The 287,665-nt window shown below is 38.6% G+C and overlaps 3 protein-coding genes across 4 annotated transcripts; 1 reads left to right on the forward strand and 2 right to left on the reverse strand.

Annotated features, from left to right (window-relative positions):
- Positions 1–555: 555 nt before the first annotated feature.
- Positions 556–167,875, forward strand: LOC149204107 (glutaredoxin-like). Of its 2 annotated transcripts, XM_089393201.1 has the most exons (5): positions 562–1,045; positions 1,129–1,202; positions 74,324–74,398; positions 166,650–166,676; positions 167,500–167,875. In XM_089393201.1, exons 1-5 carry the CDS (start codon positions 786–788, stop codon positions 167,568–167,570), a joined length of 507 nt encoding a protein of 168 aa, XP_089249327.1. In that variant the 5' UTR covers positions 562–785; the 3' UTR covers positions 167,571–167,875. The 2 variants fall into 2 exon arrangements, with proteins under 2 accessions (XP_089249328.1, XP_089249327.1); XM_089393202.1 differs by lacking the exon at positions 74,324–74,398 and having other exon boundaries at positions 556–1,045.
- Positions 45,316–46,995, reverse strand: LOC149204108 (uncharacterized). Its single transcript, XM_089393200.1, has 2 exons — positions 45,815–46,995; positions 45,316–45,692 (listed from the first exon to the last, which is right to left on the reverse strand). Exons 1-2 carry the CDS (start codon positions 46,910–46,912, stop codon positions 45,489–45,491), a joined length of 1,302 nt encoding a protein of 433 aa, XP_089249326.1. The 5' UTR covers positions 46,913–46,995; the 3' UTR covers positions 45,316–45,488.
- Positions 167,876–278,750: 110,875 nt separating the features above from the next.
- Positions 278,751–279,869, reverse strand: LOC149204109 (uncharacterized). Its single transcript, XM_089397044.1, has 3 exons — positions 279,735–279,869; positions 279,387–279,632; positions 278,751–279,125 (listed from the first exon to the last, which is right to left on the reverse strand). Exons 1-3 carry the CDS (start codon positions 279,867–279,869, stop codon positions 278,751–278,753), a joined length of 756 nt encoding a protein of 251 aa, XP_089253170.1.
- Between the last annotated feature and the right edge of the window lie 7,796 nt (positions 279,870–287,665).

A 287,665-nucleotide genomic window follows, 5' to 3' on the forward strand; every position in this document is an offset into this window, starting at 1 on the left:
ATTTATGGACAGTTGTGGGCCCAGTGAATGTATGGGGAAATTTTGGACATAAATTAATACCTATTTATACTTAATGTTATTTATTTTTGTTTAAATATTGATTTCAAAAGTCTCAATTTATGGTAGTTTGGTAGATCCTTGCACAACATTAAGAATCTCTCCCCTACTCCTTGGATGGACACTTTATAAAACCAGTTCACCTAATTAACAATGAAAACCGGTTCACCTAATTAGCAATGAAAACCAAATATATTTTATGAGAATATTATGACACCTCTGACTCCTTTCTTTATAAAATCGGTTCACATAATTCTACTCGGAGAATATTACCACACTGCTGACTCAGTGAGCATGCCACAGGACACAAGCCCACAGAACGCGAGCAGTGTACTGAGTGTTGACCACAACCGCACAAGAGGGGCTTGCTCCTCCAATGAGCAGATCACAAAACACAAGCGCCGTACTCGGAATTCAACAACCCAACGACAACCCAACAAGAACGGTTACTCCTCCAATGAGAAGACGACAGAACACAAGCACTATACTAGAATTGAACCAGCCAAAGATAATCGCCCAAGAGGGGATTAGCTCTGGGTCGTCTATGACGCATATGACCCGATTAAATTCTCAGCCAATAGAAAAAATTATCACACAGGAGAAGCAATAACATAATGCTTAAGCACTGACAGTACATACCAGATTCAGTAGCGCAAAAGAAAAGAAGAGAAAATAACTAACGCATTTCTACAATCTGCATTGCAAGAGAGAAGAAACGAAAATAAGAAATGGCTTCGCTGAAGCCCTGTGCTTGCAAAGGGCTGAGCTATTGGAGAGCAAATGAAAGTCCCGTGGCTCCTCCCCTTACCCCTGAATTTGTGGCCCTCTCTGCTAAAAAATTTTATCATCCACTAACGGCGACACAGAGCAGAAGCCATGAGTATGGCATTAGAAGCATGTGTGCCTCAGCAGGCTCTAAGCTAGAATTCTCCATTAAAGAAAAGATAAGTGAGAACCCACTAATAATCTACTCTAAAACTCGGTGTCCGTAAGTATAACTACACTCTCCTACTGCTATTACTAGTCTTTTTCCATTGTTGAAGGTGTGTAATGTTGGTACTGCATTTGCAGGTATTGCCGTGCGGTGAAGGATCTTTTCAACCGTCTGGGTGTTAAGCCCATGGTTGTTGAATTGGATGAGCTCGGTAAGTATATATAAACCTTATTTATTGAGTTCGGGTGTTTTCGGTTCTTCAAAGAAACATGCCGAGTCCGGTTTTTTAAGTTGTTCAGGGAAACATGCCCAAGGTCAGGGGTTGCATAGCATAACGTGTACATCCTTTGGCTAAGGTGCCAGGCCTGGTTCATTCCTTTTTGAGATATGCAATTTGGGTGGGGCAGATCGCAACAAGAATGGAGCCCTGATGGATGGCTTATTGTGCTGTACACCAAACCTTGAACAAAATAACAAACAACCATTAATAAAACCCAACTTGTCTGTCTATACAACATAGTTATTAGAAAAGTTTGGGATCTTGAAAAATGCTTGAAATGTTTAGAAATGTGAAACTCTTAAAAGTACATGTTGCAAAAGTTTGGGATTTTGAAAAATGTTTGAAGTATTCGAAACATATAAAATTATACGTATACTTGTACATGTTACTCAGAAATGTAAGTAAAATTTTGTCCTCATACTTTATTATATCCCAGCCAATTTTTTGCATTTTATAATTAGGGCTCTTGCTCTTTTTTATATTTCTGCTGTATCAACCTTTTAGGGCAAAGTTTTCAGGCCTCTACTCAAGAATGAGGAAAATAGTGAACCAATACTGGGGATCGATAGCAATCTGTTAGTTTGTGTAGCTCGGACAAGTGTCAGATGGTGTCTATGAGACTAAGGAACACAATGGATTAATTTTCTTCAATACTCAGAAAGAGTTTCTAAGGAAAATTACCTTAATTAGAATTATTTACCTAGTGTATTAATTTTCCTAAGTCAAACTTAGGGAAATGGCTTCATTAATCGAGATTAATTGAGGTAAATCGATTTTCCTCTAGTGACTTTTAGAAAAATCATGTGATGGGGTCAAGATGATCTTAGCCATTGATTGAGAATAGATCGTGGCCATTGGGTTGCTCATGAGAGATTATAAGATGAAAACAATAGGCATTTGGAGAACACATCTGAGACACAAATTTGTAGTGATAGCAAGGGCGCAGTGATAGCATGGAGGACACCAAACAACGAGGAATCAACAATGATTGAATAAAATATTTCCGAAGATAATTTATTCATCAGTTTCTTCCAGTTTTTGAGATCCAGAGGGAGAAAATTCCCCAGTTTGATTTCTCTGTAGGAGGTCGAGATTATTTTGGTGCGCAAGGGTTTCTGGAGGCCGAGTTTACATTCACATGTGTGGGAGAAAGAGCCAGTTTCTGAGGTCGATTTCTTCCAAGGAGGGCCGAGAGGTCAAGTCGAGTTTGTTGTTGGAGGAGGTCGAGTTTGCTATAGGCCGTTAGGGCCGAATTTCCTTCAACTAGGGCCGCATGTGTGAGGCGTATGCTCTTGCAGAGGGAGGCTGAGTTCCTTCTAGATATTTTCATGGTTGGTACCTAGAGAAAATAAATTATTGGAGATTTGCAAGATTATGACAAGTAGTTGTAAAATTCCAATCACAGATTTCGCTGAAGAATAATAAAAATCGTCATCTGCTGCACTAGTTTTCCCTTCAGGGTTTTTCCAGGGAAATTTTTCCTAAATATCAATGTTCATTATTTGTGGGTGTGTGCAATATTTCTCAGTTCCTGTGGTTTATTTAATTTTCTGTGAAGTTGTAGTAGTATTTTATTCAATATTTGTCGCATATAAATTGAAAAAGGCAAATAATATTTTCACATAGGAGAATAATAAGTAGTATTTGCAACAATATTTAAAAATTTCACACAATCAACCTGAATATGGGAGATGAATACAAGGGATATGTGACAAGTTTCAAGTATGGATTATCATGGACATGCCACATTGATCAATTCCTCCTATTTGTGCCCCTATTAGACAATGGAAAGAAAGGGCTTGTTACCGCTCAATGTGGCAGGGGTCCTAGGAGGGGTTCCTAAGGGATAAGTACTAGACCAAATGGCAACAACGGGACAAGGACTCACTATCACCTCAGTCGATGTCCCCTACTCTTTACAGATTTTCACGGATGGGAGGAGTCCCAGTATGAAGGAAATCACAGGAATTATAAGGTCTAAAAAGAACCTATTTTGTCTTAGGAAGCTCGACAATTTTATTTTCAATAAGTACCCATTCTTAACATTTAGGTATAACCGTATAACCTCTATATCCACACTATTTGAGACATATAATTTTTATTCAAATAACATTAAGACCAGTTGTTAAAATACTCATACATAGCAAAGTGCAACATATATAGAGTGTATCTCGGTACCAATTGTATTTTGTTACATATTTTATATTAAATATACCATGGTTAAAACATGGTTGACTTTGATTTGGTATTTTAATTTCAAGTGCTATAGTATCATCCCATGCAATAGAATGAAGTATGTATATATATATATTCCAACTGTAATCTCCCATATCTTAATCATAAAATAATATCGAATTTATGCTCATTTAATTATGGCCATATGTTTTGCTTTTAGGTGTACGGGAGTTTCGTACCACGATTGCCTCAATTCTATCCATATGGAAAATCTGATGTGAGCCACAATAGGCAACCCATGTGACTTCACATGGCTACCTTACCTAACACATTTTCAATGGTCATGATTTAGTCCCTATGGAATGCAAGCTGGAGTCTTTTCGAGGGATGAAACCATACCCCTGGATTCATTTCTCGCTTGCAACTTTTGTTTGTTGCTGCCAGAGTGCGGCTTAGCTCCATGACACCTCCAAGTGGGTGTTCAAAATTCATGCCAAATGCTAGACATTTAGTTTTTTTTTTTTAGTCAACAAGTGATAAAACTTGGTATTTCTCTTGCTATTTATAACTTATCTCTCTAAAATTCTCTCCTTCTTATCTTGTAATATTTTTTTTCAAAGTTCCAAATGTAATCGCAGGGTATTTAACTTACCTCTTAGTTGCATTGGTTTGAGTAATATAAATTTGTATGGATCGAAGCCAGTTCGAGCAACATGAAGGCCATTAGGGTAATATTTACTTTGAATTTCGTTATCTCTTTCAGTTCTCTAAGTTTTTAAGAGAGGGCGAATTTATTTATTTAGCAAAGATTTTTAATCTTTAGAAACTCTGCATATTTCACTACTAAGATATATGAAATTCTATTTTTGTTTTAGAATCAGTTAGTATTTAATTGATGTCGAATACTCTCGGTCATTTTACAGAAAATGTAAAGCCCATAACAACGATAAAGCCCTAATTTAAAATTCTTACAGAATTGAACCTTTAAATTTATGAGACAAGCAAACATTCTTTGAAATTTGACAAATCATCAATAAATACTTGTAAATTTTGTTTGGAGTGTTCCTAAAGTCGAACTTCTGTCTGATGATGTTTCTAGTGGCAGTTGTTCCCGCTTTTGTTATCAAAATGACCAAAACCTCCTAGCCAAACTGGGCACAACCTCAGTACCCAGTTTCAAAGTACTTCACAAATGAGATACTCTGCCCTCGTGCCCAAAAACTCAAGAATAATTTAGGCTTCTCTCAATTTGTAGCTTTCTCAGTAATTTCTTCCTTCCTGCACTACCTGCACTTCGTTTCCTATGTAAAAAAATTTCCCTTGTCTCAATAGTACTCCCTTCCTTTTATTTCCTTGTTTCACTGCTTTTCTTCCTCCTTGTTACGTGGAGCCTTGCATGCTATATATTTGATCAAATCTTTTTATCCATATTTGATTTTCTGATTCAGTGTTTTATAATTTTAACTGAGTCGGTTCATCCTTTTAGAGGATAGATTTGTTTGATGATGTTTCTGATCGTCGTTGTTCTTGCTTTCGTTATCAAAATGACCAAAACCTCCCAGTCAAACTGGGCACGACCTCGGTACCCAGTTTCAAAGTACTTCACAAATGAGATGCTTTGCCCCCGTGCCCAAAAACTCAAGAATAATTGAGGCTTCTCTCAATCTGTAGCTTTCTCAGTAATTTCCTCCTTCCTGCACTACCTGTACTTCATTTCCTCCCTCAAAAAAATTCCCTTGTCTCAGTAGTACTCCCTTCCTTTTATTTCCCCGGTTCACCGCTTTTCTTCCTCGTTACGTGAAGCCTTGCATGCTATAGATTTGATCAAATCTTTTTATCCGTATTTGATTTTGTGATTTAGCCTTTTATAATTTTAATTGAGTCGGTTCATCTTTTTAGAGGATAGATTTTATATATGTAGTATTTGATTTTTTTATTAATATTAACTTTATTCAAATATTAATTTAATTTATAATTTTAATTAAATTGTTTTATTATTTTATTTATTTAAACAATTGTAGTTTGTAACGTAATTTATATTTTCTTTTGATTAAGGATTTATCATTTGTATATGTAATGGTGGTATACCTACTAAATACCCAACTTAATATATTTTCATTATATTTTGATAAGTTAGAATTTACTTCGATGATTGATTTATTAACTTAAGTTTAGATATTTTTCCATATTAGTTGGTATGTATACTATTGCAATACATGCGGGTCATGCATATGTAGCTATCATATGGATGTCCCGTATGTATGCTAATATTCACATTCTGTTTGTAATTGTAGGTGGGCCATTACATACACCCCTCCTTAAAAAAAAACTTCGTCCCGAAGTTAGGATTTATATAGTATATTGATAATTATTTAGTGATTAGTATAATCATGTAAGAATTGTATTTCAGAATTGAATTTGTTTGACATGGGGCATTTTAAAATTTGTGTTCTTGAATATTTTAAAATTTTACAAGTATAATATTCATGTCTTGCCTCTGTTAGGTTCCCAAGCTATTCTAGAATCATCTCATCTTTCTTAATCTCTTCCGCTTTCATCCTATCTGTCCTCTACTAGAGTATGCCATGGCGTCAGCTATATTGATCTAACCATTCATAAACTCTAAGGATGACAACTGATGAGCCTCATCATTGAGTAATTATATGGGCTTTAATTGTTCTTAATTCACCTCCTAGCTTAGTCAAACCAACTATTCTCACAACTTATTGCATACTTTTGGTTATATTTTATTTATGAGATGAGTTAGAGTTGGATATTTTGCTTTGTGGTCTAATGTGCATATAATGCAAGAATAAAGGATAAAAGCAAGGAAAATGCAGGCATAAAGGATAAAAGCAAGGAACTATGGCAAAGACCTTGGTCAAAACTCGAATGGGACAAGGGAGAGTAATTATGGGAGGTAAATCCTCCTCATTTACTATCCCTCCATTCGAATATTCCTCCATCAGCTCGGAGTGCAAACAACCATCACCTTGAAGACTAAAGGACAGTCGAGCAAGTGAAAGGGACAGAAACCAGTTTTTCTTGAGTTAGAGGCCAAGCCTCCCTGATTTCAAGGAAGTCGTTAGAGACTTCAGATGTATAAATAGAGAGGCTTAGACCTCAATAGGATTCAGACTTCTACTGTAAAACTCTGTTTTATTTTTGAGCTGCAAAGACTTGTGACAATTTGCTCTGTAATCCAAGGTTTTTATAATAAGAATGAGTTCTGTTTTAAGCCAGCTCTGAGTCAACTCCAAGGGCTGAAGCTCTTGGGTTAGGGCCCGACCCGAGCAGCCAAAGCTCCTCTTTACTATACATGTATGTTAGCATAGAGTTCTATTCTGTTTATTTGGTTAAGTAGTTTCATGGTTTTCTGTTCATTTGCTTAAGTAGCCTTATGGTTTTCATTGTTTATTTGCTTAAGTAGTTGCACTTTCAGTACAACAATATAGCATAGATTATTCATGGTTTTCCTGTTCACTTGCTTCAGTAGTTGTAGTTTACTTCCATTTATGCCTTCTTCAGTTCATAGGTTAGTTAGGAGAAAAAGATCACTATCGGGTTGTGCGCAGGTGTCTAGGCCTCATCTCCTCCCTCTGGGACCATGATTGAGGAAGGAAACCTTCAGTAGCCCAAAAAACACAGGTTTCTGGTTCTCGCATGAGCTATGGAGTTCGCTGTTTGATGTAGTTATTTGGTCACCCACACTGGTTTTCTCTGTCTTTTTCGTTTAAAACCGCCTTCAACATGTTCCTCATACATCGCTTCCTCGCCGTTAGATCACCAACAAACCTTCACAATCACCGTCCGATTTACTATTTTCTCCAACTGCTGCTTTGCGTGGAGTCCACCACTTACTTTATGCACTTTAAGTCTCCATCGTCGATCTGCCTCACCTGATCCGACGACTGTCGCGTCATCCTATCACTTTAGGCGCTTTAAACCCCCACCGTCGATCTACCTCGCCTGATCCGACGACTATCGCTTCACCCGATCGCCAACTAGCTTGGCCGATCTCCACCGTTGATCAGCCTCGCCTGATCCCACGGCTGTCGCGCAATCTCGCGCGGATTGTTGCACGACCCTTATCCGCTCGAGAGCACGCGAGAAAAGTGGTTTTCTCGTGCTACGTGTTGCTCAGTTAGGCTAATCGCGTAAAATTTCAGAATACAGCTTACGGCTTTGAGGGCACGCGATAAACTACTTACCGCCTTAGAAACCTGCTCCATCATTTCCGCACGTTTCTTTTTCTTGCGATACGATCTCCGCCGTCCATCTCTTGACTTCATCCGCGCGATAAGATCTCAGCTGTTCATCGCTTCGTTACCTCGTTCGTCCATCTCTGCACTTAATCCCTCACGATACTCCGCCGTTCATCTGCTTTGTTAACCTCGTTTGTCCATCCATTCACTTAATCTCTGCGATTAGATCTCGGCCATTCAACTTGTTCATTAACCTCGTTCATCCATTTATTCGCTTAAGCCTTCGCGGTAAAATCTCCATCGTTCATCTTGTTAGTTAACCATGTTCGCCCATCTATCTACGTAACCTCCTGCAATCCGATCTCTGCTGTTCATTTGCCTTTCACCCCACTGATCCAACAGTTCTTATGCACTTTTGTATCCCTACATCCTCCTTTCACCAATTTCGATATCCGACTGCTTTTTCCGCTTGAAAACTGATTTAGCTTAGTTTCTTTTGCTTACACCTTAGTCTGGTTTTGATGCTCTTTACCTCTGCAACTTAGGTAGCAGCATTAGATTAGTGTTAATTTAGCAATTCTGCTTAGCATAGCTGTTTGGATGGTTAGTTAGGTTATGGTATGGTTTAGCATTTCATGCTGTTTTCTTCAATACTGCAGTAGAAGTAGCTCTCCCTTAGGATAGATTTTCTCTTCTTCCATCAAAGAGTTAAGCTTCTTCTGACCCTATAGAAGTCTGGCTTGGAACCCCTGGGGTCTCTTGCCAGATGAGCAGTGACAACAGGCAGTACCTTCACTTTTACTTGTGCATATAGCATTGTCACCTCCAAGTTTGTATGAACCCTGGGTTGATAAGTAAAGCTGGTAGCCCTGGGAGTTGCAGTATTCTTGTTGCAATACCTAGGCTCATCACTTTTTGGCGCCGTTGCCGGGGAGGTGTCTAAGTAGAAGTAATTACTGCTTTTTTCTACTTCTAGTCTTCAACTTTCTTTTCTTCTACTTCTTATCCTCAGTTTTCTTCCATTAGTTTATTTCCGCAAAAGTAATCTAGATTCTTTTTTTCTTTCAGTTGTCATTATCTGCTTTCCTTTCCATTTTGTAAGCACTTTCTAGCTTTAACAAAATCTTACAAAAACCAACCCAAAAACATTTCCTTTCATGCCTCGTAGGAATAGGGACAATTCAGGTAAATTCTTGACAAATACCCCTACTGCATCCAACAGTCAACCTTCTCTCTTCTTCGGTGACTGTGAAGTGGAAGAACCTTTAGGTGAGCAACCTTACATATTTGAAGAACCTACAAGGGAAGAAGAAGAGGAACAACCCATTTCTACTGAACCAATGGCTGGAAACCAAAATGACATGGGAGATAGAGAGAGAATTGAGAGTGCCTTCCCCATCAGGGAGACCAATGGGGACACTAAGATGAAGAATATAAGCCTCTCTGCTCTACCTTATTTCCATGGCCTGACCACAGAGGACCCTGCCACTTTCCTATTTTAATTTGTTGTTATATGCCGAACCTATGACTTTATAGATGATGAGCAAAAGTTAAAACTATTTCCATCTACCCTCATGGATGCATCATTACGCTGGTTCATGGGTTTACCTGGAGATAGCATCACAACTTGGGCTCAGATGCAACAGACTTTCAACAACAAACATAGGGACTACTGTAGGTCAAACGATACTAAAGAAGAGATTTTCAGGATGACCATAGGTCAGGATGAATCCTTAGAAGACTATGAAGAAGGATTCCAGCTCAGTTACAAAAGGGTTAGGTGCACACTTGACCCTGAGTCACTAAAGTTGGTCCTACTTAGAGGAGTAAAGGAAGATCTTTTGGATACCTTACACATGATAGCAGGAGGAGATGTCTACCAATTACCCTATGAGGATATCAAGACTATCTTTAGAAACCACTCTAGGTCAGCCAAGAAAAAGGGTAGGGGTAGTCAACCTATGGCCAATACATCATCCTCCAACTCATCAATGAAGGGTGAAATTGGAAATATGCTGGAAGATTTCAAAAGTGATATGCTGCAAACCCTTGCCTTGCAATTGGACACCATGAACATCAAAAGGAAGCAAGAGGAAGTAGAGAGAGCCTTGGCCATCTTTTGTCCTAGATGCACCAGGAGGCATCCTAGGAATGAATGTCCATTGAACTGTATTAAGATTTGCTTAGTCTATGAAGAAAACCACTCCACAGACAAATGCCCTTCTTTACTTGGACTCAAAACTATATATCAAGGAGCTGAAGGGGTCACTGAGTAGCTTTGCTACGTCAACCAAAGGAGACCTCCTGGGCCTAGACCATACCAGCAGGGTATGCAAGGGTCATCCCATGCATATTACAACCCCAACCAAACCACAACTATACCTTCTTGGGGACCCCCTGCTCATCCTTCCTGGTCTACACCCCCTCCTTGGTCCTATGCATCTTAGTATCATTCCCAGCCAACCAGCCAGTCATTTCAACCTTATGTTCAGCCACAACCTCAGTGGAATACCCCACACCAGGGGTGGAGGCCCCAATTCAACAATGTTCCAGCCCTATTGCCTCCACCACCTACCCAACCACAACTCCTGCACTCTGCTCCACCTAAGCAACCCCAGATGCCTGCCCAGCCAAATCCAAACCCAAACAATAGGCAGGCTCAACAAGTATATAGTGGAGAGACATCATACCCAACTTATGCTGTAGAAATCTAGGAGATCAACCTAAGATCCGGGAGAATTCTCCTTGATAACCAACCTCCCTCTCCACATGGGGAGGTTGAGGAAGAAAGAGAGGAAAGCAACCTTAAAGTAAATCCACCCTTTCCTGAGATATTAGCCCAACCACTCCAGCCCACCCCAGAAGAAATTGAACTTCTGGGAGAATTGAAAAATCTATGTAAAGATCCCCCTTCTCCAGGCAATCAAAGATATTCCTATTTACAATAAGTTGATTAAGGAGAAGTGCTTCAAGCATCCAAGAATAAGAAAAAGGGATGCCCCTACCATTAGTGTCATTGGGCAATTGTCTGACTTAATGTTGGGATAGGTAATCTGTCCAAAATATTTGGACCCTGGAAGCCCTATAGTAGATGTGCACATTAATGGCACCATTATCCCACACATTCTGATTGATCTTGGGGCTGCCATTAATGTGATGACCAAGGACACCATGCTCAAGCTCAACCTCCAAGGGTCATTGAGGAAGACCACAACAGTTCTGCAACTTGCAGACCGTTTCACAGTCACCCCTGAGGGAATTGTGGAGGATGTGATGGTCTCCATTGACTCCTGGGAATACCCAACAAATTTCCTAGTTCTTCAGCCTAAGGCTAAGCTCATTGGTTACCCTCTCATCCTTGGAAGGCCATGGTTGGCCACAACTGATGCTTACATTAGCTGCAGAGCTGGGAATATGACCATCAAGAATGGGCATATGTCTAAACAGTTAGTCCTATACCCTCCTACTCAACCTTCCCTAGAGCATGATTTACCTTTATGGTTGGAGGTGGAGGAAGAAGATGAGGTTTATTCTGCCCAACTTTATGTTTTGGAAGCAACCATAGGAGGAGGACAACAAGATGAGGATGACTTAATTGAACACCTACTCCAAAATCCAACTCCTAGTTCATTACTATTAGAAGAAGAAGTAAGGGAAACCTAGAACAATTATCCAACTGACTTATGCTTAGCCAATTCCAACCCACTCCGTGTTAAAACCATAGAATTTGGCTCAGAGAAAATTGAGAATTAATCCATCTCTGTCTTCTCTTGAAGAGGGAGAGTTATGCAACATGTTGAGAAAAAACCTAGAAGCCTTTGCTTGGAGTTATAAGAAAATGAAGGGAGTACACCCCTGAGTGTGTACTCACCACATATACATCAAAGAAGGTTGCAAGCCAGTTAGGCAACCACAAAGGAGGATGAATCCAGCTCTTAAAGACATAGTCAAAGAAGAATTGCAAAAATTGCTAGATGCAGGATTCATTTACCCTATCTCAGACAGTGAGTGGGTCTCTCCTTTAGTGTTAGTTCCAAAGAAAAACGGTAAATGGAAGATTTGTGTAGATTATAGGGAGTTGAACAAAGCGCAAAGAAAGATCATTTTCCCCTACCTTTCATTGACCAAGTGCTAGATGGCCTGGTAGGGAAGAAGTTCTTTTCTTTCCTAGATGGATTCAGTGGGTACAACCAAATTCAAATCTGCCTAGAAGACCAGGATAAGACCACATTCACCTGTCCTTGGGGTACTTTGGTCTATAGGGTCCTTCCTTTTGGCCTATGCAATGCTCTTGCCACTTTCCAGAGAGTAGTCTTGAGTATTTTTGCTGAATTGTTACATGATGCTGTGGAAATCTATATGGATGATTTTACACCTTATGGCTGTGATTTCCAAGAAGCCCTGACTAACCTAGGCAAAATATTACACAAATGCATTGAAATGAACCTGTCTCTCAGTCCAGAAAAATGTGAATTCTTAATGATTGAAGGGACCATGCTAGGTCATTCAATATCTTAGCAAGGACTGCAGGTGGACCCAAATAAAATAACAATCATCCAAAGGGTCCCACCTCCACAAAAGCAGAGAGATGTTAGGAGTTTCTTATGGTTAGCCGGATACTACGGAAGGTCCATAAAGGACTTCAACAAGTTGGCCTCTCCTTTGTTTGGGTTGTTGGCCAAAGATTTTGAGTTTATATGGTCAAAGCGCTGTCAAGAGGCCGTAGACATTCTAAAGGATAAGTTAACCACTACACCAATCCTTAGAGGCCCAAACTGGGCCCTCCCTTTTCATATTCATGCTGATGCCTCACACAAAGCCATAGGAGCAGCCTTAGGTTAGGAAGAGGAGAAATTGCCCTATGCCATCTATTTTATTAGTAAGAACCTATCAAAGGCTGAGCTAAACTATACTGTGACCGAAAAGGAACTCTTGGATGTTGTGAATTCATTAAACAAATTTAGGCATTACATTATAGGCTATCAAACATTTGTGCATACTGATCATGCTGCAATTAAATATTTAATGAATAAACCAGATGTGAATGCTAGAATCATAAGATGGTTGCTTTTATTACAGCAGTTTGATCTAACTATTGTTGATAAGCCTGGTAAGGAAAATGTTGTTGCTGACTTTCTATCTAGGATGAATCTGCCTGCAGGTGAAGAAGGAATGGTGGATGACCAGTTACCATATGAGCATTTGTTTGCTATTTCAATTCTCTCCCCATGGTTTGCTGATATAGCAAACTATCTGGTATCATCATAGTTCCCACCAAACTTGCCCTCCAAAGAAAAGAGCAAGATAGTCAGAAAGAGTTCCCCCTTCACCTGGATTGGGGACAATCTGTTCAAACTTGGCCCAGATCAAATCTTAAGAAGGTGTGTAAAGGAAGAGGAAGTCTTTGACATCCTTCTGACCTGTCATGATGGACCTTGTGGAGGTCACCTTGCAGCAAAGAGGACAACATTCAAAGTGTTGCAAGCAGACTATTATTGGCCTACTCTTCATCAAGATGTGAAAAAGTATATTAGTCAGTGTGATCAGTGTCAGAGGATGGGAAAGCCTACTCCAAGAGATGAAATGCCCCTACAACCTCAAGTGACTTTTGAGCCATTTGACAAGTGGGGCATGGACTTCATTGGGCATATTAACCCTCCTTCAAAGCAAAAACAACACATCATTGTGTGCACTGATTATTTGACTAAGTGGGTTGAAACCAAGGCAATTAAGGTAGCAACAGAAGAGAAGGTGGCTGAGTTCCTAAGGGAGAATATATTCTACAAATTTGGGTACCCTAGAGAGCTAGTCACAGACCAAGGCAGCCAGTTTACCTCCAGCATGATTGAAGAATTGCTCAGCCATCACAAAATCAAGCATAGGACCTCCACTCCCTATCATCCACAAGCTAATGGGCAAGTGGAGGTGACCAATAGGGCACTGGAGAACATCTTAACTAAGGTAGTGAGCAACAACAGAAAGGACTGGGCAAAGAGACTAGTTGAGGCCACCTGGGCCTATAATACCACATGGAAGATCACCACTGGATTTACACTCTATGAGCTGGTTTATGGGAAAAAGGCTTTGCTATTCATTGAGTTTGAATATAACATATTGAGGATGGCAACCCAACTAGATTTGGATCTCAGCCATGCACAGAAAGAAAGGTTGTTACATTTAAATGGCTTGGATGAATTCAGAATGCAGGCCCTCCTACATACAAAGATAGTTAAGCTTCAAAGGAAGATATGGCATGACAAACAAATTAAGGAGAAGCAATTTCAAGAGGGAGACTGGGCATTGTTATATGATTCTAGGTATAAAGACTTCAAGGGCAAGCTAAGAACAAGATGGCTTGGACCTTATGTGGTGGAAAGATGCTATGACAATGGTTCAGTGCAAATCAGAACTATTGATGAAGAAGCCATTCCATTGCTAGTTAATGGACACCAATTGAAAATGTACAAGAGGCCTGTATCAAAACAAGAGTTCATTGACAATATCAATAAGATAGTGATGATGGTGGAGCAAGTTTCGGCTCCTCCCTCATCAGGTCACTGAAAAAGGAAAAAAGAATAAGGATTTAGGTGAAAACCTCCATGAGGCGCTTGAGTCCCATCTTTGGGTTGAAAACCTCATGAGGCGGCCCAAGGATTAGAAAAATGAAAAGGATAAGAAGATCCCTTGGTGAAAACCTTCTTCAAGGCACCCAGGGCAGATATCTAGGGTGAAAACCTCTCTGAGGCAGCCTAGGTGTTTTAAAATATAATAATAATAATAATAATAAAAAAGAAAAAAACATAATTGTTATGTGCAGGTGGGTGAGAAAGACAACTAAGGAGCAAAGAGAAGATCCAAAGGGAACCCTGCATCACATATATTTCATCTCCTCCACTCCTTACCATGCATCCCTCCATTAATTCTATTGTTTTTCACTTCATTGCTTCAATTCAGGTGAAGATTGTGTTTTCTACAGAATCACCTCAACCATTACCATCATCCCTGCATCCACATACACTCCTACTCCCTCTGTCCGTTCATTGCAGCATCCTCACAGCACCATCCAACAACATGATCAAGAAATTTTAAGGGAGACACCAAACATTGCCAAGTGGTGATCCAAGAGCTCCACAACAGTAGCAGCATCAGATCCAAGGGCTCCACAGCAGTAGCAACAACATGAGATCCAACTTTCCAAGAGCTCCACAGCAGCAACAACAACATCAGATCTTCAGTCATAGACACCTGCAAAAGCTAGTAAACCATCAACAGACAACAGAGGAGGAAAAAGAATGACCATCAACAACACCTCTGATCTTTGACAACTGCAGCATGGCATCAAGATCATAGGTAAGTATCCCACTCGCTCACTCATATGCATCATTTGATCAAAAGTTGTAAAGGTTAAGAGGTAGTTGTTTTATAAGTGAAAGGGTGGCAAAAAGGAAATTCTTTAATAAGTCAAAGGAGAATACAAGAGTCCATAGATACAGAATTGTTATGGCAACCATTTGGGAATGCTTTAAGAATTAAGACTTGGGGTAGAAACACCAGTTCACCAAAGACTCGGCATACCCTATTTCTTGATACAATCACTCATAAACTCCAGTAGCAAAGTAAAGGAAGGAAATTCCCAACTGTTGGCTCAACATGGTTTGATCAGAATCCTCATTGAGGATGCCCTCCAAAACCTCAGGATCCCTATAAATGGTCAGTGTTCAGAGACTTACCAGCAGAGGATGACATCAAAACCCTCATTTATGATGTTAGTCCTTCTGTCAGAGAGGAGGAGGCAAAACAAGAAGAAGAAGATACAGAGCTAGATGCGGATGAGATGGATGAAGAAGAGACTGATACAGAGGAACATGATGAAAGAGAAAACAAGGAGGAGGATGCTGAAACAAAGGAGGAAACGAAGGAAGAAACTGATGGAGATGTGAAAGAACATAAAAAGGAAGAAGATAAGAAAACAGAGAGGACAACTACAAGAAAAGAAAGACCAACTAGCATATATGGTCAGCCTCTCCTTGGAGGCCATCCAGTGTAGAATGCCAGCTAAATCCTATGCTCTTTACCTCAGAGAATGATGGCTGCAATTTCAGATTAAAACACTAGCACAAAGGGGCACCATGCCATTTCAGGACTGCAGACAGTTTATTGATCTTTGTGATCAAAGTGCACTAGAAGATAGGGCCAAAATGGCTGAGTTTTACTTGCACAACATGGCCCTCACAGACATGAATATTTGGGATCCTAATGCAGAGCTAGGAGATCTACAATTAATGGCTTTGGCATCATCGATGAACCATGAGAAGTCAAGGGCTGCAGAGATGAAAAGAATATTGGCCAGAGAGCAAAATGAACCTCTTTTCATCAGAGTTGAACAATCAAATCCCATGGCCCTAATCAACACCCATAATCTAATTGCAAATGATCCTCAGCTGGCACCTAGATATCTTGCTACCCAAGAGCAAGCAATTTCACATTTTGAGGATATGTTTAGGCTGCTAAGAGATGATAATATACCTGCTTGCTAAAGGAGATATAAAACACTGCCACATAGCTTGAAGACCAGAGAATATCACTCCCCTCAATGGTTGAGAGAGGCACTCAATAGGACACCTATGTATAAGCAATCAATGCAAAGGTTGACGATCAATTGGATAGGCCTAAAACTCAGTCCACCACTACTCCTAGGGATGCTAGAAGGGAGAAAAGAAGAAAAGGAAAAGAGGCAGTGGGAAGAAGTAGAAAGGAAAGCAGGTGTCTATAAACAAGAAGAAGAGACCACAACAGAAGCATGGGATGTCAGAGAGGCTACTAAAGCCATGAAGGACATGGACATTGATTAAGTTGCTCAGAGGATGAGCAACACTTTCAGTAGGGGGTGATGATGAGCCTCATCATTGAGTAATTATATGGGCCTTAATTGTCCTTAATTCACCTCCTAGCTTAGTCAAACCAACTATTCTCACAACTTATTGCATACTTTTGATTATATTTTGTTTATGAGATGAGTTAGAGTTGGGTATTTTGCTTTGTGGTCTAATGTGCATATAATGCAGGAATAAAGGATAAAAGCAAGAAAAATGTAGACATAAAGGATAAAAGCAAGGAAATATGGCAAAGACCTTGGTCAAAACTCGAATGGAACAAGGGAGAGTAATTTTAGGAGGTAAATCCTCCTTATCTACTACCCCTCCATTCGAATATTCCTCCATCAGCTTGGAGTGCAAACAACCATCACTTTGAAGACTAAAAGACAGCCGAGCAAGTGAAAGGGACAATTTTTCTTGAGTTAGAGGCCAAGCCTCCCTAATTTGAAGGAAGTCGTTAGAGACTTCAGATATATAAATAGAGAGGCTTAGGACCTTAGTAGGATTCAGACTTCTATTGTAAAACTCTGTTTTATTTCTGAGCTGCAAAGACTTGTGACAGTTTGCTCTGTAATCCAGGGTTTTTATAATAAGAATGTGTTCTGTTTTAAGCCAGCTCTGAGTTAACTCCAAGGGCTGAAGCTCTTGGGTTAGGGCCTGAATTGAGCAACCAAAGCTCCTCTTTACTGTTCATGTATGCTAGCATAGAGTTCTCTTCTGTTTATTTGGTTAAGTAGTTTCATGATTTTCTGTTCATTTGCTTAAGTAGCCTTATGGTTTTCGCTGTTTATTTGCTTAAGTAGTTGCACTTTCATTACATCAATATAGCGTAGATTATTCATGGTTTTCTTGTTCACTTGCTTCAGTAGCTGCATTTGCTGTAGTTTACTTCCATTTATGCCTTCTTTCAGTTCACAGGTTAGTTAGGAGAAAAAGATCACTATCAAGTTGTGCAAAGGTGTCTCGGCCTCATCTCCTCCCTCTGGGACCATGATTTGAGGAAGGGACCCTTCAGCAGCCAAAAAAACACAGGTTTCTGGTTCTCGCATGAGCTATGGAGTTCGCTATTTGATGCAGTTATTTGTTCACCCACACTGGTTTTCTCTGTCGTTTTCGTTTAAAATCGCCTTCAGCACGTTCCTCATACATCGCTTCCTCGCCTTCCGATCACCAACAAACCTTCACAATCACCCTCTGATTCACTATTTTCTCCAACTGTTGCCTTGTGTGGAGTCCACCACTTACTTTATGCACTTTAAGTCCCCACCGTCGATCTGCCTCGCCTAATCCGACGGAGGTCACGTCACTCGATCACTTTAGGCACTTTAAACCCCCACCATCGATTTGCCTCGCCTGATTTGACGGCTATCGCTTCACCCGATCGCCAACTAGCTTGACTGATCTCCACCGTTGATTATCCCTGCCTAATCCAACGGCTATCGCGCAATCTCGCGCGGATTGTTGCATGACCTTTATCCGCCCAAGAGCATGCGAGAAAAGTGGTTTTATCGTGCTACGTGTCGCTCAGTTAGGCGTAACATTTCAGAATACAGCTTACGACTTTGAGGGCACGCAATAAACTACTTGCCGCCTTAGAAACCCACTCCATCATTTCCGCATGTTTCTTTTTCCCGCGATACGATTTCCGCCGTCCATCTCTTGACTTCATCTGCGCGATAAGATCTTAGCCGTTCATCGCTTCGTTACCTCGTTCGTCCATCTCTTCACTTAATCCCTCGCGATACAATCTCTGCCGTTCATCTGCTTTGTTAACCTCGTTCGTCCATCCATTCACTTAATCTCCTCTATTAGATCTCGGCCATTCATCCTGTCATTAACCCCGTTCATCCATTTATTCGCTTAAGCCTTCGCGGTAAGATCTCCACCGTTTATCCTGTTAGTTAACCATGTTCGCCCGTCTATCTACGTAACCTCTTGCGATCCGATATCTGCCGTTCATTTGCCTTTCACCCGACTGATCCAACGATTCTTATGCACTGTTGCATCCCTACGTCCACCTTTCACCAATTTCGATCTTCGACTGTTTTTTCCGCTTGAAAACTGATTTAGCTTAGTTTCCTTTGCTTACACCTTAGTCTGGTTTTGATGCTCTTTACCTCTGCAACTTAGGTAGTAGCATTAGATGAGTGTTAATTTAGCAATTCTGCTTAGCATAGCTGTTTGGATGGTTAGTTAGGTTATGGCATGGTTTAGCATTTCATGGTGTTTTCTTCAATATTGCAGTAGAAATAGCTCTCCCTTAGGATAGATTTGCTTTTATTCCATCAAAGAGTTAAGCTTCTTTTGACCCTATAGAAGTCTTGCTTGGAACCCCTGGGGTCTCTTGTCAGATGAGCAGTGACAACAGGTAGTACCTTCACTTTTACTTGTGCATATAGCACTGTCACCTCCAAGTTTGTACGAACCCCGGGTTGATAAGTAAAGTTGGTAGCCTTGGGAGTTGTAGTATTCTTGTTGCAATACATAGGTTCATCAACAACATCGACTATATCGACCTGCTTTCCTAGTAGGCATCTGACAGTCATCATCACACGTCTAGGGGAGCGTGACTTGCACAGTCCTCCCATGACTCTAGTTTTTGGAGGATAAACGGTGGGTAATACCTCCACCCCTCCTAGTGGGACCAGGGTCAACATCTTATCATGGAATCTCATTGGGTCTCAATTATTCTCGAGTTTTTGGGCACGGGGGCAAAGTACTTCATTTGTGAAGTACTTTGAAACTGGGTACTGAGGTCTTGCCCAGTTTGGCTGAGAGGTTTTGGTCATTTTGATAACGAAAGCAGGAACAACGGCGGCCAGAAACATCATCAGACAAAAGTTCGACTTCCGGAACACTCCAAACAAAGTTTACAAGTAAGTATTTATTGATGATTTGTCAAATTTCAAAGAATGTCTGCTTGTCTCACAAATTTAAAGGTTTAATTCTGTAAGAATAAATATAAAGGTTCAATTCTGTAAGAATATTAAATTAGAGCTTTATCGCTGTTATGGGCTTTACAGAACATTGAGGCTTTCCTTTCAGAATTTCTTTCTAGGCATCTAGGATTTATATTCTCCAATCATAAATCAACTCTAGCTTTGGGTTTAATTCCTTTTCTACTGTAATGTATAGTTAATTGCCAAAATGTTCTCATAAAAGAGAATTAATCATCATCATATCCCATTATTTAAATTAATTTGGTTTTGGACTCTATAATAGAATGAATTGCTAGAGTTACAACCAGATGCTATAGGTATATCACAACATTTACTTCTCTTGTTTTCTAATGTACCCGTTTACCGTCCAACGTTGAACACTGTACTCACGTGGTATATAGGCTAGAGTAGTCTTTTTCGACTTGGCATTAACCATATATATATAGTTGCGTGTTGGGTTAATTTGTGTATTCACTGTATTGGGTGAAATCTTTGTTACAGTTTTGAATTTCTTGTTTACTTGGAGTTGAATGTTGGCTTCCCTTAGTATTCATTAGAATTTTTCGGCTTTTACTATTTCAATATAGTATTATTCTTTTATGAGTGCAATTGTATTTTTAAGATAGAATCGAAAAACACTGATCATAAACTTCTCCATGATTTTAGTTCCTTATGCGTGGAACTTAAAATTTACCAAAGTAATCTAGAGGATTTACTCATTCCACCCAAACACGAATTTCATATAATAATATTCAAGGGATTGCCTCTCAACGTAATAGTGAATATTTACTTCTTTCCTATAAGGTAATTTATGAATCTATATAATCTTTTTTCTTTACTTATTCCTGGCCTGTAGAGTAAATTAGGAATCTTCCCTCATTTTAGTGTTAATTATTGGCATACCATTCCACTACCAAATAAATTTCCCCATTCCGTTGAGCAGAATACAAAAGTTGATTAATGCCTAAGAATACATTAAATATTCCTTTGCTTCTTTACCCAACAAGGTGATTTATTTAAATAAATTTTTTTCTTTCATTATACCGAAATTCTATTCATAAATATTCAAAGGAATTATGTAAGATTTGAGCAACTTAGCATAAGAGTACATGCATTAATTTTAATTCCTTCCTGTCTATAATATACTTTACAAAATTGTACCTATCCTTATACAAGTATAGGTGCGTAGACAGAGAGTTTTGTACAAATTTCTATGTTACCTTCATTAAATATAATTTCCAATAATAAGTCAAAAGGTAAAACACCTTTTGACACATACATATGTAATTGTTTTGTTTTACTGTCAACTACTATATAATATATCATGCTATAGAATTGATTATTTATAATTTATGTTCTTGAAAACTTTATGGAACTAGAATTTTGACAAAATTCGGTTAACTATTTTTCCCACACACAGTTTCCAGTTTGCAGCCATTACCTCATCTTTATTTAAGAAGAAAGCATTTTAATTTGCATGTGCAAACTATTTCATCCTCGTGTTTGTGCAGTAATCCACAAAATAATATCACTGGGTTAATCATGAGCGAATCCACAAGATAATATCATTGGGTTAATCATGAACAAAGATGGTAGTACTATTTTTCTACATATGCATACATTCTTTAATCTACGTATAACTTATTTCTTCCTTCTATATCTACTTATTTTTCTATTATAAAACTTACTGCTATCATATATCTCTTCGAATACATTATATAGAAATTAATAAATTAATATAGCTATGCATGCAAAACTGATAACGCATACAATTGACTATTTAAATTTCACAATTGATCTACAATTCTCACTGTAACTATTACAACTTAAATTTAAAAAGTAGAAAATAAAGATACATATACCCGTAATTAAATACTTGGGGAATATTCAGGAACCGAGCACATTCCTCCCAACCATGAATTGCCTCTACCAGTTCCCCCCGAGCTAAGATCTTTTTGCCCTCAAGAATCAACAACCACTTTGATTCCTAGGTGGTTTTTTTATAGATTTTCTTTCCAATAGATATTTAGCAATGTCCTGCTTTAAGGTCTGCCAACTTTATGCTTAGGCCTTTTTGTTTTAGTTTTTTTTTTTCGGAAAAAGATTTTTATTTATTTATTTCAAGCACGTTTTTTTCTTCTGCAATGCTTTATTTCACCCCACTTAGTATTTCTCTCCAACTAAGTCATTAACATAATCTTTCTCTCCCATTATGTTAATTTAGTTTATTTTTTTTCTTATTTTCTCCTAGGAATTTTTAGGAGACTTTTAGATAAGGTCCATCACGTGGACTTGACCACCAACAGTTTTTTTCTAAGCTGGCAAGAAGTCTTATAAACTCTAGTGCTCTTCCCTGAATATTTCCAAGCAATTTATTAATTAACTCAAATAATAATAAAATAATTACATCATGACATAGGTCTCATCATGGCTTACATTGCCATTAATTCCAATAATAGTTCAATATCTAAAAGTAGTAAATGTTTAAAAGTAAGAGCCATAGGGGTGTTACACAAATAATAGCAAGATTGCTTTAAAAAGAAGCTAATGGCTCTCCAAGAAAGGCTTAAATGGAGACCTAGACTTAGGGTTTATGATATCCAATTATGACAAGGAAACCTAAGGTCAAGGCTCAAAGATGATTAAGACTACTCAAGAAGTTTTTGAATGATGCTTTTATGCCTTAAAATAGACCTTCGCTATTCTTGAGAAGCCTAGAGTGGGACCACACGAGACCTAGGGTTTATGTGTAATCATGGGAGAAGACTCTCCAAAGTGCTCTCTAGGTCAAGGTGGGATGAAAGAAAGGGTTTGAATGATTTATTCCACTGAATACTATGTGCCAAAACCCTCAAGAAAGCCAACACACCTAAACGTTCAAGATAAGCTTCAAAGTTGGAGCTAGGGCTTGAGATTTCTCAAAATTGAATTGTGGGAATTGCATGAAACCTGGAGGATAACTAGAGGAAACACCAACGCAGAAGCCTATCCAAGCAGATTCGAAAAATGATCCCTCTAATGAATTTTGCAGGAAACCCTAGTTAAGCCGTCTAGGTTTGGAGGCTGAAAACTTTGGAGGGGAAAAAGAGAGGGGAAGAAGGGGCGATCACCAAATTCACTCGGAACAGTGCCTTGTCCTTGGGCTATGGAGTCTATGTGCTTCGAAATTTGGCCAAAATCGTCTTCAAGGAGGCTAGAAAATGATGCCCTAGCAAGCACTCTCTAGCATTTACCCACCCAAGATTTATGGACTTTCATGGAAAGAAAACAAGTTCTACTCCACTAGGAACATTCATCTACTTGTTATCAACGAGTAGCATGATTAAATTTGCATTCTAACATTCTTTTGCAATGATATTCAACAATTAGGGCATGAAAGAACAAGAGCTAGTTGCATAATTTCCACACATTAGACATTATTTCATAAGCAAAAATTCCTTAACAAAATTTACTTACAAGATAACAAGAGATATATCCAAATCCAAGATCAAGAATATGGCTCCAAGAGAGAACGAAAATTTCAGCTCCAAAAATATTGAAATGCATCAAGAGATCTCTAATAGACAACCAAGAAAAAGTGTGAAATTCTCTTCAAGAGATCTAATTTGAGTTCAAGTGATGATGAGATATCAAATAATCCTCTCTTACATTTATATGATCCTCCAAGGGATTTGAAATTTGAATGGCTAAATTAAGCCTAATGATGCCCCTAACAATAAAATAATGTGCAAATAACAATACTTTGGTGATAAGCCCACCAAATAGCTCCATAATAAGAATAATTAGCCTCTCAAGAGGGCCAAAATGATAGATAAGTAGCTAGGAGGGCCCTTGGAAGGCCAAATGAAGTCCCTCATGTACCAAAATGAGAAGAAGGGATCCAACAATAGTGATGAAGGGGGTGGCCCCTTAATCTCCAAGCAAATGACATGTGGTGCCCCAAAGTGGCTATGGGGGCATAAAAGCATCCTCATAGGTCTCCAACTGAATCGAACAAGCATGTATCCCATCTGCAAGGGCTGGAACAACGATGCAAACCCTCCCTTTGTCTCCATGGAGAGACACAACCCCATCCGAGCCTTGGATCAACTGCCAAGTGTGTGGTGTAAGAGTGTAGCCGACTGGGCAAGGTGGTCCAGGTGCAATGATCATCTCTCATATTTATACACTCTAAGGAGTTCAAATTGCTAAATTAGGCCTAATAATGCCCCTACAATAAAAATAATGTGCAAAACAACATCCTTTTGGTGACAAGCCGACCAAATAGCTCCATAATATGAAAAATAAGCCTCTAAAGGGGGCTGAAATGATAGAAAAGTAGCTAGGAGGGTTGTTGGGAGGCCAAATGAAGTCTTGCAGAAAGAATGGGCTTGGTCTGTACTCTTACCCCCTTATCCAACTTGGTGGTTAACCTTGTGTCCTAATCCCGTGGGACTTTGGCTATTAGCTTTAGGAGTGGCACTACATGTGAAACCCCGATTTTGGTTGCGTGGTCCCGCTTCCTGACATCATGTTAAAAGTGGCAACTAGGTCCAAACTCCATGTGGGTCATCTTATTAATGGAAGCTGATATTTTTCTTGGATCCCTCTCATCGAGAGGTGTAGGATTGATCTAAAGATCATCCGATTCCGATAAGTATTCATGGAGATATGAATTTATTTGTATTATGGGACAATTCGTCAAGGTCGACCAGCAACCAAATAAACCCCACTTGTGCTCAACGTTTTAGTATAAATAGAGGTGGCCTTCAAGTCATTTCAACACACTTGGGATCTCTTCCTCTCTGCTTGTTTTTGGGTTTTAGTAGGAGGAGAGATCCTAAGGGATAACGCTACCCTAATCGAGAGTGCAGAAGCTGGAACTGTCGGGAATAGTTGGAATTGCCAGAACTGCCGGAAAAAGCTGGAACTGTCGGAACTGCTAGGAAAAGCCGGAACTATTGGGAATAGTCGGAATTGTCGGGACTGCCGGGAATAGCCGGAATTGCCGGGAAAAGCCGGAACTGCCAGAATAGCCCGGAATAGCCAGAATATCTGGAATTGCCGGAACTGTCGGGAACTGCCGGGAATAGCTGGAATTGCTAGAACTGTTGGAACTGTCGGGAATAGCCGGAATTGCTGGGAACAGCCGGAATTGCCAGAACAGCTGGGACTGCCAGAACAGCCGGGAAAGCTGATGTAGAGGGTAGAAGCTGAAATTGTCGGGAATTGCCGGAACTACCGAGAATAGCTGGAACTGTCGGGAATAGCCAGAATTGCCGGGAACAACCGAAATTGACGAAACTGCCGGAACAGCCAGAGCATCTATCTCCGAAGGAGAGCAGCATGCAAGGGACAACTAACTAACATTGGGACAGTTGTATGGTACTTAGCAGCAAATACACCAAGCATGCAATGTTACAGCTAGCATGCAAGGGACAACTAGCATGCAACAACAACCATGAAAGGGACAACAAGCATGCTAGGGACAACAAGCAAGCTAGGGACAACAAGCAAGCAAGATGCAGCCAACACATAGGTCAGTATGGCAACATGGTGCAACAATGGCACATAATGCAGTATAGCGATGTGTACAATCATGATTAATGCAGCATGATGAGATGCAACATAGTGATGATGGGTGCAGCACGGTGAGGTGCAGCATGATGACGAAATGCAGCACAACGATAGGTGAAGGAGTCACCTTGGAGAATCAGTTGAAGCAGCATGTCTTCAACTGATTTCATGTATCATCTTCTTAGAGATGATCTATGCTCTTATCTAGATAAGTCAAAGTGTTGGCTTCTGTTGTAAACGTATTATCTCTCTCTCTCTGCTGAACTATTGAAGAACATATAAGAAGAATTGATCAAGGGTTCTCCACATTGGGGTTTGTCCCTGGCTAGCGCCACATCTTGTTTCCTCTTGTCTTGGCTTGTCTTCTGCGATTAATGTTTATGTTCTATTTGCAGTTTACTTTAATGCTGATGTGATTGCCAATCTAGAAAAGATATTGAGCTAACTGTGAAAATTGAAATAAATTGCTCTAAGCATAGAACATACCTAAAATTAACTAGTATTGGAGTTGAGGTGAAGACCATGCCCAAGCAAGAGTGAAAGAGCAATCACCAAAGACAATTGGGAAAGGAAAAAAAAAGGATCAATGGATTCCTCATCCGTCTTCAAATTCACCAAGGGTGAAGTCGAAGCAGAGAATATTATTAGAATGGCGCAACAAAAGTTTCTGATGGCCTACCTAAAGATCACTTCAATGGGAAGTCCAGATCTAAGGGTGGAAGGAAAGGCAGATGCCTTGGTTGTAATAAGTTTGGCCATTATGCGAAGGAGTGTCTGAGGTAGGGACACATCACTTGATGATGATAACAATCATTCCAGGGACATCTTCAATGATCAGAGGAATGACAGGTAATGCAGGTCATCAAGGAAACGATCGACTCTTCAGAGAAAGCAAGGAATCCCAGGTATGAAAAATGAAATGTTGTTTATGATAAGATAAAGAAGCGTTATCTTGTATTGGCCCTCTCCTTCAGATTCTTTGGGAATCTGACTTATTGATCGTAGTGCTTCAAGGCACCTCATCGGATAGAAGGGTGCTCTCTTGAATTTGGTAGAGACGGAAACAACCGTGGGATTATACTTGGAGTCGATGCCACCTATCCCGGAAAGGGTGTAGGGAATGTTACCCCTCAATTGAATGAGGGTAACTCGATTCATTTACAAAATCTCTTTTATGTACCTGATCGCAAGAAGAACCTGGTGTCCATTTCAGCAATGGAAGTCAAAGGTTACGAGGTGGCACTCATCGATGGAAAGGTACGTGTTTGAAAATAGAATTTTCAAAGATGTTTTTGAGTTCAGCGTTGTATCAAGTTGTAGGAAGTCCACTGGGGACCATGTCCATTGACACATAGCACCGAAGGTCTGTGAGTTAGATGGTGACAGGGATCCCTGAATTCAAAAAGAGCATGAAAATACATGTTTGATATGTACTGAAGGAAAATCTTACAAGGGAACCATTCCCCTTGTGTAGCAGGTCCACAGGTTTGGAACAACCCGAGGGGTTTGAGACTGATGATCAGGAATCTCACGTATGCAGGTGGGAGAAAGTCCTCTATGGCTTGAAGCAAAACTCCCTGGGCGTAGTATGAGAGGATTGATATCTGTCAGATGAAGCTGAGATTCACTAAGAGTGAAGCCGATCCAAACCACTGTTTGAAGGTTGTGGATGATAGACCTCTCATACCAGCACCTTATGAGGACGACCTATTTTTGACAGGGGCAGACCCTCTCATTTGCAGAAGTAAGAGGGAGTTGGATTCCATATGTGGAATGATCAACTGCAAGCTTGTGACTACCTCGAGGATCTTAACTTTCAGAAGTTATATGGTAGTGATGTCAGACCAGATTTGGGAAATGCTTCTGAGTTTCATAAACTCATTCGCGTTGATATTCTTGGTGAACTTCTGTTCGGACATATGTTTTGTAATTAGCATGGTGAGCTCATATTTGGTTGAGCCCCACTGGATTGGTGCTAAGAATCTTTTGAGATATCTTCAGGGCACAATCTCTCATGGATTGAGATACACTGCCAGAAATATGAAACTGCATGATTATTCGAATGCTGACTGGGCAGGCAGTGTGGAGGATAACTAGAGCACTTCTCAGTGCTGGTTCTCTTTAGATTCTGCTTTGATATCATGGATGAGCAGGAAGCAGAAGTCGGTTGCTATAAGCACCACCGAGACCGAATACATAGCTATGAGTATGATCTTGTGTGAAGCTGCATGGTTGCAAAAGCTCCTAAGTGAGCTTTTTCTATACATGATGAATACCACTGCGATTCTCTGTGACAACCAGAGGGGGGATTCGATTATTGAGGAATCTCGTATTTGATGATTGCTCTGGCAGATAGACATTAGATACTGCCTTATTTGGGATATGGTAAGTCAATGAGCGAGGAGGCTCCATCACATTAAGATTGATGTACAGATCGCAGACATTTTGTCAAAGCCCCAGGGAAAGGTCAAATCTGTGACTTTCCCAAATGACTTGGAGTCGTTGAGAGACCTTCTTATAAGGGTCTTGCATGTTGCATGCATTGAGCTCTGGGAGCTCTGGGGGTTTGGGGTACTTACTGGAGCAACATACGACCACAGGGCGACTCACCCTCCCTTGGTGGTCCGCTATGTACAAGATGACAGGTTGAACCTTCCCCTGTGATACCTCGTGGCGACTGTGGAATAGGATGATTAGTTCTCCTGTGGGCCGGGATGATTAGTTTTCCCGTGGCAACTATGTAACAGGATGATTAGTTCTCTTGTGGGCCGGGATGATTAGTTCTCCCGTGGCAAGTGTGGAACAGGATGATTAGTTCTCCTGTGGGCTGAGATGATTAGTTCTCTCGTGGCAACAATGGAACAGGATGATTAATTCTCTCGTGGCAACAGTGGAACAGGATGATTAGTTCTCCTGTGGGCCAGGATGGTTAGTTCTCTTGTGGCAACTGTGAAACAGGATGATTAGTTCTCCCGTGGGCTGGGATGATTAGTTCTACCATGGCGACTGTGGGGCAGGATGATTCATTTTCCTGTGGACAAGATGATTAGTTCTCCTATCGAGGCATCCTACCCATGCAGTCTGGGACTCATGGGAAGTATCTCTCATCTGATCAATGAGAAGGGAAATGGGGTTAGGGACCATAGTAGTACTATCGATGGACGCATCGATGTATCTACCGTACTCCCTATGCTAGGATGACCTCCATTGATCCGGGATCAATGAAACTGATCTGAGATTAGTATGAGTGGTTTGAGACACTCTCTTGTGATATTGATCTAGGATCAATAAAACTGACTTCGAGCCAGTAAGAGTGATGTGACACACTCTCTTCACATGAAACTGACTTCAGGGCAGTAGAGAATGGTATGAGACATTCTCGATCAATTCTTCTTCTTCATGGTTCAGCAGAGCAGAGTAGAGCTCAGCAGAGCAGAGCAGTGCAAGGCACTAATGGCAGAGATAGTACAATCGGACATATGGATCAGCGGATGGAGTTTTCCCTAGTTGAAACTTGAGAGGGAGTGTTAAAATTGGCAACTAGGGCCAAACTCCATGTGGGTCATCTTATTAATGGAAGCTAATATTTTTCTTGGATCCCTCTCATCGAGAGGTGTAGGATTGATCTAAAGATCATCCGATTCCGATAAGTATTCATGGAGATATGAATTTATTTGTGTTATGGGACAATTCGTCAAGGTCGGCCAGCAACCAAATAAACCCCACTTGTGCTCAACGTTTTAGTATAAATAGAGGTGGCCTTCAAGTCATTTCAACACACTTGGGATCTCTTCCTCTCTACTTGTCTTTGGGTTTTAGTAGGAGGAGAGATCCTAAGGGATAACGTTGCCCTAATCCAGAGGGCAGAAGCCGGAACTGCCGGGAATAGTCGGAATTGTCGGAACTGCCGGGAACTGTCGGAACTGTCGGGAAAAGCCGGAACTGCCGGGAACTGTGGAACTGCGGGAACTACTGGGAATAGCTGGAATAGCCGGAATTGCCGGAACTGTCAGGAATTGCCGGAATAGCCGGAACTGCCAGAACTGTCGGGAATAGTCAGAATTGCTAGGAACAGCTGGAATTGCCAGAATAGCCGGGAAAGCTGACGTAGAGGGCAAAAGCCGAAATTGCCGGAACTATCGGGAAAAGCCGGAACTGCTGGAATTGCCAGGAATAGCCGGAATTGCTGGAACTGCTGGGAACAACCAAAATTGCCGAAACTGCTGGAACAGCCAGAGCATCTGTCTCCGAAGAAGAGCAGCATGCAAGGGACAACTAACTAACATTGGGACGGTTGTACGGTACTTAGCAACAAATACACCAAGCATGCAAAGGACAACAAACATGCTAGGGACAACAAGCAAGCAAGATGCAACGAGCACATAGGTCAGTATGGCAACATGGTGCAGTAATGGCACATAATGCAGTGCAGTGATGGGTACAATCATGATTAATAAAGCATGATGAGATGCAACATAGTGATAATGGGTGCAACATGGTGTAGCACGGTGAGGTGCAGCATGATGACGAAATGCAGCACAACGATAAGTGAAGGAGTCACCTTGGAGAATCAGTTGAAGCAGCATGTCTTCAATTGATCTCATGTATCATCTTCTTAGAGATGATCTATGCTCTTATCTAGATAAGTCAAAGTGTTGACTTTTGTTGTAAACGTACTATCTCTCTCTCTCTCTGCTAAACTATTGAAGAACATATAAGAAGAATTGATCAAGGGTTTCCCCACATTGGGGTTTGTCCCTGGCTAGCTCCACATCTTGTGTCCTCTTGTCTTGGCTTGTCTTCTGCGATTTATGTTTATGTTCTATTTGCAGTTTACTTTAATGCTGATGTGATTGCCAATCTAGAAAAGATATTGAGCTAACTATGAAAATTGAAATAAATTGCTCTAAGCATAGAACATACCTAAAATTAACACATCACATAGATCACTCTTCTCCGCTCATTATAACCCCTTTTCACATATTTCCCATCCAGGTCTTAGGAGGGGTTCCAAAGGGACTACTACTAGATCAAGTGGCAATAGTGTACCATGGACCTATCACTCCCTTAGAGGTGAAATGATCCTCTCACATTTATACATTCCTCTAAGGAGTTTGAATGGCTAAATTAGGCCTAATAATGCCCCTACAATAAAATTACGTGCAAAACAACATCCTTTTGGTGACAAGCCCACCAAATAGCTCCATAATACGAAAAGTAATCCTCTCAAGAGGGTCAAAATGATAGACAAGTAGCTAGGAAGGCCGTTGGGAGGCCAAATGAAACATGTGCCAAAATGAATAAAAGGGCTCCAAAAATAGTGATAAAGGGCGTGGCCCCTTGATCTCTAAGCAAATGACCTGTGGTGGCCCCAAGTGGCTGTGGGGGCACAAAATCATCCTCATGGGTCTCCACTGAATCGAACAAGCATGTATCTCATCTGCAAGGGCTGGAACAATGATGCAAACCCTCACTTTGTCTCCCATGGTGAGACACAACCCCATTTGGGCCTTGGATCAACTGCCAAATGTGTGGTGCAAGAGTGTAGCCGGCTGGGCAAGGTGGTTTAGGTGCATCATCATCATCAAATAAGTGGGACATGAGCGAGCAATAAATGGTGCTGAGGGATCCCATGGCAAGGGTATCTGCTCTCTGCTATAGTGGAGGCCCATGGCTCTTAACGCACACCCTATAAATGCCAATATGACCCTCTGGAGGGTTTGGACCCCGTATAGGGAGACCAAACCCCAAGATGAAGACCCACCTGGAATCTTGCATAAGATCAAATGAATCTCCTCACCTTCTAGTACAACAAATTATTAGTGTAATTGAGCAAATGAGCTTACAAGACATGGAACCAAGTGGGCACTTCATAGTGGCATGCCCTTCCATAATGGGTTGTAGAGTGTACAAGTGTCTCCAAGTTTAAGAAAGAGGTTAATTGAGGACCCTATTAAGTGTTTTCAACCTCTAAGGGAGTGATAGGTCCATTGCACATTCGTCATATGGTAGGTGTCATGTGATATAATGATGGAATGGAGTGGGGCATCGGGGAAGGCTCCAAGCCACATGCCATGGTAGAAGGGTAACTATGATGAGAGAAGTCCACACTTGGGTGTATAGATGTAGGAGGGAGGAATTGTGGTACATGAGTTGCCTCGACCTTTGTTTTTCCACCCTTTTTCATACGCCTTTTGCCTTTCATTGATTTTTTTCTTTTATAATTGCTTGGGGCTTCGGCGGATAAGAGCATGATGTGAATGATATAATAGTGAGCACCCCCTTAAGGTGTGAAAATTTGGAGACCCAAATTTCTACTGCAACAACTGATTAAGTTTCTTCTATTTGTTAAATATCTGAACAAATTATTTACTGTGTTCTACAATAAATATCGAAACCAATACACCGTTGCCTTCACTAATTAAATTATATGCAGAAACAAGAACTGAGCAAAAAAGAAATAGCACACACAAGTAACAGCGTTGTTTTTGGACAAATGCCCCGGAAAAACCCAATGCTGGAAAACCGGTGCAACAACTGAGGGTTTGTATTATTAAGCAGTAGTTTTCTGAATACAATTCTTCGAATGCCCAAACTGACAATCCTATACGAAGATCTAACTGGGCAAAAAGGTAGTGAGATGATCTCACCCTGTCACTGGAAGATCCGACACTGATCTGCGCTGGAGATGAGCCTATGCGTTACCTCTACGTAGCTTCTACATAGTACTGCATCACACCCACACAGTCACTGCGTCATTGCTGCTGGGACTGTTCTGCACCTCCTCTCGATCCTCTGCTAGCTGGAAACTTCAGCCCTTTGGCCTCCTGGTCTCACACCCTGGCTTCGACACTAGATCCCGACTATTCCTTAGCAGAATTTTGAACTCCATTTGAAGATCTGCGTTGCCACAATGTAGCTCTGCGTGGTCCTTCGTCATCCTCTCTGGACGTCTTTCTGCCCTCTTTGCCTTGTACTCTCCGAATCAGGAAAAATTCCTTGAGAAACTATCCCTGCCCGTCACTGCAAGAAACACCTTGATCTTTTCTCCGACAACTGCTGCGCTGCTCTCTTGAGAAAATCGATCTCTGATCCTTAACCCGATGTATTTTCCAAATGGCCATCAAACCTCTTCTTATAATCCTCTTATTGATCAATCAACGACCCAAATTAGATTCTAATCAATGGCTCTGATCATTTTGGCTTGATCCTTGTCTTCTTCTAGAAGTTTCACCCCCAGTTTAATTAATACCCTTTAATTATTTTAATTTCCTAAGTTTAGACTAAGGAATCCATTAAAAATAATTTTATAATTTTAATAAAACTGTCTTCGAGTGGAATTTCCCAAAATGATTTCTGGGTATTCTGGAATACATGTGTCCTAGCCTCCTTGAAAATTTTGAGGCTTAGAGCACATCCGATGTTACCAGAAATCAACACTCCCTCTTAACAAGGAATGTGCTCTAGTAATGCACCCTGCTGAAGCGTCACCCAAACTCTGTAACATCTCCCTCTGCGCTACTGATGTTTGACATCACTGCCCACCAACTATTGCGCAAATGCTGCATCTGTGCTGCTGCTGACTCTGCATGCTGCTGTCAACTGCATTTGCACTGCAACTCTGCTCCAACTGCTGTTGCTGCCTTCTGCAACAACTGCAACAAAAAAACATCCAAAATACTGAACAAGTGTTCAACATGATGCATCTGTTGCTGGAGTTCTGACTGCTGCTAGTCTCTGCACTGACCCTCTGAAGCCTCTGCGTTGCTGCTGACTCTGCACTATGCCAACTGCACTGCTGCCAACTCTGCTTTGCGCTGCTCAGTCTCTGGCACTCCTAGCCACTGCAATTGTCACTCCGACACTCCTTTGCACCGACACTGGTCCATCCTGCTACTTCTAATATGGGCTCCCATATCAAGGTATTGATCAAAGAGGTGGACTCCTCAAGGATCCTGCTCATATGCAGTTCTTTCGAACTATAGTACTAGATCACCCCACCTCTCCCCTGGAGGTATCTGGGAAATCATGGCAAACTCCTCCTCAATCTTTGCGGTTGCAACTTGTGGATCGTGTTTCTCATCCTTGTCCTTCTTGAGAGGACATTGTGTAGCGTAGTGATCGAATTCACCACACTCGAAACATTTGATCTTCGAGACGCCCTTATTCTGCCTCTACTGTCCCTTAGATGCAAGGGCTGCATTCTCCTCCTCCTTGGGCTTCGTCCCACTGCTGTTGCTGTTATCAAGTTTGCACTTGACTAAGTCTCGCCTCATCTCTTCCTGTTGAAGAGCGGCCCACATCCCTTCCAATTCGACAATCTCTCTCTGCCCAGGATACTCTGGACAAACACTTGCCATTCTTCTGAGACTGAATTTAGGGCCAACCTCACCATCTCAGTGGGCTGAGGCGCTGATCCTACAGCTGCCAACGAGTCTCGGACCTCCTGAAGCTTCAATAGGAACGAATCAATGCATTCCCCCTTCTGCATCCTCGTGGATCTCATTTTCTCCTCCAAGTACATCTTTCACTGCTCGGAAGATCCCTGATACAATGTAGCCAAGGCATCCCACATCTCCTTGGTAGTCCCTTTGCCAACAATGTGACATACAACATGATCCCTCACTCCATCGAGGATCAACCACTTGGCCTTCGCCATTTCAACCTTGTACTTCTTGAGTGGATCCACATCTGCAGGTTCAACTACCACACTATCGACATAGGCTTTGAGATTATGCTCATCCAGAAGGTAGGAGATCCTAGCCTTCCAGATCACATCGTTGGATGCTTCGTCCAATCGATCTTGATTTCTCAGTCCATTGGTTGCTATTTCTGCCAGCGAAATGTTGAATTGCCTCCTCTCTCCTCTGCGTTGCTACTATGCTGACCTATGCACTCCCTGCTGGAGTAAGTAGATAAACTCCTTTCTACTGCTGGTCAGTATTTGAGAAATTGAATTCCCTGGCTAGGAATTCTCTAAGGAAGAAATTCCCTCAAAAAGTGTCTCCTTCCTTCTTCTGACATTTTTCTGCCCCAACAATTGCTGTAGAAATTGCGTCTCACCTGAAGACTACTCCGCGTTGAAGCTTTTGCTGCACTGCACCCTCTGCCGCTGACAAATCTTGATCTGGAAATCTTACCTCTCTGTCAACTCACTTAGAGAGAGATTTTCCTCGAGAATCTTGCACTCCTAACTTGGACTGCGTAATCCCTCTGGGGATTCAATTCGCTGTCTACGCAACACTTCGATCTCCCTCCTCCTCTTCAACGCTAGGCTCTGTCGGTCTCCTCTCTTGCTTCACCTGTGCTCTGATACCATGTGAAAATTTGGAGACCCAAATTTCTACTGCAGCAACTGATTAAGTTTCTTCCATTTGTTAAATAACTGAACAAATTATTTACTGTGTTCTACGGTAAATATCGAAACCAATACACTGCAGTCTTCACTAATTAAATTATATGCAGAAACAAGAACTGGGCAAGAAAGAAATAGCACATACAAGTGACACCGTTGTTTTTGGATAAATGTCTCCGGAAAAACCCAATGCGGGAAAACTGGTGCAGTAGTTGAGGGTTTGTATTATTAAGCAGTAGTTTTCTGAATATAATTCTTCAGATGCCCAAACTGGAAATCCTATACAGAGATCTAATTGGGCAAAAAGGTAGTGAGATGATCTCACCCTGTCACTGGAAGATCTAGCACTGATCTGCGCTGGAGATGAGCCTTTGCGTAGTACTGTGTCACACCCACGTAATCATTGTGTCATTGCTGCTGGTATTGCATTGCACCTCCTCTCGATCCTCTACTAGCTTGAAAATTCAGCCCTCTGGCCTCTTGGTCTCACACCTCAGCGCCGATACTAGATCCTGATTGTTCCTTAGCAGAATTTCGGACTCTCTCTGAAGCTCTATGCTGCCACAACGTAGCTCTGCGTGGCCCTATGTCAGCCTCTCTGGACATCTTTCTACCCTCTCTGCCTTGTACTCTCCAAATCAAGAAAACTTCCTCCAAAAACTATCCCTGCCCTCACTGCAAGAAATCACCTCGATCACTTCTCCCACAACTGCTGCGCTGCTCTCTTGAGAAAATCGATCTCTAATCTCTCACTTGATGTATTTTCCAAATGCCCATCAAGCCTCTTCTTATAATCCTCTCGTTGATCAATCAACGACCCAAATTAGATTCTAATCAATGGCTCAGATCATTTTGGCTTGGTCCTCGTATTTTTCTAGAAGTTTCACCCCCATTTTAATTAATACCTTTTAATCTATGCCTAGAAGTGTCCATAATAAGTAAGAAAAAATACCCAACTACATAATGAAGCCATACCTTAAGGGTTGGAAGGCCCACCTTCAAACATACGATCATGATAGATGGGTGAGGGTGCATAATGGTTGGCTCAAGTGGTGGAGATGATGGTACATCGAGCTATCTGGGGGCTGCAAAGGGTTGCCAGCTGTCGACTGAAGACAATCTAGGAAAAAAAGTTCTCTTGTGGGTGTCACACACAGGTGGTGGGTAACAAGGACTAGGTTCCTTTTCCTTTCACAACAGAAACAATCAATTAGGGTTTCTATTTCTAGGGTTTCTCCTTTTATTCCCATTGCACAAATTTTGTCAAAGTTCCAAGGAAGCAGTGGTACCATATTTTTCTTCAAAGATTGAGATCATCGACCATCAACGCTTGAGTCATTGTAAACCCATTCTGCAAGATTTGTAATGTAAATGATGTTATGTATGTGTAACAAACCTAGGTAAGCCTTATTTTGGCAACGAATTTCATCCTAGGAGGTTTTTTGTCTCATTGATTCATTTGTGTTTCTAAACACAGTTGATCGACAAAGTTTTTCCCTCCAGCCTCACCCCAAAGCTAGGGTGGAATTTATCGTTAAAGTCTTAGGTGAGTCCTAGTGTTTTAGTCGAGTCTTATGTAGAAGTGATTTGGGAATAATTTAACCTAATTGGCTAAATAATTTTATTAAAAGTCACTTGGGCTACTAGATCATATTGTGTCGCAAAATCGGATATGTATTTTGAGGGTCTAGAACGAACATGTATTCCCTCTTTGAAGGTTGAATTGTGTAAAGGCTTATTTAAAAAATATTGTAGTGCATGGTCCCACACAATCATACACCATGGCTAAAGTATTTGAGGGTGGAAAAATAATTAATCCCTTCAAGTGTTAATTATTTAATTTTTCTGGCAAAAATAAAATTAAGCCAATAATTTAATTAATTAGGGTCAAAAATTAAATTGCTAGACAAAATAAATTCTCCAAGTGGAAAAATTCGTGGGTCTCAAAGAGATTAATTTTTGGAGGTTCCCCACCAAGGGACTATTGGAAATTTCAAGAAAAATTGGACCCTTGGGCTTTGGTGGTTAAGTCAAAGTCAAATTTTTGAGGAAATTAACTCAAAATAATTATTTTTGAGCTAATAAAAAATGATTTTAATGAGAAAATCGAAAATTTCTCAAAAATAATTATTTCGACGACAGGGATTAAAAGATGATCAAAGAATTATCAACAACCGAGATTATTTTGATGGGGATTAAGCCAACTAGTCGTTATTTTCCACTTAGAGGATTTATCTATAAATTAGAAGTCATTTGTGTCTTAAGCCATCTAATGTTTGGTTAATGTAATTCTGCAGAAAAGCTGATGTAAAGCTATTGTCCCGCTGGGAAAGTTTTGAATAATCATAATAAAGACTTTGGGGTGTAGTTCATAGTGTCTCTATTCTACTGATTTGTGGTATGTGCTAGGTACAAACATTCCTATATTGTGTTCTAAATTTTTAAATTAAATTGTTATTTCATTGTAGATGAAATGAACATTCTATTGATAAGTTTTGGGCTTTTCTTAGGTGATCCAATTCATTGTTGTTCTAAGGGTTTATGCTTGAGAAATTATATAGTGTTTGCAGATTCCCCAACCCTTGGGCTCCAAGTTCACAAACTGTGGGCACACGCTGACCTTGTTTGGATCCTAAATATTTTTATGGTTTTCTAACTTCGCTAAGGTTGTTGTTTGCATTTATTTTTTGAAATACATCTAGCCATTATCAAAACACCCACAAAATTTTATTTCTCAAAATTTCTCCAAGCATTGTATATTTGCACATTTTGTAAATTATTTTCTAACTCTTGTTTTGCAACTGGAGTTTTGAGATTTTTGTATATATTGGAGTTTTGGGTATTTGTAAATTCATTTGTGCAAGTGAGATCAAAGGCAAATAGTTGGATTAGAGCTAGATCTAGGCCCTTGAGAGTAAGATCTAGCGTCTAATTTTTTTTTTGGCAGGGTCAGCTAAAGAAGAATTTAAAGGAAATTCAATAGTTGAAGCAAAAATAATTTTTTGGAGCAAGCGTTTCACGTTTTTATGGCTCTTAGGCCTAGTTTTCTCCTCCAAACCCTCATCGTCATCCTTTGAGGCCTCTGCTTCATCCTTTTCGGCCTTCCTAAGGCTGGCTGTAAGCCCTAGGGCTTTGGACCTCCCCTCTAGGCCTTGCCGCAAGCCCTAGAGGGCCTTCCTCTCCCCTTCTCGCCCCTTATCCCTCCTTTGCTAGCCTCCTCCTCCTCTCAGCTCCCTCTTTCTCCATTCTCTCCCTTCTCCTTCCTCCATTCTCCCTATTGCCCCAAGTCGCAACCCCTAAGGGCTTGCAGCAGGCCTTTACGACCTCTTGGCCCTAGGCTGTAGCCCTTGTAGGGCCTACTACAACCCCTTGTGGGCCCTATTCCTCTTGTGGCAGGAATATTAGGCCTCCATGCCCCTGACCGAGGGCCTATTTGGCCTTTTTTCCCTAGCCGCTAGGCCTTCTAGGCCTCTTTCACCCCAATGCTAGCTCTATTAAGCCTAGTGTTGGTCTTCCTTGGCCCTAGTTTGCCTCTTCTCCATCTCTAGTTGGTCACTTGGATTTTTGGACTGAATATTGATGGGTTTTGCAGGAGAAATTCACTCAAGTTTGGCTTTTTCAGGTGCCAAGTCCATTGGAACATTTTGGCAGCTTGGGCAAGCAATCTTCAAGGTCTTGGGCCTAGAGTTTGATCTCTAAACCATCCATTTTCCTCATTGTTTGTTACAACTCTCTGAATATATTCATAACAGTGATAAAATTCAAGCTTAAGTGCCCTAAAAATCACATCTAAGTGGGGCTTAAATACATTAATAAATTCATAGTATAATCTTGCTAGTCATTGGGTGAATTGAGCATAGATCTAGCCATTTTGTTGACTGAATAATCTCTGCATAATCAATAGATCAGATCACATAATAAAAGGCTAAAGAATCCTGAATTTTAATTTGATAGGCTTGCGTTGGCATTTGAGAATTCTTTGGCACATTTTGGCACACACTCTCACATTGGTGGCTCACTCTTTTCACTTTTCTCTTACTGCTGTCATAAGTACTTTCATATCTGATATAACACTGAATAATACATCATAAGAAGGTTGGTTAGCTTGTATTTTCACTTGGCAAGTCATTGGGTGTTTTATTGCTTATGTTTGGTTCATACATGCTTGTCATTTTTCAGATCTAGAGTGATTTACTTTCTGCTGTCCTAAAAATTTAACAATTGCCCCTTTGAATGTGATTGGGATATAAGTAACCTAAGATCTTTCCTTGCCATGCTCTATAGATCATAATTATTAATGTTTCATAGTTTTATAGCAAGTTGGTTTCTAATTGTTTCAAGTGCACTAACACATTTTTTATTGTGAGTTGGTTATTCATAAGTTCACATCTAATAATAACACTCACTAAAACACTCCAATCTCAAATCATTGTGTTTAATAATTCAAGCTTCCTTGGGCATCTTGATCTGGTTATCTTTCTTGATTAACATTTAGTAATAGTGGCATAAGATCATTGATAATCTTGTTCTAGAATCATCATTGGAATATCTTTGAGTAATCGTGATTGGCTTCTTGTGTTGATAATCATTGGCTAATTGTTAAGTGGATAAGTGCTCTAAGTTCTTTTAATTACTATAATTGGTTAAGGTTGAAACTAAACAAATTGGCACATTCTTGGTTGTAAGATTGTTTCATAATTCATCACTAAGTACTCTTGCTATAAGCTAATCATAACTAAGGTACTTAAATCATTAAGCTATCTTAACATAAGAGATCACTCATACTCTTTGCATAAGCATCCTAAGTATAACTTACCTCCAATCATAAGCTTGGTTGATAGACTTCTAGGGCCACCTTTTCTCAATTTGGCTTGTGAGATTCAACACCTTTCTAGTGGTTAACACGGCGACCTTGCAGTTGTCAGAGCCACAATCTTTGTAGTGTCGGAGGCATCGAGTGGTTGGAACACATGGGGATGTATCGTTAATCACACCTTTGCTTGCTTCCCATTGGCTTCCATCCCACAACCTACTCTAAAGACTGGTTCCAAAACAGTTAAGAGGAAGGTCTTATTTAGAATAAGCATATAATTAAAAATAACCAAGACTCTTGCATCACACCTAGGTCTTAGGATTTGCATAACATATAGGTTAGTGAAGCATCTAAGCAATGGTTGTCCATCCGGTTACTTTGTCTTGGATTAATAATAACCAAGAATTTGACTCCATACGGAACTGTTTCACATTTAATCAAATCTAATCCTTAAGTCTTGCTAAAATTAACCAAGTAGCTAGGCCATTCAATCGTGTCTCCTAGGCTTGTTGGTTGCCAACTTGCCCTTCGCCTTCACATTTTCATAAGTATTACCCCCCATAGCCTATTGTTGGGAGACAGCTAGAACGGAGAGGTTGGGGATCAGGGTGACAACCCCCGACCTGAGTCGTTGTCGTAGTGCCTATACAATCTGAGCGACAATTTTTTTTAGCGTTGTTAATGGGGACCATTTTATTTTGTTCTCGACGCTTCAACGACATTCTTCCTAATATTCATAATCTTATAATCCATTCATCTTAGCCGGCAACACCAGAACATTTTCTGGCACCATCTTTCATCATTCTTCATATTTTCATCACCTTATCCTTTTTCCTTTGACTAATCCTTTCATCTTGTTTATCTTCACCTTTAGCACTTGGACATTTAGGTTGGTTTCCTATTTGGGTGGCGACTCCACATATTCATCCATTTACAAGAGCTTACTCTAGAAGGAATCCTAGTAGCTTGGTTCAGTGTGGAAAATGTCTGCAAAAAATCCCGATTTAATCCTAAAAATGTGATTTTTTAAACTAAACGATTTAATCCCCCGACTTTTTGGCGACTTTTTCAGAAAGGAAAAAATCGCAATTTAATCATTATACTCCTGATTTAATCGGGAGTCAACCCAAAAATTCTGCCTCCCTCCCAGGCTGCGGATAAAGAGGCCGCAAAGGCGAAAATGATATAATTTTCTCCTGTTTAATCTTAAGGCAGAGAGTGGAATCTTTCAAACATAGCCCTAGAAATTTGGTGATAATGTTGTGCTGTGAAATTTGTTTTGTTGTTGAATCTTAATTTTGAGCATTATGGTTGGTTGGTTGGTGTTACTGAGAAAATTAATTGCTTGGTTGCTATATTTTGTTGAATGTTGAAACATATACGGCTATTATTGGTTTGCTCTTGCTGGATGTTATGTCTGCAAAACAATAGGGATCTATATGAAATGTGCAAAAAAATACAGAGAAGAGACATTAGCCAAAGGCTAAGCTGTCAGAACGCTGCTATAAGAAACTGAGAAGACTATGAAAAATAAGTGCATATCTACCTCAACGAGCATGATTGTGAGACATAAGAGAAAAAGGACAAGGAGTATCCAAACTAGCAAGCAAGGAAGTGTAAATAGCTGATGAACATTCCCAAGAATCAACACTGTTATGATCATATTTTTTGTGGATAATGTTGAAAAACATTGGTGATAAAATGCACTTAGAATGCAGACTGCAAGAGTGTAACATCCTTTTAGTGATCGAATTCACATGTAAAGAATGACGTTGTAGTAAAACACTAAAAACACCTCTAAACTATAACTTCGACTCTAGATGTTAAAAAAAATTAAAAAAATGAATACTTTTGTGTTTTTTTATTTTTTTTATTTTGCCGACTTTTTGCTGACTTTTTCAAAAAACTCCGGACTTTAACGAGTTTTTCAACTTTTGGACCCTTGCTGAATTAATCCTGACTTCGACTTTTTCCACATTGGCCTGGTTAACTCTGCTCCTGATCCTGAAAAGGCTTTAAGAGTTCGGTTAAACAAATTACATTCTAGAAAGCATTTAATCTTTCTCGGATAGGAAGCTCTCCTTGATCTCCATTTGTTTTTCATCAATCATCCTAATCAAGACTTCATGGCCGATTATTACAAGCCTTGCAACTTCACCAACATCCAAGGATATCCGCGTGATCTGCCAGATGACTCTATTATGAAGAAGATCCCGATCTTCCAAGGGAATAATGCCATCAAGTTCGAAGCTCATATAAAGAAGTTCAACACCTTTCTACAAAGATTTGCTCATGCAGCCGCATATAACCATGAAGATGTCAGAATGAGGTTGTTCGTCCTATCATTAGAATATGGTGCATTAAAATGGTTTCATGACAAAGCAGAAAATGCTTTTGATTCTTTAAGAGCCCTTTCCAATGCATTCAGGGATAAATTTGGGGATAAAGAGAAGGAAAGTACTTAGTCAAAGAATTCAACACTATTAAGAAAAGAGAAAATGAGACGGTTGAAGAATTTAATCAAAGATTTAATGGTCTTCTAAAAGACGTGACTCAATTTTACAAGCCCCTTGACAAGACGGTGTTAGAACAATACCTTGAGGCGTTTTGTATTGATACTCAATATGAGATAAGACGTGCCCACCATGCCACTTTAGTTGCTGCCCAAAGTACAACCGAAGAATTAGAAAACGATAAGAAAGCTTCAGGTAAGTTAGAGATTCCTGGTTTGGTCAGGTCTAAAGGAAAAGAAGTTAAGGAAGAAGAAAGTGACTAGATTAAGGAATTAACTCGAATAATTAAGGAAATGAAAATTGAGCATGCTAGGACAATAAGTGATATATAGAAAAAACTAATTCAGATGGAAAAAAACCAAATGCAGCATATGCAACCTAGAAATAACAATAAGAACAGGGGAAATAACAATCCATGGCCTAGAAGGAACCCTCCAAATGATCAAAGCGTTCCTATTCCACTTGAGTCTGCTAATGTTGTTAATGAGCCTATCCCTTTTTACAGACCTCGTGAAAGTTTCCATGAAGAAAGTTCATGTGCTTTTGCTAGAAAAACCTTATAAAAGGGTAGAAAACAACAAATAAATAATCTAAGTCAAGACTCTTCCCAGGAAAGTCGCTGTGCAAACATGATTTCTTCATCCTTTTCCATTAATAACTTCAGTGACGAGAAGGACCCAATCACATAAGCATACGGTCAGAAACTATCGCAGGAACAAATTCTAGAAATTGCTAGAAGTAAGGGTTACACTTATCACAGGAAGGGTAAAGAGCAAAATCAGAATAAATAGGTTTCTTTCGAGAAATATAAGTTAGGATTAAAGGTGGATTGGGCTGCGTGAATTAATAATATTAAGATGTTAGTCCCAGTTATAGAGCTTTTGAAGATCCCATCACAAAGAGCTTCATTTTTCAAAGCTTTAGGCATGGCTCAACAGGAAAAGATTAATACACATCCTAAAGATGAAGAAATCAAGTTAAAAGATTTAAACTACTACATGACTAATGAGGATCATCAACCCTTTTTCTTGACCTTGGATGTCAATTACCGCTTACTTCATAATTGCATGCTTGATTTCGGTGCCTCAACAAATGTTATGACTAAAAAGGTTATGGATCAATTAAATCTTAGAATCTCAAGACCTTATCATAATATTTGTTCTATGGATTCAAAGAGGATATAAAATCATCACCATGGATATAACAATTATTGATGTGCCAGATGTGTTGGGAATGCTCTTGTCCATAAGGTTTGCAGCCAACTTAGGGGGATCTATCTAGATCGATTTGTCATATGCCGCTATCCCCGCAACAACGGGTGGTATGGTCAGATTATACAAAGAAGTAGAAAGAAGATACCACGTTGAAGTTCCAAAGAGGCTTGAAAATGATGAGCAGATTGAACTGCAGGAACATCCGCCACAGTGTGAAATGGAGTTCATTCAACCAGTTTATTACTTTTCTTCGTTCCACTACCCATTCCATCATTTGAGCAGAAAGAGAAACAACTTTCAGTTTGACAGAGATATGCAACACAGTGATGAACAGTTACATCGATCGAAAATGGTCAAGTTTCAACAAGGAACATCTGATAAGTCGCTGATTGATCTACTAGTCAGCAAGCAGATGTTCCAGATTGTGCCACATTAATGACATTTGATGCCATAAGGCATCCTTTGTATAGTATCTCTAACCCTACTCCTTTTCATTTATGTCATTAAGTAGTTTTATTTTATGCATTTATATTTCGTATCTTTATATGTTAGTTTGTTAGAGTAGTTTTTTTCCATTCCAGCAGATTTACTATATATGCATGATGATTTTGTTTTTGAATGGATATCTATTTGATGGACTTTTGTTTTCTTGGATACATGATTCTGAGATTCTCACATTACTTCATGGAAGCAACGTGTCCCCATATGGAGCCAGATGTTGCACACATTTTGTCAAAGTTCCAAGGAAGTCGTGATACCATATTTTTCTTCAAAGATCGAGATCATCAACCATCAACTCTTGAGTCATTGTAAACCCATTCTGCAAAATCTGTAATGTAAATGATGCTATGATGTATGTAACAACCTAGGTAAGCCTATTATTTTGGCGACGAATTTCATCCTAGGAGGTTTTTCATCTCACTAATTCATCTGTGTTTCTAAACACGATTGATCGACAAGGTTTGTCCCTTCAGTCTCACCCCAAAGCTAGGGTGGAATTTATCGTCAAAGTCTTAGGTGAGTCTTAGTGTTTTAGTCGAGTCTTATGTAAAAGTGATCTGGAAATAATTTAAGCTAATTGGCTAAATTATTTTATTACAAGTCACTTGGTCTACTAGATCATATTGTGTCACAGAATTGGGTATGTATTTTGAGGGTTTATAATGAACGAGTATTCCCCCTTTGAGGGTTGAATTATGTAAAATCCTATGTAAAAAATGTTTTAGTGCATGGTCCCTTACAATCATACACCATGGCTAAAGTATTTGAGGGTGGAAAAATAATTAATCCTCTCAAGTGTTTAATTAATTAACTTTTTTGGCAAAAATAAAATTAATCGTAATCTAGAAAATTAATTAATTAAGGTCAAAAATTAAATTGCCAAAGAAATTAGATTCTCCAAATGGAAAAATTTGTGGGTCTCAAAGAATTCAATTTTTGGAGGTCCCCCACCAAGGGAATATTGAAAATTTAAAAAAAAAATGGACCCTTGGTGGTTAAGTCAAAGTCAAATTTGAGGAAATTAGCTCAAATTAATTATTTTTGAGCTAATAAAAAATGGGTTTAATGAGAAATTCGAAAATTCCTCAAAAATAATTATTTCGACGGCAAAGATTAAAAGATGATCACGGATTTATCAACGACCGAGATTATTTTGATGGGGATCAAGCCAACTAGCCGTTATTTTCCACTTGGAGGATTTATCTATAAATTAGAGGTCATTTGTGTCTCAAACCATATGATGTTTAGCTAATGTAATTCTGTAGAAAAACTGATGTAAAGCTACTGTCCCGTTGGGAACATTTTAAATAATCAGTAAAGACTTTGTGGTGCAGTTCATGGTGTCTTTGTTCTACTGATTTGTGGTATATGTTGGGTACAAGCATTCTTATATTGTGTTTTAAAATTTTAAATTAAATCGTTATTTCGTTGTAGATGATATGAACATTCTATTGATAAGGTTTCGGCTTATCTTACGTGATCTGATTCATTGTTGTTCTAATGGTTTATGCTTGAGAAATTATACAGTGCAATGTTGCACGAAGCGGGAGCGAAGCGGAAGCGCGGAGCGCGGAAGCGTCATTTTCCAAAAATCTAGGAAGCGAAGCGTCCGCGGAAGCGTCTGCTATATATATATATTTTTTTATATTTTTTTGCATTTATACTCAAAACAAACATCCCAAATACCAAATTAATTGTAGAAGACATGAAAACATGCATATTTTTGCATAAATCAAGATAGATATGGCATCCATGATTCCATTGTAGTTACTAGTATGTACAACAATCATCTATATTCTAGCTATTACAAACATACATCAAATTTTTAAGCATATTATAAAACATAAAACATTTAAGCATATTATAAAACATAAAACATAGAGCATATTATGATTTATCTAGCAAGTGAGCAACTGTCAACATTTGTCATGTCCAAAATTCAAATAATAATGTTTACAAAATATGTCACTTGGTCACCGCCAAGCCAAAAAGGTTCAAAATTCAAATTCACAAGTCTACAAGTCTAATGAGTAATCTATGACAAAAAGAAGTAGATTGTGAATATATCTACTAATCTCTCCTCCTTCCACCACGAATAGAACGTGATGGCGGGCCTCCACGTGGTGGCAATGAAGAAGATGGTCCCTGTGTAAGTCGTGGCACTGGAACTGATGAAGAAGAACCCCCTGCCGTTGGTGTTGAACCATGGAACCTAGAAACCAAGGGACCAGATGGGGGTGGGGGTTGTGGCATATCAACACCCGTGTCATCATCCTAGAATCGCTCAAAAAATTCATGCAAAAAAAAAAACACTAGTTAACAAAAAAATTAAAAACATGAATTAGAGAAATGCTTTATAAGGGAAAATTGGAAAATTCATACCACAATGGACATACCTGGATAAGAGAATCCTCTAATTGCTCTAGTCGCAACACTCCATCCTCCAAATTGGGCTCCTCTGGATTCTTGTCCCAAGTCAACAAGTCTTTATTAGACTTTGCATCTTCACAGTAATGGGACAACAATCGCAAGTTGTAATGAACATAAACCAAGCTCTCTGCCCGGTCTAAATTCAACCTGTTCCTTTTAACACTGTGGATGAAAGAATAAGAGCTCCAACACCTCTCTGCAGAAGAAGTGTTTACCACCTGTGATAGCACCCGCAATGCCAAACTCTGTAGAAGTGGAGTAGGCCCTCCATGCATGTTCCACCACTCAAGAGCAGAAAAATGCTCTCGATCTTGAATTGCATGCATGCTCCCAAATGGACCAGTGTTGCTCGTATAGTTGCTCACCTGTCTCCGTACCAATGCAGCCTCCTCATTATCAGGGATTAATCTACTCAATGCAGCCATATATTTTTCGTGAACCTCTTTATCTTGGTGTGGTTTTTTCCTGACTCCCCCCCCAGGTGCTGGTTTTGAAAGCCATGATGGATGATAGTATTTAGGTGTCAAAACATATGCTAATGCATGCAATGGAACATTTAGCATATCCCATCGGTTTTCCACCTCTTCACGAATATAATTGTACAAGGTGGTATCTCTAGGCTCAACAATGTCTTTAATCTGCCCCAACATGCTATCCATTTGCTCATACACCTCCCCAATTACTGGTCGATCTGAATCTGCAAACTTGATCATGTAATAAATTGGTTTGGTGAATTGCAAAACATATTTAACCTGTGACCAAAAGTAACTGTCAAGAACAGTGTCCTTGACTTCATTAGCACCATCTATGTCAGTGTTAATTTCATCCCATGTTTCAGCACACACCAGATTAGTTAAAGCTTGTCTCACCCTCACTAGCCGCCTAAAGGTGAGGTAATAACTAGCAAATCTTGTCTTTGCAATTTTAAGCAATTGCAACTTGGAGTAAGTGCCATAGAAGTAGTTTACCCTTGTATGCCCTGTGATGAATTTAATGAGCTGCTTCCCTTTCCTGTAAACCTCAGCAATCCACCCACAATCTTTGTGTTTCACAATATCATGCATCAAAAGGTTCAATGTGTGAACCAGGCACCCAGACCAAAAGATGTGTGGATGAGTACGCTCAATAATTTTTCCTGCTAACTTACAATTTGCTACATTATCTGTGATCACTTGAACCACATTATTCGGACCAACATCTTTGATTGATTTCAATAGGAGATCTGCAATGTTTTGTGCAGTTGCACTGATGGAGGAGGAGTCATGAGATGCAATAAATACTGCACCACTAGAAGAAACACCAAGAACATTTATCAAATGTTGGTTTCTAATATTTGTCCACCCATCTGATACAATGGATACCCCAGAATCCACCCACTCATGTGTAAAACGTGTCAAAGCTCTTTGAACCTTAGCTTTTTCTCTTTCTAATAACACTGTTCTAGCTTTCTCATAGTTGGGGGCCTTGTATCCTTTTGGGGCTTCATTGATGGCCTTTACCATTTCATGCCAATAGGGAGAGCGAAGCACATTGAATGGTACACCGCAAGCACAAAGAAAACGGACTATCTTTCCATCCACATCATCCCTCCCAGCAACATTAAGGAAATCCCCTATTGTTTTTCTACCTCCAGAGGTTGCAAAAGTACCATGAGGAGATGGGCAACTACCAAATTTAGAGGTTGCACTTGATTCAGAATGAGTTTTTTGTTTCTTGTTTTTTCGTTGTGCAGCCATCTCTATTTGGATGTATTTTTCTCTTTGTTCACTTGAAATGTTTGGGCAAATGGTTACCCCCACAGAACCCTTTTTTTCATCACTCTCCAGCACCCCACAAAGATGCCTCCTCAGACGGGTATATGAACCCGTATATGGTTTTCCTCCATGACAACCATGAGGGCACAAAAATTTGTAAGATCCACCACCCTTTCCCCCTTCAAGTTTGGTCACATAGTTCCACAAGGGATTTGATGTACCTTTCCCATCTTGTGCTTCAGTGTCCTCTTCAAGTTCATCCCCTTCCTCTTCAAACCCTTCCTCCTCATCATACATTGGGTCACCAAGTTCATCCCCTTCCTCTTCCCCTCTATTCCTCACCCTTGCCATCATTAAAACCAAGAGTGGAATGATACATAGAAGCCAAAAGAACACCATCTTGGAATATGGATATAGGTGGTGGACAACCTGTAAATAAAGGAGCAAGTAGAAACAATGGGAAAGAGTAGGAGAGGGAGGAGAAAAATACAATTTTTTTTTCAAAAAAACAAGGGAGTTTGGGGTTTGAACTTACCTCTTTAGCTCTTGTAGATGAAGTCCTCCAAGCTCTTGCTCCAAGCTCCTCCTCCTTCTCCTAGCTCCTCCTTCTTCACTCCTCCAAGCTCTCCTCTCTTCTCCTCTCTTCTCCTCTCCTTTCCTCTCTTCTCTTCTCCTCTCCTCTCTTCTCTTCTCCAACTCTCATAAACTCAAAGTGAGAAAATGAGAAGAGAATGGGGGCTTAATTCTTTTCTAAACTCACCCTAAAGTGACCCTAACCCACCCCTAACCCACCCCCTCATGCTTAGTTAAGTTAGATTTTAAATGAAATTAAAAAAAAAAATTGATATCCGCGGGTTGCGTGTGGGTTGCGCCCGGGTGGCGTGCGCTTCCGGGCAGGTTGCGTGGCGCCACCTCATGCCAGAACCGCATGCCGAAGCGCGATTCCGGGGGGGCCGCAACCTCATTGGCAGGAATCGTTTCAAAAACAAGGAAGCGCGCAACCTAAATTTCGGAATCGCGATTCCTGTGGAGATTCCGGAACGCTTCCGCACGGGTCGCGGTTCCGGGTTAGGATCCGGCGGGGGGGGTGCGATTCCTGCAACCCTGATACAGTGTTTGCAAGTTCTCCAACCCTTGGCCTCCAAGTTCACAAACAGTGGGCACATCTTGACCTTGTTTGGATCTTAAATATTTTTATGGTTTTCTAACTTCGTTAAGGCTGTAGTTTGCATTCATTTTTCGAAATACATCTAGCCATTATGAAAAATCCCACAAAATTTTATCTCTAAAAATTTCTTTAAGCACTGTATATTTGTACATTTTGTAAATAGAATTTGTAAAGTATTATTTTGTAAATTATTTTCTAACTCTTTTTTTGCAGCTGGGGTTTTGAGATTTTTGAAATTTTGTATATATTGGGGTTTTGGGTATTTGTAAATTCATTTGTGTAGGTGAGATCAAAGGCAAATAGTTGGATTAGAGCTAGATCTAGGCCCTTGAGGGTAAGATCTAGTCTCTAATTTTTTTTTGGCAGGATCAACTATAGAAGAATTTAAAGGAAATTGAAGAGTTGAAGCAATTTTTTTTTTGGAGCAAGGGTTTCAAGTTTTTATGGCTCCTAGGCCTAATTTTCTCCTCCAAACCCTCAAAGTCACCCTTTGAGGCCTCTGCATCATCCTTTTCGGCCTTCCTAAGGCTGGTTGTAAGCCCTAGGTCTCTCGTCCTCCCCTCTAGGCCTTGCCGCAGGGCCTAAAGGGCCTTCTTCTCCCCTTTTGACCCCTTATCCCTCCTCTGCTAGCCTCCTCCTCTCGACTCCCTTCGTCCTCCATTCTCTCCCTTCTCCTCCCCCTATTCTCCCTCTTCCCCCAAGCCGCAACCCTTAAGGGTTTGGGGCAAGCCTCCACGGCCTTTGGGTCCTAGGTCATAGCCCTTGTAGGGCCTACGACAACCCCTTGTGGGCCCTTTTCATCTTGCGGCAGGCCTACTAGGCCTCCATTTCCTTGACCGAGGGCCGATTTGGCCTTTTTTCCCTAGAAGCTAGGCCTTTTAGGCCCCTTTCACCCCAACGCTAGCCCTATTAGGCCTAGCGTTGGTCTTCCTTGGTCCTAGTTTGCCTCTCCTCCATCTCTGGTTGGTTACTTGGATTTTTTGACTGAATATTGGTGGGTTTTGCAAGTGAAATTTGCTCAAGTTTGGTCTTTTCAGGTGCCACGTCCATTGGAAAATTTTTGGCAGCTTGGGCAAGCAATCTTCAAGGCCTTGGGCCTAGGGTTTGAACTCTAAACCCTCCATTTTCCTCATTGTTTGTTACAACTCTCTGAATATATTCATAACAGTGATAAAATTCAAGTCAGTGCCCTAAAAATTACACCTAAGTGGCTTAAATACATTAATAAATTCATAGTATAATTTTGCTAGTCATTGGGTGAATTGGGATTTTTTTATTGAGCATAGATCTAGCCATTTTGTTGACTGAATAATCTCTGCATAATCTGTGGATCAGATCTGAAGATCACATCATAAAAGGCTAAAGAATCTTGAATTTTAATATGATAGGCTTGCTTTGGCATTTGAAAATTCTTTGGCACATTTTGGCACACACTCTTACATTGGTGGCTCACTGTTTTCACTTTTCTCTTACTGCTATCATAAGTACTTTCAGGTCTGATATAACATTGAATAATACATCATAATAAGGTTGGTTAGCTTGTATTTTCACTTCACAAGTCATTGGGTGTTTTATTGCTTATATTTGGTTCATACATGCTTGTCATTTTCCAGATCTAGAGTGATTTATTTGCCGTTGTCCTAAAAGTTTAACAATTGTCCATTTGAATGTGATTGGAATATAAGTAACCTAAGATCTTTCCTTGCGATGCTCTATAGATCATAGTTATTCATGTTTCATGGTTTTATCGCAAGTTGGTTTCTAATTGTTTCAAGTGCACTAACATAGTTGTTACTGTGAGTTGGTTGTTCATAAGTTCACATCTAATAATAACACTCACTAAAGCATTCCAATCTCAAATCACTTTGTGTTGAATAATTTAAGCTTCCTTGGGCATCTTGATTTGGTTATCTTTCTTGATTAGCATTTAGTAACATTAGCATAAGATCATTGATAATATTGTTGTAAAATCATCATTGGAATATCTTGAGTAATCGTGATTGGCATCTTGTGTTGATAATCATTAGCTAATTGTTAAGTGGATAAGTGCTCTAAGTTCCTTTAATTATCATCATTGGTTAAGATTGACACGAAATAAATTGGCACATTCTTGGTTGTAAGATTGTCTCATAATTCATCACTAAGTACTCTTGCTATAAGCTAATCATAACTAAGGTACTTAAATCATTAAGAAATCTTAACATAAGAGATCACTCACACTCCTTGCCTAAGCATCCTAAGTATAACTTACTTCCAAGCATAAGCTTGGTTGATAGACTTCTAGGGCCACCCTTTCACAATTTGGCTTGAGGGATTCAACACATTTCTAGTGGTTAACACGTTGATTTTGCAGTCGTCAAAGCCACAGTCTCTGCAGCACCAGAGGCATTGGGTGGTTGGAACATAGGCGGAGGTATCGTTAATCAAGCCTTTGCTTGCTTTTCGTTGGCTTCCATCCCACAACCTACTCTAAAGACTGGTTCCAAAACAGTTAAGAGGAATGTTTTATTTAGAATAAGCATATAATTAAAAATAACCAAGACTCTTGCATCACACCTAGGTCTTAGGATTTGCATAACATATAGGTTAGTGAAGTATCTAAGCAATGGTTGTCCATCCGGTTACTTGGTCTTGAATTAATAATAAGCAAGAAATTGACTCCATAAGGAACTGATCTCACATTTAATCAAATCTAATCCTTAAGTCTTGCTAAAATTAACCAAGTAGCTAGGCCACTCAATCGTGTTTCTTGAGCTTGTTGGTTGCCAACTTGTCCTTCACCTTCACATTTCCATTATAGGGAGTAACCTTCACAGCCTGTTGTTGGGTGACAGCTAGAACGAAGAGGTAGGAGATCAGGGTGATAGCCCCCGACCTGAGTTGTTGTCGCAGTGCCTATACAATCTGAGCGTCAACAATTCCATAATTGGCTAGGGTTTACAAACCCTAGATAGCAAGACCTGTCATTTACAAACTGTAGAGTTCTATTATCACACAAGAGAGTTAGTTGCAAAACCCTAGATCTTTTAAGGTCTTCAATATCTATCTTGATAAGAATATCAAGTGTTACGCAAACCCTTGAAACTTCATTATCATTAAGACTTGTTATCCAAGCATTGCACACTACTAGCATATTGCAAAACCCTAATGATGTTGCTTGATATACCTTTTATCCATATCGATTGATTACAAGACCTAGTCTTTATATGCAACACAATCTCTTACGTGTTACTGACTCTAATTTAGGCAGACCCTTTCTATGATCATCACCATGGCCTAAAACATTATAAGCAATTGACATAGGTTTACAGGAATTATACGTACCTTGTAGATTGTACATGTCCCCTTTGGCAGAGACCTGGTCTTTGACATTATCAAATTCATTTAAAAAGACAACTTAATTTTTGTGGCATAGAGATGAGCTTCATTGATCTTCAGATATACTACTACCACAACTAACACAATCTCGGTCTTTAGATGATCTATGTAGTTATTCTTTTCGCTTTCACAAGCTGTATGCCATGACAGGGTAATCTTTATACAAATCCAAACTTAAGGTCAGCTTCAGATGAAAATTGTTCCTCCTTATATATATATATATATATATATATATATATATATAGATGAGAGGTCTCATGGCTTCTGTCACTATCACTGTCATTTATTAAAGTTGCTGTCTTACTCAGTCACTGATATGCCAAGATTAATTGCCATGTTGAAATCAACACCATCTCTCTTAGTCACTTCACTGTCACTGTTGTCCTTAAATTATTGTCAAATTAGATCAATGTCACCGTCTCATTGTTCCTTAGGTCACTGTATCACTGTTACCGCTTTTACATAGATGCCTCAGAGCATAGAGTGAGACCATATAACGATGCCTCAGACCATGAAGCGAAACCATATAACAATGCCATCATTTTGATACCACAAAGATTTGCGACTATACCATAGTATTATTCGATGCTACTGAATATAGCGATGCCACTATCTGATATGATCCCATAGAGACATAGAGATAATCAATTCGAACCGTTGTAAATGTTGTGCCTCGGAACTATGAACCACTGAATGGTCCATCAAACAAATGTTAGACATTGTAATGAGATGTATAGCGAAGCCTGTATTCTCATATATCTCATATGGCTTCAGAGATACCAATTAGGCAATTCTTATACACAGAGCACATAAACACCTCTATACATATGCCGCTTATATCAGAGGCGTAGTCCACTCCACAGATTATATATAGCGAGCTTCAATAGTATTGTGCATAAGTCATTGAAACCACAGAGTGAGTCTTTGCAGCAATATAACGAGGCATTGTGTAATGTACTATGTAATGTCAAGTGAGCCATTGTGTAAAGTCGACATGCCACAGGGTAATGATTGCACTATACTGCAATAGTGCACCACAAAAGTAGCGAGCCAGTGCCACAGAGATAAAAGATCCACATCAAAACAATAAGAAACAAAGAAAGCGATGCACTCAAACGCATAGTGAGCCACTGGAATATATAGTAAGCCATAGATAGTAGATACACAAGTCACATGAATGATTACGTGCCAAATGCGAGCCACAAAAATTCATAAAGGAATTAGTGCGAGCCACTGTAACCTCAAAACATGCCACATTATAATACGATTCATTGTATAGCGTGCCACAAAATTGAACCTTAGAAATTTATGCGAGCCTTGGAGAAAAAGTTCGAGCCATACAAAAGACCACAGATGCGATGCCATACGAATCATACAAATGCGGTGCGTTCATAATATAGATTGCGATGCCACTCAGTTAATGAACAAAGAAATGCATGCCTCAGTAATATAGTTAGAAATATATATGAGCAACTGTACATTTGAGCGAGCCAACGAACCTTAGAAAATTTAGTCAATGGAGAACTCGTGTCTCAGAGATAAAATCAAGCTTCTTGTAGTTACGTGTGAGCCACCATAGTATAGTCATGTGGTGCCATTGTTAGAGATAGAGCACAACGAAGATAATCATCGAACCACCACTCAGAGGAATATATTGCGATAGATTATTGTAATGTGAGCCCAGGAACATAAACCATGCCAAAGATCAAATTCGAGTGAAACCATAGAATGCATGATACTTCGATCCAAATGCCACCAAAGTGATCTTCAAGCCTCGTTCTTCAAACCTTAGCGCTGATACCATGTTGAGAAATCGGGAGGCGTGCAAATTAGATTAGATTTCTCTTCTTTGATAATTGTTTGTGAAGTTTGTTGGCTTCTTATTAATCTTTATTATGTTATTTTCATCAAGCAATTACCAAAACATAAATATGAAGATCACAAGAAAATATTGAACACAAGATATAGGCTCCAAGCTAGGGAAAAATCCCTCCAAGGAGAAAACCCAAAAAAATTCTCTTCTTATAGAATCAGATCAAAGTGAGATGTCCAAGACCCATGACCATGAAAAGACTCCAACCCTCTAGATGTCAAGTCAAACCCTCCTTCTGCACAACAAATCCATCAATAGCAAGAAACCAACAACATATACAACATCAAAAAATAATCCTTCAATAAGAGATGTGTCAAGGCAAAACTTCCACAAATCCAATCCCTTCTTCTTCTTGTCAACTTCAGACTTCAACCTTCCTTCCTTGTGCGGAATTTCAGAACAAATCATGCAAATGTGTGTCCAAGTGAGCTCACTCTTCCTTTATTTATACTGTCCAGAGGGATTCTAATAGACATGTATTTTGGGGTAGGGTTGACTTGATAGGTAGGGCCAACTTGGCATCTAGAGGCAATTTTGACCCAAACTACAATTTGAAAAATACTTTTTCATTTTTCTTTACAATAGGTCCAATAAGACTTTGACTCTTTGACTCAACAAATCTTAGAAGCATGAAGGACATGCTTATCTAATAAAATAATAATAATAAAATTCTTTTTCTTCTTTTTTTCTTTTTGCTTTTTACATAAAATACATAATGATACAAGTACAATGACAATTAAGAAGACCGAACCTAGTTACATTTTTCAACAATTGCCTTTTTGAGATTACAACAAAATATGCCCTGTTACCCACCATTTTGTGGGTGATATCCCTAGGAGATTTTTTTTCTCCAAGGTGGTTCTCAGCCGGCAGCCAACAACCCCTTGCAGCCACTAGCTAGCTCATTGTTCCATTTCTCTGCCACTTGAGCCATCTGTGTGGTCCCTCGCCCATCTGCCATGATCGTATGTTTGAAGGTGGGCCTCCCGAACCTAAAGGTATGCCTTGTCATTTGATAATTGAGTATTGTAGTTTGCTTATCATGGACACTTCTAGGCGTGGATTAATGGGGTAATTCGGCGGAAAGAATGGGTTAGGTCTATGCCCTTGTCCCCTATACCCCTTTTGGATATTAACTTTGCATTATAGTCCCGTGGGATATCTTTCACTGACCATTTGGTTTTAGGTATCGTATTTCACGGGAAACCCCGATTTTGGTTGCATGGTCTTGCTCCCTTATCCACTTATATTACCCTATTTCCACTCATTATTACCCCATTCATCATTTCTCTCACTTGGGTCCACATTCCTCCACTGGGTCCACATAGGTTTAACTCGCCCTTTCTCCTCACCCACACCTTGGTTCAGGCCTGAAATGATGCCCCAAAGGTTGATGTAGCTAAAAAGAAAGACAAAAGCATATTTGGCCACATTCAACAGGAAAATGTACCACAAAATGCAAAAGATGGTCGAGACAAACACATTTAGCACGTGGCAAAAAGCCAACACATGAGCTCTACGCCATCTTCATGGCCATCACCCTGGTTCTTATAGGTTCTATGAGCTTCCTTCATCATATAGGAACCCATGATTGTCCCAACCTTTGGTGGGCAATGAACTGCCCTACCCTAAAAGGGGTATTCAATGCTACATCTTATGCATCATGCTCTTACCCCTTGAGCTCCGAGCAGTTAGACAAAGAAAATCATAAAAAGGCTAAAGGAATATAAAGAAGGGTGGAAAAATCAAGGCCGGGGCACCTCATGTACCTCGACTCCTCCCTCCTATACATTATAAACCCAAGTGTGGGCTTCCCTTTTATTAGCTACCCTTGTACCCCAGTGTGTGGCCAGCGCTGCCCCTTCTTATCCTTTGCAGATGATCTACAGGCATCTTCGACTCATTTGGAAACCCATGAGGTTATTGTTGTGCTCCCACACCCGTTGGGAGCACCACATGTTTATTTTTTGGAGAACAAGGGGCCAACCCTTTGTCCATCACTTTTGAGGGTCCTACTCTTCATTAAGGCACCTGTGGACCTCATTAGACCTCTTAAAGGGCCCTACGACATGCATAGATTATTATTTGACCTCTTAAGAGGCATATTCTTTCATTTGTGAGCTTGTCACCAATAGTTAAATTATTAGAACATTATTTTATTTTTGGGGCTTATGTAGGCCAAGGAGGCTAATTTGAACTCCTCATTAGTGTATAAATACAAGTGAGATGAGTTCATTTGCTCATCATCACTTTGGATAGGATCTTTTCTCTCTCTTGAGAATTTCGCACTTTTTCTTAGAGGAGGAATTGGAGCTTTATGGATGAATTTTGATGTGTGGATTTGGTCTATCTTATCTTGGAGCTTCTCTATTGTCAAATTGTGGATGGTTGGATATGTTCTCTTACATGTACGTACATGCTTTTAATGCTATTCTTGTTTTACTGTCATATACATTGGACTGGGATTTTAGCTATTTTTAGGGCTAATTGTTGCATGCATTTATTGCTTAAATTGTGGAATTTTGTCTCTATATAGCATCTCTCAATGTATGGGCCATGTAATGTGAATGAAATCTCCTAGGGGTAATTTTATCAACAAATTTATCTTGATAAGCCATCACCATTTGCACATCGAAGTATAAAACCTACAAGATTGCTTTTCTTTGTGCTAGAAGGCTAGCGAAGTAGTCTTGATGTCTCCTTGACTAAGAACCAAAGGTCCTCACTCATATTCCATAGACTCCATTCTCCTAAGATTAAGGCATTGATCTACCAAGAGGTGGTCACCTAAAATCAACTTCTTTCACCTTTTCCTAGGTATAGTCAAGTTGGGTCACCTAGGGCATCATTTTCCCCGTGAACTAGTCCTCCAAAAAGTTCGATCTCCTAGCCTCTCTTGCGCTGGTGTTTTCTCAAGACCTCCTCCAAATTTGAGGCCATTCCGATAGTGGAGTTGTGAGAAAAGCCAAGCCCTAGCTTCGAGATCAAACTTTGCCCTAACATCCCCAAGGCTAGTACCTTATAGGATCAATTCAACACCTTTAAGTGAATATTCTTTCTTTGATCCTTTCCCCTACCTTGTCTAGGCTAAGAACATCATTGGTTGCTAAAATCTTTCCTCCTAACCTAGATTGGGTCCCGTGTGGTCTTGTTCCTTTGAAAGGGAAATTCTTCAAGAATCATCCGAGATACCATTTTCAATAAGGATTTTAGGGATTGGCAAATGTTTCACAAGTCATACTTCCCAAACCTAACCCTCAAATCCTCCCATCCTTCTCCTAGAAGACATTGTATCTTGCTTAGAAAGCAAGCAAGCTCTATCCTTCAACCTCTTCGGGAAAGGGATCATTTGGGTCTCACCATATCCACTTATTGTTTTATCCTTCATTGATGACTCCATAATATACCGGGTCTCCTCCCATCGGTGAAAGTCTGTAAATAGTAGGGAGCCTTAGCTGAGGTGACAGTGGGCTAAGTCTCCATTTGTTGCCCTTGATCTAGCATTTGCCCTTTAGGTTTCCTGCTAGTTTGAGTGGTAACATTTTGGCACCGTTGTCGGAAGTAGGTCTACCTCCCTAGTGAATCATTGAGGAATTGATTCATTGACGACATCTATAAAGCATTCCTCTGGTGACTCCACTCATTGTCCAATCCCCTAGTTTACTTGAAGGTGACAACATTCCTCCTTTAACTAGGGTTGTTGCAAAAAGGGGAGAGCGAACTCCATCACCTGTTGGAACTGCTCTTTTCCCTGAATTTGAGAAGGTCAGTGATCCATCTCCAAAGATGCCATCTAGTTCAAACACTGACCCTAAACAAGATCAACCCAAGATGACCAAGAGTGAAAGACACTTGGTTAGTGTCTTTGCCCCTTTGAAATTGAGTGATGATCCCAAGCCACTACCTGAAAAATATAACCGATGGTTACCCAAATTCAAAGGGGATGCTACTTGGACTGCCCATGGTTTTATTGAAGAATTTTATTGGCAAATGTCCCCCAGAATGATCTTTGATGAAGATAGGCTCATGATGCTTTTTTCCTTATCACTTGAGGGACAAGCAAGAGATTGGTACCTTAGCCTTCCCCCTACATGCATACAAGACTCCGATGAATTTGAAGACCTATTCATGAAGAGGTGGTCATGCAATGCCCAAGGGACCTTCAACATCGAAAAATTCTACCAAATAACCAAGGGAAGGGAGGATGTGCGAGAGTTCATTCAAAAGTTTGATAGGGTAGTCAAAGATATACCTAATCATTTGAAGCCATTTGAAGCCAACATCCTTGATAAATTCATAAAGGCAGTGGGTGGTCACCTCACCTATGTGTTAAGGGATAAGAAACCTTCCACTTTGGCCGAAGCTAAAGAAATGGGAATGGAAGTTGAAGAAAACATATGAATCTCGAAGGGTGATATCAATGACCACCCTAGAGCTAAAGCTGAGACCAAGAAGAAGAAGTCTAAGGATCAACATGAGGAAACTCTCCTTGCCATTCTCAAAAGGATGGAAAAGTTCACTGAAGAAGCCAATGCACGTGACAGGGTTATCATGAACAAAATCACTGCCTTGGAAAGGGCCCAAAAATCTAGTTATATCCCTAAAGGAAAGCCTTTTCCCAAAAAGCAAAGTGAAGAAGATAGGTCAAGCTCTTCTCAAATCCCAAACACTTTGGCTCCAACTAATGCCATTGAGCTAGACTCTTCATTTGAGGATGAGGAAAGTGAGGGGGGAGAGAGTGAGGATGAACAAACTGATGAGCAAGCCAACCTTGTGGAATTTGACATCTTCAACATTTTGTTGGGGGGATCATACACACATCCTCCCATTAGTGAGGTCACCCTTAAAGAGGAAAAGGAAGAATCCATTCTTAACTCTGATAGCCAAGGAAGATTCAAAGGGGTCCAATATTCACGAAAGGAAAGGACTAAGACCCCTCACCTCCTAAGGAAGATCCATCACCTAAGCAAGCCCCTCTCAAAGAATCCATCCCCAAAATTCCTCCCAAGAAGGATCCCCCAACAAAAGCCAATCCGAAAAAGGATCCTCCAAGGAAAGAATACATCAAGAAGAAGGAAAAGGGGAAAGAAATTAAACTTGACATCGACATAGGGGTTGCTGTAGGAAAGATGACTATACCTGTTCCTCTAAAGGAGATTGCTAAGCTTCCCAAGCAACAACAACAAATTAAGAAGTCCCTGGGGATTCAAGAAGAAGAACTACTTGAAGAATTGCAAAACATTCATATTCCTGACCAAAGCCTTGGGCATGAATCTTTCTTGCTTACTTTGACTATCAATGACCTCTTCTTACACAATTGTATGTTAGACTCAAGGGCTTCCATGAATATCATGCCTTTGACTGTTATGAAGCCATTGGGTTTCAACATCACTCGACCACACAAAAAGGTGTGTGGTTTTAATTCCAAACTTGTAGAAGTGGAAGGTATCATCAAAGACCTTAAGGTTTCTTTAGCTAGGAATCCTGATATATCCCTCCTCATGGATGTTATTGTTATTGATATTCCTGATGTGTGGGGGATGCTATTATCTAGGAAATGGGGAGCTACCATTGGGGGGCATGTTCAAATGGACCTATCATATGCAACCATCCCGCAATCCGATGGCACCCCTTTTATCCTTTATAGGGAACCTACTTACTTACCTCATGTGATCAAGCCTGGACCATACTATGAGACATGCGAGATCGAGAAACCTTCCCCTATTCTCCCTACTCAAGAAGTCTGTATCCTCAAGCGACCAATCTCTCAAACAAGCAAAAAGTGGAAGCCTAAGAAAGAATATAAGGTTGGGGATTTAGTCTTGGTTGATAAAGATCCCATACTTGTCAGGATTCATGGAAAGGTTGGGGATGATTATTACTACATTGCCAAACTTAACAACGAACTTTGGCCTGAGCCAGTCAAATTAAGTCGTATCACCTCCTTCCTTGAGACTTGACATTATATCATATGCATGGTAGAGTAGGATGCATTGCATGCTGATTTCCGCATTAGAAATAACGTCATATGATATTTCTCATGGTAGATAGATGCATATTTGCATATTTTATTTTTTGTTGATTTTATGGCTTGACATATCGCATGTGTGATCATGAGACGCCGTGAAAGCATGTTGCCCCGTGTTTTCCCATCTATTATATGTGCAAGTGACAAGTCTAGACTGTACGATAACAAAGATATTGCTGGAGTTCTCATGACCTCTCGTTCGAGTAGCTTTGCCCACTTCTTCGAGAGATCACGTCCTAGTTGGAGCCAGATGTTACCCACCATTTTGTGGGTGATATCCCTAGGAGATTTTTTTTTTTTCTCCACGATGGTCTTTAACCGACAGCGAACAACCCCTTGCAGCCACTAGCTAGTTCATTGTGCCATTTCTCCGCCACCTGAGTCAGCCATGTGGCCCCTCGCCCATCTGCCATGATTGTATGTTTGAAGGTGGGCCTCCTGAACCTAAAGGTATGCCTTGTCATTTGATAATTGAGTATTGTAGTTCAGTGTTGTGAAAATCGCGATTTAATGAAAAAATCGCGATTTTTTCCTTCTGCCGATCAAATCGTGATTTTTATATGAAAAAATCGCCGGTATTTTTTTTTGCGATTTTTACTGAAAAAATCGCGATTTTATGAAAAAATCGCGATAAAAATGAAAAAATCGCGATAAAAACTTAAAAAATCGCTGGGGGTCGCGACAGCATAGTTTTATAACGTTTTTTTGGGTTTTTTCATGCAACTTTTTTGAAAGAAACAAATAATTTTTGAGTGGGGCAGCTTAATGATCAAGTCTAGGCCCTAGTATGGATATGCTATTCATGGTAGTGTTAAATTCTTAAAGTAAAAGGATGAAATGATTTAGGATGTTTGAGAGTGGTTCCAGCCTCATTGGATTTCATATGGAGAAAGTAGAATTTTAGATTTCATTTAAAATCCAGCAGACTTATCAGTTTTTCAGGATTTCAGGATTGGAAGATTGTAATGTTTCCAGGTGACACCACCTGCGCGGGCTACCCCTGCCACTAGTAGAGGACATGGTCTACCTCCTATAGCTCCTACTTCTAGTTCTTCAGCTTCTAGAGCATATCAAACTCCACTGCCATCTCCACCAGCACAGGCACCAGCATCTACATCTAGAGGGAAAGGGAAAGCTGTGGCATTTTCTCGCAAGAGGGGCAGAGGAAATCAATAGGATTAGACTTTCATTTTATTGTATATGACATTATGACATGATGAGATACATTATCATATTTTTTGTTGATATTTTGAGGCTGAGTTGGGACTCAGGAGTCAGGGCTTACTATTCAGGACATGATTCAATGTTATGTGTGATTTTAGCGCTAGAAATGATATTAAACATCTTATATATTAGCTTTTTTATCATATTTATGTGTCAATGTATTTATTTTATGTTGTAGATGGTTTAGATATTAAAAAAAATGAAAAAAAATGAAAAAAAATGAATATTCTTGTACCAAACGATTTTTTCCCGATTTTTCCGATTTTTTCCGATTTGTTCCCCGCGCCAATTTAATCCCGATCGCGATTTTCACAACATTGTTGTAGTTTTATTATCATGGACACTTCTGGGCATGGATTAATGAGGGGATTCAGCGGAAAGAATAGGTTAGGTCTGTGCCCTTGTCCCCTAGACCCCTTTTGGATATTAACCTTGCATTCTAGTCTCGTGGGATCTCTTTTACTAACCATTTGGTTTTAGGGATGGTATTTCACAGGAAACCTCGATTTTGGTTGCGTGTTCTCGCTCCCTTATCCGCTTATATTACCCTCTTGCCACTCATTATTACCTCATTCATCATTACTCCCACCTGGGTCCAATGTTCCACCAAGGTTCCGGGACGAGGGGGCGAGGGAGCGAGGGGGCGTGGGAGCGGCCTATGCAAAAGCTCCCCACCATTTTTTAGGAAACGTGGGGGAGCGTCAGGGTCTTAAAAACTTATAAATATAAAATATAATTTATTAATTGAGTCCACTATGACAATTTGGTTTGAATTGAAAGAGTCAAAACATAATGATAAAAAAAGAAATGAAAAAAAATCCTTTGCTCCTAAAGTTAAAACTGTTTCTATAATCTATTCACTCAACTAATAGTCTAGACTCTAATACCTTCTGCGTTTAGGAAAGAAAATGATATAATTTAAAATTTTAAACCTATGCTCAATTGTTCTGTAGTCTACACATAAATGATAAATCTCTCAGCTCTGTCAACGTGCCCTGAATTATTTACAAACTTTGCTTCAGATCTCTGAAGATGCCACTATTTTGCTCTAAAAGGGAGACCGAGAATTCATAGCAAGTGAATTCAGATGTATAGAAGACCTCGACCATTACAAACTTCCTCTTGCACAGTTTTGTATTGAAGATCAGATCCTAAAGATGTAAGTGATATGCCCAAAATAATAAAATATCCAGACCTTCAACCTCCTTTAAGGCTTTAAAATTAAAACTAGTAACATAATGACTGGCTGGTAAGTTACATCCCGTTGAAATCTTGGTTTAACTTACAACATAAAGGTATGCAATGCTACTTTCAACTTGAGGAATGTTGTAACAATAATGTGAGTTTCCTTTCTGAGTGATCTTGAGATCTGGAAGTGACCTTGAGGTATGACAGCTTGACTCGACAGTGATCCATATAGCAGCATGACTTGATAGTAAAACATATGGCTGCAATCTTGTTACATAACAGTGATCCTTGATTTGGATGTCACCTTGATCTAGCAGTAACCTTGTTATATTGCAGTTACCATTGTATTATGGCAGTCACTTAGATGTTATGACAGCAACCTTGATCTGCAACAACGTTCTAATGTATGGCACTTGCTGTATGACTATGATAATATATGGCAATATCTTTATGATGGTAACCCTGGTGTTGGCAGCAAACTTGATATATAGTTATGACAGCAACCTTGATGCGACTTTGATGATATTGCAAAGACATGTGTGACAGTATGGCTTTGATATTTTGTTGCAAAACAGTAATTTCGATATGACAGTGATTTCATATGGATGCATAGTTGACAGTGAGTCATGAACCTTAGTGACAATAATATTAACTTTATAGAGCTGTGTTTTTAATACGAATGCATTTCATCTATGAAATTGAACAGCTTCCAACAAAAGGCCGTCATATGAAAAGTTTTAACTTAAATATATGCCCTTGGTACTAGTTTAGATAGGTTCTAAATAACAATATCGCGTAAGGATCTACAGGAGTCTAGAGATTATACAAACAAGCCAGCAAGTATACACAGGTCCCCATCTTTTGTATTGTTAAAACTTTAAGTTACTATAGCGAAGTTCTAGAGCAAGAGAATTTATTTTTCATGGATTCCACAATAGTACTTGCAAAGGGTCGTTACAATATATACACATTGAAAAGTTGCATTCAACTCACACTCTTCAGCACAGTCAAGTTTGGTTGACACTCTGCTCAGACAGACGCTGTGATGATTGCCCAAAATTCATTCACATGCCCAATGATTCGGAAAGGGCTGTTGTACTGTGCAATGATAAAACCTGCAGAATATATTTAAAATCGAGACAAGGCCGTCATATGAAAACCAGTGTGGCCGTAGACAAGGCCGTTTTTAATGCATTAAAGGTGTGCCACGTCCCCCCTCGTCCCCCCACGTCCCCTCTCGTCCCCCCCTCGTCCCCCCACGTCCCCCCTCATCCCCCTTTTCGGAAACGCCCCCTCAGGAAAGGGAAACGTCCCCCTGAGTTTCCTCATTTTTGGGAGCGTGGGGAAATGTCCCCTACTCGTCCCCAAGTCCCCGGAGCGCGGGGGAGCGAGGAAACTAGACCCCTAGGGTGGGGGGCGAGTCCCCGTGGAACACTGCCTGGGTCCACATTCCTTCCCTATGTCCACATAGGGTTAGCTTGCCTCTTCCCCTCGCCCACCTCTTGGGTTAGGCCTGGAATGATGCCCCGGAGTTTGATGTAGGTAAAAAGAAAGACAAAATCATATTTGGCCACATTCAACAGGAAAATGTACCACAAAATGCAAAAAATGGCCGGGACAAACACATTTAGCATGTGGGAAAAAGCCAACACATGAGCTCTAACTCATCTTCATGGCCATCACCCTGGTTCCTGTAGGTTTTATGAGCCTCCTTCATCATACAGGAACCCATGATTGTCCCAACCCCTGGTGGGCAATGAACAACCCTACCTCAAAAGAGGGTATTCACTGCTACATCTTATGCATCATGCTCTTACCCCTTGAGCCCTGAGCAGTTAGACAAAGAAAATCATAAAAAGGAAAAAGGCATATAAAGAAGGGTGGAAAATCAAGGCCGGGGCACTTCATGTACCACGATTGCTCCCTCCTATACATTATAAACCCAAGTGTGGGCTTCCCTTTTATTAGCTACCCTTGTACCCCAGCATGTGGCCCAAGGCTGCCCCTTCTCATAGCCTACTTCATTCACTTATTTGTCACATGCCACCACCTTTTGAAGGATGTACCTTGAACATATTATCCCCTTTAGCAGTAGAAACCACTTAATAGGATATTTGGTTAACCCCATTTGGAGTTTAGGAGACATTGGCACATCTCGAAGTCAATTATGGAAGGGCAGGCCATTATGAAGCCCCCGCCTGTGGTCCATGGTTGGTAAGCTCATTTACTCGATTTCCCTAATGACTTGTTGTACTGGAAGGCTAGGGGACACATTGGATCTTATGTAGGATGACAACTGGTCTCCATCTTGGGTTTGGTCTCCCTATATGTGTTCCTAATCCTCTAGAGGGCTACATTGGCACATGTAGGGTGTGTGTTGAGAGCCATGGGTCTCCACAACAGTAGACAACACTCCATGGATCCACAAGGATGGTCAGAGATGCTCGAGATACTCCCATTGGACGAGGAAGATGCACTTGGTTCATCTTTGTCCAACTGGCCCCACAAATGTACCATGCACTTGGAAGTGGACCCAAGATTTGTAGGATGATGTGGCATCCCCTACACCATCATCAGAGCCCTTGTAGACGATCTACAGATATCTTCGACTCATTTGGAGATCCATGAGGTTATTGTTGTGCCCCCACACCCATTGGGAGCACCACAGGTTTATTGTTTGGAGAATAAGGGGCCAACCCCTTGTCCATCACTTTTGAGGGTCCTACTCTTCATGATGGCACCTGTGGACCTCATCAGGCCTCTTAGAGGGCCCTACGACATGCATAGATTATTATTTGACCTCTTGAGAAGCTTACTCTTTCATTTGTGAGCTAGTTTTGGTGGGCTTGTTATCAAAAGTTAGATTATTAGAACATTATTTTATTTTTGGGGCTTATGTAGGCCAAGGAGGCTAATTCGAACTCCTCTTTAGTGTATAAATAGTAATACAAGTGAAATAAGTTCATTTTCTCATCATCACTTTGGATTGGATCTCTTCTCTCTCTTGAGAATTTCACACTATTCTTTTAGAGGATGAATTGGAGATTTATGGATGAATTTTGATGTGTGGATTTGGTCTATCTTATCTTAGAGCTTCTCTATTGTCAAATTGTGGATGGTTGGATATGTTCTATTATATGTAAGTACATGCTTTTAATGTTATTCTTGTTTTACTTTGTCATATACATTGGATTGAGATTTTCGCTATTTTTAGGGCTAATTGTTGCATGCATTTACTGCTTAAATTTTGTCTCTATATAGCATCTCTCAATGTATGGGCTATGTAATGGGAATGAAATATCCTAGGGCTAATTCTATTAACGAATTTATATTGATAAGCCATCACCTTCTGCACATTGAAGTATAAAAGTTGCAAGATTGCTTCTCTTTGACCTAGAAGGCTAGCAAAGTAGTCTTGAGGCCTCCATGACTAAGAACCAAAGGTCCTCACTCATATTCATCATAGACTCCATTCTCCCAAGACTAAGGCACTGATCTACCAAGAGGTGTGTGAAAAGTCCTAGATCTAACAATATCAAAAATCCTACTGCAACCAACTGAATTTACTTCACCTAGATCGTAAATTACATTACAAACTTATTTCAGATTTCTTCTTGGAACATTGAAGTAAATTATTGAAGCAACCTACACCAAATTAAATATGATTCTGAAACATAGAAACTGAGCAAGGCAATACAAACACATAGGACACTGTTATTTTTGGACAAATGTCCCCGAAAAAACCCAACTTGGGAAAACAGGTGCAGCAGTGAGGGTTTTATTTTATTATGCAACAATGAAATTTGAGTACATCTATGGATGCCCAACTGGCAATCCAAACAACAAGAAAATCTGGCAGAGATATTCCTTAAGCAACTCCGACACTCATGTTGCATGTACTCGTGTTCTTGCACTTGTATGTTCCTGCACTTGCACGTTCCTGCACTCGCGTTCCTGCATTCGCGAGTTTCTGCACTCGCGTATTCCTGCATTCGCGAGTTCCTGCATTGGGAATAACTCAGCCTCTTGTTATTGCCTCTCCGGATCTGGAAATCTTCCTCTGGATAATTGTCCCTGCCCCTCTATTGCAAAAGATCTCTTCGATCAGAATTTCCTCCTGAGAACTTCTCACTTCAGAAATTCGATCTCTTGATCTCTTGGTGTATTTGCCAAATGACCATCAAGCCCCTTCTTATATCTTCCTGTTGGACAACCAACGACCTAGATTAACTCCTAATCAAAGGCTCATATCATTTTTACTTGATCTCCGTCTTTATGTAGAAGATTCACCCACAATTAGATTAATACCCATTAATATTTTAATTTTCCTAAGTTTAGACCTAGGAACTCCATTAAAAATATTAATTATTTTAATATAATTGTCTCTGGGTGGAATTTCCCAAAACAGTTTCTGGGTTCTTTGAAATGCATGTGCCCAAGCCTCCCTGTAAAATTTGAGGCTTCGAGCACATCAGATGCTACCCCAAATCAACACTCCCTCTTAGTGAGGAATGTGCTCTAACAATATATGTTGCTACATATTGCCCTGACTCTAAAGCATTGTCCTCTGCGTTGTTGATGTCTGACATGCTGTCCACCAATGACTGCACTGCTGCTGCTACTAGCATTGCCACTGCTAACACTGCATCCATACTGCAACTCAGTTGCTGAGAGAAGCAACTGAAAACACCCAAAACTGGATAAGTATCCCATGGATACACCTTGGTGCTGAAAGTCTGACTACTGCTAGACCCACGCTATCTTCTTAAGCCACTGCACTGTTGAAGCTCTGCACTCTGCCTCCACGCACTGCTGCCTCTCTACTCTGCGCTGCTCACGTTCTGGCGCTACTAACTACTGCATTTGTCGAATCAACACTCCATGGCACCAATTGAGAACTCCTCCATCCCACTACTACTGATCATGGGCTTCCGTAGCAAGGTGATGATCCAAGAGGTGGGCTCCTCAAGGATCTTGCCTATTTGTAGCTCTGTCGAACTACAATTCTATATCAGCCCACCTCCCTCCTGGAGGTATCTTGGCTAACATGGCGAACTCCTCCTGTTTGATCTTTGCCGCTGCAACCTTAGGATTGTGCTTCTCATCCTTGTCACTTTTCTTCAAGGGACATTGGGATGCATAGTGGCCCATCTTGCCACATCTGAAACACTTCACCTTGGAGACGTCCTTCTTTCGTCTTTGTTGCCCCTGCTGCCCCTTCGATGCAAGGGTTGCATTATCCTCCTCCTCTACTTTGGGCTTCGACCCACTGCTGCTGTTGCTTCCGTCAAGTTTGACCTTGACCAGGTCTCTCCTCAGCTCTTCTTGTTTTAGAGTTGCCCACATCTCATCCCAATTAGGCAATGCTGCTCTGCCTAGGATACTCTGGACAAAGACTTGCCACTCATCCGAGACAGAATTTAGGGCTAGTCTCACTAACTCCGAATCCTGAGGTGTATGCCCCACAGCCGACAACTCATCACGGGTCTCCTTCAGCTTCGTGAGGAATGGATCCACACGTTCTCCCTTCTGCATCTGCACAGATCTCAACTTCTGTTCCAAGTACATCTTCCGTTGCTCAGAAGATCCCTGATACAATGTGGCCAAAGCATCCCACATCTCCTTAGCAGTTGCTCTGCTAGCAACGTGGCACACCACGTGATCCTTGACTCCATCCAGGATCATCCTCTTGGCCTTTGCCATTTCAGCTCTGTACTTCTTCAGCAGATCTACATCCGCAGGGACAACTACCACACTATCAACATACATCTTGAGGGCATGCTCATCTAGAAGGAAGGACATTCTAGCCTTCCAGATGACATAGTTGGAAGCTCCGTCCAACCTGTCCTGATCCCTCAAGCCACTGGTTGCCATATCCTTCGAAAACTGTTGAACAACTCCCTCTTTCTCCTTACTGCGTAGCTTCTAGGCTGGCTTATGCACTCCCTGATGGAGCTGGTAAGTTTGTTGCTCCTCTGCTGCTCAGCAAATGAGAAATATTGATTTCCTTAGCAAGAAATCACTGAGGAAGTATTCCCTCACTATGCAATCTGCTTCCTTCTTTCGACGACTTTTCTAACCAACACTCAGCTTGCAGAAAACTGCGTTACCCTAGCTCTGTGCTGATGCTTTGCGTGGTTCCCTCTGCCTTTGCAAATTCTTGATCCGACAGTCTTACCTCTCTGTCGGCTCACTCAAAGAGAGACACCCACGAAAATATAGCCCTCCTGGCTAGAACTGCACAATCCCTTAGGGGATTCAAATTGCTGCTTGCTGCAGCAAGTTGGCCCTTGCTTCAGTGCTAGATCTTCTCTTCCTGTTTCACATCAACAACTCTGATACCATGTGAAAATTCCTAGATCTAACAATCTCAGGAATCCTACTGCAACCAACTGAATCTACTTCACCTAGATCGTAAATTATATTACAAACTTATTTCAGATTTCTTCTTGAAACATTGAAGTAAATTACTAAAGCAACCTACACCAAATTAAATATGATTCTGAAACATAGAAACTGAGCAAGGAAATACAAACACATAGGACACCGTTATTTTTGGACAAATGTCCCCGGAAAAACCCAACTTGGGAAAACCGGTGCAGCAGTGAGGGTTTTATTTTATTATGCAACAGTGAAATCTGAGTACATCTATGGATGCCCAACTGGCAATCCAAACAACAAGAAAATCTGGCAGAGATATTCCCTAAGCAACCCCGACACTTGTGTTGCCTGCACTCGCATTCCTGCACTTGTGCGTTCCTGCACTTGTGCGTTCCTGTACTTGCACGTTCCTGCACTCGCGCGTTCCTGCACTTGCACGTTCTTGCACTCGCGTATTCCTGCACTCGCGCGTACCTGCGCTCGCGTATTCCTGCACTCGCGCGTACCTGCACTCGCGCGTTCCTGCACTCGCGAGTTCTTGCACCCGCGTTCCTGCACTTGTGCGTTCCTGCACTTGCGAGTTCTTGCACTCGCGAGTTCCTACACTCACGCGTTCCTGCACTAGGAATAACTCAACCTCTTGCTACTCAGTGTTTTACAACTCGGACTCGGACTCCGACTCGGCCGAGGATCGACTCCGACTCCGACTCCGAAACGGCAATGACTCGGCCGGCTCGATTTCAATGACTCGGTCGTTGTAAAAAATACATTAAATATTTATTTTTTTTATAAAAAAACATAATTTTAAATATTTTAAACATAATTTTAAAGATTTTCATTCAAGTTTCCAAAGTTCAAACACACAGCATTATAATATAGATGGAAGACAACATATGATCAAAGTAGGCTCATGAACCAATCCACTATATCAAAATGGTACCCAATGGCAATACATTATTACATAGTCAACTGTAATAAGACAGTCCATCAAATCTATATAGCTATATTGAATAGACAAAGGAGTTGATTATGGGATAACTTATTTGAAATGATGCTTACAAACTGAGGTTAATTAGTACATGATCAAGGATCTAACACTATGAATAGTACTTTTCTTGTTTCTGTTGCTCAATACATATTCAGTAATTATTTTAAACCGCTACTCACATTTTTATACAATTCAATAATTCAAATAAACAATGTGCATATCACCAATGTCCAGGTTTATCGATTCACATGCATATTATTTTCTCACAATTTATGGTCCATGTTATTGTGGCCAACAATGCTGTTTACAACATTGTCTGAGCTTCTCCCTCTGGCAGATTTCAGGTTCTAATAGGCTTTAAAAATCAGAAGTCGTAATTAAAAGATCCAACATTTTTAATCTGAAAGTGGAAAACACTATTACAAGGAGAATTTTAATTCTTACAAGCATGTTTGCATCCCAAAATGTTATTAAGACAATTAACCCTGTTCAGCAATTGTGTGAATATACTACAGACTCAATCACAAGAAGAAAAAAAGGAAGTGGCAGTACCAGATACTCATTCCACACTGATATCTCATCAGAACTGGAAGAGGTGGTTGGATCAGTCAGATGGGATATCTGCATGGTGTCTTGTTTGTGAGGAAATGCTCTTGACTCCTGAGGTACTTGAAAAGCACTTGGAGAATCATCATGGCTTCCAAAGTATGTCTATGAAAAGGAAACATCATTGTCTAGATTCTGCACTTGAAGCAGGAGAAAAGTGTAACTGTTTTGAATGTGAAGTTTGTTCTGTCGTTTTCAAGAATGCATTTTCTCTGATAGTCCACAAAGCCCTTCGGCAGCATCATATTCAACAAGCCCTTTTGTCAAATGATGGCATCTTATGTCGTTGTTTCGATTGTGGAATGCGAGGAAGTAGAGCCTCAGAGAACTCAGAAAACTAAGTTGCCAAAAATTGACTGTGCAAGTAGTGATCTGGAGGAGAATATGGCCAGTGTCAAAAATCATTGTAGTAAGGGGTGCATTTCAGAGGCCAACAAAGAAACTTCTGTCAAGAGTCCCAACAGTGGTGAATGGCAGAGTCATAAATCAAGGAAGCTAAACAATGACTCGGACCCGGCCGGGTTGACCGAGTCACACATGACTCGGTCAACCGGACCGGTTACTTGGCCGAGTCAGTCCTCCAGCTAATGAAACGGTTCGACTCGGCCGTTTCGGTTTCGAAACGGCCGGTTTGTAAAACACTGTTGCTACTACCTCTCCGGATCTGGAAATCTTCCTCCGGATCACTGTCCCTGCCCCTCTACTGCAAAAGATCTTTTCGATCAGAATTTCCTCCTGAGAACTTCTCACTTCAGAAATTCAATCTCTTGATCTTTCAGTGTATTTTCCAAATGACCCTCAAGACCCTTCTTATATCTTCCTATTGGACAACCAACGATCTAGATTAACTCCTAATCAAAGGTGCAGATCATTTTGACTTGATCTCCGTCTTTATCTAGAATATTCACCCACAATTAGATTAATACCCATTAATATTTTAATTTTCCTAAGTTTAGACTTTAATATAATATTAATTACTTTAATATAATTGTCTCTGGGAGGAATTTCCCAAAACAATGTATGGGTTCTTTGTAATGCATGTGCCCAAGCCTCCCTGCAAAATTTGAGGCTTAGAGCACATCCGATGCTACCCCAAATCAACAAGTTGGTCACCTAAAATCAACTTCTTTCACCTTTTCCTAGGTCTAGCCAAATTGGGTCACATAGGGCATCATTTTTCCGGTGAACTAGCCCTCCAAAAAGTTCGATCTCCTAGCCTCTCCTGTGCTGGTGTTTCATCAAGACCTCCTCCAATTTGAGGCCATTCCGACGGTGGAGTTGTGAGAAAATCCAAGACCTAGCTCCGAGATCAAAGCTTGCCCTAACATCCCCAAGGCTAGTACCTTATAGGATCAATTCAACACCTTTAAGTGAATATTCTTTCTTTGATCCTTTCCCCTACCTTGTCTAGGCTAAGAACACCATTGGTTGCTAAAATATTTCCTCCTAACCTAGACTGGGTCCACTTGGTCCCGTTCCTTTGAGAGGGCAATTCTTCAAGAATCATCCGGGATACCAATTTCAATAAGGATTTTAGGGATTGGGAAACTCTTTCACAAGTCATACTCCCCAAACCTAACCCTCAAATCCTCTCATCCTTCTCCTAGAAGACATTGTAACTTGCTTAGAAAGCAAGCAAGCTCTATCCTTCAACCTCTTCGGGAAAGGGATCATTTGGGTCACACCATATCCACATAATGATTTATCCTTCATTGGTGATTCCATAATATACCAGGTCTCCTCCCATTGGTGAAAGTTCGTAAATAGTAGGGAGCCTTAGCTGATGTGACAATGGGCTAAGTCTCCATCTGTCGCCCTTGGTCTAGCATTTGCCCTTTAGGTCCCCTACTAGTTTGAGTGGTAACATGCCCAAAATAAAATTATATTGAAAATAACCACAATTTTTAGAAAATAACCCAAATATCATCAAGTATTCACAAGATACAAAACATAAGGGGACATGCATTGTTTCCAAAGCAATAACCTACACACAATTTACCCTAGAAAGATAGACAAGGCACTTTGTGACCAAAATAGATGTAAAACATGTTAAACTTGAAAACCCATAAAATATGAGACTTGATTGCCCATTGTTGCCTTGAATGAGAGAAAAGTCTTCTATTTATAGTAGTAAACCAATCAATTCTCATCCTAACCTTAGATCATGGCAAATATGCCTATACACATTGTATTGTGTTATTACATAGCATAATGCCATGGCTGACCACATAAAATGACCTTATTGTTCCATTAATGAATACATCAACTTATATGGCCCAACCAATTCCTTATAAATCCATAGGACCTATAGGAAGGGGCATCTTATATGTTTTAACTTTTACATGATGTATGTTGTGCTAATGTAGTCATGCTATTTACAACATTTACAACTTGAAAGTGCATCGGGGCGAGTTGAATCTTTGATAGAAATCTCTTTGTTAAGGTACCATAATGCAATGATTCACTGACTCCAGATGGGATCTCTTTAATGTGAGATGTACAAGATCAAAGCTTTCGTAAGGATTTTTCTTTTTCATACTCACATGCTTAACATTTAGTTATTTATCTAATAAATAATGTAGAGATCATAGTTGCATGGTTACATTTAGAAATTGGGTTTCCCAGTGCATGGGCATGGCAACACATGACAACAAGACAAACATAAAAAGTGAGTATAAAATATTTGAGTGACTCATAGATTGAAGATCATTCATGGATTTGCCATGGATAGTATCTTGATTTTGTTTTGGTGGTACAGTGATTTTGATTTGAATTACCTGGTATTTGAGAACCTGCTTCCTAGTGCCTTCCCAAATTTAATGTATCTTTTTAAGGAGGATGAGTATAGGTGTTTGGTGACAACTCTGTCAGTTAAACTGATTGTCCTCTTTCATCTTGTGAGTTAACATAAGATGTCATTGTCTTAACAACTATGAACTCCCATGACTATAATACTGATTAGCCAGACATTCAATCCCTGCACGTAGAAAATAATGTACAGTTTCTGCCTTTTATTTTTGAGAGGAGAAACATGCCTCAAGCAGCTACACCACAAAGAGTGGACTTCCTTTAATTTAGTTGCTAGGTTTGAGGGATTTCTATTTTGCCAAAAACAGCCTAAGACTTGCACCCAGCCTCATCCCTTTGGAACTCATGCAATGCAGGTGGGGTAGACATCAGTGAGATGGAATCCTGATGGATAGCTTTAAAACTCTATCAACCTCACCAGTGTACTAATTTCTTGTTGGGGTCAATGATTTATCTCTCTTTCTGAATCCTGTTGATACATGTTTCTTTAGTATCTTTTATGCACATACCCATGAGGTGACCAGTTGGTTTGTGTGCAGTTAGTCCCCATCAGGTTTCAGGTTCAAATCTCATGGGAAGGGGTTGAGGGTGGGAGCCAATTATGGGGGTTACACTGTCCCAATGGGCATCTGGGCTCAACGAGTCTCGCACAATCCTGGTGACAGCATCCTGCAGTTGGGAAGATTGTTATTCCATCCAAAATGTAGGCTGGCCCTGGCCTAGGCACGGCTTAGTAAGGAAAAAAAATCATTTTATGCTCATAAATGTTATATCTGATAAAAGCTTCAGGTTTTGAAGTTATTGTAAACTGTTTATTACCGTTTTATATATTGATTAAAGAACTTTTAGAATATTTTTTGAGTATTTTTGGAAGCCTTTCTACCATCTTATGTGTCCAATATGTTATGTTATTCCAGAATCCAAACCATAAGGCTAACTGGAAACAAGAGTTCTAAACCTGGACCACCACACGTATCAATGTTTCTCACTTCCACAAAATGCACTTTTTAAATGGGAGAAAGTGCATCTTCTTCTAAATTTTGAAAAATTAACTTTGTTTAACACTTGTCTATTTCTAGGACCTGCGCAATATCAGTTAAAGAATGCATTGAAGAGACTAACTGGACAATCAACAGTACCTAATATCTTCATCGGTAAGGACTATCTCTTATGCCTTTAGTCATAAGCAGAGTAAGCTTTCTATAAGTGCTGTATTTTTGAACTTTGGTGTCTTCATTTGATAGGTGCTACATGCATTTGAATGAGAAAGTATGTGAAGGCAACATGAGATTCTTTTCTAAGGGGCAAAGGGACACATTAAACAACATTTTCATTGGAGTTCATCATAATCGTTAATACCAATTAAATACATTGGAGATTTTATAAATGTCTGATTGTAACCACTGTATTTACTTTATCAATGTGATTGATTGTTATCTTTTTCTTTTCTGTTGGTAGAATAGTGGTGCTCTGATAATCCACATCCTCTGAGGACTGCACATAGGCATGCTATGTTGATTCCATGTTATTCATAGAAACATGGAACTTCTTGTTAGCATATTTTGGCTACTGTTACTGAAATTTGGAAAATTGTCCGTTGTAATTTGAGTGGTAATCCCATTATCACACATTCAAAATGTTGGAATATGAATAGGAAAAGACAGGCAAAGATGTTCAAAATATAAATGACAGGTTTGAAACTCAGAAATCAAGCTATGTTAAGAAACATTGCACCCCTTGTTGATCAAGACTGATGTCAAGGGTCAGCTTCTAAACCTGTGGAAGATAGAAGAAGAAAGCAGATCATTATAGAGAAAGTTAACAAGCATGCCCTACTACTCAAGCACTATGGGTATCTAATGATTAAGCTCTAGTTGGAACTTGGGACTCCATAGACCTCAACCATTAGAGAAGTATTTAGGATCATGCCAATCCTCTTGTAAGAGACCTCATTCCTATGGCCAATGCTAGTAATGGTCATGACTACTCCACAGCCATCAGTAAGTTTCCTGTGACCCCATAGATCACATCATAATTCCATAGGTGCTTGATGACTAACCATAGTGAATCTGTGATCCTCTTATTTTAGGGCCCTTCCCTTGCCCCTACTTGGAATTTTACAACTACCTGTACAAATCCTTGGGACTCCCTCAATCATACATAATACATCTAAGAGTCCACTAATAAACCATCCATGCATGTATGTACAATATCTCCGTGAGTAATGGTTATGCCATATTAATAAGTAAATGGATTGTTGTAGTAAATGTCCATGCCATTATTATGCAGGGCCTTACATTCACTAGCTAGGGGATGTTGGAATGATCAGGAGATCATGGATCTATGGTGAGTGCTTCAGCAAATCATAATCTGGCATAAACCTTGAACATAAATATTACATAAACAGAAGTGGACTCGTGAACAAGAGAACAAGTGATATGGTGCCTTTGGGCAAGAGTCACTCATTAATGAGTTCAAGATGATAATACAAAAGATTTGTGTGTATTTATACCAGTGCTACTCTTATTGTGTTGTTGAATAATCGTTGAGGGTTTGGAAAATTTAACTTATTGGCAATATCAAGGAAGATATTGGAAAATATCAACAAAAATATTGGGAAACTTTAAAAATACAAAATTATGTATTTTTTCGTTATTTTTAAACATCTAAAGCAACAACCACACCAAACGAATAAATATGAAAATAAAATTGATATATAAGATGTGAAGTGATTCATCACACATTGATTCTGAATTCTGATATCCATCCTAAGTCTTGGTAGTGTGATGCAAAAAGTTAAAAACACGTCAAAAGAATAATAAATGCATCTCATGATTCATCATTGTGAGCAAAGTTATCAAAACGGAACTAGCCTGTTACAACCATTATGCAAAGTTTGATCATGTTAATAGCAAGTACTAAGGCTGAATATAGCAAAATGTTGTTGAGTGAAAAACACGATACATATCTGAAACAAAATACTTAGACATCAAGGGTCTAAATACTCTCTAGAGTCCAAAAACATCACGCTACAACCAATAACTACATATCCGTGATGTTCTTTTTTCTGGTGTTCCTTATGGCATGGTTACAATGGACTTTCAAGGTTGGAGGCAGACAGGTCACAGGTGCAGGTTTACTTCATCAGTGGGCCCAGGGGCTTTTGGAGATGTTTTATGGTGTCTTGAAGAGTTCACTTGCCATATTCCATCATCAGGATTGATTCCGCACAACTTGTTTCTTGTTCCATTGCATTCTGATAATTCTCGTAAAACGGGGTTATTATTATGCCCAACTCAATTAATTACGCTTAAGGTCGCATTCCAAGAGTAATACTTGATGAAACACCTTAGTGTAACAACACATTGGAACCAGAACGAGAAGATCTACAAGATGGGATGGTTAGAAGTGATTTTCAGTGGCCTGAGGAGGCATGGTGGCCAATTTACCATTTTCCCACATTAAAAAGATATTTTAATTGAAATAAAAACAGGGAAATGTGCTCAATGATTAAAATAATAATAAAATAGGAGATTGTAGAGGGGTCCATCAGATCTATAAAAGGAGGAGGAAGCCATCACAAGACATCTGGGATTTGATCTTTCTTCTTGTATAAGACGTTGAGAACCCGGTTCTCTATTTCATTTGTAGCCCCATGATAAAAACCCTCGGGTGATTAAGTGAGATTGGGCAAGTACCCATCTCCCCTTGGTGAATTCATCCATAGTTCATAGGAAAGCTTAGTAGTGCAGTTCATGTTAGTTTGGAGGGGCTGTGCAGTGCAACAAAGTAACTTGGAGGCCAGCTTCTAGTTTCACTATTCTCAGTTTATCTGCATGTAACCCTGTTTCGTAAAATAATAAAGCTGAGATTGTTTCCAGTTTATTGCGTACTTGTTTGCTGCATGCTGATTGCTTATTTTACATGGCAATGTTCTGCTAAATTTATGAGGATTTGGTTGTGAAGATTTTGTTTAAAAAGGCATTTCAGGAAAATACCCGTAATTTCCCCATTCAGGATATTACAGTGGTATTAGAGCTAGTCTTCCTGCCAGCCTGAAGGCTGAGGGTTTTAATTGCAGATTGTTCGAGGGTTTATTTTGGAGGTGTCGAAAGAAAATTATTTTGGGAGAAAGCAAGAAAAAATTCTTCTATTTGCTGGAGAAATTTGTTCTGGGTGTTAACCTAAGTCACAAGACATGTCCACCAAGGTCCCGTGTCCCGTATTTTACGTGTCGGACACGAAAACGACCTTAAAACGTGTCGAAAACGTTTTTCATCGTGTCCTGTAAAATGTAAAACGTATTCGCCAGTTTTCGTCGTGTCCTGCATCTGGAAAATGCGTATTCCGTTGATCGAAAACGTTGCCCTAACGTTTTTCGTTCGGTTGAATGTGTACCCCACTAAAAAGTGTAGTTTAAAGCCCAGTTGCCCACGCAATGGATTTTTCCCGGTTCTTTTCATCGTGTGCTGTCGTGTGGAGCTGTTGTGTGTGTGGAGTTGTCGTGTGGAGCAGCGTGTTTGAAGTTTGAACTGAGTTTGGAGCAGAGTGTGGTGCCCGTGCCGATTGTGCTGTGCAGCGTTCAGGCTTCCGCTTCAGTGTTCAAGAAAACCGGCCCGTAAACCTGTAAACCCCTAAACCCGTGTTCAAACTTCACGTTTACCGTTTTGTAAATTATTTGATTAATCATTATATAATTTATATATGATTGATGCCAGATGGGGTTTCCGTTTACCGTTTCTAAATTCTAAGTTATAATTTTTTTCATTATCGTGCAATGTGAAGAGATTTCTGGCATTTCACTCTATTGGAAACTTGGTCAGTCAGGACCTTCTGTGCAGTTTAATGACTAATTTGTATTCCTGCCTTTGTCAGACTTTATGAGACTTATCGACAGATTTTGATACTGCTAGTATAGGCCTTCAAACAAATACAAATGGGAGTATTTAACTTTTTGTAGAAATGTCCAGCATATTTCTCTGTTAGGCACTCGTTGCATACAGAAAAACATATTTTATGTTGGGCACTCGTTGTATACAGAAAAACATATTGCTTTGTTAGGCTAAAACCATCTGGTTGGAATTACTCAGTTGGTTGTGATTAATGGAAGAGGAGCGAAATTATTTGCAGTTCCAAATAATTAGCAGGTCGTAATTGGGGATCTAAGATGGAAATGCTAGTATGTCTACCAGCTTTGCAGCCATGTCCATGTGCCGTAAATATCCCCTTGTTTGATCCATTCTGTAGGTTAAAGATGTTTTTATTATGTTTGTCATTAAACTGACCTGCTCCTTCATTAATATCTACATTGTTATCAGCCTGCACTTCCTTATGTGCTTTCATCACCAAGGGTTTCCAAATGGTCTCTCAAAATATTGACTGCAGTCTGCTCCTTGTAGGCAATTTTTAGCAAGGATAGGGAGCTGTTGTTTCACTTCTGAAATGCCCTCATCTGCATGTTTGACATCAACAGCTTCATCTCTGGGGCAATTTGAGTTGTTTTGCTCAATTTGTATGCACAAGTCTGCCCCTGGAGCAACAGATCCATCATTCGTTTGTGTGAGGGTAGAGGTATCCTAACAAATATCACCATAGCTACCATCAAAATGTATCCCCAAAGGTCTGTCTCAAAATCAATCTTAAAATATCATGCAGAGTTGCCACTAGTGCTCTTATTTGTCTTCTAGGGGATCAGTGCTGCAGTCTTCTTACATATTTTAATTTGATTAGATAAGCTGCAACCTGCAATTTAATATGGATAAAAAACTATATTTCAGTATATATATATATATATATATATATATATATATATATATATATAAAACGTGTCCCCCGTGTCCTGTTTCCAGATTGCTGCGTTTCGTATTGAATACTCGTATTTACGTGTCCTCCGTGTCTCGTGTTCTCGTGTCATGTGACTTAGGTGTTAACTATTCTAAAAAATCTCTATTGCAAAATGGACAACAAATTTTCTGTGGGTTTGTCGTCTGTTTAATAATCGTTCTACAATCTGTGCAAACCAAATTAATTGAAATGGTCTTGTTACCCATCATTTTGTGGGTGATATCCCTAAGAGAATTTTTTTCTCCAAGATGGTCCTCACAGCCAGCAGCCCCTTGCAACCACCAACTAGCACATTGTGCCATTTCTCTGCCACTTGAGCCAACCATGTGGTCCCTCACCCATCTTTCATGATCGTATGTTTGAAGGTGGGCCTCCCGAACTTAAAGGTATGCCTTGTCATTTGGTAATTGAGTATTGTGGTTTGTTTATCATGGACACTTCTGGGCATGGATTAATGGGGGAATTCGACAGAAAGAGTGGGCTAGGTTTATGCTTCTGTCCCTTAGACCTCTTTTGGATGTTACCCTTGGATCTTAGTCCCGTGGGATCTCCTTTACTGACATTTGGGTTTTAGGGTGGTACTACATGGGAAACCCCGATTTTGGTTGTGTGGTCTCGTTTCCCCATCCGCATATATCACTCCCCTTCCATTTATTATAAGCTCATCCATCATCTTTCCCATCTTGGTCCACATTTCTCCACTGGGTCCGCATAGGGTTAGCCTCCCCTTCCCCTTTCCCACACCTTGGGTCAGGCTTGGAACGATGCCCCGGAGGTTGATGTAGCTGAAAAGAAAAGTAAAAGCATAATTGGCCACCTTCAATAGGAAAATGTACCACAAGATGCAAAAGATAGTCGGGACAAACATATTTAGCACGTGGGCAAAAACAAATGCATGAGCTCTACCCCATTCCCATAGCCATCACCTTGGTTCCTATATGCCTTTAATGAGACTCCTTTATCATTTAGGAACCCATGATTATCCCAACCCCTGGTGGGTAATGAACCGCCCTACCTTAAGGGGGTATCCACTGTTATACCTTACACATCATGCTCTTATCCTTTGAGCCCGGAGCAGTTAATTAAAGAAAAATCATAGAAGACAAAAGGCATAAAAGAAGGGTGGAAAAATCAAGGTCGGGGCACCTCATGCACCACAATTGCCCCCTCCTATATATTATATACCCAAGTGTGGGCTTCCCTGTAGGAATTTACAGGGTAAGTTCCTCAGATAGAACACCAAAGGACACCGCTCACAAATAGATCACAGATCAATACACCAGTATTCTTGACGTGGTTAAAACCCTCAAAGAGGGAAACAGTCCATGGTCTGAGCCAACGTGGCCACTTCAGGCAATTTATTAATAAAAGAAAGAAAATTTACATAAGCTTCTCTCATCAACGGTCACCCTACAAATGACTCTCCATGCTCTTTAAATAGAGATCATGGACTAATTGAGCCTTAAGCCATGGATCAAGTGTCGGTAATACTGAGGGGAGAATGAACCGTCGGATCACTTAATGTCTAGAACATATCGTGACCGTCGGATTATAAGTTACAAAAGTACATAGTAAAGAAACACACTTTACCTAACTCTACACTAGACCAAGTTATACTTAACTATTTCCTATGTGTTGGAATACCCTAACATCCCCCCTTAAGGACAACTTGGGATAGGATTGAAGGATGTACAAATATGACACAATAGGAGAAGGAAGGAGGCATTAGAGCCTATCCCCCCTTAGTGACAACTTCCTGAACTCCAACCATAAATCGAAGTTTAGTAAACTTCGCCTCTGTGAGAGCCTTTGTAAAGATGTCTGCAACTTGATCATTGGTTGAACAATATTGCACTTCAAGAACATGGTCATGAATGAGCTTTCTGATGAAGTGCATGTGTAGTTCAATGTGTTTGCTGCATTGATGTTGGACTGGATCTTTGCATAGTTGAATGGCACTTTGATTATCACACCAAAGTGTAGTCAGATGCTGCTGCTGAAAGCCAAACTCTTACAAGATTTGACGAAGCCACAAGGCTTCCTTACTAGCTTCTACGCGGCCACGATACTTTGCTTCTGCTGAAGAAAGAGAAATGGCACTTTGTTTCTTACAAGCCCATGTAATAGGTCCAAAACCAAGAGTGAACACATAACCTGCAGTAGACTTTCGATCATCAGGGTCACCAGCCCAATCAGAACCAGTGAAACTAGCCAATAGAGGAGATGCTTCTGCACTGTAATGAATCCCAGACTGAATTGTACTTCGAACATAATGAGTATTCTTTTAGCCACTTTCCAATGACTTTCATGTGGGTTTTGCATAAACTGAGCAATAAGGCCAACAACAAAGGAAAGGTCAGGACGGGTATGGGTCAAATACAAAAGTTTTCCGACAAGTTGACGGTATAAGGTAGCATCAGCTTCAGGGGAAGTACAAGTGATTGAAAGTTTAACTCCAAACTGAAAGGGAGAAGGGGCTGGTTTACAGTCTTTCATGTGAAAGTGGCGTAGAAGATCAGAGGCATACTTGGACTGGGAAAGGTAAATACCTTCCTTGGATTGCAAGACTTGAAGACCAAGAAAATAATGCAAGTGTCCTAAGTCTGTCATTTCAAACTACTTTTTAAGGCTGGACTTCACATGGTTTATAAGGTTGGGATCACTATCAGTAAGGATAAGATCATCAACATAAAGAACAAGAATGATAAGAGACTTAACCACTTTCTTAGTGTAGACAATATTGTCAGAATGACACCTAGAAAAGCCAGTATCTAAAAGAAAGCTATCCATTTTGGCATACCAAGCCTGAGGGGCTTGCTTGAGACCATAAAGGGATTTCTTAAGCTGACATACAAGGCTGGAGTCTGTTTGTATAAATCCAGGAGGTTGTTCCATATAGATTTCTTCATGCAAGTCCCCATGCAAGAAGGCGGATTTAACATCCATCTGATGGAATTCCCATTTAAAAGAGGTAGCAAGGGAAAGAACAAGGCGGATAGAGTTCATTTTGGCAACAGGGGAGAAGGTTTCAGTATAGTCAATGCCTTCAACTTGTGAAAAACCCTTAGCAACAAGATGAGCTTTATGTTTATCAACTTTTCCATCTGGTCCAAACTTGGTTCTGTAAACCCATTTGCATCTAACAAGTTTTTGTCCCTTTGGAAGAGGAACAAGATCCCATGTATCATTTGCCAATAATGAACGATATTTTTCATTCATAGTTGCGTTCCCAATCTGGATGGCTTGAAGCTTCTGCAAAGGTGTCAGGATCATAATTCGCTGAAGCTTGAGCTAGTAAAGAAGAGGCTCAATCGAATTGAGAACGTGTTCGTCGCTGATCTGTAGGATCACCTGCAAGAGCACCTGCTGCATCCCGAGTAGCACGAACCCACTTTGGAAGCTAAGGAGCTGAAGGAGGATCCTGAGAATGTGGGGGAGGATTGTCATCCTCGCTGTCATCATTTGAAGAAGAAATCTTTTCAGAAGTAGAAGGGATAGGGAGAGGTGGCACATCCACCGAACTAGGCTCGTAGGCCAATATATTTTCAACAAACTTTACATCTCTTCTAATGATAACATTTTTGGACTTAAGTGGAATAAGTCTATATCCTTTGACATCTTCAGAGTATCCAACAAAAATACATTTTTCACTCTTAGGTTCTAAAGCGTTATGTTTCTCATCTGGAATATGGGCCCATGCTTCACTTCCAAAAACACAAAAGTGATTTACATCTAGTTTAATTGAGCTCCATGCTTCTTCTGGAGTGATATTCTTCAAAACCTTAGCAGGAGTGTGATTTACTATGTAATTTGCACAGTTAATTGCTTATGCCCAAAAATTAAGACTAAGTCCTTTAGGTTGAAGCATTCAATTGGCCATTTCCTTTAAGGTACGATTCTTCCTTTCAGCTACACCATTTTGTTGTGGAGTATATGGAACAATATGTTGCATTTGAATTCCATGATCAGTGCAAAAGTTGATGAATTTGCTGTTAACATATTCTCCGCCATTATCAGATCTTAGCTTAAGAATTTGATGTCCAAATTGTTTTTCAACAAAGGCCTTAAAGGCTAAGAACATGTTAAATACTTCACTCTTGAATTTTAAGAAGTATACCCAAGTGTGTCTCGAGAAATCATCAATGAAAGTTAAGAAATACTTGTAGCCAGAGAATGAAACAAGTGGAAGTGGACCACATAAATCACTATGCACAAGCTGTGAAGGGGATGAGGCATGCCAAGAGGCATGTTCAAAACTATCACGATGATTTTTTCGGAGTATACATCTGGAACAAACACCATCTCTGCAAGATACCATAAGAAGACTTGTCACCATATTTTCTTTACATAGATTTTGAAGGGAGCGATAGTTTAAGTGACCAAATCACTCATGCCAAAGTTTGCTCACTTCATCATTATGAGCAACAAATACCGAGGGAAGAGTTGATGACCCAAAGTTGTTAAACTTATACAACCTTGTAGAATCATCAGCAATGCCAGTAGCTAAAATATGTCTAGGATCTCTTAGGTACTTAATTACAACATTATGAGGTGAAAATTCAATGATTTTACCTTCACCTGAATGAATTATTTGATATATAGATAGAAGGTTGCAGGATAAGGTTGGAACACATAATACGTCATTAAATTGACCATTGTCTAGATGAATAGTTCCAGTCCCCACAACACTAAGAGATCTATCATCACCAACATATATATTTTTGGTGTTACACTCATTTAAAGAAGAAAACATGGCTTTGTTTTTGGCCATGTGATAAGAAGCTCTAGAATCAATGAGCCACTCATGAGAATGAGAAGAAGAAGATAGATTTAGTGCATAACTAGACTGAGATGCTTGACAACCACAGGCAGAAAGTGCTATTCTTGAAGATGAAGTTGAAGTTGAAGAATGCTCCAAATGGATGTTATGCTTCTTCATTGCTGTTTCCAAGGCTTCCATCTTCTTAAAGCATTTGGATTCTAAGTGGCCATCTCGATTACAAAAGTTGCAATGTCTATCAGTCTTCTTCTCTTTGTTTTTATTTTCCTTATCATTTTGTTGAATTGATTTTTCATTTTGAGATTGAAATTGCTTAGGACCCTTGGTTGGTTAGGACCATTCTTTTTAGGACACTGCTTCTTAGGATTCTTTGAATTTGGTTGTCGCTGGGCAGTTAAGGCTTTCTTAGAAGAGTTTCCAAGATTAAAAACACCAAGATGTAAGAGTTTTTCTTGTTCTCTTATTAAAGAATCACAAAAGGCATCAAAAGAGGGGTACTTGTAGTCTTGTCCTTGAGAAATGAAGTCTTCTCTAGTAGAATGGAAGGTGGAAACAAACATAGAGTAGGTTGGTCCCAACTTAGTAAGGATGGAATAGATAAGACTACCATATTTTTTCTTAACCTTAACACCTTCCAAGAGAAGTCTAAGGGTCTTGAACTTGGACAAAAAAGTTTCAATGGAAGAAAAATTATTGGGGTCCAACGTAAGCAACTCATTTTCGAGTTGATGGGCTCTAATTTCATTTTTAATTCCAAAATCTTTACTGAGTTGTTTCATTGCTTCATTAGGTGTATCATGTTTTGCGATATGGAATCTAAGGTCTGGAGAAATAGACATCCCTATTAACCCACTTGCTTGATCTTGCCTATTTTCCCATTTGGTTGCCTTATCTTCATCTTTAGTTTAGTTTCTTGGCCTGAGGCTATTCTATAAAGACCTTTACTTCTAAGTAAATCCACAATGTAGGACCACCATTGGAAGTAGTTGGTGCTGTCAAGAATAACTTGGCATGGACTTTCCATTTTAACAGAAACTGAAGCTGTAGATGCTGAAACTAAGTGTTCCAATGGAAAGATATCGAAAAATTAGGCTGATTAAAAAAAACGGCTCTGAAAACGGCTTCCGGATGAAGAAGTTATGGCTTTTTGAAGAAAAGTTGTTGAAGATGCCAACGAAGTGCGTGAATGTGCGGAAGTGAATGATAATGTTATATTTAAACCCCCCTTTCCAAACTTAATCTAATTAGCTCACTTTAAAAAAAGATTTTATGTGACCCACTTTTATAAATAAGTGAAAGTCACTTTTACAATGGTACTTTATGAGCTACTCACTAAATTGTAACTTAAATAAAAGATAAATAGACTTTAGAATTATAAGTGACTCACTTTTTGTAATGGGTGAGAACACTTTTACATAAAGTAACATTAAAACATAACTTACATGTGATTTTTGAAAAAAAACTCAACAAAAAGAAAGACCTGAACCCAAGACTTCTATTCTCATAAATTAACTTTGGACCAAGTGAGCTAGTTTAAAAGGCTAGTAATTTTTGGAAAAGAGGAAGAGGGGTTTTTTCTTTAGTCACTGAAGCTTTGGGGTGCGTGCTTACTTGAAAAATCTCTTTTTGCCTACAAAACAAAAAGCCACACAACCCAACGCGGACATGCAAAAAAACCAAACCTTATGGCTTGAAGTTAGTTTTCATCGGAAACTAAATATTTTCCTCAGTGTTTCTGATTTTCCGAGATCACATTAAGGCGCGACAGAAAAGAGCATACGCATGAGAAAAATCCTTCCTTTCTGTTTATGATTTGCCCAGATCACATAGAGTCGCGGGGCAAAGAGCATATGTAAAAATGAAAGGTATAGATCCGGTAATAAAAAATAGAGAGCTAAATAAACCGAAATAAACAGAGAGATGAATAACTAAAACTGCAAATAAAGATTGTATACCTCCAGATCTTAAAAATGACGTAGCTAGGGCTACCAGAAACCTTTTTGCGTGAAACGAAAGGGGTTCCTCACTGGAACAAATGCTCCTAACACAATAGAGCAATCCTCTTGGCTCGAAAGCAGTTAGAAACAGTAGATCTAGGAAACAACAGTCGAATGTAGTTGTATCGGCTTCAGATTTGGATCACCAACGGATGCGACCCTCAAATAGCTCTGATACCATGTAGGAATTTACAGGGTAAGTTCCTCAGATAGAACACCAAAGGACACTGCTCACAAACAGATCATAGATCAATACACCAATATTCTTGATGTGGTTAAAACCCTCAAAGAGGGAAACAGTCCACGACCTGAGCCAACGCGGCCACTTCAAGCAATTTATTAATAAAAGAAAGAAAATTTACATAAGCTTCTCTCATGAACGGTCACCCTACAAATGACCCTCCATGCTCTTTAAATAGAGATTGTGGACCAATCGGGTGTTAAGTCACAGATCAAGTGTCGGTAATATCGAGGAGAGAATGAACCGTCGGATCACTTAATGTATAGAACATATCATGATCGTCAGATTGTAAGTTACAAAAGTACATAGTAAAGAAACACACATTATCTAACTCTACACTAGACCAAGTTATATTTAACTATTTCCTGTGTGTCGGTATATCCTAACATTCCCTTTACTAGCTACCCTTGTACCTCGACATGTGGCCCAGGGTTGTCCATCACATTCCCTACTCCATTCATCTCTTTATCACATGCCACCACCATTTGAAGGATGTACCTTGGATATACTGTCCCCTTTAAAGGCAGAAACCACCTAATAGGGTGTGTTGTCGCACAAATTGTCACGACAATGCTCAGACCGGGGGCTGTCACTCTGATCCCCGATCTCTCCATTTAAGCCTGTCTCCTGCGGCTAAGGAGGGTAGACCCTATAGGATAATGGATGACCAATTGCGGGCCAGTTGGGTTGGGAGACACGAAGGGAAACAAGCACTAAATTGATTTTACCGAGTTAATAGACCAGTGCCTTATGAAATGAATGATGAAACGATTATTTATCAAATGCTGCAGAAATATGAGCTCATTAACAATCATTTACCATCAAACAAAGCTTAACTTTTTACCAAATGCGAGATAATCAATAAATGCTTAATGGCTTAATGATACTCCAACAGTTAAAATTTCGAAAGATAAAGTGCTTTAAACAACCACGTAAAATGCTAACTAGAGATCACATTCATGTAGTAAATGAACATTTAAGCATGTTTAACCATATAAAGAGATGATAAATATTATTCCCACATCAAAATTTTTAGCCTCAGCAGAAAAGATAAAACATAATAAATCCCTGAGCTGACACTGAAACTGGCAAAAAATTTCCAAAATATTTTTGTATTTTTCAAATAAAACAAAACTAAAGACTAAATGAAACTTTAAATTAAAAATCTAAATATTAAAATCTAAACTAAAAGAAAAGAAACTCTTTATGCTTTTTATAATTTTTTTTTTTTTTTAGTAAAATAAAACTTAACCAAACTATAAAAAATATAAATTAAATCTAAATCCTAAAACTTAACTCTAATCTAACACCTAATCTATATAAGAAAATGAAAATTAATATATATATATATATATGTATATATATATTTTTAATTTAAATTTGAAATAAAACAAAATTAAAGTCCTAATCTAAGCTTAAACTAAAACTAAAAGGGACCTTTTATTTATTTATTTTTTTAAAATACTAAAATTAAAAAGCTAAAGTCTAACTTAGTAAAATCAAACTCTAATTAAATCTTGATTTAACAAAAATTATAAAATTCTAAACTCAATAATATGAATCTAACTCTAAGCTAGCCAAAAGAAATAAAATGGAAATTATAATACGTCTGTTTGAAATCTAGTTTCATTAAAACGCAGGTGAATAAAAAAAAAAGACGCAGCAAACCAAAATCGAAACCTTTGTTTAGCGCATGTAGGTCGAAGCGTTTGACGGCTGCAGCAGGAGAGCCGACTGAAAGAATGCGTGATTTCCCTGTTTTATTTGCAGATTCTCACGGGTTTTACGCTGTGTGAAGACAAAAAGAGGGCTGCATGCGTGGGCAGAGAGATGGATACGCAGGTGACTGGCGACTACGTGATGGATATGGAGGCCAAATGGATGCGCTGCAGGTAGGGGGCACGTCTTAGTTGCAGGTTTTATATATATGTCCCTTTTTTTTTTGTAGCTGCAGCTTTGGACGAGCATGGAGATATATAGAAAACAACGTTTGAAGGGCGATAAATTTGCTGCAGGGAAGGCTTGCGGACAGGGAGCTGACGGCAAAGGGAAGGTGAATACACAGCGTGGAAGGAGCTGAGGGCGATGTTGAAGGATGACAACAACTTGTTTTGGCAGCTATGGTAGCGTACAGGCAGTTGGCAGCGTACAGGCTGCGTTGGAAATTGATGGGGAGCCTGTTGCAGGCCTAGGTTAGCACAAAAAAAAAAAAAATTTCGAATAAACTTCCTGCAAATAATGAAACCCCAGTAGGCAGATAGCTGACCCTCTTTAGATAGATTGAAAACCTGTACCTGCAACTTGAAATCAATGAAAACAAGCAACCAGCATCTGAAAACGTAAAAAATAAGTGAAACCCTATAAACCCTAAGAACTAGCTAAAATTATTTACAGCTTTGTGACTCTACAAAAGCCAGATTTGTCAATGATCCACAAAAATACTTCAGAATTTCAAATTTACTATAAGATGCTTTAGAAAAAAACTCTCATGCAACTCAAAAATAAACTCTAAATGATAAACCCAGAATCAAAACTGGCTGGGCTCTACAAGAGAGTGCTTTGCAGGAGTTGGCTAGTTCAGCCGAGAACTTCCCCAAACGCCCACTGATCTTCTCAATAAGGGTTTCCCGCACAGCTCACTTCAACCATCAATAAAGAGGGAAAAAACAATACTAGATTCCAGATACAATGGAGATACCTGCCATTATTTCAGAAATATTATTACCATTCAAACCCTAGTAAGTGAACAAGATACCTGTGTTCAACAATACTCTACATCAAGCTATTACTAATGGCTGAAAAATAAAAATATGCAGAAAATAAAATAGCTCACAACACTTCAGGAGAGTAACACCAGCAAGATTTCAACCCCAAAGTCTTTCTTTATTAGCACTAGAAAAAGTTTACAAGAGAGCTTTTTTCAGCACAAGACTCATAGATCGAATGATCTCAAATGACCCCTAGCACCCTATTTAAAGGAAAAATTCCCAACGGCTAGTTCGAGTGATCCATGTCAAAATGATCTCGACCGTCGATGAGGATCAAGATATCTCTTAATCTCATCCGTCAAATTTTTAATGCATTAAAAAATTGAAATTCTGCATTTATTTACTCAAAAATATTATTATTTTATTATTTTTAAGTTTTTATTTTATTTTATTATTTATTTATTTATTATTATTATTATTTTTTTAAAATTTTTTATTTATTTTTAAATGGATCCTCGAACTTAGCCTTTGGAAAAATCACCTAGGACCTAGGACTTAGGACTTATGAGGGGATTAAAACATTTTCTAACCCTCAAGACACTTTACATCATGACTTTTACAATTTTACATCTAAAGGGGGAAAACCCATTTGACATAGACCCTCATAGACCACCCAGTTCTGCGACACAACCATAATCTAGCAGATCAACGCACTAGGATTCCCCTAAGATTCTAATGACAAAATTCGTTTCGGCTTTGGGGTTAGGCTGAAGGAAAACTCTGCCGATCATGGATCGGTGAGACAAAAAACCTTCCGGAACGTAGATTATCACTAGAAAATTAGGTCCACCTAGGCAATTTACATACATGACTCATATCTGCTAAGATTATTTACAATTCACACATGCAGACTGAGTTTACAACATAATATGATCAAGTCGACGATGACTGTCGAATGGCACGGACATGTCAATCAAGCGTTATCCCTTCTGTGAAGAAAAGGGGGTGTACTTGCTATGGGAAGTTGACACGTAGTGGTCAACATGGTGCTTGGTTAAACCCCTTTGGAGCTTGGGTACATTATCACATGCCAAAGCTTACTATGGAAGGGCATGCCATTATCAAGTGCCCACCAATTGTCCATGGTTTGTAAGCTCTTTAACTCGATTTCCTTAAATGATTTTTGTACGGGAAGGCTAGGGGACGCATTGGATCTTATGCAGGATTCCAGATGGTCTCCATTTTGGGTTTGGTCTCCCTATACAGGGTGCTAACCCTCCAAAGGGCTACCTTGGCACATGTAGCGTATGTGTAGAGAGTCATGGGCCTCCACAGCAGTAGACAACACTCCATGGATCCCTAGGGATGTTCAGAGATTGCTCGAGATTCACTAATTGGATGAAGAAGATGCACCTGGTTCACCATGCCCAGCCGACTCCACAGTTGTACCATGCACTTGGCAGATGACCTAGGACTTGTATGCTGATGTGGCATCACGTACACCATTATCTGGGCCCTTACAGACAGTCTACATGCATCTTCGATCTACTTGGAGACCCATGAGGTTACTTGTTTTCCCCCACACCCATTGGGACCACCACATGTTTATTATTTGGAGAACAAGGGGCCAAACCCTTGTCCACTACTTTTGGGAGACCTATTCATCATCATGGCACCTATAGACTTCATCAAGCCTCTTATAAGGCTCAACGACATGTACTATTGATCATCCGACCTTTTGAGAGGCTTATCATTTTGTTTATGAGCTAGTTTGGTGGGTTTGTCACCAAAAGTTAGTTATTTTGCACATTATTTTATTATAGGGGCTAATGTAGGCCTAATTAGCTAAATTGAACTCATTAGAAGTGTATAAATACAAGTGATGTGAATTCATTTTAGCATCATCACTTGGATTGGACTTGTATTCCTTTAGATATTTTTGCTATCCTTCTTGGAGGACGAATTTTTGGATCATGGAATGAATTTTGATGTTTGGATCATTTTCTCTTGTCTTGGAGCTTCTTGATTGGCAAAGTTTTGATGGTTGGATATACTCTTAATACATATAAGTGCAATTTAATGCTATTCTTTCTTTCTATTTTATCACATACATTGTTGCTAGGATTTCGCTATACTAGGGCTAATTTATTGCATCCATTTATGCGAAGTTGTGGAAATTTTGTTTCTAGATAGTGATGCTTCATGTGTGGGCCATGTATTATGGGTGAATGTTCCTAGAGATGCTCCATAATTGAAAATCATCTTGATAAGCCATCTATTTTGCAAAACAAAGTATAAAGCTCTTGAAGCTGCTCTTGCTACTGCCTTAATAATAAGCGAAGTTGTCGTAGAGTCCTCATTGACATAAAACATCCAAAGTCTATAATCATAATTCTACTGGACTCCAAATCCCCCAAAAGGATTAGACACTGGTCCTCCATAGGTGATCACCTCAAAGCTTATTTCTTTCACTTTCCTGTCTTTTCTAGACCTAGCCTACATAGGTCACCTAAAGCATCAATTATCTCACAATATAGCCATCCAAACACTTCGATTTTTGGTCCACAACTGCGCTAGTGCATCCTCAAGAAGCCGTCCAAATTTCATGAGATTCCAACAGTGGGATCATGAGATATCGCAAGCCCTAGCTTGAAGACCGATTCTTGCCCCTGGTTTCCTTAGGATAGAAACCTCACTGGGATCATTGCATTATTTTTCACTGAAAATTCCTTCCTTGATCCCCTTCCCCTCCCTGATTAGGACAAGGATATCATTGGTTGCTAAACCCTACCCCCTTGACCTAACCCAGGTCCACTTATTCCCGTGTGGTCCCACAACTTATTGAAGTCAATTTCACAAAGACCACTTGGAAGCCAAGTTTCCACAAGGATTTTAGGAGCTAAGAATCTTCTTGACAAGTCATATACTCAAACCCTAGTTCTTAGAATTCCCCTAAGCCCTTCCTAGGGAGCCTTTCATCTTGATTTCAAGCCAAGCAAACCATATATTTGTGTTGAAGTTTCTAAGTCTACCAGTTAGAAACCCTCCATGTACTTTACTGATTTATTCCTACCTACTTGTTTTGTTACTTAACAAGTTATTTACCATGTAAATGCTGGAAATAAATACAAGTATATGCTCAACAGATTACAAATCATCAACTGAAGGAAACAAAACAAGCACACAAGTGACACCATTGTTTTTGGACCAATGTGCTTGGAAAAACCCAATGGGGGAAAACCAGTGCAACTGTCTGAGGGTTTTCTTATTAAGCAATTTCAGAGTACAATCTGGGTGCCAAATCCGACTTACCCAACAGAGAATGCCCTTGGCAGTAGTACCTTTCAGTCTGAGACAAATGTCCCAGCTAAAACCCCGGATAAACCCTCCAGCAGCTCCTCAGCTCCAATCTGCCCCAGAAACCCCAACATCTACCTTTCTGGACTGCGTCAGCCTCTCTCTGCCCAACGTTGGCCTTGCGTCACCGTGAATGGGCCTGTGTCAGCCTTCTGGCTCTCTGCGTCAGCAACGTTGGCCTCTCTGAAGCATTGCGCAACTCCTGGCTTCCTCTGCGTGGCCCTGCGTGAGCCCTGGCTGGTTCTGCATCACTCTCTTTGGCTCCTGCGCTGATCTCCCGTCACTATCTCTGCCTCTCTGTACTCACTGCCCCTCAGCTGCAACTTCGATCACTGATTCTATCTCTCTTAGAAAACCTCGCTCTAGAGAATAGAATGACTGATCATCTGGTGTGTTCTCAAGTGACCCTCAAGCCTCCTCTTATACTTTGCTCGTTGACATATCAACGGCCGAGATTAAGTCCCTAATCGATGGCTAAGATTAGATCTGGCTTGATCCATGTCTTTTGGACCATTCTAACACAATTTTATATTAATCCACATTAATATTTTAATTTCCCTAAGTTTAGACTTAGGGACTCCATTAAAAATATTAATTATTTTAATATCTCCTAAACTGTTTAGAATCTGCCCAAACCCTTTATGGGTATTGGAGATCTCATGTGCCCCAACCTCTCCACCTAATTTCGTGGCTAGAGCACATCCGATGCTACCACAAATCAACAATTTGAGCCTCTCTTGTGAATAGGCTTTTAGGATCACCTCTCATCCTATCATTGATCCATTCAATTTTGTGATCCTTATTATAACGGGTCTCCTCCCATCGGTGAAAGGTCGTAAAGAGTAGGGAGCCTTAGCCGAGGTGACAGTGGGCTATTGCTCCATTGTTTCCCTTGACCTAGTGGTAGCCCTTCAAGGATCCCCTTTTAGGACCCCTGCTAGTTTGAGAAGTAACATTTTTGGCACCGTTGCCGAGGACACGAGATGTGTGTTTTGTTCCCCATATGACATATTGACCTATCATTTTTGGCGACTCCATTGGAAGAACGAAGCCCTGGTTCTTCATTGAACTTCAAAGTCAATGCTTGTAGGATGAAGGAACCATTTATTAAGGGAAATTTTAGTTCACCCTGGTGACTCCCATGATATCAATATATAAAGATCAATGGCTTCTAAAAAGCTTCATGAGTGGTTTCTTGCTTTGGATATCACATGGGTTCCAGGATACCCAAATGGCCTGGTGTGGAAGGTTATGCAAAATATGCCACATTTCAAGGGTGATCCATCCACAACAATGGACCACATAGCAAAACCTATGAAGCATGCTTCTGAAGTTAATGTCATTTATCTAGACAACCTCATGGGGTTATTTATTGGTGTTCTATTGAATACAAGCACCGAGGTTGGCTCGACTAGCGTGAGCTTGAAAGCATTTCATCATTTATCAAGTTGCTCAACAAATTCGTAGAGTATAAGGGACCCAAATTCCAATCTAATAAAGTTTCTTGTGAAAGCCTAGAGGAAGCCCTTCGAAGGGAAGGTCTCATTAGTCAAGATGAAGAAGTTGGAGATAACCCTGAGGATCTTAGTGATGAGCAGGAAGACGAGTCCTCATTAGGTCCAAATGATGAACAAGGTAATTGTGAAAACACGTGTTTGGAAGGATGAGGCTATGGAAAGTGAAATCGAGACAAACCTTGCTTTTCTCAAGGATATTACTCTTGATGAATCTTATTTTAAGAACCTTGAGGAAGTTGATCCTATTAGCCCCTTGGAAGATGACATTGGAGATTACTTCCACATTGAAAAGGAGAAGAGGGAAATAATTGGTCCTCAATTTGTTTGTGCTCCCATTTATGATATTGACCAAGGAGGATGAGACTGAGATTGGCTTTCCCTTTCTCCCGAGCATTGTTTGTGATGATGTATCCATCGATACCCTTGGGAAGGAGAGTTATTATTTTCCCTTGCATGAAGAGGGGCAGTTGGAAGTAATCGATTCTCCTTTTAGCAGAGACCCAATCGTCGATACTAAGGAGATCGATAAGGCTCCGACCTATCCTCCTTATGAGTCTATATTCAAATTACCCGAGCCTTCGAATTATGATTTTGGGGAGGAGAAACCTATTGGATATAACACTTTGCCCTCCTCTTTGCCTTCTTCTCTTGGTCATCATTTTGAGAGTGTTTCCCGTGCCTGTTCTCATATGATCTCAAGTGACCTTGATCCCTCTCCCCTTTCTGAGTATAGGGTCAAGGAAGACCCCCTCATTGAGAATTATTTATCTCCTTGGGCACCCCCTTAGGATCATGATCAATCTATAATCTCCCCTTTTCAGTGTGATCATCATGGGAAACCTACTTATGTTTCTCCTTCTCATCAGTTTCTCTTTCCTATGAATCATAGCCTTGTAGAGGCCATAAAATATGACATAAATGATGAGGACCATCATGGAAATAATATGTCCGAAGTTGCCATCCATCAAAAGTTTATAAGCCTAATCGTTGACATCTCTATATTTTGGTTAGAAGAGAGGATCTCATGGACTAGATTACATCCTTTTCTTACCTCTTCTCACATGATCATCCATGTGTGGGCATTCTATTTTCCTGCCTCCCACTAGTCTTATCATCCGTCTGATTCTGTCTACATTCGCTTTGGTATTTGCTACATGAGTAGTCATATAGGTCGACATATTCATATGGATTTGATGATATGTTGGTTGCATTGGCTTTATGATTACACTTAGTATAAGCATTGTACCATATGCATGTTAGGATAGGATGCAGTGCACGCTGATTTTTGCAATAGAACTATTGTCATATGATATTTCTCATGATAGATTAGCTACACTTAGATTAAAATTTGCATGTTTTATTATTTGTTGATTTTATGGCCTAACATTAAGCATGGGTGATCATAAGACACCGTACAAACATGTTGCCCCATGGGTTTAGTCTTTGATATGAACAGATAATGGGTCTACGGTAACCAAGAGATTGTTGGTGTTCTCGTGACCTCTTGTTTGAGTAACTTTGCTCACTCTTTGAGAGATCACATCCCAGTTGGAGCGAGATGTTACCCACCATTTTGTCGGTGATATCCCTAGGAGAATTTTTTTCTCCAAGATGGTCCTCAGCTGGTAGCCAACAACTCCTTACAGTGACCAACTACCCCCTTGTGCCATTTCTCCGCCACCTGAGCTAGCCATGTGGTCCCTCACTCATCTGTCATGATCGTATGTTTGAAGGTGGGCCTCTCGAACCTAAAGGTATGCCTTGTCACTTGGTAATTGAGTATTGTAGTTTGTTTATCATGGATACTTCTGGGCATGGATTAATGGGGGGATTCAGCGGAAAGAGTGGGCTAGGTCTTTGCTTTTGTCCTCTAGACCTCTTTTGGATGTTACCCTTGGATCTTAGTCTTGTGGGATTTCCTTTACTGACCATTGGGTTTTAGGGAGGTATTACATAGGAAACCCTGATTTTGGTTGCGTGGTCCCACTTCCCCATCCACATATATCACGCCCCTTCCATTTATTATGACCCCATCCATCATCTTTCCCACCTGGGTCCACATTTCTCCACTGGGTCCACATAGGGTTAGCCTCCCCTTCCCCTTTCCCACACCTTGTGTAAGGCCTTCGGGAGATTAGTGCGATGGGCACCAGCGAGTCGTGCACGCGAGCGGGCGCGTGGACAAAATGTGGGACGGGGCACGGACAAAATGTGCGACGGAATGCGACGTTATATGCGACGATATGCAAACACTTATGCGACTAAGTGTTGAAGCGTGCTACATATATATGTGATGGAAAGAAGTGTACAAGCCGACTTGTACATAAGGCTTATGGGCACATGGATGGTGGTTTTGGGGGTCGGCCAAGGGGCTGCACACCCCTTGTAAACCCACGCAAGTTTGTGTATAAGTATGGGAGCTTTGAGAGCTCATTCAAACAATCAACTTCACATCTCTTCTACGCATAAGATCAAGAGACAAGTGAATAGTGCGCAGAAATAAGAGGAGCTGCGCATATCTCATGCGCTCCTCTTGAGGGTGCACTTGAAGGTGTTCTTGAGGTGATCTTGAGTCGGTCGAAGAGTGGGCAAGGTGTGCCCGAGGTGCGGTGGATGTGCAGATTTGTGCAGGACTTGGTGAAGAGGATTTAAGTGGCTCGGGTGAGCACTTCTCTTTGTGCAAGGGTGCACATGTATTGTAAAAGGCAGGGTTGCCTCTCTGTTGTAATATTTGGCTAAGTGTAGACTTGGTTTGGCAAGGCACACTTGTACATTGTAAAACTGATATTCTTAATATATTGTCGGGCAGACTCACATTACGGGGAGTTGCCCCTCCCCTTTATACTTGTTGCAATTGTTGTTGTTCTTGGTATAATTGCATGATGATAATGAATGAGTATGGGCTTCATTAAGTATAAAGGATAATTGCATTTTACTTAGTTGTGAAACACAAGCTAAGTATGTTAATGTGAAAGTAGGCGTAGTCCACGAATGTTAGTATTGGTGAAAAGAAAGCGTTCAGTGGTGCCGCACCTTGCTACAAGCGGTTGAAAGACTACCGCAGGTGTAGGGGCGTGACAGGTGGTATCAGAGCTCGAACAGGTTCGGGTGTTGGATGGTGGAGACTAGATCGCAAAGGAAGAAGAAGTTGTTAGAGATGGCAGCCGGGTCTCAAGTTGGGTCTAGCCATGAAGCTGAGACTTTATCACTTATGGAAAGGATACTGCAGAGGATGGAAGCCATGGAGTCTTCCTGGGATACGAGGGAGGACTTGCTCACTAAGGAGCGAGAGGCCAGCTCGAAGCTAAGGGAAGAACTTGATGAGCTCCGAACGCAGCATGAGTACATTGATCTTATGTGTACACAACTCGAGATAAGGGTCAAAGAGGTCGAAGAAGCAAGGGATCAGGGTCTTGCAGAGATCGTGAACTTGAAGGGATCTCTTGACAGGGTAAACAAATCTCTTGATGAAGCCAAGGATGAGATCGCGGTGTTGAAGAAGGCTGTGAGGCATAACTCAGGTGGAGGAGTGCCTCATGTGAAGGTCAAGGAACCGGAATCTTATGATGGCACAAGGAATGCAAAGACTCTTGGCAACTTTCTATGGGATATGGAGCAGTACTTGGAACGGTTGAGTCTACCTGATGGTGAGACACAAGTCAAGGTGGCTGCTTAGTTCTTAACAAAGGATGCTAAGATGTGGTGGCGAAGGAGGGTGGATCAGATTGTCAATGGCAGTGCTGATGACATCACTTCGTGGGATGATATGAAGAAGGCTTTGCAGACCCATTTCAGTCCTCAGGATGAAACGTGGGAAGCAAGGACGAAGATTAAGTACATAAAGCAAACCGGAAGCCTACAAGCATACCAGCGAGAGTTTGCAAGTGCAGCTCTGGAACTTCCCAACATGGCGGAGAGGGACAAGGTGTTCAACTTCATTATTGGGTTGAAGCCTTGGGCACGCAATGAGGTGAAGAGGCAGAAGATTAGGACACTTGAGGAGGCTTTTGCTGCGGTTGATAGGTTGGTGGATCATTATGATGAGACTTCTGATGAGAAGAAGAAGTCCGACAAGCCGAAAGAAAAGAAGAAGGATGATGCTTCAAAATCGGATGATGGTTCGAAGACGAAGAAACCTTTGAAGTGTTGGATATGTGCAGGACCACACATGGTGAAGAATTGTCCCTCTAAACCGAAGGTGGCTGCTATTGCACAGTCTGATGGAAAGAATGAAGATGCTTCTGTGGGGATGATGCAGATACTTGGTGCTTCTGCTACTACGGAAGTGGCCTCTAGAAGGGATCCTGAAAGGAACAAGTTGGAGTATGTTCGAATGAAGGTTGGAGGTGCTGATGTGCTCACTATGGTGGATAGTGGGGCTTCTCACAACTTCATGGGCGAAGATACTGCGAGAAGAATTGGGCTGAAATTTGTACCGGCAAAGGCACAAATGAAGACAGTGAATTCTCCTCCTATTGAGATTCTTGGTATAGCTGAGAGGGTGGACACTACACTTGGTGAATGGACCAGGAAGGTGGACTTCACTATAGTGCGGATTGATGACTATGAAGCTATATTGGGGATGGAGTTCATGAAACAATTTGATGCTATGATCGTTCCACATTTGAAGAAGCTCTACATTTATGATGGAAGGGAAGATGTACCCATTGGTGTGACAAGGCTTGATTGTAAATTGGGAGTGATGCAAATGGAGGATAAGGAGAAGGTGAACAAGCGGTTGTCTAGTGTTGAGACAAAGCTTGTGGAGCAGTCATTGGTCATCAAGACACTTTCAAATAGCATCTTGGATTTGACAAGAAGGCTAGAGTTGGTGGAGGATGATGATGATGATGATGATGATGAGCTATATGTGAGGCCGGATGTCCAGAAGGAAGACCGGGTTGCTTATCTACAAAGGATGGAGATTGAGGATCCTGATAGGTGGATCAAATTGATTAGTGAGGGAGAGCCTTCAGACTCTACTCCCTCTACATCTTCTTAGATAGATGGAGAAGATGGGGCTCATTGTTAGCTGCTCATGGCAGTGAGTCCTTAAACATGTTTGAGTAGGTATGATTGATGGTGCAGGGATGGCTTGGCATCAAGCATCATGACATGTTGCAGATGAGATGGATGGAGTTTCCATGGAGCTGAGCATGGATTATGGAGATGGATTCTTGAGGAGTCAAGGATGTGACAGATGTTTGAGGAACAGCTGAAGATGACATGAGGATGTTCACTCTCATGAAATGAGCATGATGGTTGGATTAGCTACCCAACTAGTTCAGACATGAGGTCTGGAAGTGTGCAGAGATATGTTGGCATCGTGCTGGAGTATCATGGCAGAGGTTCACATGGAGACACATGATGAGGTTGACACGAGATGTTGCAGTGGAGATTGTGGCAGAGGGGTCGATGATCATGGATCGAGATGATATCTGATGGAGAGCATACCGTGAGGTGCATACCTTGGTATGGTGAGCTTGGTGGCAGTTGATCACTAAGTCTAGGCATGATGGAGATGAGGCTCTACATATGTTGCAAGGATGTTTGCTTTGTGTGGAGGAGTCAACATCATGGATGATGATGATCTTGGTGGATGACTACCGGGATGGTATGTTGTCGAGGACGACAACGATTTCAGGTGGAGGAGGATGTAAGGCCTTCGGGAGATTAGTGCGATGGGCACCGGCGAGTCATGCACGCGGGCGGGCGCGCGGACGAGCGCACGGGCGCGCGGACAAAATGTGCGACGGGGCGCGGACAAAATGTGCGACGGAATGCGACGTTATATGCGACGATATGCAAACACTTATGCGACTAAGTGTTGAAGTGTGCTACATATATATGCGATGGAAAGAAGTGTACAAGCCGACTTGTACATAAGGCTTATGGGCGCATGGATGGTGGTTTTGGGGGTCGGCCAAGGGGCTGCACACCCCTTGTAAACCCACGCAAGTTTGTGTATAAGTATGGGAGCTTTGAGAGCTCATTCAAACAATCAACTTCACATCTCTTCTACGCATAAGATCAAGAGACAAGTGAATAGTGCGCAGAAATAAGAGGGGCTGCGCATATCTCATGCGCTCCTCTTGAGGGTGCACTTGAAGGTGTTCTTGAGGTGATCTTGAGTCGGTTGAAGAGTGGGAAAGGTGTGCCCGAGGTGCGGTGGATGTGCAGATTTGTGCAGGACTTAGTGAAGAGGATTTAAGTGGCTCGGGTGAGCACTTCTCTTTGTGCAAGGGTGCACATGTATTGTAAAAGGCAGGGTTGCCTCTCTGTTGTAATATTTGGCTAAGTGTAGACTTGGTTTGGCAAGGCACACTTGTACATTGTAAAACTGATATTCTTAATATATCGTCAGGCAGACTCACATTACGGGGAGTTGCCCCTCCCCTTTATACTTGTTGCAATTGTTGTTGTTCTTGGTATAATTGCATGATGATAATGAATGAGTATGGGCTTCATTAAGTATAAAGGATAATTGCATTTTACTTAGTTGCGAAACACAAGCTAAGTATGTTAATGTGAAAGTAGGCGTAGTCCACGAATGTTAGTATTGGTGAAAAGAAAGCGTTCAGTGGTACCGCACCTTGCTACAAGCGGTTGAAAGACTACCGCAGGTGTAGGGGCGTGACACCTTGGGTCAGGCTTGGAACAATGCCCCGAAGGTTGATGTCGCTGAAAAGAAACGTAAAAGCATAATTGGCCACATTCAACAGGGAAATGTACCACAAGATGCAAAAGATGGTCGAGACAAACATATTAAGCACATGGGCAAAAGCAAATGCATGAGCTCTACCCCATTCCCATGGCCATCACCCTGGTTCTTATAGGCCCTAGATGAGCCTCCTTTATCATTTAGAAACCCATGATTATCCCAACCCCTGGTGGGCAATGAACTGCCCTACCTTAAAGGGGGTATCCACTGTTATACCTTACACATCATACTCTTATCCTTTGAGCCCTGAGCAGTTAATCAAAGAAAAATCATAAAAGGCAAAAGGCATAAATGAATGGTGGAAAAATCAAGGTCGGGGCACCTCATGCACCATGATTGCTTCCTCCTATACATTATATACCCAAGTGTGGGCTTCCCTTTACTAGCTACCCTTGTACCTCAACGTGTGGCCCAGGGTTGCCCCTCTCATTCCCTACTCTATTCATCTCTTTATCACATGCCACCACCATTTGAAGGATGTACCTTGGATATACTGCCCCCTTTAAAGGCAAAAACCACCTAATAGGGTGCTTGGTTAAACTCCTTTGGAGCTTGGGGACATTATCACATGCCAAAGCCCACTATGGAAGGGCATGCCATTATGAAGTGCCCACCTGTTTTCCATGGTTTGTAAGCTCTTTAACTTGATTTCCTTAAATTACTTGTTGTACTAGAAGGCTAGGGGACACATTGGATCTTATGCAAGATTGCAAATGGTTTCCATTTTGGGTTTGGTCTCCCTATGCGGGGTCCTAACCCTCCAGAGGGTTATATTGGCACATGTAGGGTGTGTGTAGAGAGCCATGGGCCTCCACAGTAGTAGACAACACTCCATGGATCCCCAAAGATGTTCAGAGATTGCTCGCGATTCACCTATTGGACGAGGAAGATGCACTTGGTTCACCATGCCCAGCTGGCCCCATAGTTGTACCATGCACTTGGCAGATGACCCAAGACTTGTATGTTGATGTGGCATCACTTACACCATCATCTGAGCCCTTACAAACGGTCTACAGGCATCTTTGATCTACTTGGATATCCATGAGGTTACTTGTTTGCCCCACACCCATTGGGAGCACCACAGTTTATTATTTGGAGAACAGGGGGCCAACCCCTTGTCCACTACTTTTGGGAGACCTATTCATCATCATGGTACCTATAGAATTCATCAAGGCTCTTATAAGGCCCAAAAACTTGTACTATTGATCATCCGACCTCTTAAGAGGCTTATCATTTTGTTTATGAGCTAGTTTGGTGAGTTTGTCACCAAAAGTTAGTTATTTTGCACGTTATTTTATTATAGGGGCTAATGTAGGCTTAATTAGCTAAATCGTACTCATTAGAAGTGTATAAATACAAGTGATGTGAATTCATTTTAGCATCATCACTTGGATTGGACTTGTATCTCTTTAGAAATTTTCACTATCTTTCTTGGAGGACGAATTTTTGAAGCATGGAATGAATTTTAATGTTTGATCCTTTTCTCTTGTCTTGGAGCTTATTGATTAGCAAAGTTTTGATGGTTGGATATACTATTAATACATGTAAGTGCAATTTAATGCTATTCGTTCTTTCCATTTTGTCACATACATTGTTGTTGGGATTTCGCTATACTAGGGCTAATTTACTGCATCCATTTATGCAAAGTTGTGGAAATTTTGTTTATAGATTGTGATGCTTCATGTATGAGCCATGTATTGTGAATGAATGTTCCTAGAGATGCTTCATAATTGATTTTCATCTTGATAAGCCATCTATTTTGCAAAACAAAGTCTAAAGATCTTGAAGCTATTTTTGTTGTTGCCCTAATGATAAGCGACGTTGTCTTCGAGGCCTCCTTGACATACAAATCCAAAGTCCATAGTCATAATTCTACTTGACTCCAATCTCCCCAAAAGGATTAGGCACTGGTCCTCCATAGGTGATCACCTCAAAGCTTATTTCTTTCACCTTCCCCTTTTTTCTAGGCCTAGCCTACATAGGTCACCTAGGGCATCAATTATCTCACAATATAGCCATCCAAACACTTCAATTTTTGGTCCACAACTGCGCTGGTGTGTCCTCAAGAAGCCCTCCAAATTTCATGAGATTCCAATGATGGGATCTTGAGATATCGCAAGCCCTAGCTTGAAGAACGATTCTTGCCCCTGGTTTCCTTAGGCTAGAAACCTCACTGGGATCATTGCATTATCTTTCATTGAAAATTCCTTCCTTGATCCCCTTCTCCCCCCTGATTAGGTCAAGTATATCATTGGTTGCTAAACCCTACCCCCTTGACCTAACCTGGGTCCACTTGGTCCTGTGTGGTCCCACAACTTATTGAAGTCAATTTCACAAAGACCACTTGGAAGCCAAGTTTCCACAAGGATTTTAGGAGCTAAGAATCTTCTTGACAAGTCATATATTCAAACCCTAGTTCTTAGAATTCCCCTAAGCCCTTCCTAGAGAGCCTTTCATCTTGCTTTCAAGGCAAGCAAGCCATATATTTGAGCCTCTCTTGTGAATAGGCTTTTAGGATCACCTCTCATCCTATCATTGATCCATTCAATTTTGTGATCCTTATTATAATGGGTCTCCTCTCATCGGTGAAAGGCCATAAAGAGTAGGGAGCTTTAACCAAGGTGACAGTGGGCTATTGCTCCATTATTTCCCTTGACCTAGTGGTAGCCCTTCAAGGATCCCCTTTTAGGACCCCTGCTAGTTTGAGCGGTAACAGGGCTAATATCACCTTGGAGCCGTATGTTTTCATTTTCTTTTATGAAGGGAACAAATGTATTGTTTGGCTCAATTTATTTCCTCGTCAAATTGCATAAAGTATTTAAAGGGAGAAGCCGACTTTTATTTGATGAAAGCCACATCATTATTAAGAGGATCTGTGAGATATTATCTTTGAAGGCCATAAATATTACGAGGACGAACCTTTGGGCAAAGAATTACTATGTTGCAAGCCGATTTAATTTTCGAGCCTAACCAATCGGCAAGATCGAGGGCATCCTTGTAAAGGTTGAAGCCAAAATCAGTATAATTTCCAAGACCCGTGAACATCATTTTGGGAGCATAATAATTCTGGTCAAGTTATTATCCTTCAACAAAGCAAATGCTTGAGCCAAGGAGGAATTTCTGAAAAGGGTTGAGAAAGGTGGAGCACAAGGATTGAAGAGCCATTTGCTTGTAATTTGTCCCAGAATTAAAGACTTATTGGGACGCAATACCGTGTTTAGCAAACCTGTCACTTCAATACTGTAGCAGTTTGTTTCTCTTGGTTTCTTAAGGGATCGAGTCCATCACTGGCTGTCTGAGATCGAAGTTCCGCTTAGAAGACACATTATTTGTGCCTGTAGCGGGGGTATTTCAAGTCAAGTTCTTTGCTAGAGCTTGCTCCAGTGGCACTGTAATCTCATCATTTGCTAGCTGAGCGCATTGTCTCTCTACAGGAGGCCAATATTACCTGTTGGCTGGGATTTCATTACGTGGAGCGTGGGCACAATGGGAGTCTTGTTTCGGTGGGGACAACTCCATTATTTGTTGTAGCTTATTATTGAGCTGGAGACGAGTTCTAGTTGCCAGTGGGATGATTTGTTTGGTGCCAGTGGTCAGATTTCTGAGGTATTCAAGTAGCTTGAGTTCCTTTCCTTATGCTAGGCAGTCTCTTAGCTGGGCCGAGATTCTTTGAGAACAGTGGGAATGGAATCACTTGTTTGTTGCTGGAAGAGCCTCTTTCACTGGGTCGTATTTTTGCTACTAGAAGGACGAGTTGCGTCTGGTATCACTGTTTCAAATCACGTTGACAGTTGGGGGAAAACTAAGTATACTGTGGGGTGCAGAGGGTGGTTTCTGAATTAAACGTGCCTAGATTAGCTCCTGTGTTGATCACGAGTGCAGGAGAGACATATAAGAAGGTAGAACCCTCACTGTGCGTACTCATGCTGCTGTAACTTCATCTCTGGGTCTCCGTGCTATTATAGAGGCTAACCTCGAGCGATATTGTTGGAGTGCAAAAACTGATATCAAGGGGAAACGAGGGAAATCGATAGACTAAGCGTATTATCAGGTTCTTTCCTTCTATATCTTGTTGCCATTAATTATAAAAGAATTGTGTGCTTCCATAATCTTTTTTCCTTGTGATATCGCGGTCAAAAAAATTATATATAACAACTGTAAGCAATTTTCTGAGTAATGAATATATCACATTGACTCTTTAGAGGCTTCACTTAGACACTATTCCTCCACTGTGTATATCTTGTGAAGGGAGTTCGTTAAAAAACACCTACAACAGTGTTCACACAAACTGTTTGAAGAAAGGTCTCATCGAAAAACTTATCCAAACTCAGAAATTTTGAGACATAATTTTTGTCAAGACACTGATTGTATGGCTAAATTACAGTGTTGATGAAATGTATTGAAGTTGAAGTATGGGTTGTTGCCTAGTCATAGTAGGGGGTTTGTAGATAGAGCTAAGGGTAGAATCAACGTACAATTACTAGTGCAAATGATAGAGAGGAGAGTGTAATTTGATGCCCAAATTATACCCATAGCAGTGACAAAATATGTGTGAGCTAACAATATTTGTTGCAAGGGTTGAGCTGCTAACATGATTTCTCTGGAGACTTATAAACATGCCTTCTGTTGATATAAAATCATTGTAAGCTGAGTATCAGTCTTGTAGTTTTTTGAGACTACGTAGTTGTTGTTGAGTGCCTGTGAGTCATGAGTTGCCAAGAGCATTTGTCATTGGAGATTTACAGGAAGAATGGGTATTGAAATGACCCTAGAAGACCTCAAAAATGCCCTTAATAACTTAGAGAGAAGATGGGAGCAACATCAGTTTAAGACATTATTTAGTTCTTCGCTGGACCAAAGATCAAAAGAAGACAACAGACCTTTATCAAGAGGGGTCTATGCCATTCTTCAAAAAGAACTGCCAAAGGATCTATAGAAAGAGCTGGAGATTGGATGCAAAATCCTTGCACTTGGGACATATTTGAAACACATGAGGGTCATAGGGAAAGTCCTTTTCAAATTAGATGAACTGGATGCACTCCTTTCCGAAGTGAACTCGTTAGAAGGGAAGAAACTAATTTGGGCTCTAAAACCAACTATGCTTGCTCTCATACAACATAAGTTCTTGGAGAAACCTTGTGAAGGGGTTAGACTTCCAATTGCATCTTGTCTTAGTAACATTATGAGACTAACCACACGTATAACTCCTTACGATAATGATGTTACGAGGAGAGCCTTTAAGCTGGTGGTAGAAACCTTGCGAGACTTGGATAACTCCGTGGGTCCTACATTTGAGAAGAATCTTCAAGTTTTGGAAATTATGGCCATGACTAGGACTTATGAAATCATGTTTGATCTAGAGTGTGATGACTTGATCCTGCAAATGTTCCAATGCTTTTTTAGCATTAGGAGACATCATCCTGACTCAGTCAAAACACACATGCAATCCATCTTGTCATCATGTATGGGAGGTCGTGATGCCATTTGCTGGGAGTTGCAGTCTCGATTGTTGTCCATTTGGAGGAGAGAACAATTGGTCTCACCTGCTGCTTATGAGCTAGCCGAAAGGTTGGTTGAGCATAACATAAATCTTCTTAGGAGGTAGTTGACCAGGGAGGAGCAACTGAGAGTTGATGGGACATGCAATAGGAACGAGTTAAGGAGAAAGGGTCTTTGCTTCATCTGCAAGGAACCTTGGGGACTTGACCACTCATGCTTGAGTGACACAGAGGGGATGACAGAGGTAGATCAGGGGGAGATTCATTTTGACCTTCCAAATGAGGATTCTTCTAAAGAGCATCAACGGGCATGTGGGGATGATGGCAGCAACTGTGATATGCATAACTATCTGGTGGATAGGTTTGATGAGCAACAATCCCTGGGGCTGACCATTGATGAGGGGCACACCAATGTGTAGGCTGCCAGGAGGGAGGTAGTATTTGCATACATTGGTCATTAGGAGGCGTTGGGACCCGACAAGACAATTTTGTAGGTGACGAGTGGATCGATGGAGCATGGAGTTTCCGGTCAGATGAGGGAGGCTCTTTTGGAAATAATGGTGCATCCATCTTTGGGTTTATCGATTGACAAGGTGCAGGTAGGTGTAGTGGAAACTAGCAAAGCTGCAATATTTCTAGGCAACAACCCACTCCAGGAGTACATAGACACGACGTGCAGCATGGGTTTCCCACTTATAGGGAGAGAGGCAGGGATTCCTAGACATATTTGGTTGATGTGCAACACAATGGACTCATACCATATACAGGTGCACATGCATCTGATCCTTCCCACGGGATGGATTGGTGGGAGATCATGAGTTAGTATTCTGTTGGTGGCACGATATTCTTGGTTGGGAGCGTAGTGCAGCAAGTTCCCTTATACATGAGGAGTTTGACATGCTCTAGTTGGCGGTGGGAGGCAGGCCAACAACTTTCCAACACTTCAGGCTTGCATCTACATTGTGGGACTAACCTTAGCCTATGCCAAGGGTTGGATTGGAGAGAGGTAATGAGTTGGTACGCGGTTAATGGAGCAACATTCATAGTTGGAGCTATAGCACAACAAGAGCCATGGAGCATTGATGCTTGTTCTTGGTGGCATTGGGATGCAGGAGGATTTGTTGATGACAGGTTCAGTCAGAGATTGGTGTGCATCCGAGCATTGAGGGGTCTGTTCATGGTAAGTTGACACAGAGGCATAGCATCACCCAATGATTTGTATGGGATCTGGGCATTGGGTATCAGTTGCATTGGGTCACCAAACTGGTCCAAAGGTTTGGATTGCTTGAGGGAAAGCAATCTTGGGGCAGGAAGATTTGTGATGTTCTTTTTTCTGGTGTTCCTTATGGCATGGTTAGGATGGGCTTTCAAGGTTGGAGGCAGACAGGTCACAGGTGCAGGTTTACTTCATCAATGGGCCCAGGGGCTTTTGGAGATGTTTTATGGGGTCTGGAAAAGTTCACTTGCCATATTCCATCATCAAGATTGATTCCACACAACTTGCATCTCGTTCCATTGCATTTTGATAATTCGTGTAAAACGAGGTCACTATTGTGCATAACTTAATTAATTATGCTTAAAGTGGCATTCTGATGCAGGAGCATCCAACACCCTTACTCAAAAGGAGGAATCCAAAGCGAAGGAGGAGGACATGGACCAGGGAGCAAAACAGGGAAAAATCTGTTTTAAAACAGAGCTTAATTGATGGAAGTGATAAGTTTCTAGAAGACTTTATCTGCCACATATGTATGCATATAGCGAGCTTTAGGGCTTTTGTTAGAAGATTGATCGGATCCTTTCAGTGATCCGATCCAATGTATCTTAGAGATTGATGAACCTGCGTGTTCTATAAATATATGTAATAAGACAGATAGGGAAATACATAGTGATATAGGTAGAAATCGTGTAATAGAGAGTGATCACAATGTAGTCGAGAGGAGAACCTGTTACTAAGGCTGAAATGCCTTAGAATGTAATTATGCGTGTATAATGGAAAGTGTGTGTTTAAGTGTGCGCCTATGTGTTATGTAATTGTGCCTTTTCAATTCTGTGATGTATATGTGCATTAATGGCTTAATCTAGTGTTATAGAGTGTGTTGATTGACCATCGATCACTGTAGGATCAATGGCGATCCAACGATGTCAATTATATGAATGTCGTGTGTTTTTAGAATGTGGCAGAACTGTGGATTTTAACGAAAATCCATCAAAATCAATCGAGAACAGAGTTAAGGAGAAAGCGGCGTGGGTGCACAGGAACTGTTAGATCATATGGATCAACGGTCCAAATCAAGTCGCATGGGGCAGAAACTTTATAGCACATCGGCTAAAGTCCCTTGGCGATATCGGAATCGACCTTTTAAATATAGCGATAGCGATATGCGTTTTAATCGCAACCGTCGGATCAGAAGCGAGATCGACGGTCCCGATGGGATCGCTAATCGCATTTCGGGGAGGTCAAGGGCTTTAGAGCGGATAGCACAATGGAATGCCGATGGCCAATATGCGACTGCGCGAAGTACCAATCGGCGATCGGAGATCGGGCTGATCAGAGGACGGAGGAATAGCGCAAAGGATAGGCGGACCTGCCAATAGTTATGAATGTGGGTTTAAGGAATCTGAAGTCCGACTCATACGATTCGGCTATGTATTTCCCGTTGTTTCAATGTATTCTGATAGTTTGAAGACCGGGGTTTTCTAAAGGGAATTTCGATAGACTTGTGAACCCTGATAAGTGTTATGGTCCATGATTTTAAAGGCTTAAAGCCTTATGAACGCTTCCGATAGGCTTTGTGAGCCATAACCCACAGGCCTCAAGATCGATTTTTGTAAAGGAAAGGGATTTTGGTTAACCCCCAATTTTCTCTTTTACATCACATTCCGAGAGGAATACTTGACGGGACACTTTAGCGTAATAGCTCATTGGAACTGGAACGAGAAGATCTACAGGGTGGGATGGTTAGAAGTGATTTTCAGTGGCTCGAGGAGGCATGGTGGCCAATTTAACATTTTCCCACATTAAAAAGATATTTAATTGAAGTAAAAAGAGGGAAATGTGCTGAATGATTAAAATAATAATTAAATAGGAGGCTCTAGAGGGGCCATCAGATCTTTAAAAAGAGGAGGAAGAAGCCATCACAGGACATCTTGGATTTGATCTTTTTTCTTGTATAAGAGGTTTGAGAATCCGCTTCTCTACTTCATTTGTAGCCCTAGAACGGAAACCCTTGGGTGATTCAGTGAGATTGGACGAGTACCCATTTCCCCTTGGTGAATTCATCCAGAATTCACACGAGAGCTTAGAAATGCAGTTCATCTTAGTTTGGAGGGCCTGTATAGTGCAACAGATTATCTTGGAGGCTAGCTTCAAGTTTCACTATTCTCAGTTTATCTGCATGTTACCCTGTTTCGTATAATAATAAAGATGAGATTTTTTCCAATTTATTGTGTACTTGTTTGCTGCATGTTGATTGCTTATTTTACATGGCAATGTTTTGTTAAATTTATGAGGTTGTGAAGATTTTGTTTAAAAAGGCATTTAAGGAAAATACCCCTAATTTCCCCATTCGGGATATTACAGTGGTATCATAGCTGGTCTTCTTGCCAGCCTGAGGATTTTAATTTCGGATTGTTCGAGGGTTTATTTTGGAGGTGTCGAAAGAAAATTATTTCGGGAGAAAGCAAGAATGAATTCTTCTATTTGCTAGAGAAACTTGTCTTGGGCATTAGCTATTCTACAAAATCTTTGTTGCAAAATTCCAGAAATTTTTTTTGTGGGTTTGTCCTTTGTCTAATAATCGTTCTACAATCTGTGTGGACCAAATTAATTAAAAGGGTTTGATATCACCTTGGAGCCGTATGTTTTCATTTTTTTTATGAAGGGAACGAATGTATTTAAAGGGAGGAGACGACTCTTATTGGTGAAAGCCAAATCATTATTAAGAGGAGCTGTGAGATTTTATCTTTGGAGGCCATAAATATTACGACGACCAACCTTTGGGAAAAGAATTACTATGTTGCAAGTCGATTTAATTTTTGAGCCTAACCAATCTACAAGATCGAGGGCATCCTTGTAAAGGACGAAGCCAAAATTAGTATTATTTCCAAGGGCCGTGAACATCATTTTGGGAGAATAATAATTCTAGGTGTACCAAAGGTTTGAGAGGGCTAAGAAAGTCCTAGGTTGACCGCAACAAGCTACAAAAGGTACCGCTGGCCTATGGTGGCCATTCAAGGAAGGACAACAACTAAAAGGAAGCATTTTGTAGGGCAGTTGAGGGCTGAAAGAACTCAGCCTCAGCCCAGGAAAACATAGGTGTGTTTGTTCTTACATTTTTGGTATTGTATGGGGATTGTAAAGGGTCATTTTACCTGGTATGGGAGCCCTTGTATTTCTTGTTAAAGGAATATCAGTTTAGGGCATTAAATTATGTATATTGTGCATGATCTAATTGCTGGTGTGTTTTCCTCCAAGTTGTTTTTAAAGTTAGGTATTTCAGTGTGTTTATGTTTTCTGTTTTGTGAACTGCCAAAACATAGACCAAACCTGTGGTGCATGGAATTCTAACAGATTCGTGTACTTTGTTATGTTAAAAGGGAAATCTTAAGAAGGCAGTATTTAAATTATTTACAATGTAACAGAATTGTTAGTCAAAGTCATATACAAGATGATATCACACTGTAGTGTTATTTTTAGTCACAAAGAACACACACCATGCAAGCCACCATAACATCATTTTTAACCTCAAGGACAATATAACAATCCTAGAAGAAATTTTTCATCTATCATTCAACATGGAATCTATTCAATGGTTGTAATATATTCCACCTTGGAATCTACTAATTCTAAAAAAATATTTTGCAATGAAATAAATTCAACAAGAGTTATGGGAATCAAACCCTAACATAAATTACATACACGGTCTGCACAATACAACCATTTGGAGCCCACTTATATAAATGAGTTCATGTTAAATAACCCTAAAGAAATAATATAGTGCAGCATTAGATATTTTGTAGATCTGTCATCTCATCCTCAAGAAATCCCCTTCAAGATGACTACGATGTTGAAAACTATTCCAAGCTTAATAACATCTTTTCTTGGTGATAATTAGGAGAGAACTTTGATGTGATTTATGAAGGGCATAGTGAATGTTAATTGATATGTTGCTAAAGAGGCCTCATATACTTTTTCTCCTAATCATGCTCTTTTCATAAATTTAACCAAGGCTTCCACATGATCTGAAAGGGGGGATTGCGTGTTTCCCAAATTGATAATATTTTATGCAGCTCGAGTGTTTCCAATTTTAATAATTGAAATTGTTTGACAATTGACCGACTGCTTCAAATGACCATAACTTCCTCATTTAGTGCAGATATGGAAACCACTCATTTTGAATGGAATATGACCCTTACATGATGGATGCAGGAAAGAGAGTTAAAACATTTAAATAATGTTTCTTTTTGGTTAATTTAATAAAATGGATTTAGAAAAGACAATGCCACCCTAATTGAAAGCCAAATTGTTTCTTTATCTTTTGTCCAACGCACGTGCTCGAAGATGGCTTGTAACTTCGGTTTGCACCTTTAAGAGATCTTTTCCATGAGAAGAGGATTTTGTTTCCGCTTGAACATTTATTTTAAGAAATTATCATAGCTTCATTTTGCAAAAGGTGGTTTGTATCATTCCTCATTCTTTATTACCATTCAAAAGAATCAGAACTTGCACCCTACACATTAAAATTGTTCAATAGGGACATATTAAGGTGTTGGACATTGAATTATTACGCGTTCAACAATGTTTTTGAATATCCAAACTCTTTGTAATCGGACATGTTTGTCCACATCCAAAAGGTTGAATTTTGTAGTGTGCATTCCCTTGGACTTGTGCTCATTTTCATAAGAGATGATTTATACAGGGTGCATTACCTCCTTTACCCTGTTGATTTACACATATTCTTAGTGGTACGATGTCCTACAGAGTCCTTAGCATACAAGCTAAGTCACTTGACTCTTTGTCCACAAGCACTAGGTTGTGGCCTTGCCTGGTAAGCTTTGGTCATGAAATCCTTAGAGCTGGTTAATTTGGAATTTTGGATACTTAACCCATTGAACATATTCACATATACCGGTCCTTGTATAACGCTTTCTAGGTCTCAAAATATCTAGTTGATTGAGTCTTTAGAGACTGAATCATGCTCATGCATAGCTTCTCCCATTGTCCAACTAATGAGGGATCCCAAACCACCAAATTAGCGAGATCTCTATAGTCCCGTGGAGGATTTCCACCTTACATATGTTGAGATTGTTCCCACGTATGCCTTTAGAGAAGGAATCTTCCATAAACTTGTTGACCTTCTCGACAATCTCTTGCCTCCTAGAGGTTCCAAACTGTGTGACAAGACCTTTGTTCTACATTCCCACATCATAACTGCTACTCTAGAAAGCCACTTTTGGCAGTGCCCTATGTTCCCTGTGTGTTGATGCACATTCGCTTGCAGTCATGCATGTTTGGTTCTGCTCCTTATAAATGAGAGCTCCATAATTTCCACCAAAGACAACAAAAAGAGTGAAGAGTGAATATGCATATTTTAGGCTGTATATTTTCCTTGGCTGGTTTGAGAGATTCTCAAAACCATCAATGATATGTTCATGTGAGGGTCCCTTGTTGGTATAAATTGAAGCATGGTAATGTCATTCCACTGAGGTCGACCACATCTACACCCTTTGCTGCTTATCCCATTTTGGTGTCCCTACACAACCATCCATCACCATCCTTGGGATACTTTAGGCCAAGACCTTGGAGGACTACATTGTAGTTGATCGATTCAACATGGATACTTGGTTGAGGTTTCATTGTCCATTTCATACTAGTGATGCATTCTGTTCCTCATTATAGGGGTGTTTATTCTGGCTTTTGTGTGATATTTGCTATTTGTGGCTTCATTTTATTTTGAACCGAAATTTAAATTTTGTCATTTGGATTGAATTTGTTTCATTCTTACACATTCTCCTAGATGAATTACCATTTATCTACTCCTCACAACTTCCACGATTTAGTGGACTATCTGCTTTCGCTGCTATTATTGTTGAAAAGTGTAACTAGGTTCGGTCTGTTGAGAATTCAATAGGGCAATGGATATGTTAATTCTCTTAACTTGATAACTGTTTGTGTTACCTTTTCACTTATTAGCTTTGCTTGTTATTATTCCAATGTGCAATACATCAAAAAACTACCAGAACAATAAGAACAGTGACATAGTATATAGGTCGCAAGCCAAGGCCAAAACCCATCCTCTTGAGGGGAAAACTCGTAAATCTTTTCTTATATTTTAGATCTTTCAATTGACGAATACCATGACCTAGAGACTCAGACAAATACCCTCCAAGATCAAGTTTACTGTGACCTTCTGTTGTAATATCTTCGACCTCCCAGTAGATCCGAAATTCTGCTCCCCAGTAACTGCTACAACTACTGCTGCTTCTCTTGGAGACTTCGATCTCCTTCTAATAGCCTTCCTCTTGACTCTGCTTGCCTTGACTTGAGTCCTAGGGCTAGTAAGATGCCCGAAGAAACCTTCGCTTGCCTTCCCTTCTCTTATGCTTCCAAAATCGAACCACAGAAGATCCCAGTGTAGAAACTCTAACTTCGATCTTCCCTAGAGAGATAGATAAGACCCAAAACACTTCGACTTCTTCGACTTCCTCTTCTTCGCACTTCCTTCTTTGACTTATCCTTCTTTGCATTAAGGGGTGAGTGAGATTATCCAAATGGAGGACAAGTTCCTCTCTATATATAAGCTTCTTCAAGGGTGGGTGTGGCTCTTCATGTAGGTCGACTTGACAACTCTTTAGGCAGACTTGATCTTGAGGTATTTTGACACTTTAAAGATAAAATAAAATTTTCTTTACAATTTACAATGTGCCCATAGGGTCTTCAATATATGACAATGACTCTCATACCTAGGACAAACCTAGAAGCACTCAATGGGTGCTTGACCTATAAAATAAAAGAACTTGAGCATGCAACCCATGCTCCAATAATAATATTAGTTTCTTTTTCATTTTATATTTACAAGAATACATTTCATACTTATGAAGACCCAACCTAGTTACACATTTTTCAACACTCCCTCTTAACTAGGGAGGTATTCATAAGAAATACATGGTCATTCTCAATCTGAAGAGATCTCATAAGAAGAGTCGGATTGGTAACCCATTTGTCTAGCATCATATTAACCATCATTGTCACATAACAAGGCCTTGACTAACAACTGTATCTCTCCACAAGATTATAGCACAATGTTGGCAAGACAAATGATGTATAGACACCATTATCATTGTCTCCCAAGGTACATACTCCACCCGGGTGTTCACAGAGTATGACCTTCCATTGGACTATTCTTATCTTGGGTAGCTAATCCTTAAAGAATGTCGGTCCACGACTACTCTTATCTTGAATGCCCTACCACATTCTCAAAAAGTATCGAATGCCAGATGGTTACCCAATCTTCCATTCTTTCTTCCTAGGTGAAGACAAGAATGTAGTGTCTATCTCCCCCTCTCAATTAGGGAGGACAAATCAACCAAACCAAGCTTGTCCCTCAAGTATACAAGCTTCTTGTTCGGAAGTGATTTCGTCAATATGTTAGCTACATGTTCATCAGTGGAGATATACCGTAGTTGCTACACACTATTTTGTACTAGCTCTTGAATATAGTGATATTTGTTGATGTGCTTTGTCTTTCCATGAAACACTGGATCCTCAGACAAACAAATGCAACTGGTGTTATCACAAAGTATCACTGTAGGGTTCATTGATCCTTCAAAGAAGTCAGATAACAACTTCCTTAACCATACTTCTTCTCCGCTTGCTTCACATGCTGCAACATATTCAGCCTCAACACCACTCAAAGCAACGATGTCTTGCTTTCTGCTCATCCATGAGACCATGGAGGATCCTAAACTGAAACATCCTCCCATAGTGCTCCTACCATCTTGTTTGCTACCTCCCCAGTAGGAATCTGTGTATCTAATCTATTGGACATTATTCCTTCTATTGTATTTCAAACAGTAATTGATGGTACCTTGTAGATATCTCAGAATATGTTTTGCTGCCATCCAATGATCATGCTTTGGCTTCCCTTGGAATTGAATAAGTACATTTACTGCAAAACATATGTCTGGTCGAGTATTCACCAAGTACATCAATGAGCCAACGAGTTGTCTATACTTGAAAGGATCCACAGGGCTTGATTCAGAACTTTAGTCTTTCAAGTTTGTGATCATCGGAGTGGTCATAGGTTTACAGTCCATCATGTCAAACCTCTTCAATATCTCGATCACATACTTTCCTTGACCCAAATAGGCTTCATTTGGTCCTTGCTAGACTTCTAGTCCCAAATAGTAATGCATCAGCCCAAGATCCTTCATGTCAAATTCTGCTGCTAGTTGCTTCTTACATTCTTCAATTCGACCTTCGACACCTGTCAAGAGAAGATCATCTACATACAGAAGAATAATTACAGGTTCATTATTTACAACCTTAATATCAAGGTTCGAGTCAGCAGAACTTTTTGTGAGGCCTATTCTCTGTAGGTATGCATCCATTCTAAAATACCATGCCCTTGGTGCTTGCTTGAGGCCATATAATGCTTTCTTTAGTCTGCAAACATATGCCTTCCTATCTTAGACTTCAAATCCCAAGGGTTGTTCTATATAGATTTCTTCATCTATAGTGCCATTCAGAAACACAATCTTGACATCCATTTGGTGGATGTTCCATCCCATCAATGCTGCCAGAGAGACTAATGATCAAATCATTGTATATATTGTTGTTGGAGCAAATGTCTCTTCATAGTCGATGCCTTCAAGTTGAGAGAAACTTCTAGCCACAAATATTGCTTTATACTTATCTATACTTTCATCAGCTGCATGCTTGATCTTATAGATCCACTTGGAAGTAACCACATATTTGTCTTTGGGCCTAGGTACGATCTCCCAGACTCCGTTCTTCATTATAGATTGATACTCTTCATTCATGGCATATTTCCATTCTCGATGTTCTACAACTTCTTCAAAGGTAAATGGTTCTTCTTTTATTAATTTTATCATGTATGCATCATACCCAGAATATTTCTTGGGTCTCTTACTTTCTCTAAATGATCCTTGTGCGTCAAGTAGTGTGGACTTCAACCAAGTAGGTCTTTTCCTTGTTTCTGGAATGACCACAGGTTGAGCAGGTTCACTAGGCCCTTCTTCTCCATGGTGTGATTCTTCTCCTTCCTTGTCAACTTCCTCAAATATCAGAAGTTCTTCGTCATTAAAATCTATAGAAAGTTCTTTTGACTTCTTGAGTGCTATACTCTCATCAAATATGACATCATGACTAACTTCAATGTGATGTCCATCTTTCATATAGATTCTATGAGCTTTTGATGAGTTACTATACCCAACAAATATACCCTTCATACCGAAAGGATCCAACTTCTTTCTTTTGTCCTTTGGTATATGAATATACATAGGACACCCAAAGATTTGGAGATGATCTACAAATGGCTTCTTCTCAGTGAACACTTCTTTTGGAGTCTTGTTATCTAGAGATCTGTGAGGACATCGATTTTGAATGTAGACCACTATCTTTGTTGCCTCTCCCCATAGAAACTTAGGTAGATCTTGATCGTGTAACATTGCTTTTACACTTTCTTCAATGGATCTATTCTTTCTTTCTGCAACTCCATTTTGTTCAGGATTGTATGGGACTATCAACTTTTTCTTAATCCCAGACTCCTTACAAAATGCTATAATCTCTTTGGATGTATATTCTCCTCCATTATTAGATCTTAGTATCTTGATTCTTCTTTCTGTAAGGTTCTCCACTTCAGCCTTGAATTCTTGAAATTTTGTAAATACTTCATCCTTGGTTTTCATTAAGTAAACCTAGGTCTTTCTTGAATGATCATCTATGAATGTGACATAGTATAGATGGCCTCCAAGTGATTTTTGAGTCATAGGGCTGCACACATCATATTGAATGCGATCCAAGATTTCTTTTGACCGTGAAGCACTGCTTCCAAATGGTCTCTTGGTATTCTTGCCCAATGCACATCCCTTGCAGACACCTTCATGATCCTCCTTCACATTTAGGATTCCATCTACCATGGAACTTAAAGTTGGAAGTATTTTGAAATGTAGATGACCAAACCTTCGATGCCAAAGTTCACATGGACTAATCTCAGTGTGAACTAGGGCTTGGTTTATAGGAGATATTAATCTGTAAAGCCTTCCTTCTCGGATACCAATAACTTTAGCTTGATCTATGCTTGAGTCTTTTCCCCAAACAACTACTTTTCCATCAATGAAGGCTACTTTATCTCCTTTGTCTTCTAAACTTGAAATAGAAAGTAAATTTTTGTGCAAATCTGGAACCAGTGTTGCGGGGGAGCGCCCCCCCCCCCCTTCGAACCCGCTCCCGAAGTGCACTCCGGGCGGGAGCGGCTCGGGAGCGCGCTCCCAAAATCGCTCCTGGACGGGAGCGATTTTCGGGAGCGCGCTCCCATAAAAAAATTTACGCTCCCTGGTCTGTTAGGGAGCGACTCAGGGAGCGATCGCTCCCGCGCTCCCGGAGCGTTTTTTAATGCCCGGGAGCGATCGGGGAGCGATCGCTCCCGGGCATTAAAAAACGCTCCGGGAGCGATTTCAGCCGGGCCGGGAGCGGTTCGGCGGAAAAAAAATCCGCCGGACCCGAAATTTCCAAAAAATTTAGAATTTTTTTTTTATTTTATAAGCCCAATGGGCCAAAAAAATTTCATTTCAACTTCATTGAGCAAGAGATTGAGAGCTGGAGCAAGAGCAAAGGAGCAAGAGCTGAGGAGCAAGGAGCCAGAGCTGAGGAGCGAGGAGCAAGTGCCAAGGAGCGAGGAGCAAGCCTGAAGAGGTAAGTAACTTAATCATTTAGTTAGTTTAGCTGGTTAGGTAGTTAATTTGGTTAGTTTAATTTAGCTGTTTGAGTTTAAAGATCATGTATTTAAATTAAATTAATAAATTAAATGAATTAATCCCAATAAACTAAATTAATTTGCAGATTCAAGACTCAAACCCTACAAACATCAAACACCATGGACCTGGGGATATTTATTGGCATTTTCCTCTTCCTGGTCCCTTTTATGATTATTATGGTGGTGGAGAGTAGGAAACGGAGGGGGCCTGAAACTGAAGAGGTGGATGAAGAAGCCGGAGGAAGTCAAATAGGTGAAAACCCCAGTGAGGAGGAGGTGGAGGAGGGTGAACATGACCCTCAAAAAACTAAACAAGACCAAACTCCATTGTGGAAATATGTTCACAGGGCTGAAACAGGGAGAGGGGGTGGAACCACTAAATTTCATTGCCCCCATTGCAACACTGATTACACAGGCTCATACACCCGTGCTAGAAGACACCTCTGCGGGAAAAGGCCATGGGATGGAGAGAAACAAATAGGAATCAAAACTTGTGCAGCGGTGTCAACAGCAGATAGAGCCAAATACATAAAGGAAGAGGAGGACGCCCAATACAGAACAAAAAGATCAAGGGGTTTCTTTGAACCAAGCTCACAATCACAAAGAACTCCTTCAGCATCCTCCCAAGGCAGTGGATATGGACATGGAGGCACAGGGTCATCATCTTTAAGGCGTAGAACCATATCAGATTTCCTTGATGAGGGGTGTAGGAATGATGTGGATTCAAAAGTTTACAGGTTCCTCTATGCATGTGGGATACCATTCAATGTTCTACGCTCACCTTATTGGCACGAAATGGTTTCTGCCATAAATGATGCCCCTAAAGGATACAAGAGCCCTGGGTATGACAAGGCAAGAACTGTTGGCCTTGATCATGAAAAAGCAAAAATATCACATTCTTTGAATAAAATGACAAGTTCTTGGATTGACAATGGGGTGTCCATTGTATCTGATGGATGGACAAATGTAGAAGGCAAGCCATTGATAAGTGTTCTTGCTGTGTCCCGAAGTGGTCCCATCTTTCTAGCTGCACATGATTACTCAGACAAGTTCAAGACTGCTATCAACATTGCAGAAGCATTGCTTGAAACAATTGAGCGTATTGGCCCATACAATGTCATCCAAGTCATCACTGATAATGCTCCTAATTGTAAGGCAGCAGGAGCAATTATTGAGGATAAATACCCGAACATATTTTGGTCTGGATGTTTGGTTCACACATTGAACCTTCTGTTGCATGATATTGTCAAAAACAAAAATGAACAATACCAATGGATTGGTGATTTGTACAAGAAAGGAAAAAAAATGATAAAATTTATTACAAATCATAGCAATACCCATGGCCTTTTCCGCAGTCACTCGAGATTGGAGTTGCTGAAGATTGCGAGGACTAGATTTGGTAGCTATTACCTCACCTTCAGGCGCCTTTTGAAGGTAAGAGAGGCATTAGCTAGCATGGTATCAAGTCCACATTGGCATGTGTTAAAGGAAAGGGCTACAAATGTAGCTGACATGGCAGGTTTTGAAACGGTGGAGGAGGCCGCTCTTGATGGGCAGTTTTGGACAACTGTGAGACAGGTATTGGATTTCACCAAGCCAATTTATAACATGATTCGGTTTGCAGATACAGACAAACCAGTGATTGGCGAGGTGTATGAGCAAATGGATACCATGTTGGGGGAAATAAAAGACATTGTTCATAATAAAGATCCCAACTTGTACAAACTGATTCATGATTGTGTGTGTGAATGGTGGAATAGGCTTAACCTTCCACTACATTGCTTGGCGTATATCCTTACGCCAAAATACTACTCAGAATCTTGGTTGGGCAAACCTGCAGCAGGGGGTGGTGTTAGGACCAAACCCCATTTAGATCAAGAGGTAACTAGAGGATATCTGGAAGCATTAGAAAAGTTGGTGCCTGACAGGGAGGAATGTGCAACTGTGCGCCTTGAAATAGGCAGATACTTCAGTGGCAGTGGTTTGTATGGTAACTTCCATGCAATGGACGACAAAGATAAATTTGATTCTCTCACATGGTGGGAAACATATGGCGGCCACGGACTTTTGCCAAAATTGGCAAAAAAAGTTCTTTCACAGGTTGTAAATTCTTCTTCTGCAGAGAGGTGTTGGAGCACCTACAGTTATATACATAATGTGAAAAGAAACAGACTCAACGAAAACCGAGCAGAAAGCTTGGTTTATGTGCACTACAACTTGAGGTTGTTGAGCCATTACTGTGATCGGGCTAATGAAGATCCCACATATAAAATTTGGGACAATCACCCTGAGGACGACAATTTGGAGGATGGCATTGTACATATTGAAGAACTAGAAGAGGAGCTTGTACGGGATGAAAATGAAGCAGCTGCAGCAGCCATGCCACCTCCACCTCCACCATCCAGTAGCAGTTCTCGGGGCCCGAGTCTTGTTCCATTGCTGTCGCCACCTCCATCGACACCCTCGCGTGGAGGCTCTAGTTTTGGTCGTCGGTCTGTGCGGGAGACTCCTAGAAGACCACCACGACCTGCTTATACTCCTGGAGACTCTCGTGGCAAGGGCCACTTGTAGATTTACAATTTACTTGTCTTTTTTAGTTTCTATTAGACTTTAGTTTTCATAACTGTTGAGTTTTGAGTCCTTGACTCTTGACTCTTGACTCTTTCATATCATTATGACATTATGATATTTTTTGTAAACATTATATCACTGTGACAATGAAAATTTGAAGTTTGAAGTTGGGCCTTGGCAATTATAACTCATTGGTAATGATTGTGAATTATGAATATGATGCTTTGTGAAAGACTAAAGTTGTTTCATTTCATCTCATTATTCATGTTTCATTTTATAAATTTTTAACATTTCATATCATGTTAACAGTTAGAAGTTAGGACTTAGAAATATCTTCGATATTACTTCTTGTAATGGTTAAACTTGGCTTACAAGTACAACTTGTTACTTTGGTGATCAATGATGATAAATGTTATTGAATTTTCAATTCTGAAAGCTTGAAGTTGAAACTTTAATATTGAATTTGATGAATCATGATTTATAAGACTCAATATGTTGCAGTTGTAATATGTATTTTACTAACTTGTGGACATGGTTGATGACGATTATAATTTCTAGATGATTGATGTGATATGGTTCAATGATCAATTTATGTTTTTTTATGTTTTTTATGTATATTTCATCATTCTACATGTTTTTGTTGACATATATGTATCAAAAATTAAAAAATATAAAATATATATATATTTTTAAAAAATCGCTCCCCGATTCGCTCCCAAACTGGGAGCTTCTGAAAATGGTCGCTCCCGCTCCCGCTTCCGCTCCCGCTCCCCGCTCCCGCTCCCGCTCCCAAGTAACATTGCCTGGAACAAATAGAATGTTGTTGAGGTGGATGTTGGTTCCATCTTGGAGTTTTATGGAATTTGATCCAATGCCTTTCACATGATAGCTTTTGTTGTCTTCAAGTTCCACAGAGTAAGCAGTTTTTCCTTTTGATAAGGTCTTTAATCGATTGGAGTGGCCAGTCATGTGCCTTGATGCACCACTATCAATTACCCAGATGTCTTCGTCTTGGAATGTACCAGAGAGAGCCAAGAAGGGATTTTCATCCCTTTTATTGATTGATGCCTTCTTTAAAGAGAATAAGAAACTCCATGCTTCCTTGATACCTTTCTTGAGATGGCTTGCAATTTTCTTGATAACCTTCTTCATTGTAGAGGAGATCTTCATGATGCCTTTATAGAACCAAAGCTCTGATACCATGTTGAGAATTCAATAGGGCAATGAATATGTTAATTCTCTTAACTTGATAATTGCTTGTGTTACCTTTTCACTTATTAGCTTTGTTTTTTATTATTCTAATGTGCAATACATCAAACAACTACTAGAACAATAAGAACAGTGACATAGTATATACACTGCAAGCCAGGGCCAAAACCCCTCCTCTTGAGGGGAAAACTCGTAAATATCTTCTTATCTTTTAGATATTTCAATTGACGAATACCATGACCTAGAGACAAGAACAAATACCCTCCAAGATCAAGTTTACGATGACCTTCTACTGCAATATATTCGACCTCCCAGTAGATCTGAAATTCTGCTCCCCAGTAACTGCTGCAACTGTTGCTGCTTCTCTTGGAGACTTCAATCTCCTTCTAATAGCCTTCCTCTTGACTTCACTTGCCTTGACTTGAGTCCCAGGGCTAGTAAGATGCCCTAAGAGACCTTCGCTTGCCTTCCCTTCTCTTCTGCTTCCAAGATCGAACCATAGAAGATCCCAACGTAGAAACCCTAACTTCGATCTTCCTCAGGGAGATAGATAAGACCCAAAACACTTCAACTTCTTCGACTTCTTCTTCTTCGCACTTCATTCTTCGAATTCTCCTTCTTCTGCTTCTTCGCATTAAGAGATGAGTGAGATTATCTAAATGGAGGACAAGTTCCTCTCTATATATAGGCTTCTTCAAGGGTGGGCGCGGCTCTTCATGTAGGCCGACTTGATCTTGGAGATATTTTGACACTTTAAAGATAAAATAATTTTTTCTTTACAATTTACAATGTGCCCATATGGTCTTCAATATATGACAATAACTCTCATATCTAGGACAAACCCTAGAAGCACTCAATGGGTGCTTGACCTATAAAATAAAAGAACTTGAGCATGAAACCCATGCTCCAATAATAATAATAATTTCTTTTTCATTTTATATTTACAAGAATACATTTCATACTTATGAAAATTGAACCTAGTTACACATTTTTCAACACGGTCTTCATAATGACGTGTAATTGTGATTTTATGTAATTGATAAAAAAGAAAAATAAAATTATTATTGTAATGCTTGTCTCATGGGTTTCACGAGCAAGGAATTTTATTTTTAGTGATGGCTCCCATTGTGAGCCTTTAGGATTTGTCAACTAGTCATAAAAGTCAATTTGAGTCTATGTCATGTATGAAGGACCCTTCTTGGGCATGTTACATTTTATATGAGTCATTAGATAAGTATAAATAGCCCTCCAAGCCAAGCACAAGTATCTCCCTTCAAGTCGTCTTCAAAAGGGATAATGATATCTCTTCAAAGGACATGTCAGCTTATCCTCCTGTCAAGTCGGTTAATTAGCATGGGCAACAACTATAAATAGGGTAGATTGACCTTATTTCAGTGACATAATTTTAGAGATTTTTGGTCAAGAGTCTACAGTTGAAAAGTGGTGCGAAGGTCAGCAAAAGGAAGCCTCCTAGCCAGTGTGAAGAAAGAAAGAAGAGCGAAGTTTCCTTAGGTATCATTTGGATCTGTTTTGGGCCTGTTTTAGGACACACGTGCTAAGAAGGAAGATGACACTTGCTGCAGAGAGAATCGAGAAGAATAACAATCCTCATTGGGTAGCCGAGTTGGAAGAAGTTCAAGACAAGAAGGGAGCTGAGTCAAGCTAGAAGAAGACCCTATATAAAGCAAAGAAAGTGAAGGCATAAGATAAGGTCTTGTGCATAAGCTAGGGTTCTGAATTAGGATTGCAAACCTAATTCAAGGAGGCTGAAGGTTTGAAGCAGAAGGAGGTCAAAGTGGAAGAGGAGTCGAGAAAAGGGAAGGAGCAGAAAGTTGACTATCATTGTCTAAGGATCTCATCAAGGAAACTTGTGTCTTGGTCTTGGAGTGGCAAATAGGTCAAGGGTCTTGGTCTTGGTATTCATCAATTGGAATCTCTATAAGAAGAAGAAGTTGTCTGGGTTTTCCTCTCAATCACGAGAGGTTTTGGCCCTGGTTGATAGCCTATTTCTGTGTCTCGTCTCTTTATGGTTTATGCATTGGTAGTTATTTGATGAAGAAGAACACTAATAACCTAAGTAAAAGAAGATCCTAATCTAAAGAAGTAAAAAGCACTCACAAGCAATTACTAATAGAAGAGAAATCACTTAATTGCTATGCCCTAGATTTCTCAACAGTTATAAAGTCTGAAAACAAGCTCAAAGCCTTCCATAAAGGTCAAGTCATTTCAACAACATCCATGGCCCCTTTCTTTTTGTTGATGTTTGTAGCTTGGGCTGGTACTACAGAGGCCTAAGTGTCTAGGCGTGTCACAATTTCCAAAAGTCCCTTTAGGATGCTTTCTCAAGTATTGAGTAAGTTGCTTTTGTAACTTAGCCTAAGTCTAACTTAGGAAAAACACATAATTAATGATGTTCGTTATTAAGCTAAAGAAAATAAGGAAAAGTACACTATCTACTTTAGTGATTATGTTTTAATCCCAACCATTAATCTCAAGTGAGGGGAGATCTAATTTCGGCCATACATCACTTTGGAGATTAGGGTTAGGGATTTAGCTCAATGAAAAGTTATAAAAGCAAGGCTAATGGCAGGAGAAAGACACCATACAACGACACAAAACATTGTCAAAGATATTTTATCAAGTGAGGAGCGAGATACTTAAGCGTGACGAGTCCGAAGAAGGTGCAAGGTTGCAACATAAGAGATGCAAATCATCTAAGCAGATCAAGGATAGATCTAGAGCTTGATCAGTTGAATCAAATCCAGGGTATGTTGTATATGCTTTTTTCTCAATTGTGCCATTATCCTAGGACAGTGGACCGAGTAGGTTCATATTATTAATATAATGAAGATCTGTTGATTGGGAAAAATTTGTGTGTCATATGTGATTGAGATTGGTTGTGTAATTGTGCTTCCACTGAATATTTTGTTAACCTAGTTGTGGTTTTATTTAGTAGATTTGAGATAATCTGCTAGGAATTAATTGCTAGGTGTTGGGTTCAGAATTTAACATGGTATTAGAGCTAAAACTTTGAAATTGATCTCAGAATCATGGTGCCAGATTTGTATAGGTGTCAAGAGACTGGGTTTGGCTAGTGATCATAGGAGGCATTAGTTTTATTTTATAGAGTTGTAGCAAATTAATCTTTGGTTGAGGTGTACGACGACAATACATCAGGCCATATGCATAGGACGAGTTGAAGAAAAGAAGATTAAAAAAAGGTAAAATCACGACCGTGTAAAGTTAAGAAAAATAAATTTAAAGGGTGGCCACAACCTAGCCACCGACAGAACTATCACGGGTACTATAGCGCTGTCACTTGGAGCCCAGGCCCAAGGCCTTGAAGATTGCTTGCCCAAGTTGCCAAAATTTTCCAATGGACTTGGCACCTGAAAACACCAAACTTGAGCCAACTTCTCCTGCAAAACCCACCAATATTCAGTCCAAAAATTCAGAGACCAAACAGGGATGGAGGAGAGACAAACTAGGGCCAAAAAAGGCTAACGCTAGGCCTAGTAAGGCTAGCGTCGAGGAGATAAAGGCCTTAGAAGCCTAGCGGTTGAGGGAAAAGGCCAAAAGAAAGGCTTAAAGGCTCAAAGAAGAGGCCGAGAGGGAGAGCGAGGGATTGTAGAAGAGGAAGAGGGGGGCCGAGGCTAGGAAAAGGCCTAGAGAGGCATGCGACAAAACCTTAGGGCTGTCATCTAGGCTGAGGAGGGAAGGTTGAAGCCTGTAGGGCTTACGACCAAGCCCTAAATGGCCTTAGGAGCCCACAACAAGGGCTAGAGAGGAGGCCGAGGCCCTTAAGGGCTTACAACCAACCTCTAAGAGGTTGAAAAGGATGACGCAGGGCCTAAGAGGCTGACGCTGAGGGTTTGGAGGGGAAATCCTAGCTTTAGAAGCCCTAGAACTTGAAACCCTTGCTCCATTTTTATTTTTATTTTGCTTCAGATCTTCATTTTCACTGCAAAATCTTCAATAGCTGGCCCTGCAAGAATTTGTAGAGGCTAGATCTTACCCTCAAGGGCCTAGATCTAGCTCTAATCCAACTATTTGTCTTTGATCTCACCTGCACAAATGAATCTACAAATACCCGAAACCCCAATATATACAAAAATTCAAAAATCTCAAAACCCCTAAAACCCTAGCTGCAAAACAAGAGTTAGAATAAAAATAATTTACAAAATATATTATACAAATTCTATCTACAAAATGTACAAATATACAATGCTTAGAGAAATTTTAAGAGATAAATTTTGACGATTTTTTGATAATGGCTAGTTGTACTTCGAAAAATAAAAGAAAACTACAACCTTAGCGAAGTTAGAAAAACCATAAAAATATTTGAAGTCCAAACAAGGTCAACCTGTGCCCACAGTTTGTGAACTTGTAGCCCAAGAGTTGGGGAACCATCAAACACTATATAATTCCTGAAGCATAAATTGTTAGAACAACAATGAATCAAATCACCTAAGATAAGCCTAGAACTTACCAATAGAATGTCCCTATCATCTACAATGAAATAACTATTTAATTTAACAATTTAAAACACAATATAGGAATGGTCGCACCCAACACATACCACAAATCAGTGGAACAAAGACACCATGAACTGCACCTTAAGTCATTATTATGATTAAACAAAACGGTCCCAGCAAGACAGTAGCTTTACATCAGCTTTTCTGCAGAATTACATCTAGCCAAACATTAGATGGCTTGAGACACAAATGACCTCTAATTCATAGAAAAAATCCTCCAAGTGGAAAATAATGGCTAGTTGGCTTGATCCCCATCAAAATAATCTCGGTCGTTGATAAATCCTTGATCATCTTTTAATCTCTGCCATCGACATAATTATTTTTGAGGATTTTTCAAATTTCTCATTAAATCCATTTTTTATTAGCTCAAAAATAATTATTTTGAGCCAATTTCCTCAAAAAATTGACTTTGACTTAACCACCAACGGTTCAATTTTTCTTGAAATTTGCAATATTCCCTTGGTGCGGGACCTCAAAAATTGATTTATTTGAGACCCACAAAATTTTCCACTTGGAGAATTTAATTTCTCTAGCAATTTAATTTTTAACTCTAATTAATTAATTTTTTGGCTTAGGATTAATTTTATTTTTGCCAGAAAAATTAATTAATTGACACTTGAGGGGATTAATTATTTTTCCACCCTCAAATACTTTAGCCATGGTGTTTGATTGCGAGGGACCATGCACTAAAATATTTTTTACACAAGATTTTACATAATTCAACCCTCAAAGGGGTAATACCCATTCTTTATAGGCCCTCAAAATATTTACCCAATTCTGCGACACAATATAATCTAGTAGACCAAGTGATCCCTAATAAAATAATTTAGCCAATTAGCTTAAATTATTCCCAACTCACTTTTACAACAGACTCAACTAAAACAGTAGAACTCACCTAAGACTATGATGATAAATTCCACCCTAGCTTTGGGGTGAGGTTGGAGGGAAAAACTCTGTTGATCAACCGTGTTTAGAAACACAAATGAATCAGTGAGACAAAAAATCTCCTAGGATGAAATTCGTCGCCAAAATAATATGCTTACCTAGGTTGTTACACACATACACTGTCTTACTAGCAGCATTTACATTACAAAATTTGCAGAATGGGTTTACAATGACTCGAGCTGATGGTCGATGATCCTAATCTTTGAAGAAAAATATGGTACCACTGCTTCCTTGGAACTTTGACAAAATGTGTGCAATATTTGGTTCCATATGGGGACACGTTGCTTCCATGAAGTAACGTGAGAATCCCAGAATCCTGCATCCAAGCCAACAAAAATCCATCAAATAGATATCCATTCAAAATTCAAATCATCATGCATAAATAGTAAATTCACTAGAATAGAAAAAGTCTAACAAACTAAAATATAAAGATACGAAACATAATGCATAAAATATAACTACTTAATGACATGAATGAAAAGGAGTAGGGTTAGAGACACTATACAAAGAATGCCCTATGGCATCAGATGTCATCGGTGTGGCACAATCTGGAACATCTGTTTGCTGATTGGTAAATCAATCGGTTGCTTATCAGATGTCCCTTGTTGAAACTTGACTGTCTTTGGTTGGCATAATTGTTTATCACTGTGCTGCATATCTCTGGCAAACTGACATCTGCTTCTCTTTCTGCTCGGAGGAGGCGATGGGTGGTGGAACGAAAAAAAGTGATAAATTGGCTGAATGAACTTCGTTTCATATTATGGCAAATGCTCCTGCAGTTTAATCTGTTCACCATTTTCAAGCCTTTTTGGAACTTCAATGTGGTATCTTCTTTCTACTTCTCTGTATAATTTGACCATACCACTTGTTGCTGTAGGGATAGTGGCATATGGCAAATCGATTTCGATAGATCTTCCTAAGTCAACTGCAAACTTTTGGATAAGAGCATTCCACACACATCTGGCACATCAATAATTGCTATATTCATGGTGATGATTTTATATGGATAATTTGCTAATGATACTTGTAAATCTTTAACCACACCAAGGACTTCAATCCTCTTCGAATCAATAGAACATATGTTATGATAAGGTCTTGAGATTCTAAGATTTAACTGATCCATAACCGTTTGTCATAATATTTGTTGAGGCACCGAAATCAAGCATGCAATTATGAAGTAGGTGGTCATTGACATCTAAGGTCAAGAAAAAACGCTGATGATCCTCATTAGTCATGTAGTAGTTTAAATCTTTTAATTTGATTTCTTCATCTTTAGGCTGTGTCAATCTTTTCCTATTGAGCCATGCCTAAAGCTTTGAAAAATGAAGCTCTTTGTGATGGGATCTTCAAAAGTTCTATAACTAGGACTGACATCTTAATACTATTAATCCATGCAGCACAATCCACCTTTAATCCTGACTTATATCTTTCGGAGGCAACTTGTTTGTTCTGATTCTGCTCTTTACCCTTCCTCTAATAAGTGTAACCCTTATTTCTAGCAATTTCCAGAATTTGTTCTTGTGATGGCTTCTCACCCTATGCTTGCGTGATGGGGTCTTTCTCATCACTGAAGTTATTAATGGCAAAGGATGAAGAAATCTTGTCTACACAATGAATTTACTGGGAAGAATCTTAACTTGGATTATTTATTTGTTGATTTCTGCCCTCTTCTAAGATCTTTCTAGCAAAAGCACATGAATATTCCTCATGGAAACTTTCACTCAACAACATTAGCAAACTCAAGTGGAGTAGAAGGCCTTTGATCATTTCGAGGGTTCCTTCTTGGCCATGGATTATTGTTTCCTCTGTTGTTATTGTTATTTTTGGGTTGCATATGCTGCATTTGATTTCTTTCCCTCCGAATTAGCTGTTTTTGCATGTCACTTATCGTCCTATCATGCTCAATTTTCATTTCCTTAATCATTCAAGTTAATTCCTTAATCGAGTCACTTTCTTCTTCCTTAACTTCTTTTCCTTTAAGCCTGACCGAACCTCTGTCAAAACCAGGAATTTTTGACTTACCTGAAGCTTTCTTATCCTTTTCCAATTCTTCAACTGTACTTTGGGCAGTAGCTAGAGTGGCAGGGTGGGCATGTCTTATCTCATATTGAGTATCAACACAAAATGCCTCCAAGCATTGCTCTAACACTGTCTTGTCAGGTGGCTTATAATCTTGAGTCATGTCTTTTAGAAGACCATTAAACCTTTGATTAAATTCTTCAACCGTCTCATTTTCTCTTTTCTTAATAGTGTTTAATTCTTTGACCAAGCTTTTTCCTTCTCTTTTATCCCCAAATTTATCCTTGAATGCATCGGTAAGGGCTCTTAAAGAATCAAAGGCATTATCTGCTTTGCTATGAAACCATTCTAATGCACCATCTTTTAATGATAAGACAAACAACCTCATTCTGACATCTTCATGGTTGTATGCGGCTGCATGAGCAAATCTTTGTAGAAAGGTGTTGAACTTCTTATGTGAGCTTCAACATTGATGGCATTATTCCCTTGGAAGATCAGGATCTTGTTCATAGTTGAGTCATCTGGCAAATCATGCGGATATCCTTGGATGTTGGTGAAGTTGCAAGGCCTGTAATAATCATCCATGAAGTCTTGATTGGAAGGATTAATGAAAAACAAATGGAGATCAGGGAGAGCTTCCTGTCCGAGAATTATTAAATTATTTTTAGAATGTAATTTGTTTAACTGAGCTGTTAAAGCCTTTTCAGGATCGGGAGTAGGGTTAACCAAGCTACTGAGATTCCTTCTAGAGTAAGCTCTTGTAGATGGATAAATAAGTGGAGTCACCACCCAAACAGGAAACCAACCTAAATGCCCAGGTGCTAAAGGTGAAGATAAACAAGATGAAAGGATTAGTGAAAGGAAAAAGGGTAAGGTGATGAAATGGTGAAGAACAATGAAAGATAGGTTCCAGAACGTTGTTAGCTAAGATAAATGGATTAGAAGATTATGAAGATTAGGAAGAATGTCGTTGAAGCACCGAAAACAAAATAAATTGGTCCCCGAAAACGACGCCAGAAAATGTTGTCACTCAGATTGTACATGCACTACGACAACGACTCAGGTCGGGGGCTGTCACTCTGATCCTCGACCTCTCCGTTCTAGCTGTCTCCCAACAACACACTATTGGGGGTAGATCCTATGGAAATGTGAAGACGAAAGACAAGTTGGCAACCAACGAGTCCGGGAGACACAATTGAGTGGCCTAGCTACTTGGTTAATTTTAGCAAGATTTAAGGATTAGATTTAATTCAAATGTGAGACTAGTGCCTTATGGAGTCAACTTCTTTCTTATTATTAATTAGAGACCAAGTAACCAGATGGACAATCGTTGCTTAGATGCTTCACTAACCTATATGATATGCAAATCCTAAGACTTAGGTGTGATGCAAGAATCTTGGTTACTTTTAGTTATATGTCTATTCTAAGTAAGACCTTCCTCTTAACTGTTTTGGAACCAGTCTTTAGAGTAGGTTGTGGGATGGAAGCCAATGGGAAGCAAACAAAGGCTTGATTAACGATACCTCCCCCCATGTTCCAACCACCCAATGCCTCCGGCGCTGTAGAGATTGTGGCTCTAACAACTGCAAGGTCACCGTGTTAACCACTAGAAAGGTGTTGAATCCCTCAAGCTAATTTGAGAAAGGGTGGCCCTAGAAGTCTATCAACCAAGCTTATGCTTGGAGGTAAGTTATTAATGCAACTAGACTTAGAATGCTTATTCAAGGCGGATGAGTGACTTCTTAGTTTAAGATTGGCTTAATGTTTAAGTACTTTAAGTTATGATTAATCTTCAATGACAAGAGTACTTATCAATAAATGAAAAGACAATCTTATTACCAAGAATGTGCCAATTATTAAGTGTCAATATTAAACAATCCCAAAATGAACTTATCTTCCACAAGATGCTTAATCAATGATAGCAAGATTAGAACATTTATCCAATGATGACAATTACTTGCATTAATAAAAAAATTCTTCAAACAAAGTAAATGCCAATGATGATCTTTATACCAATATTGAGAGATGCTCACTTAGAATCAATAACTCTCAAGATGCTAATGCTTAAGATAGACAATACAACGTGTTTAGCAATTATCCAATGATTCCTTAGCAATGTTCAATTAGATGCTTAACACAATAATGCCAATTAGATTGCAAGACATTTAAGAAGGAAAGAGCTACTCCATTGAAACTTCAATGCTCAAAGTAACATAAATCATTCAACAAGATTAGAGCTTAGAAGTGTGAGTGTTATCTAGTGCAAAATTAATGATTCTTAGAGGTTTACAAGAAACAAACAAATGTTAGCTTTCCAATAACCAATGTTTAGACAAGTCTCTTCATAATAGCATTTAGAAAGTTCAGCACTTATTTAGGACAGCAACAAGTGAATCACTTCAAATCTTATGATATAACAAACATGCAAGAACCAAATGTGATCAATGAATTACTTAGTAATTTGCCAAATGGAAACTTGATCTAGCTAACCTTCTTATGATGGAATATTTGGTGTATATCAGATTCAAAAGCACTTATGACAGCAGTAAGAAAAATATTTAAACAATGAGCTATCAATGTGATAGTGTGTGCCAAAATGTGCCCAAAAATTGCCAAATGCCAAAACAAATTTGCCAATATGAAATTATAAGTTTTTTAGCCCTCTTAAGATGTACTATTCAGATTATATCAGATCTGATCACACTTTTATGCAGAGATATCAGTCTTGAAATTACTTAGATTTATGCCCACAAAACAATTCAAAATTCGCCAAGTGACTAGTAGATTTTTACCATGAATTTATTAATGTATTTAGGCCACTTAGATGTGATTTTTAGGGCACTTAAACATGAATTTTATCACTGTTATGAATGATTCAGAGAGCTGTAGGAAACAATGAGGAAAATGGAGGGCTTAGAGACCAAACACTAGGCCCAAGGTCTTGAAGATTGCTTGCCCAAGTTGCCAAAATTTTTCCAATGGACTTGGCACTTGAAAGCCCCAAACTTGAGCCAATTTCTCCTACAAAACCCACCAATATTCAGTCCAAAAAGTTCATACCAACCAGGGATGGAGGAGAGACAAACTAGGGCCAAAAAAGGCTAAAACTAGGCCTAATAAGGCTTGCATTGAGGAGAGAAAGACCTTAGAGGCCTAGCGGCTACGGGAAAAGGCCAAAAGAAAGGCTTAAAGGCTCAAAGAAGAGGCCGAGAGGGAGAGCGAGGGACTGCAGAGGAGGAAGAGGGGGGCTGAGGCTAGGAAAAGGCCTAGAAAGGCCCGCGACAAACCCCTAGGGTTGCCATCTAGGCTGAGGAGGGAAGGTTGAAGCCTCTAGGGCTTACGTTTAGGCCCTAAATGGACCTAGGAGCCCACGTCAAGGGCTAGAGAGGAGGCCGAGGCCCTTAAGGGCTTACGGCAAACCTCTAAGAGGCTGAAAAGGATGACGTAGGGGCCTAAGAGTCTGACACTAAGGGTTTGGAGGGGAAATCCTGGCTTTAGGAGCCCTAAAACTTGAAACCCTTGCTCCAAATTTTTCTATTTTGCTTCAGATCTTTAGATTCACTGCAAAATCTTCAATAGCTGGCCCTGCAAGAATTTGTAGAGGCTAGATCTTACCCTCAAGGGCCTAGATCTAGCTCTAATCCAATTATTTGCCTTTGATCTCACCTGCACAAATGAATTTACAAATACCCAAAACCCCATAATATATAAAAAAATTCAAAAATCTCAAAACCCCTAAAACCCTAGCTACAAAATAGGAGTTAAAATAAAAGTAATTTACAAAATATATCATACAAATTCTATTTACAAAATGTACAAATATACAATGCTTAGAGAAATTTTGAGAATTTTTTTTGAAGATTTTTTGATAGTGGCTAGATGTACTTTGAAAAATAAATGCAAATTACAATCTTAGTGAAGTTAGAAAAACCATAAAAATATTCGAAGTCCAAACAAGGTAGGCCTATGCCCACAGTTTGTGAACTTGGAGCCCAATGTAACGAATAAAATATATATAAATAATATAAATATAAATAATAAAGATAAATTGCAATAATGATTAGTTAACTAGTAATTATGTTGAAGAGGCATGTCTAAATGAGACATGACTCTTCATGAAGAGACGCTTGGTATATAAGCAAGCCTCTCGTTCTCATTGTAATTTATTCTCATTCTTATTATTATTCACATATTTAATATAATATTTATATCCTTAATGGATAATCTCATATTCCAAGTCTTCTGGAGTAATTAATTTGTAGAAGGGACTTTGTTCGCTTCATTTGGTATCAGAGCAGTTCGGTCCTCTAGGTTGTTTAACCAGTGCACAAAGCTCGTTCTTCGATCCAAGTCTTTGGCTATCGACTCTTCGTCAAATTTATTGCTGTTGCAGTTCAAGCGTTTCGCTAAATATTTGGGGTTCTCCGTTTTTCTAGGCCTTTGTCCATAAAAAAAAAAAAAAAAAAAAAAATTAACCAAAAAAAAATATAAGTAAATAAAATAAAAAAAAGAAGAAAGAAAAAAAAAGTAAAAGAAAAAACAAAACGGATACAAAATCTCATACCAAGTATATTTAAAACCTTTTACGTGGAGAAGCCCATGGTTTTAAAAACAACCCATGGTAATAGCCCATGGTATTTTAAAAGTTAAAGAAAAAACAGGGATACAAAAGCTCTTACGTGAAAGGTAAATATTACTTAAAAAGTATTGTGAACATCATGACCGTGTCATATGAAAAGACGTGACTATTATATTTATTAAGTGTGGTGACATCATAAAAGTTTATATTAAGTGTGACTTTTTATTAAGTGGGGTGACATTAAAAAGTTATCAAGAGAGTAATTAAGTATATAAAAAAGGGGACCATTTATTATTAAAAAAAAAGAAGTGAAACTATTATTATTATAAGATAATAAAGTTATTTTGAAAAGGGGTCTTAATATAAAGAAATGCATACATATATAGAGGGCAACAATATAAAGGAGTATTTTTTTTTAATAAAAAGGGTATTCAAGTTTTAACAATCCACATTAAAGGAGAATATTTGAAAAATATATATAGAAGAAATAAGTGATATTTTATAATAAAAATAGCTCCAGTTGACATATTGTTTACGTAAAAACATCAAGGCAAAAATGGAGACTAGTAATGAAAGGTTTCCTGAAACCTTTAGTAAAAGTGTTGATACATTATTTAAAATCAAAGGATCGCTCGCAGGAAGAGATATCATAATCTCTATCAGTCTTGCTGAAGAAAATAATTATGTTAGTCATAAATGTGCTAACCAATTGGTGATTCCTGAATCAAATATAATTGAAACAAATGGTTCTGGCATATGTGATAAACAATACGACATAAGCAATCTACACCTAAATATTGGAGATTATACTTTTACCTCACAATTCACCGTGAAAACCTTATGGTTTAACGATAGTGACATTGTTTTGGGTTTACCTTGGATGGAAACTCTAGGTTCCTTTATTCTAAATACAAAGAAGAAGTTTTTAACATTTTCTTACAAGAAGAAGAAAATAACGCTCCAAGATTTTACACTAAAACTAAATTCAGTAACACTAGAAGATATCTAAGATATTTCAAAAGCAATTTCTCAAGAAGGTAAAAAAGTATTACAAAATATGCAAAAAGAAATTGACAAAATCATTGTTGACAAAAATGAAGAAGTTTCCCGACTTAAAAACCATAGTGAAAAATTGTTGACGCAAATTAAGAAACTTAAGAAGGATAAGAAGTCATTAGAAAATCAGGTACAACAACTTATCAAGAAGGAAGCATCAAATGTAGGAATTCAAGTTGATGATAAAATAACAAATACCGATCCAGTGAATGTGACAACTCAGGAAGAAGACAAGCAAGTTTAAGAAAAGACACGCTTCGATGTTGCAGTTTAGATGATAAACACCCCAAATGAAGGTGTGGTAACGAACTCAACAACATCATCTCTTGAAGTAAATCAAAAAATTTCCACACACCTAATAAGGGAAAGTAAAGTCCCATATTGGCATCCGAATCATGAGAATAGACGAATCAACCATGCTACATATCTGAACCATTCAGACCAGAAACAACAAACTGATGTTTCAGAGAAGAGTAATGTAAACTCAATCCAGTCTTATGCTAACAAGTCGTTACAAAATTCCACTGATCAGAATACTATACAGAAGATTAATCTGGGATGGTCTGATCCCTTCTTAGTGCGACAATTTTGTTTGTCACTAAGAAGATCATATCAACTTGTATCAACGAGGATGACTATTCCAAGAGAAAAAGACGTTCGAAGCCGAAAAAGAGATCAAGCCTTTTTTCATCAACAAGCTTTGAGGACAAAACTCTTTGAGCAAGGAGGCAAAATAACGAATAAAATATATATAAATAATAAAGATAAATTGTAATAATGATTAGTTAACTAGTAATTAGGTTGAAGAGGCATGTCTAAATGAGACATGACTCTTCATGAAGAGACGCTTGGTATATAAGCAAGCCTCTCATTTTCATTGTAATTCATTCTCATTCTTATTATTATTCACATATTTAATATAATATTTATATCCTCAATGGATAATTTCATATTCCAAGTCTTCTGGAGTAATTAATTTGTAGAAGGAAGTTTGTTCGCTTCATCCAAGGGTTGGGGAACCCGCAAACAATATATAATTCCTCAACCATAAACCGTTAGAAGAACAATGAATTAGATCACCTAAGATAAGCCCAAAACTTATCAATAGAATGTTCCTATCATTTACAATGAAATAATGATTTAATTTAAAAATTTGAAACACAAGATTTAAATACTCGTACCCAGCACATACCACAAATTAGTGGAACAAAGACACCATGAACTGCACCCCAAAGTCTTTATTATGATTAATCAAAACGTTCCCAGTGAGACAATAGCTTTACATCAGTTTTTTTGCAGAATTACATTAGCTAAACATTAGATTGCTTGAGACACAAATGACTTCTAATCTTTAAATAAATCCTCCAAGTGGAAAATAACGGCTAGTTAGCTTGATCCCCGTCAAAACAATCTCAACCATTGGTAAATCCCTGATCATCTTTTAATCTCTGTCGTTGAAATAATTCTTTTTGAGGAATTTTCGAATTTATCATTAGTCCCATTTTTTATTAGCTCAAAAATAACTATTTTGAGTTAATTTCCTAAAAAATTTGACTTTGACTTAATCACCAAAGCCGAAGGGTCCAATTTTTCTTGAAATTCCAATATTCCCTTGGTGGGGGACTTCCAAAAATTAATTTCTTTGAGACCCATGAATTTTTCCACTTGGAGAATTTAATTTTTAACTAATTAATTAATTTTTTGGCTTAGGATTAATTTTATTTTTGCCAGAAAAATTAACTAATTGACACTTGAGGGGATTAATTATTTTTCCACCTTCATATACTTTAGCCATGGTGTCTAATTGCGAGGGACCATGCACTAAAATATTTTTTACATATGATTTTACATAATTCAACCCTCAAAGGAAGAATACCCGTTCGTTATAGACCCTCAAATACTTACCCAATTTCGTGACACAATATGATCTAGTAGACCAAGTTATCTGTAATAAAATAATTTAGTCAATGAGCTTAAATTATTCCCAAATCACTTTTACAATAGACTCGACTAAAACACTAGGCCTCACCTAAGACTTTGACGATAAATTCCACCCTAGCTTTGGGGTGAGGTTGGAGGGAAAAACTTTGCCGATCGACCGTGTTTAGAAACACAAATGAATCAATGAGACGAAAAACCTCCTAGAATGAAATTTATCACCAAAATAATAAGCTTACCTAGGTTGTTACATACATACACGGTCTTACTAGCATCATTTACATTACAAAATTTGTAGAATGGGTTTACAATGACTCCAAAGATGATGGCCGATGATCTCGATCTTTGAAGAAAATATGGTACCACTGCTTCCTTGGAACTTTGACAAAATGTGTGCAACAGGGCCAAAAGGAACCACCACAACTATCAAGGAACTTCATGATGGTGGATGCAACAGGGTCAGAGCATAGGTGAACAAGGCCAGTGGTTGGCCATACGACTGTTGTAAAGGCAGGTGTGATGGTTGTCGATAGTGGAGATGCCATACATAGCTGCGGGAGCCAACCACATACAACATACAAAAGTTTTAGCAGCAATTGTCAACTTGTGGAGCTCAATGTTGGATGTTGGATCAAGAGCCCTAATCGTTAAGTGGTGTGAGGTAGCACGGGAGGCAGGGACATGGGCGTAGACAATAGGTAGATAGGGGACAAGGCTTGATAGGTTTCGAGCCACAATCTACAAGAAATTGCATGTAGGTAGCCACCAGGGCCTTAGGCAAGGTCCATATCATATCGATTGAGTTGAGTGACAAGAAAATTTTCACCGTTGGGAGGAATGGGATGGCAATGCATGGGGAGATCGCATAAAAGACAGGGCTATGGGGTTGGACTGAGACATAGACACCAGGTGCAAGCTGCATCCACACGAGACACTGTTGCTGGCAAAGAAAAAAGCATGCAGGGACACAATGTTGGTAGGTTGGTTACAAGGATTGGTGGTTGGCAGGACAAGGCCAACATATAGGCATCAACAACGATGTAAAAACACAACCAGTAGCCGCAGCGACATGGGAAGGACACTGCTAGAAGAAGTGTTGTAGAGACAATAGCTTAGTGCAGCCACTAGGATGTTAGAGGTCAACCCTTAGAGGGAGAGAGGGAGACTGTACCAATTGGGGGATTGAGAGCAGATTTGGGTACCTAAAGGACCAGACAATTTTTTTAGTTAAGTATGCTTGATGGGACTTAAAAAACATCTTCGACATGTTCTGGCGAGATGACTATAGTGGGTCTTCGATTTGAAGACAAGATGGATGGAGCCTCAAATTTCTTGCCTTGGAAGGCTAGGGTCACCTTGGTTCTCAAGGAAAATGATCTCTAGGAGATTGTTGAGAAAGTTATCTCAGAGCCGATAGATGCCAAGGAGAAGGCCACCCTAGCAAAGAGGGAGATAAAGGCATAGAAGATACTCTTGGATCCTGTAAAGAACCATTTGATCCCTCACTTGTCTGAGAAGAATTCAGGCAAGGAAATGTTTGATGCTTTGGTGGGTCTATACCAGAGCAAGACCGTTAACAGGAAAATGGTGTTGAGGAACAACTCTGGTCTACGCAGATGACTAGATTTGACTTAGTGACGAGTTACCTGATGGAGATCACTTAGATTTTTTGATTTGCTTGCAACAATGGGGGAAATATTTGACGATGCAGAGTTAGTGAACATGGTGTTGAACGACTTCCTAGAGACTTGGGATCTATTTGTCAAACAAATTTGTGATCGGGAGAACCATCCTTCATGTGATAGGTTATGGGATAACTGCATCCAGGAGGAGATGAGGGTGCAGTAAAAGCGAAGGCCAACAAGCATGAAGGTGACAAGGACCTAGCTCTTATTTGTAAGACAATGAAGAGCAAAGGAAAAGGTTCGAGCAAGAATGAGGAGTTAGCCTTATAGTAGTAGAAGAAGAAGAACTTGACTAAGGTCAAGTATTTTTCTCATAAGACATGAGACTGTTGATTTTTCCTTGTACTTCAGAATCAGGTTTATATGTAGAACATTATCACAAACATACTGAAATACACACAACTTTAAGAACTTTGCACAACAGAAATGTAAAAACAATGAATCAACAAAGTACACAATAATTTTGCAGATCTAAAGCTTGTTTATATTACAACTTTAATACGACAAACATAGGGCTCATGTACTAGGGATCATGACCTTACAATTAGCCCTGATACAAGGAAAACTAGGGCTTGAGGTCAACAACGTTTGACTCTCAATCTGGCCAAGAACAAGAACAAACTTGACTTACATGCTAAAGGAGCATTTGACCACAACCATTTCAGTCCACTTGTCTTGAACATCTGGTAGGTCCTTTGCCACCTCTACTCACAGAGTTACTGTTGCTCCAATACCTCTGCACGCCTAGTTGCTTACAAGAGTTCTGCTGCTCCAAAAACACTTGCACAATTTAGCCTCAACAATTTGCTTTCTCATATTGGATTTTCTTCTTCAAATTACTGTTCACTTGGCTTCAAACAAGGCTTGCTCACACCATGAATTTACCCTTGAATTCATTGTACAACGCAACCTTTCTACCTCAAACTTCTCACAGTGTATGACAACCCTCAAACCACTATATATCAACCCTAACACTCTATCCTATCCCACATTCAAGGACAGAGAATCAACAAAATACCTCTTCAATTATCTTCGCAAGACATAGCCTCTATACATCCCTTGCTGGCCTTTGTTCAGGCCTCAGGAAATTCGGTCCTATGCACACTTCACTCAGGAATCTTGGCCCTGAACCAACCCATTGCAACCATCTCAGGTTCGGCCTATACTTAGCCTGTGACCACCTCTAATTCATACCATAAATAAGCTAGTGGACACCATATCTTTACCTAGGTCCTGTTCTAGACTTTGAGGTAACTCGGCCCCAATTCCAGCCTTATTTCAGACCTTCAGCCCCCCTTTGCACAAGAAATTAGGGCTATGGCCCTCTCCAAAGCTACATTCCAAGTTAATTTTTGTAGCATCGGATGTGTTCTAGCCACGAAATTTGGTGGAGAGGCTAGAATACGTGAGATCTCCAAAACCCGTAAATTGTTTTTGGAAATTTCGCCTAGAAGTGTCTCAATTAGATTATTAACCGATTTTTAAATATTTCCTAAGTCTAAACTTAGGGAATATAGTTAATTAATCAATATTAATTGAGATAAGGTGAGAATCATATAGAAACTCACATGGATCGATCTAGAGATGATCCTAGCCATTGATTAAGTTTTAATCTTGGTTGTTGGTGCTCCAACATTGGATTATAGGAGGAAGTCGATGTGGTGATGGAGAAGCTATCCAGTGCAGATACTCAGTTGCCAAAGGAGTTCGATTTTCTCAGTAGCAGTAGCTTAGCAAAGAGGATAGAGCCAGAGGGTGAGTAGTAGGTGGAAGAGGGGGGCAACAACATTCTGGGAGGAAGATTTCCAGTCCCCAGAAGAGGCAAAGGAAGGAAGGCCAAAAGTTGCAGAGGGTCAACGTAAGCTCTGCATTGAAGGTGACATAGGGAGCTTAGCGCAGAGGCTAGGGAGGCAATTTCAGAGGCAGAAAATAGTTGTGGGGTGAGAGAAAATTCTCATTATAATTTTGCGAGTATTTTCCTCATATTTTCCTCATATTTGATTGCCAACTGGGTATCTAAATTATTGTACTAAAAAATGCTGTTGAAGATTAATAATAAAAACCCTCATTTGCTGCACCGGTTTTCCCAAGTTGGGTTTTTCCCGGGACAATTGTCCAAAAATAACAGTGTCAAAATTGTTTTGTGTGCTAAAATTTCTCAGTTTCCAATATTTTATTTTCTGCAGTATTTTCATGGTGAAAATTGCAGCTGTGATTTTATTTGTTGTTTGCCATAGCAAATAAACTGCATAATTAAATTTTCAGTTAGAAGAATAATATCTAGTAGCTGCAATAGATAAAATTTCACATGGTATCAGAGCACAATTGATCAGTTGGAGAGCTCAGAAGAGAAAAGAAGGAATTTCGCTGCTCAGTGTGGGCAGCAGGTTGAAATTCCCTAGGGGCAGCGCAGTCTTTTTTCCAGGAGGCCGAAGTGCTTGAGGAAGACTGATTTTTCTGAGAGGGGCAGAAAAATTCAATTCAGCAACTCAAATTTTCTTGTTGAATAGATCTAGCTAGACGCAGAGGGTTTTTGCAGCATTTTGCTAGAGCAGGGCCAATGTCAGGGTGGAAAAGCGGAATAGGTGGATGGTTCGAAACGTCGATTCAAACAATTATGGATGCGATGACTCTGGAAGATAACTCTACTCAAAATACAAATCACAGAAGCCTCAAAATAATAACACTATAAATTCTTCAGCATAGCCATGGACAGAAGTAACATTCAAAAGACTTCAGATTTGTCTTCTAGATTGGAGGAGAATTTTGCTTGTTTAGCATGATCAACTTCACAGGGAGTCTGGTATATAGACAGTGGAGCATCAACTCACATGATAGGGGTTAGAGAATATTTCTCTAGCTACAAAGAGGAGTAGATGGACTTCCAGATTACTATGGGAAACATAATGAAATGTACTCTAGTAGGGAGAGGTACCATAGATTTTCAGAGGGAGTCAGGAGCAAGCACCAACGCTACAAATGTATTGCATGTGCCAGGATTGGGTATGAACCTGATTTTAGTATCCCAATTATAGGATAAGGGGTATGATATTCACTTTGTATGGAAGAAAGTGTATGTCAAACACCCGAGCTGGAAAAAGGTAAGACAAATTGGAGAATGCAACAAGGAAGAAGATCAAGGTGCTTTGCTCAGATAATGGTGGGGAATATATTGATAAGGACTTCACAAATTTCTATGCGAAGGAAGGCATTAAGAGAGAATGGACAACTCCATATAATCCACAACAAAATGGTGTAGTGGAGCGGAAAAACAGAACTATTGTTGGAGCTGCAAAGGCTATGTTATATGACCAAGATCTACCTAGATTTCTATGGGCAAAAGCATGCAACACGACAATATACATTCTAAACAGGACTCCTCATAGAGCATTTGGGAAGAAAATGCCAGGAGTCTTCATAGGGAAGAAGCTAGAAGTTAGCCACTTAAGAATTTTTAGCAGCATTGCTTATTGCCATGTGCTAGATGATAAATAGACCAATCTGGATCAGATTGCAGAGAAGGGGTTCTTCATTGGGTACAACAAAACCTCAAAGGCATACAAAATCTACATTCCTAGCAATAGGAAGATTGTAGTAAGGTGAGACGTGAAGTTCATGGAGGATCGAGCTTTCAGGGGATCTTGTGAGATGCCTACAGGTGATCAGAATCAGTTGACAAAAGCTCCTTTGGTCTAGCAATAGGGGCAGCCACAAGGGAAGCCAGTGGGACAGGCATGAGGACAGTCACAAGGATCAAGTACTGTGACCAGTACCAATATTTCCTTAGGTGCAGGAAATCCAGGGAGTTCTCAGTAGATGGAGCAGCAGAGACAGGATGAGGAGGACCTGGCAGAAACTCCCACGACTAGGTTGAGCCAGCAGAGAGGTTCATCAGACATTGAGGGACGCAGAGGAGTTTATTGGAACTCTAGGACAAGCAAAAGACAACAAAGACAACTTGACATGTACCAAGCATTGGTGGTTCAGGTTACAAAACCTTCCAGCTTTAAGGAGGCCGCACAACATCAGAGGTGGGTAGATGCCATGGTAGAAGAGTATAGCTCTATCATGACGAATGATGTTTGGGAGGTAGTGCCAAGGTCGGAAGACAGATCAATTGTCAGTTCTAGATTGATCTATAAGATCAAATATGTAGCAGACGACAGTGTGGAAAAGTACAAGGCTAGGTTCGTAGCAAAGGGGTATGCACAAAAATAAATGATAGATTATGAGGAAACCTTCGCTCTAGTTTCCAAATACACTTCTATCTGGTCAATTATATCCAATGTTGCGAAAATCACGACTGGGATTAAATTGGCGAGGGGAAAAAATTGTAAAAATCGGGAAAAAATCATAAAATACAAAAATATTCATTTTTTTTCAATTTTTTGTAATATCTAAAGCATCTACAACATAAAATAAATACATTGACACATAAATATGATAAAAGAACTAATATATAAGATGTTTAATATCATTTCTAGTGCTACATCACACATAACAATGAATCATGTCCTAAATAGTAAGTCCTGACTCCTGAGTCCCAACTCAACCTCAAAATATCAATAATTAATATAATGATGTATCTCATATCATAATTCATAATGTCATATACAATGAAATGAACCAAACAACTAATACTACTAGTTTCCTCTGCCCCTCTTGCAAGAAAATGCAATAGCTTTCCCTTTCCTTCTAGATGTAGAGATGCCGATGGAGTTGGCAGTGGACTTTGCTGTGCTCTAGAAGTTGAAGAACTAGGAGCTACAGGAGGTAGACCACATCCTCTACTGGTGGCAGGGGTAGCCTAGGTAGGTGGTGTCACCTCCTCTTCTTGTTGCTCCTCCTCCTCCTCCCCCCCCCCCTCTACGCCTTCCACTACCTCCTGCTCTAACCAATCATCGATAGACTCCATGAGAGGCCTCTCGGCCTCAACCCTCCATGCAGCAGTGGTGTCAATCCCATCCAATGAGATGGCCTCCATATCAGGTATCCTCTCAAGTTGCCTCACCCACAATCGAAGATTGTAGTAGATGTAGACCATGTCATTAAGTCGCTGGGACTCCAACCTGTACAAAGATCATAAAATAATAATTATAAAAAAATATTATTTAATGAATTCAAAAAATTAATTGGAAATTTGGAATATTTTAAGTTTTAAGTTTAACCTGTTGTGCTTCTTGTTGTGTATTTTTTCAAATACACTCCAATTGCGCTCGCATCTTGAGGAGCTACATGTTTGGCTGAGGATTCGAATGGCAAGCTTTCACAGATGGGGTACTCTGACACTGTAGCGAGTTCACCATGCATCTATAATAAAATTACAAATAAGATAAACATAAGAAAAAAATGAAATTTGAAAGTTGAAGCAAAGTATGAAGTTATGAATTTGAAGAGACAATGAAATTTGAAACAAACTAAAAAAATACCTGCCATTTTAGTCTTCCTATCAACCACAGCCATCTCAAAGCTAAATGTGCCACCTGCCATCTTGTATATCTCCATTTCTTTGGAGATTTCTACACGTTCTGCTGGAGATCGCACCATCCTCTGAACACAGGTTAAGAATCCATCCATAATCTTAGCATAATATAAGGACCCACATGGGTAAGAAAATGCGGTGTTCAGATAGATCCATGCAGCATGAATGAGACGATGAAGTGTGTTGTTCCATCGTTCATTAATCGCTTCCCATAGGAGGAGTTGTTTTTGAAACCCCTCATCCCCCTTATCATCATAGTAGGCCCGAATGGATTCTTTGGCTCTGTCCATGGCCTCATACAAATAGCCCATTATGGGCTTCTCATCATCAACTAATCGAAGAATCTTTACCAAAGGTTCAGTAACGCTACACACCTCCTGCACTCCAGCCCAAAAGTTTTCCTGGTATGAAACTAATCTGCATATGGCCTCTCCCTCTGGTTTGCAGCTAAATGTCAAAGCACGCTACTCATCTGAAAAAACATTCTCTTCACATCCCAAATAGAATTCAAGAGGGATTGAAGAGATATAAAACTGGTGGCAAGCCATGTAATGGCGGGGCGCACCAACTCCTTGTTGTTGGTGAATTTTCTCATCAAGCTAAGCACAGATGCATGATTATATATAAATTTTGTAATGCTTTTTGATGAGTCAACAATATCTTTGATAAAGGAAATTTTCCCTATGTCCTCCAACATCAAATCAATACAATGTGCAGCACAAGGTGTTCAAAATAAAGTAGCATGCCTTTCCATAAGCATTTTGCCAGCAAGAACATAATTTGCAGCATTGTCCGTTATGACTTGGAAAACATGTTCTGCACCCACATCCAAAATAAACACATCCAACAAATCACATAATAATTTTGCATCTTTGATATGTGAAGATGCATCAACAGATTTCATAAACATTGTCCCATTGGGACAATTAACCAAGAATTTTATAAGGGTTCTCTTCTTTTGGTCGGTCCAACCATCTGACATCACAGTGCATCCTGTTTGTGCCCATGATGCCCTAAACTCCTCCAATCTTTTGGTGCAGTCAACCTTTTCATCTTGAAGAATGCGGCCTCTAAAGTCATCATAAGAAGGGATTTTGTACCCTGGGCCAACAATTGCAATAACATCAACAACAGGCTGGAAAAATGGATTATTCCTTGCAACGCTGAAAGGAATATCACTCCAAAGGAGAAACTTGCCCAACAACTTGTCAGCTTGTTCTTTCTCTTTTTTTTAAGCATTGAAGTGATAGATGGTTGTGAACCAGCCATGGTTCTAGGAACAAAAAATGATGAGGTAGCTACAGGGTTGGTTGTAGACATTGATGCTGAAGTAGAACCAATGCCACTTCCATATTCACATCCTAACACACTCCCTGCTAGTTGTTTCTTCAGATCTGCTTTGGTCACTTTGTCTTGCTCTAATTCTTCCAATGATCTCATGGCTCTTAGAATGATTTGCACATTTGTATTGGTGCAAGGCTCTACATCAAGTCCAAGGATTTGTGCAAGGTGATAATTCAATCTGTAAACTCCCCCTGACATATGTTGCCCACACAACTTGCAAGACAAGTTTATTCTATCAAACCCTCCATGAGGTTCATCAAATTCCCACAGAGGGCCCAATTTCCTTGGCATTTTTGTAACTTGGTTGAATTCTTGAGTTTTACTGTAAGATGAAGTTTGAAGTTGAACCTATGGCACAATAAGAATTGCAAGTTAAAAAAACAAAAATAAAAATTACATATGTGACACAACACATTGAATTTTTGACAAACAAAAAAAAACCTCAACTCAATCCAACAATAATGGAAAAATGCACATTCAAATCTAACAATCAAGTTTTTGCCTTTTTTACCAAAATGAACCCTCTCCACTCTATGCAACAAAAATGGAAAAAAAAAAACACCTTCAAATCCACTAAAAAATCATTGATAATCAATGGGTTATAGAAACCCAAGCAAAAACAAGAAAAAAACCAAAACAAAATGGCCAAATTTGGTGCCCATACTTGGAAACCACGGTTTGTCGAAGAAATTTGGTCCAAACACGAAGTTCTCTTGCTTGGGATGCTAAAATCTCCTTTTTTTCTCCTCCTCTGCCCTAGTAGACGCCTTCCTCTCCTCCTTAGCTCTCAAACAAGTCTGATGTCTGCTAAAAATGAAAAATAAAACTCATCAATTTTCTTATAAAATGCGTTGTCTCGGAGGGTTGCGATTGTTTCAAAAAAAAAAACTTTGTAAAAATTGGGCGATAATATCGATTGAGTCAAAAAATCGCGATTTTCGCAACACTGATTATATCTCTAGTAGCTCAGATGGGATGACAGATTCACTAGATGGATGTCAAGACAACCTTCTTGAACGGGGTGATAGAGGAAGAAGTGTACATAGAATAGCCAAAGGACTTTGAGACTCATGAGAGGCACAATTGTGTGTGCAGATTGAAGAAAGCTCTATACGGACTCAAGCAGGCTCCCAGGGCATGGTATGGTAGGATTGACAGTTACTTGCAGCAGACGGGATTCGTCAAGAGTGACGCAGATCCCAACCTTTACTACTTGATGGTATAGGGTGAGCCACTCATTCTAGTTTTGTTTGTGGATGATCTCTTTTTTGACATGATTGTCAGGGCTCATAGATGATTGCAAAAGGAACCTGGCAGCAAAATTTGACATGAAGGATTTGGGGTTGATGCACTATTTTCTAGGATTGGAAGTGTGGTAGAAGGATGGTGAGATCTTCCTTGGGCAAGGAAGATACGTTACAAATATTCTAAAGAGGTTCAAAATGCAGGATTGCTAGCCCATGTCTATGCCCATGATCACCAACTGGAAGAAGATAAATGCATCAGATGACAAGGATGTCGACCCCACCTTGTATAGACAACTTATTGGGTCTCTCATGTATTTGGTCAACACTAGGCTAGATATTTGCTTTGCCGTCAATACCCTTAGTTAGTTCATGGTAGAGATGAAGAGGGTACATTGGGCAGCAGCGAGGCATATTCTAAGGTATGTTCGCGGCACAGTCGAGCATGGGTGGAGATATACTCGAGGGGATGATGTCAGACTTTGTGGGTACACAAATGCAGATTGGGCATGCAGTTCAGTGGACAGGAAAAGTGCCTCCGTGTACTGCTTTAGTGTTGGATCAGGTATGGTTTCTTGGTGTAGTAGGAAGCAGAAGTCAGTAGCACTGAGCTCTGCAAAAGTAGAGTATATGACAACCAACACAACTACGTGCAAAGCTATATGGCTTTGGAAGATGCTAGTAAGCTTGTTCAGGTAGAGGATGGAGCTGACCAATGTGTATTGTGATAATCAAAGTTGCATAAAGCTCTATGAGAATTCGATGTTTCATGACAGGTTGAAGTACATAGATATTCAATGTCACTTCATCAAAGATTGTGTACATCGTGGAGCAGTCCAGCTACAATATTTTCCCACAGAAGAGCAGGTTGCAGATATACTCATAAATCTCTAGGGAGAGCTAAGTTTGTCTATTTGTGAGAATATAAGGGTATGGTGGAGAACCCGTTTTAGTAGCAGGGACAAACTATTTTGGATGTTTTTCAGTTGCAACAACAACAGATGAAAGGGAGTTGCAGTGCTGATGCAGTGTTGGCAGCAGTTCAGCAGGGTTAGCAGCAGCACAAATGCAGAGTATATTAGAGTTGCACAGTGGTTGGCGGGTAGTTTGGCCATACATCAACAACACGACAGAAGATGATGTAGAGACAGGGTGTGTAGTAACACTAGAACACATTCCTCGCTAAGAGGGAGTGTTAGTTTTTGTAGCATTGGATTTGTTCTAGCCACGAAATTTGGTGGAGAGGCTAGAATACATGAGATCTCCAAAACCCAAAAATCGTTTCTGGAAATTCCGCCTAGAAGTGTCTCAATTAGATTACTAACCGACTTTTAAATATTTCCTAAGTCTAAACTTAGGGAATATGGTTAATTAATCAGTATTAATTGAGATAAGGTGAGAACCATCTAGAAACTCACATGAATCGATCCAGAGATGATCCTAGCCATTGATTAAGTTTTAATTTTTTGTCGTTGGTGCTGCAACAGTGGATTATAAGAGGAAGTCGATGTGGTGATGGAGAAGATATCCAATTGTAGATACTCAAGTTGCCCAGGTAGTTTGATTTTCTCAATATTTGCAGCTCAAGGGAGAAGATAGAGCCAGAGGGTGAGTAGAAAGTGGAAGAGGAGGGCAGCAACATTCTGGGAGGAAGATTTCCAGTCCCGTAATAGGCAAAGGAAGGAAGGCCGAAATCTGCAGAGGGCCAGCGTAAGCTTTGCGCAGAAGGTGACGCAAGGAGCTCAATGCAGAGGCTAGGGAGGAAATTTTGGAGGCAGAAAATAGTTGTGGGGTGAGAGAAAATTCTCACGTATTTTTTCTAGTATTTTCCTCAGATTAGATTGCCAACTGGGCATCTAAATTATTGTACTCAAAATTGCTGCTGAAGATTAATAATAAAAACCCTCATTTGTTGCACCAATTTTCCCATGTTGGGTTTTTCCGGGGATAATTGTCCAAAAATAATCGTGTCAAAATTATTGTGTGTGCTAGAATTTCTCAATTTCCAGTATTTTATTTTCCGCAGTATTTTCATAGTGAAAATTGCGACCGCAATTTTATTTGTTATTTGTTGTTGCAAGTAAACTGCATAGTTAAATTTTCAGTTAGAAATACAATATCCAGTAGTTGCAATAGATAAAATTTCATAGATTTCAGCCTAGAACTTCACCCACGAATAGAGAGCCCAACCATAGAACCATACCAACACAAACACTTCCAGCCCTCCACAACAAAGATCAAATCAGAATATACAAGAGAAACTCGTCCTTTTGCTCTAGCTCTGCCTTCTTGAGGGTCTGCACCCTTTTCTTAGGCTTATGTCTTAACACAAGATGAATTGCCATGATGTGAGACCTCCTCTTAGGTCCCTCTTATTTATAACCTCTCTAATCATTGACTTAGGGCTCTTGATTCCATTAAAGTGCCCTCACACAATAATTAGAATAGATTATTATTTCTTTTGGGTCTTTAGCTCACCAACATGTGCACAATGTTGAAATTTGTAACTAGGCCCGGTCTTCATAAATATATTTGACATGTACTTATCAAAAGAATGAAGAAATTTTTTTTGTTATTATTTTATATGACTTATTAAAGCATGGGTTTCACCATTCATGCTTGGGTCATCATGTTTTAGGTCAAAGTCCCCATTGAGGACTTCTAGGATTTATTCAGGGTCATTGTAAATTTAAAGAGACCCTTCTTGGGCTTTCAGATCATGTAAAAATAATAGCTTTTGAGTCAAAAATGAATTTAGTCTTCTCCACACCAAGTCGGCCTCAAGAAGATCAAGTCGTCCTCAAGACAAGTAATTCGACCTCACAGAAGAGTTGTAAATACAAGGAGTTCAAATTCATTTGGAGCATCTTATTCTGTCTCACATAGTTCGATCCTTGAAGCTAGAAGCTGGAAAAGTTCGAAGTTGGTTAAGGGCTGGAAAATAAGCTAAAAGGAAGTGCGAGTTTCTAGAGGAAGATAGAAGGGCTCAAAACCAAAATTTTGGGACAAATATCACTCCATTCCGAGTTGTATCAAGGGAGATCGAAGTTCTCCAAGTTTGGTTGAAGTTGCTGCTGCTACTGCTGTTGGGTCGAAGTTGTTACTGGGTCGAAACTATTCCTGATGCTGCCAGGTCGAAGTTGTTACTGGGTCGAAACTGCTACTAATGTTGCCAGGTCGAAGTTGCTTGTGAAGGGTTGTCATTTGCAAGAAGGATTGAGGATTGACTTGGTGTGGAGGGAATCTCTGTCTGGATCTAGAGCCTTGGATTATCTCGAGAAATTATTGAAGGAAGAATTGTTGGCTGGGTTTTCCCCTAGACAGGGGTTTTGCCCTGGCTATCCGCATACATCTGTTGTCCTTGTGTTATTGTTTTGATAATTGCTTGATGCACTAAAAGATAAAGAAGAACATAAAGATAAAAGAATCACAAATAATTATCTATATAAGAAAATCTTTTTGTCTTTCTGATTTTCTAACATGGTATCAAAGCTAAGGTGAAGGAAGAAAAAGACAGTCTTGAGTATCTACTAGAAGGAATCTAAATGATTGATCTAGGGATAATATAAGGAGCTCTTATAAGAGAAGAAGCTCACTATCTTTAGGGACAATGTCTAACACATTAAAGAGTGAGAACAAGTTGGAAGGAGCATCAAACTACAGATCTTGGAAGAAGAGAATTGACCTCATTCTTGAAAAGAACAAGGTCTTGGATGTGGTCAGAGGGAAGGTGAAGAAACCTACCAAAGAATCCTGTGATGCAGTCAAGGTGAAGTATAGGGAATTGGAAATATTGGCTGACTCTGATGGTAGAAAGCATTAAGAACAATCTTGTCTCATACATTTCCAACATAAACCATGCTCAAGAAATGTATGAAACATTGACAAAATTATTCACTATCAAAAATATTGGTCAAGTAGCAAGCTTGAAGGATGAGTTGAGGACTGCAAATATGACAAAGGATGATACTGTGGCTTCCTTCTTTGTAAGGATATCAAGGATTAGAGATGAACTTCAAGCCATAGATGAAATAGTACCAAAGAAGGAGCTAGTAATCACTGCACTATTGGGATTACCACCTACTTGGAGTTCTTTTGCTTCAGGTCTCAATAGTTGGAAAGAAGCTCCCACCTTTGAACAATTATGGAATGCTTGCACCCAAGAAGAAATGAGAATTTCATTAGTATCCAACAATGAAGAAGGAAATGTGTCAAATGCTTACTCTGCCTCTCACAAGAAAGGACACTCCAAGAAGTCAAGAGGGCCAAGAAAGAAGGTTGATATGTCCAAGATAGAATGCTACCAATGCCACAAGATGGGTCACTATAAAAGTGACTGCCCCGACAATCCGAAGAACAAGAAGAGAAGCAGGGATCAAGCCAATGTAGCTGAAGAAGGATCTCCAAAGAAGACTAAGCCCGAAGAATTGGATTTAAGGGACTTACACTACTAAAGTCCTTTGATCTAAGCTTGTGTTATTTCTTTTTGATTTCTAGTTTTTTAGGTTTAACATATTTTTGGAAAAACTTTTTTATTTGTTCTTAAGGTTATAGGTATCCCTCAAGCTTGGAGGGAGTCCTCATCAACCTCCAAAGATAAGTATCCTATTACCATTTTCATTTTTAGTTTTCCTGACTTATCTGGTTTTGTTTGCATAAAATACTAATCACATTTATCCTCTTATTTTCCTTGTTTAGGAAAACTTGTTGAAGACCCAAGGAAGAAAGCCTCACAAAAACAAAGCATTGAAATTACAAGGTTTGGTAAGGTACAAGAGGCATGTTTTGAGTTACAAGTTCTTGCTCTCTCCATATTCATGCTTGATAAACTATTACTAGCATCTTTTTATCTAGCTCTCTTGAATCTTAAAGATTCTTGATTGGGTGATTCATCATTAGATAAATGTACCCTCCTCTTATTTTTGATTACTCTTGTGGAACCTTAGAAAGGTTCATTATGAAAATCCTAACTTAAGGGTATGTCGATGATTATGTGTGAAACCCTAATCTGCTTAGGGATATTATTGAAAGAAAATATCTGATGTTTTGGTGAAGTCTAAAGTAACTTGTTGATACTTTGATAATGTCTTATTTGGGGTATTTGTATGGTTATGGAAACCCTAACTTGTTAGGGTTGAATGGTAATGTCTAAAATCCTGAACCTTTGAAGTATTGATAATTTAGGGTTTGCTATGTCTTGTATCGAAACCCTAGATCATTAGGGATTGGTAGAGTGTATAAGCAATACCCTTATGATGTCTTAGAAATGAAATACTTGGCATGTGTGTGCTTGTTTGATCAAACCTTAGTCTGATCTAGTTTGTTATATGTCTAACTCTTATTGATATTTGTGAAGTTGGGTTTGACTAACACATGATATGAAATGCCTATGCATGATAATGAAGTCCTAGATGTATGAGTTGACTTGTTTGTCGATGGTCATGAGTCCTAGGGTTTGGAACTAAGCCCTAGTTGAAGTTTGTTTCTGTAAGATGATAATATTTGTGAATTCTAGGGTTTTGGAGTTAAACCTTAGTAGAAGTAAAAAATCTCTGATATATGATGACAATGTGATAATTTGAGATTTGTGTTGAAATTTGAGTTCTAGTTTTGACTGATGTTTGATTGTTTGAGAAAATTTAGGGTTTGCAACAAACCCTAGTGGAAACTAGTCATGTTGTTACTTTGAATTGAGCGATGATTGGTTTTGGTTGTTAAAAGCTCATGAAATCTAGGGTTTGTATGAAATCCTAGTAGGAAGTCTAACATATGAATTCTGAAAGTTGTTAGATACATTGTAGATCTATGTTTGCTTGTATTGTTTCTAGGGTTTGCAATATGTTGTAGTAGGGTATGTCATACCTCTGGAAGAATCATTGAAACCCTAGATGTAATAAAAGCTGTTTTGAAATGCTCAAAGTTTGATGATAAAGTTTAGGGTTTATAACAAAAACCCTAGCAAGAAGTTTAAGAGTATATGTCTCTTGTTTGTAATTAAGTTTAGGTATCTGATGAATGCTTCCATTATGTGATTGTGATATGGTTAACTTCATGCTTCTATAGATTTGGTTGTACTTGCTATCTAAGTTGTGCAGGTACATAATCTTCAAAGATGGTGAAGATGTTCGTAAAGAAAGTTGATGTGATAAGCATGATGTGAATGGTGATAATCATGATAACTTTGATTAGAATGATAAAAGCCATGAAAGATTCTCCGATGTCGTAGAAAATAAATAAAACTCCCCAAATTAAGAGGGAGCCTAGATGAAATCTCCCTAGATTGAGAGGGAGTTTAGATGAAAGAAATCTCCCTAGATTGAGAGGCAGCTTGAATGAAATAAATATTCCTAGATTGAGAAGGAACACGGATGAAAGGAATCTCCCTAGGATAAAATGATGGTTGAGAATATTCCTTGTATAAGGAATGATTAGATCCTCTCTGATTAAGAGGAAGTGACGGATATGGTTCTCTACTTCATGTGTCACGCACTAGACAAGGACTAACAACCGTAAGTTTTAGTGAAGGCCACAAGTGAGAAAAGAAAATTGGAGAATGTATTTTGAAGGGATGTTGAGATAAGAAAATCTGGATCGATTTGTGGAATATGTTGTTGCATGAGAAGTAGGAAAGGGAGTTGCATGGTTGAGGAATCTTCAGTCAAGATTCATTGAAAAAGCTTTAAGTCCTACTTTGAAAAGTTGAGAAGCAACATCAAGTTGTTTAGAAGACCCCAAAGGTTTGTATATTTTTATGTACATTTGAAAGTTTGTTATTAATTGAGGTTGTGTTTGTACAAGTAAATCTCTCGGAAGTTTGATAGCATGTTTTCACATGCTTAATTGTTGTTGATCAGTTTGATTTGAGAGATTTGGTGTCGATCTGTTTTATCGAGGAGGATCTGTTACCGATTGAAATAATTGAGAAAGTTGAGGCTTTGTGTGAGACATTACCTGGAAAGACATCTGGCAAACACTTTGTGTTGATGTCTAGTTCCTGAAGTAGGGAGGGTGGCGCTGGTCATGGAGCTCTGCCCTCGGATATGCACCTAAAACCTTGTTGATGGTTAGTAATTAAGCCTCATAGTACCTAGAGAGGCTGAAACAGTGTTGCGGGGGAGCACCCCCTCGGATCCCGCTCCCAATCCGCGCTCTGGGCGGGAGCGATTTGGGAGCGGTTCGGGAGCGCGCTCCCATAAAAAAATTTGTGCTCCCTGCCTATCTCCGGAGCGAAGCAGGGAGCGTCGCTCCCGTCACTCCGGGAGCGGTTTTTATAACTCAGGAGCAGTCAAGGAGCGATCGCTCCCGGGTTATAAAAATCACTCCTGGAGCGATGAGAGCGATCGACGGGAGCGGAGATGCATGGAAAAAAAATATTTCGGCGGAATAAAAACAAGTTTTTGTGGAAATAAAGTGAGGGAGGGAGGGGGAGAGGGTTAAATATACCCTCCCTCATTTCATTTCATCATTGTGAGAGTGAGAGTGAGATTGAGATTGAGAGAGGGTGAGAGTGAGGCGCAAGGAGAGAGTGAGAGAGAGCAAGAAGAGAGTGAGGAGCAAGGAGAGAGCAAGAGAGATCAAGGAACAAGGAGCAAGTGAGTGAGAGAGCAAGAGAATGCAAGGAGCAAGGGGAGATTGGATGCCAAAGAGGTAGGCTCTACAATATTGAATAGAGTGTCTAGCAATTTTTTTTTAATGTTTATTCCTAAATAAATAAATAAATTTTTCTCTATTTCTCATTCCCATTCCCATTCCATTTTTTAAAATTTTGTAGATTCAAAACTTCAAATTTCAAACATCATGGTTATATTTCTTGGCATTTTCTTCTTCTTGGTTCCTTTTTTGGTTATTATGGTGCTGGAGAGTAGAAAAAGGAGGGTTGAAATTGAAAATGAAGAAGGGGGACATAGTGGATTTGATGAAAACCCCGGTGAGGAGGAGCTGGAGGAGAGTGAACATGAGTCAGCTCAAAAAACTAAACAAGACCAAACCCCATTGTGGAAATATGTTAACAGGCCTGAAGCAGGGAAAGGGGGTGGAACCACTAAATTTCATTGCCCCCATTGCAACAATAATTACACAGGTTCATACACCCGTGCCAGAAAACACCTCTGTGGGAAAATGCCATGGGATGAAGATAAACAAATAGGAATCAAAACTTGTATAGGTGTGTCAGCAGCAGATATAGCCAAATACATAAGGGAAGAGGGGGAATCCCAATACAAATCTAAAAAATCAAAGGGTTTCTTTGAACCAAGCTCACAATCACATACAAAGAACTCCTTTAGCATCCTCCCAAGGCAGTGGATATGGAGGCACAGGGTCACCAGGTTTAAGGCGTAGAACCATATCAGATTTCCTTGATGAAGGGTGTAGGAATGATGTGGATTCAAAAGTTTACAAGTTTCTCTATGCATGTGGGATACCATTCAATGTTCTTCACTCACTTTATTAGCACGAAATGGTTTCTACCATAAATGATGCCCCTAAAGGATACAAGAGCCCTGGGTATGACAAGGCAAGAACAGTTGGACTTGATCATGAAAAAGCAAAAATATCACATTCTTTGAATAGAATGACAAGTTCTTGGACTGACCATGGGGTGTCCATTGTATCTGATGGATGGACAAATGTAAAAGGCAAGCCATTGATAAATGTTCTTACTGTGTCCGTTAGTGGTGCCATCTTTCTTTCAGCATATGATTACTCAGACAAGTTCAAGACCGCCATCAACATTGCAGAACCTTTACATGTAACAAATGACCGTATTGGGCCATACAATGTCATCCAAGTCATCATTGATAATGCTCCTAATTGTAAGGTAGTGGGAGCAATTATTGAGGATAAATACCCCAACATATTTTGGTCTGAGTGTTTGGTTCACACAATGAACCTTTTGATGCATGATATTGTTAAGAACAAAAACGAACAATACAAATGGATTAGTGATTTGTACAAGAAAGGAAAACAAATGATAAAATTTATTACAAATCATAGCATTACCCATGGCCTTTTCCGTAGTCACTCAAGATTGGAGTTGTTGAAGATTGCGAGGACTAGATTTGGTAGCTATTACCTCACCTTCAGGCGCCTTTTGAAGGTAAGAGAGTCATTGGCTAGCATGGTATCAAGTCCACACTGGTAGGTATTAAAGGAAAGGGCTACAAATGCAGCTGATAGGCAAGGTTTTGAACAGGTGGAAGAGGCCGCTCTTGATGGTATGTTTTGGGCACGTGTGAGGCAAGTATTGGATTTCACCAAACCCATTTATCACATGATTCGATTTGTAGATACATATAAACTAGTGATTGGTGAGGTGTATGAGCAGATGGATACCATGTTGGGGCAAATAAAAGATATTGTTCATAACAATGATCCCAACTTGTACAAACTGATTGACGATTGTGTGTGTATACGGTGGGATAAACTTAATGTTCCACTACATTGCTTGGCGTATATCCTTACGCCAAAATACTACTCTACATCTTAGTTGGGCCAACCTGCACCATGGGGTGGGGTTAGGGCCAAACCCCATATAGATGAAGAGGTATCTACATGATATTTGCAAGCATTAGAAAAGTTGATACCTGATAGGGAGGAATGTGCTATTATGCGTCTTGAAATAGGCAGATACTTCAGTTGCATTGGTTTGTTTGGTACCTTTCATGCAATGGAAGATAGAGACAGATTTGATGCTCTCACATGGTGGGAATCATATGGCGGCCATGGACTTTTGCCAAAATTGGCAAAAAAAGTTCTCTCACAGGTTGTAAATACTTCTTCTGCAGAGAGGTGTTGGAGCACCTACAGCTTCATACATAATGTGAAAAGAAACAGACTCAATGAAAACTGGGCAGAAAGCTTGGTTTATGTGCACTACAACTTGAGGTTGTTGAGTCATTACTATGATCGGGCTTATGAGGATCCAACATATAAAATTTGGGACAACCACCAAGAGGATGATAATTTGGAGGATGGCACTATACATCTTGAAGAACTGGAAGCGGAACTTATAAGAGAGGAAGATGAAGCAACAACCATGCCACCTCCACCATCCAGTAGCAGTGCTTGAGTTCCGAGTCTTGTTCCTTTGCTGTCGCCGCCTCCATCTACACCCTCACGTGGAGGGCATGTGTTCTAGTCGTCGGTCTGTGTGGGAGACTCCTAGAAGACCACCATGACCTGCTCATACATTAGACATTTCTCGTGGCAAGGGCCACATGTAGTAGTAGATAATAGATTTACAGTTTACTTGTCTTTTCTAGTTTCTATTAGTTTTCATAACTGTTGAGTCTTAACTCTTTCATATCATAATGATATTTTTTGTAAACAATATATGACTGTGACAATTTAAGTTTGAAGTTTGAAGTTGGCAATTATAACTCATTGGTAATGATTCTGAATTATGAATATGATGCTTCGTGAAAGTTGTTTCATTTCATTTCATAATTCATTTTATAACATTTCATTTCATGTTAGATATTATTTATTGTAATGGTTAAAGTTTAAAGTTTAAACTTAGCTTACAAGTACAACTTTGGTGATCAATGATGATAAATGTTATATATTGAATTTGCAATTTTGAAAGCTTGAAGTTGAAAATTTAAGATTGATGAATCATGATTCACGAGACTCAAGATGTTGTATGTTACTAACTTGTGGATGTTGTTGATGAAGATTATAACTTCTAGATGATTGATGTTATATGGTTGATGGTTGAATGATCAATCTATGTTTTTTTATGTTTTTTATATCTAATTCATCATTCTACATGTTTTTGTTGACATATATGTATCAAGATATAAAAATAAAATAAAAATATATATATATTATATAAAAATCGCTTTCGGATTCGCTTCCAAACCGGGAGCTTTTGAAAATGTCGCTCCCACTCCCGTTTTCACTCCCGCTCCCAAGTAACACTGCGCTGAAAGCTTTAGTCCATCTTAGTCCCACTTGGATAGATTGCCCTGGTCAAGAATCTAGTCCATGGCATTGTGGTACCTATACTGTTGAGAGACCTTGGATAGATTACCCTAGTTAGGAATCTAGTCCATGGCATTGCGGTGCCTAAAGTTCTTCATGGTTCATGTGTTCTGGGATCTTCCTTGTACTTATGAATACTTCCCTAGTTAAATAAATATATTTGAGATGTATTTATCAAAAGAATGAAGAAAATATTATTATTATTATTATTATGACTTATTAAAGCATGGGTTTCATGCTTGGGTCATCATGTTTTAGGTCAAAGTCCCCATTGAGGACTTCTATGATTTATTATGAGTCATTGTACATTTAAAGAGACCCTTCTTGGGCTTTCAGATCATGTAAAAGAATTACTTTTGAGTCAAAAACGAATTTAGTCTCCCCCACACCAAATCGGCCTCAAGACAAGTAATTCGACCTCACAGAAAGGCTATAAATACAAGGTGTTTGAATTCATTTGGAGCATCACATTCTCTCTCATATAGTTCGATCCTTGAAGCTGGAAGCTAGAAAAGTGCGAAGTTGGTTAAGGGTTGGAAAATAAGCTAAAAGGAAGTGTGAATTTCTAGAGGAAGATGGAAGGGCCGAAAACCAAAATTTTGGGACAAATCTCACTCCATTCCAAGGTGTATCAAGGGAGATCGAAGCTCGCCAAGTTTGGTTGAAGTTGCTGCTACTAGGTCGAAGTTGTTATTGATGCTGCCAGGTCGAAGTTGCTTGTGAAGGGTTGTCATTTGCAAGAAGGATTGAGGAGCGACTTGGTGTGGAGGGAATCTCTTTTGGGTCTAGAGTCTTGGATTATCTCGAGAAACTATTGAAGAAAGAATTGTTGACTGGGCTTTCCCCTGGATAGGGGTTTTTGCCCTGGTTGTCCGCCTACATCTGTTGTCCTTGTTTTATTGTTTTGATAATTGCTTGATGAACTAAAAGATAAAGAAGAACATAAAGATAAAAGAATCACAAGTAATTATCTAGATAAGAAAATATTTTTTCGTTTCTGATTTTCTTACACCCAAAGCCCACCACTTGGGTACATTTCCCACAAAACACCATTTTCCACGCAAACCCAATACCCCAAGGGTTGTGGGAGTACCTCCCAAGGTACACTTCTCAATAGAGACTATGCCTCACAGTGTCCACAGAAGAAGGGCGAAAAAGGTATGCAATGAGCTATAGCTACATCGGTAGAAGCTTACGTGGAAGAGTTTGCTAAGATGTTTGAGATGAAATTCACACTTATTTCCATACCAGTTGGTCCATGGCTATTAGATAGTGGAGCCACACATCATATGATAGGAGCATGGGAGCTATTTGATAGCTTGACAGATTGGGACTCAAAGATGCATGTGGAGCTTGGTGTTGATACCAAACATGTACTGAAGGGAGTTGGGACAGTGACATTCTAAGTTGAGTCAGGAGGCGCATTGAAAGTGAAAGACGTGCTATGTGTCCCAGAACAAAAGAAATTTGCTTCAATCTCTATGATAGAGAAGAATGGGTTTGTTGTAGCATCCTAGGATGGATAGGCACTGATCAAACCCATGAGATCTAGATTAGATGATGGCCATGTCATTGGAGTTAAAGAGGGCAACATGTATAGGCTAAAGGGCCATCCTATTTGAGCAATGGCAAGTAGTAGGACAATGAAGGAGAATGAGTGGGAAACTTTGAAGGTTGAGCAAAGTAGAGGGAAGTTAACCTTCAGGTTTAGGTGGGGAGGAGCGATTAGTGAATCCCCCTAAGTCTATTAAGAAGGCCTCATGGTATGATATGAATTTACAAGATGTTTAGGAGCAGAAGGATTCTAGGAACAAATCCAAAGGGAGCAGGGGTCTTCGAGGATGATTCTGAACTAGGTGGCAGGGAAGGCTTACAGTTCAGAGGAAGCAACCATGGTAGTGGATGCAGTTCCAGAATCGGAGCCAATTCCAGGTGGTAGAAGCACCTCCTTCGCTAAGAGGGAGTGTTGATGTTTGTAGCTCAGGCAGGTACTTCTCCACGGGCCTAAGTGTCAAGGCGCACAACAATCACCCAAAGTCTCTTTAGGATACTTTCTTAGGTATTGAGTAAGTTGCTTTTGTAACTTAGCCTAAGTCTAACTTAGGAAAAGAACATAATTAATTATGTTGACTATTGAGCTAAATGAACTTAAGAAAAGTAAAGTATTTACTTTAGTGATTATGTTTTAATCTCAACTATTGATCTCAAGTGAGGTGAGATCTAATCTCAACCATCCATAACTTTGGAGATAAGGGCTAGGGATTTATCTCAAAGAGAAGTTATAAAAGAAAGGCTAAAGAGAGGAGAAAGCCACACCATACAATGGTGTTGAAATTTCTAAGTATTACCCGTTAGAAATTTTATCTGTATTCTCTGGTTTATTTCGCCTACTTGTTTAATTACTAACAAGTTATTTAATCATATAAACACTGAAATAAACACAATACAGTCTCAACCATCTACAGATCAACAACTAAAAGAAATAGACAAACACACAAGGGACACCGTTATTTTTGGACAATCGTCCCCGGAAAAACCCAACTTGGGAAAATCGGTGCAACAGTTCTGGGGTTTTTATTATTAAGCAACTTTTCTGAGTACACTGGGTGCCAAATTGGCTCACCCGACAGAGATAAAAAATTTGGCAGTAATACCTCTCTTCGGAAGTAGATATTCTGAAAGTCTGCCCCACGAAACCCTCTCCAGCACAATCTGAAGCACTGCGTCAGCCCTCCTGGCCTCTGCGTCAGCCCTCTGAGGCTCTGTGCAGCCTCTTTGGCTCTCTGCGTCACTCCTGCAGCCTCTGCATGGATGATGCAGACCCTTCTGGCCTTTGCATAGTCACTGTTGGCCTCAACGTGGATCCCTCTGGCTCTGCGTCTACCTCTCTACCTCTGCACTGGCCTTCCGAAACTATCTCTGCCTCTCTACCTCGTACTCACTGCCCTTCGCTGCAACTCTGATCACTGATTAGATTTCTCTTAGCAAACCCCACTCTAAAAAATCGAATGATTGATCACTCTGGTGTGTCTCTCCAACTGACCCTCAAGCCTCCTCTTATACTTTTTCTATTGAGTCTTCAACAACCGAGATTACATCTCTAATCAATGGCTAAGATTATATTTGGATTGATCCATGTCATTTAGAACCTTCTAACCCAGTTTTACACTAATACCCATTAATATTTTATTTTCCTAAGTTTAGACTTAGGAACTCCATTAAAAATATTAATTATTTTAATATCTCCTTCATCGGGCAAAATTTCTCCAAACCATTTATGGGTCTAAGAGATCTCGTGTGCTTTAGTCTCTCCACCATTTTTCATGGCTAGAACACATCCGATGCTACCCCAAATCAACAAATGGCACAAGACATTGAGAAAGAGATTTCCTCAAGTGAGGAGTGAGATACTCAAGTGTGCCATGTTCGAGAAAGGTGTAAGGATGTAGCATAGGAGATCTAGATCAACCAAGTAGATCAAGGATAGATCTAGGGATTGATTAGCTGGATCAGATCCAAAGCATGTTGTATATGTGTTTTTCTCAGTTGGGCCATTATCCCAAGTTGGGAGCCCAAGTAAGTTCAGATTATTAATTTAATGAAGAATTGTTGATTGGGAAGAATTTGTGTGTCATATGTGATTGAGATTGGTTGTGCAATTTTGTTTCCACTAAATATTTTGTTAAGAACCTAGTTGTGCTTTAATTCAGTAAGTCTGAGATAATTTTCTAGGAATTAATTGCCAGGTGCTGCGTTCAGAATTTAACATGGTCGAATCTGGACTTCCTTTTGAGAAAACTAAATCTGGCATCCTTTAGCGGTACCAAATTTACTTTGCATGCTAAAACAAAGACAAATGGTCCCTATCATAGAGATACATGCATGGTGACTTTGGATCATGGGATGCTTTGATGGGTATTGCATATCTATGACCTCAAGACTTAACCCATCTATTGTGATATTATAAGGATATGTAAGAATGGTTGCTCCTAGGTGTAAGGGGTATTTGTAACTATTCACATGAGTTATAATCATCCTTTGCACCTTTATATAGTCTCTTAAGCGTGTCCAGAATCCCGAGTCCAAATACATTGGCTGCCCTTTGTTAGTTTGAGATGATCCCACTATCCCACTAGCTATTGGGAATTTGGTAGCACTCTATACTACCTCCCAAGCAAGATAATTCCCAAGGGTTGTTTTTTGGGCAAAGTTAATTGTCCCAATATAGTTTCCTACAGGTAAACTAGGTTTCTTGCTTACCAACTAGTCAAAGAGTTCAACACTCTAGGATAGCTTCCTCCACAAGTTAACCAGGTTTCTTGCTTTCTAGTTAGCTATTGAAGTTCTAAGGTTGCCAATGTGTTTTTTAATGTTATTTTGTCGTATATTTCCATTAACTCTATTTCATTAGATTTGGGCCTTGATCCTACTTTTTAAGCTTGTGATTGTGACCATTCTTTGAATAGTTTGAACTTTGTGGTTATTTTTACTTCCTAGATTCTATTCTACAGAAAATGTTCCTTTGGGTGCATGGCAAAATATGCTACTTGGAAAATCTCTTTCTTTGCAACAGATAGGTTGTTAATGTTGATAAATCAATGCTAGTAGGATTAGGGTTAGATTTCTCTTTCTTGATAATTACTTGTGAATTATGTTGGCTTCTTTTACTTATTTGTTATATTATCTTTCATCAAGCAATAACCAAATTATGTGTGCATGAAGATCACAAAAAGCACAAGACACAAGATGTAGGCACTCTGCCAGGGAAAAACCCTTATCTAGGGGAAAAACCCAGTCAAAATCGCTTCCTTCAATAGTTAATCTTGAGACTCTGCAACCTAGACACAAACCTCCTCCACACCAAGCCAACCTCTCCTTCGATCCAAGCTTCGATCTAGTAGCGACAACACTTCGACCCAAACAACTTAGACTTGGCAGCTTTTGGCATCAGCAACAGCTTCGACCTTGACAAGGAGACTTCGATCTCCTAAACTAGCCCACACGAGAGAGAGAGAGAGATGCCAAAACTTCGATTTTTTCCTTCCCTTCCTTCTTGACCAAACTCGCACTCCTTTTAGCCTCCTTCTTCACCTTCGCACTTTTCCCAGCTTCTATCTTCCAGCTTCAGATATCGAACTATGTGTGAGAGAGTGAGATGCTCCAAATGAAGTCGAACTGCCTTGTATATATAGCCTTCCAATGAGGTCGAATTGCCTTCCTTGAGGCCGACTTGGTGTGGAGGTTACATAATTCATTTTTGACTCAAAAATAATTCTTTTTACATCGTTCGAAAGCCCAAGAAGGGTCTCATAAAATATACAATGACTCTAATGACTCTTTATTAATCTTACGAGTCCACAATGGGGACTTTGACTAATAAAATGATGACCCAAGCATGAAACCCATGCTTTAATAAGTCATTGTAACAATAATAAAAATTCTTTTGACAAATACATTTTATGAAGACCGAACCTAGTTACATTTTTCAACACTCCCTCTTAACTAGGGAGGTATTCATACGGAAGATCTCAAACTATATGAACTATGAAGAGTTTAGGCACGCAATGCCATGGACTAGATTCCTGACCAGGGCAATCTATCCAAGGTCTCTCAACAGTTTAGGCACTGCAATGCCACGGACTAGATTCCTGACCAGGGCAATCTATCCAAGTGGGACTAAGATGGACTAAAGCTTTCAGCCTCTCTAGGTACCATTAGGCTTACTTGCTAACCATCAACCCAGGGATCTAGTTGCGTATCCGAGGTCAAAGCTCTATGACCAACGCCACCCTCCCTATTTCGGGAACTATATACATAGCGCCGACTAGATGTCCTCCCAGGCAATGTGTGTCACATACAAGGCCTCAACAAATCTCTTCCAAACTTTTATCATCATCAATAAAATCAACAATATCAACTAAATCAAGCATGCTTCTAAGATATTCAAACTTCTTATTGGGAAGAGACTTTGTTAGTATATCAACTACCTGATCGTCTGTCAGGACATACTGTAGCTTCACAATCCCATCCTGCACCAAGTTCCTAATATAGTGGAACTTATTGTTGATATGCTTCGTCCTAGCATGAAACACAGGATCTCCAGACATCTTGATACAACTTCGATTATCACAATTATTCATAGTATGATCCAAAGGCTTCTCGAACAAATCGGTCAGAAGCTTCCTCAACCATACAACCTTATTTCCTACTTCACATGCAGCCACGTACTCTGCTTCAACACTAATCCAAGCAATGAGATCTTGCTTTCTACTCATCCATGAGATCATGGCAGATCCCAAACTAAAGCATCCACGGTAGTGCTTCTTCCATCGGTCTCACTGCCACCCCAATCTGAATCTGTGAAGCCAATCAACTTGACTTCCTTGCTATCGTACTTTAGGCAACGATGTATTGTGCCATGAATATATCTCAATATATGCTTGGCAGCTATCCAGTGATCATGACGAGGCTCCAACTGAAACTGACTGAGGATGTTCATAGCAAAGCATATATCCGACCTAGTATTTACCAGATACATTAGAGAACCTACCAACTGACGATAGGAGGTAGGATCCACGAGACTTGAGTCGGAGCTCCTCAACTTCTTGAGATTGGTGATCATAGGAGTAGTCATGGGCTTGGAATCCATCATCCCAAATTTCTGCAACAACTTGATGATATACTTTCCTTGCCCCAAATATATCTCCCCAGGATTTTGCCATACTTCCAGACCTAGGTAATAGTGCATTAGTCCTAGATCCTTCATCTCAAATTCAGCTGCCAACATCTTCTTGCATTCTTGTATTCTTCTCTCCACACTTGTGATGAATAGATCATCCACATACAATAGAATAATGGCTGGCTCATTATTCACAACCTTGATGTAGAGATTTGGATTAGTGGAACTCTTCACGAACCCAATTCTTAGAAGGTATGCATCCATTCTTGCATACCATGCCCTAAGAGCTTGCTTCAAACCATACAGGGCCTTCTTGAGTCTATAGACATTAGTACCTTTGCCATTTGCCTTAAAGTCCTCAGGTTGCTCAATGTATGCTTCCTCATCGATGGTCCCATTCAGAAATGTTGTGTTCACGTCCATTTGATGGATATTCCATCCCATTGTAGCAGCCAGTAAAACCAAAGATCTAATGGTAGTATACTTTGCAGTGGGTGCAAAGGTTTCTTCATAATATATGCCTTCCTTTTGAGAGAAATCCCTTGCAACAAATATGGCCTTGTATTTATCTATGCTTCCATCAACAATGTGTTTGATCTTGTAGATCCATTTTGAGGTGACAACCAATTTGTCACTAGGTCTAGGAACGATTTCCCAAACCCCATTCTTCATGATGGATTGATATTCTTCCTGCATAGCTTTCTTCCATACTTCTTGATGAGCAACTTCTTCAAATGTAGATGGTTCTACTTCAATTAGTCTTGTCATATATGCAGCATATCCAGAATATCTCTTCGGCCTTTTGCTTTCCCTAAAGGTTCCTTTCGCAGCTCCATGCCCTTCAACATCTTCAAGAGTATCTTTTAACCAATTTGGCCTCTTCCTTGTGCTTGGTATGACCACAGGTTGAATAGGCTCACTTGGTCCTTCTTCTTCTTGAATTGTAGAAGGGTTGTCGGGTTGTACTTCTTCTTCTAATATAGGTAGATCTTCGTCATCAGAATCAATAGGAATATCCTATGGTCTTTTGTAGGCTTGATTCTCATCAAATATAACATATCTGCTTACTTCAATGTGTCTCCCTTCCTTGATGTAGATTCTATATGCCTTTGAGGAGAGACTATAGCCAACGAAGATCCCTTTGATGCTTGTAGAATCTAGCTTCTTTCATTTGTCCTTTGGAACGTGGATATAGGCAGGACTCCCAAAGATTCAAAGATGGTCCACACTTGGCTTCTTCCCTGTGAATGCTTCCTCGGGTGTCATATTATCAAGAATTCTATGAGGACTTCTATTTTGAATATATACAACTGCCATTGTTGCTTCTCCCCATAGAAATTTTGGTAAGTCTTGATCAAGGAGCATTGTTCGTACACCTTCTTCAATTGTCCTATTCTTTCTTTGGCCACTCCATTTTGTTCGGGATAGTAGGGAACAATAAGCTCCCTCTTAATTCCTGCTTCTTTACAATATGCAATCAATTCTTTAGAAGTGTATTCCCCACCATTGTCAAATCTCAAAGTCTTTATTTTTCTTTCGGTTAGGGTTTCCACTTCACATCTAAACTCTTTGAATTTCTCAAATACTTCATCCTTTTTCTTGAGAAGGTAGAGCCATGTCTTTCTAGAGTGATCATCAATAAATGTTACATAGTAAAGATGACCTCCAAGTGATTTGTCAGACATGGGCCCACACACATCAGAATGTATGAGGTCTAATATTTCTTTAGACCTTGTTTCACTATTTGAAAATGGTTTTCTTGCATGTTTTCCCAACGAGCATCCCTTGCAGACTCCTTCACGATCTCCTTTGATATCGGGGATGCCATGAACTAGATGTTTAAGAGTGGAAATGACCTTGTAATGAACTGCCTTGTATATATAGCCTTCCAATGAGGTCGAATTGCCTTCCTTGAGACCGACTTGATCTTCTTGAGGCCGACTTGGTGTGGAGGTTACATAATTCATTTTTGACTAAAAAATAATTCTTTTTACATCGTTCGAAAGCCTAAGAAGGGTCTCATAAAATATGCAATACCCTTTATTAATCCTAGAAGTCCACAATGGGGACTTTGACTAATAAAATGATGACCCAAGCATGAAACCTATGCTTTAATAAGTCATTGTAACAATAATGAAAATTATTTTGACAAATACATTTAATGAAGACTGAACCTAGTTACATTTCAACAGTTAATTAATGTATAAAAATGCATTTACAATTGTTAGCTTTCCACCTTCAGTAATTATTGTTGGGTTTAGTGTTCTATCGAATATTTATCCTTTTAAAATTGGTTTTATTTGTACACTTGATGTCAAAATGTATGGCTTATAATTTTTCGATTTCTTGAAATAAATCGAAAATTCAAGGTGCTACTAGTTTGTTTGTTGCAAAAATCAATTGTTGTTTAACGTGAGTATGAGGGTGTCTGAACTAATCCAGTTTTTTAATAATAATTTCAAATTGTTGTCCGGCAGGTGGCAAGCACATTGGAGGCTGCAGTGGTGAGTTTGTTACAATTAGTTGGACTTTTTTGGGTAACAACTAATTTTGAAATCTCTTCTCTACACAAGGAAAATGTCATCAACAATTGGAGATGCATGACATGTTCTCTTTTGTAATATGCATTTTTATTTTACACACACACACCGTTATAGTTATTTGAAATATTTATATTTACATTTATTACTTTTTACGGGGTTGTGGGGTGGAGCAGGCATACATGCATAAATACAAGTTTAGCATATATTCATCCTTAAGGGTACTTGCACTTATTTGCAGATAATTTTTCTTTTCATTTTGACCTCAATACTACTGGTTGTTCTCTGTAACTTGATGCTAGTGAGCTCCTTGTGTCTCAAGTTTCAACCTTGGAGATGAAAACTGTTGTGTAAATTTGAAGGTGATGCTTGGTGTTTGACAAGATGGTGGTGTTTGAAAAGGCTTTCTTTTTTGTCTGTTTTCTGCATTTTGCTTGCCTGGTGTGATTTCTACATGCTTCTTTCTCTCAGCATTCTGTGACTGGTCTCTCTAGTGTAGAGTTTACCGATGTTTTGGGAAATATTTAACTACAGACACGATTCCTTGTAATCTTATGTGGTATTTTTTGTCATTGCCTGTATTTCTTGATGTATTTTGCCATTTCTTTTCTTATATTTTGTACTTATTGCTTTAAGTGTGCTTTCCAGATATGGTTACTGTGGTTCCAAGGGTTTGGTTACGATTTTCCTTGACTGAGCGTAAAAATTTTGTTCTGTGAATTTGTACCCTCTTGCTCTAATTCTGATATTTGTCTAATTTGTAAATGATGTTTTTGAAAATGCACAGAGACAATGGCATTGCATAAAAAGGGAGAACTTATTCCCTTGCTTTCAGCTTCTGGGCTTAAAGTGTCTTAGTATCAAGATAAGCATGTTAAGTATAAATTGGAACAAGTTAGAGGGGTTTTCCAAAAACTTTCAGTCAGCTGCGGGTTAGATGGGTTGATACGCAGCTATGCAGTGAACTTTTTCTTTTCTTTTTGTATTTTCCATTTAGCATGAAGATGACTTTTGTTTGAAAGAGAGAAACATTTCAAAAAGAAGGGCATTATATTTATCCTCGTCATTGTGAGAGATTGAATACCCATTGTCTACCTGTATTTCTTTCTACAATTTGTTTTTCAAAGTAAAGAAATGATATCATCATACAAATTGATGACACATACCGACTGAGCAGGTATAGTATTCAAAACTTGTTGATTTCTTGAAAGGAACTACAAATAGTTAATTTTATTTCTAAAAATCTTAGTAAAAACCACATATACATATTTTATGATTGTTATCTATGACAAAATCACAACAGTAAGGTCTGCAAGTACTGAACTCCTTTTCCCTTGGTAACTCTCTCTTCAAGAACTTCCATTTGGAGTCAGGATGCATGTGACATATAGGACTTTGCATCATAGTTACGTAGGAATGCTATTGCTTAAGGTCTATGCTAAAGCAGACTCGAACTTTGGGTCAGTCCTGTTCAACTTTGAATCACTAATGGCAAAACTCTTGTAAAACCAGAATTATGCAGCTTCTAAACCTAAATTTATCATTTCCAAGAGTTAATTCATCAAACAGTTTGACAGTTATAATCCAACAAGTTTCAACAATCCCAATGCTTTGTTATTGTACCCATACATTATTCAACAAAATAACCAAGGACCTTCTGACGACTATTGCAATGGAAATTAAACGACCTGAAATAACCATAAGATTACAACGCAGATACGTTGAATTCATAAGTTGATTGAACAATGAACGGTTAAAAAATTCTGTAGAAGTTGTTTGCTGAAGAGATTCCCCTAAATCTATATGATCTAGATAAAACCCTCCACTAGAGGAACATACGGTATATCTAATACCTTGATTTCTTGTTTATGTAAAGGCTTAGTAATACTTGTTTTCATCGGTTATGGTTTTCATAGTTATCAATACAACCTAGGATAACTAGTTACTAGACATAGCTTAAACAACATAGATTATCTATCTGGAATGCAAATATTCATTCAAATAAAGCCTAACAAAACTTTGACCAGAACTGTTACTAGTTGTGCTTGACATGGAGTTGTTTGATTGCTTTCCTTGTTCATAGTGCTTTGTCGTAAAAGGATAGACTCCAATATGGTTCCCGCAATCGTTTGCAGAACCATATCCTGATATTGCTTCATTGAATTCAGCATCATGACCAACCAAGATTTTGTTATTATTTGTGCCATGTGGTTCACACAAGAGTCGAGGCATGCATATCTGTTTTCTTATGTGACTATAAAGCAAAGAATAAAGTCATTTTGTTAGGATGCCTGGACTTGTTAGAAGTCTGATTCTTTTAGGTTTAAAAGCATTCAATCTATTGTAAGGATTTGAAACGTAAAAATGATTGATTTGATCCTTTGACCAATAAACTATGTTCTAAGAAATCATTCATAGGAATTCCTTGTTGGGTACTGATTATTGACACCATTAGATTTACAAGAGTACATCTTGAATGCCACGATCTCAATCGATTTTAACTGATTTTAATTGATTGTGCTCTGTCTCTCTTTTCAATTGCCTTACGTTACATAAATGAGAGGAGGACAACTCATGAACTTTGACTTCGACTTGTTTTACCTTTTTTGCCCATTGCCGGTTCATCCTCTTGTGACTTTTTCCCTTTTCCAACTCCTTGTTTTCCATGGCTTTTTGCAGTTTATAACCTTGAGCCTTTTAGTTAACGTCCCCCTTTTGTGAAACTTCTTGTGGTTGTTATATCATTTTTGAGTAAACCTGTTGCCTCTCAAGTCAATTTTCCTTCTGACTATTTTTAAACTCTGATTTTAGGGAACTTTCTAAACACTACTCCGTTATGTTGTATAGCTAGAGCCAAATATTCTTAGGTCTCAATGGTGATCAGTTCAAAGCCTATAGCCCATAGATATTTTTGGGCATCAGTCTTCATATGATATACGGGCTTATACAAACTTAGTTTTGCCACACATAAACTTCTTAAAATTGAAAAGTTTGGAACACCTTTTCGATGTTGCGTTTTACATGGTGTTTTCTAGAATTTTAGGGTTGCATTATTGAAGTGTTTGAACAGGCCTTTTTGCTTCTTCTTATTATAATTGATATATATGGAGTTATAAACACCATCCATGTCGTTGGTTCTTAATGTTCATTATGTTGGTCACTCTTGTTTTCTTTCGTCGTGAATGTTTGTTGCTGTCATGGGAAACAATAAACAACCATCTAGTTGTTGCCACTTACGAGGCAATTTGACTCATAAATTCAAGATCCTTAAGTTGCTGCCTGACACTCAATTGGTCTAAATTTGACACCTTAGAGGCCGCAGCACCTCTTTTAGTTGGCAGAAAGTAACCTTCTTAAGATTTGTGTAAATCATTGCATCAAAACTTTGCTGATGATAAAAATGCACCTCACAAGTTCAGGTAGTTATCATATATTCTTAAATTGCAATCTTATTTTCAAAACTGCATGAAGCTTAGTAGTAGAGGTCCTCACACAATAGTTATACTGTGACATTGTTGCGAGATCACTATGTGGCTCTATGAGTTCTTATATGCTATATCATTGTTTGGTGAAGCCTTACTTATTATTGAAACTTACGGCAAACACACTGGAGACATTAGTATTTTGAAGTATTTTGAATTTTTTTAAGAAACGCCAAAACTCAATGAGGACATAGAGAGAAAAGATAAAAACAAAGGCAATTTCTCATCTTGTCATCATAAGCAAGTGATCACTTATTCTCTTTAAAGTAGAGAATCTACTATATATGAAATGTCTGCAATAGACATCATTTTGTATTCATAGGGAGACCTCTCACTAATAAAGAAATACAATTTATTTGATTAACAGGCAAATTTATTCTTTCTTAATGATGGGACACAATGGTCTTGTATGAAATGCTGATTCAAAAATGGAATATTAATAATATAGGATTGTAAATTTAAAATATGAATTTTGCTAAATTGAGAGCATGATTACAAGGGACTTTTTTTGTATCCATGCAAATTAGTGCATAGTCCAGTTGGACAAATGATAGAATGGCTTCTAATCGTTGTTCAAACTATTTTTGTGAATTTTTTTAAAATGAGATTTCATTGCATCAGTTTTATTATTTTTACTCGTAGTTGCTTAGCTTGTCTTCTAATAAGAGATATTGAAAAGAACTTAGCAATATAATAGTGTGCGTTTGCAACACCAATGAGCATTAACTAAATTACAAATTTGTACGTCTTAATGAGTATCAACTAAATATATTGTAGGCAAAAAGGTCAGGTAAAATTATAATCATGTGAAATATGGGAGTATGCTATATATATATAGTAATATCAAGCCATTTGCAAGAAACTTGAAGATCTAGAAGTGATTTAGTTAGCTTTTTGAAAGAATACCAAATGCCATGAAAAGACAATAATGATGTGTTGTTTACACATCGAGAAATCAACAATGAAGCTAAAATCCTTAAGATTTTAGCAAAAGAGTGAATAAAAACGTGAAGCTTGATAATAACCCTTAATGTGAAATGAAAATTTTGAAATCCTTTTTAATGTTAGAATTGGTTACAAAACATGCTTGTGTATTTGCATCATAGCTCAATGGCATAATTTGTAAAATTGAATCTAATATGATAGATGTGGATTCTTCTTGAGAGCTTCAAATGCACATCTTAACATTCATTTCTTTCTCATGCACAATTTTTTGAAAAGTGATGATAATATTTGGAAATTGTGCTACATATACGATTATCAATTATAAATTTTAAAATTCTTAGGTTTTTATAACTTAGGTTACAATTTTAAGATTAGAAAACAGTAATTACATTTTTTTTTGGTGTTAATGTGAAATTATAAGATTATTGATCCTTACAATGAAAATCACCTTGTCACTTTACCACTTTGTTACGAGTTTAAATTTTACAGAGGACAAAATGCTTGAAGGATAAATAAGAATATTTTTAACTAAATACATTAGTTTTGCATCAATGCTACATAATCTTTTTTACATAATTAATTATCACCTTAAAGAGTTGTAACAAATCCTTCTACAAGTTTACCATCTAGTGTTAAGGTGAGTGTGTGTTTGGACTAAACAACAATACAACATTATGAAGTGACAAATAAGGGGAAGATGCCCTTCTTGGATAGTTGGGATCTAAGGACAAGGGCTTAGAAGTATAAAAGATCATGGTAAGTCCAAGTGGGTAGCTCAATTGATTGTTACCATTGTTGTTGGGCATCTAGTTGGATCTATGTTGATGAGGGCTTGAATTAAGTTCCCTTGGGTTAAACACAATAGTCTATATTGACAAGTTTATTAGGGATGCTATCCATGAATATGGAGACACACCCTTGGGTTTCCCCATAAAGTTTTCCTTGGAAAATAAAAGAAAAATTTAGGAAGGTTTTCATGGACTTGATTAGAGTTTCCAAATCTCAACAATTCTTATAACTAGTTAGACAATTTAGAGAGAGATTTTTTTTGGTTGTCTTCATCAAGGCTAATAAAATCCTCCATCTATAAACATAGAGTGTGAATTTAGTAAAGGGCATGGCCCAATTCTAACACTACCACTTCCACTAATTGCCTTCAAAAGTTAGATTGAGCTTAAAACTTAAGTTATTAGGTGTGAGATCCTTCATTCTCTCTATAGCCAATTTGTTCATGTTCTCTAATCAATGATCTTCCTTTATCTTAAACAACCTAATCCCATTTAGCACAATTGTGTATGTCCTGGATAATATTGGTTCTCTTTTGCTAGAGTCTTAGATATTTATTTTATGGTCTATATCCTATAATAAATTCAATATCTTGTCCACCAAATTGAAGAATATTTCACAAATAGATACATAGAAGAAATTCAATAATTTGTCCGCTAAATTAGAGGATGTTTCACAAATAGACAGATTGAATTTATAGTTATTTTGCATTAGAAAATGCCTTTAAATTTTTTTAGTCTTTCACATATTTTTAAAAATGAAAAACACTTTAATTTTAATAGGATCTAGTCATCAAACAATCAAGTAGACACACCTCTTTCCACCCAATCATATAAAGTGGACAACCTTCTATGATATTTCGTTCGATAAGACTTCCCATTTCTTGTTTCTAAGAATGGATATCATAGTCCACATGGCAAAAAGTGACACTCCTTTTGTTTTATTAGCAATGATACACAATTTTAGAAGTGCATCAAATATCTCATTCAACTCTATGACATCATTTTCCCCTTCTAAATAATCCTACAACAATTTCCTAAAAACATACAAGTTTATTGTATGTTCATCAAGAAGTTTTGATGATAGACACACTCTCCTTTGAAGTCACGTGTTCATTTTTCAAGTGCAATAGATACAAGCACTGATTTATGAAATATTAATACTTACTTCTAATGATGTAGATATTCTCTTAGCACTTCCAGTTTATCATTAAGCAATTACACTTAAGAAATTCAATCATACATGCATAAGTGACAGTAGAGATCACAATGCACAAAGAAAATACAAGATTTAACCTAGGAAAACCCACTTGGGGGAAAAACCCAACAACTTTTGCCTTAGAGAAATTCTTCAGTTCAACAAGAGATACACATCATACTTCTAGTCAACTATGAGGTCAAATTGATCAATAATGCTATGGTCAAACTTGGTCAAACAACTGTTTTTTCAAGTCAATCTTTTGCCCTTAACTTCAACCCTCTCTAATTTGCCTAGGCTGAATTTCGGCCTTCCAGAATATACTAAAAAAATCGACCCTACTGCTCAGAATGGTATTCCTAGAATTTCGGCCCTACTGCCTAGAAGTTCAACCTATTGCCCAAAAAGGTCACATGTACGAAGTCATGGAGAGAGAAAGAAATAATAGAGACGAATTTGTCCTTCTTCATCCTATTTCTTCCTTCTTTGATAGGATGCCCATAATATCTCGTCTTGTGTGAGGTCGAATCGTGCCTTGTGGAGGAGGTCGAGTGCTCTATATATAATGTTTTGCCTATCTGAATGGGTGTCTCTTCACCCGAGCCGACTTGACAAGTTTGGAGCCAAAAATTCAAAATTTAAAATTCAGAATTTTCTCTTTTGATACTGACATGAAGAACATGTCTTTTATTAATTCTTTCAAGGGCTAAACAATGAAAATGACATGAAGAACATGTCCTACAATTTGATTATATATTTCAAGGGCAAAAATATAAATTTTGAAGACTGACCATAGCTACAAAATTCAATACTTCATCTTAGCTAGGGAGGTATTCATAATGACTAGACAAATGTTCTTTTGTTAACAAATTTCTCTAAGAAAAGGTTATAACAAATCATCATCATTATCAAATTACCATAATCTGGTCAATAACTCTAACACATGGTAAACTAATAACATCTATTAGTTTTGGTAGCTTGAACAAGTGTTCTAGTCTCTATTTGGTGTTTATGAGGCTAAGGAACATAGGAAGATTATTATCTCCAAGACCTAGAATTTTTTTGAAGGGAAATGACTATTGTCGCTGCTACAACACCCTCCAAAATTTTGGCTGACATATAATTTCGGAACCTACTTTGACCTTGCAAGTTGTCGTTTCTATTGGCAAGAGTCATCCCATGTAAATCCTCTAAGTTTTCTAGTCCCTATTGGAAGAAAACTTAAGTGTCATCTTTTGGCATGGGAAGTGTCGCACATTTTGAAAGTAGTGTTCTAGTCTATTTCAAGAGGCGACTTTGATACTGATGGGTCCTATCTATCATATAGACATGTACTAGACTCATTTCCAAATTTTTATGCACTGTCGTACTAGTGTCGTCACTGTCGTCACAAAGTGTATCTTAAGTGTTGCACTTGGAGGGGATCATTGTTTTGTCGTTGCATTAAGAGGATCATGTTGTTTCTGAGTGTTGAGTGTTCTATGTTGTGTTGTCGATGGATTTGAGTGTGTGATCATGTTCAAGTCCTACCTTGTTCTCATCTCTACTTCACTGATCCCACAATTAGTCAAATTCTAGAAGATTTCATGCCCAACCAATCCGAGCTCACTTTGCCCCTTTGAACTGCACATTGCATAATTGCAAGCATCAACACTACAACCCTGCCTCTTGGAATTGCACAATGCACAATCCTCCAAGTGTTGTCGTTGCCGCAACACCCTCTAAAATTTTGGCCTACATCCAATTTCAGAGCCTACATTGACCTTGAAACCTATCGTTTCTAGTGGTAAGAGTTGTCCCATGTAAATCCTCTGAGTTTTCTAGTCCCTTTTGGAGGAAAACATAAGTATCATCTTTTGGCACGTGAAGTGTCACACATTGTGAAAGCAATGTTCTAGCCTATTTCAAAAGGAAATTTTGATACTGATGGGCCATATATATCATATAGACATGTGCTAAACTCATTTCCAAAGTTTTATGCACTGTCGTACTAGTGTCACCATTGTTGTCGCAAAGTGTATCTTAAGTGTTGCACTTGGAGGGGATCATTGTTTTGTCGTCGCATTAAGGGGATCATGTTGTTCCAGAGTGTCGAGTGTTCTATGTTGTGTCGTCGATGGTTCTGAGTGTGTGATCATGTTCAAGTCCTACCTTGGTCTCATCTCTGCCTCACTGGTCCCACACAGTGAAATTCTGGAAGATTTCATGGCTGACTAATCCAAGCTCACACTGCCCCTCTAAACTGCGCATTGCATAGTTGCAAGCATCAGCACTGCATCCCTGCCTCCTAGAACTGTGTAATCCATAGTCACTGCTACTAAGGACTACACATTACGCAACCATAATGCTCAATACCTGCCTCATGATTTATAAAACTACGCATTATTGCCTCCCAACCAGTCCTTTTTTGTACATTGCGCAATCCCAATCTAAACCCTGTCTCCCTGACTCCTTGAACTACGCAATTGCGCAATCCAATTGCCTAGTTCCCTCGAGAACTACGCATTGCACAATTACATGGGCAAGCTTGTCTCACTGTGACCCTCAACAGCATAATCCTGCTTCACAGGCCTCCAGAATTGTGCATTGTGCAGTTGCGAGCCTCAATTCTTCACTCCTGGCCTCTAGAACTGTGCATTGCACGATCTCGGAGTCTTCCTTCCTGTCCAGTACCCAGTTCTAGCTCAATCAACAATTTTAATTATGCAAGTTAGACTAGGAGGTTTTCAGACTAATGTCATCTTGTCATGAGTTGATTTCACTTGTAGGTATTATATCTTGGCATGACAGGATGATACTAAAGAAATATGAGAAGGAGACTATGCTAAAAGACACTTGGGAAAATGTGAAGACGAGATGATCATTGAACAAGAAGATCAAGGGATGCTAGATTGCGACAGAAGCTGGAAAATCAAGGTCATAGTGAAGACTCCTCCTCTTCAAGCCTTTCAGAGGAAGAAGAGGAACACCACACAACATCTTTTATGAAGACACAAAGATAGCAACAAGAAGAGTGGTCTGACATTGCTACATCATCAACAAGTTCATGTGATTAGTGTCAAGTCATGTCTTGTCAAAGTGTCATTTCAAGAGTCATATGAGTCATCATGTGCCACATCATTTGTGGATGTAATTATGTAATTTCAATAAATGAGAAATGTAAAGGAAAGTGGAAGTCCAAGAGTCACCTATAGAATGTGAAAAGTCATGTAGAAGTCAAAGAGTCTCATGAGAATTCGAAAAGTCATATGGAAGCCCAAGAGTCATGAGGGGAGCCCAAGAGTCACAAGGGAGGTGGAGAGTCACCTCATTTGTTATATATACACCCTCATAGCTCAAGCAAAATACTTTTCACCTTGGCTTCTCCAAACAAGCATTAGAGAGGAAGATAGTTCTTTTGGAGAGCAAGTGGTAGCTCTAACGCTCCACTATTGGAGCTAGTGGTGTTCATTGTATCGATGTATCTTGGAACTTTTGCTTAATACTTGAAGCTCATTGAGCCAACACACTTTCATGCGTATGTCGTAAATGTTGTAAGACTTTGAATGTTTGCGATATATGTTATCCTCATTTGTACTAAAGAAATTGAACTATTTTAGTGGCTTTGGTACTTATCTCATTGAATGTGTGTTGTACTTGTTTTAACGATCGTTACTTCTATGTGAACTATTTACTAGTTAATTAACAATTCTTTCATATATATGCTCGTGCGTCTTTATTAGATTAGTATTATCAGTCTTTTCTTAAAGGCTCACTTACGTTTCCCTCCAATGAAATAACCTTGGTACATTCTACAACTGAACATTTCACAAGGCATACTCACTTGTTCATTCTGAAAGTACATGTGCATTACTCTCTTGTGTTAACTATTGCAGCCAAGGCAAATCTCTAAGAAAAATGGTAGTCGGGCATTATTTCAGGAAGGGCTCCTATACCAAATGGTGTGATTCTAATTGAGACTTCACATCGGGAGACCCCCTTGCATGTGGGAAGGTTCCAACACCATCAACAATGCCTTAATTAGATTAATTAGCTAATTATTAAATATTTTCTTAAGTCTAACTTATGAAAATTGGTTAATTAAATCAGAGTAATTGAGGTAAATTGATTTTTCTCTAAAGACTTTAAAAAAAGTCACTTGATGGGGTCAAGATGATCTCAGCGATCGATTGTGATTAGATTTTGGTCGTTGGTTGCTCAATAAGATATTATAAGACTAAGTCGATGGGGCTTTGGAGATCACTCAAACATAGCAAATCGTAGTGATAGCAAGGGTGCAGAGGGAGACACCAACAATGGGGTTTCAGCAGAGAGATTGAGGAGGGAATTTTCGAAGTAATTCTCCATAGATATTCTAGCCATTCCAAGAAGGGAAAGGGGGGTGAATTGTTCTGGAGTAAGGGTGTATTAGCCAATGCGCATAATTGGGAAACATTTTGATTGCCAGAGACAGGTGTGGAAGGAGGTGGAAGTTACAGGAAGCAGAAGACATGCTGGAACTAATTTTCGGATGCAATGCAAGTTCCAAATACGGCCTTACACATTTTCTAGATTTCCTAGTATGAATTACAGGCAGGAGGTGCGAGTTGCAGGCAGAAGGCTGTGTGGTTTTGTAGAAGGGAAACTTTTGTTTCCAGTTTGATTTTTCCAGTAGGAGTGGAGAGCATATTTGTTGGAGCTTTACCGGTGAGAGGCAAGTAGATTGTAATTCTCAATGCTGAAGATTATTATTAATAATAAAACCCTCATTTGAAGAACTGGTGTTCCCCACATTGGGGTTTTTCTAGGGACAATTTGTCCAAAAATATCGGTGTCAATTATTTTGTGTGTGTATTATTTCTCAGTTCACGTTATTATTTGTGAAAATTGAAGTAGTGATTTAATCGTTATTTTCCATGATTAAATTCTAAAGACAAATAATCTGCAATAGGTAGAAGATTAAATTCCAGTTGTTGTAATTAAGGAAGTTTCACATGGTATCAGAGCAGATCAATGCAGTGGGTTTGCAGGAGTAAACCGGCGTAGGGCACAAGAAGAGAAAATTCAAGGGTTTATAACCTAATTTAATTTCTTCAGATTTTGGGTTTCGCTATATTTCCATATTTCTAGAGATGGTTCCAGCAGGTTTGAGAGATCAAGATAGATTGGATGGAGCCTCCAACTTTGGTGCATGGAAAGCCAAAACATATATCTTATTGGATGATCATGGAATGCAAGAGTATGTGACTAATGTTATAACTGCATCGACAGATCCACAATGTTTGGAAACCTATAAAAAGGAGAATGCAAAATCCAAGAGGATTATCCTTGATGGAGTCAAGGACCATATTTTTCTGCATATCATAGGGAAGGGCACAACAAAGGACATATGGGACGCGATTGTCGATCTGTACCAAAATCCTACAGAGAACAAAAAAATTATTCCCAGAGAGAAGTTGAGGACCATCAAAATGCATAAGGGTGAAGATGTAGTATCCTACCTCCCTAAATTTTGACTTGCCAACGAATTGGATACAGTAGGAGATAAGCTAAGCGATGACGAGTTGGTGCAAGTGGCCCTAAATGGGTTTTCTAGGCAATCAGATGTATTTTTCCAAGTTATCAATGGAAGAGACATTTTGTTGAGCTGGGAGCACCTATGGAGTGATTTCACTCAGGAAGAGCTCAGGTTCAACTTGGTCAGTGGCAGTAGCAGCAGTCTCGGGAAAACTCCAAAATTTGAGGAGACATAGGAAAACATGGCCCTGGTAGGGAAAGGGGAGGTGAAGAAGGGATCCAACAAAGAATCAGGCCCAAAAGGAGAAATGAAGAAGAAATACTTGATTAAATTCAAGTGCTTTGGTTGCGGTCATCTAGGACACTGTGTCAGCCAATGTCCTAACCAGAGGAAGGGAGAAAAGAAGGGGAGGCAGACAACAACTTCAGTGAACATTGAAGAATTATCTTCTAGGTAAGAGGATGAATTTTCTCTTATAGCTTGCCTCTCTAGCTCACATTCAAGAATGTTTGGTATGTCGACAATGGAGTGTCGACACATATGACGAGAGTTAGAGAATATATCTCCTATTATAAGGAGGAGAAGATGGACTTCCAGATACAGATGGAAAACAAGATTAAGTGTACTCTAGTTGGGAGAGGTACCATCAACATTCAGAGGGAGTCAGGCAAGAGTACCAATGCTATAGATGTGTTGCATGTGCTAGGTTTAGCCATGAATTTGATTTCAGTTTTTGCACTACAAGGCAAAGGATATGATGTCTATTTTGTGGGGCTGTTATGAAACCAGCTCAAGAAAAGATAGAAAAGATAGATCAACGCCTTAGAATTCGGCCTCTTCGAGGGGGCAACCTCCTTTACATTACATAAATGAACAATTCTTGGATGAAACAAATGAAAAGACCTCCTTTCTATATATAGGAGTCTAAGGGGTCATAATATAATCAGAGCTGACATAACAATAATGATGTAAGGGCACAATAATAACAATAGTGGGCTTCTATGGGGCACAATAGTGACAAAATGGACACTACATGGGTACATCAATATAATAAGGTGGTTGTACTAATAACAATAAGGGGTTACACTAGTAGTATAGGGGCCTAACATGCCCCTCTCCTTCAAAAAGCATTGTCCTCAACGCTTGAGTAGTTCTTGATGCTTCTGTATAAAATTCTTGTCCTCCCATGTGGAATCTTCAGCATGTAAGTTCTTCCACTTGATGAGATACTCTAAAATTGATCGATTTCGTAGCTGTCGAGTTCTTGTTTCTGTGACTTCTCCAGGTTCCAATATGATTTTTTCTTCCTCTTCAATTTCTTGCAATATTGTTTGAATTGGGATCTTTTGAAACTTTTGAATAATTGGCCATACTTCTTCATCATTCTTCCATTCATCCCTTGCTTCGTTTATCCAATTTGGTTGGATAATAGAAATAGTACAAAACAATGCTTCCACATCCTCATCCTTGAAGAGTCTTCCCATTCGGTAAGGTCGTCATTTTTTAAGTGCATGTAGTATTGCCAACATTTTCTTCTCATAAATAGCTTGTTTGAGATGTAGCAGTAAAAATACCCAATCACCTACATCAAAACATTTTTCACTACGATGTTGATCTACCTGTTGTTTCGTTTGATTTTTCATCGAAGTGGTGTTATCCTTTAAAAGTTGGAGAACTTCTTGTTGATGCTCGATGTGATCTTTCACTGCTTGAACCTTTTTCTTCTTGATATGTCCTTCTATCTCTAGAGTTTGAGGAGTGGTAATTTCTTCCAATCCTTTACAAGATATGGTCGGATTCATTTCTTGATGCTCGATGTGATCTTTCACTTCTTGAACATTTTTCTTCTTGATATGTCCTTCTATCTTGATAGTTTGAGGAGTGGTAATTTCGATCAATGAATTACAAGATATGGTAGGATTCATTTCTTCTTTCTCGATGTGATCTTGCACTTCTTGCACCCTTTTCTTCTTGATATGTCCTTCTATCTTGAGAGTTTGAGGAGTGGTAATTCTTGCCAATGCTTTACAAGATATGGTCTGATTCATTTCTTCTTTCTCTGGAGTAGGGTCTTGGCGTTTATCCTCTTCTTTTGATGTTTCTTGATCCTTTTCTTCCTCCTCTTCATATTCCATGTAAAATAATTTCTTCTCAACACACTTATGACCTTTAGTGCATTTGCTATCACAATTGTAACAAAGCCCTTTTTCTCTTTTTTCTTCCAATTGTTGTGATGTAACCCTTGTAGGTTGTGGAAGGCTAGGAGAAACAACACTTCCATCTTTATAGTTGTGAGGGGTATGCTTCCTGGTTTCCATAATTTTGCTTTCCACTATGTCACAAAACCCTTTTACTCTTTCCAATTGTTGTGGTGTTGCTCTAAAGAAGGTGTTGCTCTTTGTATCCTCATAATGTGCTATCATTTCCTCCGTGAAAATTGACCACGTAACAAGTTGTTTACGAGAAAAAAGCCCTTCATACCATAAAAATTGATCCGGTTCTAAATATGAAGATGCAATACATACCTTTTGTAACAGTGGTACACCATGTAGATTAAAATATTGCTCCATCTGAAGTATCCAATTTACTGGATCCTTGCCATCAAACTTCCTCATCTTGCTTTTTCTTGATTTTAGGAGCTCGATATTGAAACGACTATAACTCTGTACTTTCGTATCTTTAAGTTCTGAAATTGCGACCTGTAGTAGCCCTCTGTGTTCTCTTTCCAATGCCACCAATCTGATCCAAATTGGATTCTCCAAGAAAGAGTTATACACAATCTCCCAAGATGACCTGATTATAGACCTTTCTAGAAGAGCGAACTTGTATAAAGTGCCACGAGTCACTGTTTCGACCTTTGGCTCTGAAAAATATATACAAGAAACTACAGTCCGTCCTCTTTCTGTACCTTCTTATGAAATTTCAATCTGATGCTCAGAGAGAAAGTTATGACGATTTTCCCCAGGTCACCTGTTTGGAATGTAATTCAGGAGTCTACAAAAAAACCAACTTCCGCAGATCATATCTCCGCAAATATAACTCAAAAAGCTCTGAAATTCGAACCCAAGATTCAGCGCGCTTTCTTCTCAAATGGGTTTCTTTTTTAGCTTCTGAAATGTCACAGAAAGAAAGTTATAGCGAAAATGCCACGATGACCTATTTGGAGCAACGAAACCCTTGAGTCCAAAGCTCTGATACCAAATGTTATGAAACTGTTATGAAACCAGCTCACAAAAAGATAGAAAAGAGAGATCCACGCCTTAGAATTCAGCCTCTTCGAGGGGGCAACCTCCTTTACATTACATAAATGAACAATTCTTGGATGATACAAATGAAAAACCTCCTTTCTATATATAGGAGTCTAAGGGTCACAATATAATCAAAGCCGACCTAACAATAATAATATAGGGCACAAAAATAACAATAGAGGGATTCTATGGGCACAATAATAACAATATGGGCACTACATGGGCACAACAATATAAATAAGGGGTATAACTACAATAGTAATGGGGTAATCACTAGTATTATAGGGACCCAACATGCCCCTCTCCTTCAAAAAAGTGTTGTCCTCAACGCTTGAGTAGTTCTGGATACTTCTGCATAAAATTCTCATCCTCCCATGTGGAATCTTCAGCGGATAAGTTCTTCCACTTGATAAGATACTCTGAAATTGATCGATTTCGTAGCTGTCGAGTTCTTGTTTCTGTGACTGCTTCCGGTTCCAATATAATTTTTCCTTCCTCGTCAAGTTCTGGCAATATTGTTTGAACTGGGAGCTTGTCGCCTATAACCTTCTTTAAACATGAAACATGGAAAACTGGGTGCAATCGAGAAGCTGCAGGAAGCTCCAATTTGTATGCCATAGTACCAATCTTTTGCAACACCTTGTACGGACCATAATACTTTGGTGATAATTTATTATCCTTCTTAGCTTGCTTGAGGGACATTTGCTTATATGGTTGTAGCCGTAGGAATACCCAATCACCTACATCAAAACTTCTTTCACTGCGATGTTGATCTGCCTGTTGTTTCATTCTATTCTGTGCCAACACGAGGTTATCCTTTAAGAGTTGGAGGACTTGTTGTTGATGTTCGATGTGATGTTCCACTGCCTGAACCTTAGAATTTTCTCTTAAATATGATGTGATGGATGGTGGTTGATACCCATAAAGTGCCATAAATGGGGTCATTTTTGTTGCTGTATGGAAGGAAGTGTTATACCACCATTCAGCCAGAGGCAACCATTTGACCCATTGTGTCTGTTTATCAGATACAAAGCAACGAAGATATCCTTCCAAACATTTGTTTACTATCTCAGTTTGCCCATCAGATTGAGGATGATAAGATGAGCTATGAGCTAACTGAGTACCAAGACAAGAAAATAATTCTGTCCAAAAATTTCCAGTGAAAATGGGATCTCTGTCACTTACAATAATCTTTGGGTTTCCATGTAGCTTTTGAATTGTTTCCATAAATGCAGTAGAAACTGTACTGGCTTTAAATGGATGTGATAATGCACAAAAGTGTGCATACTTGGTAAGTCTGTCAACTACCACCATGATGACACTCTTTCCCTCAGACTTGGGTAAACCTGTGATAAAATCCATTGAAACCTCCTCCCAACGTTGGCTTGGAATGGATAAAGGTTGTAATAGACCCGGTGTCTTAATTGTTTCAACTTTATTTTGTTGGCAAACCAAACATTCTGCCACAAACTTTTGAATATCTGATTTAAGGCCATCCCAAAAAAATTCCTTCTTAACCCTGTGGTAAGTTTTTAAAAATCCTGAGTGCCCTCCTAAGGGAGAAGTGTGCAATTCCATAAGAATCTTTTGTTTTAGCTGGGAATTCTTACAGAGGTATAAGCGATCTTTGTACCATAACGAATCATTTTTCCAGCTAAATGTATCAGACGTACTGGAATCTTGTTGTAGCTTTCGAATAAGTGCCCACACTTCTTCGTCATTCTTCCATTCCTCCCTTGCTTCGTTTATCCAATCTGGTTGGATAATAGAAATGGCGCACAACAATGCTTCCACATCCTCATCCTTTCTTGAGAGTGCATCTGCCACCACATTTTGCTTCCCTTTTTTGTAGATGATTTCAAAGTCATAACCCAACATCTTTGTGACCCACTTTTGTTGCTCTTCAGAGGATAATCTTTGTTCTAAAAAGTATTTAAGGCTATCATGATCCGTTTTTACCTTGAAGTGTCTTCCCATTAGGTAGGGTCGCCATTTCTTAAGTGCATGGAGTATTGCCAACATTTCCTTCTCATAAATAGCTTTGCTTAAAAACTTTCCCTTGATTGGACGACTTTCAAAAGCAATGGGTCTTTCATCTTGCATTAGAACAGCACCAATTCCATTTCCTGAAGCATCACATTCCACAATAAAGGTTTTTGTGAAGTCCGGTGTAGCTAAGACCGGTGCTTGGCACATTGCCTCTTTAAGATGTTCAAAGGCCTTTGTTGCTTCCGGAGTCCATGAAAATGCATCTTTCTTCAATAATGTTGTTAGAGGTGCTGCTATTCTCCCATAATTCTTAACAAACTTGCGATAATACCCTGTCAACCCAAGAAATCCTCGCAGATGCTTTATGGATGTGGGGATTTTCCATTCCTTAATGGCTTTAATTTTGCTAGGGTCTACCTTAACTCCTTCATGAGATACAATATGACCCAAATATTCCACCTCCTGGACTCCAAAGAAACATTTGGATCTTTTTGCATATAATTGTTTCTCCTCCAATAGTTGTAGCACCCTGTCAACATGTTCAACATGATCCTTCCAAGACTTGCTGTAGATTAGTATATCATCAAAAAATACTAACACAAATTTTCTAAGGAATGGTTTGAAAATTGAATTCATCAAACCTTGAAATGTTGAAGGTGCATTGGTAAGGCCAAAAGGCATGACCAAAAATTCATAATGACCCTCATGAGTTCTAAATGCTGTTTTCGGAATGTCTTCAATCTTCATTCTGATTTGATGATATCCTGAACGAAGATCCAACTTGGTGAAGTAAATTGATCCATGCAATTCATCCAGTAATTCATCAATGACAGGAATGGGGAACTTATCTTTAATAGTGAGCTTGTTGAGCTCCCTATAATCTGGACACATGCGCCATGATCCATCCTTCTTGTGCACCAATACTACTGGAGCAGAGAAAGAACTTTGACTCGGTTGAATTATACCAGCCTCTAGCATTTCTGCAACCATACGTTCAATTTCACTTTTTTGGACATAGGGATATCTGTACGGCCTGATGTTTGGAGGAACACTTCCTGGAATCAGATGAATAGCATGATCATGATCACGCATAGGTGGGAGACCTTTGGGAGTCTCAAATACCTTGGAATGATTGTCCAGGACTTTTTGGAGATCTGGAGAAATAGATGATTCCAATGTGGAAACATCTAGCGAACATAATTGTGCAATTACACCTCTTTGCTCCTTTTTTAGAAGCTTTGTCATACCATTAGAGCTGATTATCTTTCCTGGTTTCCCTGCAATACCCCTTAATTCAACTTCCTTTCCTTCCACAGAAAATTTCATGAAAAGTTCTTGAAAATTAAAAGCTATTGTACCCAAGGATTGTAGCCATTGGACTCCTAGTACAACATCAGCACCTCCCATTGGAATGGAAAGCATTGGGCTAGTCAATACATATTCTCCCATGGATAGCTTGATATTATGGCACTTTCCAGAGCAATTTATTGTTCCTCCATTTGCAATCATCACTTGACACTCTGGTGCTGGATATAGGAAGCAATTCAATTCTTTTGCTACCCTACAATGAATAAAATTGTGGGTGCTTCCTGAATCAATCAACACTATTACCTTTTTCTTCTTGATTTGTCCTTCTATCTTGATGGTTTGAGGAGTGGTAATTCCCGCCAATGCATTACAAGATATGGTCGGATTTATTTGTTCTTCATCTAGGCTTTGTTCCTGGAATATATCCTCTTCTTTTGACCTTTCTTGCTCCTTTTCTTCTTCCTCTTCACAATCTATGTAGAATAATTTCTTCTCAGCACACTTATGACCTTTTGTGTATTTGCTATCACAATTGTAACAAAGCCCTTTTGCTCTTTTTTCTTCCAATTGTTGTGGTGTCAACCTTGTAGGTTGTGGAAGACTATGGGCAACAACACTTCCGTCTTTATAGTTGTGAATGGTATGCTTCCTAGTTGCCATAATTTTGCTTTCCATTTTTCTTGCTAACCTGAATGCCTTCTCTAATGAATCAGGTTCCCAAAGGCGCACATCATGTTGGATATTATCCTTTAAAGACCCTATGAACACATCAATCCTATGCTCCTCTGGAATATCTTTTACCCTTATGTTCAATTTTTGGAACTCCTCAATGTGCTCCATTATTGAACCCTTTTGTTTGAGACTTATCAATTGGCTAAAAAAAGTGTTGCTTTTTGTATCCTCATAATGTGCTATCAATTCTTCCGTAAAAATTGCCCAAGTGATAAATTGTTTACGAGAACAAAGCCATTGATACCATACAAACTGATTTGGTTCCAAATATAAAGTTGCCATACGTACCTTTTGTGTGTTTTGCACATTATTGAGATCGAAGAATTGCTCCATCTGTAATATCCATGTGGCGGGATCCTTGCCATCAAACTTCCTCATATCGATTTTTGGAACATGGTGAGTCTTCGATCCAACATTAGAGTCTATGGAATCATGATTAACATTTCTTTTGTTCTCATCATGAGTTTCCTTTACTACCTTTTCACCATTAGTGACCCTTTCTTGTAGCAACTTCTTCAATTCATCCATCTTATCATCCATGCCATCAAATTTAGCGTCAATCTTAGCTTCCATGCCATCCATCTTAGCTTCCATGCCCTTTATCTTAGATTCCACGCCATTTACCTTAGATTCCACGCCATTTATCTTAGATTCCACGCCACTTATCTTAGCTTCTGTTAGCTTTTGTGAGCGTGACATTTGTTGCACTTGTTCTTGTAATTTTGATATATCATGTAGCATTTCTTCCTCTTCTTCATGAGTCATGCTAGAGCTTTCAGGTTCCTTACTAGGTGTTTGCATTTTCTTTCCTCGGGGCATCAGTTACCGATAATAATGCTTTACTATGCCCTTTGAATTCCGTTAAACCAAGCTTACACAAAAATTTAAAAAAAAAACTACACACCTTTTTTCACTTTATAGAAGCCTGATATTGAATCTGATGTATCTCTGTAATTTCGGATCATCCAGTTCTGAAATTGCTATCTGTAGTAGCCTTCTGCGTCCTCTTTCCAATGCCACAAGTCTGAGCCAAATTGGATTCTCCAAGGAAGAGTTATGTGAAATCTCCCACAGTGACTTGCTTTTAGACTGGTTCAGTAGAGCGAACTTGTACGACGTGCCACGAGTCACTGTTTCAACCTTTGAATCTGAAACTCACCCACAAGAAACTACAGTCCGTCCTCTTTCTGTACCTTTTTACGAAATTTCAATCCGATCCTCAGAGAGAGAGTTATGACGATTTTCCCCAGGTCACCTGTTTTGAATGTAATTCAGGAGTCTGCAAAAAGACCAACTTCCTCAGATCATATCTCCGAAAATATGGCGAGAAAAGCTCTGAAATTCGGACCCAAGGTTCAGCGCCAATTCTTCTCAAATGGGTTTTTTTTGCGACTTCTGAAACGTCACAGAAAAAAAGTTATAGCGAAAATGCCACGATGACCTGTTTGGAGCAGCGAAACCCTAGAATCCAAAGCTCTGATACCAAATGTTATGAAACCAGCTCACAAAAAGATAGAAAAGAGAGATCCACGCCTTAGAATTCAGCCTCTTCGAGGGGGCAACCTCCTTTACATTACATAAATGAACAATTCTTGGATGATACAAATGAAAAACCTCCTTTCTATATATAGGAGTCTAAGGGTCCAATATAATCCAGCCTACCTAACAATAATATTGTAGGGCACAAAAATAACAATAGAGGGATTCTATGGGGCACAATAGTAACAATATGGGCACTACATGGGTACAACAATATAAATAAGGGGTATAACTACAATAGTAATGGGGTAATCACTAGTATTATAGGGACCCAACAGAAACCAACTCAAAAAAAGATAGAAAAGATAGATCAACGCCTTAGAATTCAGCCTCTTCGAGGGAGCAACGTCCTTTACATTACATAAATGAACAATTCTTGGATGAAACAAATGAAAAGACCTCCTTTCTATATATAGGAGTCTAAGGGGTCATAATATAATCAGAGCCGACATAACAATAATAATGTAAGGGCACAATAATAACAATAGTGGGCTTCTATGGGGCGTAATAGTGACAATATGGACACTACATGGGTACATCAATATAATAAGGGGGTTGTACTAATAACAATAATGGGTTACACTAGTAGTATAGGGGCCTAACAGGGGCAGAAGGTGTACATCAAACACTTGAGTTGGGAGAAGGTCAAATAGATTGGGGTTCGAAGAAACAAGTTGTAAAACTTGCATTTTGATTCTCCAAAGGCAGTGATTAGCAACAATAGTAGTAGTAGTAGAGATATGGTAGAGCTATAGTATAGGAGGATGGGACACTTACATCATGGAGCACTCAAGTTGCTTAGGGAGACCGTGACAAGAGTTCTAGAATTAAGCACAAAACATGATGATGTGTGCAAAGGGAACATGCTTGGGAAGTTTGCGAAAGTAGCATTCCCAAAGAGTTACAGTAGAGCCAGTGGTGTGCTTCAGTGGATACACTCAGATATTTGTGTCACGTTGTCTACTAGATCTCTTAGGGGTTATGACTACTCCGTAACCTTGATTGATGAATTCTATAGGAAAACCTAGATCTATTTTGTTGAAGACAAAGGATGAAGTCTTCAGTTTCATCCAAGAGTTTAAGGCTCTTGTGGAAAATATGACAAGTAAAAATATCAAGGTGCTTCGAACAAACAATGGAGGCGATAACATAAATAAGGCCTTCACGGGGTTCTGTGCGAAGGAGGGCATCAGGAGAGAGTGGACAACTTCATATTGTTAATTTTTGCAACTACGATCAGATTCCACCTTGGACAACTCAAATGACCAAGATGATGATTTCACTAGATTCCTCTTTTCGAACGGACCAAAATTGACCTAAATATCACCTTATTTGGACAAGCGAAAGTTGGTTTTTGAATTTATTTATTCACTCATGTATATTGGGTTAGGTCGGCCCTAAGCACATGTTAAATTGGACCCTCATGAAATCCTATAAATAGAAGAGACATCAAGCTCATTTTGACACATTAATCAGGTCATCTTCTCTTCTCTTATTTTCTTGGTTCGCACAGGTCTGTCAGAGGAAAGTTCGCGCAAGGGTTTGAAATATCAGGGATGAAGTTAGCACTAATCTAGGGTTTTTTGATTCCTAGATGCTGGCATAGAAGCCTATGAGAGAGTCCAGGGTTTCATAGGTAGATATGGAGGTGTTGATCCCTAAACGCTCATGGTCTTGAGAGCATCCAAGCGGTCTTGGAGGCACGCATAGTAACTGGAAGAGAAGATCTAAGGGTTTGGAAAAGATCTGGTGAATTGGTCCCTAGACGCACGCACATAATGGTCTAGGGAGCATCCAAACTTCCATAAACGTTGGCATACAGTTCACAAAGAGCGTTCAAGATTGTTATAGATGCTCACATAGCTCCTCCCTGCATCTGAGATTAAAAGATGAGATTTCAGTATTCCAAAGATTCCACTCAATGACACTAGTGTTCAACAATGTTCATCATAGTGACAACAGTTGACTATAGTCAGTGACAACACACTACAGTCCTCAGAAGCAAGGTTGTGATTATAAGCATGATTAGATATGTTTCATGGATATCATAGTTGTTTTGTTGCATAGATAAAGTTATGGATCATTATACTCTCTTTTGCTTAATCATTTGATGATGATCTAAGAAGAATAAGATTTTCAAGGGTTTTCCCCATAGTGGGTTTTTCCCTGGTCTCAGACCAATCTTGGTGTTTCTATGTGTATGCATGTTTTTCTTCTATTGTTCCTTTATGTTCTGATGCATTGATGATGATGTTGTTCTTTCTATATAATTTCATATGTTGATGAATAATGGTGTAGATCTGAATAATGTAATGATGATATGGGGTGAACTTAATGTATTAATGAAGAAATGCAATTATCAAAGTAAAGAACAATGTAGCCCTATGAAAAATTAACATGGTATCAGAGTTGGGCTGAAGAAAATCCATGGAGATTATCTCGACGATGACACCTTTGATGGAAGCAAGAACTGGATGGTGGAGACCTAAAAGAATTCTAGGGTTTGAAGAAAACCTTAGGCAACTTGATTATTAGGGTTTGATGGATTCTATGAGGTTAGGGTTGGAGAGAAAACCCTGGTTTATGGAAATAATATGAGATATGGAACCTAGTTGGTCAATGTGAAGATTCTCTAGCACTTGATAAAGGTTTGATGAAGCCCTAGATGGATAATCCCTAATAGACCTGGCTGGATAATTGAAGGCAAGATTGGTATATGGACCATGGACATTGATAGCTCTTAAATATTGGTTCAAGAGGGAGGGGATCACCTCTCATTGAAGATAAGTATTTCTTGACTTATGATGCCTCTTACTTTTGTTTAGACCTATGGATTTGATGATTATGTTTATTGCTTATACTTCCTGCATATGTATTTGAGTATATGGATGTTTCTAACCTCCTTGATGAGATGTGATGAGTAGATCCTTCTTGAGGATCATTTGAGATGTAGGAAAGAAAAGCTAGAATTGGAAAGAGGTAAAGAGGTACTTGATGAAAAGGTGACAAGCACTACAAGCTGCTTATGAGAAGGTTCACAGGTATTTGAATACCACAAGAGATGCATGGTATGTTGTATTTCCGCTGTAACATTGGATGGCTTGGTAAGCCCTAAGACATGATGAGAATGTCTCTTTCTTTGATGGATCATGCATGCATATGGAAGCGACTTGGATCTATGTTTCCTATGATGAAATGATGTACTTGGTGTTGAACATTTTGATCTTCTTGAATTCTATGAGGTTATCTAATGTTGATACATTGATACACATAATGTTTCTCTAACATCCATCCGTTGGACATCTTGATCCTATAAAGAAGGCTAGCACATTGACTCTAGTAAATGATACTCTTGATACTTGTCATGATGGATTTTATATAGAAGAATAGCTCATTGACTCCTATACATGAGTCTACTGATAATGCTTGTGATAAGCATGATGAAAGCATATGGAAAGAGAGATTGACACTCATTATTTTGATAAAGCTTTATTGAATGACCTTACCTGATCCTATTGATCATGATAAACATGATGTTAGAGGTATAACTATGAGATTGATATTCTAGATCTCTTACTACTTGTGGTGATGTATTAATGGCATATGGTTAAACTGATAGTCCTAACTTGATGAAGTGACTTGATAGAAAGTGCTCATAATCTTTGAGATATGATGTTGCATCTATATGTTTCTTTGAGTCTAACCTTTGATGAAAGACTGACGTCATAGCCATGACAAATATATGATCTAACGAATCTATTTCTGCATGACTCCAGTAGAGACTAGCTGATGACATAAATGAAGATGAATGAAGTAGATCCCTAGTCAGAGGGATAATCTCTTCTCAAACTACTATTTGCATTATGTACTATTTAAATATGATTTATGTGCATCTGACATTATTGATCTGCAGCAAAGTATCAGATATGAAGCTTGTACAGAAATTAGGGTTTCTCCTATGGATGCAAGCACTGAACTGGGAAATCTCGTCCCTGTACGCACGCATGCTAAGGCCCAGGTAGTGTGAAGGCAGCTAAAGACACTCCCATGATAACCTGAAGGGAGCATCCATGGGTTTGACTACAGTTGACCATGATCTGAATCTTTATGAAGTTGTCTAAACTCTGAATCAAGGTGTCTCTGACATATGTTGCCACTGTAATATGATTTCTGAAGTTGTTGGGTTAAATTGATGACCACATAAAAATGAAGTATCTTGCTTGAAATTAAGATGTTCACCTAGAAGATTTAAGTACCACAGATGTGTTGCAGATAATAACAAGATATGCAAGCAAAAAAGCTTGAATGTTTTCCATAACATGAACATGCAGACTGAACTTGTGTTTGCAGGTGACCGAGACATACATATAGATATGTTACTATGTTTGTGCTACAAGAGTTTGGCATGATTTTCTTGATTGAGATAGATGAGAAGTATTTAGTGTTGTGTCGTGCTACCTCGATAACTTGGAATTTTGAATTGATGATTGAGATATGTTTTGACTATAGATCTCACTACGATAGTGAATTTGGACTTGACCTTATGACTAATGATCTGATTTGACGATTGTTGATTTGCCTTGATGTCTATACTATGTGGGCATAATGACTTATGTGAATATTCGGAAAAATTATTTTGTATTGGCCTCCTCGTTCCTAGTACAATGGGTGAGGTAATGATAGTTGTATGTAACATGCATGACTCATCCTTGGTGTATGCATTTACACCTAGTGACAGAAATGACTTATATTATATGACTTGATAAAGTTCGGATTAATAATGCATGGTTGATGACAACTTGTTGGCATAATAATAAATGAAGTCACGACTTCATATGAGCTCTCCTTGTCACCCAATTGAAAGTATTGATACTGTGATGTTGATAACTTTGATAATGGTTGTGATATGACTTCTAAACTTTGATAAGTTGACTCTGTTGATGTGATGGTACAACATTGATTTATGTAAGGTTGATTATGTTGGCTTAGCAAGGCATTATGCTTAGAGCATTGCATGAAGCAAGCTCCCCGATCCATTTATGTCTATATTTGATAGTTATCTAATGAAGTTAGGATGATGAGTTCCAAGGTATGACTTTGATTTTGATTATGGTTTTGGTTTTACATCTTGATGGTCTACCCTTGATAGGTGTTAAACCTTTGATGATATAAATAAGAGGGAGATAGCTTTTGAAGCTCGAAATGATGTATCATAGCACAATGAATCGATTTATGGAATTTGGAAAAGAAATTCTATATTGCAAATCTATTGAAAAAATGTTTTTGAATAATGAAAATGCAAATCCTTGGTACTCTGATTTGAAGTTCAAAGATGTTTTTGAACTTGAGATAGCATCCGACTATTGATTTAAGCATTGATGTTCCATTTTGAACATCCATATGTATATGTATATGATGTGCACATAACCTGAATAAATTCATGACTGAGTCGCTTCATTCACATAGAGTTGCCACCAAGCATCCTTTGAAATATATGCATGAGATATTCTATTTTTGAGGTTGAGATATTTATCCTAAGATATGTGATTGCATAGATGTATTGTTGTTGATAGATATTATTGTTAAGCACATTTGGATGTTGCTTTAGTATGAGACTTGCCATGATATCTTGAATGAGAGGTCCATAGTATGATTGAGGATGAGTATGATGTTGCTAGCATGGCTAGCTGTGAGTTAGGATGAAGAAGCTCCTTAGAGATTTGTCTTAGCATGATCTGATATGACATGGATACATTGTGATGACATAGAGTGAGATCCGATTGGCAGAAAGTCCCATATTTATAGTTGGGACCGAGATACTCTCATATATTGAGACAGTGCAGTTGTTTGAAACAAACTCAGGTTTGTGGTTGGCACCTCCTTGAGAGGGAGGATGATTATGGTATCCTTTTAAGATTTATATGATTATTTATGTTCTGACATGATATTTGATTTCATGTCCTATATGAACCTAAAGCAATTACTATAGGGACAAGCTGATACCATATTTGAGTATGATGAGGGCAGCGTTGATCGAGGACACTGAGCCAACTCTTCCTCCCTGTTTGAGCTCCCAAGGTGAGGAATTGCGATAGAGGGATCCTTGGGTTGAGGGAACTCTAGACAACAGGGTATGAACCCTATTTATTACCCATAGGGTTGAAGATGTTTCTCCCCTATCTTCATAGGGTCGGAGAATGATGCTCCCCTCTTTGGTCATTGCAGAGTATACCCTGGTTGGCATCATACCCACAAACAGGGCTTGTCGGGAATACCGCTCCTCGTTTGGATAACGAGTTGAGAGTGTACTTGGGGTGTACAACCCAAGTTGATTATGATGCAGGTGTTCTACCACATGACTATTCAGGGACGTCGATGGGAAGATCAATAGGAAATAGGATGGGTTGAGATAACCTTATGCGATTCCAAGTTGAGATTGAGCTCCCTAATGTGATCCCAGGGTCGAGATGTTATCCCCTGTGTGTTTGGATCCTATTGCTTGATATGGGGTTGTAGATGTATAGCTCCCCCTTGATATTCCGGGTCGAGATGTGTTCCCCGATGTGGTTCTAGGTTGAGATGTGCTCCTTGATGATATGCTCTCTGGTAACGATTAATGATGATATTCCGGGTAGTAGCCCATTGGCAGAGATTCTAGGCAGCAACCTGATGGATAGAGGGTGGTAGCTTAAGCTCCCCGGTAACAAATTCTTCTTCTTCTAGATTCGAGAATGTTCAACATATAAGAAAGAACAATCAAGAGATAAGCAAGAATAAGAAAGGGATAGATCGAGATGTACATTGATGATTTGTGATGATGAGATACTTGAGGTGGTCATGGCATGATTAATACATGAAAGAGATGATTAGGGATGATATGTAATGACACTTGAAGACACAAGAATGACATATTGATCGACGAACAAATATTGGCAGGTGGAATTCTCCCTAGTTGTGAGGGAGTGTTAATTTTTACAACTGTGTTCAAATTCCACCTTAGATAGCTCAGATGATCGAGATGATGATTTCATTAGATTCCTCTTTTCGAGAGGACCAAAATCGACCTAAAGATAACCTTATTTGGACAAGCGAAATTTGGTTTTTGAATTTATTTATTCACTCATGTATATTGGGTTAGGTCGGCCCTAGGCAGATGTTAAATTGGATAGGGCGGCCTTAACCCCAAGTGGACCCTCATGAAATCCTATAAATAGAAGATACCTCTAGCTCATTTGGACACATTGATTAAGCCATCTTCTCTTCTCTTATTGTCATGGTTCGCACAAGTCTATTGAAGGAAAGTTCGCGCAAGGGTCTGAAATCTCAGGGATGAAGTTCACAATGATCTAGGGTTTTCTGATTCCTGGATGTTAACATAGAACTGGGCATTTTAGTCCTTGGACGTTTGTACACAATGGTCAAGAAAATGTCCAAAGAGCCCTAGACGCTGGTACAGAAGCCTATGGGAGCATCTAGGGTTTCAGAGGCAGATTTGGATGTTTCAATCCCTAGACGCTCACACAAAGTGGTCCTGAGAGCATCCAGGCAGTCCCAAACACACGCACAATAACTGGAAGAGATTTTTTTAGGGTTTGGAGGAGATCTCGTGAGTTGGTCCCCGGACGCATGCAAAAAATGGTCTAGGGAGCGTCTGGGCTACCATAACGTTGGCATACAATTCACAGAGAGTGTCCAAGATTGTTATAGATGCTCACACAACTCCTCCTCCCTATGTCCCACACTCAAAGATGAGATTTCAATATTCTAAAGATTTTGGTCGGTGACAACGGTGTTCAACACAGTTGCAGCAGTATCCAATAGTTGACTACAGTTAGTGACAACACACTACAATCCTTAGAAGCAGGGTTGTGATTATAAGCATGATTATATCTATTTCATGGATATAATAGTTGTTTTGTTGCATAGATAAAGTTATGAATCATTGTAATCTCTTTTGCTCAATCATTTGATGACAATCTAAGAAGAAGAAGATTTGCAAGGGTTTTCCCCATAGAGGGTTTTTCCATGGGCTTAGACCAATCCTGGTGTCTCTATGTGCATGCATGCTTTTCTTCTATTGTTCCTTTATGTTTCGCTACATTGATGATGATGATGTTGTTCTTTCTATATAATTGCATACGCTGATGAATAATGGTGTAGATCTAAATAATGTAATGATGATATGAGTGAACTTAATGTATTAATGAAGAAATGCAATTATCAAAGAAAATAACAATGTAGCCCTATGAAAAATTAACACATATAACCCACAATAGAATGGGGTCACGAAGTGGAAGAATAGGAAGATAGTTTGGGCAGCGAGGGAAATGTTATATGACAAAGATATGCCCAAGTGTTTATGGGCAGAGGCATGTAGCACATCAAAGTAAATACAAAAAATGTTCGTCATAAAGAATTGGGGAATATGACACCAGAGGGGGATTTTATAGGGAAGAAACCAAAGGTTGGTTACTTCAGAATCTTTGGGAGTATCACTTATTGTCACATGCTAGATGAAAAACACACCAACTTGGATAAGACTGTAGAGTAGGGCTATTTCGTTGGGTATAGAGAAATGTACAAGGCATGTAGGATTTACATTCTTGGTAGAAGAAGGATCATCATGTGATGAGACATGAAGTTCTAGTAGGAGAAAAACTTCAGAATATCTCACGAGTTGCCAACAAATTATCAAAGTGGGCCAGTAAAAGCAACAAGGGTTAAGCAGCAGCTGCAGGGACAACAAAGCACAAGTATAGTTACCAATATGAGCTCAGGTGTAGGTAGTCTAGTGAGATCATAGCAGATGGAGCAGCAAGGGTAGGAGGAGGAGCATGAAACTCCAACCACCAGTAGCAAAAGAAGGAGTAGGGAGATGCTTCAGAGATTGAAGGATGCACAAGGGTTTGTGGGAGCTCTTGGGGTAAGCACCAGAGACCGCAAATGACTAGACAAGTACAAGGCATTGGTGGCAGAGGTCATTGACAAGGAGCCTTCTAGTTATTAGCAGGATGCACAACATCGGGTGTGGCAAGGTGCAATGGTGGAGGTGTCTAACTACATCATGCTCAATGATGTATGGGAGGTTGTGCCTAGACCAGTGTACAGGGAAGCAGTTGGCTCTCATGGATCTACAAGATCAAGTATGTTGTAGATGGAAGCATGGAGAAATATAAGGCTAGGTTCATGGCCAAGGGTTATGTGCAGAAGGAAGGAATAAACTATGAGGAGACTTTCACTCCAGTTGCCAGATACACTTTGATCAAGGAAATGATCTCATTAGCAGCATAGTTGGGATGGAATATTCACCAGACGGATGTCAAGGCAACATTCTTGAACAAGGTGATAGAGGAGGAAGTGTATATTGAAAAAACATAGGATTTTGAGGTACATGGGCGGGATACTCATGTATGCAGGTTGAAGAGGGCAATATACAGACTTAAGCAAGCTCATAGGGCATGGTATGGTCGGATTGAAAACTACTTGTAGTAGATGGGCTTCATGAAATTTGAGGTAGATTCCAACCTCTACTATTTTATGGTAGGAGGTGATCCACTCATACTAGTATTACATGTGGATGATCTCTTTTTGACAAGGTCATCAAGGCTCATAGAGGACTGCAAGAAGGACTTGGCAGCTAATTCTAATATGAAAGACTTGGGACTGATGCATTATTTTCTAGGATTGGAGGTATGGCCAATAGATTGGGAGATCTTCCTTGGGCAAGGGAAATATACTATGGAGATCCTGAAGAGGTTTAAGGTGCATGATTGTAGACCCATGTCCATGCCTATGATTACCAACTGGAGGAAGATAGATGCATCAGAAGACGCGGTAATAGACCCAACCTTGTATAGGCATCTCATCAGATCTCTTATGTATCTGGTTAACACAAGACCAAGCATTTGTTTTGTGGTCAATATTATTATCCAGTTCATGGTGGAGCTAAAGACAGTGCATTGGGAAACAACGAGACATGTATTTAGGTATCTGCTAGGTACAATCGAGTATGGGTTACAATATGCCAGAGGTGATGGTGTTAGTTTGATGGGATATACATATGTAGAATGGGAAAGTAGTTCAATGGAACAAAAAACCACCTCAAGGTGTTTCTTTGGTATTAGATCAGGGGTTGTCTCTTGGTGCAGCAGGAAGTAGAAATTCGTGGCACTGAGTTCTGCAGAGGCATAATACATGGCAACAATCATGGCCACATGAAAATCTATTTGGCTTCAGAAGCTGCTAGTGGGATTGTTTGGTCAATAGTTAGACTCAAAGAATATCTACTGTGATAATCAAAGTTTCATCAAGCTCTCTGAGAATCCAGTGTTTCAGATAGCTCGAAGCATATAAACATCAAATACCACTTCATCGGATATTGTGTACAATCTAGATAAGTTCTACTACATTATGTTCTCTCAAATTACCAGGTTGTATATATTCTCATGAAGGCCTTGAGTAAGGCAAAGTTTGTCTACTTCAGGGATAAGTTGGGAGTAGTGGAGAACACCTTCTTTGCTAAGAGGGAGTGTTAGTTTTGGTAGCTCAAATAAGAGTTCTATTCTCTATTGGGTGTTTATGAGGCTAAGGATCACATGAGTATTATTATCTCCAAGACCCAGAAGAAGTTTTGAAGGGAAATGCCTTAAGCTGATTAATTAGCCAATTATTAAATGTTTTCCTAAGTCTATCTTAGAAAAATGGGTTAATTAAATAAAATTAAATGAGGTAAATTGATTTTACTCTAGAGACTTCAAGAAAGTCACTCGATGGGGTCAATTTGATCTTAGCAATTGATTGTGATTAGATCGTGGTCGTTGGTTGCTTAACTAGAGATCATAAGAGCAATTTGATGGGGATTTGGAGATCACTTAGAGATAGCGAATTATAGCGATAACAAGGGGGGAGAAACCAACAACGTGGTTTTGGCAGAGAGATTGAGGAGAGAATTTACAGAGAAATTCTCCGTAAATATTCCAGTCATTCTGAGAAGGGAAAGGAGGTCGACTTATTCAACAATAAGGATGTATTAGCCAGTGCACATAGATGCGAAACAATTTGATTTCCAATTGCCAAAGACAAGTGCCAGAGGAGGTGAAACTTGATCAAGCGAGTTGCAGGAGGCATAAGACATTGCTAGACCTAATTTCTGGAGGTAGTACGAGTTCCAGAGAGGGTTTTACGCACTTTCCATGTTCTCTAGTGTGAATTGCATGTCGGAGGTGTGAGTTGTAGGTAGGAAGTCTTGTGGTTTTGCAGAAGGGAAACTTGTGTTTTCAATTCGATTTTTCCAATAGAAGTGGAGACATTTTTTGTTGGATATTTTCCAGTGAGAAGCAAACATATTGTAATTGTCAATTGTTGAATATTATTGTTAATAATAAAACCCTCATTTGCAGAACTAGTTTCCCCACATTGGGGTTTTTCCAGGGAAAATTTGTCCAAAAATATTGGTGTCAACTATTTTGTGTGTGTGCATTATTTCTTAGTTCATGTTGTTATTTGTGAAAATTGTAATGGTGATTTAATATTTATTTTCCATAATTAAATTGTGAAGACAAATAATCTGCAATAGATAGAATATTAAATTCCAAATGCTACAACTAAGGAAATTTCACATCGACCAATTACCATAATATGGTCAAACAACTTTGGCACATGGTAAGTTAATAGCATCAACAAGTTACCATAATTTTGGTTGTCACCTATGACCTTTGGTATACTCTCACCATAATCGTGGTCGGTACTCATGACACATGGTTCATCATTTAGCATCAACTAGTCACCATAGTTTTAGTCTATATGACACATGGTATACTAACTAGTCTTGGTTGACCATCATTCAAGTCAATATATTTGGTACATGGTGAATATCCAAAGGCCACACTCTATCTGAGTAATTCAAGGCCTAATTCTAAACATGCATGATGATCTAGGACCATTCTTCCTAATTTGGGTCAACATACTTGATACAGGAAGAATGATTGTCTTCTGTCGGACCATTATCCCTAATTCAAGTCAATATAATTGACATAGGGGGAATGACAGTCCATGATGCTATCTCATCAACACTCCCTCTCGTTGAGAGAGGAATTCTCAATAAGGCCAAGATTGTCCCTGAGGTATACAAACTTTACTCTAGACAAAGGCTTTGTAAGAATATGATCTATCTTCTCATCAATAGAGACATATTGGAGCTTCATTGCTCCCTTCTGCACCATGTCACGGATGAAGTGGTACTTGATCTTGATGTGCTTTGACCTATCATGGAAAATTGGATTCTATATCAGCTTCACACAACTTTGATTGTCACAATATATCACAGTCAATTTAGCACTTGATTAAATAGTCCTACGAGTAAATTATGAAGTCACGCCGCTTCACTACTCACTAAACTAGCTGCAATATACTCTGCCTTGGTAGTGTCGAGTGCAACAGATGTCTACTTCCTGCTCATCCATGAAATAATAATGGAGCCCAAACTGAAGCAACCTCTAGATGTACTCCTTTTGTCTTCAACAATCCCTACCCAATCTGCATATGTATATCCATGCAACTGTATATCACCATTTGAGACATATTTCAAACCATAATCAATTGTACCATGCAAATATCTCAATACATGATTTGTTGCAATCCAATGATCATGTATTGGTTCCACCTAGAACTGGCTTAGAGTATTCACAGTAGAGAAAATGTCTAGCTTGGTATTAACCAAATACATTAGGGAACCAATTAGCTTTTGGTACATGGATGGATCTACCAAATCTTACTCAGAGTCTCTCAAATTTCTCATCTTTGTCACCATGGGAGTTGCCATCGATTTATAGTCCATCATTCCAAACTTTTGCAGGATCTTGATAATATATTTTCCTTGACCAAGGAAGATTTCACCAAGATTTTTCCATACTTCTAGCCCCAAGTATTAGTGCATCAACCCACTATCCTTCATATAGAATTCAAAGGCCAAATCCCTCTTACACCAAATAATGAGATGCTCTAAACTTGTCAATAATAAGTCACCAACATACAATAATAAAATCACAGGTTCATTCATCTTGACATATAGATTTGGATCAACATCACTTCTGGGGAAATCGTGTCTTTTCAGGTAGTTGTCAATTTGAGAATACCAGGTTCTGGGTGCTTGCTTAAGTCCATACAAGCCTTTCTTTAATCCACAAATGTGAGACTCTCTCCCATGAACCTCAAAACCTTGAGGTTGTTCTATGTACACTTCTTCCTCAATCAAAACAACGAGGAACACAGTATTTACATCCATCTGATGTAAATTCCAAACCATAGAAGAAACAATAGAAATAATAGATCTAATAGTGGTGTACCTGGCAACTGGAGCAAAAGTATCAACATAATCCACTCCCTCTTTCTAGGAGAACCCTCTAGCCATTAATATTGCCTTGTATTTGTCAATGTTGCCAGCTACTGCATGCTTGATCTTGTATATCCATTTGGAGGTTACAACTGACTTCCCTTTAGGACTAGGCACAATCTCATACATTATTCTTCATAATTTATTGGTATTCTTCCAACATCGCATCCTTCCAAACTTGTTGGCTAACTGCTTCTTCAAAAGTGGAAGGTTTAGAATCAATGAGATTATTCATCAATGCTACATATCCAGAATACCTCTTTGGTCTCTTGATTTCTGTAAAGGTGCCATGTGGTGTTGCATGTCTTTCTGCTTCCTACAAAGTAAATCTAAGTCAAGTTATCCTTTTGTTGATTTTAGGAACAACAACTAGGTCCACTGGATCGCTAGGCCCTTCTGGCTCTTATTGATGATCTATGGGATGTTCTAAAGAATTGTATGGGCCTAATCCTTCTTCCTTGGGAGCTTCATGTTCTTTGTCATCATCAAAGTCCATGAGAACTTATTTATATTTCCAATAGGCAACATTCTCATCAAAGGCCATGTCCCTGTTGACTTCAACTTGTCGTTGTCTTGGAACACAGATTCTATAGGCCTTTGATGTCTCACTATATCCAATGAAAATTCCTTTCTTTCCTAAAGGTTCTAGCTTCTTTCTCTTACCTTTGGGTACATGGACATAGACAGGACAACCAAATGTCCAACCTGTGGTTTCTATCTGGCGAATGCTTGTTCAAGAGTCTTGTCTTCCAAAATTCGATGAGGAATTCTATTTTGAATATAGACAACTATCACATATTCTTTACTCCATAGAAACATAGTCAAAGGTTTGATCGTGCATCATTTTCTTAACAAATTCTTTAATGATTTTGTTCTTTCTTTCAACAAATCCATTTTGTTGTGGATTTCAAGGGATTACCAACTCCCTCTTAACCCAAACTTATTTACAAAAGGCAACGAGCTCCTTAGAACTATATTCTCCTCCATTATAGGATCTCAAAATCTTAATTTTATTTCCCTTCAAGTTTCCTACTTCAACCTTAAGTTCCTAAAACTTGTTGAATACTACACCTTTTTTCTTCATGAAGTAAATCCATGTTTTGCGAGAGAAGTCATCAATAAAGGCTGCATAGTACAAAAAACCTCCAAGAGATTTCACTGGTATTGGACCACATACATCAAAATGAACTAGATCCAAAATTTCCTTGGACCTATTTTTGCTACTTGGAAAAGGCTTCTTTACATTATTCCCAAGCACACGACCTTTACATACCTCATGCTCCATCTATAATTCTGGAACACTTGAAACCATCTGATTTAAAGCTGACAAATCTTTATAACGAAGGTGAGCATATCTTCTATGCCAAAGTTCACATGGATTGATTTTATTATGTATTAATACTTGAGCAAGTTGTTTCAAGAGTTTATACAAGCTTCCTTCATGAACTCTAGTTACTCTAGAAAAATCTATACTTGAGCCCTTTGGCCACACAAGTACTTCACCATCAATAAATTCTACTCTATCTCCTTTATCTTCCAAACATGAAATAGAAACCAAATTATTTTTCAAAATTAGTACATATAGTATGCTTCTAAGATGAACGTTTTCACCTAATTCTAGTTCAATGGAAGTCTTCCCAATGCCTTTTACTACATAATTGTTGTTGTCTCCAATCTATACAAGTTGGAGATAGTCTTATTTCCATTAGATTAGTAATATTGTCACGATCTCCTTTCATGTGTCTCTAGGCACCACTATTTACTAGCCACAAATCATCACTATCTTCAATAGAACTTGTAAGAGCAGAAAAATAGAAGAATCTTTTGTCACAAAAAAAATCATTCTTAGGTTTCTTTGGATGTTCTTAAAAGTCTATTGTGGTAGCATGTTGTATTCCCTTTCTCTTTCTATCATCCGATCTTTCAGGACAATCATGTCTATAGTGACCAAATTTGTGATAGTGATAGCATTGAACTTTTGACATATCTTTATTTCCTTGAGGAGCAAGTCTTCTTCCTTTATTTATTCTTTGGGATCCAAACTTCTTTCTTCCTCCAACCTTCTTGAAACATGCTGCAAAATCTTGAGAATCACCTTCATCATATCTTTAAATCTCTCGTTTAGATATGAGTCTAGATTCTTCTTGAATACTCTTCAAATCTTGTAATACCCTTCCTACCATAAATGATAGATGCAAACAAATCCCATGAGTCAGGGAAACCATTAATTGTTGTAGTCACAAGTTCCCTTTCAGAAATTGTTTCATCGATTGCTTGAAGTTGATCTCTTAATTGAATTTTTTTCATGAAATATGATACTATAGTGTCATTTCTTGTCATTCTAACATCATGAAGCTCATTCTTCAAAATCATTGCTTGACCAATGTTGTTGATAGTGTATAATCCAACTAGGACATCATACATCTTCTTTGAAGAGTCAATATTTGCGGCATAAGGAATGAAGTGATCTTTGATGGAATATACAATGATACTTCTAGTTGTGATATAATCTTTCTCATATTTTATTATTCTTCATTATCTTAAGGTGTAGTGATATTCCCTTCACAATACCCAAGAGATCATTCTTTGCAAGGATGAGATCAATTGTAGTTTTACAAGACCTAAAATTTATAGCTCCTTCCAATTTGTTCTCAGACTTCATAAAGGAACACATAGTCATAGCTAAGAAATTAAATTGTAGATGTAGGTTTTCTTAAATGATCTTCTGTTTACTAGAGCTCTTCAGTAGTGATCTCAATGTCCTATCCTCCACCAAAGCTCTGATATCATGTTGATTTTTCAAGTGCAATGGATACAATCACTAATAATTATTTCTAATGATGTATTCTTTTAGCGCTTCCAGTTTATCATTAAGAAATTACACTTCAGAAATTCAACCATAAATGCATAAGGACAATAGAGATTACAATGCACAAAGAGAACACAAGATTTACCCTGGGAAAACCCACTTGGGGGAAAAACCTAGCAACCTTTTCCTTACATAATTCTTGAGTTCAACAAGAGGTACACCTAATATTGCTAGTCAACTATGAGGTCAAATTGACCAATAACGCTATGATCAAACCTGGTCAAACAATCCTCTTGTCAAGTCAATATCCTTCCCTTCAAATTCGACCCTCTCTGATCTGCCAAGGCTGAATTTCGGCCTCCTAGAATATGCCCAGAAACTCAGCCCTACTGCTTAGAATTCTGGCTCTGCTACCCAAAAGTTTGACCTACTTCCCAAAAACTACCCAGAAAGGTCACACATGTGAAGTAAAGGAGAAAGAGAGAGAAATGTTAGAGATGAATTTGTCCTTCATCCTTCTTCTTCTTTGCTAGGATGCCCAAAATATCTCTTGTCTTGTGTGAGGTCGAATGGTACCAACTTGTGAAGGAGGTCGACTGCTCTATATATAATTTTTTACATGTCGAAATGGGTGTCTCTTTACTAGGGTCAACTTGACTTGAAGGAGTGTTGACCTGATAAGCTTGGAGCCAAAAATTCAAAATTCAAAATTTTATTCTTTGATACTAACACGAAGAACTTGTTTTATATTAATTTTTTCAAGGGATAAATGATGAAAATGGCATGAAGAACATGTCCTACAATTTCATTATATATTTCAAGGACTAAATATAAATTATGAAGACCAACCATAGCTACAAAATTCAACATCAGAGAGATCACATGTTTGACTCTTTTACTCGGGGTTAGGTCCCTGTTGGAAGAGACAATAGTTTACCCCGCTTACCATCCATAGATCATGGGAAGTACTTGGTGTGCTTACCATGAAACTTTATTTTTTTTTAAAAAGGACAAAGATAAAAGTACTACACAAAAATATGAAATTTTGACTTTGTTAAAATCAAGTCATATGCCATTAATTGTTTTGGGCACTAACCAATATTTTAGTGAAGCAATGTGTTTTCTTCCATTTTTGTCTCAAATCTCAAGGCTTTGTTTATTTTTATTTTTTTTCCACCTGACAACCTCTTTCACCAAGACATCTTTTCCTTATGGTTAAAAAGAATTATCAATATCGTTTTTTACTTACTATTAATATTTTCAATTTGGAAAAGGATATTGTTGACTTTTCCATATAATACATTTTTGGTTAAGACATCTTCTCTTCATGCTTGACAAAATGGTCTTTATTTATTATTAACATTTTCAATTTGGAAAAAGATATTATTGATTGTGTTTTACATTACATTTTTGGTTATCAAGTATCACAACACTTTCAAAGCATGAAAACAGCAAGAACTAGAACGTATTCTTGTTGCATTAATCAAAGGGATTTAATTCTTTAATATAAATAAGTTGCTTGTTATGGATGTATAAGTATTATATGTAACTAAATTTTATAGATAATGATTTAAGCTAATACTTTCCAACGCATTGACCATAAACAAGTTGGATCTTAGATGTGCCTTCTTAAATTATCAACTCTCAAAAGCAATTTGCATAGATCATACAAATTTTGGTGAAATATGATTAAGATGCAATACTTGGGCCTAAGTTGTTGATGTGGTTTTTTGGCCTTCATCAATGATCATTAAAGTGTGATTTCCACCTTGTATAGGTAGAGCCTTTAGTTTGATATTGGCTACCAACACCACTTTGTAGTTCATGGACTTTTATATTTTATATGTCAAAAATAAAATAGTATTGAAAGTAAACCATAAATAAAAGAGAATAAAATTTGGAAATGAAACATGAGATTGCATTAATGAAGAATAATGCCTACACAATAACACCCACACCATCAACAATTACTAAAATCAACTAAAGTTTTAATTGCACTATAAATAATGTAATTTAGTTTTAATTTCTCATGCAAGTTAATATTTATTATTACAATTTCAAATGGATAGCCCACATAAAAATACTGCACATTCACTTGTAACTTAGTAGAGGAACCTATTCAAAGATCGAGGCAATACATAAAAGAAAGAGAAGCACCACATTTGATAGGCATGCATAGGTTAAATCACTTATAAGAGAGAAATAGATAATGAGATGATAAATTACAAATGATTCTTAAGTGTATCTTTATATAAAACTCAATAACTAAGGCACCATTTCCAAGAGGGGTTGTAGGCTTAATGATTACTAAGTTGACCTTGATTCAGGATTACAAGAAAATACACAATAATAATTCTTACAAAGTGAGATTTATTATGGCAAAATGTAAGGTTTACATCAATCTCAACATCCACTCTTAAGATGAATAAGGGGTCATAGAGAAGAATGATGAATTACAAATGTGAGTGGGTTTAGAGAGAATACATTATATCACAATATATGGTCAACTAATCAAGCAAATCAATGAGGATTGTAAAGATGTACATTGGAAGAAATACATCAATATGAAATCCTCATAACCACTCAAATGCTATCATGTCTAATCATCTATCCAATCACATGAAACAGTAGTAGTTCGAACTGATCCAAGATTATACCTTTTGTGTTTCTTCTCTAATGATCTATAAGAAGGGTTACTAACATGCAAAGATGAATTTCAATGCATAGATGAATTCATTTGTTCAAATGATTAGGTTGATATGGTATGCATGTTAATGGGTATGAATTTTGTTTGAATTGAATTGAGGGGGAAATATGTGGTTCCTACTCAATAGAGAGCGTAAGTTGTGATTCCTTCTCAACAATAGTAGTAGAATCATTATGTCACACATAGTTAATATTAGGCCATTAATGGCTAGTGCAAGATCCCACATGTGAAAATAAGTGGTGAAAGCTTCATAATGAATCAGATATGGTGATGAAGTCTCATATCCAAGCCCTATTATTTCCATTCTCATCACATGGTCAACAGAAATAATAATATCTTGTCCATACATAAGAATTCCACCACTAGAATATGCCATGTGATGAAGTGATTTGGACATAATGTCTTGAATATGTTGGCAATGATCCTTGTGTAACTACTAAAGCACGAAAAAAAGAGGAAAGAAGGTCCTATGATACACAAAAATGTTCTCTCTCTTGATATTTCATAATCACTTATGTCAGGAAAGAAACGTTGCTTAGGTGTGCTCATTTGTGCAAGAGTAGATGCACAAATAGAGGTAGAACAATTAACCAATGCAATCCTTAGACACACATTCAATTCTACTCAATCCAATTCTCATACAAGACCCTTATTCAAGTCTTGTAAATTTGGAATGCATTTTTCTCTCTTGTTATCCATAAACTTTTATGGATATTCCACTAGACAATTTGTTGCAACAAATATTACAATTCACTATAAGACATTGTAAGGTTATCATCTACTACAAAATGTGTATATATGATTAAAAGTGTAATATTATAATCTTGTCTCTTAAAACACCAAACTAAACTAAGAATAAAAAAGAGAAGCTCTAACAATAAAATGATTATACCATCAACACAATCAACACAAGATGTACCTTGGGAAACCGAATATGACAAAATTATGTTAGAAGGTTGAGTTTTGTACCTTGCTTTTTCCTCTCACATATATAACACAAGATACAAAAAGTATATACTCAATATGGACTTATAATGGGCATTATGACTTGATTGGAAATTAAAAAATCTTTTACTTATTCTATTTTGCTTAAAAAATCCTATTGTTTTTCTTTCCTCATCTATGGAATAATAAATCACTGTAATAGGAAATGAAGCCTTTTCCTTGTAACTTATTGTTTAACTTGTCTTGACAACCATAAAGGTTAAGGTTAATATTTTTGTATGCCTCAACTCCTGATTAGGGTTAGGGTTTTGAACCCTCTAGAATCTTCTTGAAAGTTCATATGTAGCTAGCTCCACATGTGTGAGTAATGTGAGTTGACGTAGCATCCACTTGGTACAATGGTGGTGAAAGTACATGTCAACTTGTACGAGACATAGCTTCTTCGTAGGAACTTCAATTGAGGTGTTGTTTGGAATGTTGGGAATCTTTAGACAAGTATAACATCATTGCATCATTAAGGACTACATTTGCAAAGTTTAGACCCCCAAAACAATCATTTAAAACGTGTTTAAAAATTTTAAGGCTTCAAATTTTCAAATAAGATGTGCCCATAAAATGATCCCTAGAATTCCATGGCTCTAATTTTCCAAAACAAAATGTACCAAAACATAGGAAAAATAATATAATGATCCACTTTAGATTGTATATCCTCATTTTGGAAAGGTTTTGGCCCCAAAACTATTTTGCTAAAGTATTTGAGAAAATATTTCATTGAGTTTCTCCCTAGAGTACCACTTTGCCTTGCCTAGAAGTTGCCCTTTTAAACCAACTTGAATGCATTCTTGTTGTTCTCATCTAGTTATTCTAGATATCGTACTTGCTTACTTTTTCTGAAATGGCAATGTTGATTTATATATGGTAAGTAATATTTTCCACTTATTTTCTTGATCTAACATCGATGGTTCATAGTCTCAAATTTTCCACATTCACTACTAAGTAAACACACATGCATTGAGGTATACTTGGTTTGTAGGCATTATCACCTACTCATTCCAACACTTCAAAAGTACCATATGTTAGATCCTTGATCTTCTTACAAGGATCTTGCAACCTTTATTTTTTCAAGTGCGACTAGACTCATTCTCTTGCCTTAATGTCTCCTTAATTTTGTGTTGAGCATATTTGGCATTTTACCTTTCTTATGACTTCTTCAATGTCTCCTATACCTTAAAATGGATCTACCTAATCTTTTCAATGAATATTTCAACCTTAATTGCTTCTCCCATCGTGTGTTCATTCTCTCCTCCATGTTATCCACATAAAATATCTAGAGGTGAAAGTGGAAAATATTCAAAGAAAGTTTCAAAAGGGGACTTATCGGTGGAAGAGTGGACTTATTTGTTATAAGAGTGTTGACTTATTAGAGCAAATTTTAATCCCAATTGATTGGGTTCTTTTGATTGTAACTCCTCAAAACATGAGCCAATTCCCCATTTACCACCTCTATTTCATTAGAGAAAATATGAGCTCTAAAATGGGTCTCCTAAGGAAAATAATGAAAACATTATGAATATTCAAAGAGATATTTAAATTTACATTTATTTTATCATATTTTCTACTTATATCTTTTTAGGTTTACTCAAATATCGAGTGTAGACACTAGTTGGATGCAAAATTAAATTCTAGCATCCAACAAGTTCCCAATTTGCATAAATTTTATAGACCCACAGTGAGATAAACTAGCAATACATGAAAACATATGTTTCTTGAAAAAATATGTTTTCCTTTCCCTCAAAACCTATTTACCCTTATGGTTTTATTAAATTTGATGTAGATATCATGTTTTTTGGTTTTCAAACCCATTTTTAACCTCAAAAATTCTCTAAAAACCTATCTATTTATGGAACAAAAGCTATATATGTCTTCAATTAGGTGTCCATTTTTCCCCAAATTGTAGTCCAAAAGGAATTTAGAATTTGATATCTCTTTCTAAAATGATTCTCATGGTATCTCAAAGTGCACCTAGTGCATTTCAAAGAACATAATTGTTTTTTTTTTTAGGTAAGCACCCACCGGGGAATTGAACCAGTGACCTATCGCAAGGAGTGCCTTAACAGTGCACCCATTCACCATCAATCCAAAGCCCCCTGGGCGGAAAAAACATAATTGTTGCACCTTGTCCCCTAATGGTATTTTCCAAGGCACAAGGATGCACATATTACTAAATCTATCCACTGCAACAAATCGATAGTTATGTTCCCACATGGTTATGGGAAATATGCCTACAAAACCCTTGGATATGCTCTCCCATGGCCATGTAGGCACTTGAAATGGTTGATATGGACCTTTCTTCCTATTTTTGGGTTTGTTAGTACAACAAAGTATGCATCCTATAATAAATTTAGCTACATCTTGCATTATACGCTAGTACACATATCTCTACAAGTTGATATTGTTTTTTCAACATCCACTAGAGGAAATTTGGGGCTAAAGTGGGATAAATAAGAAAACCCATGTTATTTGAGTTGGGAATATAATAACCAATAGAATTTCAAATAATTGAGTCAACAATAATAGTTTAATTGTGCATATAAAAGCCAAGGATGATTATGTGTCATGTTTTTTTTTTTTAACAATATTATTCATTACATCCCATCTTGGTTAAGTTATTGATGAGATTATGGAATATTTATATGATTAATACTTTTATTGTTATTATTTTTTAACCAAAGCAGGAAACATTTGTGTTAAAAATCCATGCTTGGGGACACAACCTTACACCAAATAGTATAAAAATGAAGTCTTCCACTACTGAGAAATAAGAAGAAGTAAGGCCCATCCACATGCAAAAAATAAATTTTTATGGCTATAACAATAAAAATAACTTATTGGCCTAGTTACATAAATCCTCCAAAAAACCTCCAAAACCTTAATGCATTTGAACATCATGGGCACTATTTGTGAAGGGGAGGGCATTCCTCATTTACCAAGATAGAGTCTTCTATGGGAGGAACATTTAAGTCTGGTAAGTACAAAGTGGAAAATTTTGTTGTACATCCTAGAGAAGTCCTTCCCTTTAGAAGTTGGCTGAAAAAAAATCATAGCCAAATGAGCTATTGAAAAAAAGCCATGATTTCATATTATGTACATTGCAGTTTGACTTTGGGATCAACAAGTAGTTCCATAGCAACAATTAAGGTTGCAACCATATGGTTCCGATGAAATTTAAGTAGATTTTTTTGTATTTGTTCCATGTCCTTTTCCCACTCAGGTGGGAGTACCTTTCGAGAATCCTTCAGTGCCATTTAGCCAATTATTGAACTCGAAGAATGAAAAATCTACCCAAGGAAAATCATGTGTATGGTTCCTTGGAACATACTTGTAGATGAAAACACAAATAACCTTTCATTAAAAGGTAATACCCCAAATCATGGAGACCTCCAACAAATAATGAGATTGCCTTGCAAAAAAGAGAGAAGTTCTTGCATATAGTAGCGAGAGGAAGGATTCAATGGTTCTATCACAATTAAAACATATGAACCCATATTTTCCCAACCATAGGTTAAATTTCAAAAATATAAGGAAAGGTAAACTCTAAATGACCAACAGAGAGCATAAATCCCTTGACATAAATTAAAAACCCAAGAGGGGAGACCCATAACGCAGTTCGGCGGGCCAATTCATGATAGATGAGGAAGAAAATCTTGGGATCAAGACAAAATCACCAATGATAGGTGTTACAAGTCATTTTGTCACATCTGCTCAAATGGCCTGGAAACTGGATCAATCAACATCCTTGACACCTTGTTATCATCCCTTTGCAATGTCTTAAGCAATATCTCTCCAAAAGGTCCAAGAATTTTGGGTTTATCAGCTCAAAAACTCATTTTTGGACCCATCATACTCTGTCTTCTAGCCACCTAAACTAGCCAGCGCATGTTGCCTTTGCTGCAAGTGCGATGGTTATATAATTTCGAGCTTTTTTTTTTTTAACAAATATTCTCTTTCTAGAAATTTCTAAGGTGGTTTTAACCATTTAATATTGTTTGGGATCTCAAATTCCTATCCTATATGTCTTATCTCTTATCCCTAGAGCTTATCTTCCCTCATATGTGGATCTAAGTCCTAGATTGGTAAAATCCAAACTACCTCATTTTCCCTACAAATTTATTGCCTCCCATAGAGTCTAGGTTGGCTTTTGGAGACTCTTAGCTATGATGTGATGCTACTTATTTTTACTTAAGGATCCATTACCATCCTTGAGTTTAGATTGAAAGCTTGCTTTGTGGCTAAGGAAGGAAAAGTTTGGTGGGAGACATCAACATTGTTAAGAACTATAAAAAGGTTGTAATATTCTCCTACATTTGATTAATACAAAAAGATTTGTTTTTATATACTTGTGTCAATTTTATGCATATGTGTTTCAATTCCTTCTTGACTCATTGATTAGAGATATTAGTCTATGCTATGTATATCTTGTAGTTCTCTTGCTTCTTATAGTTGTTTTGCAAGTTCCATTTATAGCAATTGGAGATGGAGCTAAAGTTTATAAACCAAGAGAAGAGGAGTACTTGTGTTGGATTATAGGTAGGACTTTTCTCCATTTTCTAATTTATATAAGGAAAACATTTAGCCTTTTTGTTTCTGTGGTTTCTAGATCGGACCACTAGATTTTTTCTCAAACAAAAGGGGAAGATAGATTGAAAAATAAAGAAATAAATCAAGGCTCCCATGCCACTAATGAAAATATGAGATAGGATTTCCAAAGATCATACAAGATACTAAGGTAGGTTAATTAAAATTAGAGACATTAGAACCGACGAGCTAATAGAACAAAGAAATCATAAAGGAAATGTTGGGACCCAACAATATTAGTAAGGTCACGATAGACCCACCTTGCAACCTCAACCTAACAAAATCCATCATCCATCTAGGTGGATGAAAATTTAAATTGACATGGAGACCATGAAGAACCATGATGAGACCATTAGTTAACTCCATCATACTGGGAAAAGGGTGACATAGAATGTTCTAACCTAGGTATTGATGGCATCACCACCTGGTTTTCCCTTTATTTCCTAAATACTCCCATTCCCACTAGCACTTATGATAGAAATATGTCACCTTGAGCTCCTTGAACATGGAAACCCACTACATTAGATCAACCAACTCATGTTGAAGGAAAATTGAAATCATTAGGAATAGCTCATAGGGGATTTCCACCCTCCCACCCATGCTTAGTCATTTCCATCTTAAATTTATGTTTGTTACTTCCCCTACTATACATTTCCATACCATATGTGCATAGTCTTAGCAAACTAAATAACCTACGGGATGCATGTCCTATATCACACTGCATTTGGGACACATGGATGGAAGACACTACAGCCAACCCAAACCAATGACTAACTACCAAATCCTATTCATGTCTTGCAATTTGTCCTTCAAAACAACTTTTTATGAATAGGGGCTTGATCATGGGATGGGATGATAATTTTCTAGTCATTGATAAAAAATGACCTCCTTTCTAAGCTTATTTCCTTGTTTTCCATTTCATATGCCTTGAGATTGTTATGCTGAAGAATGCATAACAATGATATTTTCAAAACCGAGCGAGAAAGAATCTAATATGAAGGAAAATTGAATTGAGGAACAATTCCTTGGGGGAAGTACCTTTCCAAAGATGGCCTATTATAATTTTGGAATCCCTAAAAATTATTATATTTGTAATTATTTTATCTCCAGCCAAGGAAAGGTATTGAAAAGTCTTGTAGGATTCTACTTGATTTTTGTAGGCTTTCCCCCAACTCCAAGCATAACTAATTTCCATGTCTTCCTTAGAGAAAAATAGCCCCCACTGCACCTACCACCCCTAGGTTCCTTTTAGATGCCATGTTAAAACACAATACAACTCTAGAATAAGAAGCTAATGAATTAAAGAATTCCTTCTGGAGAAGGCACAAAAACCAAATTTCTTTATGAGGGCTTGACTTGGGAGGAGATATCTGAATGCCTAAATGCTTCCACCATTTTTTCTTCCTAAGATTCCAACTGTTATAGAGAATCCAGAGACAAATTTTAAGAGGTCATATGTTCTAATAGAAGAGAGAGATCCCAAGCCAATCCAGTACTATCTTAGTGTTGGCATTATGATTCAAGTGTTGTCCTTGATGGAAACTCACTCAGAGGTTGGTACAGGTGCTCAGAGGTTGGTACAGGTGCTCAGAGGTTGGTACAGGTGCTCAGAGGTTGGTACAGGTGATGGCAACTTAATCAGAGGACAGATCTTAGTACAGCATGCCAAGAAAGTTCATACGCGCAGGTTCGTTAAGCCCAAGTCGTGTATACAAGCAGGTTCACTATATACCAAGTCGCGTATACACAGGTTCTCTATATATCAAGTCGCGTGTACACGCAGGTTGGCTTCAGTAAAAGAGCGTGTATGTGGAAAAGTACCTTTGGTCCGTGGCGGTTAGTCCTTGGAAGTTGTGCCTATGGTTTCGGACCATGGTGTCTCGACGGGCGTGTCGATCCCTCGTTTTGAGGTTGATGGTATTGTGTTACTATGGTTTTGGACCGTGGTATTGTAAAGTACCTAAGGCTATATAAGGAGAAGATCATTAGGCAAAGAAGCAAGTATTGGGTGTCTGACGAAGTGAGAAGATCTGGTATTGCTGGTTATCTGTTCGGGACGCTTGGCAAGGGTCGGATCTGACAGCGAAGGTATAAGTAATTATTTCTAGATCTGCACGTGGGTTGCCTTTGGTGAAAGCGCGTATACACGCGGTTTTGGTACAGTGAAGTAGCGTATGCATAATAAGATTTGATATTTCAGGTTGCTGCTGATTTTGGTGGTTGTTGCAGAGTTCTGGGCTCTGGTTTGGGTTCTGTGATCTTGATGACAGGGTTTTAGTGATTCAGTATTGGGTTGTTTAATGAATTATGATGCAAGTATAAGTTGATGATTGTATTGCAGTAATGTTTGTTGTGTACTCTTGGATCCAGTCTGAAAATTGATGAAACGTGGTCCCTGAAGGAAAGAAGGTTGTAGGGTCAGCACCTACGTACTAGTAAATGGATCGGCTAGTACAAGAGCTGAGGGGGTTGTAGCTCCCTTCCAGAAGTAGTTGGAAAACGAGAGAGGGTTGTAGCCCTCTGCAGGTTGTAGCCTGCGTACTGGTAAAGGACTGCACCAGTACATTGTAAAAGAAGTTTCTTATTAAAGAAGAAAGAGACGAATTGCAGCAGTTGGTTTTCACCCACATTGGGTTTCCACCTTATATCATGGTGTTCATGTGTGTGGCTCTTGTGTGATGTTCTGTTTTGTTATTCTGCACATGTTTACTGTTAATATGCTTAATAATGTTCTGATGCATTTACTGAAGATTAAGCTAACTGAATTATAAGATCTCTGGATATACGCGAGTTTCATTAGACACAGTAGCGTGTACACGCAGGTTCACTTAATTGAAGTAGCGTATATGTTTCTGAGTATGAAATTGGAAAGTTTTTACTAATCTGATAATACTAATTCACCCCCCCCCCCCTCTCAGTGTTATTTCCAACAATTGGTATCAGAGCAGGTCCTTCAGAGGAAGCTTGATCGCTTGAAGGAAAAGATCCATCAGAATGGCTAATCCAGAAAGAGAGGCACACATCAGGCCACCAGTCTTTGACGGGAACAATTTTACTCACTGGAAGATAAGAACCACTGCATATCTACAATCACTTGGAGCAGAAGTTTGGGGAATCGTGGAAGGAGGATACAAATTCCCATCAGCAAATCCTACAGATCCAGCAGAGAAAAAGCAATATGAGCTCAATGCCAAAGCTGTTACTGTCCTATTGAGTAGTTTGACTCAATCAGAATTTATGAAGATCATGCATTTCAAATCAGCTAAGGAAATATGGGACAAAATCGTTACAAGCTACGAAGGAGATGATCAGGTAAAAGGAGCAAAGCTTCAAACTCTCAGAATCCGGTATGAAACTCTTAAGATGCGTAGTAATGAAAGCATAGCTAATTATTTCCTGCGTATGGATGAGATTGTGAATTGTATGAGGGATCTGGGTGAAGAATTTGAGGAAGTTGTCTTAGTTGAAAAGGTTTTGAGATCTCTGTCTACTAAATTTGATTCTAAAGTATCTGCCATAGAAGAAAAGGAGAATGTGCAGAAAATCACCATGTCACAGCTTCACGGGATCTTAACTGCTTTTGAAATGCGACAAGAGGTACCACCAGAGGCCGCATTCGAAGTGTCAGAAGAAGAAGATGAGGTAAATTTTGTCAAGAATCTTGAACGGGGAACTGGACGGTTCAAAGGTAAGCTACCTTTCAAATGTTTTCTATGTGGTAGAGTTGGTCACTATGCTGCTAGATGTCCTCATAACAAAGGAAAGATATCTAAAGAAGATGGTAGAAGCTATTATACCCATATTAAAAGTTCATTCAATGATAGTGAAGATATTAGAAGTCTCATGGCACATAATAAGAAGAATGCTTCATCCAATAATAGCGAAGATATTAAAAGTCTCATGGCACATGAAGAGAAGAATGCAGAAACTGAAGAAGTTTCCAAATTAAAAGAACAATTGGAGACAGAAATCAGGGTAAGGGAGCAATTGCAGGATATAGTAAAGGATCAGAGTACAACTATTCAGAGACTTGAATCAAAGATCCTCTCTCTAAAAGAAGATCTTAAAAAATCAAGAGAACAGAACAGAGAAGATCTTGAAGATCAAGAACATGAAGTCACCAAACTAAAGCGACAAGTGGAAGAAGGAAGAAAAGCTGAAGAAGACCTAAGGAATCAATATCTGAAAAAGGAAGAACAACATCAAGTTGAGGTAAATATCTTGAAAGGTAAAATAGAAGAAAAGGATAAGCTTTTACGATTTCAAGATAGTACTAAAGTCTTGGATGATATTCTTAATAGTCAAAGGTCTCCTGCTATCAAGACTGGTCTTGGTTTTCATGAATATGTTGAAGGTGAATCTAGTTCACAAGGTGAGGCAAGAAACTCTAATGAGAAATCTGAAATGCTCAACAAGGAACAACCAAGGAAAGAAATTCCTCAAGGAAGATCCTTTACTCCTAACTATGGACGTGATAGACGATTATTTCCTCCACTGAATAATGTTGAATGTTATGTATGTCATAATCTTGGACATGTTGCAGCCAGATGTAGAAGTAGAATGGTTCAAGAAAGATCATCGCATCCCAGGTATTTCAGAGGATATTGCTTTGCCTGCAATGCATATGGACACAAAGCAATTGATTGTGATAGAAGGAACATGAAAAATGTAAGGTGTTATACATGCAACAACTATGGGCATAAAGCAAGGGAATGCAGGAGCAGATTTCAAAATTCAAAACAAGAGGACCATACATCATCACAGTTCCAGGAACTGAAGAAGACAGAGACAGAAAGGTGTGGCATAATTCAGACAGCTGACATAACAGACACAAGGGAATCTGAAAGTGATGAAATTCAGTATTCCATCTTGCATACGCTGATATAATGAAGACAAGTCGCATATATACGCGAGTTACAGGCTGCAAAGTCGCGTATATGAAGAAAGGGCAGCAAAACAGACCCAGGTTCAGTCATGGTTGGCTCAGGCTCAGGGGGAGTAGAACAGACTCAGGAAATGGTTCAGTCATGGTTGGCTCACACTCAGGGGGAGCATATACTTCAAATAATTCATTGTTGGCATTATGGTTAGAAGTGGTTGATGAAACTAAATGATACATCTTGTTGTTTGATCAAAGGAATAGTATTGCAGGCTGATGCTTATGGTACAGATCTGAATGGCTGGTCTTAGAACCTGCATCTGCTCAGGGGGAGCGTGGATAGATTGGTACACTTTGGCATAAACAAAGGGGGAGCCAAATCAGAAACTTCAGCATGTACTCAGGGAGAGTATGGACAGCAGTATGGACAGCAGAAGGTATACCAAAGAAGAAAATATCTTGGTCCGCCCTTTGCCCTTGATGTCAAAGGGGGAGAGTGACTTGGTGTGGTGGTTGCCATCAAGTCCAAAGGGGGAGATTGTTGGCATTATGATTCAAGTGTTGTCCTTGATGGCAACTCACTCAGAGGTTGGTACAGGTGCTCAGAGGTTGGTACAGGTGATGGCAACTTAATCAGACGACAGATCTTAGTACAGCATGCCAAGAAAGTTCATACGCGCAGGTTCGTTAAGCCCAAGTCGCGTATACAAGCAGGTTCACTATATACCAAGTCGCGTATACACAGGTTCTCTATATATCAAGTCGCGTGTACATGCAGGTTGGCTTCAGTAAAAGAGCGTGTATGTGGAAAAGTACCTTTGGTCCGTGGCGGTTAGTCCTTGGAAGTTGTGCTTATGGTTTCGGACCATGGTGTCTCGACGGGCGTGTCGATCCCTCGTTTTGAGGTTGATGGTATTGTGTTACTATGGTTTTGGACCGTGGTATTGTAAAGTACCTAAGGCTATATAAGGAGAAGATCATTAGGCAAAGAAGCAAGTATTGGGTGTCTGACGAAGTGAGAAGATCTGGTACTGCTGGTTATCTGTTCGGGACGCTTAGCAAGGGTCGGATCTGACAGCGAAGGTATAAGTAATTATTTCTAGATCTGCACGCGGGTTGCCTTTGGTGAAAGCGCGTATACACGCAGTTTTGGTACAGTGAAGTAGCGTATGCATAATAAGATTTGATATTTCAGGTTGCTGCTGATTTTGGTGGTTGTTGCAGAGTTCTGCGCTCTGGTTTGGGTTCTGTGATCTTGATGACAGGGTTTCAGTGATTCAGTATTGGGTTGTTTAATGAATTATGATGCAAGTATAAGTTGATGATTGTATTGCAGTAATGTTTGTTGTGTACTCTTGGATCCAGTCTGAAAATTGATGAAACGTGGTCCCTGAAGGAAAGAAGGTTGTAGGGTCAGCACCTACGTACTAGTAAATGGATCGGCTAGTACAAGAGCTGAGGGGGTTGTAGCTCCCTTCCAGAAGTAGTTGGAAAACGAGAGAGGGTTGTAGCCCTCTGCAGGTTGTAGCCTGCGTACTGGTAAAGGACTGCACCAGTACATTGTAAAAGAAGTTTCTTATTAAAGAAGAAAGAGACGAATTGCAGCAGTTGGTTTTCACCCACATTGGGTTTCCACCTTATATCATGGTGTTCATGTGTGTGGCTCTTGTGTGATGTTCTGTTTTGTTATTCTGCACCTGTTTACTGTTAATATGCTTAATAATGTTCTGATGCATTTACTGAAGATTAAGCTAACTGAATTATAAGATCTCTGGATATACGCGAGTTTCATTAGACACAGTAGCGTGTACACGCGGGTTCACTTAATTGAAGTAGCGTATATGTTTTTGAGTATGAAATTGGAAAGTTTTTACTGATCTGATAATACTGATTCACCCCCCCCCCCACCTCTCAGTATTATTTCCAACAATTGGTATCAGAGCAGGTCCTTCAGAGGAAGCTTGATCGCTTGAAGGAAAAGATCCATCAGAATGGCTAATCCAGAAAGAGAGGCACACATCAGGCCACCAGTCTTTGACGGGAACAATTTTACTCACTGGAAGATAAGAACCACTGCATATCTACAATCACTTGGAGCAGAAGTTTGGGGAATCGTAGAAGGAGGACACAAATTCCCCTCAGCCACTCCTACAGATCCAGCAGAGAAAAAGCAATATGAGCTCAATGCCAACGCTGTTACTGTCCTATTGAGTAGTTTGACTCAATCAGAATTTATGAAGATCATGCATTTCAAATCAGCTAAGGAAATATGGGACAAAATCGTTACAAGCTACGAAGGAGATGATCAGGTAAAAAGAGCAAAGATTCAAACTCTCAGAATCTGGTATGAAACTCTTAAGATGCGTAGTAATGAAAGCATAGCTAATTATTTCCTGCGTATGGATGAGATTGTGAATTGTATGAGGGATCTGGGTGAAGAATTTGAGGAAGTTGTCTTAGTTGAAAAGGTTTTGAGATCTCTGTCTACTAAATTTGATTCTAAAGTATCTGCCATAGAAGAAAAGGAGAATGTGCAGAAAATCACCATGTCACAGCTTCACGGGATCTTAACTGCTTTTGAAATGCGACAAGAGGTACCACCAGAGGCCGCATTCGAAGTGTCAGAAGAAGAAGATGAGGTAAATTTTGTCAAGAATCTTGAACGGGGAACTGGACGGTTCAAAGGTAAGCTACCTTTCAAATGTTTTCTATGTGGTAGAGTTGGTCACTATGCTGCTAGATGTCCTCATAACAAAGGAAAGATATCTAAAGAAGATGGTAGAAGCTATTATACCCATATTAAAAGTTCATTCAATGATAGTGAAGATAATAGAAGTCTCATGGCACATAATAAGAAGAATGCTTCATCCAATAATAGCGAAGATATTAAAAGTCTCATGGCACATGAAGAGAAGAATGCAGAAACTGAAGAAGTTTCCAAATTAAAAGAACAATTGGAGACAGAAATCAGGGTAAGGGAGCAATTGCAGGATATAGTAAAGGATCAGAGTACAACTATTCAGAGACTTGAATCAAAGATCCTCTCTCTAAAAGAAGATCTTAAAAAATCAAGAGAACAGAACAGAGAAGATCTTGAAGATCAAGAACATGAAGTCACCAAACTAAAGCGACAAGTGGAAGAAGGAAGAAAAGCTGAAGAAGACCTAAGGAATCAATATCTGAAAAAGGAAGAACAACATCAAGTTGAGGTAAATATCTTGAAAGGTAAAATAGAAGAAAAGGATAAGCTTTTACGATTTCAAGATAGTACTAAAGTCTTGGATGATATTCTTAATAGTCAAAGGTCTCCTGCTATCAAGACTGGTCTTGGTTTTCATGAATATGTTGAAGGTGAATCTAGTTCACAAGGTGAGGCAAGAAACTCTAATGAGAAATCTGAAATGCTCAACAAGGAACAACCAAGGAAAGAAATTCCTCAAGGAAGATCCTTTACTCCTAACTATGGACGTGATAGACGATTATTTCCTCCACTGAATAATGTTGAATGTTATGTATGTCATAATCTTGGACATGTTGCAGCCAGATGTAGAAGTAGAATGGTTCAAGAAAGATCATCGCATCCCAGGTATTTCAGAGGATATTGCTTTGCCTGCAATGCATATGGACACAAAGCAATTGATTGTGATAGAAGGAACATGAAAAATGTAAGGTGTTATACATGCAACAACTATGGGCATAAAGCAAGGGAATGCAGGAGCAGATTTCAAAATTCAAAACAAGAGGACCATACATCATCACAGTTCCAGGAACTGAAGAAGACAGAGACAGAAAGGTGTGGCATAATTTAGACAGCTGACATAACAGACACAAGGGAATCTGAAAGTGATGAAATTCAGTATTCCATCTTGCATACGCTGATATAATGAAGACAAGTCGCGTATATACGCGAGTTACAGGCTGCAAAGTCGCGTATATGAAGAAAGGGCAGCAAAACAGACCCAGGTTCAGTCATGGTTGGCTCAGGCTCAGGGGGAGCAGAACAGACTCAGGAAATGGTTCAGTCATGGTTGGCTCACACTCAGGGGGAGCATATACTTCAAATAATTCATTGTTGGCATTATGGTTAGAAGTGGCTGATGAAACTAAATGATACATCTTGTTGTTTGATCAAAGGAATAGTATTGCAGGCTGATGCTTATGGTACAGATCTGAATGGCTGGTCTTAGAACCTGCATCTGCTCAGGGGGAGCGTGGATAGATTGGTACACTTTGGCATAAACAAAGGGGGAGCCAAATCAGAAACTTCAGCATGTACTCAGGGAGCGTATGGACAGCAGTATGGACAGCAGAAGGTATACCAAAGAAGAAAATATCTTGGTCCGCCCTTTGCCCTTGATGTCAAAGGGGGAGAGTGACTTGGTGTGGTGGTTGCCATCAAGTCCAAAGGGGGAGATTGTTGGCATTATGATTCAAGTGTTGTCCTTGATGGCAACTCACTCAGAGGTTGGTACAGGTGCTCAGAGGTTGGTACAGGTGATGGCAACTTAATCAGAGGACAGATCTTAGTACAGCATGCCAAGAAAGTTCATACACGCAGGTTCGTTAAGCCCAAGTCGCGTATACAAGCAGGTTCACTATATACCAAGTCGCGTATACGCAGGTTCTCTATATATCAAGTCGCGTGTACACGCAGGTTGGCTTCAGTAAAAGAGCGTGTATGTGGAAAAGTACCTTTGGTCCGTGGCGGTTAGTCCTTGGAAGTTGTGCCTATGGTTTCGGACCATGGTGTCTCGACGGGCGTGTCGATCCCTCGTTTTGAGGTTGATGGTATTGTGTTACTATGGTTTTGGACCGTGGTATTGTAAAGTACCTAAGGCTATATAAGGAGAAGATCATTAGGAAAAGAAGCAAGTATTGGGTGTCTGACGAAGTGAGAAGATCTGGTATTGCTGGTTATCTGTTCAGGACGCTTGGCAAGGGTCGGATCTGACAGCGAAGGTATAAGTAATTATTTCTAGATCTGCACGCGGGTTGCCTTTGGTGAAAGCGCGTATACACGCGGTTTTGGTACAGTGAAGTAGCGTATGCATAATAAGATTTGATATTTCAGGTTGCTACTGATTCTGGTGGTTGTTGCAGAGTTCTGGGCTCTGGTTTGGGTTCTGTGATCTTGATGACAGGATTTCAGTGATTCAGTATTGGGTTGTTTAATGAATTATGATGCAAGTATAAGTTGATGATTGTATTGCAGTAATGTTTGTTGTGTACTCTTGGATCCAGTCTGAAAATTGATGAAACGTGGTGGTTGTAGGGTCAGCATCTACGTACTAGTAAATGGATCGGCTAGTACAAGAGCTGAGGGGGTTGTAGCTCCCTTCCAGAAGTAGTTGGAAAACGAGAGAGGGTTGTAGCCCTCTGCGGGTTGTAGCCTGCGTACTGGTAAAGGACTGCACCAGTACATTGTAAAAGAAGTTTCTTATTAAAGAAGAAAGAGATGAATTGCAACAGGTGGTTTTCACCCACATTGGGTTTCCACCTTATATCATGGTGTTCATGTGTGTGGCTCTTGTGTGATGTTCTGTTCTGTTATTCTGCACATGTTTACTGTTAATATGCTTAATAATGTTCTGATGCATTTACTGAAGATTAAGCTAACTGAATTATAAGATCTCTGGATATACGCGAGTTTCATTAGACACAGTAGCGTGTACACGCGGGTTCACTTAATTGAAGTAGCGTATATGTTTCTGAGTATGAAATTGGAAATTTTTTACTGATCTGATAATACTGATTCACCCCCCCCCCCCCCCATCTCAGTATTATTTCCAACAATTGGTATCAGAGCAAGTCCTTCAGAGGAAGCTTGATCGCTTGAAGGAAAAGATCCATCAGAATGGCTAATCCAGAAAGAGAGGCACACATCAGGCCACCAGTCTTTGACGGGAACAATTTTACTCACTGGAAGATAAGAACCACTGCATATCTACAATCACTTGGAGCAGAAGTTTGGGGAATCGTAGAAGGAGGATACAAATTCCCATCAGCAACTCCTACAGATCCAGCAGAGAAAAAGCAATATGAGCTCAATGCCAAAGCTGTTACTGTCCTATTGAGTAGTTTGACTCAATCAGAATTTATGAAGATCATGCATTTCAAATCAGCTAAGGAAATATGGGACAAAATCGTTACAAGCTACGAAGGAGATGATCAGGTAAAAAGAGCAAAGCTTCAAACTCTCAGAATCCGATATGAAACTCTTAAGATGCGTAGTAATGAAAGCATAGCTAATTATTTCCTGCATATGGATGAGATTGTGAATTGTATGAGGGATCTGGGTGAAGAATTTGAGGAAGTTGTCTTAGTTGAAAAGGTTTTGAGATCTCTGTCTACTAAATTTGATTCTAAAGTATCTGCCATAGAAGAAAAGGAGAATGTGCAGAAAATCACCATGTCACAGCTTCACGAGATCTTAACTGCTTTTGAAATGCGACAAGAGGTACCACCAGAGGCCGCATTCGAAGTGTCAGAAGAAGAAGATGAGGTAAATTTTGTCAAGAATCTTGAACGGGGAACTAGACGGTTCAAAGGTAAGCTACCTTTCAAATGTTTTCTATGTGGTAGAGTTGGTCACTATGCTGCTAGATGTCCTCATAACAAAGGAAAGATATCTGAAGAAGATGGTAGAAGCTATTATACCCATATTAAAAGTTCATTCAATGATAGTGAAGATATTAGAAGTCTCATGGCACATAAGAAGAAGAATGCTTCATCCAATAATAGCGAAGATATTAAAAGTCTCATGGCACATGAAGAGAAGAATGCAGAAACTGAAGAAGTTTCCAAATTAAAAGAACAATTGGAGACAGAAATCAGGGTAAGGGAGCAATTGCAGGATATAGTAAAGGATCAGAGTACAACTATTCAGAGACTTGAATCAAAGATCCTCTCTCTAAAAGAAGATCTTAAAAAATCAAGAGAGCAGAACAGAGAAGATCTTGAAGATCAAGAACATGAAGTGACCAAACTAAAGCGACAAGTGGAAGAAGGAAGAAAAGTTGAAGAAGACCTAAGGAATCAATATCTGAAAAAGGAAGAACAACATCAAGTTGAGGTAAATATCTTGAAAGGTAAAATAGAAGAAAAGGATAAGCTTTTACGATTTCAAGATAGTACTAAAGTCTTGGATGATATTCTTAATAGTCAAAGGTCTCTTGCTATCAAGACTAGTCTTGGTTTTCATGAATATGTTGAAGGTGAATCTAGTTCACAAGGTGAGGCAAGAAACTCTAATGAGAAATCTGAAATGCTCAACAAGGAACAACCAAGGAAAGAAATTCCTCAAGGAAGATCCTTTACTCCTAACTATGGACGTGATAGACGATTATTTCCTCCACTGAATAATGTTGAATGTTATGTATGTCATAATCTTGGACATGTTGCAGCCAGATGTAGAAGTAGAATGGTTCAAGAAAGATCATCGCATCCCAGGTATTTCAGAGGATATTGCTTTGCCTGCAATGCATATGGACACAAAGCAATTGATTGTGATAGAAGGAACATGAAAAATGTAAGGTGTTATACATGCAACAACTATGGGCATAAAGCAAGGGAATGCAGGAGCAGATTTCAAAATTCAAAACAAGAGGACCATACATCATCACAGTTCCAGGAACTGAAGAAGACAGAGACAGAAAGGTGTGGCATAATTCAGACAGCTGACATAACAGACACAAGGGAATCTGAAAGTGATGAAATTCAGTATTCCATCTTGCATACGCTGATATAATGAAGACAAGTCGCGTATATACGCGAGTTACAGGCTGCAAAGTCGCGTATATGAAGAAAGGGCAGCAGAACAGACCCAGGTTCAGTCATGGTTGGCTCAGGCTCAGGGGGAGCAGAACAGACTCGAGAAATGGTTCAGTCATGGTTGGCTCACACTCAGGGGGAGCATATACTTCAAATAATTCATTGTTGGCATTATGGTTAGAAGTGGCTGATGAAACTAAATGATACATCTTGTTGTTTGATCAAAGGAATAGTATTGCAGGCTGATCCTTATGGTACAGATCTGAATGGCTGGTCTTAGAACCTGCATCTGCTCAGGGGGAGCGTGGATAGAGTGGTACACTTTGGCATAAACAAAGGGGGAGCCAAATTAGAAACTTCAGCATGTACTCAGGGAGAGTATGGACAGCAGTATGGACAGCAGAAGGTATACCAAAGAAGAAAATATCTTGGTCCGCCCTTTGCCCTTGATGTCAAAGGGGGAGAGTGACTTGGTGTGGTGGTTGCCATCAAGTCCAAAGGGGGAGATTGTTGGCATTATGATTCAAGTGTTGTCCTTGATGGCAACTCACTCAGAGGTTGGTACAGGTGCTCAGAGGTTGGTACAGGTGCTCAGAGGTTGGTACAGGTGATGGCAACTTAATCAGAGGACAGATCTTAGTACAGCATGCCAAGAAAGTTCATACACGCAGGTTCGTTAAGCCCAAGTCGCGTATACAAGCAGGTTCACTATATACCAAGTCGCGTATACGCAGGTTCTCTATATATCAAGTCGCGTGTACACGCAGGTTGGCTTCAGTAAAAGAGCGTGTATGTGGAAAAGTACCTTTGGTCCATGGCGGTTAGTCCTTGGAAGTTGTGCCTATGGTTTCGGACCATGGTGTCTCGACGGGCGTGTCGATCCCTCGTTTTGAGGTTGATGGTATTGTGTTACTATGGTTTTGGACCATGGTATTGTAAAGTACCTAAGGCTATATAAGGAGAAGATCATTAGGCAAAGAAGCAAGTATTGGGTGTCTGACGAAGTGAGAAGATCTGGTATTGCTGGTTATCTGTTCAGGACGCTTGGCAAGTGTCGGATCTGACAGCGAAGGTATAAGTAATTATTTCTAGATCTGCACGCGGGTTGCCTTTGGTGAAAGCGCGTATACACGCGGTTTTGGTACAGTGAAGTAGCTTATGCATAATAAGATTTGATATTTCAGGTTGCTGCTGATTCTGGTGGTTGTTGCAGAGTTCTGGGCTCTGGTTTGGGTTCTGTGATCTTGATGACAGGGTTTCAGTGATTCAGTATTGGGTTGTTTAATGAATTATGATGCAAGTATAAGTTGATGATTGTATTGCAGTAATGTTTGTTGTGTACTCTTGGATCCAGTCTGAAAATTGATGAAACGTGGTCCCTGAAGGAAAGAAGGTTGTAGGGTCAGCACCTACGTACTAGTAAATGGATCGGCTAGTACAAGAGCTGAGGGGGTTGTAGCTCCCTTCCAGAAGTAGTTGGAAAACGAGAGAGGGTTGTAGCCCTCTGCAGGTTGTAGCCTGCGTACTGGTAAAGGACTGCACCAGTACATTGTAAAAGAAGTTTCTTATTAAAGAAGAAAGAGACGAATTGCAGCAGGTGGTTTTCACCCACATTGGCTTTCCACCTTATATCATGGTGTTCATGTGTGTGGCTCTTGTGTGATGTTCTGTTCTGTTATTCTGCACCTGTTTACTGTTAATATGCTTAATAATGTTCTGATGCATTTACTGAAGATTAAGCTAACTGAATTATAAGATCTCTGGATATACGTGAGTTTCATTAGACACAGTAGCGTGTACATGCGGGTTCACTTAATTGAAGTAGCGTATATGTTTCTGAGTATGAAATTGGAAATTTTTTACTGATCTGATAATACTGATTCACCCCCCCCCCCCCCCCCCCCTCTCAGTGTTATTTCCAACACTTAGATATACTTGTGCAAGCCATAATTTCAAATAGATATACCTTGGAAAGGGGTTTCAAACTCTTTTGAAAAGAAACTTCACTTTGAATTCCCCCATATAGTTCTTATCCCAAAAATCAAAGAAGTTTGAAATGTGAGAGGGCTAAACCAACCTAGGAGAAACATCATTTAGGGAAAACTCCCACACCCTTTTGGAAAATGGTCATTCAAGGAAAATTTGGAAGGAAGACTTAGTTTGAGAGAAAAAAATTGTAGAAATTATGTGTAGATCTAAAATTTCTCATGAAATTTACTAAATCACAAGACTCAAATCTACTCTATTTCTCTACGGAATTCAATTCACAATCTAGAACAATTATCATAAACATGCATCAAGAAATAACACATATACATAGAGATTTATCTAGGGGAAAGCAATTGCTCAAAACCCCTTCCTATTTGTATTGCATTAATCAAAGAATATGGATGAATACATATGATTGCTCAAGGATAAGCTCAACTTGCAAGTGTATAGTCTATCCCTCTACCGAACTGACTGACTCTAGCCAATGCTTAGAAAATTTTCAAGCCCTCCAAGCTCCTATTTCCTTGCGTTGTTCCTTGAGGAGTTAAGCCCCTATTAATTATAAAATTCCTCAATTGGATTGTGCAATTCATTTAGGTTGATCCTCTAACTTCATACACCACCTGTACACCTCGGCTTAGTCTACAATTGATAGTACATTGTCTTGGAACCTCCACCTCAACTGGGTATCTTGAATTCTCTAAATGTAACAATTATTTTGATTCGATTGATAAGTTAACTGGTTGATCACTAAGTGTGAATGTAGTCACACTGCAAAACTTGACATTCCATTAGTTCCTCATTTAGTTTAACTGACAATAACTCAATTTAACTGAATTAGATTGCTACAAATTATCAATGACTCATGCTCAATTGAACTCAAGTCTTCCAACTCAAATTATCTAAGCTAACTAGGTGACACAAGCCATGTCACTCAATTTAACTCATCCAAGTTGTCTATTGAAATGGAAATTTGAATTTTCTCTAGTTTGACCAAGGAAAATCAAACTGAGATTTTTCTTGTTGCATTTTCAACACTCCCTCTCAACAAGAAAGGGATTATCAGATACCCTAATCTTGCCTCTATGGAACTCGAATTTTCCCTTTGAAAACTCTGTTTTCAAAATATATGCAGCATGTTCCTCTGTTGGAATGTAATCTAGCAACATTATTTGCTTCTGCACACAATCTCGTAGATGGTGATACTGAATATCTATATGCTTGGATCGATCGTGAAATACTAGATTTTCAAAGAGCCTAATGCATCATTGAAATCCATCATTTGACTAAATAGTCCCACAAGAATATTTCTCATCCAGATTGCCTCACATATTGCTTGACTTACAACCATGTATTATGCTTTTGTTGAGTTGAGTGCCACTGATATTTTCTTCCTGTTGTACCAAGAAACCTTTGGGGACCCAACAGTGAAAATTCCTTCTGATGTACTCTTCTAATCTAATGGACTCCCCACCCAATCTGCATTTGTGAAGCCACACAACTTCACTCCATCTGTCCGTCTGTACCATAATCCAAACTGGGTATTGCCTCTGAGGTACCTTAGAACATGCTTAGCTTCCCTCCAAAATAATTTGGTTGGCATAACCATAAATTCACTAAGCTGGTTGACTACACAGCACATATATGGTCTAGTGTTAACAAGATACATTAGTGAGCCCACTAGTTGTTGATAAATGGTAGCCTCCATTACTTGACCTAAAGTAGCATCCTCTTTCCTCCAACTGGTTGCTAGAGGTGTCTCCATGGGTTTTCTACTCTCCATGTGGAACTTCTTTAGTATCTCATTTGCATACTTTCCTTAAGAGACAAATAGTTACCCATCTCCTTTCCATACTTCCAATCCGAGGAAGTAGTGCATGAGTCCCATGTCCTTCATTTCAAATTCTCTTGCAAGGTTCTCCTTGCAAGATATGATCAACTTATCATCACCCGTTAAAATCAAATAATCAACATATAAGACAATAATCAACAATTTACCTTCTACCAAGATGTGATAAAGGTTTTCATCTACTCCACTTTTGGTGAAGCACAAACTGGTGAGATAATTGTCGATCCTGGTGTACCAAGCATGGGGTTCTTGCTTGAGACCATACATCGCTCACTTGAGTCTTCACACAAGTGACTCTCAATCAAAGGTCTCAAAACCTTTCGGTTGTTCAATGTATACCTCCTCCTCAATAACTCCATTGAGGAATTTTGTCATTACATCCATCTAGTGGATCTTCCACCCCATATACACATATAAACAACGAATAGATCTAATGGATGAATACCTTGCTACAGGAGAAAAGGTTTCTATTGAAAATAGCAACAAGAAATGATAAATATAGAAGTGATAAAAATAGCATTGTTATAAATAGCATTTCGGGATACATCCCAATTTTAGTTAGTCCCTGAACTAAAATTGAGAATTAAATTCGAATTTGATCTTGCAGCTGTTTGAAAAATAATTAACTAATTCATCTTGAGTTAATTAGCTGGAGAAAATCAAACATGAAGTCCATGTGAAGACATGCAATAGTTATCCCTTTGATTGAGGAAGTTATCCCTTAATTAAGGATATCATGATGAGTTGTACATTGAGTTGTAATTAGTTAGCTTAGTTAACTGAGTTAAGTCCAGTTAGATTATTCCAATAGTTTGTGGAACTGATTGTGAGTTCAGTTAGTTAATGCATGCATGCAACTAGTGTACTTCAGATAACTGCATATTCTCTCATAAATAACTCATGCATGTTAGTTCAGTCAGAGACCCAGTTGAGATCATAGGATGGGACAGTGTACTATCAGTTGCAGGAATATTCCATTGAGGATATCTCTTGCGTTTAGAAGGACTTCATTCCTTGAGGATTGTGTAGTTATTTTTGAGTTTGGTGAGTTGTGTGAGAGGCGAATTCACACAAGTGGCAGCCAAAGGACCCATGAGAAACTGCGCAAGGAAATAGGCAGCTTGGAGGACTAAGGGAAGGCATATGTTGTGTGTATTCAGTCTATGAGCAGCATTGAGGGATTGTAATGAGAGCTGGATAGCTTGTGAGCTAAAGCTTTGTGTAATCCAGAGATATTTCCACTTGTATGATAATACAGATAGGAGGGTTTTTAGCTGAGGCTTTCCCTAGAGTATTCTTATGTGTTCATGTGTGATTGATTTCTCATTCTCTGTTATATGTGTTCAATTTGATCTTGCTCAAAATCGATTAAGATTCTGCAAGTTTGTTTGTAGAAGTAGATCAAGTATTTTGCTTTAGTATATTGTGTTATCAAGTGATCTATAGTGGGAATTTCTACATGGTATCAGAGCAAAGGTGATCAAAGTAGATAACAAAGAAGGGAGAAGTTTGAAGTTTGAAGTTCCTGATTATAGAAATCAAATTTTTATCACATATCAAATTTCACCAATGGCGTTCAACGGTTTGAGACTCGAGTATGCCCTAGATGGCAGCTCAAATTATATAGCCTGGAAGGATCACATGGAAGCGGTATTAGAGGACAACGGTTTGAAGGACTTCATTGATCAAGAAGTCCCCAAGCCAACAGCTGCTAATGCCCAAGAATTGGCAGAATGGAAGAAATGTGTGGCTAAAGCGAGGAGGGTCCTTCTGGAGGGAGTTCGAGACCACATTGTCTCGAGTCTCCATGGGAAGGAGACACCGTTTTCAATGTGGAAACATTGAGGGATCTATATCAGAACATTAGCAATCAGAGGAAGCTAGTGCTGAAAGACAAGCTTCAGAAAATCAAGTGTGAAAAGGGTGACACGATCTCTACATATCTGAAAAATCTCACCACCTGCAGGGATGATCTTGGAAGTGTAGGAATCACAACAGCTGATGATGACATGGTGAGTCTTGCTCTCCTCAGTCTTCCTAAGCATTGGCATAGCTACCAAGACTCGATAAATGGAAGAGAGAAACTGCCAGAGGAGATAAGGAGAAGCACCAAAGATGGATCTTCATCAAAGCAAGACGATGAAGAAAATCTAGCCTTAGCGAGTAAGGTGAGGAAAGGGAAGGGGAAGGCTTCCCATTCCAAATCGAGTTCTTCCCATGGTGGGAAGAAGATTGACAAATCGAAAGTGCGATGCTTTCATTGTCATGAGGTGGGCCATTATGCTACGAATTGTCCATAGAAGAAATACAAGAAGAGATCCTCGAAAGGATCGGATGGTGAGGCACTGGCCTCACAGTTTGAATTGAATTTCACCCTCATCGCATGCATGGTTTCATCGATGGTGGGTTGTGTTTGGTACCTGGCCAGTGGAGCCTCATTCCACATGACCAACAACAAGAGTCTATTCAGTACCTTGGAGGAGAAGGACATCCAGATGCGCATCGAGATGGGCTATGATGGAAAGTACCGTGTTTCAGGTGAAGGTACGATTGTGTTTCAAAGGGAGCATGGAGCTCCTCTCACCCTGACTAATGTAAAGTACGTTCCTGGACTGAAGAAGAACCTAGTGTCCTCACTATGTTGGAAGATAAAGGCTATGATGTAGTATTTAGTAAAGGAAAGGCATTCCTAAGGCACATCAGCACTGGACAGACCAAGAGGATTGGGATTCGAGTAAAGAATCTCTACAAGCTGGAGGTAGATGACTGTGTTGCATTGAGTTCCAAAGCAGAGTTGGTGCAAAGCCAAGATGTTGGCGAGCTATGGCATAGAATATTGGGCCACTTGCACTATGGGGCCTTGAAGATCATGCATCAGATTTCTACCAAACTTCCCAAGGGTAAACTGGAGCAAGTGGATACATGCAAAGGTTGTACCTTGGGTAAGTATGCAAAATCTTCCTTTCAGGATCGAGATAGTCGAGTTGGAGCAATCCTAGAGTGAGTTCATATAGATGCGTGTGGACCATTCTCGATAGCCTCCACCGCTAAACAAAGGTACTATTTTATTTTTATTGATGATTTTTCTCGTAGATGTAGGATCTACTTCATGCAGAAAAAGGATCAAACCTTCTCAAGTTTTTTTGAGTTCAAAGCCTTGGTTGAGAAAGAATCTAGAAAGAAAATAAGGGCCTTGCGAAGCGACAATGGTGGAGAGTATGTCTCTCAATACTTTAAGGACTTCTGTGCAGTAGAAGGAATTAAATGAGAGTTGACAGCACCCCATAACCCACATCAAAATGGGGTGGCTGAAAGGAAGAACAGAACGATTGTGGGAGCAGCTCGGGCGATGCTGCATGAACAAGGCCTACCACTTCATTTGTGGGCTGAGGTATGCAATACAGCAGTATACTTGCAGAATAGAAGCCTGCGTCGTATACTGGGAATGAAGAAACCAATGGAGGCTTTCTCCAGGAAGAGACCAGATGTGAGTCACTTCAGGATCTTTGGATCATCAATTTATTGCCATGTGACCAAAGATGCCCAGAAGAAGTTGGAGCCAACAGCTGAGTTGGGGATACTTGTGGGGTATACTGATACACCCCACAACTATCAGGTGTTCTTGCCTACCATTCAAAGGGCAGTGGTATGCAGAGATCTGAAGTTCAAAGAGCAGAAGGCCATGCGAGTTTCCTTTGAGAGGGAGCTCAAGTTGCATACAAAGGAGTAACTTTTGGTTCCTAAGGAGGAGGAGCCTCAGACTAATGCAGAGCAGCTGCATGCAGAGGATCTAAGAGTGGAGACATCCACTCATGCAGATTCTTCCAGAGATGGGTGGAAACTCTCAAGGGAAGCTGATAGATTGGTGATGGATGCGAGAGAGAATGTGGGACAACCATCCTCTCAACCCAGACAGAGGAGATGACCTGAGCGGTACACTGGTTACATGGCCCTTGTTGGGGAGTGTGTAGAGACTGAACCATCTTCCTTTGAGGAAGCAGTGCAGCAGCCAGTCTGGGTTGATGCTATGGTGGAGGAGTACGACTCCATAGTTCAGAACAGTGTTTGGGATGTTGTCCCAAGACCGAAGGACAAGTCAATGGTGAGTTCCTGATGGCTTTACAAGGTAAAGCAAGTAGCTGATGGCAGTGTGGAACATAAGGCAAGGTTTGTTTCTCGTGGTTTCTCACTAGTCGAGGGGATCAACTATGATGAGACTTTTGCTTCCATAGCAAGGTACTCATCTATCAGATCAATGTTGGCACTATCAGCACAGATGGGTTGGAAGATCCATCAGATGGATGTGAAGACTGTGTTCCTCAATGGCAAGATTGAGGAAGAGGTGTACATAGAGCAGCCAGAAGGATTTGAGACCTTCGATCATGAGTTGCATGTGTGCCGACTCAAGAGAGCTTTGTACGGGTTGAAGCAAGCACCTTGTGTTTAGTACACCAGGATTGACAGCTATTTCACCGGGTTGGGCTTCACAAAGAGTGAAGCAGATGCGAATCTTTACCACATCATGGTAGAAGGTAAGCCATTGATCATTTTTCTTTATGTTGATGATCTGATATTGATAGGTGATGATCAGTTGATCAAGTCTTGCAAGGAGGACCTTGCAAGAGAGTTCGAGATGAAAAACATGGGTCTCATGCACTACTTTCTAGGCATGGAAGTGTGGTAGAAGGATGGGAAAGTGTTTGTGTCTCAAGGCAAGTATGCCAATGAGATACTCAGGAGATTCCACATGGAGAAGTGCAAGCCCATGCAGACTCCTCTAGCAGGTAACTGGAGGAAGGAGGATGCTACCTCAGGTGAGGTAGTAGTTGCTACTGTTTATTGTTAGGATATTCCGACACATAGGAAATAGTTAAGTATAACTTGGTCTAGTATAGAGTTAGGTAAAGTGTGTTTCTTTACTATGTAGATTTTGTAACTTACAATCCGACGATCACGATATGTAGTGATCCGACGGTTCATTCTCTCCTCGGTATTACCGACACTTGATCCGTGGCTTAACACCTGATTGGTCCATGATCTCTATTTAAAGAGCATGGAGGGTCATTTGTAGGTTAACCATCCATGAGAGAAGCTTATGTAAATTTTCATTCTTTTATTAATAAATTTCCTGAAATGGCCGCGTTGGCTCAGGCCATGGACTGTTTCCCTCTTTGAGGGTTTTAACCACGTCAAAATACTGGTGTATTGATTTGTGATCTGTTTGTGAGATGTGTCCTTTGGTATTCTATCTGAGGAACTTACCCTGTAAATTCCTACATGGTATTGGAGCTATTTGAGGGCTGCGTCCGTTGGTGATCCAAATCTGAAGCCGGTAGAACTGCATCTGACTGTCATTTCCTAGATCTATTGTTTCTCACTACTTTCGGGCTGAGAGGACTGCTCTATTGTGTTGGGAGCATCTGTTCCAGTGAGGAACCCCTTTCATTTCACGTGAAAAGGTTTCCGGTAGCCCTAGCTACGTCATTTTTAATATCTGGAGGTATACAGTGTTTATTTGCAGTTTACAGTTATTTTCTCTCTGTTTATTTCGGTTTCGGTTTATTTAGCTTTTTGTTTTTTTTATTACCAGATCTATACCTTTCATTTCTGTGTATTCTTTTTGCCCCGCGACTCTGTGCGATCTGGACAAATCAGAAACAGAAAGGAAGGATTTTTCTCATGCATATGCTCTTTTCCGCTGCGCCTTAGTGTGATCTCGGAAAATCAGAAACATTGAGGAAAATATTTAGTTTCCGACTAAAGCTAACTTCAAGCCGTAAGGTTCGTTTTTTTTTGTATGTCCGTGTTGGGTTTTGTGTTTTTTTTATTTTGTAGGGAAAAAGAGCTTTCTCAAGTAAGCACGCAACCCAAAGCTTCAGTGACTAAAAAATCACCCCCCCCCCCCCTCTCTCTCTCAAACTTTTAGTTTAGCTCACTTGGTCCAAAGCTAATTTATGAGAGTAGAGGTCTTGAGTTCAAGTCTACCAACTACTTCCAATGGTGGTCCTACAATGTGGATTTACTTAGAAGTAAAGGTCTCTACAGAATAGCCTCAGGCCAAGAAACCAAACCGAAAGATGAAGATAAGGTAGCTAAATGGGAAAATAGGCAAGATCAAGCACGTGGGTTGATAGGGATGTCTATTTCTCCAGATCTTAGATTCCATATTGCAGAACTTGATACTCCTGAAGAAGCAATGAAACAGATCACTAAAGTTTTTGGAATTAAAAATGAACTTAAAGCCCATCAACTTGAAAATGAGTTGCTTACATTGGACCCCAATAATTTTTCTTGCATTGAAGATTTTTGTCCAAGTTCAAGACCCTTAGACTTCTCTTGGAAGGTGTTAAGCTTAAGAAAGAAGATAGTAGCCTTATCTACTCCATTCTTACTAAGTTGGGACCAACCTATTCTGTGTTTGTTTCCACCTTCCATTCTACAAGAGAAGCCTTCATTTCTCAAGGACAAGCCTACAAGTCCCCTTCCTTTGATTCCTTTTGTGATTCTTTAATAAGAGAACAAGAAAAAATCTTACACCTTGGTCTTCTTCATCTTGGAAACTCTTCTAAGAAAGCGTTAGCCGCCCAGCAGCAACCAAATTCAAAGAATCCTAAGAAGTTGTATCCTAAAAGGAATGGTCCTAAACCAAACAAGGGTCCTAAGCAATTTCAGCCTCAAAATGAAAAATCATTTCAACAAAATGATAAGACAAATAAAAACAAAGGGAAGAAGACTGATAGACATTGCAACTTTTGTAATCGAGATGGCCACTTAGAATCCAAATGCTTTAAGAAGATGGAAGCCTTGGAAGCAGCAATGAAGAAGCATAATATCCATTTGGAGCACTCTTCAACTTCAACTTCATCTTCAGAAATGGAACTTTCTGCATGTGGTTGTCAAGCATCTCGGTCTAGCTATGCACTAAATGTATCTTCTTCTTCTCATTCTCATGAGTGGCTCATTGATTCTGGAGCTTCTTATCACATGGCCAAAAACAAAGCCATGTTTTCTTCTTTAAATGATTGTAACACCAAAAATATATATGTTGGTGATGATAGATCTCTTAGTGTTGTAGGGACTGGAACTGTTCATATAGACAATGGTCAATTTAATGATGTATTATGTGTTCCAACCTTATCCTGCAACCTTCTATCTGTATATCAGATAACTCATTCAGGTGAAGGTAAAATCGTTGAATTTTCACCTCACAATGTTGTAATTAAGGACCTAAGAGATCCTAGACAGATTTTAGCTACTAGCATTGCTGATGATTCTACAAGGTTGCATAAGTTTCACAACTTTGGGTCATCAAATATTCCCTCGGTATTTGTTGCTCATAATGATGAAGTGAGCAAACTTTGGCATGAGCGATTTGGTCACTTAAACTATCACTCTCTTCAGAATATATGTAAAGAAAATATGGTGACAGGTCTTCCAATGGTATCTTGCAGAGATGGTGTTTGTTCCGGATGTGTACTCAGAAAACATCATCGGGATAGTTTTGAAAAACGTGCCTCTTGGCACGTCTCAGCCCCTTTACAGCTTGTGCATAGCGATTCATGTGGTCCACTTCCAGTTGTTTCATTCTCTGGCTACAAGTATTTCTTAACTTTCATTGATGATTTCTCCAGACTTACTTGGGTATACTTCTTAAAACTCAAGAGTGAAGTATTTAACATGTTCTTGGCCTTTAAGGCCTTTGTTGAAAAACAATTTGGACATCAAATTCTTAAGCTAAGATCTGATAATGGCCGAGAATATGTTAACAACAAATTCATCAACTTTTTCACTGAGAATGGAATTCAAATGCAACATATTGTTCCATATACTCCACAACAAAATGGTGTAGCTAAAAGGAAGAATCGCATCTTAAAGGAAATGGCTAATTGTATGCTTCAATCTAAAGGACTTAGTCTTAATTATTGGGCAGAAGCAATTAACTGTGCAAATTACATATAAATCGCACTCCTACTAAGGTTTTAAAGAATATCACTCCAGAAGAAGCATGGAGCTCAATTAAACCAGATGTAAGTCACTTTCGTGTTTTTGGAAGTGAAGCATGGGCCCATATTCCAGATGAGAAACATAAAGCTTTAGAACCTAAGAGTGAAAAATGTATTTTTGTTGGATATTCTGAAGATGTCAAAGGATATAGACTTATTCCACTTAAGTCCAAAAATGTTATCATTAGAAGAGATGTAAAGTTTGCTGAAAATATATTGGCCTACGAGCTTAGTTTGGCGGATGTGCCACCTCTCCCTATCTCTTCTACTTTTGAAAATATTTCTTCTTCAGATGATGAAAGCGAGGATGAAAATCCTCCCCCACCTTCTCAGGATCCTCCTTCAGCTCCTCAGCTTCCAAAATGGGTCCGTGCTACTCGGGATGCAGCAAGTGATCTTGCCGGTGATCCTACAGATCAACGACGTACACGTTCTCAGTTTGATAAAGCCTCTTCTTTAATGGCTTAAGCTTTAGTGAATTATGATCCTGACACCTTTGCAGAAGCTCCAGGCCATCCAGATTGGGAAGCAGCTATGAATGAAGAATATCATTCATTATTGGCAAATGATACATGGGATCTTGTTCCTCTACCAAAGGGACAAAAACTTGTTAGATGCAAATGGGTTTACAGAACCAAGTATGGACCAGATGGGAAAGTTGATAAACATAAAGCTCGTCTTGTTGCTAAGGGTTTTTCACAAGTTGAAGGCATTGACTACACTAAAACCTTCTCCCCTGTTGCCAAAATGAACTCTATCCGCCTTGTTCTTTCCCTTGCTGCCTTTTTCAAATGGGAAGTCCATCAGATGGATGTTAAATCTGCCTTCTTGCATGGGGACTTGCATGAAGAAATCTATATGGAACAACCTATTGGCTTTATACAAACAGACTCCAGCCTTGTATGTCGACTTAAGAAATCCTTCTATGGTCTCAAGCAAGCTCCTCGAGCTTGGTATGCCAAAATGGATAACTTTCTTTTAGAAATCGGCTTTTCTAGGTGTCATTCTGACAATACTGTCTACACCAAGAAAGTGGGCAAGTCTCTTATCATTCTTGTTCTTTATGTTGATGATATTATCCTGACTGGTAGTGATCCCAACCTTATAAACCATGTGAAGTATAGCCTTAAAAGGAAGTTTGAAATGACAGACTTAGGACACTTACATTATTTTCTTGGTCTTTAGGTCTTGCAATCCAAGGAAGGTATCTCCATTTCCCAGTCCAAGTATGCTTGTGATATTCTATGCCATTTTCACATGGAAGATTGTAAGCCAGCCCCTTCTCCCTTTTAGTCTGGAGTCAAACTTTCAATCACATGTACTTCTCCTAAAGTTGATGCTACCTTATACCGTCAACTTGTAGGAAAACTTTTGTATCTAACCCATACTCGTCCTGACCTTTCCTTTACGGTTGGCCTTGTTGCTCGGTTTATGCAAAACCCACATGAAAGTTATTGGAAAGCAGCTAAAAGAATACTTCGTTATGTTCGAGGTACAGTTCAGATTGGGATTCATTACAGTGCCGAAGCAGCTCCTCTATTGGTTGGTTTCACTGATTCCGATTGGGCTGGTGACCCTGATGATCAAAAGTGTACTGCAGGTTATGTGTTCACTCTTGGTTCAGGACCTATTACATGGGCTTGCAAGAAACAAGGTGCCATTTCTCTTTCTTCAGCAGAAGCAGAGTATCGTGGTGCCGTAGAAGCTAGTAAGGAAGCCTTGTGGCTTCGTCAAATCCTGTCAGAGTTTGGCTTTCAGCAGCAACATCCTACTACACTTTGGTGTGATAATCAAAGTGCCATTCAACTATGCAAAGATCTAGTCCAACATCAGCGCAGCAAACACATTGAACTGCACATGCACTTCATCAGAAAGCTCATTCACGACCATGTTCTTGAAGTGCAATATTGTTCAACAGATGATCAAGTTGCAGACATCTTTACAAAGGCTCTCACAGAGGCAAAGTTCACTGAACTTCGATTTATGGTTGGAGTTCAGGAAGTTGTCACTAAGGGGGGATAGGCTCTAGTGCCTCCTTCCTTCTCCTATTGTGTCATATTTGTAAATCCTTCAATCCTATCCCAAGTTGTTCTTAAGGGGGGATGTTAGGATATTCCGACACATAGGAAATAGTTAAGTATAACTTGGTCTAGTATAGAGTTAGGTAAAGTGTGTTTCTTTACTATGTACATTTTGTAACTTACAATCCGACGGTCACGATATGTAGTGATCTGACGGTTCATTCTCTCCTCGGTATTACCGACACTTGATCCGTGGCTTAACACTCGATTGGTCCATGATCTCTATTTAAAGAGCATGGAGGGTCATTTGTAGGTTAACCGTCCATGAGAGAAGCTTATGTAAATTTTCATTCTTTTATTAATAAATTGCATGAAGTGGCCGCGTTGGCTCAGGCCATGGACTGTTTCCCTCTTTGAGGGTTTTAACCACGTCAAAATACTGGTGTATTGATCTGTGATCTGTTTGTGAGCGGTGTCCTTTGGTGTTCTATCTGAGGAACTTACCCTGTAAATTCCTACATTTATCGGTATCTTGTGGGTTCATTGATGTATTTAGTGAACACACTACCAGATTTGTGCTTTGCGGTGAACCAGCGAAGTCAAGCTATGGTTCAACCTACCAAATTGTTTTGGAAGGCAGCGAAGCATGTGCTAAGATACCTCAGAGGCACATCTCACTATGGATTATGGTGCAGATGGACAGAGGGAGTGAAGCTTCAGGGCTTCACAGATGCAGATTGGGCAGGGAGTCCATCAAATTGGAAGAGCACTTCAGGAGGAATTTTCAACCTTGGTTCAGTTGCAGTTTCTTGGTACAGTAGAAAACGGAGGTTAGTTGCACTTAGCTCAGCAGAGGCTAAATACATGGCTGCTAGTGAGGCAGCATGTGAGGCCATTTGGATGTGGAAAATTCTAGTTGAATTGTTTGGTAAGAGGATGGATCCAATTGTGATCTATTGCGATAATCAGAGTTGTATCAAACTCTCTGAGAATCCAGTATTTCATGACAGGTCCAAGCACATCGATATCCGGTATCATCATCTTCGAGACTGTGTGGGGAAGAGGATCATGTTGTTGTTGTATGTTTCGACCAATGAGCAGGATGGAGGTATTTTGACTAAGGCATTGTCAAAATGCAAATTCGAGTTCCATAGAGACAGGATTGGGGTGACAGATAATCCCTTTCTTATTGAGAGGGAGTGTTGAAAATAGCAACAAGAAATGCTAAATATAGAAGTGCTAAAAATAGCATTGCTATAAATAGCATTGCTATAAATAGCATTTCGGGATACATCCCAATTTTAGTTAGTCCCTGAACTAAAATTGAGAATTAAAATTCGAATTTGATCTTAGCAGTTGTTTGAAAAGTAATTAATTAATTCATCTTGAGTTAATTAGTTGTAGAAAATCAAACATGAAGTCTATGTGAAGACATGCAACAGTTATCCCTTTGATTGAGGAAGTTATCCCTTAATTAAGGAGATCAGGATGAGTTGTACTTTGAGTTGTAATTAGTTAGCTCAGCTAACTGAGTTAAGTCCAGTTATATTAGTTCCAACAGATTGTGAAACTGATTGTGAGTTCAGTTATTTAATGCATGCATGCATGTAACTAGTGTACTTCATATAATTGAATATTCTCTCATAAATAACTCACATATGTTAGCTCAGTCAGAGACCCAGTTGAGATCAGAGGATGGGACAGTGTAGTATCAGTTGCATGAATATTCCATTGAGGATATCTCTTGCATGCAGAAGGAATTAATTCCTTTAGGATTGCGCAGTTATTTCTGAGTTTGGTGAGTTGTGTGAGAGGTGAATTCACACAGGTGGCAACCAGAGGACCCAGGAGAAACTGCGCAAGGAAATAGGAGGCTTGGAGGACTGAGGGAAGGCATATGTTGTGTCTATTCAGTCTATGAGAAACATTGAGGGATTGTACTGAGAGTTGGATAGCTTGTGAGCTAAAGCTTTGTGTAATCCAGAGATATTTCCACTTGTATGATAATACAAATAGCGGGGTTTTTAGCTGAGGCTTTCCCTAGAGTATTCTTCTGTGTTCATGTGTGATTGATTTCTCATTCTCTGTTATATATGTTCTATTTGATTTTGCCCAAAATCGATTAAGCTTCCGCAAGTTTGTTTGTAGAAGTAGATCAAGTATTTTGCTTTAGTATATTGCATTATCAAGTGATCTATAGTGGGAATTTCTACAGTTTCCTCATAGTCAATTTCCTCAACTTGAGAGAATCCCTTGGCCATAAATCTGGCCTTATACTTCTCCATTCTTATGTCTTCAGCATGCTTTACCTCGAAGTTCCATCTAGAACCCACCACTGATTTAGCTGCTAGTCTTGGGACCACTTCCCAAACACTTTTCTTTACAATGGAATCATATTCCTCTACCATTGTATCAATCTATATAGGTTGCTATATTCATTCCTCAAAAGAGGATGACTCAGTCTCTACTAGCTTAGTGATTAGAGCCATGTAGCCAGTGTACCATTCTGGTGACCTTCTCTCTTCCTACACTGAGAAGTGGGTGCTTCCATAGTGTATCTAGCATCATGCATTAGCCTCTCAACTTCTCTGGTTCATTTTCTCCCTTCTATGGATATTTATTTTTTATTAGCTCTCTCCACTCTTTGTTCCTCAACTTGTGGCTTCTCCACAACTTCCTGAGGTTCCTCTGACTGCATGCACCACCTATACACCTCAGAATTGTCTACAACTGATAGTACACTACCTTGGAACCTCCACCTCAACCGATTGACTCAAATTCTCTGCATGGAACAATTATTTTGGGTTGATTGATTAGCTAAATGGTCGATCACTAAGTGTGACTAAAGTCACACTGCACAAATTGACCTTCCACTAGTTCCTCTAACAGTTAGAATTAGTTTAATTGATAATAAATCAATTTAACTGAATTAGATTGCTACAAATCAGCAATCACTCATGCTCAATTTAAATCAATTTTTCCAAGTTTAATTATCTAAGCTAACTGGGTGACACAATCCATGTCACTCAAGTTAACTCATCCAAGTTGTCTGTTGAAATGGAAATTCAAATTTTCTCTAGTTTGACCAAGGAAAATCAAACTGATATTTTTCTTGCTACATTTTCAACATCAATAGGGTATTTAGACAACCCACAAATTTATGTTTTCCTAATGTTTTCAACTATTAAAGTTTTTTTATGGGAAAAGCTCCAACAAAATATGTTGATTTTCGAGAGGTCATAAGTATTCCATATATTTCCCCAAAGATGATTTTTTGGAGGGGGTCCATTGGGAAAAATAGGGGCCAAATATCATTTTTTGATCGAATAATTTGAGACTTCCTGACTTCTAGAGTCTTCATACAATATCCTTTTGGGAGTGCAACTAGAGGGAAGGTATTCCACTTGTTTTACAACACCAACAAATGACATGGAACAACCCCAAAATCCCATTTATTTCAAAAAACTTCTTCATTCCAAATTATGATATTTGATAGAAGAAGATTAATGCTTCTATTATTTACTCTATGATACATATTATCATTTATTCATCATATCTATATACATTTATATTATTAAAATATAAAATTTTAGTATTCTATATATTATATATTATTATAATATAATTTTGTTATTATACTTTTGTTGTTCTTATATATTATTAGTCCATTAGTTATTGTACGTACGGTTAGTGATTGCATTTAAACAAGAATATAAATTTCTTATTATTATTTTTAACTCTCACCTCATAATTCTAGATTAACCTAGCTAACAAGTACATGGCTTTGATGTGTTACACATAACTTATTATTGTATACTTTCCTTAGGAGCCTCTATCTTAAAGGAATTCATTGAAGAAGGGAGATACCACTCCCAACTTCTACCTTAAGTATTCAAATGGTTTTCTTGCAAATTTCTTGGTGAATATATTAGCTATTTGTTCCTTTGTTGATATATATTCAAACCTCACAATCTAATGAGACACCTATTCTCTAAGAAAAAGATACTTGATAGGTATATTCTTGGATTTTGAGTGACAAAAAAAGGTTCTTATAGCACTTATATTATCACATATAATGGTAATCGGTTCATCATAGGTTACCTTCATGTCTTTTAATGTCTGCTTCATCCACAAATTCTAAGTGTAACATGCAATAGCTACTACGTACTCGGCTTCAACTATGGATAGTGAGATGGATGTTTGCTTTTTGTTTAACCATGCCACCAAAAAATTTCCTATAAAGAAGGCACCTCCACTTGTTCTCTTTCTATCATCTACACTACCGATCCAATCAACATTTGTGTATGCAATTAAGGAAAAGTTTTGACGCTTGGGATACAATACACCAAAGTCCATTGTGGCTTTTAGATATCTAAAAATTCTTTTTGCAACTAATATATGACTCTTTTTAATTGTTGATTGATTCCTTGTGACTACACCAACATCTTGCATTATTTTTTGCCTTGAAGCTATTAGGTACAAGAGGATTTCAATCATTGATCTCAACATGGTTTGATTGACCTTAGGCAATTCATCATCTTTGCTTAATTTATATCTAGTTACCATGGGAATGCTAACAGGTGAACACTCTTCCATCCCAAACTTCTTCAACATTTCCTTGAGTTATTTGCTTTGGAAGATAAACATTCCTCTTGTTGATTTAATTATTTGCAAACCAAGGAAAAATGATAGTTCTACTATCATTGACATTTCAAACATAAATTGCATTTCAGCTGCAAATTTCTAGATTAACAAATGTTTATCACTCCCAAAAATTATGTCATCAACATAAACAATAATTATTAAAGGATTTTCATTTTCATATTTGACATATAAATTACTATCAATTGAAGCCTTATTGATGTAGGTATTTTTCTAATCTAAAATACCATGCTCTTGGTGCTTGCTTTAGTCCATACAAAGCATTTTTATGTTTTCATACATTATTTGGATTATTTGACAATTGGAACCCTTTAGGATACTCTATATATACTTCCTCTTCAATTTATCAATTTAGAAAGTCTAATTTTACGTCCATTTGATAGACTTTGAACTTCTTGTGACATGAAAATGCTAAAAACATTTGTATCACCTCCAATCTACCAATAGTAGCAAACTTTTCTTCAAATTCTACTCCTTTAACTTGGGCATACCCTTTGCACACTAATTTGGCCTTGTTCCTTATAACTTGTCCATCCTCATTTAATTTGTTCCTAAAGACCCATTTTGTGCCAATGACATTTTTATTTATTGGTCTTGGGACTAATTCCCAACTTCAATTTTTCTCAATCTGGTCTAATTCTTCATTCATGGAATTTACCTAGTGCTTATCTTGACTTTCCTAAGAAAAATATTTGGGTTTAATCATAGATAGCATGGCAATATGTGCTTGACTAGAAGTACCTATCATCTTTCTTCTAGTTTGAACTCCTACTTCCTTATCACCAAAAAATAATTTTATGGGTAATTATTTTGTACATAACTTGAAGGAACTTTTGAATGAGAACATGTTGCCTATTCTTCTTCTTCAACTTCTAATTCTTCATGTTGTTTGTCCTCATACTCACTACTTATTTGGTCAGCTAGATTGATATATCTTGGTTCTTTCTCCTTGAGAGGTAAAGTTTTATCCACCTTCACATCAATGTTGTCAACAATATTGCACAATCTTTTGTTGTAACATCCATAAGTTTTTCTCTTAGTTTAATATCCAAGAAATATGCCTCCATCAGCTCTGGAATCAAACTTATCAAAATTTTCATTATTAATCTTGATGTAGCACTTTCTACCAAAAACTTTGAAGTGCTTAATTGAGGCCATTCAGGTTAAAATATAAGCTCTTTTTGTCAATTTTTTTATCCTTAATTTTTGCTATATTTACTCCTAAAATTATAACACAACCATCATTTCACAATCTAGTGTTATCATTTGTACATACAAGCCATATATGACCTATATAGGTTACAAGTGAAGAGTTTCAAGGTAATAATGTCGATATTTCTATAGTTTTGTAGGTTTTTTATAAAAATAGTTAAAATTGTCATGGTTGTAGAAACTAACATATTCTATTGTTGTTTTTCCTTTCTATATCCAAATCGCAACTTATCATATTTCTAGATATAGTCCAACAAAACAAAAAATTGAGGGACGGGGAAACAAGTGAGGAGATGGATTTCCATGTATGGAATGCAGCTAGAAGACATTTGCGTCATCATCATTTAAGCTTATTCAATGTCATAGTGAAACAATCTTAAGTGGTGATAGAGTAACATGATAGAGCATAAGTTTTTTGGTGCAACACGATGGATTAGATCCCACAAAATCAAGTTATGTAATCTTCACGAGAGATTCATGCTCTTATCATGCATCTCTCATATAAGCAACTTGATCCATTATATCCCACACAATCTATAATTTAGTTATTGTTTCCTAAAGTAGAGCAGTGAAAATCTTAAACAATTAGGAACTTTATAAGTACTTGTGATTCCTTCCACGAAAGCAAGTTAGAAGTATGGGAACACTCTACAATTAATATAAACTCTACTAGTCTTTTATTCTTGTTTATTATGCATTGTTTGTGTTCTATTTCAAAATTGTAGTTATAGCATTTTAAAAGCTCTAAGTTTACTTTAGCAACATGCAAACCAACTAGGAAGGCTCCCCTGTGACAAGAATGCATGTTACCTTCGTTTATTTGCATGTTTAATTTCTTTTCATTGTGAATTAAATTTCATTTACTTGAAGAATAGAGTAGATTTTATTGTAAGTTCATTATATCAATTTTTGGTTATATTAGTTTGTATTTAGCTTAAAGCGAATACATCGTTGTTTTATTTTCTTTTAATTTAATCATTTGTGTACCTAAGAACCTTGTTTGGTTGAATCACAAGGACAAAACCCTATGTAATCTGCCAATGTAGAACCTTTGTAACTTGTGGCACTTGTCTCAACTAAATATTTATAAGTTGATTATCATTCTCATAGTTAAGATATTTTTTAATAGATTAGATTAGTTGAAACACAAGGACATAACCCTGTCTTAAATGCGAATGCATAACCTTGTGTAATATGTGGCACTTATCTCAACATTTCCTTTTTATTTATTCAAGATGAATGATTTTTGCATAGATTAAAAAGTTAGAAATTAAATACCTAGAATATATTGTGTCGCTTACACTTCACAAGCTTACCAACCCGGATTGATGATTTAAATGTAGTGGAATTATAATACAATTGAATTGACTGACATTTTTGGCGTCGTTGCCAAGGAACTATACATAGGATTTGGTTTCTAATTCACACATACAATCAGTTGCATAAGTAATCATGATAAGTAGGATGCATGTATAGATAAAGGGATTTAAGAGGTAGATTCATTAGAGGTAGAACCACCATAACACGTTCACCTACCACCCCAACAAGTTCGCATGGTGAAATAAGAATAACACCAAAATCCGCAACACACATTCCCACTTTTGCAAGAAGAAGAAGGTATATTAAGGAGCCTCTATAAAGGACTAAATTCAGAGCTAAAGAACATCCAAAACCCTTAATAGAAGTTGTTATCTTTCTCTCCCATTCAATAGGATAACAATTTGATGCACAAGAGCTTGAAGCACCTATTGAAGAAGAAGAAGAAAGTTCAATTAGAGAACCAATAATTGAATAACCAATTAAGGAAAATACAATAGAGGAACCACATTCTCATTTCGAAGAATCAATGGCAATGGAATTGGAAGTGGGACAAGAACATTTTTAGGAGAGGGAGGTAATAGACCACCACTAGCAGCACCACTAATTGGAGGTGGAGGTGGAGGTGGAAGAAGACCTCCAAGTGGAGGAGGAAGAGGAGAATATGGAGAGAGTGATAGTGATAAAAGTGAAGAAGATGCATTTGGCTTTCCCATTGAAGATACATATATTAATGTCAACATGAAGAACATTTTTCCATCAATACTTCCAAATTTCTGCGGTATACAAACTAAATTCTGAGGAAAAATTATTTTTGAGTTTGAAGTGTTATGTAGAAGTTATGATTATTTGCAATGTGCTCAAAAATTAAATATATTTCCAGGTACATTAAAAGATGGGGCTTTAAGATGGTTCATGGGATTAGGAACAAACTTTGTAAAATCTTGGGATGTGATGAGATAACATTTGCTAGAAAAATATAAAGATTATTGTTTTGAACATGATCTTAAGGAAGAATTTTTCAAAATGATTCAAAGAGAGGATGAAAATATTGAATATCATGTAGAAATATTTATCTATAATGTCAAGAGAGCAAATAAACATAAATTAATATTTGATACTCTCAAAACTCTTTTTCTCTGAGGAATTAGACATGACTTGATTGATCTATTGAATTTAATGGGTAAAGGAGATGTATCCTAGCTCACATTTAAAGAAGTTTGTGAATTATGCAAGCATATATCAAGAGGAAGAGCCAAATATGGTAAAGGTTCTTGAGATCCAAATATGGATAGAGTAAGTAAATCAACATTGGGTGTGGTAAGTAGAATTGAACATGGTAACTTATTAGAAAATTTTAAAACTAATATTCTTGGAAATTTAAGTAAACAAATTGATATGCTAAAATTTAAAAACAAGTAGAATTATCACTATTTTGTCATAGATGTAGGAAAAATCATCCTTTGAAAGAATGTCCTTTGGATAATATTGAAATTTGCATTATTTGCGCAGAAAAGCATGCAACAAAGGATCGTCAATCTCTACTTGGGCTTAAATCAGTTTATCAAGATTATAATGGAGCAAATGAAACCTTGGAACAAATTTGTTTCGTAGCAATGAGAAGACCTTGGCAAGCTCAACAACTAGGTACTATTCAAGATTCTACTAAGAAATTTCATACTTATCAACAATATCCACAAAATAGTTGGAATACACCCTTACCTTGGCAACCATGGCCACCTCAAACCCAAAATCAACCTTGGTAGCAAGGTTGGTGAAGGGAAAATGGTGGAAATAATCCTTAATATTCTCAATAACATTATCCATAATTTCCTCAATATAATCAATATCAACCCCAACAATCATATCAACCTCATCCATAATTAAGTCCAAAACCTCTTCAGTTACATAAAAACAACCTCCACAAATACCTACCTAACTATCTGCACAACCACTTCCAAAACCAAATAATAAAGTAGCTCAACCCACTTACAATTTTGAGTTGCAAAATTTCCAAACCTATATGATTTCCCCTCTTGATCTTAATGATATTCATCTTAGGTTATAAAGAGTACTTCATAATGATTCCTTAGTAATCATCGAAGAACAAAATAAGGAATAAATTCCTAAGAAATTGGATGACACAATAAGAAAATGTCCTATTCCTCCAGTAGATCAACATTTTACATCTTCTAAAAATCCTCCTTTTCTAGAAAGATTAAAAATAGTTGAGAATGTACAAAAACAATTAATACCATCAAATTATGATATGTTGGATGAATTAAGGAACATTTGTATTGAAATTCCTTTATTGCAAGCAATAAAAGGTATTCCAATATACACTAAAACAATAAAGGAATTGTGTATAAAAAAGCCAGGAAGAAAAAGGAAGGACCACATAAAGTACATCTCTTTTGAAAATTGGCAAATATAATGTTGGGGAGAAGTTATATAGAAACATATTTATATCCAGGAAAACCCATTGTAAATAATCACATTAACAATTTTGCAGTTCCAAATGCACTTATTGATCTAGGAGAAGCTATAAACATAATGACAAAAAATATAATGGATGAATTACAATTGAATAATATTTGCTATACACCTATCGTTTTACAATTAGAATATAGATCCACTATAAAGCCAAAAGGTGTATTAGAATATATTCTTGTGTATTTATACTCTTAGGAATACCTAGTTGATTTCATGGTTCTTAAACTGAAAACCAACCTAGGAGGACATCCATTAATATTAGGAAGTCCCTCGCTAGCTAGGGTTGATGCATTTATTAGTTGTAGGTCTAGAGACGAAAAAATTATAATGAAAATGCAACAAATAAGTTTACACTTTATCCTCCTTCCAAAACAATTACTAAATTAGAAAAAAAAAAAATTGAATGAATTGATGATGAGAATAATAATGAAATAATACAACTTGTTTTAACAATTTTACAAGAAATAAATTTTAAACAAGACATCAAAGAAAGTCAAATAAATTTACTTATAAATAATTATGACTTTCCTCACTATGTTATTATCCATGTGCCTTAAAAATGATAAGAAACCAATAGTTACAGTTCACTTTGAGGGGGGAGCCTCCTTTTACAATAAATACAATGAACAAGACAATATTGGATGGTCCTAAGACTAGCTCTCTCTCTCTCTCTCTCTCGCTATATATATATATATATAGGATACAAAAGCTACAATTATAATAAAATGGTACCAAGAGGGGTTATGGCCTACATAACAATGTAACAATAGAAATGTGATGACTCAATATGTAGGGCTCAATAATGGGTTTTTGGGTTAACATGGGGCTTATATAGGGCTTAACATGAATCTCCCCTTGAAATAATTGTTGTCATCAACACTTGACTATATGTGGGTGTTTCTGCATGAAAAGCACATCTTCCCATGTCACTTCTTCCACTGGTAAGTTCTTCCATTTGATAAGGTACTCAATAATTGCTTGATTTTTCAACTGCTTATTCTTTTTTTCCAAAATTGTTTTTGATTCTAGTATTATTTTCCCTTATTCATCAATCTCTATTAGAAGAGTTTGGTTTGGGATATTAGCACCTATTACCTTCTTTAAGAAAGAAACATGGATGACTAGATGTACACTTGAAGATGGAGGCGGCTCCAATTTGTAGGCCATACTTCCAATCCTCTATAACACCTTATAGGGGCCATAATACCTTGGAGCTAATTTATCGTCCTTATTTTTTTGCTTGAGGTACATATGTTTATATTATTGTAGTCTCACAAATATCTAATCTCCCACTTCAAATTCCCTTTCACAGCAATGTTGATATGCTTGTTGTTTCATCATGTTTTGTGCCATAACCAAGATTTCCTTCAATAGTTTGAGAAGCTCTTATTGGTGTTGGATGTGGTCCTGTACTGCTTGATCCTTTATAGTCATTTTAAATGGTGATGTGATGGATGGAGGATGATATCCATAAAGCACCATAAATGCTAACATTTTTTATGAAGTATGGAAGGTTTTGTTATACCTCCATTCTACCACGGGAAACCATTTAACCCATTGTGTTTGTTTATCAGATGAAAAGAAACATAGATATCCTTCTAAATATATATTCATAATTTAAGTTTTCCCGTAAGATTGAAGATGATAAGATGAGTTGTGATCCAATTGAATAACCAAACAAGAAAATAGTTCAATCCAAAAATTTCTAGTGAAAATTGGATCTCTGCCACTTACAATAATCTTTGGTATTCCATGTGGCCTTTAGATTGTTTTCATGAATGCATTTTCCATAGTACTTGCTTTAAAAGGATTAGAAAGAGATCAAAAGTGGGCATACTTTATCATTTGATCTACCACTACGATAATGACACTCTTTCCTTCATATTTGGGTAAAGCTATTAAAAAATCCATTGAAGCATCTTCCCAACACTGGCTTGGTATGGATAAAAGCTTAATAAGCCATGGAGTCTTGATAGTTTATCCTTTATTTTGTTAGCATACCACACATTCCACCACAAATTTATTCATGTCTGCTTTAATACCTTCCCAAAAAAATATTTCTTGATCCTATGGTATGTTTTCAAGAACCCTGAATGTCCTCCTATAGGAGAAGTATGTAGTTCAAATAGGACCTTCTGTTTGAGTTGAGAATTCTTACATAAGTATAAATGATCTTGATACCATAACAGATAATATTTCCCTCTAATTTTTTCTATTGCATCAAAACCTCTTATAGTTGTTGAATGATCTTGTGTATCTTCTCATATTACTACCATTATATCTTTGCTTCTTCCACCCAGTTAATTTGTGGAATAGAATAGCACATAGTAAACCATTTTTCACTCTTTCTCCTTCCTTAAGAGTGAATCTGCCACAATATTTTGTTTTCCCTTTCTGTAGATAATTTCAAAGTCATAACCCAACATCTTTGTGACCCATTTTTGTTTCCTTTTAAATATAGTCTTTGCTCCAAGAATAACTTCATATTATTGTGATCTGTTTTTACTTTGAAGTGTCTTCCTATTAGTATGGTCACCATTTCTTAACTGCATGTAGTTTTCCCAACATTTTTTTTCATATATGTGTCTGAGTAAGTTATTTCCTTAAAGTTTGTTATTTTCAAAGGTAAGGGGCCTTCCTTCTTGCATCAAAACTACATCAATGCCATGACCATTGGCATCACACTCCACAATGAATATTTTAGTGAAGTCAGGTGTCACCAAGATGGGAGTTGTGCACATAGCCTTTTTAAGTTCTTCAAATGCTTTGGTTTCTTCTTTAGTCCAATAAAATGCTTCATTATTCAATAGTTTTGTTAATTATGTTGTTATTTGACCATAATTCTTGACAAATTTGTGGTAATATCTTGTCAATCCTAAGGATCCTCTGAGTTTCTTTAAGGAGTTTGGGATTGGCCATTCCCTCATAGCTTTTATTTTTTTAGGATCCACCGTAACACCATCATGTGATATAATATGACCAAAATATTCCACTTCTTGAACCGCAAAGGTACACTTGGAAGGGAAAAATATTGAGGGAGGGGGGGTGGTGAATCAATATTTTAATTCAATTTAACTTTCAATTTCATATACAAAATTCTGTATGCTATTGTTCTTAAAGAAACTTGTGTATGTATGTGATTTTAGAGAAGGAAAACAATGTATATCCAATTTATTAATTTTTCATGTGTTCCATCAGATGATTATCTTTAACCATTGCATCAGTAAATAAATAAATTTCTAGCATGAAATAAAGAGCAGAAAATTTATAGCATATAAGTAACACACATAGAACACCAATATTTTAGGTGGAAACCCAATTTGGGAGAAATTCACCGCTATCATTGTCTCTATCTTCTTTCTTATTATATAAAGAAAATATTCATTACATTTTTATACTGATGCAAAATCTTACTAGTACGTAGGCACCCACCTGCAAGAGGCTATAACCTCCACTCATTCTCCAGCACCCACTGGAAGGGAGCTACAACACCCTATTCTCGTTTACCAGCTCCTACCCCCACTTTGAATCTTGCAACCCTCAACACCTTTTGGACCACTTTTCATAATATTTTAGACTAGATCCACCTAAATCAAAACATCAAAACTGTAGGCCACCTTTCATCAAATTTTCATATTGGACCCACACAAACAATACGTTCAAAAAATTATTCCAAATAAAGTATTGAAACACAAATCTGAACCACTGAATCTCTGTAAATTGAAAAAATCTTTGAAGCATCAGGTCACTAAATCCAAAACCTAGCTAGAACAAATGAACTTAAAAATATATACTTGACTATTCTTAATATAACCTTTGTATATACGCACTTCCTTTGCATAAAAACTACGTACATATCTCAAAATATTGAACACTGAATCATTTAGATCACTGTAATCCTAAATCACTCAGTGAATCAAATATTGAACCAATCATAGGTCACCACATTGTGCATCAATCAATATTCCAATCCACAATCAACCTAATCAACACTATCAGATACAGATCATAGAGACATCATTGACAAACAACAACAAAAAGGGAAGACATCATCAATAGTTATCATCAAGTAGCACTGCAAACCCTGACCAAATTTGACTCATAATATACACACAACAGTTATTAAGAATAACATCATATATACATACTTATACTATGAGACACCCATGTACATATCTCAACATACCAAAAAAACACTTCACAGAATATATACACGGCTACTTAGAAACAACTCCACGTATGTACAGGACTATTTAGAAACAAACTTGCATACATATCTAAAAATATTCACAGTAAACAACATACCCAATCCGCAAACCTTACTGTCACATATTCAAATTACAACATCATTATAGCCACATATTTACCATTATTATCTACAATTATAAATAGATCAAGCAAGTGTTGTCATTAGTCTTTACTACTCTTTTAGATCCACCAAATCAGAGTCTTCTCCTTGCTCCCTCGTGCACACCTATTTCAGATCAAATCACATATGAATAAATCATTCACTCGCCCACTTAACACCTTGATATCCATCTCCTTATATAGTTTTAGTCTTAGCCAATACCTTAAGTAAATCCCTTAGTAACATCGTTAGTATTCTTTAACAGGATAAAATAATTGTTATCGCTCCAATTACTATGGGCCAATACCATGGTAAAGACCCGTGGTATCTCGAATAGATCTTTACCTTTAATGTACCTGATCTTGAAGTCGAACTCGTTGATTAAGGCCAACCATCTAGCTTGTCTGGCATTCAGGTTCGGTTGGTCAAATAGATACCTCAATCCACTATGATCGCTCATCAATACAAACCTCCTGCCAAGAATATAATGTCTCCACATCTTCAATGCATGGACGATCGCTGCCAACTCAACATTATGTGTCGGATAATTATGCTCGTGCTCATTTGGTTTCCTTGATTCATAGCACACTACATGTCCTTCATGCATCAGAACCCCACCAAGTCCTTTCATGCAAGCATCTGTACATACCACAAACTCTTTGTCCAGATCCACAATCTTTAGAATTGGAGCATTTGTCAACAACTGCTTCAACTACTCAAAATTGGTTGCACATTCCTATGTCCATTCAAATTTCTTAATTTTCCTCTGCAATGATGTAATGGGATAGGTAATCTAAAAGAATTTTCTGATGAACCTCCTATAATAACCTGCTAACCCCATGAATGATATTACCTCATCCACATTTCTGGGAATTACCCAATACATGATAGCTCTTATCTTTTTCAGATCCACTGTTATGCCTTCCTTGGAAACCATATGTCCCAATTAATGTACCTCTGTCTAAAAGAAACTGCATTTACTAAGGTTGGCATACAATTGATTCTCTCTCAACAATCTCAATATTGTCGCTAAGTGCTCGACATGTTCTTCCTCTTTCTTAGAATATATCAATATATCATCAATGAATACAATGACAAACTTGTCCAGATAAGAACACAATACACTATTCATCGAGCACATAAAAGTAGTTGGAGCATTAGTCAAACTGAAAGGAAATACAACAAACTCATAATGCCCATACCTGGTTTGAAAAGCAGTCTTATAAATGTCCTCTTCTTTAACACGTATCTGATGGTATCCTCATCTCAAGTCAATATTTGAGAACATTGTTGCTCCCTTCAACTGGTCAAATAATTCATCAATCCTCGGAAACAAATACTTGTTCGTGGTATTCACCTTGTTCAAATGTCTATAGTCAATACACAACCTGAGAGTGCCATCCTTATTCTTCACAAACAACATTGGTGCACCCCAAGGCGACACACTTGGCCTAATGTATCCTTTGTCAAGCATTTCCTTCAAATGTAACTTCAATTCCACTAACTATGGTGTGCTCATCCTGTATGGTGCCTTTGATGTTGGTGCTTCCCTTGCTACCAACTAGATAGAAAATTCCACTTCCTTATCAAGCAGAAAATCTGAAATCTCTACAAGGAATACATCCTGGAACTACTGCAAAACTGGATACTTCTTCAAGACATTCACATCCTCAACTTCCTTACCTTTGTCACTAGAAATATGCACTACAAACACTACACATCCTTTTCTGCAACTACGCTTGACCTACATAGTTGTAACCATCCTCATTGATGTTGCCTTCTTCTTACCCTGCAATATCTTATGTTCTCCATCGTCATCGAAACACTCAATAGCCTTGTCATAACAATCCACCTTGGTCCTATGAAGATACAACCATTCCATACCCAAAAACATATTGTATGATCCCAATGGAAGCACATTCAAATGTGTTTATGTAGGCATACCATTCAACTCAAATGCACAATCTCTTACCCAATGATGAACTCTCTTCTTAGTACCTATAGCCAACTGAAATAACCAAGACTCTACATGCACTTCTTTATTCAAACCACACATATCCACCAGGTCAAGATTAACATAACTATAATTAGATCCAGGGTCAATAAAAATAGAAACAACTTGATCACAAAGCTTACCATCCGTCTTGATAATATACACCTATTGATCTGTCTGGCTGTTATCCAATGTTGCATAAATATGAGGAATACTTTGTCCAACATCCCCCATTGTCTGTGCCTCTTGAGCACTATAGATCTGTGTTCTACCACCCTGATGCTATGGACAATCTCTCTTGTGATGTTCTCCTCCATAAGTCCAACACTACAAGGGCTTCCTACAATCACCATTATTCTTCTCCTCAGACCGAAATCCATGTCCTCTATCAAATGCATCAAACTTCTTAGGTGGTGTTGCATTCTCTTTGTTACCTATGTCCTGAGGCCTTTTTCGCTTCTTATCCCATTTTCCTTTATTCTTCTCATTACCTTTCCAATCTTGATAAGTTTTGGATATGCACTTTGATTGCTCATAATAATGCTTTATCTTCCTGATGACTTCTTCCAATGATCTAGGCTCATAAAACTCAATCATGTATTTGAATGCTATCGACAAACCATTGATGAATATCTAAATCTTTGCTTTCTCCTCCTTAATATAAGGCACATACCTCAACAAATCCAAGAATCTACTAGTGTACTCCTCATCAGTCATAGATCCCATCTTCATCTCATATAATTATTTTTCCCTATCATCATAGTATCTCTCTGATAGATACTTCTTCCCGAAAAGTCTCTCGAACTCACTCCAAGTCAACTCCTCTCTGTGAATACCTATAACATTCTTTACATATTTCCACTAAATGTTCGTTTTACCTTTAAGACTGAACGTAGCTATTATGGCCATCATGTTCTCAGAGTAATCATGCAATTGAAAGAACTTATTCATCTCAAGAAACCATGCTTCGACATCTTGTGACTGCTTCATTTCTCCATCAAATGTAGGTGGCTTTTATTTCTTGAACTCATCTGGAAAATATCCCCTATAACTCCTCCTATAAGGATGATAGCGATGATGACCATGGTACCTGTCTAAACTAGAACAAGAGTAATGCCCATGTCCATTGCCTCGTCTATCAGGTGTATCCAAGAATATTCCATCGTTGACGGTGTCATCTCTATCCAACTTGTGCCCACCCTGTGACCTGCTACCATATGCTTCATTAGTCCTATCCTCCCATCCATTAATGATTCTAAGTGATCCTTGCCTTTGCAAGTATGATAAGCTCTGAAGGATAACTGCATTAACTTTTGCTTTTTTCTCTTGTGCCCTAGTAAGTCTCTCTTGTGATTGTATGATTCTTTCATTATATTCTTTTCAACTTCTTATCTTTGCCTTCAAAATACTCAGGGTGTGTACTATGTCAGGGGAGTACTCATCACCATGCTACTCATCTGATCTATAGGAAGAATCTCGTGAATTTTATTCTACCATCTTGCTAGTCATCTTTGTTCTTCTCTTCCTGCAAGGTATATCATGTCAGCTAAACCAAATCATAAACAAACCAACGTACCTCAGTATAGTTCAAGGGAGGATATCTCATCTACAAGACCAACCAAATTAGCACAATATATGTATAATCATAATAATCACAATATATAGACATCATCTCAATCATTATCTCAGTTACCATACATAATTCCATAATTATAACACTGACTAGTTACTATGTATAACAAACATATGGACGACACGCATGCATAAACAATACATATAAATACTGACATGCATTCATGATGAACACATCCCGACAACAACCTCATAAACTTCTTCATGACAATATGATGGAAACAATGTCCCTTACCATGCGTACATAACATCGCATAGACCACAAGCATAATGAACATATATGCAACAAACATGTACACATGACAACACATTCATCCAAGGAGAACGAAAACTAGACATCTCCCAAAGAGAACGAAACCATGCTCTGATACCACTCTGTAACACCCTCCTCCCACACTTACCCAAGCTTACCAGTCCACCCAAGTAAACATGTGACGAAGAGTTACTATGATATGATTCAACTCCCCATGTATAGTTAAGGAAATGGAACTGACAAGATAAGACCAATCTGACCTTTCTTAGGAGCTACAGAACCTTTAGGAGACAACCAAGCCTTCCAGGTGATCAACCTATGACAACTTGATATTTTTTCTAATATAGACCCCTATTCACTCCCATGACAAGGTATTGATGCCACTTAGACCCTCCAGTCACTCCCATAGTAAGGAATCCATGTGACTATGGCCTTTTTCAGGCAGTTTTGTGCCAACAACCCTTAATTATGAGCCACTTTTTCATGGCTAGGACTCATGGCTCTTCCCAGAACTTCATGAGACTTCTATAAATGACAAATGACATTGAAACAAGGCTACTAATTAAAATATTTAAACACGAACTTGACCAGACCCCTACCAGCCATGACATGCATTTTGTCAAACAAATCATGAACATATAATCTACGGTCATAACAATAGCTCTAAACATAGGGATCTCATACTTATCTGGGAATCTTCAAGGAGGATTGATGTCTCCTCCCAATAGCTGCATTTTTATCTATTAGGTCATCCATTCATTAAAATTTCATATACTAACTAAAACATGATGATACATCAAGGTTGTCATAAAACATGCTTATAACCAACAAATAACCAGAGATATATCAATGATGAAACAACCATTAAAGCCACATAATGACAAACCCATTTACTTATGAAATACCAAAAGAAAAAAACTCTTATTAACATATGAAAATCCAACCAAGTCAGGGACTTATACGTACCACCTGACCATAGATTGGGCTAAACCAAATTTCTCTTTCATCCAATCACCCTTGTGTCATATTCCAAGCATGAATGTGGGATCTCATGGAATAAACCAAGAAAACCAAACCAAAGCTTCCAAAGGCCAAACCACCTCAACCCTCAACTAGTGATTCCACCTCACAGTCGAACATCACTAACCATCACCATATCGGTCTCTACCCATGTTTTCCAGGGCTCCGGAGCATCTTTTCCAACCAAGGCTTCCAAGATTAGTAACTCAACCCACAGTTGTTTCCAGGCTCTAGAGTGTTTGTCCAACCAGGGCTTCTAGGACTAGTAACTCAACCCACCAAGGGCTCTAGAGAATTTTTCCAACCAAGGCTTCTAGGACTAGTAACTCAACCCAAGTTCCTATAGGGCTTCCACAGTGTTTTTCCAACCAAGGCTCCAAGAACTAGTAACTCAACCCACAACCATATGGAACATCAGCACCAACCATAAAACAAAAGGTAAAACCCACAACGCCATGGTTAGCCGGGAAATGTAATAGCTAGCCAAAACTATTGTCAATCCAGGAAATCCTCCATGCCAATGACAGAATATAATCACATGACCACATGCATATGTCATGCATGCCAAAACTAGCAAGGAATTCATACATGCAACTCGGTACCTGCAAGCAAAACCCGTTGTATTTGTTGATCCTGCTATCCTCTTGCTCTTTCATGCTCTTCCTTTGCCCTCTTTCTCCAAATCCCAATTATTCCACACTCCTCCAAGAGTGCTCCTAAGTGTCCAAGGGTATGAGAGAGAGAATAGAATGAGAGCTCCAAAAACTAAAATGACAAAAGTCCATGAACTAATTCTCAAAAGAATTTTTATCAAATGAGGCCTCTATTTTCTTCATTTTCCATTATTCTCCTTCAACTTCCTCCTCACATGCAACATGTGACTTTTCACCTTCCTTTTCTCCTATTTTCCATTATTTTCATAAACAAATGTCAATTAATGCCTCTTTTTCTTTTCCAATTTCCATAGGCATTAATTAATCACAAATGATTCCCATCACTATGTTTTTGCCCAAAATTCATATTGGAATACGTGTCCCATGCCCTTGGTTATTATCTTACCTTGATTAACTTTATTACATGGATTTTTGACCAAGGCTGTTACAGGGTGAAATTTCTTGTGTTCAATCTTCCCTTCTCTACGATTCATCAAATCATGAGGATGCTTGTGTTTTTTATGTTAAAATTTTTTATCATGGATATCTTGATCTATTCATCGACTCATCTGGTCATGAATCCATGTTTTCTACTGCAGATTTTTCTAAGCCACCATTTTTCGATGACCTACCTTTTGATGTCTTGGAACTACCATAAGTTGTCCATGCACTTCAGCCCACGTTGATGGTTATGTCAAGTTCTCGCATCCTTGAGGCTAGTTCTGATCATGATCATGATAATACCTTATCTTTCAAGAATCCTTATCAGTTTACTGCGCAAATTGAAAATCAATATATTTCACAATCTTTTCCACATCCTCCATCTTTTTTTCGTGATCCTATCGCGCAATCATTGGAGGAATCATACCTGCATGCATTTTCAATCTTCAAATGTTGTGGCATGTCTCTATGTATCTTTCTTGTCTATTGTTGTTCTTGAATATATTTCTTGCTATGGATTCCCTCACCTATATAGGTCAGCTTATGCATCATTGGTTACACTGGAAGTTTCATTTTACGTAAGCCTGGCCTTTTCTCGGTTAGTTTAGGAGTAGGGGTAATTTTTTTTGTTTTTTGTTTTGTTTCATTTACTTTATGCCCTACCCTTTGCTTTCCTTTTCATGTAAATAACTTCTGCATGAGACTGTGTTTGGTTTCTGAAGCAAGCATGGTGAAGTTCAAGAAGAATTTTTTCTACTATCAATCCTTGGTTATCTGTTTATTCCCTCTCTTTGCATGCATCTTGCACTTTTTAGTTGATGATACCCTGATGGAAAATATGTTCTTTCTCGAATAGAACCATAGTGGAATCACGATTCTTGAATATATAACTAGTACCACCTAATCTAATCAGTTTTATAATCAATTGGTTTCTTCTTGTCAACTAAGTCAAGTAGAGTAAGGAGGGGAGGGAACTTTGACAAGTGAACTATGTTTCAGAGATGTATAAAATCCTTCTCTAAAGGGAAAACATCTTATGTTCTCAATAAGTTGGGATCCTTCTTCTACCTCATTAAATCAATAAGTTCCTATGCACATTTATATGGACAAAAATATAAAATAAATAAAAGGAAAAAGCAGAAAAAGGATTCCTGTGTAGGGAGGTGAAGCAAGAAACTCTATCGGGGTACTGCCTAGGCTCGCTGATAGCAGAGAAATGTTTCTACTCTTGAAATGACTCCATCGGGGTACTTTCCAGGCCTGTTGGAAGCATAGCAATGAAAAAGATGAAACTGAGCCTCAGACAACCATTTTTCACTTGTGTATCTATATACTCCCCATCCCCAATCGAAAAAGCTCAGTTTCACTTGTCTTTGTTACTGTGTTGTCAATGAAGATAATGGTAGGGACTATATATTTAACTCGAGCTAATGAAAGAAGATATGGTGATTAATGAAATGAAAAATACTTCTTGAAGAGTTAGACCTGTTTTACATGAAGAAAGACCCATACAGAGAGTTGGAGTTCTACTAGTGTGTCGCCAAGGGCTGTAGTTTCTACAAACACCCTCCAAAAGTTTTCCCATGATTTTATTTTGGAGCCTCCCTTTTGTACACATGAGCTTATCATTTTTTGTCATCAAGTATTCATGTTGTGATCAATACTTATATTTTCATGCAGTGCTTGTGATGTATTGTTTTGATTCTGACCTGAACCTTTTTAGCACAAGCTATCTTCTGCCCGACCTTGCAGCATTGTCAGTCTTCCTTTCAGAAACTACATAATCTTGGAAGGTAGGCCAGGATTGAGGATCTCAATTGCACAACCCAGAGAGGCAAGCCATCCTTAAGCTCAGAAAATATGCAATCCTAAGGGACATCCCAACCTTGAGCCCAGAAATTGCGCAAAGCTTCCCTTGCTCTCAGAAACTGTGCAATTCACTAAGTGAAAGAGTTGTCGAGTCCCTTTTGGTTGGGAATTGTGTAATCCTTCTTAGCAGTTTGAATGGCTAGTTTCCTGAAAAAGAAAAAAATCAAAAAGGAAAAAGGAAATCCATAGAAAATAGGGAACGATCAATTAGTTTCCCAAAGAGTGGCACAATTTGTTATTTTTAATCTTCCTCCAAGTGTCGCTTTTTCCTTGATTTTAGGCATGTGTGTCAGAAACCCTAATAGACACCCCTAGTGCTCAGTTTCACAATCGATCTTGGAGCTCTAGCCTTCCCATGGAGATCAAGGAGCCTTCGGTTGACTTTGCAGCGCTTTTCTAAATGAGTTTTCTTTTTTCTGTCACTTTTTGTTGTTTTGCTTCTATGAGTGTTGTTTTGCTTATTTATTTTCATGGTTGTTGGCATTTTAACTTATATTAACTTATACAAGTGTTGGAGTGTCGCATCAACTTTCTTTCTTTTCCCATTAATGGTCGTCTTTTCAGCGACTCCTTGTGCATTTTTGTTTTTCCTTTTGCATGTTGATCTTTTGAACTTGATTCTCACTTGTATATATTTCCTTAGAAAGATCTACACTCTAACCTGCACTATCACTCAAATCTGCCACTTTCCCATCATATTTTTGGGTAGATCTTCCCTTCACTTGGCCAGTAGTTTCCATGTCCAACTGGGAATTGTATAAGTCCAAGGATCAAGCCTCATGCTTGGAATCTGACACTGCACAATGCACAGACCCTGGCTTTCCCAACATTCAATTGCGTAGTTCCAGGGCTCAAGCCTCATCCTTGGCAACTGATACTGCACAATGCGGAGTCTCTCCCTTGGTCTGCCCAGTCTAAGACTGCACATTGTGCAGTCAAAAGCCTCAAGTTGCTCCCCTAACTATTGATACTACGCAATGCATAATTCATGAAGCTAGACTCTTCCCCTAGTTCAGGAATTGTGCAGTTTTCCCTCTTAGTATTGTGGTTGTTGCCTTGATCTTTCTTTGTGAGTCAATTTTCTAAAGCTAATTTAAGTTTTTCATGAGTGCATTTTCCTCCTACAGGTATTGCAGTTGTTGAGTACTTCTCTTTATCAGTTACTATTATCATGGCTCCCAAGAGATCTACCTCAAAGGACCTTTTCTTCCTGCATTGAGAATTGGGTGCTCCCACAGTCTCTCTAGCATCATACATTAGCCTCTCAGCTTCTTTGGTTCATTTTCTTCCTTCTGTGTATGTTTCTTCTTGAGTGGATGTTTCCACTCTCTTCTCCTCAACTTGTGGTTGCTCCACAACTTCTTGAGGTTACTCCTTTGGAGCCAAAAGCTCTTGATCTAGTTGCAATTGAAGATCCCTCTCAAGAGAACATCTCATTGCCTTATCCTCATCAAACTTCACGTCTCTTCGAACAATTATCATCTTGAGGGATGGAAAGTACATGGTAGTTTTGAGGAGTTTCTATGTAACCCATAAGTATCCCCAACTCAGATGTTGTCTCAAGCTTCTTCCTGGAGTCTTTGGAGACATGGCAGTAAACAAATGCTCCAATGATCCTGAAGTGAGACACATCCGACTTTCACCCCGAGAAACCATCCTCTGGTGTAATCATTCCTAGAATCTGATGAGGACTTCGGTTTTTCAAGTATATTGATGTGTTGCATGCCTTTGCCCACAAATGCAGTGGTAGGCCTTGGTCATGCAACATATACCTCGCTACCCCGATAACACTACAGTTCTCTCTCTCAACCACCCCATTCTAATGTGGGTTTTGGGGTGTTGTCAAATCTCGTTGAATACCTTCTTTTGCACAATTTTTTTAAAATTCATTTGACACATACTCACCTCCATTATCTCTCGAGAGAGGCTTCACTTTCTTGCCAGATTCCTTCTCTACCGGTGCTTTTAATTCTACAAAATTGGAGAATGTTTCATCCTTCTTCTGCATGAAGAAGATCCAACACTTCCATGAGAAGTCATATACAAATATAACATAATATTTGTGCCTCATAGTGGAGGTTGTCGAGAAAGGTCCACAGACATCAGAGTGGATCCTTTCAAGGAATGCATGTGCTTTGTTGTCCTAATCATGGAATGAGGCTTTTTTGTACTTCCCCAAGGTACACCCTTTGCATGTATCTTGCTGATAAAGTGATCCTTTGGGGAGGCTTGCGGTTATCTGTTGTATAATATTTAGGGCGCCATGATGCAAATGGCCAAGTCTTCTATGCCATAGTTCACCGACATTGTGGCTCTGCCTTCGTGCTTAATGCAGCATACTATTCCACATCTAGCTTGTACAGGTCCTTCACACGAACCCTGATTTGCTTCACCTATCTATGGCTATGTGTCTTAGGAACGATTTCCCTTTTCTAAATATCACATCATAATCATGGTATTCCAACATAACAAATGAAATGGGATTTTTCTTTAGGCTCGGAACATACATGATATCCTTGAGTTTGAGAACGGAGCTAGACTCCCTCTAAAAAGTAACTATAATAATATTGGTTGCGTTGTACCTTCCATCATCTCCCATATCGATGTGCATCTAGAGGTCTTTCTACTCTAGGTCACTGAAAAATTATTTGTTTCCCATCATATGGAACAAGGCATCAATGTCCAAGTACCACACGCTCCCCATCACTGTGCTCACCATGCATGTGATAAGGGTGAAATCAAGCTCGAACTGCGAAACCAAGGCTTCACTTGTTGCTCCTCCCGAGGTCTTCTTGCTTGACTTCTTATGTGGACACTTTGAGGCATAATGCATGAATTCATGACAATTGAAGCATTTGATTTTAGACAAGTCCTTCTTCTTGCCCCCTTAACTGGACTCTAGTTTGGATTGGGATTTATTCCCTTTCCCCTTCTTTACCTTTCCATCCAAGGCATAGTTCTCCTCATCCTCACACTTGGATGAGGTCCCATCTTTGGTGTTTTGCCTCATCTCGTTTTGTACCAAATCAGACCATAAGAATTCCTAGTTTGGTAGTTTCTCCCTCCCATTCACTGAATCTTGGTAGTTATGCTAGCTCTTGGGAAGGCCTAGAAGGGCTAGGCTTACCAAATCATCCTCTACAACAGTAACTCCAACTCCACCAAGTTCATCACTACATTGTGTGAACCTACTCAGGTACTGCTGAATAGAATCATTCTTCTACATTTTGATATTTTGAAGCTTATCTTTGAGTGTCAGTTTCTTGTGGTCATTGTTGTTCTAGAACAAATATGTCAGTGCATGCCACATTACATACGATTTTTTTTTCCCGTGGATATTGGAGACAATGTGGTCCTTTACACCCTCCAATATGATTCTACTCACCTTGGCTACACACTTCCTCCATTATGTTAGATCCTTGATGTTATATGATCTTGGTTTTAGAATGTCAATCTCGACAAATTCCTTTGACCCATTGTCCTCTAGTACCACCTCCATGCGGTCCTTCCAAGCAACAAAGTTCGAGCTACCCTCAAGGGCATACTCAAGCCTTAGACCATAGAATGTCATCCTGCTAGCTCTGAAGAATTGATCCTACAAATTTGATCTTCCTGCAATAACTACTTCAAATTATTTGCTCTACTATGAATCTTGCTCTAATACCAAGTAGAAATTTAATGTGTAGATATGAAACTGCTCATGCAATTTACTAAAACACAATACTCAAATCTACTCTACTCATCTGCGAAATTCAATTCATGATCGCTAGCATAAATCATAAACATGTGTCAATATTAAACACACATACACAAAGATTTATCTAGGGGAAAGCAACTGCTCAAAACCCCTTCCTATTTTCATTGCATTAATCAAATAATATAGATGAAATACAATGCTTGCTCAATCCTGAGTAACTCCTGCAAGTGTATAGTCTATCTCTCTGCCTGATTGACTGGCTCTGGCCAATACTTAGCCAATTTTCTTGTCCTCCAAGCTCCTATTTCCTTATATTGTTGCTTGAAGAATTAGGCCCCTATTAATTAGGAATTTTCCTCCAAGGAATTGTGCAATTCATATAGGCTCATCTTCTGACTGTATGCACCACTTGTACACCTCGAAATAGTCTACAAATGATAGTACATTGCCTTGGAATCTCCACCTCAACTGGGTAACTCGAATTCTCTACATGCAACAGTTATTCTGGGTTGATTGATCAGTTAACTAGTTGATCACTGAGTGCGACTGAAGTCACACTGCACAACTTGACCTTCCACTAGTTCCTCTAACAGTTAGAACTAGTTTAACTGACAATAACTCAATTTAACTAATTTAGATTGCTAGAAATTAGCAATCACTCATACTAAATTGAACTCAAGTCTTCCAACTCGAATTATCTAAGCTAACTGGGTGACACAAGCCATGTCACTCAAGCTAACTCATCTAAGTTGTCTGCTGAAATGGAAATTTGAATTTTCTCTCTAATTTGACCAAGGCAAGTCAAACTAAGATTTTCTTGCCGCATTTTCAACAAATTAATAATATTAGAATTAATTTTATAATATTTAGTGATCTTTTATATTTTAATATTAGTTAATTAATATTATTTACTAAAGATATATATTAATGGTTAATATATTGTTATTTATTATAAATCTATGTTATAAATTTAAGTTCATTAGGTCTAACCATATTAAATGTTATAGTGATAAATTGAAAGTTTGTGTGTTTTTTTGGCTTTAAAAATTAGTTAAATAAAGTAACAAAAATGGGTGTCTTTTTAACTTTAAAAATTAGCTTATCCACTTTTATAGAGTTATAAAGTTAAAAAAAACTAAGAAATTCAGCAAAAGCTTAAAAAAACTAGAGTCTTACTTGGATTGGAGTTGCTTAGAAACATTTCAAATTTATTCACCATTAACATAGTAGATAAATAAAATTTAACAATTTAAAAAAATAATAATATATTTTGTTAATGTAAAATTTTATAATAAATGTAAAGTGTGTAGAATAGATGGTGATAGGGTGTTCTGTTAAGGCACTTCGTGGTATAAAGGTCACTCGTTTGAAACTCTATGGGCAAAAATCTAGTCATGCTAAGTGCTGGTGTGGCCCAAGTCGAGTGCGATCCTCAAGTGATTTTGCCGACCTATATGCCCCTGGATCGCAGCTACTCAAGTAACAACTTAGGCTTGCTAGTCATCTCAGAATTCACATAACCTAATAAACAAAAAAAAAAAGTTAATGATAAATAAATGAGGCTATAATTGTAATCTTGAACAAAGATTAATGAAACTTATAAATTTACACCATTGTTTTCTTACCATCCTATATCCATCTTAACTCATTATCTACCAAGCACTATGAGGGATCAAATCTCATTTCACTTTATTATAGGTTTGCATCTCAAGGGATTTGATCCCTCTAGCTGCTTGGTAGATCTAGAGTTAAGATGGATCTAGGTCGGTGTAATTCCCCCTGTAAATAGGTTATAATCCACATGATTACCATGGGTCATTTTTATTTCTATTTTTATTTTATTTTTATAGAGTTATTTTTATTTTATTTTGACTAAGTTAAAAGTTTATATTACATTACATTAGTCTCTTCTTCTTTTTTATGTAATTTGACCAACTCAAAATGTTAAACATCAAATTACCACATACTAAGCTAAAAACCACCTCTAAAAATAAGTATTTAAAATAAAATTGATAAGTTCTCATATATAAATTTTAAACAAATTATATATATATATATATATATAGATATATAGATAATGATCAAATGTTAATATTATGTTCAAAATTTTATGGTAATATATTAGTTAAATTAGTTTATATTTATTTTAAATCTGAATCTACCAAGTATCGAATGAGATGCAAAAAAAAATTAGAGTGAAAAGAGATTTGATCTTTCTCAGTGTTTGGTAGATCTGGAATTAAGATGGATCTAGTTTGATTTAATTTATATTCCACATGAATCCCATGGATCAATATCTTGGGGTTCTCAATCTCATAGGTCAATACCATGGGGCATTTTTATTTTTATTTTTATTTTTATTTTTATTTTATAGAGTTATTTTAATTTTATTTTTTATTTTTATTACTCTGATGGAATTAAAATGTTTACATTGCATTGCATTAATCTTTTTATTTATTTGTATGTAATTTGACTTAGTTAAAATGTTAAACATTATATTACAACATCTGTACCATTTTTTAGAAAGAAAAAATCAACAGTTTTCATTAAAATGAAAAATATTTACATAAATTGTGAAATAACAAGCTAGCCCAATAAACACCGTAGGAAGCACCCAATATAGCCAACAAATAGACAGCCAAATATTATGATGTGAGTCAGCAAACCCCAGCATAAATCTTAGAGAGAAAGGCACAAGACCAGCAAACAATAATAATAGCTAGAAGACGCTCTAACTAGATTAGGCGTACCTAGAGATGCTTTGACATCCCCATCGCATGCACATGCATAAAATAGTCAAAAAAAATAGTTGAAAGATGCTTTTACGCACCTAGAGATGGTGCGATAGGCCACATCACATACTTGCATGCAAACTAGTCCACTGGGGTCGAAACCCCTAAAAACCAAGCCAAAAAAAAAGGCATCATGAAAACGAACCGATAAGCTCTGAACACAGGGCATGCAGGCCCACCAAAGTACCCGGAGAGGAGCACCAGAAAGCCCAAAAAATTGGCAGCCCTTCATTACAAAGAAGATTTGTAAACCCAAATGGGAAAATAGGAAAAAAAGATAGGGAGCAAGGCCCATAAACTAGACCCAAAAGGCTCACTAGTATTTTGAGCCGAAACTGGTGAGGGGTTGTGGAGAGGTGGCCCCATAAACCCCGAGGTGAAAAAGTGGCATCACTCGGTGCACGAAACAACGAACTTCATCACCCACACCAACAAAGGTAGAAGCCACCGAGTACAAAAGGAACTCGGCAGAGCTGCCAAAACCCACACCCATGACCTGGGGAATGACTAGCATATCCTAGATGCCAAGAATGGGCCACGAAGCCCAACATGAAACTGGTAACAAATCTAGGACTCGATGAATAGAGCGACACAGCAAGGATAGACGATGACAAGGAGAAGGAATGATGACATCCAAACCTAAGCTAAGATGGAAAAAGCTGGAGGTACACCGCGAAAACTCTGTGCATAAGAGAACCTGCAAAAAAAACCCACGACGCTCGCGAAGGTATAGGAAGATTCCACCAGCTTCATGGACGAGGAGGCATGAAAACCAAGGAGCCAAGGTGGCTAGGGTTCCAGTCGCCTCGCTCCCAGCTCAACAAAACCTAAATCCTCCTTCAAAGTTGCACCACTTGTTCAATGTGATGGTTGCAGATAAAAGACCAAAATGTAGGAAGGATTTAAGTTTATTGTGCTTTGTTTTCACAAATATTTACCATACTCGGTTAGAGAACCTCTCTCAACGCAAACAATTTAATTATTATTAGTTTATTTATTTATTTTGTAATTTGGCTAAGTCAAAATGTTTTAATTAATATTAATATTTTTATTTTTATTTGTTTTCTAATTAAACTAATAAATAAACCTATTTACATAAAAATAAAATTTAAAAAACAAAAACCCACACTTTCTTCCCTGATTCTCATAGGGAATGGACTATAGATAACCTTAATGGCGGCCAGATAAGACAAATGGTAGACATGATGTTTACAGAATATAAACTTATGTGTCTAAGAGGAAAAACTGAGGTAGAAACCTGCAAAACAATTATCCAGTGTTTAACAGGCACATTATCAAAATGGTGGGAAACGTAATCCTCTCCTGCTTTAATCAAACAGATGGAAGAACAGTTGCTCAAGGATGAGCAAGGAAATATAATTCATAATTTAGATGGGACAGTACAAAACAACATGATTGGAGCCTTGACCTCCATGATTGTTGAGCACTGGTGTGGTTCTGAGGTAGAAATAGCCGATAAGCATGAGATCATTTTAATGAATCTCAAGTGCAATAAAATATCCCAATATGAAGACTTCCATCGGGATTGGATGCAGAGAATCTATGAAGTTAAAGACTCAAAGAATTTGTTATGGAAGCAAGTCTATCTTGCAACACTTCCTTCCAGGTTTGTTGACTATCTCAGACTGCAAGAATTCTTTCAAATGCCTTTTGAGTCTTACACATGGGGACAAATATATTCAATTATTACTAAAGCTTTGGTTGGTCTTTGCACAAGCTCGAAAGTTAATAAGTCTCTAGAAAAGTTGTCCAGGTTCCCCGACAACAAATCATTGTGCAACAAGTATGGGTTATCTCTTGATGATCCATTAGTAAAAAGGAGAAAAATCAAGAAACGAGCCAAGAAAGAAAAGAATTTATCAACCAGAAAAGACTTTAAGAAGAAAGGCCAATCTTTTAGACAACATAAAAGAAAGGGATATTACAAATATGTCCCTAAGACACATTATTATAAACCTTCTGACATTCACCTGCATGGTGCCAAGCAAGAAAAATGGAATAAATTGACATGTTGGTTGTGTGGCAAAAATGGACATACTGCAAATAATTATCCAGTAGGTGAAGAATCAAAAAGAAATCGAGGCAAGAAATCTCAGCCTCAAAATCAAAAATTAAAAACTCCAAAAACAGAGGCTCAGTATCTTTGCATGAGATGTGGGTCTAGAAATCATAAAACTAATCATTGCCCCAATGTAGTGATCAAGGAACACCCCCAGATTCAGCAGCAATAGTTGCTTGACTCATCTGTTGAAAGTTCTAATTCTAGTTCCGTATATACTTCAAAAGAAGTTGAAGAATTAAATTTTTATGCAAATGCTTGTCACTGTTCAGATTCTGAAAATTGTAAATGTATTTTCTCTTCTGAATCTGAAGTTTCTAATGAATCTTCTGATGAAGATATACAGCCACAGAAATACAAAGAAAAAATTCTTATGGCACAGACAGAAGAAGATGAGATAAAAATCTTGTCCCAAATAAAAGCTATGGAAGAAGGAGAAATGAAGAATCGCCTTATGGAAGCCTTCATGGACCAAATGAAATCTTCCAACAGAAGTTCTTCAAAGAAGCCACTCTTCATTGACGCCTCTTATGAAAAGAATGCAAAATCATTCCAAAGGCATAAACAACAAGGTAAGGTTCACGCACTTACCTTGGGGGAGGTAAGTCATGAAATTCACAATCTTAAATCTGAAATTTTTGTTCTTAAATCTCATATTGTGAGATTAGAAAAAGGAAAATCCATTGATGGAGCAGAGCCTATAGAAGAATATGATACAGAAGAATTTTACAAACCAAATGTACAGATTTATGAAGGAAGAAAAGATACTGCTTCAGGTTTTCAGGAGATGAGGATACTCGCCATCAAGTACTAGCAACATCATGTACAAATAAATATTTGCATATAGGGACAGATGTTCAATTTGACTGCTCTTATTAATTCTGGAGCATATGTAAATATTCTAAATAGAAAAGTAATCCTTGCTAAATATTGGATGACAGCAGAAAGAAAAGTTATTGGCTTGGGAAGTAAAACGTTGAAGTATGAAATTTCCAAAGCATCTATCTGCTTTTGCTGACATCCCTGTTGATTTTATTTTAGGTAACATATTTTTGGTTGTTGTTGAAACACATGGTTCATTTAGAACAAAAAGGAATAAGGGTGGATATTTTATTACTCTTCCTACCTCCTCGGATGGTCCAAGAAAGATTAAATTACAATATGTCTCAGCTCCACGAGTCTCGATAATGGTTCAGACTATGGAAGAGCTAAAGAAAGCTTAATCAAAGCTGATAGATCTAAAGGTCTGAAATCCACCATTCATATCTCACAACAGCTAAGCTTACCAAAAATACAAAAGAAGATTTCAGAATTAAAGGCACAAATTGAGAAAGAGTGTCGTGCAGAAGATCCAAATGCTTTTTGGCACAGAAAGCAATATTGTGTAGAATTTCCCTATAAAACAGAATATATAGGAAAGCCATGTAAAAGTAAGGCAATTTTGATGAACAAGGAATATCGTGAGCTCTGCGAAAAAGAAATCAAAAATATGTTGAGTAAGAAATTGATCAGAGAATCAGAAAGCCCGTGGAATTGTTATGGGTTCTATGTAAATAAAAGAGCAAAACAAATTAGAGGCATCCCAAGGCTAGTCATAAATTATAAGCTTTTGAACTCAGTACTAGTAGATATTACATATCCGATTCCCCACAAAGGAGATCTGATAAGCAGAATAGCAGAAGCAAAAATATTTTCCAAGTTCGATCTGAAATCAGGATTTTGGCAAGTTTCTATATCAGAGAAGGATAAATTCAAAACAGCTTTCAGTGTCCCAGCAGGACATTATGAATGGAATGTGATGCCTTTCGGCCTCAAGCATGCACCATCTAAGTTCCAGAAGGTGATGGACTCTATATTCAAACCCTTCTTTGATTGGTTGATTGTGTATATAGATGATATACTTATTTTTTCAAAAAATTTGCAAGATCATTTTAAACATATACAGACCTTTGTAAATACAATAAAGAGGAATGGTCTTGTATTAAGTAAAAAGAAAATCGCCATTAAATTTCTTGGCCATACTATATTCAATGGCCAAATCTCCTTGCAAAAACATGCTCTGGAATTCTCTAATAGATTTCGAGACATCATTACAGACAAGACGTAGCTACAAAGATTTCTTAGTTGTTTAAATTATGTAAGTAATTTCTATCAAGACTGCGCCAAGGACAAAAACTTATTAAATCAGAGGCTGCGCAAAAATCCTGAACCTTGGACTTCAACCCATTTCTTGTCAATAAACCATTTCTTCTCAGAACAGGTGCATCTGCCCTTAAGAAGGTGCTTACTAAAGATATCAAGAAGCCTGGAGAAGCCAAATTCGCCAAATGGCAAGCCCTCTTTGCCAATTTTGATTTCGAAGTGGAACACATAAAAGGAGTAGACAACTGTCTACCTGATTTTCTCAGCCGAGAATACATACAAACCCAGCCACAAGAATAAGAACATGTTTTTGTTATTGTTACTAAATGGGACCTAGATAAACAACAAGAAGTTATCAGAACTATCAAAGAAGACCAAAGTTGGGAAGACTACAAGAAAAACCGGAAGCCAACCTGGCAGCTAAGACAAACAAAAGTCTTAGATGCGAATCTACAGCCACATACAGATATTTTACACCTAGTGCCTGAAAGAAGAGTATTTCCCAAGGGAAATTGCTGGATCCATGATATGGTGTATATCAGCAGTATGGTTGCAGCTCACCAAGCAGAAGAGGCATTACTAAATAATTTCCATGACATCACAATGATCTGGTCTGAAGGAGGAAGACAAAGAAATATTTATCACAGATATTTTGTCATCAACAAAACCAAAAACACAAATTGGACAATCACCAAAAATTCTCCTCTCTTATGGCCACAAAATAATCATATTCTTATTTTTCCTGACATTGTCTTTAATTTTGTAGGTTACAAAAAATTATGGTGGGATCTCCTAAATGTTGATGGAAAGAAAGAAACTCATTATACAAAATTAAAATTTGGATCAATTAGGACCATGCAAAGAAATCAATTTTCAGGATGGTTAGGTGACTAGTGGAAGGATTTTGGTATAAATTGCACTGCTATAGATCCAATCTTTTATGAAAGTTATTTTCAGATGTCATGTGACAAATGCTTCCACATAAATGTCGTTGAGTGTTTTCATATTCCCTGTACCACAGTAAGTGATATGCTAAATTATCCAGATCACCATATACTACAAAATTTATGGCTAGGCATGATGAATGGTTAGTCATGACTAAAATAAAGCATCAATATGTGATGAATAAGCCTATGATAGTCCGACAGATCTATACAAAGGCATGGGACGGCCTCATTTATCCTAGAAATAGGTTTCCAGGAATTACAGCTCTTGGTGAATCATCCTACAGTGCTAGTCCTTCTTCATAAAAAGGTTTTCGTGGGTTTATCCAGAAAGCTCCACTGTGTAATTATGTTGTCCAGTCATGAGGACTATTCATAGCCAATTTCCTCGTGGGCCTTAACTGGTTAAAAGGCATCCACATTGTAGATAATATGCTTTCCGTAGGATTGATTGTAATCTTGTAATAGGAAAAAGATTCTTTAGTCACGAGACTCAGAGCACTTCTCTGACTTTTGGTGGATATTGAACCACATCTCCGTGATTGATAGAATCTTTCGTACTCAACTTGTCAATCCGATGGTCGGATGTTTGTCCCCTCTTCTTCCTATAAAACGAAGGAAATCAGGCTCATTCGGGGCATCGAGATTTAGAGTTATTGTGTCTTTTGGAGTTGAGAGTCGAAAGTTTCTCTTGCTTTGCAACTGCGGACATTAAGTCTGATCTGCTTGCATCACGAGAGGAACTCAAGTCTTTAGGTGATCTGAGAAGCCTGCGCATTAGTGTGAGAGCACTGGTGAGAACCTAAAGTGGTCAGATCATTAGTGTGTCTGTCTATATGTGTGTTTCGAGTATATGTTCAAAGACAGAGTCTGTGTAATCACCAGGTAGCCTCCAGTAAGCTATCTCAGTATTGAGTAGCATCAGTCTGGTAAATGCGAACACAGTCCATCTCTTGTATGAACAGACTGTAAATCCAGTGTAATCCATATCTGAAAAATTTAATAAAAGAGTGATATTTCATTTCCGCATCGAGTACTTTTGTGCTTTAAAAAATTAAGTTGTAGGTAGTATCTGCTTATAGTTACTCCTATATAAAAGTTCACCAATGGTTCGCCAAAGCACTGAAGGGACGCCAAAGACCGTATAAGGCATGGATGCTATTGAAGAGGTCGTCTGCGCGTGAAAGGTGTTAGTAGGTTCAATTTGGGTTCATAACAACAGGAGTAAAGTGGAAAAGTAGAGAAGAGACTCAGCAAGGCCAAGAGTCCAGCAAGCTTGAGTGAGAAGCCCCTGCAAGAAATTGGTATCAGAGCCAGTAACGTCTAGTTCGTCGGTTCAGTACTCATTTTTACATCACTCTATATAAAATGGATTCAACTAGAAACTCTGTTTCATACTGTGATATAGAAGAGCAAGAGTGGTCCGCTCAAGAAAATCCCCTTCGGGATATGTTCGTTGTTGCATCTAGTAAAGTTTTAAATTCTGTTGAACTTGAATACGAAGAAATCCAATCCTCTGCTAGATGGCAACTACCTTCAATTAATGCTTCAGAAGTCTATGTAGATCTATCTGCCTTCCATTTAATTGCCGCTACTAGGATACGTATAAAAGAGTCTATCAGTCAGATCCAAGAAAATTCTGACTGTGTACAATCTATTCCTTTACTTAAACCCAAACAATTACAGGCTAAGGCTAAGCATCTAAAAACCTAGTATCTTCATTTGGGTTGTATCAGAATTGGAATACATGCATTAACCCATCAGGGTTTGAATACTTTTGTGTTAGCCACTATCCGAGATCTTACACACAACAAATATACAGATTCATTAATAGGAGGGATAGTTGCACCTCTTTCAAATGGTCCAGTTTATTTTGATTGCTATCCAAATTTTTCATTTTATGTCTTTGATGAAACCATTGAGAGCATTCTCCAGCTCCAAATCCAGACAACTGGATTTGATATGAATAAGAAAAGACATAATATAGCAATCCAAACTAGAGGTTGCTTCAGGCACACAAATACCCTGTATCCTGCTGTCATGCATGCCCCCAGTAAAGATTCTAAAGCGAGTGTTGTGGTGTTTACAACTCTAGAAATCAAAAAACAGAACACCAAACAATCAGGTGGGAAGATTTGACATTCCCTGAACACTGGGTGGTTTCAAATCCCAGGCCTCCGTCTGTCAAGAAAATTACTTCAGCAGATATCAGAGAAGAGTCCTCCTCTGTCGTCTTATTTTTCCCCGCAGATCTACTATAGACAGAAATAGGATAGATCAAATGTGCAGAAGCTCCCCATTATATAGAAATCCCGAACTTGTTGACATTGCTTGCACAAGTTCTCCTGTAAATATTTACAAACATATTTCATTGTTTGAATTAGCCCAGATTGTAAATTTTTCTTCCCTAGAAGTTAAATGCCCAAAGTGTCAGTATCTAGTTATTTTAAGCCAGCGTGCAGATTTGGTAATCCATGAGAATCATCATCCTAGGACTGGTGAAGCCCCACCTACAATTTCTGTCAATCCATGTCCTAATCCTAAGTGCTCAAAAATTCCATTTCCTCATGAGTCAGAGCATGTTTTGATGATGCATGAGATTCCTACTTTGGAAAATAGGTCTATTAGTTTGATTAGAAACAAATCCATTTTGTGGTTGGATATGTAAATCTCAAATGTGTGGTTACCAAAACTATGATACTTTCGATAGATTCATACTTGAAATTAAACAGAACTGGGCTTGTGCCTTGAAATTAAACATAACTGGGCTTGTGCCTTTCATGTGTTAGCTTATCTATCTAAAAGCTCTATTCTTCTTTCTTGTTAGAAGATTATGAATTTCTTCAAAATCCATGTTTGCATATTATTATTGCTTGAAATATTAGAATCCTCCCAAATTCTTATTTAAAAGTGACTTCAAACTTTTATTATTATTTATAAGGTCCTCATGAAGTCCAACTCATCAAATTGAAAGCTAATATGGATTGTTACCCTTGAAAATACATTATAGTTCATGGGTTTGACCAAGCTACTTTAAAACTTTCAAGAATGGTTTAGCATAGTTTGTAAAACCTTTGAAATTATGTAAATAGTGACCATATATAATTGCACCAAATCATTGACTAATTTGACATTAGGAATGAACATGTTTGATATTTTTAAAGTTATATGTATATATATATATATATGACATTACTTGGTTGAGCTTATTGGATAGTCAAACCAGAATTAAAAAATTTACAAACACATGTTTTTACATTCATAAAGTAACAAAAACCCATAATACATGTTATTTAAATTATGGATAAAAATTAAAAAAACAAATAGCATGCGAGGGAAATTTTAAAATGAACATGTCAACTTTGGATCTTTAAAGTGTTCAAAGGATCAAATCTTCAAGGTGGTAACCTCTTTTTTGCAAAAAGAGTGCAAAATTTGAGGAAAAGTTTGTCGATATCATTAATAATAATAGTTAATTATTTAGTTTATTTTATTAAGGCGGCAACTGCTCTGCATTTGAAGCCCCGAGTTTTAGAGGGGAAGCGAGCTAGAAATGTAGCAGGTTCAAGTCAAGGAGCACCCCCCCACCATAGCCGTAGCAACCCTCTGCCAATCCAGCCATCCTCGTTGCTTCTTTGAGCAATAGCAATGTCTCCAGCAACCACAATTTGAATGTTGTTTCCAATAACATCACGGTTCCGGGCACTCAGTTTCAGTCATCGGCTTCACTCTACGTGGGGGACCTCCAAGCTAATGTCTTTGAAGCGCAACTGTACGATGTTTTTAAGCAGGTGAACAAAGAAACAAGGTCATTAATCCACATGACTAGTTTCCTCATTTAATAAAAAATAATTGATATCGCAGCAGTTACATTACAGGAGCAAAGGACTCGGGGTTTAAAAACTGAGCATTCTCTCTGTTGAGAAGTTGAAGGTGAGAGGGCCAATATATATAACCTGTTCCTTGATTCGTCACACATTGCATTTTCCACTTCGTCCTGTAAAGTTGCCTATGCATTGCGCATCGCCTATAGTTAATGGGGTCAATTTTTTTAGAAAGGAAGAAAGGGCCATATTCACATGGACTGCCATCATTTAATGGCTTCAAGCCTTCAAATACCAATACATTGATGATAGACTGATGATTTTTCAACATGTTTCTAAGGTATGGTTTAAACTGGCTGCTTATTATGATTTCCTCATCTTCAATTTCAAAATGTTGTAGATTGTTTGAGATGTGGCTCAAGAAAAAATTGATATGGAGGAACATTCCTCTCTTTGTATTCTGGAGTATATGGAAATGGAGGAACAATGTATCTCTGAGCACTGCTTTGAAGATTTTGGAGTTACATATGATAAGATCATTTTATTAATGGCACTTTATCTAGGGAAAAGGACTCTCCAAAAACATATGACGCTGAAAAAGAGTGTTGCTCCTCCTATGGTATATATGCTTGCCTTCTTCGATGGGGCATCACAAAACCAAATTTGTGGCTGTGGCATATCGCTGGTTATGTCACTTGATCTGCGGTACAAGGCATACTGGAATGCAGGGACAGACACCAACAACAAGGTCGAGGCAATGGCGCTTTGGGGTATCATTTGGCTTATAAGTTTTTTAAATATCTCAAAGATCCATATATATGGCGATTCTAAGATTATTGTGGATCATGTTAAGGGAAATGCCACCATAAATCAGCGCTCCCTTTTGGGCTAGTTAAGGAGAATTGACTACCTCTGGACACAGATAGGATGTCCTCCTATTAATTACATAGGAAGAGAATATAATCAGACTGCGGATTTGTTCTCAAAGAAGGGTATTCTGGGAGAAATGGGTAAAGTTTAGATGGTCATTTATATGCAGGCGCAACAATCACACTCTGTGGATTTTACATTCCTTGGATAAGTTTTTACATCAGCAATTTTCGATCTATTTTGCTTTTTGATAAAACTGTTAATTTCATACTTGTATGTGTAGATAATTGGAACTATATATATGGATGCTATATTTTTCAGTTTTTTTGATAGTGCTGATGATGATTTAGAAGGAACATACAATTCTATGGATCATATTGCTTAAGCTTCTTTTCTTAAGCAAGCATGATTATATCTGGGTATATGGTAGTTTTGAGGAGATTGACTGTTTCAAGCTATTTGGTAATCTGGAATGCTACTGTGTACATTCTGGAAGACAATTAATGTATATGATCCATCTGTTTTTTTGATTATCTAATATACAATTTTTTTCATACTAAAAAAAAAAAAAAAAAGGGAAATGAAATAGCGGTGGGAGATGTTTTTCATATTCTATAATATATTTACATAAGGCATTTGCAACCCGAGGAATTTACTAGACAAGGTGTGGAGGTGACAGTCATGGACAACCTAGACTGCTCTCAGCGGTGAACATGTCTATGTGCAATTCACTCAGGACACTGAAATTCCTATTACATACGATACATTAGACAAATGGGTCCTTGATCTTCTAGAAGTGCAATGGTAATAATACATCAAAAAATGTAATACATCTCTCATCCAGCAGGATTCAGTATCACTGGTCATTGTCAAACCATGGCTGGAATCACTTCTAAATTTGGTCAATTATATTTAAAATCAATGTTCCACCAAGGTCCCAGGACGAGGGGGCGCGGGAGCGCCCTATGCAAAATCTCCCCACCATTTTTTAGGAAACATGGGGGAGCATCAGGGTTTTAAAAACTTATAAATATAAAATATAATTTATTAGTTGAGTCCACTATGACAATTGGATTTGAATTGAAAAGCTGCAAAGCATGATCATTGATATGAATATCATTATCTAATATCATATAAATTTAAAATACTAATTTATAATCATACATCATACATTATGATTAAAGTTTAAAGTTTAAACCATATTCATGTTCCACTTCCTACTATGAACAATGAATATTCAATATTGACATAAAATTATAAAAGTCAAGTCTGATACACCATACATCAAGAGTCCAAATTTTATAGAATTATAAAAGATTAAAGTCAAGTTTGATACATCAAGAGTCAAAATTTTATAGAACCAGAATAACATAAATGATAAGAAATCAACATATCAAAAGATAAACGAGCATAATGCAAAATATGCCTCAAGGTAATGCCCCAAGGTAATGCTCAAGCCTCAATGTAATGCCCCGCTAGTCTCTACATCCAGCTGCTGCATGAATAAATCAAGATCAACCATATCACCATCTGAATCTGAATCACTAGCATTCTCAAACATGCTAAGTGGCACACCAACCAACCCCATCTGTCTCTCATCAAGTCTCTCCTCCATATCTACCTATGCATCATCCTCTGGATCAACATCCCATCGTGTTGTTGGTCCCTTCAAATACGTAGGGCACTGTGCACAGCAACTAACTTCTCCGCTCTTCTAGAGGTAAGCTTGTTCCTCTTGATAGAGTGGATGAAGCTATCTGTGGACCAATTCCTCCCTGCTTCAGAGGAACTAGCAATCTGAGACAACAAATGCATGGCTAGATCTTTGAGCTCTGGAGCATCATCCCCATGCATCCTCCACCAACCAATCGGGTCATCTTGGGCTAGATCTATGCGATCTGCCCGAGCACCACGTGTGTTGAAGGGGACACTAAGAGATGCAAACTGAACAAACTATCTTCGAAATTTTGACCCCTCCTCCTCACTGTACATCTTTGCAATTACATCTAGGAAGCCTTTCTTTACCTCTGGATAATCAATAGGAGGCACCCTCCCAGGTCTCTCAACATACCATTTTTAGTTTAATGCATATGATGCCATGTGCAAAGGTGTGTTCGTGCGATCCCACCTACGCTGAATGATGGGTCGAATCTGGGAAGTATAGAACTCTAATGAGGGTTCCCTCTGCTGAATGGCTACCTTCACACAACCCAACATGCTGTCAAAGGTCTCATAGATTTCTCCAAGACTACGAGCATCTGAATCAGTATAACGAATGACCTCCACAATAGGGCCCAAGAATGACACCAAATAAGAACAATCTGCCCACCAATCATTGTCCAACACCTGAAGCCTGACCTTCTTCCCATTGTCTGTCTTTGATTCTGACCACCTTCCCCACTTTGAACTCACAACCAAGGATTGTAGAGGTGCTTGTACCTCTATCATCCTCTTCAATAAGAGAAAATAGCTAGCATATCTAGTATCAGTGGGCTTAAGTAATTCCTTCCTCATGTGAGCCCTATACATAGCCAAGGAGGTGTGGTGGTTGCAGATAAACATCTACACATCTCTTGCCGCTGACACCAACTCGGATATCCACTGAATCTTGCCAATGTCCTTCAGTGCATTATTGAGTGCATGCACACAACAAAGAGTCCAAAAAATGTGTTGATACCTGTTTTGAATCAATAACCTAGCTGATCTACAAACTGTTGCTGCATCTGTCACAACCTGCACCACACTATCAGGCCCAACATCCTCTATAGATTCTCGAAGAAGCTCAAATTGGAAAGATGCATCCTTGCGCTTTCCAGAACATTCAACAGCTTTTAGAAAGAATGGACCTTCTAAAGATGTCGCTATGATGTTGATTAGTGGGCGTTTTCGGATGTCAGTCCATCCATCCATAACAATAGAGCAACCAAACCTCAAGCATGTTTGTCTCATTCTCTCTTTCTGCACATTAATTTTGGACACTTGTCTATCAAAAAATGTTGCTCATAGTTTATGTTCTCCGAGTGGTACATACGAAGGCCCTATTTTTGCAATTTCTTGGACCATTTCCTTGTAATAAGGAGAACGAACAACATGGAAGGGAATTCCATTAGCAAAAAGAAATTTGCCAATTGCATCATCTGTGTCATCTCGATCTAGAATGTTATACATCCCAAACACTGTACCAGTACCACCCATTGCAGAAGAACGAGATGCACCAGTGGAAACCTTTGTATTTTTTTATGAAGCACTAGATGGAGGAATATTTGTGGATGGATCAACATGTCTACTAGAAAACAATCCTTTTCCAGTGGCTGCCCTTTCTAGCCTCCAAAGTTGCTCTCTTTGAGTTGAATTCAGGTTCTTTGAGGGACACATATTGACTCCTTTACCTGTAATAGCCAAAATGTGTTGCTTCACCCTGGTATAGCTGCCAACAAAGTGATGCCCACAAATATTGCAGACCCAATCACGTGAGCCACCACCAACTTTTGGATTCTTTTTCAGTAGTCTAGTTGCATAGATTAGAAGTGGTTTTAGAGGATTAAATGTCCCATTTGCAAATTTTTCCAACTCTCTTGGTGGGCCTCCAGAATCTACACTATGCCTATTCTGGTATCTTCCCCCCTTGTGACCACTTTCAATTTCTTCTTATGCATCATGTGGCTCACTACCACTGTAGCTACTGTCACTGTTCTCATTGTTCCCAGAAGAAGATTGACTCTGGCTCATAGTTGTAACTTTGTAAGTTGTAAGTTGAATGACAAATCAAAATGTAAGTTGCAGCCTGTAGGTTGCAACCTGTAAAAAAAAAAAAACAATAACAACAACAAAATTAGAAACATTACAGCTACAGCAGCTTAAAAAATTTAAAACAGTGAAACTGAAGTTTGTAATTTTTTTTTTTTCAAAAATCAAATACATTAATGAATCAATGAGTAGACTCGTCCAACTGACAAATTTAAAAAAAATTAACCCATACCAGACCACAAAAACTAAAAAGCTGAAATACTAAATAGTGTTATAGTATATACAGTTATACTATTTGACAAGTTAAAAAAATGGCTCTCAAAGTGGTGGTGGTTTACAACATAACAAGTTGGAAGAGGTCTGACACATCTACCAAAATAAAATTTGTTGGGTCTGAGAAAATAAATGTGTAGGTGGTATTTGCAGGCAAACCTACAACAGTCATAAACAAGAGAATGTTATGTTTTTACTTTTTGTTCCATGACAAGAGGAATACAGTTGCAAAACAAATAGTAAAAATGGAGAGCAACAACATGACAGTGGGTTGTTTGACAACAATAGGCAGGATAATTTACTAATTTAGCAGACAGAAATGGGTGCTGTCAGAGAAAAGTTAAAACATACTTGACAGCAACAGAAAAATTATTTATGGTCAGTGACAATGAGAAATCATCTACAGAAAAATTGAAGTGGTCGGTGACAATGACAAGTCATCTGCAGAAAATTGAGGCGGATTTACTATCACATCAGTAGAGGTTGTTCTACTTGCAAACTTCTGTTTCACACCCAATAGAATGCCCTAAAAGATATTAACTGATTTATTTTACCTCGTACAAACGGACTAAAGAACTGCATGTATACCAGTTATCTCTATGGTAGAGGTCACCAGACTTTAACTTGTACAATGCAAACTTTGAGGAGCTGAATTAAAATTGCAAAATACAGGGGTCCTTTCACAGACACAATTTGGCAATTCCATACTACGCAAAAGTTAAAACATCAAACACAAGTAATTCAGTTGGTATACATATCCTGGAGAGGTATGTATTACCCAGCAAACATAAAAAAACCAATAGACATCTCTTGCCAAGATAGAAGATCTGCTCAGATGGAAGCAAATCGTAATACTAATAAAAATTAAATATACAAAAAAATTAACAAAAAATGAAAAACGAATAAAACTGAAACACGCGCAGATTCAAAAAAAAATTAAAAATGAAAAAATAATTAAATATTACTAACAGTTATGAACTTACCTGTAGCAGTCCGCTACTCGCTGGTGGACTAGCCAGTGGTAACTGCTGCTCGACGGAGGAAAAAGCCAAAGGTCCGTGGACGTGGACCAACTGCTGCAACGCTGCTCGTAGGATGCTCGACGGGTGGAGTTCTCTAATCTCAGCGTGTGAGGGTTGAGGTCTCAGCTGTGCGTGTGAGGTCTCGACTCTCAGGCTTCAGCGATGCATGTGAGGTCTCAGGCTTCAGCTTGCAGCTTTATAAGTTTAGATCGGTGCTAAGAGCGTTTGCAATAATGAAACCCTACGTGTTAAGAGCGTTAGTTTTAAGGTTAGTTAAATTTTAGTTTTAAGTTAATTAAATTTTTGTTTTGTTTTTAAAACTAAAACATGTTTTCGTTCCCCCTGTCCCCTTTTTCGGAAACTCCCCCTCAGGAAAGGGAAACGACCCCTGGCACTTCCCACTGAGTTTCCTCATTTTTGGGGGCATGGGGAAATGACCCCTACTCATCCCCAAGTCCCCGGAGCGCGGGGAGCGAGGAAACTAGATCCCTAGGGGGGCGAGTCCCCGTGGAACACTGTTTAAAATGGAGGGGACCCATATCACATAATGTTTGTTTCACTGGACCTATTTTTTAATGAATTGCTATAAGCATGCACAATTGGACACTATGACTTTCATGAAGACCGAGAGTGTCCAGATTCCTCAAATCCTCTGACATATACTTTACTGGTTTGGGGGTATTTTGATCCATGGAAATATTTTTGCTGTCGTTAGCACTTGTTTTCTTGGTTGATCATGAATATTAAGTTGTGTGAATTTAAATTAACATTGCAATTGAATCGGACATGGACATTGTAATACATTTTTAGGCAGAATACAAGGATTTTAGAACGTGTTGTTGAAACTGATCAACATTGCAATTAGGTTGAAAATTGATCCTTCTAATACATTATGCAGTTGAGTCTTATACAATTTTTCTTTGCACTGAATAAGAAGTGTCTCACCCTGAGAAATTACATTCTGAATGTACAGTTGTCTTACATGTCTTTAACCGCTATGGGTTGGTCACTTTCTGTCGAACTGAAACTGAGTATTGATATTATAATAATAAAGAAGTTCATTGGCACACATGGTTTCGGTGCTTTTCTGTTTAATCTTCCAACTATATGTTGAACTTTAGTGTGTTATTTAGCATTTTAAGAAGCTTCATACATGAAGCAATGCTTAGTAACTATGCTCTAGTTTAAATTACTCTCTCGTCCAAATATGTTAGGGGCAAGTGTTTTATTGATTAATGTTTTTTTGTAGATTGGAGTAAAGTTAATTGTTGATTTTTCTTTTTCAAAACTTGAGATCAAAATAAGGATATGAATATCTTTATAAAGATATATTTTTACTAAAAATAATTAAAGATATTTTCTTACTAAAAAGAATTATAAAAAAACTATGAACTTATTTGTGAGAAAATGAAATGAAGCGATTGAATATAAAATTGTGTCTTGGTCCAATCCATTTTCGAGCTCTATCAAGAATTCTCTGGAGGACAGCCAGAGGATAATTGGTTTGATCTTTTTTCAGTCATAATTAATTTAGGCGATGACAGACGTATATTTTAAGCTATATACTTTAATCGCAATCTGGGGATGATGGTAAAAAATTTAGCGAACCATAATTGCTCATGATGTGGTCCTACAGCCTTAAGTCCGCCCAGCTTCCCTGATAGAAATAGAGGTTGGTTGAGCCCTGAGTTGGCAATATGCGGACACATATTCGTCCACACACTCAAATTTTGGCATTCTATCAAAAGAAGGTCGTTGAATTTTGTGGGCAGATTGTACATGTAAACATACATGTCCTTGCAGTCATCCGAGTACAAAGGTTTCTCAGGGTTCATACCTTTGTGTTGATTGGATCCAGAACCCAATTGTTGCAATGCCAGAAGTAGTACAGTCCACTCAGTATCTGCCAATGGCCTATTGATAACCTTCATCAACACTTCTCCATTTATCCGGAGACAAAATTGTTTTCAGTGCGTCGTCTGTAAAGAATTTCTAAATTGATGTGTCCCTGCAAATTCTGTAAAGAAGGAAGACAACATAATTATCAACCAAATCAAAGAACATAGTAGAATGCAGAAAGATATCTTGTGAAAATTTTGCTTCACCATGGTTCGTTGGAACTACAATGCAAATACATGTCCTCGAGTTATGGCATTCATTTCAAGAAATAAATGTTTCTTCTTTTTGTGATTTTCAAGATATTTTTAAGCTTGCAATTGTCTGGTGCGTTGCGATCAGTTTGCATGTCATCTTTTGTTTCACTTACAACACTTAAGCAAGGAGCAGGGATGAACCAGGGTTATTGAGGATGGGTTTTGGAGTTTCAAATGAACCAGGGTTTGGAGATCGATTATAGAGGCAATCAACCTTATCTCGTGAATTGGAGTTGGATTTTGTGGGCTTGAACAGTTGTGTTTCATGTGACCCGTGATGCTGTGAGAATTAAGGGATATTGACTATAAGTATCAATGTTTATTACTAACCTATATCAATATTTATTACTAGAAATTTCAATTATTGACACATGGACGACCATTGCTTTTTTATGGTTATACCTTTGTCGATCACCCAATTCCATGGCTTTGCATGCCCCAAGCATGACTTTGGCGTTCCTTTTCATCTTTAGGTGAAATTGCTAGTCTTACAATATATCTTCCATACTTGAATGAAAAGCGGCACATGACACAAAAATAAAGTTTATGGATTGTTCCCACATGTTGATGTATTGGTCAATGGTTAAAACATAAAGTTAATACATTTGTTAAATAGCAATTTAATTTAAAACTATTGATTTGATGAATTGATTCACTTGAGTTTATGATGTGTATTTTATTTGTATATGTATAATAGTATTATCTTATAATTATTAAATATTATATGTTAATATAATCATTAAATTTCATATATATTAGTTAAACAAAGTTAAAAAAAATGATTATCACAAATATTATAAATAAGTAGTTTAGAAATGATTATTACAAATTTATTTTTAACATTATATATTAATATATTATTATTATTATTATTTGATTTTCAAAAAATATATTGATGTATTGATTAGTATGCTATTGTTGAAAATTGCAGTAAGAAAATTTCAGTTTGCTTTTGCCTTGGTCAAACTAGAGAAAATTTGAATTTCCATTTCAGCAGAAACCTTGGAGGTAGTTAACTGAGGTGACATAGCTCTTGTCACTCAGTTAACTCAGTTAATTCGAGTTGGAGGCTTTGAGTTCAGATAAGCATGAGTGATTGCTAATTTATAGCAATCTAATTCAGTTAAATTGAGTTATGGTCAGTTAAACTAGTTCTAACTATTGCAGGAACTAGTGGAAGGTCAAGTAATGCAGCTAGACTTCAGTCAAATGCAGCTAGACTTCAGTCAAAGTTTAGTAATCATCAAGACAACTAATCAATAAACCCAAAATAATTGTTGCATGCAAAGAAATCGAGTAAACTAGTTGAGGTGGAAATTCGAAGGTAGTGTACTATCAGTTGTAGACTATTTCAATGTGTACATGTGGTGCATGAAATCACATATCAAACCTTATGGATTGCGTAGTCAATTAAGGGGAAGTTCCTAATTAATAGGGGCCCAATTAGTTAGGATTTGTGCGAGGAAATAAGGGCTTGGAGGGCTTAATATTTGGCTAAGAGTTGGCCAAAGTCAATCAGTTAGGCAGAGAGATAGGCTATTCACTTGCAAGTTGTGCTCAAGTTTAAGCAAGCATATGTAATACATCTCTATTCTTTGATTAATGAAATACATATAGGAGAGGTTTTGAGTAGTTTCTTTCCCATAGATAAATCATTGTGTATGTGTGATATTTCTTATTGCATGTTTATGATTTGATTTCTAGACTGTTAATTGAATTCCGTAGAGTAGTAGAGTAGGTTTGAGTCTTGTGATTTGGTCAATTTCATAAGAAGTTTCAAATAACACCATAATTTCTACATGGTATCAAAGTAGGATTCATAGTAGAACAAGAATTTCAAAGTTGTTTCTCAGGTAGTTCGAATTTGCAATTCAGTGTTGCAGGATCTCTTCAGAGTTGGGAAGATGATATTCACCAGGTTGAGGCTAGAGCATGCCTTGGAAGGCAACTCTAATTTCATTGCATGGAAGGATCGCATGGAGGTGGTATTGGATGACAACGGATTGTTGGAATATGTCAAGACAAACATTCCATAACCACCTTCAGTTGATGTCAAGGACCTTGCTCAGTAGAAAAAAGATGTAGCCAAGGCGAGGAGAATAATATTGGAGGGAGTATGGGATCACATTGTCTCAAATATCCACAGAAAAGAAACTTTGTTCGCAATGTGGAAAGCACTGACAGAATTGTTTGAGAATAGTAGTGACCATAGGAAGCTGGCACTCAAGGTTAAACTTCAAAATATCAAGATGCAGAAGAATGAATCCATACCTCAGTATCTTAGCAGGTTTACACAATGTTGTGATGAACTTGGTGGGGTTGGTGTTAGTGTAGCAGCAGATGATTTAGTAAGCCTATCCCTTCTAGGCCTTCCCAATATTTGGCACAACTACCAAGATTCAGTGAACAGGAGGGAGAAACTACCAAATTGTGAACGCTTATGGTCTGATTTGGTACAAGAGGAAATAAGGCGAAATACCAGAGACGGGACTTCATCCAAGGGCGAGGATGAAGAAAATTTTCCATTGGCTAGAAAAGTAAAGAAAGGGAAAGGGAAGAAATCTCAATCCAAACTAGAATCCAGTGAAGGGGGAAAGAAGAAAGATTTTTCCAAAATTAAATGCTTCAATTGTCATGAATTCAAACACTATGCCACGAAGTGTCCACACAAAAATACAAGCAAGAAGACCTCAAGAGGAGTGGAAGGTGAAGCTTTGGCTTCATAATTCTGCATGGCCAACCAAATGATGGGGAGCATGTGGTACTTGGACAGTGATGCCTCGTTCCACATCACAGGGTGTAGAGATTTTTTCAATGACCTAGAGGAGAAAGATTTGCATATGCACATCAAGATAGGGGATGATGGAAGGTAAAACACGACTGGGATTGGTACAATCACCTTTCAGAGGGAGTCCGGATCCCCTCTCAAACTCAAGGATGTCATGTTTGTTTCAAGCCTAAAGAAAAATCTCATCTCTATTGTAGTTTTGGAATATTGTGGTTATGATGTGATCTTCAGCAAAGGAAAAGCATTTCGGAGACACATAGCCACAGGACAAGTGAATCAAATCAAGGTTCGTGTTAAGAACTTACATAAGCTAGATGTGAAAGACTATGTTGCATTAAGCACTAAGGCAGAGAAGGTGCAGAGTCGCGACGTTGATGAACTATGGCATAAAATACTTGGCCATTTACATCATGACATCCTGAAGATTTTGCAACAAATAATTAAAATCCTCCCCGAAGGAGCACTTGAGTAGTAGGATGTGTCCAAAGGATGTACTTCGGGGAAGTACATAAAATCCACTTTCCATTATTAGGACAACAAAGCACATGCAGTCCTTGAAAGGATCCACTCTAAGTCTGTGGACCTTTCTCGACAACCTCCACTACCAGGCACAAATATTTTGTTATCTTTGTAGATGATTTCTCACGGAAGTGTTGGATCTTCTTCATGCAGAAGAAAGATCATACATTCTCCAAGTTCGTTGAATTCAAGGCACTAGTTGAGAAAGAAACCAGCAAGAAGGTGAAAGCTCTCATGAGCGATAATGGAGGTGAGTATGTGTCGAATGAATTTAAAAATTTATGTGCAAAAGAAGGCATTCGATAGGAGTTGACAGCACCCCACAACTCACAACATAATGGGGTGGCTAAGAGAAAGAATCGTAGCATTGTGGGAGCTACCAGGGCTATGTTGCATGACCAAGGCCTACCAATGCATTTGTGGGCAGAGGCATGCAACAGAACAATCTATTTGCAAAATTGGAGTCCTCATCGGATTCTGGGCATGATT

This window comes from Pinus tabuliformis, chromosome 1_2, assembly GCF_031772625.1.
Source record: "Pinus tabuliformis cultivar Carrire ecotype Pingquan chromosome 1_2, CPIR1, whole genome shotgun sequence".
Classification (NCBI taxonomy): Eukaryota; Viridiplantae; Streptophyta; class Pinopsida; order Pinales; family Pinaceae; genus Pinus; species Pinus tabuliformis.

Bases quoted from the DNA above. Each gene is read 5' to 3' on its own strand.
- LOC149204108 (XM_089393200.1), bottom strand. From the start codon at position 46,912: ATGCATGATATTGTGAAACACAAAGATTGTGGGTGGATTGCTGAGGTT. The intron at 45,693-45,814 runs GTATGTCCATTG...GAGCGATTCTAG, and splicing joins TAGAGGATTCTCTTATCCAG to GATGATGACACGGGTGTTGA.
- LOC149204109 (XM_089397044.1), bottom strand. From the start codon at position 279,869: ATGGGTGGTACTGGTACAGTGTTTGGGATGTATAACATTCTAGATCGA. The intron at 279,633-279,734 runs GTCCAAGAAATT...ATTAATGTGCAG, and splicing joins CTCCTTATTACAAGGAAATG to AAAGAGAGAATGAGACAAAC. The intron at 279,126-279,386 runs GTTTGTAGATCA...CTCTTATTGAAG, and splicing joins TTGTGACAGATGCAGCAACA to AGGATGATAGAGGTACAAGC.
- LOC149204107 (XM_089393201.1), top strand. From the start codon at position 786: ATGGCTTCGCTGAAGCCCTGTGCTTGCAAAGGGCTGAGCTATTGGAGA. The intron at 1,046-1,128 runs GTAAGTATAACT...CTGCATTTGCAG, and splicing joins TACTCTAAAACTCGGTGTCC to GTATTGCCGTGCGGTGAAGG. The intron at 1,203-74,323 runs GTAAGTATATAT...GTCTATTTCTAG, and splicing joins TGTTGAATTGGATGAGCTCG to GACCTGCGCAATATCAGTTA.